General features: G+C 40.4%; 3 protein-coding genes across 30 annotated transcripts; 1 reads left to right on the top strand and 2 right to left on the bottom strand.

Moving 5' to 3' along the window:
- Window positions 1-61,171: 61,171 nt before the first annotated feature.
- DNAAF11 (dynein axonemal assembly factor 11) lies at window positions 61,172-146,225 on the bottom strand. 4 transcript variants are annotated; one of them, XM_082363774.1, is made up of 12 exons: window positions 146,164-146,225; window positions 123,109-123,276; window positions 118,582-118,659; window positions 110,640-110,815; window positions 104,984-105,210; window positions 99,965-100,156; window positions 98,385-98,462; window positions 95,279-95,344; window positions 91,893-91,962; window positions 91,049-91,144; window positions 67,891-67,976; window positions 61,172-61,539 (listed from the first exon to the last, which is right to left on the bottom strand). In XM_082363774.1, the coding sequence occupies exons 4-12, from the start codon at window positions 110,706-110,708 to the stop codon at window positions 61,362-61,364; spliced, it is 1,062 nt and encodes a 353-aa protein (XP_082219900.1). In that variant the 5' UTR covers window positions 110,709-110,815; window positions 118,582-118,659; window positions 123,109-123,276; window positions 146,164-146,225; the 3' UTR covers window positions 61,172-61,361. The 4 variants fall into 4 exon arrangements, with proteins under 4 accessions (XP_082219900.1, XP_082219898.1, XP_082219897.1 ...); XM_082363772.1 differs by lacking the exon at window positions 146,164-146,225 and adding an exon at window positions 135,037-135,168 and having other exon boundaries at window positions 110,640-110,812; XM_082363771.1 differs by lacking the exon at window positions 146,164-146,225 and adding an exon at window positions 135,037-135,166.
- On the bottom strand, window positions 135,249-183,104 carry TMEM71 (transmembrane protein 71). Of its 8 annotated transcripts, none has more exons than XM_082363784.1 (10): window positions 175,157-183,101; window positions 173,880-173,940; window positions 171,684-171,896; window positions 170,050-170,222; window positions 159,287-159,472; window positions 155,621-155,696; window positions 152,539-152,600; window positions 152,388-152,448; window positions 146,164-146,355; window positions 135,249-142,379 (listed from the first exon to the last, which is right to left on the bottom strand). In XM_082363784.1, exons 1-9 carry the CDS (start codon window positions 175,200-175,202, stop codon window positions 146,199-146,201), a joined length of 1,035 nt encoding a protein of 344 aa, XP_082219910.1. In that variant the 5' UTR covers window positions 175,203-183,101; the 3' UTR covers window positions 135,249-142,379; window positions 146,164-146,198. The 8 variants fall into 8 exon arrangements, with proteins under 8 accessions (XP_082219910.1, XP_082219908.1, XP_082219907.1 ...); XM_082363782.1 differs by lacking the exon at window positions 135,249-142,379 and having other exon boundaries at window positions 145,003-146,355; window positions 175,157-176,212; window positions 176,639-183,100; XM_082363781.1 differs by lacking the exon at window positions 135,249-142,379 and having other exon boundaries at window positions 145,003-146,355; window positions 175,157-175,238; window positions 176,639-183,100.
- A 7,231-nt stretch (window positions 183,105-190,335) lies between these two features.
- Window positions 190,336-267,369, top strand: PHF20L1 (PHD finger protein 20 like 1; the record flags this gene model as incomplete). 18 transcript variants are annotated; one of them, XM_082363761.1, is made up of 22 exons in its annotated part: window positions 190,342-190,635; window positions 191,929-192,028; window positions 192,799-192,914; window positions 207,281-207,452; window positions 207,598-207,682; window positions 211,386-211,474; window positions 211,701-211,790; window positions 216,725-216,938; window positions 217,518-217,646; window positions 222,501-222,583; window positions 226,111-226,363; window positions 228,484-228,672; window positions 228,934-229,140; window positions 235,461-235,517; window positions 236,784-236,891; window positions 252,288-252,452; window positions 256,191-256,372; window positions 257,367-257,466; window positions 258,855-259,050; window positions 262,195-262,555; window positions 263,825-263,990; window positions 265,869-267,369. In XM_082363761.1, exons 3-22 carry the CDS (start codon window positions 192,832-192,834, stop codon window positions 266,009-266,011), a joined length of 3,072 nt encoding a protein of 1,023 aa, XP_082219887.1. In that variant the 5' UTR covers window positions 190,342-190,635; window positions 191,929-192,028; window positions 192,799-192,831. The 18 variants fall into 18 exon arrangements, with proteins under 18 accessions (XP_082219884.1, XP_082219882.1, XP_082219887.1 ...); XM_082363760.1 differs by having other exon boundaries at window positions 192,795-192,914; XM_082363759.1 differs by lacking the exon at window positions 191,929-192,028.
- Between the last annotated feature and the right edge of the window lie 8,935 nt (window positions 267,370-276,304).

Raw genomic sequence — 276,304 nt, 5'->3', positions numbered from 1 at the left:
TTTATCTCCCTTAATCCCAGCGACAAAGTTATGAGAGAGGCATAATGGTTATTGTTCTCTACTAACCATGATGAAATGACACTTAAAGAGGTTAAGTACCCCGCTCAAGGTTACACGGCAAAAAATGGGGGTCCCAAGATTCAAGTTATGTAGAGTCTATACTTTCAACCCCTAAGTTGTATTACTTGCTGAGAATTCTGTGCCAAGTGGAAGCCTCAGCATATGCAAAGCCTTGGAGTCAAGACACAGCGTGGAGGGACTTCCCTGGCCGTCCAGTGGTTAAGACTTTGCCTCCCAATGCAGGGGGTGCAGGTTCGATACCTGGTTGGGGAGCTAAGATCCCACATGCCTTGCAGCCAAAAAACCAAAACATAAAACAGAAGCAATATTGTAACAACTTCAATAAAGACTTAAATAAAAAGGGTCCACATCAAAAAAAAAAAAAAAGACTCCACACTCCCAATGCAGGGGGCATGGGTTCGATCCCTGGTCAGGGCACTAATATCCCATGTGCTGTGGTGCGGACCAACGGGAAAAAAAAAAAAAGACACAGCCTGAAGTTTCCAGGGCAAGAGGTTCAGATGGCCGAGGCGAGCATAAATGAAGCAGGGGACATTTGGGACAGGCTTGCCTAGATACCAGGCTTATGAACTTGGGGACCACAAGGTGCTTTAAGCATAGACTGACGTGGTCCCAGGTGGTTGCAGAAAAGGCTTTGTGATGACTCTGGAGGAGAGGCTGGGATTGGGAGGGATTAATTCTATTAGAGCAGTTACAAGACTGTTGGTGGAGCTCATCTGAGAGATGTTGTGGTCCAGATGGAAAGTGGCGGCAGATCCCGGAGAAGAGTGGGGGGAACGGCTGCAAGAAGTATTTAGCGCAAAAGAGTTCTCAAGAATTGGTATCTGGAAAAAGACAGGGCTGGGTCACTGGGTCACTTGGCATTTTAGAGGCAGAGGCAAACCCAGCTAACGTCCCAGCCTCCCTCCCTCCTGGCTGTGGGTTCCCTGCTAAGCTAAGCGCCCCTCCTCTGGCTCCAGTAATTGGCTCCCTGGGCAGTCTGTTCCTTTCTCTCCATCAAATTAAGCTCTTTCTCTTCAGGTCTTGATTGTTAAAACGCCCTGTTTGCCCATGCCATTTACATATTCCAATTACCCGCTGCCATTTCCCTTCTAATGAGCCCGTGTACCTGCGTTCAAGAGCGTCTGGCCCAGAGCCGGTTCGTGCAGGAGGGCTGAGTGCTGTGGGCAGAGATGCTATTCACAGTGTCTTCAGACAAGGAGTTCCGGGACCATTTTCCCACCTCCTTCTAGTCCTGATGGAGTAGACGTTTGTGTCTCATTACCCGCCCCCCCAGACGCCCAGATACTCCATTTACCTTAGTTGACAGAGAGAAGAGCTCCATGCCAACTGGAGAAGCGCTCCCGGTTCTTACTGCCATCATAAAAGGCCCATTGTACCCTTAGTCACGTGTGCAGAGCCTGTTAAGTCCAAGGTCTTCCTAATTTCCATCACTGAACGTTTTGCAGAGGGGAAGCTGACGCCTGGGTGCTAAGGAACTGGACGGAGGATTATGGGTAGCTGCACAATGATGCTGCATGGGGAGACCTCAGGCTTTTGAGACAGGCTGCTCTGGGCAGGAGTTCTTTCTCTGAAAAATGCTAAGCATTTGACCCTGGGCAGATTAAATAATCAGTCTCAGCCTAATCTGTAAAATAGGAATAATAATTACCTTGAAGGGACGTTTCAGGAGTAAGGGAGTTAATATTTGTAAACCTTTGGCACTTAGAGGCAATTAATACATATTAACTCATATGCTGAATAGTAACATATTAATTGCAATAATAACAATTATTATGATACCCAAATTAGAAGAGAACTTTTGGGTGTCAAGTCCAGTGTTGCCCCACACTTGGTGACAGTGACCCACATTTATGTTACAACCCAGTGCATATAGTATAACATACACATAACCAACCGAAACGAATGAGGATACCTTCTGATATCTGCTATCCTATAGTTTATAAAATGCTAATTGCAAACAGTGTTCTTCTGCTGGCAGTGCCAAAACAAAAGCCCACAGACTCACTGGCTGAAAGATCAGAAATTTAGGAAGTCCAAGATCAAGTTTTTGGCAGGGTTGGTTTCTTCTGGTGTCACCTCCGTGGCTTCCAGATGAGCTGCCTCCCTTCTGTGTCTTCCTGTGGTCTTTTCTCCGTGTGTGCCCACTCCTCGTGTCTCTTTGTGTGTCCATTTCCCCTTCTTATAAGGACACCAGTCGTACTGGATTAGGGCCCATCCTAACAGCCTCATCTGAGCTTACTCACCACCCTAAAGGCTCTGTCTCCCAATAGAGTTACATTAAGGTACTGGAGGCTAGGAGGACAACATGTGAATTTTGGGGGGATACAATTCAGCTCATAACATGAGCCCACTACAGATATTTTACATTCCACTAAAGGGTCATGAACCTAGCTAATAAAATATGAATCCAGATCAGTCTATAGCCAAGTCTTTTGGTCTCTACTTGACTATCTCCAGCACACTGCCTTCCAAGAAGGAATCCCATTGTTGAATAACCAATACGCTCACCACTTAGTGCCCATTCGGTGGGAAGCCCTGTGCTATTAGGCACCTCTCCTTCTTTACCTCATTTAATTGTCACAGCTGCCCACTGAGGTAGGTTTTGCACAGATGTATGTGGATTGCCCAAAGTCGGAGAACAATGGCTGAGCAAAGGTTCAGAGTTTTCTCCAAATCTCAGAAGATGCTGTCCCCATAATTGGAAAGTTTTTCTTCGCGGTGAGATGAAGTTTTCCGGAGGTAATGTGAATGTAACACAGGTGGTAAAATTCAGGTGTTTCATAGGAGGGCAGTGATAGCTCAGGTTTTAGTGTTTGAAGACCTAGGTTTCAATCCCAACCTTGGCACTTTCTGGCTATGTGGACTTGAGGAAGCTCTGGAAGTTCTCTCGTGCTCAGCTTCCTCTTCAGGAAAATGGAGTTGTTAGTAACATTTACCTCATGTGGTTATGGTGAAGTTCAAAGCTAAATACAGAGACCCCAAGAAATTGTTGTTACATTGCAGATGGTTTTTGGGCCACATTCTTATTTCTGTTTGACCCATTATTAATCTCTTTGAGCCTAATTTTCCATTATTATTATTATTCCCACATTTATATTAAATATTATATCCATAATAAAAGCTTCCTAAGAAGACTATTGAAAGACTAGATAATCTAACACATGTAAGACATTGCATTATTTAGAACTTAATTGTGTCTTGACTTTTCTTTTGATGCTACAGATTGACTGGGAAAAAAATGAAAAGAATACTTTATCTTTCTTCCTCAAAGGAAGAACAGCCACTTTTTAAAAAAAAAATCTTGACTTAAGACTCCCTTTTAAATGGGTGTTAATTTGTAAATTTTCTGAGACCACACCAAACAGGCTTTGTGAGTGGAAGTCCCGGCCGGGGTTTGCAAACCCCTGTGTCAGTGGGGACCAGGCCGGTGACATAAAGCCATGGAGCTTATGTAAAGTGTAGTGCACAGCACCTAACACAAGAGGGCGCAATTCATAAGTGGGAGCGGCCAGTCTGATTGTGATGACGGTGTTGAAAAAAAAGAGGAAGAACAAAAAGTTAAGAGAATGGGGAAGAGACTCTTGGGCCCCCAATTCTGGGGAAACAGTGTTCCCCCAATCTGCTTCCCATATCCTAGGCCTCATAAAGGGCCACACTTGGACACAGCCCTATTCTAGGGGGAAGATCGCTGTTCTCTGGTTTTGTATTTCCCACCCTGGTCTCAGGCTTGCTCTGTGGGTGATACCCCAAATGGTTGTCAGACTGGAAACCCTCCTTCTTCATCTCTGTTTGTTTACCATAAAGTATTTTTCCTATTAATTATTTGTGGCAAAAATAAGAATAAAACAGCACATGAAAATAATCCATTAAATGTCATATACTATTTATTGTTGGCATGTGGTATACTTATATTATAGCTGTTATCTTCTTTTAATTCAAAACAGTTCGCAAAATGCTTCATGTAAAACCAATGGTCAGGATAATGTGCCATGAGTATTCTTTCATTTTGTATCCCCCCAGGCGTAGTTCTGTAAACCCAAAGGGCTAGACATACCTTATTTAAGAAAGATGTTTTTCAACTGTCTTTTAATATCTTCACAAGAATCCCCCACTATTAGAAGATTGTGTCACTAAACCAAGCATCAGAGTGAGTTCATTTCCAAACTTGACCTTTGGCTGGCCAACCATATTTTCATTCACTTCTGCAAGAGGGGGCAGATGGTCACAACAGACCTCTGTATGTAAAAGACTCTTGTTCCTGTATGTTTACATAGTGCCTCTGTGTCCAGATGTTTTGCATCTCTTAACACAACCTGATATGGACTGATTACTGCTCAGGAAATATTCACCCTCCCACGCCCATGGGAGGACTATACATCTCACTGATGTTGTGCTTGTTCCCATAACTTGCTTTGCCCAGTGGAATATGGGCAGAAGTAAAAATGCACTATGTTCAGGCCTAGACCTTAAGAGGCATCACATGGTTGTGCTTGCTTCTCTGACAGCCCTGACCCCTCCTCTGTGAGAATAACATGCCCCAGGAGGCTGCTGGTCCCTACAGCCTGGGCCCCAGAATGAGACATGTCGGGCAGAGACACCCCACCACCTCTTGACCTGTGAACAGATGAATAAATGCTTATGACCAAAACCTATGAAAATTTCAGTGATTTTCTGTATCAGGAAAAATTGGAAGTCAGCAAAAGTGATTATTTGGTGTCCTTTTGGCGGAGTGCTGTAATCCCTACAGGGATGCTCTGATCTATAGGTATCTGCACCTTTGCTATTTTGAAACTCTGCAGGGATAAAAGTTAACTTGTAGAAAACTGATAGCAGTGCAAATGAATTTTGTGCTATAGAGATATAGTTGATTTGTGTCCTGTAGAAAAGATAGCCGCAAACTTGACATTTTATGGCCTTTTGAATATTAACCTGTTATGCATCTTTTAGCAAATTTATTTCAGCGTTCCTGATTGTCTATGTATCTCTCTCTGTTCTTCAAAATCTCCTTTGAACTAGTCTCAACATCTTACTGATTCTCTCATTACTTCATGAGTTGGATAAAATCTTTACCATGTATTCATTTTATATATGCACGAGAGTTATGTTTTTAACTTTAAAATAAACTTTGGCACTTGTTACCAAGCATTAGCTGACTGATACACTGAGGTTCTAATCTAGCCCGGGTCATCAATTCACTGAGCAACTTGGAAAAGCTGCATGGCCTGTCTGGGCCTCAGTGTCCTGATCTGTAAAGTAAGGGTTTAGGACAGGTAGTTTCTTTATTCAGTCCTAAAGTTGATCCTCCCAAAGTCTTGTGGGCTAGGGAGGGAGAGCTTTATAAACCCATTTTACAGGTGGAGATGTTGAGAGGCAGAGAGGTTTAGTGATTTCCTCAAAGTCACAGGCTACCTCTGCCTCCCTGTTAATTCACCATCTACTAGAACTTTCATTCAATGCTTAGGTTCCTGCTTAAAGAAAAGAGCAGTGTGTGCAGTCTCACAGCCTGAACTTGAATCCTGGCTTCACGGATTAGTAGCTGTTTAACCTTGGGCAAATTGTTAAATATCTTGGAGCCTCATTTTCCTACGCGAAATGGAGATAAAAATGCCTACTTTATAATGTGGCTATAAAACGACTAAAGACTATCATGTCCAATATAGTGCCTGGCACATAGTAGGAGCTCTTATAAATGCCAGTTTATCTTCCATCCCTTTCAGCAAAGTCAGAGGAATACCTGCTTTAGAATCAAATCAACACGAAGTTCAACTCCTGGCTCTGCCACCCACTTGCTGTGACTTCGGGCAGCTTGTTCAATCTCCCTGGGCCCTCATTCTATCATCTATAAAATGGAGATGCTAGTACCACACCTTAGTGTTATTCTGAAAACTACTGGAGTGCTGAGCATTGGGAGGCTGCAGTAGAAGTGCTAGGACCATTGTTCTTCTCATTAACTGATGATAAAAACACTCAGGCAGAGTGAAGGTCAAAGAGGGGACCAACAAAGATCTCGTATGGAATTTTGAACAAAGTCTGCCTTAAAAGCAGGACTGACGTCAACAGGGCTTCCTACCAACGACTATAGATTTTGGGAGCCCAGATATCAGCTGAAAGGAACAGAATTACTTGATAAAAGAACTCCTGCTTAATCAAGAAATTGAGTGGACCCTAATTTCAAAAAATGTTAATGGGAAGTATTATGTATTTAAATGCAGTCCTGGAAGATTTATGCCAGTCTTAATGGCTGACGATGTCCTTCAAATTTTCCGTCTGCCTTGGAATAGGTCTAATATGATAATAAACAGGAAATCGACTGGGCTTAGGGACATGCAGTTCTGTTTTGAACCATAAACTCGACAAGGCTGCTGACATTGCATATTAAGTAGCTGATTCTTTCCTTTCCAAGTTAAGAGCTCAGTTTTGTATTACATTCACGAAGATAAAACTTGGCTCTGTGGTTTGGGATGCATGAGATCTCATTCACTAAATATTTTTGGAGCAACTAAGAGTTTCTAGGATCTTCCAGGCTTGGCAAGGAATGAGGTAAGATATAAACTAAATCATGGAAAATCTCTCACTATCTAGGAAGATGATGGAGAAGGGTAAGACAGAGTAGAAATGATTGCAGTAAATTGTTTCAGAAAGATCCAGGCTTTCCTAAAGCATCCAGTATGGTTTTATCCCGCCGTCATTGGAAATCTTGCAGGCTTCGTGTTTCCCTCTTGGCTTTGGCCAAAAGGCTAAGAGCTGATTTTTCCTGCTCCTCTATTTCAATGAATATGTTTAAAGCTTCATTCATTTCATAAACAGTTATTGAGCAGCTACTATATGCCACGTCCTCTACTAGGTGCCAGAAATACAGCTTTGAACAAAAGAGGCAAAAATTCCTGCACTCAGAAAGCTTACATTCAGGAAAGGGAGATATACGGTCAACACAACAGTTAAGTCAATATGAACATAGGATTTTCCTTCATGTTCCAGTTATCTGTGGCTATGTAACCTACCACCTCATACTTCCTGGTGCAAAGCAACAGCCCTTTTATGATTTTTGTGGAGTCTTTGTGTCAGGAGCCCCGACAGGGCACCGCACGACTGGCCTGTTACTGCTCCATGTTTGCGACTCAGCTGAGATGACTCAGACGGGTGGGGTTGGATCACCTGCGGTGAGAGGATCCACTTCCAAGACGGCCCCTTCGCTGGGGATGTTTGGACACCAGTGGGACTGTTGACCAGAGCGCTTATGCGTGTTCCCCTCAAGACAGTTGGCAGCAAGTGTTCCAATGAATGAGGCGGAAGCTGCATGACCTTTTGTGACCCAGCCCCAGGGCCACACAGTGTCACTTACAATGTACTCCATTGGCTGGAGGAGTCAAAAGCCCCTCGGATTTGGACACTGACTCAATGCAAAGAGTGTCAAAGAATTTGTGACTATTTTTCAAACCAGCATCCTACATTAGGGCCAATACATTCATAGTGCAGGACTTCAGATTTAGGGTCCATCAGACCAGGATTTGAACTAGGGGTCAGACATGTGTTCATGGATTTAGCACGCATTGTTGGATGCCTGTGGGGTGTTAGCCACTGTGCTAGTGTCTCAGGCTCTGTGTGGAACAAGAAAGATATAGCTTCCCCCTCACGGGGCTCACAGCCTTGCAGGAAAGTCAGGTGACTAAACCTGCCATTGTAAGACCATAAGACAAGTGCCATGACAACCACAGAGCATCCATGGAGACACACAAAAGGAGGAACTAGCTGAGTGAACTTGGGCAAATTATTTAAAGTCTTTCTGCCGTTAGTTTCTTTCTTTGTACAGTGAGGCTACTAAGACCTAACTTACCAGGGTGATACAAGGATGAGACGCAATAAGTAACCTGAAGTAGCCCTCAGTCGGTCACTTCATATGATCCTATTTTAGGTCTGTTACAACTATTTATCACTACCTGAACTTTCCCAGTTTTCTTGTTCATTTACTTGCTTACTGTCTGAACTTCAGAAACTAGAATGTAAGGTATGCAGTATATTATGATGGCTGCTGTATAGGAAATGGATATTCTCTGCTTAGAAAGTTCTTCTCCTCATATCTATGTGGCTAACTCCACCTGTTAGAAGAATTGCTGAAATGTCATATGCTATTTAAAGTCATATCCTATAACCCCGCCTCCCCCTTATTCTGTTCTACCTCTCTTTTCCCCATAGCACGTACCACTTCTACCACACTCTGCAAGGTTTCCATGTATTATGTTTCTTGTCTTTCCTGGGAGAATATAAATTCCACGAGAAAGGAATCTTTGTTTCTTTTTCTTGCTGATACATTGCAAGTGCCCATCACTGTAACTTTCACATAATAAAATAAATGAATGTATTGGGAGAGGGGGTAGAAGGAGGTGCAGTCAGCAGGGTGGTCAGGGGGCTTTGTAAGCCATGATTAAGAGTTTGTATTCTTTTCCTTAAATCTGTGCTAAATATTGTAGAATTTTACGAGGATATATATATGACATGAAATGATTTACATTTTTATATTACTCTGGCTACTGTATAGAAAATGGAATATAAGAGGTCTGGATTAGATGAAAGGAGGTGAGTTAGGGGCTATCTCAGGTGTCAGGAGAGATGCTGGGGGCTTGGACCAAGCTGGTGACACTGGAGATGATATGAGGTAGATTTAGGAGGTATTAGGAAGGTAGAATTGATGGGACGTACTGATAGACTAAATAAGAGGGTAAATAGAAGAAAGATATTGAAGATAGTAGGTTTTTGGTTTAAGTAATTGAGTGCAATGTGGTGTCGTTCGCTGATGAATAAAACTATGGAAGAAGCAGAAGGAGTGTGTGAGTGTGTGTGTGTGTGTGTGTGTGTGTGCTTGTGTGTCTGTGTGTATGTGTGTGTGGTATCAGGGTGGGGCAGTAAGTCAAGATTCCATCTTGGCCCTGTTAATTGTGAAGTGTATATCAGACATCCTGGTAGAAGATTCTCCATCTAGACTCTATCCCAAGGAAATAATCAGAGATGCCTACCAAGATTCAATGAGATTTTTCACTGCATTATTTGTAAGTCAAAAACTGGAGAGCACCACGGTGTCCGGTGTTATCCTTGAAAGTGCTGCTAATGAAGGTTATAATGAGACTGGAAAGTTCTTCCTGTCTTTGCTGATGTTCTTCTTCCGCATCCTTGAACAGCTCTCCTCACCTGGCTCCCCAGACAAACATCGACTCAGCTTTCCGGACTCAGCTGAACATCACCTTCTTGATGGAGTCTTTTCTGACCCCTCTTGCCCCAGATGGATGTGCTGCCTTTCTCCTTTGTGACTGTTTAAACTGTGCCCCGCACAGGCTGCTGTCCCACCCGATACAATTCATTGTCTTTGTTTCTTTACTTGTCTAGCCCCCAGTATAGACTAAAAGCTCCTTCAAAACAGAAAGTATATTATTTCATCTTGGTACCCCAGAACCTATCATGAAGTTTTCGTTAAGTCACCATGCAAATGGATCAGCCCCTTCTAAGTTCCCTGAATTTAGTAGGCACAGGGGATATAGGAGAGTAGCAGAGACTGTATTTGTTTGCCAACATCCCCTTCTTCCCTGGTGATAGGTTTCGTATCTGTACGTGGACACCCAACTCAAGAGTACCTTTGTCAGCCTCTGTTGCAGTTATGTGGTCATGGGAAAAATTTCCAGCTATGGGATGTAAATGGAACTGATGTGTTCACCTTCTGGGTCACAACCTTTAAGGGAAGAGGAGTCCTCCCCTTTCTTTCCCCTTTTCTTGCTGGTTTGAGTGTAGACATGACAGCGGCCACTGGAGCAGCCGTTCCGGATCTCGAGATGGAAGCTACCTGTTGAGGATGGCAGAACGAGTTAGAAGTAGGCTAATTTCCCTTCACCATCAGGCCCTCACACCATACCTGAACTGACTTTAAACTTAAATAAGGAAGACAAATTAATTGTGGCTTGTTCAAACCAATGTATTTGGGGGCCTGTCTTAGTCTGTTCTGGCTGCTGTAAAAGCATACAATAGACTAGGTGACTTATAAACAATAGAAATTTATTTCTAACAGTTCTGGAGACTGGGAAATTCAAGATAAGTCACCAGCAGGTTCGGCATCTGGTGAATCTTCCTGGTCTCCTGGCTGTGTTGTCACATTGCAGAAGGGGCAGGGGGACTCCCTGGGGTCTCTTGTATAAGGGCATTAATCCCATTCATGAGGGCTCCACCCCCATTACATAAATCACCTTCCAAAGGCCCCACCCCTAATACCATCACATTGGGGGAAATAGGTCTCAACATAGGAATTTAGGGGGAACACAAATATCCGGTTTCTAGCAGGACTTTTTTGTTACAAGAGCCTACTCTATACCTTGCTCATAGAAATTGTTGTCGAAAGCACATTTGATCTCTTTACCGATTGAACTCGCTTAACATAAACTCTGAGCACATGCGTTAACAAATGAACAAGTGAGTGAGCGAATGAATAGTTTCAGGTCTAACCAGAACCAGCCAGAAAAAAATAAAAAGAAATAATTTCATAATTTGTCACAGCAGGCAGAGAGCATCATATGCTATGAGGCTTAAGTTATTTGGAGCCTGTGCTTCAGACAGTGGGCTTAAGCATTCCAGCTTCACTGCTCCGCCTGCCTTACCCTCCACACACACAGCCACTGTGATCCTTTAGTTCCCCCTCCACACACTGTCCTTATTTGGTTCCCTCCCAGTCTTTCCCAAAGCCATAGCTCTAATTCGGATCCTCATTACCTCTTACCTAAACCATGGCGCTAGTTACTGAGCTGGCCTCTCCACCTGCCCATCTTTCCCCAGAGCTGTTGCCATGGCAATCTTCCTCCAGCACAGAGCTGATCAAAACCCCCCAGGGCTCTCCACTGCCTTCAGGTAAAAGGCCAACCTCTTTAAATTAGCTCCGTGCTTCCCCCGTCCCTCGTCATCCTGCCTTGTCTCCCACACATTCGCCTCACTTATCCCACTTCACTACCCCATGACGCCCTTACCACTGCCTTTCTAGATGTCTTTTTCCAAGCTCACCCCCTTCCCCGGAATGCCTTCTTCATCCAGCCTCACTCCTCTTCTCTGCCTGTTAAGATCCTACCCTTCTTTCAAAGTCCAGCAAATTCTTTTCCTTTATGAGTCTTTCTTATGTTTTAGACTTCAAAGGATCCCACCATCTCCGTGGACATCCTTCGCTTTCTGTATTCCTAATACAGAATTTACCACACTTGGATTAGGACTGGATGCAGGGTGGGAGGGTGGAAAAATAACACTAATACTAACATTAACAATAACGTTAATAACAACAATAATAACATCTAACCATTTGCCGAGGGCTTGCTACCGGCCAAACCTTCTACCCAGCATCTTAAGTACATTAGAGCATCCACCGCCTGCAGCAGTCCTGTGGGGTAGGTACCATTTTCTCCACTTTAGAGATGAGGAAGTCATAGGTACAGAAAAGTTAAGTAACCTGCCCAGGGTCACACAGGAATCTTGAATCTTGATCTGACCGCTTACTAGACACGTGAACTTTGGCAAGTCATTTCACCTCTTTGAGCCTGAATGCTCTCATCTCAACTGCTGTGTGGAGACAATTGTAGGACATGATGTCTTGGAAGTGTCCAGCCCAGTTTCAGGTACTCAGAAGGTACTCAGCTCATGCTATCCTTTTGTCTGCAGAGTTATATCTCGTAAGTCTTCTATCCATGGCTTGTCATATGTTTCCCTGTACATGGTAGGTGCCTGCAAAATGTTTGTTTATGCTGCAGCTTATATTTTGTCTTAGATGTGAAAGTCCTGGTCATATTCTGCCCAATACCTCTCAATACAAGATAGAGGAGCGGAGTGGCTGTCCTAATGCATCTTCCTTTATTTACTATTACATTAATAACAACAGCAGTTGATTTTAACTTAAAACAGGCATTCACACGCCCCTCTTGGTGCTAGATAAGACCTCCTAACCCGGTCCAGGTCAATGGTGTGAGAGCAGAAGTGATGGAGGCAAAGTGCCTCGCCTTCCCCTCACCCCTTTCTTGCCACCCAGGAGGAGGAAGTGACGGTGAGTTTTCAGGGACCACACAAATGGGGCCATACCCCTAGGGAGGGCTGAGTGATAAGGTCAAAGGGACCTGGTCTCCGACAGCTTCCGTTAAGACTGACACATGAGAAAAATTAACTTCTGACTTGTTTAGGCCACGGTATTTGAACCTCTGTGACAGCCACCAAACCTACACCCTAACTGGTATTGCCGTGTGAACCCAGGTGAGCACAATTGCATTGTCTAGCAGCTGAGTAACCTTGGAGAAGGTCCATAAGCCCCAAGTGCCCCAATTCCCTCATCTGTAAGATAACAAGGGCACGCACCTATGCTATAGGGTTGTTGTGAGAATAAATGTGCAAGTTGCTTATCCCAATGGTTGGTACACTCACTAAGCGCTCAATACATTTTAGTGATTATTGTTATTACAAGTCAGCTAAAATTGCAGCTTTGCACATACCTACCCCTATGTCTAGCTGGGCGGCCGCTTCTGCTCCTGAAATCGATGGTACGATGATCTCATCCTCCCATGCTTATAGAATTTGCTGTACTCGTATGTTTCCCTCCAGTCCCTCCTACTGGTGTCATCCTCCCTCCCTTCACCTCTGCAGAGGATGGGATGGCTCATCCCAGTCCCAGCAGGAAAGCAGAGAGGAAAGTCACACCACTGTCACCATAACAGTTCTGAAACGGCTGGTGGATCTGCAGGGTGTACACTTGACTCAACGGGGGTCCAGGGGAGGAAACACATTTTTTACCGAGCACCTCCTGTGGCCTGGGACTCTCACGGGCACCATGCATTTCCCTTAATCCTTGTTCTTCCCACTGAGGTCGGTGCTCTTGATACAATTGCACAGATGTTAAAACTAAGGATGAGAGAGATGTCGTGATTGGCCCAAGGTCACACAGCTGGACAATGAAAGGCCATGATCATGGCAAAGGATGCTAGAAGTTTTCTCTAACTTTAATCAGCTTGCCATCTGAGGATAAGGGAACACCAGCATGCAAAATTGATTTATTTGGGGTGTAGGGGTAATTCCCTTCTGAATAATATTTCTGCCCTTTGCCACCTGCTTTTTCTGCCCTCGGTTCATGGTTACTGTGACTTCTAGTTCATACCTCCTGGGTCATCCAATTGCCCTCCCTCTCCCCACGCCCAGGTTACATTTTACTCTCAGGATATATTTAGGTTTAAAGAAAAGAGAATCCAAATTTTAGGGGTGGATATTTTCTTAAACAAATAAAAATGGCATGTTATATAAATCACACGTCTGTGCTCAGGGCCTCTTAGGGACAGTGCTGGGGGCCTGTGGTTCACAAGCCCTTGTCCTGGGGCCCAGGGGAGGTTACAGGTGGAAGTAGGACACCAGGGCTCAGAGAAATTACACAGGCTGGTGCTGTGCTCCTAACCCTTGCTTAATTATGCTTAATTATGATCTGTTTCATACATTGGGATTTTGCTTAAGACTTTATCTTGTGTCATAGGGTATCTCTTATATGGGGAATATTAAAAAAGGATACGAATGAACTTATTTGCAAAACAGAAATAGAGGGCTTCCCTGGTGGCGGAGTGGTTAAGAATCCGCCTTCCAGTGCAGGGGACACGGGTTCAAGCCCTGGTCTGGGAAGATCGCACATGCCGTGGGGCAGCTAAGCCCGTGCGCCGCAACTACTGAGCCTGTGCTCTAGAGCCCACGAGCCACAACTACTGAAGCCCGAGTGCCTAGAGGCCATGCTCTGCAACAAAAGAAGCCACGGCAACTAGAGAAAGCCCACGTGCAGCAACGAAGACCCAACACAGCCAAAAATAAATAAATTAAATGAATAAATTTTTTTGAAAAACTTAAAAAAAAACCAAAACAGAAATAGACTCACAGACAGAAAACAAACTTATGGTTACCAAAAGGGAAGGGGGAGAGAGATAAATTGGGAATTTGAGATGAACAGATAGATACACACTACCATATATAAAATAGTTAAACAACCAGGGCCTACTGTACAGCATAGGGAACTTTATTCAACATCTTGTAATAACCTATATTGGAAAAGAATCTGGAAAAGAATATGGGTGTGTGTGTGTGTTTGTGTGTATAACTGAATCACTTTGCTGTACACCTGAAGCATTGAAAATCAACTATACTTCAATTAAAAAAATGCAATCAATAAAATTTTATTCATTTAAAAAATTTATTTATTATTATTATTTATTTATTTTATTTATTATTTTTGGCTGCACAGGGTCTTAGTTGTGGCACGCGGGGTCTTCGCTGAGGCGTGTGGGCTTCTCTCTAGTTGTGGCATCAGGGTTTTCTCTCTCTAGTTGTGGCACGCAGGGTCCAGAGCGCGTGGGCTCTGTAGTTTTCGGCACTCAGGCTCTTCCTTGAGGCGCACAAGCTCAGTAGTCGTCTCATGGGCTTAGTTGCCCCATGGCATGTGGGATCTTAGTTCCCCAAACAGGGATCAAACCCTCGTCCCCTACATTGTAAGGTGGATTCTTTACCACTGGACCACCAGGGAAGTCCCAATAAATAAAATTTTAAAATAAATTTAAAAAATAAAAAATTTTAAAAAGAGACTTTATCTTAGAGAAAAATGTCCTCTGCCAGCAAAAATAAACAAAAAGGTGCCAAAATCATCAGTATATTAGAAAATTTACTGATAGGGGATAGGACAATCCTTGGATCTAATCCTTGATTCTCTATGTTGAATTCTTGGGCAAATTGCCTTTCCTCTCTTCCTTACCTCTCTTTCCTTACCTATGCTCAAACCTCAATGTCCCCATTTGCAAGATGGAAAAGCCAAGTCTCATTCTGGACGATTGTTTGAAAAGGGAGATAAAAGGTAGTTGCCATTATTTCACGTTCAAAAACCTGTGAGCTGACCTGTGTCCTCAGCCTCTCTCCTGGCAGGATGAGCTCTGAAGAAAGGAAAACAGCGGCAGCAACTCATAGGTTACACAGTAAAGCTTCACTGAAGTCAGTATTTCTCATAACACAGCCTTAGTAATGAAATGCTGGTTGATAATGCAGATTTCTGAGCTTGAGCCAGAACTACTAGATCAAAACTTCTGGAGATGGGCTGGGACCTGTGCATCCACATTTTAAATGAACAGCCCAGGTAATTCTTATACACATGGAAGTAGAAAAACTCCTGACTTAAGTGATAAAAACTGACGGTGTCTGCACAACCCATGAATGGCTCAAATGAAAAACACTGCCACCACCAAATGTTAGCAAGGAAGCAGAGCAACTGGAATTAGCAGACACATCTGGGAGGCAAGGGAGAGTTTACAATGGTACAACGATTTTGGAAAACTGCTCAGGAGTATCTACGAAAGAGAAATGTGCAATTTTTCTGTGAACCAGCAATTCCACTCCTAGGTGTATACTCAAGAGAAGTGATACACATGTCCACAAAAAGACACACACACAAAATGCTCATGGTAGCTTTATTCATAATAACTCCAAACTGTAAATAACTCAAATGCTCATCAACAAGTAAATGCATAAATAAATTGAGGTATGTTCACATTGTCAGGAAATATTTTCTAAGACTTGGTACAGAGCCAAAGAGATCCCTAGGTAATCTTCTAGCTCAGTGCTGGGTGTGGTCCAGGGGTTTTCTGGGTGTATAGGGAATATACCTTTCTTTCTATTGATTCTGTGACTTTACAGCTCTGGAAAGATAGTAAGTTATGGAAAACAGATAACAATGCAAATGCTTCCTGTTCATAGCAACTAAAATTATTCCTGTTCACAACAATACCAACAAATTCTATCTGGTAGAGAATACAAATCTCTGGAAGTCAAATCCTCATTGGAACCTGTTTTTATTGTTTTACTGATTCACTCATTAATTAATGAGTTGAATAAAATATTTGATACATGGCAAATTTACATTTGTATAAGTGTCAAGTTTTTAACTTTGGAAAATGATAATTTAGATGTAAAGTTGGCTACTACACAATAATGTAAAAGAACAAACTACTGATATACACTAAAACAGGGGAATCTCAGAGCTCTTACTTGCATTAGAAGAACCAAAAGCAAAGGACCACACACAGTATGATTCCACTGATACAGAGAACATGAATGTGCAAAACTAATGGATGGTTTTGGAGGTCAGAATAGCGTTTACCTCTGGTGGGTGGGTGTAAGGACTTGGGAAGAACACAAGGGCATCTCCGAGTTGATGAAAATGCTCTATGTCTTGACCTTGGCAGTGGTTACATGGGAGTATCCATCTATAAAAATCAAGCTGTACATTAATGACGTGCTCACTTTTCTATATGAAAGTGATACCTCAATTTTTTAAAAATACCAAACATTGGAAAGAAATTAAAGGATGGTTCTTTATCTTCTCAGTCATGGTGTTGGCCTGAAACACTGTGATAACTAAACTGTCACCAGCCCCCGCCCAGGAGCTGCTTCCTGTGGGAGGTGAGGAAGCTGGACACCCCCGTGGCCCATCGGCTGTGGAAGAGCATCTCCCTGACCCAAGCCTCCTCTGGAGCCGCGGCCAGTAACACACTTTGTCCCTCTAACGGCTTCAAAAAATTGGCTGAGGCAGAAACAACCCCTGGTCCAGACAGCTGGGAGCAGATAGACGGGACTCATTTTCAATCTCAGCAAAATGTATTTTAAGGAAGCCCTAAAGAGCTTTTCAAGGAAAGTCTTTCAAAAATTATCGCAAGCCTCCATCTCTGAAGTGGCCGTATCAGCAACATCTTTTACACGAAATCAAATCAAAACAAAATTTCTGCCTAGAAAGAAAATTTCAACCAAGTCCTAAGAGGCCCTCTCATTTGCAGGCATTTGTTGTCCTTGACTCCCCCTGGTCTCCCACTAAGGGGTGGTCCAGCCTTTGTTAATGACAAGGGACCTCCTAGCCTCTCAGTATTTATAACTAGAATTTGCTGGGGACTCACTGTTTCATTCCGTTGAATCCTCGAAACAGCCCAGTGAAGTAGACACTATTATTACCACCAATTCACAGAAGTAGACTGTCCCCTCCATGTATTAGAGACTCCAACATAAGCAAAGCATACAAACCCTTCACAACATGTCTCTGGCCCACCTTTCCTGTCCCATCTCCCCTCTTACATTCCTGCCAAACTCCAGGCCTTCTGTTCCCCAGACGTGGGGTACCATTTCTCCCCTTCTTAATTATTCCCACTACCCCTCCAGGTTTCCTGGAGAAAATCTCCATGTTTTCAAAGGCCACTCCCTTCAAGAGATGTGTGTCCACCAAACTCTAGGGTCAGCGGACAACGGCCCTCTTTGTACCCCCCATCTCCTTAGGCACACTTTTTTTTCACATCTTAAATCAGTTTGTGTTTAATAGGATGTATTAGTGCATAACTGAATAGAACAGCTCTAAAAACATTTGAAAAATACCAAAAAAATTGTTTCCTTATCCTGATTTTAAAAAGGATTCAACATTCGGTTTCAATACAACTTGGTATATATCCAGTTACCATTCATTAATTTTCTTTATGCTTACTAACCTCAATATATTCTTTTTTTATTTTTATTTTATATTGGATTATAGTTGATTTACAATGTTGTGTTAGTTTCAGGTGTACAGCAAAGTGATTCAGTTATACATGTACACATATTTATTCTTTTGCAAGTTCTTTTCTCATTTAGGTTATTACAGAATATTGAGCAGAGTTCCCTGTGCTATACTGTAGGTCCTTGTTGGTTACCTATTTTAAAATAGTAGTGTATATATGTCAATCCTTAGACACACTTTAAAGAGGGCAGCAGAGACTCTAATAAACTCATTTATTATATATCTGTCTCCCCATCAGACTGTGAGTCGCTGAATATTGGCGTCTGTGTCACATTTGTCTTCCTTCTCCTTCCCCTCCTCCTTCACAACGTGCTCGGTACTTGCTGAGTGAAGAAAGTTTGTCTATTTGTGGCAGAGATAGTTTGTGGCCACCCAATACACATCTTCCCCTTTTTTTCTCAGCTATAGAACCTCAATTTCATTCAGTGTAACCATGCACCCAACTAAGAATACATCTTTCCCAGCATCCTCTGCAGCTGGTGAGGCCCTTCTTTCATGCTTCTGGTAACACCAGCTCTTTCTCCTGCCCTTGCAGGCCTGGGGCTGGGGACAGCTTCCTACTGTCACCAGTACTTGGGTGCTTTCACATTCCTCAATGACAGCCCTCACCCTGTAAGTGGACCCTTGATTCAATTTTTTCAAAATCCCAGCGGAGTGCCTTCTGTTTCCTACTGGGACCCTAAGTCTAAATTTTCTTGATTCATCTCCTCCGGTTGTTTTAGTATTTCTTCATTTGAACTTTTAAATTTTAAATTCATGGTCTTATAAACTCATTCTATAGCCTGAAACAATTATGACACATTCCCTTCCCTTCCCTGAGTTACGTTTTCTCATAGTTTGGGGTCTTTGTCTGACTTCTGCTTGCTGTGTTCTTTTCCTAAGTGTATTTTTTTCTTCTGTACTATATTTGCTGAGTCATTGTGTCATTTGTTTCCATCTGTCCCCTGCTTAGGTAGCTCTGGGTAGATGTTCTATTTGCTCGGATCCTATAGGGCTGATTCATTGAATGTTTTCTCACTGTGTATGAATCCAGTGTGTTTTTCCTCTAAGGTACAGTGTGAGTATTAGGAATGGGTATTTGGTGTTCTTTCCATGTTTCCAAACATGTTTCTGTGTTTCCAAGGCTGCCAGCATTCCTTGGCCACATGGCTCCAATCTCTTCCAACCTCTGCCCTCCAATGTCATATTACCTTCTCTGTCTCTGAAATCAGATCTCCCTCTCCTCCCTCTTCTAAGGACCCTTGTCCTTACATTGAGGGCCCAACCCAATCATCCAGGGTTATCTCCCTGTATCATGATGCTTAACTTAATCTCATCCACAAAGTCTCTCTTGCCATAGAAGGTAACATTCACATTTTCCAAGGATTAGGCCGTGATCATCTTTGGAAACACTATTCTGTCTACCTCACCCACTTTACTGGATAGTAGGAGACAAAATCAAAACAGGAAAAGGATAGGAGAGGCCCATAGAATCTTCAAGGTTCTTGATGAACATTTGCCAGGGTGACCTTACTTCTTAGGGGCCCCCATCAAAGTCAGGGGCATGTCTTATTCCTCTCTGGTAAGGCACTAAGCAGTATAGGACCCAGCCCAGGATATATGTTTTGGGGGTTTGACAAATGAATTAATAAATAAATAAAAGAATAAATGAATGAGTAAAAGAATGACTGAATAAGTGAATGATGAGGGAAAGACAGGAAAATAAAAGTTGACTTGCCACCAATTTATGCCAGGCCAGTTCTATGGCCCTTAAAGGAAAACGGTTTTCACATCCCGGAGGCCTGAGGGCTCGGGGTCATCACAGCTGTGCTTTATCCTGTTATCTCACTAACCTGCTCCATAACCACCAAGGGAGGCTTGATGGTCTTCATTCACAAGCAAGCGGATGGACGCCCATTACCCAAGGCCACCGAGGGAGTGTCACAGGCCTGGGATTCAAAGCCAGCTCTCAGTCGGAACCGGGAGGCTTGCAACGCGGTCGGGAAGGCGGGGAGCTCTGGGAAACGGGAGGCGCTGCTGTCTGCGGAGCGCCAGTGGTGTGTGGTCACTGTGGTCAACGTTTCTCATGCGTGGTCTTGGCTTTGTAACAGCCCTGGTAAATCAGTGATATTGGTCCCACTTCAGGAGCAGGAAATAGGAGCCCGGAGATGTTAGACATGCTGCTCAAAGTCGAGCAGACGGTCAAGGGCAGAACTGGATTTGATCCCAGGCTGGTTCCAAAGCTGTGCTCTTAGCCATTCGACGAGGATGCCGGACGTGGGTTGAGAATGAGGGCCCCGCCCCTGAGGAAGGAGGGACGATCGCTGTAATAGCAGTTACCTTTCTCTTAGGAGAGCTAGGAAGACTCTAGCGGATCAAATCAAAACCCAGCTCGCTAGATGGATGCAGCAGAGATCCTGTACTCCAGGGTAATGCTGGGGGTCCGTGGGCTGCTCTGGGCCCACAGTTCCGGGCCACGAAGGGACTGCACACCACCTCTGATGTATGTGCTGGGTCAGACACAGTGAATTCTACCTGCATCAAGGCTTGTTCCGCATTTGGGAACAAGGCTCCTATTGCACGAGGATTTGAAGAGGTGACTCAGCAGGCAACCGCTGGGGAAGGCAAATCGGGGGCAGTGAAGGGGGAAGTCAGCCCTGCCTCTGAGTGACCTGAGATACCTTCTTCCCTTCTCGGGACTTCACCCTGCACTCTACCCACCAGTCTCTGAGTTATTTCAGTGCTGACAGTCTGGGATTGCCAGAAATAAAACTAGTGTCTGGTCATGGCAAATGAGTCAGTGTAAAGGGAGGTTTTTTGTGTATCCTTCTAAGAGCATTTGGTTATTCATCAATATTGATGAGGAACTTACAATGTTCTTGGATGTGGCGGGAGCTCCCCTCTGGCTGATGCAATCGGGTCTTGACTTTGAGCAGCTATTAGATTTTGCAGAAATCCTAATCTGGGGATTTCAGAGACAAACTCCCCTCGCAGATGGGTTCTGATTGGCTAGCAGTATATTTTCTAAAGAAACTCCATGGCTTTCGATAGGGCATGTCCTCACTGCCATGTCACAGACCCACCCCTCCTTTGTGCTGGTCGTGGATGGCATTTGAATTTCTGCTTATAAATTAGACAGCAGATTTGCATTCCAGAATGCTGGTCCAAGCTTTCATTTCTTCTCAGCCTTCACTGGCCCAGGCAGGCCGAGGGGTAAGCTGTAATTTGCGGGCTGCCCTTTCACTGAAGCAGGAGCGAAACAAATGCCTTGATCCTCCCCCGCCCAGCAGCCAGGCCCCCGGAGAACCTGGAGGCCAGCGCGAGCGGGATTCTCTCCTATGCATTATTCACACCAGTGCTTCCCTTTCTATTTTTAATGTTCAGTGTGTAGAGCGATTCCTTCCGCCAGCTATTTTTAGCAACATTGCTGCCAGCTGACACCAGAGACAAAGACACCGAGGCACCTTGAGAATGACAAATGGCGATTCTAAAGATGAAAATAGAAGGGCTATTTTTCTTCCTGGAAAGAAAGAGAAGAAAACGTCTACAGTTGCAAAGTTGCTGGGGCTTGTGTTGAATTTATAATTTGGAACACATAGCCGGCCACACTCAGGGAGGATTTCCTTTGTCTCTTTCTCTTTCTCATCCTTTGTCCCAGGCGGAATACACCCTCCTTTGCAGAAGCTTTCGCTGATGCTCCCCTTTGCTTCCCATGAGCCCCCCCCCCCCCATCTAGATATAACACCTCCATTATTGCAGTAATAATAAATGCATTATCCTCATACGGTATTGTAAATGTTTGCCTCCCTGCAGGCTATGAGTTTCTTGAGGGCAGGAACTTAATGTTTGGTCTCCATTGTCTAGTACTAAGAAAGAAAAACAATCCAGAAACTGGCTGGGCCCTCACGGCGAGGCCAGATCCCTCTGCTGTTGGACATAAACCATCCCTAGGACACCAGCATCCTACAAGGTTACTCTGAGCCTATGGGAAAGTGATACAAAACAGGGCCGCTTCATAATCTTGTCTGGGAACAGGTCAAAATGAGGTCCCTGAGCCACCCACTAAAGAGCAAACAGCCCCACCTCTTGGCTACAATGAGTGACTGTGACCTCTTTTCCAATCCCAGTCTTATCCTCGCTCTAGTCTCCCCTCCCTATAGATTGAGATTTATTGAGATACCCAAACGTAAATTGTCCCCACTTTCTAACAACACCCAACTTAGAGTTGACCCCTGCGTCTTTAGTGGACCCCAAATCCCCAAACAAGGCCCAAATCCTAGAATAGGTTCTTTCTGGTCCCCTTTTACTGAGACTCCCCATGGTTCCCTATGCTCTGCCTTCTCTCTCCTCCAACGAGAAGGATACCTGGTTTGCTCAACTACAAGTATGTTCCTAGTGGCCTTTGACCAAAGGGTGTCGACGGCACAGTCTCACATAACTAGAAGGTCAATACATGTTTGATGTCCACCCAGGGTGTGGGCACGGGTGAGGCAAACCAGGCACCCAGGCAGGGACCTGCAGTCCTGGCATCTCGCTTGAGTCACCCTTGCCCTGCCCTGCGCGTCACTGACACGCTGAGTGAGCAATTACTTTGTGCTGCCCCTAGCTCCATCTTACAGCGATCCTATGAGGAAGGGGTGATTATTTTTATCAATTTTTGGATCAGGAAACAGAGACTTCAGAGGCTAAGTAAATACCCCAGGATGCCAAGGTCTTGAGGGGTAAGAAGAGACTGCTCCAGGTCTGGCTTGTTCCTGCCCATGATAACACACTGCGCATGCATGCATGGACGTGGATGGACAAACGTAGGCTTTGAAGTCTTCACAGGAATTTAAATTTGAGGAGAGGACCCTACCTGTATGCTGAACACAGTGTCTGACACGTACGAACTGTCGAATGAAGGCCTCGCTGGTGGTGCCTGTATTGGAAAAGCCCAGGCCAACTGTGTAATCACTTCCTCCTGCCAATGACTTGTTCCGGAACAAGTATTTGACCTAATTCTAGGATCTGAGACATGAGAAGCAAGCCTTTAGTGGAGCTTCTGGGAAATGGCTTCCTCTCCCCTTAAAATGAACCCCTGGAAGAGCTGGTCTTCTTTCTTCTGTCCATGCAGCCCTGATGGGCTGTGACACTCAGACCATTGCTGCAGCCTCTGGGTGAGGCCAGCCCTGAATGCGGTGAACGTAACTCTCCTTACGTGAGATGCACGTTTCCTCGTTGACGAGGCCTGTTTACATCGGAGTCTCTGTTACTTACCTGTGCACTCAGACCCTCGCTCCTACAAGCAGCTTGTGCTTTGAGGCTTCCTCAGACCATCCCAGCTAAAATAGCACCGTCTGGGCTTCCCTGGTGGCGCGGTTGTTGGGAATCTGCCTGCCAATGCAGGGGACAAGGGTTCGAGCCCTGGTCCGGGAAGATCCCACGTGCCGCGGAGCAACTAAGCCTGTGCGCCACAACTGCTGAGCCAGCGCTCTAGAGCCCGCGAGCCACAGCTACTGAGCCTGCACTCTAGAGCCTGCAAGCCACAACTACTGAAGCCTGCGTGCCTAGAGCCCATGCTCCACAACAAGAGAAGCCACCTCAATGAGAGGCCCGCGCCCTGCAACGAAGAGTGGCCCCTGCTCACAGCAACTGGAGAAAGCCCACGCGCTGCAACGAAGACCCAATGCAGCCAAAAATAAATAAATTTAAAAAAATAAAAAGCACCGTCTGTAACCTCCATCTCCTCAGTCCATATAATATTCATACCTGGCACTAATCACAATCTGATGTTGTATTACTCATTCAATTATCGACCGCTTTTTTGTCCATTTTCACCTCTAGGAGGTAAGTTCCATCAGACCAGGGTGAAGTTTGTCTTGTTCATTCCGCATCAACGCTGTCTAGAAGAATATGTGTGGAATAAATTAACAAGTGGAAGGTGTTTGAATGAGAAAAAACCAGGAGTCTTTTTGCAAACCTTCATCCAAATCCAGCCTTTCAGGATGGTAGATACTGGGGTTGGAGAGGCTGAATGACTCACAGAGAGAGGCGAGGAGACAGGTGTCGAGACCAGGTGGGTCTGAGTCCAGGCCCTTGTTCTTAATCACTGTGCTCTCCTGCCTGGTTGGGCATGAGATGGGGTGGGTGTTTAGCCTCTTGTGCAGAATGTGGTCTGTGTACAACATGTGGGCTACTAGCAATAAAGGGAGGACATTGAAGATTCCATTTTATTCAGTCCACATGTGGAGTCATGGGTTACATTCTCAGTACTGTGCTTTGGCCAAAGGGAACATATTTAGAAAAGAGAAACTTGGAGGATGGGGGGGTTCTTAAAAACTTTCAGGGAGCTGGGTATGTTTATTTAGAAACAAGGGAGCCTGGGAGGAGGGTCAAAGGAAGAGTGGGAGGAAGGACATGGGAATTTCTAGGACACTATATTCCCTTTGATCACCCACTCATAGCTAAGGGAGTCACGTGACAGCTGAAAAGTCATGTGTGCCATCACTAAAGAAGTCAGCAAGAATAGAAAAATGCTGTGTGTGTGTGTGTGTGTGTGTGTGCCCACGCGCGTGTGTGTACACATGTGATTTTATAAATATGGAATCATACCAGTGAGAACATGAATAAGAACATCTTGAGGTTGCGTGAAGAGGTCCGCAGTAATAGTTTCTTTTAGGTCTGGTGGTTTTCATCTGAATGCTTTTCCCACTACATCTAGATATTAGTTCAAAGATTTACTTGGGACCTAATTTTTGGCCACCTTTCACCACTGGGTTGATAAATTCTTCATCATAATCATCTCATAACAGCCTGGAATCCCTGGGACCCAGTCAGCTTTGAAGTTTCCGCCTGTCTGCTTCTTCACTGTCACCCGGGACTCTTGACTCGTAGTCTTCAGTCCCCGTGATATCAGTAGTCACGTGGGTCCAAAGATGGGTCCACAGCAACATCCACTAACTTGCAGCCCTTAGAGCTGTAGCCTTTTGTACTTCCCTCATAGCAGCCTTTTCTGGGCCCCCTTCATCCCGGCCCTACTGGGGGTGAAAAGCATGAATGCTGAGTTGCCATGTGAAAGACGATAATTGTCTTCAGTGGGCTCAGGGGGTGAAAGCCAGAGAGAAAGGTTTTAGCTAAACATTAGGAAGAAGCTGCCAATATTAGGACGAGCAGCTCAGAGATACAGAGGGCTTCTTTGTGAAGTAGTGAGATGCCCAGCACAGGGAAGTTACAGGCAGAAACCAGAACTACTTTGTGGAAATGTTTCAGAGAACCAGCATGGGTTGTGTGAGTCTCGGGGGTGTGGTGTCGGCAGAAAGGAAGGGTTGATAAAGCAATTGCAGTCTTTGAGTCCATAGCCTTCGTCCTCTCCACCCCTCTCACCAATATATGTTGTTCAATGTGCACATATGTGGTTATGATTCATAAGATAAAGCTTCGTTTAAAGGGGTGACTGAATTTGTAGTAGCTTAGTTTCTCAATCAACGGATACTAAAAATGCAACTACTATTATACAGGGATCTGTGAAATCCTTTGACCCTAAAAGTGACTTTTTATTCTTGAAAAAATTGAGAAATGTACTTTTAGCAGATTCAAATTTCAGATGGGAGAAATCTGATTAGGTGACATTTACTTCCTTTCTAACCAGTTCTTGGATCCTAAGGGTTCACATTTAACATAATATTATTCCAAAAAAAGAAAGAAGAGAAATAAGCAATGAGATTTCTATGTATGTGATTATTTTGTCACTAAGAAATGGATCATTAAAAAAATATGTAAGGGACATGCCCATTGGGGAAAAAAAGGAAATTGTATTTAATAATTCAATTATCCACATATCTGTCACTGACACATTTTTTTCTTAAAAATCCATTTGGACAGGCCAGTCAAATGTCACTTACGTGACCCTGAACTTTAGGCGTTAACTAAAGTGCAGCATGCATCAAGTTTAAGCAGCCTGCAGGAAAATAAACATTCTTCATGGAGACGGGCCCTTGGCCATCCCTCAACCCCATTAAGAAGCTGAAAGAAACAGAGGCTGCAATCCAAATTTGCAGCAAAAATTATTTAAGTCAGCCACAAAGTAGGACTTTTGGAGGGCAAGTGTCCAATTCCACAGCTCTTGCTGGATGGGTTAAAATCCTTCCTAAAAGATGGGTGTGAACCCTCATTTCAGTGGAACTTGGGTAAGAGATTATGTTTGACTTCTTTCCTAGGAGATCAAATGGCATCTAGAGAAAGAAGAGTAAAGCCACAGGAAGCAAAATTTTAGATCATATATTTAAGGGAGAAATACATCACCTGCATCTGAGGCTGGCAGAAGGAGTCAGGGAATCTGGGTTCTGGCTTGATTCTTCTATATCAGAGCTTTGGTCTTGGCATCAATTCACGGTGGAACATTTTCACCAGGTGACCTCAGGCGAGGTGTGGTGCAGCCAGCTGCAGATCAAGAGGGAAAGACCGAAAGGAGTTGTACAGTTTCCTGGGAAAAACACAGCACACCACACAGGGACACTCAGGGGACTCCTGGGGTCAGTCACCAGAAAGAGAGATGAGGGGACCTGTGGGCAAGACCCTTGACCGTGGGTTCCTTGGGAAGGAACAGGTGATGCAAGGTAAGCAGGGTTAGGATTGGCTCATTTGAGTAATTTCAGTGGGCTCTTGGGTATCGGGGCTGTCCCTGGTTGTCTGGACCGGACCCTGGAGCAATTAGGGTGGGCATAGTGATGGACAGTGTGGGATGCCTGTGAAGAAGATGGTTGGGGGTGTGGACTTAATCCACTGCTCAGGATGAGGAACTAACCAGCCTCTAGCTGAGGTCTCAAAACTAAGTCAAGGCAGCATTTATAGGACTGTATTACACGGGCCTTGACCAAATCACCTCCCCTTTCTGGAATTCAGTTTCCTCATCTTTCATATGGAGGATCAACTAAGATGTCTCTAAATTCCCTTCAATTCCAAAGGTATTCACTTTCAGGAGTTCCCTGGTTGTCCAGTGGTTGGGACTCTACAATTTTATTGCCAAGGGCACGGGTTCAATCCCTGGTCAGGGAACTAAGATCCCGCAAACCACGTGGTACAGCCAAAAAAAACCCCCAAACAAACAAACAAACAAAAAACAAAGTTATTCACTTTGATGAAAGCACTCTCTGAGATTATTTGCACCATCTCCAAGAAATCCAATGCTTTCCAGCTCAAACATGCTGGAATTCTAATTTAATGTAAACAATAATTTTCCAAATAGTGCCAGGATTGTCTAGAATGCAAAACACACCATGGAATAAACATGAACTGCAGATTTAATTTTTAATACAGTATTTGAAGCCCTGGCAGACTAACCATCCACCTCAGCATTGTTCCCACATAAAGCACAGATTGCTGTTCCAAAATCTGTGCCTTCGATTTCCCTGTGCCATCTAACTTTCTCGCCAAGGATGTGCTCTCTCCCGTGCAATGTATTGTAATCTTCTGGAGGACAGTGAATGTTATTGTCTATTCATTCATTTGTTCAACCAATCATTCAGCCATTCAACAGACATTTATTGGCTCAAAATTTCTATTTACCAGGCACTTTCTAAGCACCAAGGATGCAAAATAAGTAGGGCACTGCCCACCCCCTTGATGATTTCCACATCTAGGCCAGGGAGCTATTTGTTTCAACAAACATGTAAGGGAGAGGGAGAGAGAAAGAGTGGAACTCAGAAAAATTGTCACAGTTGTCAATTTGTCCCAAAAGAATGACCACACAAATTGTCTCTTGTATACAGAAAATGGTAAAAATGTCTTGACTTTCTATTTTAAAAATTATGAAAAACGTGATGTATGGCTTCTTCTTCCTGGGCCTTCTCTTTCTCTATGGCATATTTTTATAAAAGCCCACAGGCTAATTTTATTTCAGTGTGCCTTTCCCAGGGGTGATCTATCTTCTGAAATCCCCCTCACTTCCTCTAGTCACCCAGTCCTCTACTAATCCCATATTTCATCAGCAAAGTCATTTTGGGTGAAAAACAGCTTAATTAAATTTTCAGACTTGAATCATCATCCTAGTCATTCTAACTCTAGTCTTTTTTTTTTTTCTAGAAGTTTTTAATGTAATTTTTTTAATTAGAAAGAGCACGTGACAGCAAGTATGCCAGTGAAATGGGTAGGTGAGCCAATGACACTTTCCAGGCTCGTATCATGAACAGACATGCTAGGCAACCCACAAGAATTATCTCATGGATCCTCAGAGCAACTCTGTAAGGTAGCCCCTCATTTTAGACATGTGGGAAATGAGCCTCAGAGAGGTGAAGAGGCAACAAGAAATATTTATGTATTGGGCAAATACAACCAATGAAAATTAATATTAAGTTTTAAGAGAACATTAGGTCAACTTGGGGAAAGATATTTTGGATTAATGCGTAGAGCAGAGGGGATCAGAAATTACTGAAGGATGCTTAGTTTGTGGGATTCAGAGTTTTGTTTTGTTTATGCTTGATTTTTCTTGTCTGTGTCGCTGCCCCTGTGTGTCTCCTTTCCCTTGGATTTTCGTATTTGCTGCTTTAACAGCTCCTTAGCCCAGATACATATACTTAGCACCCTGAGCTTCACACACTGCCTCCGTGCCTGGAGCTTCCCTGCTCTGTGTCTGTGACAAGGACTTCCACCTGGATGTCCCACAAGCCTGACACGCTCACACTCAAACTTGCCTTCCTCCCCATCTCCTGCTCCTTGTTTCCCAAGCTCACTGCCCACCCAGTCTCTCGAGTCATGGATGTAGAGCCGTCCTTGGATCTTACCTGCCCTCCTCCCTTCTGCCTCCACCTCCAGTTCTCTGATTCTATGGATTCTACAATATGTTCTTTTCTGTGCCCATCCCCCTCCATCCCTCCAGCACTATTCTTGCTCAGGTCCACCTAGCTACCACTTGGACCTCGGCTGCATCATCCCTGGCTCTTCACATCCAGGGAGAGGCTATTTAATGACCAATCCTTTTGTTCTGGTAAATGCATTTTCCACCTAACAAAATTGACTTAGATTGGTTTCTCCAGAAGCAGACACTGACATGAGGGCTCACATGCAGATAACTTGCAAGAACATGTTCCCAGGAGAAGCTGGTAAAGGAATCAGGGAAACAGAACAGGAAGGGGAAAGAAGCCAAGCAGGAGTTCAATGTCAGGCCAAGTCTTCAGCCTGATTCTGCAGGAAACTCCGGCGTATAAAGGATGCCTCAGAGTTTGTCCCTACTCAAAGGGACAAAGGGGCTGGGCTTTGATACCCTGCATCACACAATCCTGGACTAAAACCCACCCCAGGGAGACATAACTCCCAGGTCCTTCCTGCTCTCTGTACCTGCAAGCAAAGGGCTCCAGTAGCCCCAGGGCAGAGAGCTGCTGGAGCAGGCCAATAGATGCAAAAGCACAATGCATGCAGAAACCAGGGAGGAGGTCCCAGGGTATCTGAGGGGAGCACCAAAAAATCCACTATGGAAAATTTTCCAATTTTAAAGAAGAGAGAGAACTAATATTTTCTGAGTACTTCCCATATTCACAACCACTCTGCAAGTGAGCGCCATTTTCCTTATATTATTGTCACAAGACAAAACTAGTATTAGCTGAACTAGTGGCTCCAGAATTTCTCAAATGGAAGGAATATTACTTACTTAACAAGGTGATATAGTAAGAGCTTGGATGTCAAGAGAACAAAAAGAGTTGCTTATCAGGTCTTAGGAAGACTAATAAGATACGTGGATACAAGATATGTCACCCAAGCGCATATCTGCGTATATTCCATGTGAACTAATGGGTGAGTGCTGCTTGAGAATCCAGGATAATTTTAAAGTCTCACATATTCACAGGCCTGGGTACTTAGTCTCACCTCTGAGATTAGATGTGAAGTGTGAAAGAAGCTTGCTTGCTTGTTCGGCAGCATGAAGTCTGAGATGTTACCTTATCATGTCAACCATTAGATAATTTTAGTAGACACATTAATAGCATTTAAATAGAAATTTTGGGTAATTAATGAATAAATGAGGAACAACAGGTGGGAAAAACATTTTCATTTTCTGGGCTTCCTTTTCCAAAACACCTTTAAAAAAATCCTTTTGCATAGATCGTTCTTGATATTTAATATGTTGAGTTTCCTCTTGACCCCCCTACATACATTTATGTTGATTAATATATATTCAATAAAGTATATTTAGGGGACTTCCCTGGTGGTCCAGTGGGTAAGACTCCTCACTCCTAGTGCAGGGGGCCCCGGTTCGATCCCTGGTCAGGGAACTAGACCCCGCATGACGCAACTAAGACCCGACGCAGCCAAAATAAATAAATAAATTAATTAATTAATTTTAAAAAAAGGAGATTTAGTAAAAAGCATATCAGATAAGGGAACATCATTGACCTTTCATTCATTCATTACTCTACTTCATTCATTCATTGAACAAATGCTATTGAACACCTAATCAGTACAAGAGTCTGTGCTGGGCCCTTAGCGTAAATAAAAGATTCTGCTTTCATAAAGCTGACAGTTTAGGCAAGGAGAGAAATTAAAATCTGCACACAAATATCCGCAATCTAATATTGAAAGCAATCCAGAGAGATAGAGAAAAGGTACATGATAATTCAGAAAAAGGGAGAGATCATTCCGCGTTGAGTCACCCAATTGCCCTAATCGTCTTTGGCAGACATTAACCCCCTCTGTGCCAGCACTGTGCTCGGTTCCAATGGAACGAGGAGAAAAACAGAGGTTAACCAATAGGAAGGCCTCCAGCTGCCCCCACTGTCCTGTCTATTCTACCAGCTCTTGCTCAGATTACCACAAACCTCCTACTGGCCACATCCCAGAGCCATTTCTTGTTCTCATCTATGTGGTCACTTTGCTGTGATTGGCCATCTTCTCCAGGAAGCTGGTCTTTCCTCAGTTTCTCTTGGTTCAATCCCCACCCCTCTCTCTGTCCTATGGGTTCTTTACTGGATTACCTCCTGTGATCATGCCTACAGGCAGGGGTCCCTTGGACCTTCTTTGCCTCTCGAGAAAGAGAAATCTCCAAGATTATACAAAACCCTGTCCCATCCATAGGGTCATGTATTTTATTAGCAGCAATAATAGTTTTGTAACACAATAAATATAACAAAATAAGACTAGGCACTCTGAAGGAGGTATAAGTGGTTCCCTTACAATTTGAAGACATGATGGAGATGTAGCCATCATTTCTCTCCTGAAGCCCGGGCGTACGCATGGTAGCGGATTCTAAGGGTGTCGATTCTAAGGGTATTGAATCTAAGGGTGCTTCAAGGGGGACAAAACGTAAAATTGGGTAGAGTTTACTGACTCAGGTTCACTCTCCTGAGCTACAGAAGTTAACATCCTGCCAAGGACTCGAGGAGATGGTGTGAATTTGTGATCCTGGAAGCATAGAAGAAGTAATGCCTTAAGCTGAGCAAAGTTGAAAAGCTAGACTTGCCATGGCAGGTGGTGAAGGGAGGGATGGAAAGGCTCAGGGAGGTGGGCAGGCTGGAATTGATTTACCATTTCTACGTTGGGGAAGACCCATCACATGATTCACAGGAAGGCTCAGAGGACAAACCATTTACTGCAGACATAAGGGATTCTCTGTTGAGTGGGCACCAGCATCATGGAAAGTGCTGGATCTCCTCTGTGGGCCAGGGCTGATGTAGAAGAGGCTGTGAAAGAACTTGTCTTGCAGAGAGCAGTGGGGGTGGTAGGACCCTACACCAATAGAGGCCAGCGCTTATTGGTGGCCAGTATTAGAGGGGCAGCGCTTAAAGGCCAGAAACCAGGGGGTGCAACTACGACAACTGTCAGTCTGACACACAGAGGACTACAGAGATGCTTAATACAATGTAGCATCCTCAGAGGCAAAACAGATGAGTAGGGGATGAAGGTAATACTCAGCTGGTACCAGCAGAAGAAATCAAGGATCAATGAGCACCAAAGTGGTACCGGAAGATGAGTACTTTGTCCTACTAATTTCCCCTTTCTAGTTTCTCCTAAGGAAAAGAAGCCCACCAGGATCCTGGAGGACTGACTCCTCAAACACATATTGAGAAGCGGATCTGAACAGGGCAAGGAGAGGACTGGAGTAGACATGCAGATGCACAGCCCAGGTGCTTTTCCCAAGAAGAACTTGCTGTCAGTTACAGGGAGTGTGGTCGGCATACAACCCCAGTTCTTCGCTCCTATGGGATGTGACTGAGCTGTCTCACCCGAGACTATGCTTTTCCTGGGGCAGCTAGTGACCAAGTGTGATGGTAACAATCCCACTATTACGAGTCCTTGTGATTCCTCTAAAGCTTCCCCACACCTTTATAAATAGTCCCCTTAAGAAACCCACTTTGTATTATCCTAATTTGAGATTTGACTCTGATTGTCCAATGACCATCAAGACTGGTACACCCTAGGAGACACCCATAAACAAACGATTTGGGGGCACCAGGCACATTTGAAGGTTCTGCCTTATTTAGCAGGTCAGTGTAAAACGAATAAAACTCAGATTGGAAATATAAACACAGACCAGTAGTACGTATCTTGCTCTGAGTTTTCTGAGAGATTTTTGCACGTTTTCATCAGCCCAGAGATGTGGCAATTTGTTCTCACTCCAGGCTGCCGACTGCCTGTCTTAGATGTCACCCACTGAATGTGGCATCGACTGGCCACCATCAGTCAGCCTGAAGTCACTCTCTTTCCAACACTGCAGATCCTGCCAGCCTCCAGAAAGCATTTGTTCTCTGGGGGCTTCCAAAAATATTGACAGTTCTTGGAAGAGATTCAACACTAATTTGGGGACTTTCTCTTTTTCTTTTCCATGGTGACAGCTTTCCTGACAGCATGAGGCCAAGCATTTCAGTTGTTTCAATAGTGACTTTTTTAAAAAGATGATAATGATCTCATCTCTGTGGTTCTGTCTGGGTGGGTTGAGTGGCAGAGACATCGCCCTTGCCAGGCTGTGTAATGAGCTCTCGAGAGGATGATGAGCTCATCAGATTGCTAGCATGACTGTGGTGTTGGGCTTGGGCTGTTTTCTGTGTAGCTATGGCATCTGGGTTCTTGCCTATGGACACCTTTGCTTCTGAAAATGGCACAGCTGGCATTTTATTTTCCACCTGGCCATTGGAAGCTCCTCCCTGTAGAGATGCTATGTGAACAGATGCCTTCTTAAGCTCCACTAGATACGTCATTCCTCAAATGTGCCCTTTACAGTACTGTCTCCAGACCTTTGCTGTTCCCTCCACCTGCAATGCCCGCTTTACCATGTCTACATATGCAAATTCTAATTATCTCACAATTTCATTATCCCCATGAAGTCTTCCGCCCACCTCACATGTTGGAGTTAATAGTTCCTTTATCTGACATCCATAACATTATGATTCTATAATAACTTAGACATAATATTTGTGCAGCATTTCACAGTTTCTAAGCACTTTACACATGTTTTATTTAATCCGTACAACTTATGACATTATTTTATTACTTGTTGCAAGCTTATTCACTGTGGCAGTCATTGGTACTATTCACCCAAAATCCGCACTTCTCCTCTTGGCCATAATAATATTGCACTACTCTGCCCCCGTGAAGTTAAGTGTAGCCACGTGACTTGCTTTGGCCAAGATAGCAAAACTGGTACGTGATTTATGGGCTAATGCTTGAAAAACCAGGATTCAACTTGCCACACTCTTTTTCTCTATGACACAATAAGTGGTGGTATTTGAAGTTGGCATTACTCTAATGGCCTGGATTCTCTGCTAGGTGCTGAAGGTACAAGATTGGTAAGAGGTGGTCCAGCCTTGCAAATACTGATGGGCTAGTGCAAAATGATTAATGCTGGTGCTAGTGCATTAACAGGGCTAGGACATAGATTACTATGATAAAATGAAATAATTGCCATAATGGAAATATTTTTAAAATAATGTAAATATATGAGAAGAAGACCCTGAATTTGCCTGGAAAGTTCATGGGAAAAGTTATATTTAAACTGATACTGGAAGGATAACTAAGTATTATCCAGGCTAAAAAGTAGGAGTAGATTGTTTGGAGTAGCATGTGAAAAGTACAGAGGCAGGAGAAAAGCTTGCAATGTTGAGGAGAAGAAGTAAATGAATGGCCTCCCAAAGAGATTATGGTGAAAGATAACACTGTGATGTCTTTGTAAGTACCTATCTTTATTACTGATGGCACAAAGCAAGTACTGAGTAAATGACTGCTCCCATGCCCCTCTTTCCATGTCCAGCTCTATATAGTTTCTGACGTCAAGGATGAGGAATATTTTCATATTCTCTATATAAATGCTGCACAAGGGGACCTGGCTCTCTTTTCCCCAATGTCTGCCTCTTGCTTTGGAAAAGATGTGGCTTCTTTAGTCAATGCCCTGATTTTAAACTGTCAGTAGTTCCCCGCTATCTTCAGGAGGAAGGTCAAATACCTGGGGAGGAATTCTAGGTCATTCCCGATCTGTCCCCGAGCTACCTTTCCAGGATCAAATTACACTGCCTTCATACAGAAGCACATGTCCTGAGATTTCAATTCTCTGAGTGTTTGTTGATGACTCCCACTACCTTGAAGATCTTTTACCCCAAATCATACCCATCTTTCAAGGTCCAGCTAAGTATCAGGTAAAGTCAAATTCTTCCCTGATTCCATGCACTTCTTCCCTCAGAGTAACTCCCCCTCCTGTCTGTTGTTTCCTCTAGTTGTTTTTAAGAGGATTTTTTTTTTTCCTCTTTGGTTTTTGGTAGTTTTACTTGATGTGCTTAGGTGTAATTTTCTTTTTATTTATCCTACTTGGGGTTTGTAAAGATTCTTAAATCTCTAGCTTAATGTCTTTTGCCAGATTTTTAAAAAAATTCCCAACCATTATCTCTAAATACTGCTTCTGTCCAATTCTTAGCCTTTTATCCTGGTAAGGATCCATTACTCTCTTTTCTGTACTTAGCTGTCTTTTCTCTCTTCTTGTATCATTGCAGTTGTCTTTCAGTTTACAAATTATCCTCCCAGTTTGGTTTAATCGTCTGTTAAGGAAATCCATTGAGTTTTTAATTTTAGTTACTGTACTTTTTCAGTTCTAAAGTTTTATTTTTTTGATAGTTTCTGATTCGCTGCCCAAATTCTAAATCTTGTCTTTTAACTTCTAGAATACTTTATGCATATTTATTTTGTAGTCTGAAGTTGATAACTCCATTATTTGTATATGGGTCTGTTTCAATAGCTTATTTTGTTTTCTGTTTTTATCAGCTTGCCTCCTTGTGTGTCTGGTTATTTTTTGTGGAGTGCCATACATTGTACATGAAAAACTAGGCAAAGTGGACAATAGACATTGCATGACTATGATCCCTTTGAGAGAAGAAACGTGTGAGATGAGGCCCATGATTGTTCCAGTTTTCTGCCTAGGGGAACTTTCTAGAATACAGTAGAGGGAGATAAAGCCCAAAAAAGAATGCAGAGGTTTTGGTGATCTGGAGAGATAGAGATCGGAGTTAGGAGCTGCTAAGATGGCTGGAGTTTGTGGAGCCAGGTACTAGAGAGAAGGCGGGGAGCTACACAGATAAGGAGCTCCAGAAATGTGCATAAGGTCCACATAAGTCTTTGCTCAAATACTAACCTGTGCATGCAAAGAGTAAGACTCTTTATAGCCCAGCAGAAAATAACTACAGAGGAATTGTAAGCTGAATGGAGATTCTGGGGGCTGCGTAGTGCTGGGGATATAAAGCGTTCCAACCAGCCAGAGAAACCTTGGGGGAACCACCACTTCGCTCAGCTGACATCCCCCAAAGCCCTTTTTGAATTGGAGTGTCTATTGCAGTTATTTTGCCTACTGCAGTTATTTTATGCTTATCTCATTGTATGCGGGGGGCGTGGGAAAGCTGACATACCTTATTAGTTCACAGCTCTGCCATTGGAGAAGAGCCATACTCAGGGAAGCACACCCACTGAGCCTCGTCTACAACCAGACGTAACTTAGTTGATGAGATCCAAGGCCGTAACGGTATGGGATTTGGGGGATCATGGGAGAGGGCGAATATATTTTGCATATGGAAAAATAATTTCTGACTGAAAGATGGGTATGGTAAAGAGGACCATAAATTCTTCGCCACTCCTTGCATTGAGAGACGGAATCCTACCTCTTCCCCTTGACCGCTGAGATCAGCTCTTAGACCTGCATGCACGTGCCAGACCTATTTCATGTCTGTCTTGGGAATGTTGGATTCAAGGGGGGGGGCCCTCTCTGTTGGCATTTCTCCTACACACTCTCTCACCCCATGCTCTTGCTCCTTTCTTTGATAATCTAGGGATAGGCCAGTAAGACTGGCCTCCAAACAGAAGGAATCAGCTTCTCCTTCTTGCTGGCTCACACCAGTTGTTATGAGTGACTCGCTTGACACCTCTTTCCCTTCGCTTTGAGGATGGGAACCTTAAACATACACTGCGTTCCCAAGCCATGGGGAAAGGAGGAATATGACTTCTCTGTATTGTTCTTATCTTTCCTGAGCAGATATCCTCTCCTGTCTTCCAGGATTCCACTCATGTTGGTTGGAGGTTGCTGGTGGAGGTTGGGGATAGAGGTGGTGGGATAAGAGCTGTCTTGTTGAAATGGCACCTCTCAGTAAGCCGTGAGGAGGTGGCCAGTTAGAACGTGAGGCTCCTAGAGTCTTCTGTTTTCAGCTGTGCCATTCTTAGTTTTCCATTCTAGGAAAAGAAAGCAAGGTCCCATACAACCCCTAACAGCATCGTTTTACATATATAACATTTTCACTATATCTCATTAGTCACCAATTGCTTTTAAAAATCGCTTCAATATAGATGAAGACTGAATCAAAATCTAGTGCTGCATCCTGCCTTTAAACCCTAACGTTTTCCATGACTTTTCAAATCCTTTCTAAAACTAATTTTGACACCTATAATTTATTTAACCATTTCTCCATTTGGATATGAGATGCCTTTAAAAATGCCAGCGTTATAAATAGGGCTGTGATGGACATCTCTGAGACTAAGACATCTTTGTGTGGTATGGATTATTTCCTAAGATGAGAATTAGAACGTTGAGGTCATAGGGCAGAAACATATTTAATATTCTTGCTACATCTTGAAAATGTCCCTTCCGAAAACACTGTACCAGTTTACACTGCTGCCGGCAGCAGGGAATCTGGGCTGTGATGGGCTTTGAAGGGGAAATCAAAGGCATGCAGGCTTTTCCCTGTCCTCAGAGAATGACATCATCCCTTGGCGTCTTTGCCAAAAACAAGTCTCTGTTGGATGGACTCTGAATCGTGACTGCTTTCGAAGCCAACGGAAAGCTCTCTGAACGTGGGATTTTACATTTTTCTCAAGTGAGTGGGAGGCCAGTTGGCTCTGGATCTGAGCTTAGATGGAGGAAAGTTTGAGCTGAGCTACAAAGGGGTTTTTTTTGTTTGTTTTTTTGTTTAAAAAAAATAAAAAAAGAGAGAGAGAGACACACATGAGGATTTTCTCCTTATATCTAAAATCTTCAATCAAGCAGGAATGCATTTAGCACTAAGGGTGGTTTCTGAACTAGGTTCACATCCTGACTCATTAGCTGGATGATCTTGAATGTTATTTAACATCTGTGATTGAGTTTCCTTCCTTGTACAATGAGGTAAATGACGCTTACCCCTAAGTGTTGCTGAAGCTTTAGAAATAATATCTCCCACCCAATTCTCTCCTCTGAATTCCAGACCCCATCTGCCTACCCTATACCCCTCCTTGGGTATCCAACAGGCGTTTGCAACTTAGCACTTTCAAGGCTGGCCTCCTTGACCTCATCATTTAATATCACAGCTCCTGTGGTATTTTCAGTCCCTCTCTCTTGCTTACTTTTCTCCATACCTCTTACACCATATGGTGGGCTTGTTTACTTATTTGTTTGTCTATTTATTTTCTGGCTCCTTTCAGTAGAATGTAAACTCCTCCTCTTCCCCTGCCCCCGATGAGGATGATTTTCCCCCCACTCTTCCAGATCTCTGTACAAGTCGCATCATCCTTGCAATTTCTCAAACACTTCAGGACCACCCCTGACTCCTCTCTCTCTCAAAAAAACACACACTCCATCTGCAAACCCTGAGGTGTCTCTCCTCAAAACATATGCAGAATCCAGTTACTTCTCCCAACTTTCACCACCATCCGCTAAGCCAAGCCAGCATCGTCTCTCTCTGCATTGTCACCACCACTTCTAACAGGTCCCTGGCTTTTCCTGTTGCCTCTACAAGCAGCCGGAGTGGGGCTCTGGAAGCAGTCTAACACATGGCACCCACTGTTCCGTGTCCTTGCGCACCCACTCCTGTCTCACTGGGGATGAAAGCAGAGTGGAAGAAGCCCTGGGAGCTGCTGTGTCATCTGGCCCCATTGACCCCCTGACTGAATCTCCCTCACCCTCTCGAGACACGTGGCCTCCAGGTCACCCTTCCAAGGAGCTCAGCTCATTCCCACCACAGGGCCTTCACATTTTTTGCTAGATCGACTTGAAACCCTCTTCCCCAAGAAGTCCATTCTGAGTCTGACAACTCAGTGAGTTCTTTGCCTAAATGCCACCCTCCTTGACCTCATCATTTAATATCACAGCCCCCGTGGTACTCTCAATCCCTCTCTCTTGCTTAATTTTCTCCATACCTCTTACACCATATGGTTGCCTTGTTTATTTATTTGTTTGTTTATTTATTTTCTGGCTCCCTTCAGTAGAATGTAAACCCCATAAGGATGGAGATTTCTGTTAACTTTGTTTATTGCTGGATCCTCAGCCTGGAACATAGCAAGCACTCAACCAATATTTGCTACAATAAAACGAAAGGCACACAGTAGATGCTTAATAAATGTTATTTATTATTATTTTCATCTTTACAGTATTAGATGAGCCTCACTTAGCCAAATATGTCATGAAAAAGATATGCTGGTAAGCTTAAGTTTCTGGTTTGTTGTGAATTAAGTCATTGTTGATGAAACAACACATTTTAAATTGTATTTTTAAAAATAATTCTTCTCTAAAAATAAGGATTGATTAAATGGCTCTTAATTGCTTACTTAACACTCAAAGCTTTAATCAGCCATAAAAAAGAATGAAATAATGCCATTTGCAGCAACGTGGATGGACCTAGAGATTATCATACTAAATGAAGTAAGTTAGACAGAGAAACAAATATCATATGATATCACTTATACGTGGAATCTAAAAAACTGATACAAGTGAACTTACCTACAAAACAAACACAGACTCACAGACACAGAGAACAAACTTATGGTTACCAAAGGGGAAAGTGGAGGGGAGGGATAAATTAGGAAGTTGGGATTGACATATACACACTGCTATATATAAAATAGATAAACAACAAGGACCTACTGTAGAGCACAGGGTACTCTAGTCAGTACTCTGTAATAACCTATATGGGGAAAAAATCTGAAAAAGAATAGATATATGGATATGTATATGTATAACTGAATCACTTTGCTGTACACCTGAAACTAACACAACATTGTGAATCAACTATACTCCAATATAAAATAAAATAATTAAAAAAAGAAACACCCAAAGCTCTGGGATGGCCTTCATCAGTTCTGATAAAGAAACATTGGCGACCCTTTAGGCCCTTGTCTGCAAGCATCACCTCTGTCTCTCTCCCCTCTGGAGTTCCAGCAAAATCTTATGGAGAGACAGAATAATGGGGAAGGTAGGTCAAGGGAGCAATTAATGCTCACTCACCTTCTAAGAAGTCTGATTCTTCCCTTTAGATACAGGCAGAAGCTGGCTGTGTTCATATTTGTGCTGTGATGGCTGACCTCCTGTGTACTGAGGTAGTGTCTAGGCCCGGGTCTAAATCCTGGCTCTTCTGCCCATTAGCTGTGTGATCCTGGATACGTAACTTAACCTCTCTGCCCAGTCTGTTTATCTGTAAAATAAGGATCTCATGGAATTGCTCCACGGACTAGAGATGAGGTTTGAATGCTCCTAGCCCCATGCCTAGTGCATAGCTGGCCCTCAGGACATTGTTAGCCATCTTCCACAAGCGTTTGGACAACCTGAACCCCTCACTCACCCTCTGTGCTGCCAGGACTCTGATCAATGGAACCACCCAGGAAATAAGAACCGACTCCATCTGCCTCTGCAGATTTCTTATCCCTCAAAGCAGGACCACCTGGAAAAGGACTGTGCCCTGAATCTAGACTCTGAGCCTGGGATGTTGATGGTGCCGAGAGGGACGTGGATGGTCCTGAAGGACATACTATGAAACCCTTCACCCACGTGGTGGCAAGGACCCAGGTCACAGCCCTGCCACAAAGACGCAGCCACAGTTGGGACAGAGAGAGAAGGGTTTTCCTGCCCAGGCTCATCTTAAACCTTGATCAGGCGGGCTCCCCACATGGGACTAGAAGAGCAGATTTCACTGCGTGGGTTGAGGGAAATAAAAGAGGTAGCAGCTGCCCTTATTCATGCTTCTAAGACATAGTTATCTGGATCACTATTAAAATGTGTCTCAGTGAATGGCCTACCCAGGCTGATTGGATTAACCAGTCAGGAAGGTCCAAGCAAGGTGACACTGTTCTAGAAGAATTTTTGTATTACTTTTCACATTTAGATTTAAAAATAACCTTAGGTGTTGAGTTTTGTGTGAAGTGGGAGTGAGTTTCATGTTTTTCTGTACAGCACCATTTATCCAGCACCATTTATTGAAGAAGCCATTCTTTCTGTATTACTCTCTTAGTCTCTCTTTTGTTGTAGATCAAGTGTCCATATGCTGTGGTCCTGTCCCTGGACTCTACTCAGTTTTAATAGCATACTGTTTTAATGGCTAAATACTTCACATATATTATTCTTCTCTATCATCAAAATAATCGCCATCACCATCATCATCACCATCACCATCGCCATCATCACCATCATCATCACCATCATCATCACCATTACCATCAACATCACCCTCATTTTCATCATCTTGATCACTAACAGTTACTGGAGTGCTTACTATGTGCCATAGCTTTACATCTCATTTAGTCCTCACACCAACTCTGTGATCAGCATTATTATAAACCTTATTTTACAGATGAAGAAATGGAAGCTCAAAGTGGGTGGGTAGCATTCCCAACATCACACATCTAGTAAGTGGCTGAGCAAGGATTGGTCCCATCTTCATGGGAACCCATGTGTGCCAGGGCCTTTTCTATTTCCCCAGAGTGCTTCCCTCAGCTACAGTCTTCCCATCAATTATACGCTCCCTCTCTAGCCTAGAGGTGGCTGTTACAGGTCGTGGGACAGATGGAACCGACCTGAGTTTGCTCTATTTATGAACAACTGAATGAGTAAATTTCATCTCAGATGGGATTTTTAACCCTTGTAGAACTTGTAAAGACTGAAATTGGCCTGGGGAAGGAATTCGCAATCCAAGCGGGGCTAACCAATGATAGAGATGGCTGAAGACCTACTTAGGAGAAGCTCCCCTTGGAGGCGCCCACTGAGCTCCCCTTCATTCTGCCACACCCCCAGCTCCTCTGCCATCCAGCATGGGGGTTTCTGACAGGTTAGACCCAGCACTGAATGCAGGGCATGGTGTCCATGGTGCCAGGGAGTTGCCCTGACCCTGTCCCATTAGCACAACTCACAATTGACCTATCCATTTGCCTGGAGATGCCATGTGCTCTATTTAAGGGGTGACCTGGGAACAGAACAATTCCAGTCAGGAAAAACTGGCTCTGGAAACCTCGAGCCCTGAGAGCTGGGAGGCAGTAGGGCCCAGGGGATAGTACAGCCAAGGGGAGCAGAGTGGTTGGAGAGACACTGGTGGGCCAGGAGGACTTCACCTTCCCTGAGCCCAGGATTCTGCTTATGGCTAACACAGACCTGCTGATATTTCTGCTGAGTTCCCATTCCTGTCTGAAGTCAGCAGCCGAGGGGGTGCTAACTGCATTCAGGTAACACTTCCGAAGGTAATTTCACGCCCTGCCTCAGTGCTGATGAGGCACTATTAATTTGGGGACACTTTAACACCACTTCATTGTGCCAGCTTAGCAACCTGGCTAATTAACAGAAAAGAAAAAAAGAGTAAGGGGATGATTTAAAGAGACATGGTAAAGAAAAAATAGTCCCTGCCAATGTTTTGATACAAGGCGAGAGTATGGGATTCTTTTTATGTCAATGGAGGTAAAGCTAGGAACTTGTCAATACACTTACATAGAATTTTGTATATTGTCTTTATGAATCAGCGTGGTGTAGTATAAAAGAAACATGTACAGTGGCAAGTGCATGATTTTGAAATAAGTTAGATCTGAGTGTCAAACCAGACTCTGTTCTTACTAAACCAACGTGAAGTCATTCAATCTCAAAGAAGCCAATGTTCCTCATGTATAATATAGGGCTAATATGCCCAACATTGCAGGGTTATTCTGATTGGAGAATGTTGTATAGGCTGCACTTAGAGTGGTGTTGGCCCAATAGTAAGTACCTTATAACTGGTTTATAAATGATAGTCAAGTATGAGAACTTTCCAGACTACAAAAGCATCCTGGAAGTGGGTTCTATGAATCCAGAGTTCTTTGGGCATACAAGTCTCCTCATTACCTTCCTGTATAAAGAACTGGTTGAACTGGAGCCTGCTAGGTCTAGGAAAAGGGTTGCTCTCCAGTGCAGGCTCACCTGGGCGTCCAAACCCAGTTCCAGGTCAGCAAAGCTGATCCACAAGGAAACCAGGCTTTTAAGTCCACAAAATACAGCATCTGGAGGTTTGTGAGTAGGGCAGTGACATGAAAGGTAGAAACTTTGAGGTCAAGGTGGGAGAGTCATTCAAACTGCTTACCATGGGCCAGGCTCTGTGCAAGCTTTGGGGGAACTACTCATGGTTAATATATAGCCCTGTTCCCAGGGGAGAAGGGAAGAACATGAAGTAATTTAGGGGTCATTACAGCAAAAATAAAACATTGTGACCTAATTGATCTTCAACAAGATGCATTGTCCTTATGGTGTGCAATTAGCTTCAAGGATCACAATGTTGTCTCATGATCCAGTAAAAATACCTTATTTTTCAAAGGTCAAAATGGAATTTTATTTCATAAAATTATCAGTTTGATTAATTGTAAGAGGCGCTATTCAATTTATTTTTGTTTAATTTATTTATCTTCGGCTGGTTATCTACCCAATAAGCATTCTCCCCTTCTTCCTGTCTAATAGAACCCTGATTTTCTTTGGTGTAAAACAGTGCACATTTAAAACATAATGGATCTCTAGCCATTGCAGCAAGCCGTGGCCATGTGTCCCAATCTTGGCCAATGAGATACAAGAGGGAACCATGGTGCAAGGTCTGGTGTGTGGTGAGCACATTCTTCATACTTTGGACCTTTTCTCATTTTTCTTTCTCCTTCCATCTGGGATGAAGATGTGATACTTGAAGATGCAGCAGTCATTTCATCACCGTGAAGATGAAAAGTGCATGCTAAGGATGGTGGGATAGGAAGACAGAAAAATGAAGAGCTTTATCAGACCAGCCCCAATTTGCCTAACTCCAGACTCCATGGACCTCCTGTTTCTTGAGCCATTGCGTGTTGGGTTTCCTATTACTTGTAGCCAAATGCATTTCCAATTGGCATAATTTTGAAATTTTAGATGACATTAAAGGCATGCGCTTTTACAGTTTAACTTACACAGCATAGGTTAAGAAAAGGTGATAAGCCACTGATGGACACAGGGTCAATGAGGCAGAGATAAAAAGATGAGTGGACAGTACTTGGTGACCAAGTGTACAGAGGCAGTGACCATTTTCAAAACACAAGTTGGGACACAAATTCTGACAAACGATCTGACTGGGAAAGAGAGTATTTGAAACCTCATGGAATCTGAAAGAATACAAACCTGTGAGCATATTCAAGCCTTTGAGGAAAGCAGAGGAGGACAGAATGCAATGATTCAAATCCGAGCTCTGCCACTTACTGTAGTGTACTTGAGTGTGCTGCGTAACCAACCTGGACTCGGTTTCCTTCTCTGTAAAATGGGGCCATGAAGTAAGTAGAAGGTGTGTAGGAACTCCTACAAACCTAAAGGTTTCTTAAAGACAGCTAACCTGGCAGGGGGAAAAATCCACATCTTGGTCCATGTGAAGTAACCTCAAGACCTGGCAGACCATGTCTGCGCAACCAGCTGCGGCTGCCTACCCAGGAATGTGGCTGAACAAAGATGGCCTTTGCTATGGCTACTAACTTACTTTACTCTCAGAACATCTGAATGAAATAGATGAAGTCATCCTCATTTTATAAAGACGGAAACAGGGCTTCAGAGTACCTAGTAACTGGCCTGAGTTCATACTGCTGGACCAAGGCTGTGTAGAATGCTATCTAAGCCTCGTTCAGCTTTGTTCCCTATGCATTCATGCCATCTGCCAGATTTGGTAGAGATTGCTAGCCTTTATTTTATAGCAGGACTCTGATTTTAGCTGGCAGATTGTCAGGCAGAACTAACACTCCATTTCCAGCCTGCCTTGGATCTCAGAGTCACCGTTATCTAAGCCTTGGCCAATGAGAAGTAGACGTATGTAGGAACTACAAGAAAGTTTCTTAAAGAAAGCTAATTATGAAAACGTACTTTTTTCCTTTGTCCAGCTAGACCATGGATGTGATGGTTGGAGCTCCAGCAACTTCTCAGGCCCTGAGGTAATATCAACTAGAGATACCATGTGCTCAAATGGAGGAGCAGAAAGAAGACTGTTGCTTAATGACACCATGAAATCTCCATACTAGCCCTGGATTCCCTACCTCTGGACTCTTATTCAACAGGCAGAAATAAACATTGCCCTTACTTTATCCACTTTTTTCCTTTTATTTTCTGTTATATGCAGCTAGATGAATCCTAACATAGCAAAAATCTTAACTACTATAACTAATCTATCATGTAGTGCTGTTGAATTATAAGCCTAGTTTGAGGCAGTGGTCCCCACACTGACAGCTTTGGTCAAGTCCAAGGAATAGCTGGAGAATGGGCTAAGGTGCAAGGCCTATTTTGCGATTCGGTGGTGTCTTTACCACCTCACGGTGATTTTTTCTGTTCTCCTACTAGGACAGGAAATTTTAGCATACGAGAAAGAGCTTGGGCTTGGAGTCAAGTCTAAATCCTAAATCCAACTGCCAACCAACCTCTTGTTAGCTGTGTGGCTTTGTGCAGGTGTCCTAGCCTCTTTGAGCCTCAGTTCATTCATCTGTGCAACAGAATTTGTACATTATTTCTACCTCATTAGTGCTATATGAGGAATAAACAGATACTGAGTGTGAAAGGACCTGGTCTAGTTTTACAACATAGCAGGGACTCAGTCATCTGTTGAATTCAACATTGCTGAATTTGAGAGAATTTTACATATATAAAATTGTACATACATAATATTTATTATATATATTTATATAAAATTAAATATCTGTATGCATTATATATGTGAGATTAATATATTTTATATATATATAGAGAGAGAGAGAGAAAGAGAGAGAAAGAACTCTTGGTGAATATGTTTGCTATTTGCTTCCATGTATTCTTTTATTTTTTTTTTTTTTTTGGTAAAGACAATTTATTAAATGTATAACTAAATAAAGTAGTGATTTAGTTTAGATTTAGATTGAATTTTAATTTAGATTTTGTTTGCCTTTCACTTTAAGTGGGTTCAAAAAGCAGAGACCATCCCGGCAGGCTGCATACCCCACGTGCTATCTGCCATGTCTGGCATCTTCTCAGACATCTTGAAATCGCATCGCTTGCCTGCTTCTTTCTCTCCCTTCTCTCTCAATTTCCTTCCTTCAACAACCATCTCAAATGTTCATATTATGAACCAGGCACTGAAGGATGTAGAAGAAAAAATGGCTCTTGAATTAGTCTTGAGACCTTTGTTCTTTGATGAGGGACACCGAGTTCCTGCCTCTGAGCGCTATCCCCAAGTCCTGATGCCAGGCCTGGAGAGCTGCCATGAATGCAGACAGTTCTTCTTAGAGCTTCCACAACTTCCTGCCCACTGAAATGTAAGGTCTTCAAGGAAAGAGATTTTTTTATTGGTCACCGGTGTAGCCCCAAGGGCCAAGAGCAGTGCTTGCTCATAGTAAATATTCCCCATATTTTTTGGGAAAAAAAATTGTGACCACCAGTCTGAATCCATCTGTTTCTAGTTGGGCGAATTAGTTCTCAAACTCCCTAAATGCTATATAAAAGTAAGAAACTAATATTGACTTATTGATTCACCTTCCCTTCTCCCCCAACTTAGAGAATAACCCTTACTGAAGAGAGTTAATCATGTTCTTCTACTCATTACACATCATTCATGCAAAGCCTCTGCGTGGCTTGTTTTATTTACATACATAAGAATTTATAGGTATGTATTTGGGTTATTTTCTCCATCGCCCCACATCCCCACACCCATTCCACTCTTCCATGACATTCAAGTTAGTCTATTTAGTTTATGACCTTAGAACCATCTTCCATACAAGTACTTCGGTGTACGTGTGTCCTTTAAAAAATTGTGTTTCATCAACTGTGTGTTGTTTTAAGTTTACAAAGATTTTATTGTGCTTTACCTTTCATGCTATTTCTTATTTTTTCCACTGGATACTATTTTTCAAGATCCAATCATGTTTCTGCCTGTACATCTAGTTCATGGCATCTGACCCCTGAAAACAATGGCATTTAAAAAACAGTCATCATTCTATTCATCCATTTCCCTGAACATTGGATACAGAGTTTCCTCCAACTCTCTGCTATGAGAAACATTTTTCTGTGGACCCAGGCTTGAGTTTTGCTGAGATACGTGTTTCAGGAATGACTTCCTATGTGATGGGTCAGGCATTTGTTCTGAATGGTTGTTACCCAAGGGACACCAACTGTTGCGTGATTTGAACATCACCCTTCCCACACTTATGTGAAGTCACCAAGAACTGCAGACAGGTTTCCAGAGGGGAAGGAGTGCTCCTGTTTCTCCACATTTTCCCAGAACTTAATGCCAAGTTTTAGAGTCGCCTTGTTTAATTGGTCTTTTCTGATTGCTGGTGAAATTTACTTATTAGCATTTAGATTTCGCCTTCTGTCAGTCCTTTTTCTCTGATCTGCGCTGAGTTCCTCATGTGTATTAGATACTAACTTCTTGTGGTTTTAGACTTTTGCAAATAATTTTTGATATGAGGGGTCTTGTTCAAAACATCCTTCCCCATTCTGAGATCCTAAACATATTCACTTATACTTTTTCTATCAGCTTCATAGAATTCTTTCATATTTACATCTGTAATCCATTTGGAGTTTATCTTTGCTTATGATGGAAAGTAGAGATTCTTATTTTTCTCCTTCCTGACAGTATGAGGGCTGTGGAAGTTGTAGAAAGCTGATAATAATGCAAATTGTGCCAGGTGGGCTGCAATTTATCACTGCCGTATGGATAGACTGATTTTGTAAATTCATTTCAGCATTCCTTACTGCCTGTGTGCTAATGATTCTCTATTCTCCTTTGAACTAGTTGTAACATCATATTGGTCTACTCAATAATAAGTTAAAAATCTTTGACATTTACTTATTTCTATTTATGGGAGAGTTATAATTTTATCTTTTTTTCCAAAAAATTGTCTTTCAACAAAAGCTAAAACTTTCTTTTAAACATCGCTTTTCTTGTAAACATTGCTTTCAGATTTTGACATATGATGCTTTCATTGTCATCTAAACTCAATAATTTCATTTATTTCAATTTTTTTAACCCAACGATCATTTAGTAGTCTCTTATAGACTAAGAAAGCATAGTTTTAGCTATACTTTTCTAACTTTATTGCATGTGATCAAATAGGCTTCATTTATATATTTATACCATTTCACTTTACAGAATTTTTAGGTATATTATAATGGCATATGACATGTAATACAATAGAAAAATGTGAATGGAAACTTAGATCATGGGAAAATATATTATAAAGCAGATCTCGGTGTATATTTAGCTTGAAGCAGCTGCATTCATCACTGTGATCCAGGCATATCTGGGCATGTCTAGGAAAATGGTAAGTGGCTGAAAGGAAGTCTTATCATGGGGCAGGGAAGAAAATAGGATGGAGGAGGATGTTGGCTGTCCTCCTAAGCCACTCAGAGGTTCGATGACTTGCTTGGAAGCCTTGCAAGACTTGGCATATAGTCACAATCACAGCTACGATTTATTACAGCAGAAGGATACAAAGCAAAATCAGCAAAGGGAAAAGGCACATGGGGCAGAGTCTGGAGGAAACCAGACACAGCTTCCAGAACCCTCTCCCAGTGGAGCCACACAGGATACACTTAATTCCTCCAGCAGCGACTCGTGACGGTTGTGAAATGTTGTCCACCAGGGATGCTCACTGGAGACTCAGGAGTCAAGGTTTCATTGTCTACCTCTGCCTGGCATGTACCAAGATCCCACACTCCCCAGAGGGAAGCAGTGTTCAGCATACACCACATGGTTTGCACGAACTGTTTAAGCACTGGGAGCCTCCCTTATCAGTTAGGGGATGGTGGGAACACTCCTGAAATCCAAGGTCCCAGATGCCAACCAACAGCCCATCTTGTAAGCAGGCCTGTCTAAGGATAGCAGTCTCAGGCCTGCTGTGTGAACTCTTTTCTCACAAGGAGCCTCTTGGGAGAGAAATTGACCTGATGGGAGGAGGGATTGGCTTGACCGCCTGTCCCAGAACCAGACTAACCTTCTGAGGAGGGAGGGTGGGTTCAGAGTGCAGCGTGGTGACTATTGCCAACTCTGTCTTTAGCAGAGCCTGGGGAAACTGTCTGAGTCCTAAGGAGAGACAGGGCTTTGCACAGTGCAGCCTACTTAAATAAAAATCCTAGGAATTCAAGAGAAGAAATTCGAGCTGAACGTTGCCTGATGAGGGAGGGCAGCTCTGTTGGTTACCGGGGACAAGATTATGTAAACAATCTTGAGAGTAAAAAATGTTGCTGCCGTATCAGTAAATCAGTAAACGAAGGATGTTGCAGCCATCCAGCCACTGCAGTCACCCACCCTCCACCCCCGAAGGTGAGCCCTGAGTGGACTCGGGATGAGAAACAGAACAGGATACTGGCCCGAGCTGGCTAAGGTGCACATCAAAGGAATGATTTCAACGAGCCCAGACTCCTACATCTTCCCATTAACTTGAGATTTCTGGTTTTCTTTAACAGGGCTACCTGGCCTTTGTTGCAAAAACCCCTGTACATCCTGGTTCCACGCCTACCTCTTCGGAGCCGTCCCTCAGAGCGATCTGAGAGGCTGTCTTCCAGGCTTGACGTCCTCAGGAAGACTGCCAAATAAAACATACTTCCCAACTTTTAGTCTGTGCGTTTTTTTTTTCAGTTGACAATCTCTAAACAAAATAAGACCAGGGTTGTTTACAAGAAATGAGGCCAGAGTTATGTTACCAGAAAGAGTATGACCAGCACACGGAATCCCAATGAGGGTTTCGGGGAAAGACTTTTCATGGAGGGTTTTCTTTTTCATCGCTGAGTGGAAGAGTCCCCTACCCCCTGCCTTGGTCTAAGGGGTGGCACTTACACTTAGGGATCATCCACCAAGTCTCGCAGAATCAACTTACAGCGACACAGAGTCTACCCTTTCCTCCAAGGCTCCCTGGATGGTGGAAGTGACACAATTTTTAAGACAGAAGAGATTTGGAATTTGATCATTTCAATAGAGAGGTCTGGTACTTCCAAGGAAATGGGCAGTTGGGGCCATGCTGGGTAAAATGGTTCTGGCCACCAATTACAATGTGTGGAAGGATTTTTCCCCACACCACCAAGCAGTTCTCCGGCACCAGCTGGGTGTCCGACACATCAACCCAATTCTGACACTGTCTACCTGGAGAGAGCATCATATCCCACAAGTTAAGGGCTCCGTCCTGCAAGAATGCTCACTCTCCACCCCCCCAGCCCACTTCAGATGTCATCGCTAGACCAGGTTGTCACCTGGGCTTCTGACCAACTGGCTGTAAGCTGGAGTTTCCAATGGCCCCCTCCTTAGGTTCGATTAATTTGCTAGAGTGGCTTACAGAACTCAGAGAAACATTTGACTTACCAGATCACCGGTTTATTATGAAAGGATATAACTCAGGAACAGCCAGATGGAGGAGATGCACCGGGCAAGGTATGGGGGAAGGGCATCAAGTTTCCACGCTCTCTGAGCCCACCACTCTCCTCAAATCTCAATGGCTTCCTCAACCCAGAAGCTCTCTGAACCCTGTCCTTTGGGTTTTTATGGAGGCTTCATTACATAGGCACGATTGATGAAATCATTGGCCATTGATGATGGATTCAACCTCCAGCCCCTCTCCCCGACCTGGAGGTGGGTGGGGAGATGGGACTGAAAGTGCCAACCTCGAATCACGTGGATGGATTTCCTGGCAACCAACCCCCATCCTTTCCTAACCTAGGGGCTTTCCAAAAGCCATCTCATTAACATAACAAAAGACACTTTCATTGCTTTCAGCACTGAGGAAATTCCAAGGGTTTTAGGAGTTCTGTGCCAGCAAAGGGGACAAAGAACACATAGATTTCTCATTATCAATCATAATATCACATTGGGGAAGACGGTTAATAAGACAGAACATGAGAAGGGAGAGGAATGGAAAAGAGGATTATGGGAAGAGCATATACATATATCACGTCTCTCCAGTCATAGAACTTGACGCCTTGCCCCTAGAATGACAGGGAAGGGTTGGGATGAGGCCCAGTTCTTCACTAACCGGTTCTTCACTAACCGGTCCATCACCTGAATGCCTGCAAGAGAATTCCTTCAACGTTCTTTGAGATCCAGCTTGTGTTCTAAGTCTGAGGAAGGACGGGCCCAGGGGCAGAGGTGGCTGCATCATTGGTACCCTCCTTGGGCACTACTTGCTGGGTGTCTACCTACAGATGAAGACACACTAGAGAGGAAAAAGGTATTGTCAACCCACCCACACAACATAGGGTGGGAAGAAGGGCTTCAACTAATGCAGAAGTACAGGCGTACCTTGGAGAGACTGAAGGTTCAGTCCCAAACCATTGCAATAAAGCCAATATTGCAATGAAGTGAGTCACATGAATCTTTTGGCCTCCCAGTGCATGTAAAATTTATGTTTACACTATAGTCTATTAAGTGTGCAATAGCATTAAGTCTGAAAAATGTACATACCTTAATTAAAAAATACTTTATTGCTAAAAAGCACTAAGCATCATCTGAGCTTTCAGCGAGTCATAATTTTGCTGGTGGAGGGTCTTGCTTCGATGTTGATGGCTGCTGAAAACTGGGGGGACCGTGGCAATTTCTGAAAATAAGATGACAAGAAGTTTGTCCCATCTATTGACTCTGCCTTTTACAAACCTTTTCTCTGTAACGTGCAATGCTGTTTCATAGCATTTTACCCACAGTAGAACTTCTTTCACATTTGGAGTCAATTCTCTCAAATCCTGCTGCTTCTTTATCAACTTAAGTTTATGTAATATTCTAAATCCTTTGTTGTCATTTCAAAACTCTTCACAGCACCTTCACCAGGAGTAGATTCCATCTCAAGAAACCACTTTATTTATCCATAAGAAGTAACTCTTCATCTGTTAAAGTTTTATCGTGAGATTGCAGCAATTCAGTCACATCTTCAGGTTCCACTCCTAATTCGAGTTCTGTTCCTATTTCCACTGCATCTGCAGTTAACTCCTCTGCTGAAGGCTTAAGCCCCTCAAGTCATCCATGAGGGTTGGAAGCAACTTCTTTTAAACTCCTGCTAATGTTGATATTTTGACCTCTTCCGGTGAATTATGAATGTTCTTAACATCATCTAGAATAGTGATTCCTGTCCAGAAGGTTTTCAATTTACTTTACCCAGATCCATCAGAGAAATCACTGTCTATCACAGCTATAGCCTTACAAAATGTATTTCTTAAATAATAAGACTTGAAATCCAAAATTACTCCTTAATTCATGGGCTGCAGAATAGATGTTGTGTTAGCAGGCATAACAACAACATGAATCTCCTTGTACATCTCCATCAGAGCTCTTGGGTGACCAGGTGCATTTCAATGAGCAGTAATATTTTGAGAGGAATCTTTTTTGTCTGAGCAGTAGGTCTCAACAGTGGGCTTAAAATATTCAGTAAATCATGATGTAAACAGATGTGCTGTCATTTGGCTTTGTTGTTCTATTTACACAACACAGGCAGAGTAGATTTAGCATAATTCTTAAGGGCCCGAGGATTTTCAGAATGGTAAATGAGCATTGGTTTCAACTTAAAGCCACCAGCTGCATTAACCCCTAACAAGAGAGTCAGCCTGTCCTTTGAATCTTTGAAGCCAGGCATTGACTTCTCCTCTCAAGCTATAAAATTCCTAAATGACATCTTCTCCCAATATAAGGCTGTTTCATCTGCACTGAACAATCTGTTGTTTAGAGTAGCCACCTTTCATTAATTACCTTCACTAGATCTTCTGGATAACTTGCTGCAGCTTCTACATCAGCACTTGCTGCTTCACCTTGTACTTTTACGTTATGAAGACAGCTTCTTTCCTTCTGCCTTATGAACCAGCCTCTGCTCACTTCAAACTTTTCTTAGGCAGCTTCCTCACCTCTCTCAGCCTTCAGAGAATTGAAGAGAGTCAGGGCCTTGCTCTGGATTAGGCTTTGGCTTAAGGGAATGTTGTGGCTGCTTTGATCTATCCAGACCACTAGAATCTTCCTATCAGCAATAAGGCGATTTTGCTTTCTTATCATTCCTGTGTTCACTGGAGTAGTACTTTGAATTACCTTCAAGAACTTTTCTTTTGCGCTCACAACTTGGCTGTCTGCCTCAAGACACCTGGCTTTCAACCTACCTCAGCTTTCGACATGCCTTCTTCACTAAGCTTAATTATTTTTAGCTTTTGATTTAAAGTAAGAGATGTGAGACTCTTCCTTTCAAACTGCAACACTTAGAGGCCATTGTAAGGTTATTAACTGGCCTAATTTCAGTATCTTTGTGTCTCAGGGAACAGAGAGGCCTGAAGAGAGAGAAGGAGCAGTCAGAACACACAACATTTATCTTATCGATTACGTTTGCTTATATAGGCACAGTTCATGGTGCCACAAAACAATTACAGTAGTAACATCAAAGATCACTGATCACAGATCACCATAACAAATATAACAATAATGAAAATAATCTTGAAATATTTCAAGAATCACCAAAATGTGACAGAGGGACACGAAGTGAGCAAATGATGTTGGAAAAATGCTGCTGACAGACTTTCTTGATGCAGGGTTGCCACCAACCTCAATTTGTTAAAAAAAATAATAATAAAATAAAATAAAAAAGGCAATATCTGCGAAGCACAATAAAATGAAGTGCAATAAAATGTGGTGTGCCTGGAATTTATTCTCTAAAGGCTTGGGGTCCAGTAGGAACTGCTCTGGGTCTCCTTCTAGTAAAGGGTCACACGCAGCTCTTGGAGGTGCTCGTGTAGTCAGGGCCCTGACGCATGGGTGGTGATCACAGGGAAGCAGCAGAGACCGGAGCTCAGAGGAGAGGAGGTCCCCAGAAGGTGGAATCTCACTGGGAAAAGGAGCCCTGGCACCGTGATTCCCCAGAAATGCCTGGAACACAAGCTGTAGCTCCTTCCTCAGTAGGTGGGGCGAGAGCCAGTGATCTCACCCTGAGAACCCACCTACTGAGCCCCTGGGAAGTCTGGGTTGTATGAGCTAGAATGCAAAGACAATACCAGAAGAAAAATTAACTTGTGGAGAGGCAAATGCAGTATCAGTGCTTCTCTCAAAGAAATACGGCCAAAGGGAATTTAAAAAAAATTCTCTTCTATTTTTATGTGCACAACTAAAGGAACATTAAATGGGATTCAGTTCATAACTCTGAACAGGCCTCTCAGATTGCCTCCAAGGATCTTTATTTGCTTTTGCACTGATTTGTAAATATTTTTATTTATAGAACCCTCCAAGAAAAGGAGAGGCGGGCAGTGGTACATGTCATAAAAATGATCCTGAAGTAAAACTAAATATGCCTCTCCCCGCTACATTGCCCACATCTTTTATTCATACAACAACAAGAGAAGGACCACCTCCTCTTTCCTTGGGGGCAGGAAACGTTGCCTGAAAGAACTTGAGTTCCAAGGAGGAGAAAGGGTGGGTGGTAGACTGTATTTTCCTAAGGTCCCCTAACAATATCTCTTGCTTCACATGCTCTTGTAGAACCCAGCCACTCCTCCAGCAAGATGGAGAGACTGAATCTTCTCCTTGGACCTGGACAGGCCTTTGGGGTGGCCCTGATCAATAGAGTGTGGCAGAAGAGAGCTGAGTCACTTCCAAAACTAAATCATAGAAATGCCAGGCATTTCGTCATCATTCTCCTAGGAGGCTCCGTCTTGGAACCTCGCTGCTGTGCTCTGAGGAAGCCTAGACCTCATAGACACGTGCAGGTGTTCTGGCTGTCAGCCCAGCTGAGGTCCTGGTCAAAAGCCAGCCTCAACTGCCAAAAGTGTGAGTGAAGGCACCTCCAGGTTCTTCGAGCCTCTGGATGTCAAGTTATGCATGGCCTTTGGGTCTTCCAAGTTGAGGCTCCAGACACGAGAGAGAAAAGACAAGCTGTCCCCAGAGTGTTGGTCTGTATTTCTGACTTACAGAAACTGTGAGCGTAATAAAATGGTTGTTTTATCTCCCTAAGCATGGAATGGTTATGTTGTGTACGGTAACCAGAATGGACACTCTTATTTTTCCTTTGGTGGTGGAAGTCAGCAGACTCAACACAGCGTTCCACGACCCTGAGTGCTGAGGGGGGGAGCTTGTGCCTCACCGAGGTCAGTGATTTCTTCCCCCGCAGGACCGTGGATTTCTTTCCCAGCACAGATGATGCAGTATGATGGCCCTTCATGTTGGATTTGATTTCCCTCTGAAGACTCTCCATCTGTTTATAATTATCCCAACAACTGATGCTCTTAGCAGGGAATAGGGGCCTTGTGCACTTGGTCCTGCTTTCCCCTCCGTAAGCAGGCCTCCACTCTGCCCCTGGGTTTAGGTAACACCACCGTGTTCCCATCCAATCCCGACAGGGCTCACCGGAGCCCTTGCACCCAGCACATCACCAACCTCAGTTCAGTGATGGCAGAGTCAGTGTGTATATAACCCCCGTGTGGCTCTCAGGAATGGTGACCACTGCAGAGTAGTGGGCAGGTTGGGTGCCCAAGGGGACATGGTGGGAGATGTGAGCTCACAGCAGTGGGGGCCTGGATCTGATAGGCTCAGGCATTTCCCCCAGGCAACAGTCACGGGGTGTGCGGGACGTGCCGACACAGCAGATGACGGGAGATCGCATGCAGACGGCGACCATGGGTTTGAAGAAGACTAGAAAAGCTCTTTTTGAGGGAGAATTGACAGGACTGTTACCAACTGAATGTTGAACATAGGAAGCAGTCATGGTGTTTTCTCAACTGGGTAATTGGAAAATGAATCCGTGAAACAAAAGTCAGAAGATAAGCGGAATAAGGTGAAGTGGCAGGAAAAGGCAAGAGAAGACAATGAACTGAATGACGGTCCAGGAGAAGAGTCACTTGAACTTGAGAAAGGCATCTGAGGTCTGAGGTGGAGATTTCAGGGGCATCAGCCTAGAGCTGGCAGCACAAGCCACGGGATGGGCCCAAGTGTCCCGGGAGAGGGAGGGTGTGCACGTGGAGGAGAGGATGTGACAAAGGGGTCACCTGGGTACCGGCCTGATGTGATGGCCGTAGGAGCCATAGGTCACTCAAGAACCGGGAGAACGGGTTCTCGGGGGAGAAACTTCTCTGGCACCTGATGTGCTCCTTACGCTTAGTAGGTGCTCAGAAAATGTGTATGGATTGAAGAGACCCATAAGCATGGCCAACTGAGGCTCAAGGAAAACACCAGACCCAAGGGAAGGAGCAAAGTCAGGGAGCAGACGTGTAAAAGAGCAGCTAGTTTGAGCTGAGGTTTGAGAGCAGCAGATGCCTTGGCCTGACATGCGTCAACTGGAGACGCGGTGGCACTTTCCCTCCAATGTGTCAGGCAAGCCGTGACAGACTGCGAACCTTGGCTGGTGCACATGGCGCGTGGAGCCCCAGCTGTCAGGCAGAGGGCAGCCTTCCCGGGAGTGGGTGAGGAGCAGGGAGGGCACTGTCCCCGTGACCTGGGCCTGGCGCAGCTCTCACACCTCCCATCAAGGTCACGGTTGGTAGCTCCCTCTTGACATTCGCAGGCCATTCACATGCAGGGGGTTCCTGCTGCAAAGCTTGTCCTGATGGCTGGGAGCGGGATGTAGAGACACGAATAGCTGTGCTGGGGATGGTAGGACATCACGGCCAGTGATAGAGAAGGGCCAGTTCATGCTGCTCTAGAAAAACCCTGGCAACGAAAGCAGGAGAAAAAAAACACAGGGGCTGGCGTGTTTGGGTACTGGGGACAGAGGATGACATCACACCCTGTGCGATGTCCTTTCCGCTGGGGACTGAGAGGAGGAGGAAAGGCCACTCCCGTCCCTGCTGGAGCTGATGTGGGGACTTAGGCAGTGAGCCTTCTAGGAGTAAGAGATGAGCAGAGGCACAGGGAGAGGAGGGTGACGCAGGGAGAATTTGGACAAAGCAGCCCGAGCTCCGGACTCTGCGATCACGCGTTATCAGTATAAACTTAGTGTTGAATGCTCACCTTGCAGCTCTGATCAAAACATGGTATAGTTTCCCCTTTCTTCAGTGTGGGTGGTCCTTCCCTGGCCCTGGATGAAGATCGAAGCAGACCCAATGGTATTGCCTTGTATTCTTGGGTAATAGATGGCCCTTCAGCCATTTGAATCATATTCTCAGTCTCCGTTCAGTAATGTTGTCCCCTATCACAGTCCAAACCCTGGCATCACATCTTCTCCTCTACCTCCCCTGCCCCGCCTCAGACTGCTTAGTTTGGAAACAAGTAGCTGACAATATGGCTGTTCTCTCGTCCTGCTCCCCTGTTCCCCTACTGGATCCGAGACCTAGCTCCATCCGGGAGGGGTGGGGGCTAGAGGAGCGTGAGGGAAGACAGGCAAAGGGGAGTGTGCCTCCCTCCATCCTGCTGTGTGCCCTGGAGCTTGACCCCTGGGACCAGACCAATAGGCTCCCTTGGCCCCGGCCTCCAGCTGGGTTTGGCCAGTGGGAAGCTCTAGCCAGGGATGGGGGGAAGCAGAAGAGTAAGGTCAAGGTGTTCATTCCCCTGCTCCTTCCCTGCGGGCTGCATCCCTGGAAGAAGGTCCCGGCTCCTGTCAGTGGTCTACAACCCTCTCTGGGTCCTGGTGATGACTTCCTCCCTTTTACCACTCAAGCCCCAAGCTAGGAACTGCCAAGACCTTGACAGATGCAGATAAGATAGTCCTTACACGGCTTGGTCAGGCTTCCTGCTCTGTCAGCCTGGAGGAGGGTGGAAGCTGACTTTTCTCCCTCTGGAGGCCTTTTCATGGACTCCTAAGAGGTCTCCCGTTCATCCGTCTCCTACATCCCCCAGCCCTGGCCTCTGAGTCTCCCTCCCTCCCCAGCCCCCAGCATGAAGCAGCATGCCCCCAGCCTCTGCCGTGGAGCTTCTCACCCCTCCAGGAAGCCCAGATGGACAGCGGCCCAGGCTGCTGTCATTTCCCGCCTCTGGTCCTTAGGAAGGGTTCGTACAGCCCTGCCCTCAGCCTCAGGTTCCTCAGGCTTGAGTCAGGTACCAGCCCGTGTGTCCCCAACTTCAGGAAACACTCTTCAAAGTTCCCCAGTGAGACTCCTTGAAGAACTTCTCACTAAGCTTGGGCTACAAAGTATGAACCCAAAAATGGACGGGAAAGGTAACAGCGCTCTCTAAAGACATGTGTTCATCCCCAAAGTCCCTTGGAAGCCACACTCAGCAGGACCGAAATGAAAACATAGCATCACCCCCGCCCAAGGATCTTATAGCTAGTTATCCCCAAAGATAACACCCTCCACAAAGTCCCCTCTACCCTCGGACCCCTTCTCATATTCCCAAAGGGAAGGAGTAGTTTTGAGGTCCAAGAAAGTAGGTTTGTGACTATTTCCTTTGAAAATATTGGCATGTGGGTCGTTTCGTTCACTTCGGTAGATGAAATCTTTCATTTGGGAAACTCAGTCAAAAATGACAAAGAGAATCCCATTCTAACAGCTTCTTACGCTATTTTAGGGCTAGTCACTTGACCTTTGGGGGTCTCAGCTGTTAACACTGTAAAATGTGAGAGTGAGTTCAGAGGCTTAGCAAAGTCTGCTAGTACACAGGTGTGCCCCACTTTTCGAAAGTTCGCTTTACGCCACTTCACTTTATGGAAGACCTACATTAGTACCTGTTCTCTCTAAACGAAAGAAATCCGGAGCCTTTTTGCTTTTACGAAAGAAAAGCAAACAGCAACATTGCGTTCAGCGTTTGTTTTGCGGGGAGCTGCTGTGGAGGCGGTCAGCGCCCCGAGCAGCAGAGAGAGTGGCCCCGCCGCCTTCCCTGGGAACCACACTGAGCGTCTCTGCATCAAGCTGCCAGAGCTGTGAAGGTGTCTGTGAGCCTCTGTGCTTCATCTCGACTTATTCCGTGCATTCGTTAGCAAGCTGTGTCCTAAGATCATTGCTTCTTCGCTTTACGCCACTTCGGTTTTTACGAGAGGTTTCATTATTTTTGAACGTAGCCTACTGAGTTCCTTTACATTTCCTCTGAATTTTGTTTGAAAATGGACTATTTGTGCCTTTTGATTTGCAGCTAAAAGGCACTAGTTGATACTTTTGGCATTCTACTTGGAAATGTCTTTCACTAAATCCATTAAGTCATCAGGTACATTTTCCCGCGTTACCCCAGGCAACAGTTTTGCTAAACTTTCTTCCTCTACTTAAGGAGGGTCTCCTTTCCTCCAGCATTGGAGAGCATTTTCCTGTTTCCCATCAGCCCTCACTGACAGCCACCTCCAGGTGAGTTTCTGTAATCGGCCACAGAGGGGCGCTGCTCAGCTCCCTCGGAGAGAGAGAGCCAGCCACGTGGAGTGCAAACAGCTGGGAGCCTCCAGCTGTAGTGCCTTCGGGATCCGCTCCAGCTCTCCAGCTGTGGTCACCTCACTCTCCCTGGCAGCTTCCGGCCAATAACTAAATGTGGCAGGAGCAGCCGGGCGTGGCCATTTCTGTCCAACATGCCCGTCTTCCGTGGACCGTCTTGTGCGCCTCTCTGGGCTGGCCTAGACATTCTCACAGCTGCACTGCCGTCTGAGGCTCCTTTTAACCAATCCTCCTTCCTCATTTTTTCAGATGTCAAGACCGTATCTAAAATCTAAAGTCTAAAGCCTTTCCTACTCCTGCTCCCTCTCTTCATCCTTCCAAGCCACTACCCCCAATAAATCGCTCACACTTCTAATTCTCTCTTGGTGTCTGCTTCCTAGAGTAGCCAACTGTCACAAACCTCCTCAAGGTCCTTCTAGCTTCTGACCGCTCCCTGGTCCCAAGCAACGACCGTGCGTCTTTGGTTTTAGTTATGGCAACACTCCGCTTCCACGTACCAATCCTGCTCTGGTTGCCATTGCTGCAGAACAAATTCTCCCTGAGTTTAGTGGATTACAACAACCATTTTATTTTGCTCACAATGTCGTGTGTCAGAGTTTGGGAAGGCTCAGCAGGGTGGTTCTCACTTTGGCGTTTCCCATGCAGTTGCAGCCAGATGGTGGCCAGGACGGGACATCAAAGATGGCGCACTCATATGTCTGGCAGGTAATGCCGTCAGCTGAGAGTGCTTCTGGGGCAGTGGACAGGAACACCTCCTGCGGCATCTCCAGCACAGCAGCCCCAGGGGAGCTGGGCTTTTTACATGGCAGCTGGATTCCCCCAGAGAGAGTGTCCCAAGAGAATCCAATGGTTGTAATACAGCCTTTTCTGATTTAGCCTTGACCACACATAGCATCATTTTATCATTATGCTGTAGGTTGCAAGCAAGTCACTAAGGTTGGTCCATATTCAAGATGGGAGGGCAGAGACCCCACCTCTTGATGGGAGGAGTGTCACATAATTTGCAGACATCCACAATGACCAGTTTGACAATAGCAGAAACCAACAGTGAACTCCTTATATGGCACTATACCCCAGGGGACCATCCATCACCTGCTGGAAAGTCGATTACACTGGAACACTTCCATCCATCATGGAAGAAGCGGTGCCTTGTTCTCGCTGGAATATACACTTGTTCTGAATATGAATCTGCCTTCCTCCCCTACAGTGCTTCTGCCAAAGCCACCATCTGTGGGTTTACGCAGTGGGTGCAATATTCACTGCCACCGTACTTCATGGAGCACCGCCTCTGACCAGCGAACTCATTTTCACAGCAAATGAAGTATGCCCGTGGAGTTATATCTATGGAATTCGCTGGATTTACCATGTTCATCATCACTCTGGAGCAGCTGACCTGGTAGAACAATGAAGTGGCCTTTTGAAGACGCAGCTACAGGGCCAGTTGGGTGATAATACTTCGCATGGGTGAGATCATGTTCCCAAGGATAAAGTATAGGCTCTGAATCCCTAGCCAATATGTGGTGCTATTTCTCCCAGAGCCAAGAAGCATGGATCTGGGATCAAGGGATCGAAATGGGAGAGGCTCCTCTCACTAACACCCATAATGATGAACTGGCCAGTTTTATTCCTGTTCCTGCAACTTTGGGTCCTGCTGCTTTAGAGGTATTGGTTCCAGAGGCAAGAGCATTTCCATTGGAGAACAAACAGAACTGTCTTCTGACTGCAAGCTCTTACCACTGCCTGACGGGGTCCGTGTTTGTATATTTCGCTGCTTTGTCACCACCGACCCCTTGATGAACAGAGCAGGTCCCAGGGCTCAGGAGCTGCTGAGTAAAGTATTTGCTGATCAGAGCCTGATGTAAATGCTAGTAAATCATGATCAGAGTGAAGATAGTTTTCCTATATTGTATGTGGAATACTGAGTTCATAACGTTCTAGATAAAGAGGAGGTGCAAGTATTTAAAATGTGAAGAAGGAAGTAGAGGAGGGGGAGTAGGATGAGGAGGAAGGTGAAGAAAGAGGAGGAGGGAGAGGAGTAGTGGAGGAAACAGGGAAAGGAGGCTCCGGGGGGAGGGAGGGAGGGGAAATGCACAATGTACAGTGTCGGGCACTTTAGACGGTTCTTCTGGAGACAAACCTACATACACGGCAAGTATTCTTCCTCCCCAGTCACAGATGGAGCCACTAAGGCGCAGGGAAGTTCATGCACTTGCTGAAGTTTCATCCAAAGCGACTGAAAGGGAATCCGACTTCAAGGTGTCTAATTTCCAACCTCATCTTCTTGCCATTATACCTCGCCATCGGAGAAAGCAGACATGTCATGAGAAGAAAATGGAAACACTGCTTAAAATCATCTGAAAGCATTCCAATTTGATCTGAAATAACGATTTTAACTTCTGAGCTTGACCTGTTTGCTGAAGCACAGGTTTAATAATCAGTGCTTTGATCCACGACTTCATCTATCTGCACAAGCAGGCAATTCTGGGATTTATAATCAGCGTGTTTCTATAATAGTTCTATGATTTACTGAACATTTTCCCTAGCCAACACTTTACTATAGACAAATGATGTTAGAGCATTTTGAAGGTACACATTTTAATTGTAAACTGGTTTGAGAATATTAATGTACAAAGTAGGACCTAAAACATTGGAGGAGTAATGTTGAAAATAACTGTGTTTACCCCAGAAATAACATACACGCACTCTCTGCACTGAGCAAATCTGGGTCTGGCGGGTCACAGTCAGTGCAGCCTGAAGTTTTCAAATCAACGGAGGCACTTCGGGATTATCTTCAAAGTCTGGATCTTCCTCGCTTGGTATAATTTTGGGTTCAGCTTGAACTCTTCTGGGCGTGTGTTTTTTCTCTTGAACTATGTTAGCCACATCAGGGAAGGCACGCTTGCTGGGATCTACTTCTAGTCTCTCCATTTGCTGGCTTCTACAACAAAAAGGGCAAAGGAAATTGAGATATCATTTTTAAGTAAATTTCAAGTAGATTCAAATCATTCATTCATTTGTTCAGCAAATATCGGCAAGTACTATCCCTGGAGCATGGAGGCAAAAATAGGACCCCATCCCTGGTTTCAAGTAGCTTAGAGCCTAGTAGAAGCAAGAGTTGACCCTTGGAGAAATAAAGTGCTAAAGAGCGCCGCAGGGCCGTGCTGACGTGCAGGCAGGTGGAGGAGAGGGCGGCTGGGAGACTCTGCTTACCTAAGATTGTTTTGATAATTGAAATGATACAGCAGGCCAGGCCCCAGAGCCAAGATCAATAGTAGAATCACACCAGACAGGTCTCACTCCTGAATGGAGCTAATCAGGCTCCTGGACCCTGCTGCTTCAGACCATCCAGCCCGCACTACAAGTTCAGGTGCACACCAAGCTTAGCCCACAGTTTCCCCTCCCACACGAACCCATTCCTCCGCCGGCACTCCGTCCTTCCAGCCATAGCTGGAGTGAAACGGACCCAGGAAGCAGCTCTGCTGGCCACTGAGTCCCCTTATCACCGTCATAGAGAAAACTCTAGATGATACAGTCACAGGGCTGCTTTTCTGGCAATTTCCATTCCATAGGCCTGGAGTTGGACCCAGTAATCTGTATTTATATTAAGTTCCCCCAGGGATATTGATGATTTAGAAATTATTTTGGAATCACCGCACCATTCATTCATTCAGTTATTCAACAGATATATCTTAAGCGCCTACTGTATTCTAGTTGCTGTGCTAGACACCAGAAATAGCATGGTCTGTGCAAACAGACAAGGTTCCTGGTAACATCCAGGAGTGCAGTGTTGTGCTCAATAGAAAAGTTATCATATCGTCATGTAATTGTCTCATTACCGACCTGTTCTCCCTATAAGACTGACATCTTTGAAGCAATGGTGTTGTCTTTTTCATCTTGTATCTTTGGCGTATAGCTTTACTGAATAAATAGTTGTTGAATAAATGAAAAAAAAGTTATTACTGTGGATTAACGAAATTAAATATGAAATTATCTCTGACCTAAGGAATATCACAGTCAGCCTAATCCAGGAGCTCCAAACCCATGTCCTCAGACCAAACTCGTGCAGCAGACACAATCTGGTGGGGGAAGGAGGTCCGATTTTCTTTGGAAAGTGTAAACTCTGCTGTTCTTACAGCCCTCCCCCTCATTCCTGTAATCTGCGCAGCCCTTGAAAGATTTGACTTTTTGATTCCTTAGTATTTTGACTAATACTCCTGGACCTGCTGAAGAAAAATACAAAGTATACAAAGACTATAAAAGGACATTTTCTGAAGTCCCAGATTGTACACTATAAACAGTGTAGGAAGTTACAGTTTTCAAAGACTCGCATTACAGTCACTATTAACTACAGCATACTTTTTAATTAGTCTGTTCTTATTAAAAGACTATGATATCTATGGCTTAATTAAGTAAATATCTAAATTCATCTATTATAATTATGTTGTCCTTGACTTTGAGGAAAAGCAGCCCATCTCAATTGTAGGCATATCTCTTGGGCCATAATTTCTGGATCTCAGTAATAAACTGTGAGCTTAGCTAGTATGTATATAGTTATCTGCAGACCCCCTGCTTCAGATGTTGTGAGGAATAGTTTGCATGCAGGGCTTCAATGACTCATGAATCTCTGGGCCTGAGGCACCTGAGGACCACGCTCATCCCCAAAATAAAGAGGAGACGGGCTTTTCTCCCTGGCTACTTCATGTCCCCATGTCACAGGCCTAAAGTGACAGATGCCCATTGCTGGTTTTACCCGCCACCTGGCTGTCAGACCAGAACCTCTGGCACCTAGTAAGAATGGCTGGAAGACGGAATGAATAAATTTATTACCATGGAAGAAAGCAAGAAAAAAGAAAATGTCTAAAATCAGTAGGCAGTAGGCGTAAAATACATCAACGATTGACTCCTTCTATTAAAGAACATCATAAAGAAATGATAATCGGTTGGGCTAGTTTATTTGGACCAAAGACTCCCACTGCCCACTAAAAACTTTACTGAAAGATGTGGTAAGATAATTAGGATCCACAAGGTCAGAATTCAGTGAAAGGAGGAACCCAGAAAGGGGAATGGAGTCCTGAGACCACTTTTGCCCTGAGGGCATTCGGTGAGCCCCTAAAGTCAGGCTTTGGTCTTGCTGGATGTACAGAGTCTGGGGACAGAGGGCCAGGCCCTGAGCATGCCAGGTGGGCAGTCTAACAGGATGCCCTCTGCCCAGTAAGGGTGCAGTCCCAAAGGGCTTCCCCCTCCTGTACGAGTGAATGAGAGGTAAACCTGCTCTGCCCGCCTCCCCAGGGGGCTGTGAGGGGAGGTGCCCCAGTGGGACAGAAGAGGGCTGAGTTGTCACCACAGGCTGGCACTTCCATGGGTTTATAGCAGCTAAAAAAAAAAACAAACCCTCAATCTTGAACTTAGGCTGAAGTGGTTCTAAATTAGCAGTGTCTTGAGGGTCTGCCCCAAAGCACACATCAATGCTCCCTGGCAGAGCACCTCCTGGACCTCTGAGAAGCCCCCAACAAGGCAGCAGATCACAGGAAAAAGTAAACAAGCACTCAAGTAAACGGGCACTCTGCATAAGAATCAGCAGAAGCAACAAGAACAGAAATAGAGACATAAAAACTTCAGATAGTGACTAGGAAAGCATGAATTATAAAACCACTACACTTATGTTTAAATAAAATGTTTCAGACTTGAGAGTAAAATGCTGAAAACTTTTGGTCTGGAATTGGCAATAAGACAAAGATGCCTGCTATCACCCTCTTTTCAACATTGTACTGGATTTTTTCCCTATGCAGTCATGCGCGAAAAAGAAAAGATACAGGTTTGGGAAGAAAGAAAGCCATCATTCTTTGCCATATATCATCAGGGAAATGGGAGTTAAAACAACAATGAGATACCACCGCACACCTATTTAGAATGGTCCAAATCCGGAGCACTGACAGCACCAAATGCTGGTGAGGATGTGGAGCAACAGGAACCCTCATACGTGGCTGGTGGGGATGCAAAATGGTACAACCACTCCAGAGGACAGTTTGGCAGCTTCGTACACAACTAAACATACTCTTACCATATGATCCAGCAATTGTGCTTCTTGGCATTTACCCAAAGGAGAAACTTTATGTCCACATAAAAACCTGCACGGGATGTTTATAGCAGCATTATTCATAATTGCCAAACAACTGGAGCAGCTAAGATGCCCTTCAGTAGGTGAATGGATAAATTAAACTGTGGTCCATCCAGACAATGGAATATTATTCAGCATTAAAAAGAAAGGAGCTAGCAAGCCATGAAAAGACATGGAGGAACCTTAAATGCATATTACTAAGGAAGAGAAGCCAATCTGAAAAGGCTACGTACTGTATGATTCCAATTACATAACACTTTGGAAAAGACAAAATTATGGTGACAGTAAAAAGACTAATAGTTGCCAGGGGCTGCGAGTGGGGAGAGCGGGAGGAATAGGTGGAGCACAGAGGATTTTCAGGGCAGTGAAACTACTCTGTATGACGCTATAGCAGTGGATACATGTCGTTATACATTTGTCCAAACCCACAGAATGCACAACACCAAGACTGAGCCCTAATGCAGATTATGGATTTGGGTGCTAATGATGCATGGACGCAGGTTCACCAGTTGTAACAAATGTTCCATTCTGATGGGGGATGTGGATCATGAGGGAGGCTGTGCCTGAGCTGGGGCAGGGAGTATATGGGAAATCTCTGTGCCTTCCACTTGATTTTGCTGTGAACCTAATGAGACTGCTCTAAAGAAGAAAGTCTGGGCTTCCCTGGTGGCGCAGTGGTTGAGAATCTGCCTGCTAATGCAGGGGACACGGGTTCGAGCCCTGGTCTGGGAAGATCCCACATGCCGCGGAGCAACTGGGCCCGTGAGCCACAACTACTGAGCCTGCGCGTCTGAAGCCTGTGCTCCGCAACAAGAGAGGCCGCGATAGTGAGAGGCCCGCACACCGCGATGAAGAGTGGCCCCCGCTTGCCGCAACTAGAGAAAGTCCTCGCACAGAAACGAAGACCCAACACAGCCATAAATAAATAAATAAATAAATAAATATTAAAAAAAAAAAAAAAGAGATTCCTATTCATTCTACACTCAGTTCTCCCATTCTCTCCACAGACAGAAGTTTGTGGAGAGAAGTCTTTGAAAAAAAAAAAAGAAGAAGAAAGTCTAATTTTTAAAAAAGACACCGTGAGGAGAGTAAGAAGGCAAGCCCCAGAATGGGCTACGTTTTATAGTCCTGCCTGGTTCCACCACTCACTTAACAACTTTGCAATCTTGGACAAATTGCTCAATCTCTTTGAACCTCAGTACATTAGGATACGAGGATTTATACTGCAGTGATTTTGGAGAGTAAAGATAACGCATAGCATCATATAGCACAGGGTAGGCACTCAGCACTCAATAAGTCCATTTTCGAGGAAGCTGTGTGTTTTCCTTCATCGTACAGTGTCACAGGACCACAAGAGTTCACTGGGTCAGTTACCTTCCCCCAAAACATAACCCCATCTGGTCCCAATGAAGATAACTCTCCTTCCCTTTATCTTCTCCCTCTATTCACTCTGTCTCCACAGCATGAGGAAAGGACCACTCAGGCTATGACAGGGTTGAGGGGCCTATTCCGACCTCCCTGCCCCCAGAGTACCACTGCCTCTGTAGTCCTTTCCCCCAAGCCAACAACCTGCCTGACCTCGTTCCCATGTGCAGCATTTATAGGCGGCTGTTTGGTTAATGGGCTGCCCAGCCAGAGGCTGAGACGATGTGTGTAAGGAAGTTCGTCAATGACTAAGGAACATCACAAACAACCTTCCCATCGATGGATTATGAACGGTCGTGAGGTAATCCTTTCTCAGTAACGAAAATGAAAAAGAAAGGCCGTGTGAAAATACTGCAGGAGGTCCTATTATGACGAATTGTGCTAGGACATCTCTAATCATCAAGTGTCATCACAGTAATGACGGTTTTCCTGGAGTCTTGAAAACCAGCTCCAAACTTTGGCAATGACTTGGTTTCCAATCCCTGTGATTCCTCATAAATTAGATTCAAACTCTTTACATGTGTTGATGCCGCTGGGGGTTAATTATGACCGTGAAGATTCATAGTAGTCCTAATACCCTTGATTCTCTGTAAATCACACGTGTATCTGAAATGGAAATCACTAAGCTGGGAAACATGAGAGTGGCTTTCCAAGGTTAAAAACAGCAGTCCGCTTTTCAGAAGGAATTCGACTCCATACCTGTTGTTTAAACAAACCCCGTGTTTGAAAATCTCTACAAAATTTGACAGTTGTCTTTGAATATATACGAACGCCTGACTGATTGTATTATGCAAGACATAAATATAGTTCTTGTTCAGGTATTTTTATAGTGATAATTCTAGCATATACATTTGTATCTCAAAGATAGTTTGCCTTGGTCCAAAATAGATTCTGCCATCTGGATGGTACGAGTCTGGAAATCATGGCAAGGAGAAGGAAGGTTGAAAGAGCTGGGATGTTCATTCTAAGGAAGAATTGAGAAATAATGAGAGCTTTGTCTGAAATACTCTAAGGATTATCACTGCTTGTGGGAGGTGGGCTTTGTTCTGGGGCGTCTCTGGGGGCAGAGCTAGAACCTTCAGTTAGGAATCAAAGAGAAGCTTTCAGACCCTGGGGGAATACTGAGAATGCCATGAATATTCTCTTGAGAGGGTGAGGGTCCTGTTGAGAAGGAAGCTTAAGCCAAGGCTGGAAGGTGACCTATGATTGACAAGAGGGCACACACGGGGCCTCTTGGTCCTTGCAGCCCTGAGAGTTTTGGAATCTATGACATGACACATGGGTCATAAAAGGGAAGCGGTGTGAGCAGCGTTATGGGCAGGGCTCAGCAGAGTCGTCCCAACAGGTCACAGCTACGTGACCTCCGGACATTCCAACCTCCTCCCTCCCTCATTTTCCTCGTCTGTAAACTGAGGGTAAAAATTGTGAGGATTAAATGCGTTACTATGGGTAAAGCGCACGGAATGGTGCCCGATACAAAGCAAGTGCCCGGTAAATGTAGCTGTTGTTGGTGTGGATATTGCCACTTTTATTATTGTCGCCGGAAGTTGGAACCTAAATATACACAGATCTGTTTTTGAGCCCTACAAATCAAGAGTCTAAGTTTGGGGAATAAACATTAATGTTCATGGTATGAATCCTTTTTAAACTTTCAGTCACTGTACCTATTTGGAAGGTGCATTCTAGCCACCAAATGACAATGAAGAGAACTCTAAACAAAGTTAAGACGGGCTGAGGGGACGGCACCTTTTGTCTGTCTGCTCCCTGCTGCCGTCTGGCGTGCTTTTCACTGGCTTTGATGTTCCTTGACAACCTGTGATTACTTCGCCCACCTAAAACAAAAACACAGTACACAGTTAGTGATACATTCTCTCTGATACATCTTCAAAAATATACACTATATATTTTTTAAATGCTAAAACATTTTAATTTCCACTACATATTCCATGAAAGAGTCTGACTTTAAGCCCCTATGTGGGGCATGAGAAAGCTCCAATAGTCCCCCTGTATCCATGGGGATGCATTCTAAGACCCCTAGTGCATGCCTGAAGCCACGGATAGCACCAAACCCTGTATATAGTATGTTTTTTCCTTTACATACATACCTGTGATGAAGTTTAATTTATAAATTAGGCACAGTAAAATACTAAAAACAATAACTAGTAATAAAACGGAATAATTATAGCAATATACTGTAATACATGTTACAAAATTGTTCAGATTTAATACCTTTTCCATCTTAACTAAGCACCTATCACTCACTGTGGCCATAATTTTTGCAATCTGAGGTACGGCAGCAAAACCAGCATGAATTTCTTTTTCCTTCCTCACAATTTCACGGATAGAAGATTTGTTCATACTGCAGATCTTAGTAACCTCAGCATATGATTTTATTTTCTTTCCTTATTAAGTCAGGAACTTTCACCTTTTCGATTAAAGGAGGCACTTTAAGCCTTTTCTTTCCTCGGTTTCAGTTACCCATGGTCAACAGTCTGAAAATATCAAATGGAAATTCCAGAAATAAACAATTCATATGTTTAAAACTGTGGGCCGTTCTGAGCAGCGTGATGAAATCCTGCACCATCCTGCTCCGCCCTGCCCAGAATGTGATGTGAATCATCCCTTTGTCCAGTGTATCCACCCCCCAGTTCCTTAGTCACTTAGTAGCTGCCTTGGTTATCGGATCAACTGTGCTCGGGTTCAGGTAACCCTTAGTTTACATAATGGCCTCAAAGGGCAAGAGTAGTGATGCCATTGGTCAGAACCCCAGAAAGCTATTGTTTATCGCATGTATGCTTCAATACATGGACGGTGACTGAGCAAACGAGGCAAGGCATCCTTGTCTGGGGGACTACAGCATCAAATCTGGGGAGGTGAGCGCTCTTATTGCCCTTGATGGCAATCCGTCTCCTATGTGGTGGCACAAGCATCCGTTTTTTTACATAGTGCAGTTGTATATTTTTCCCTCATACTTTATAAAAATTCAATCTGTGTGTGTATGTGTGATTTAGTTCAGTCCCTTCCCACAGACCTCATGGGAGGGCCTATGTGCAATGCAGCAAGGAAAGATCTGCTTAAACACCACCCTTTCGATTATGTATTGAACACCCGACTAGGGAAAATACCTTTAAGCATCACCAATGGTTTGTGTGATGGCCAGACTTTTGCTGAGACTCCAGAAGAGAAAACAACAACAACAAATGCCGCATGTACCAAACACAGGAAGTTTCAAGGCTGGAAGAGTTTGTTCAGAAACATTTTTTAAAAGGTATATTCTGCATAACAAAAACATGTAGAAGGAAACCATGGAAGAGCGAGCCATGGAAGCCGCCAATGCAGTGTTCACGGGATAATTAGAGGAGGTGACTCATGGAAAGGATCGCTCAGTGAAGCATGTTTTTATCATCATCAAACGAGGTTTGCTTTGGAGGCAGCTAATTCCAAAATGATGTATTTGCTATGTTTTAAAGTCTATTTCATGCCAATTTTACTGTTTTCCATTCATTTCTTGCTGGCCCATGATGTTACATTTTTGGATGTTCACGTGCCAGGGTAGGAATGTTTACGCTATTTTAAAGTGAAAACTTAACTGTTGTTTTTTTTTTTCTTTTCTCTAATTGAACTAGTGTGATGGATACAAATATTTCCCCCATGTTCCTGGCCTATCCATAAAGAAATGGAAATGCTTTTCAGTTTCTATCGATGCCAGTTCTGGTTTATTAAGCCACGTTAATGTCAAATATGAGGGCAAGGAAAGACAGAGTTGAGGAGACTGAACAGAGATGGCTTGCAGTTGAGGGAGCAGAGAGCGGTTGTAGGCGTTGGGGTAATGAAAGCTGGCACCTTCCTCCTGAGGTGTCTCGGGCGTGAGTGGGGTCAGCAGGACCTCCCTCCGAGAGGCATGGCGGCAGGCTGTCGGGGAGGAGTGCTGTCCGGGAGAATTTTCTGCAACGATGGAAACGTTTCGGGCTGTCCAACACGGGGCCCCAGAGCACTCGCAATGCTGTTAGTGTAACCGAGACCCTAAAGTTTTCATTTTATTTCATTTTTAAGTAATTTTAATTTCTACTGACCAAGCCAGAGAGATGGGAACATGACCAGGGTGAGCCCCAAACCTATGCGTGGGCTGCCCAACTCTTCTTCGGGAGTGAAGGTCATCTATCCATGCCAGTTAGCCCTGATTTATCCGAGGTCCTTGACCACATGGCCTTTTCAGTTCTGGAACTCTCTACTCCTTCCTTGACATGCCTGGGATCTGGAACTGAGCGTGAGAACGCGGAGCCTGTGTTTCAATCTCTCTGATCAACGTGGGGTGTAGGCTGCTCCTTTAGCCCAACTCAGGACGACTTATCTAAAGGACCACATGAGCCACAGAGCTTGGGCAGGCAGTGGCTGGGGCCTCTGTCAGGCCAGCATCGCAGCTCAGCTTCTCCCCTGTCCCAGTCCTGCTTCCTCCCCTCCCACAGGTGTGGATCTCTAGGCTGCTCCCCAGCAAATGTTCTGCAAGCGCATCTCCATCTCAGGGTCTGCTTCCTGGGGAGCAGTGGCATCTGAGAGCTTTTCTATTTTTTAATAATTACATTTAATGAGACCAATGTTACTTAAAATTCATGAAAATGTCAACTATAAGAAAAAAAGCTTTTGAGCCAAAAGCACAAGTTTTGTATTGCTTGATGCTATAAATGCGCTAATCAGAATGGGAGCACATGCATAATTAGAGTCTTACAACACCCCATCTCTAACACTGTTATTTGTCCCATAATAAGCTCAGACAAAGATTCTCTGTGTTTATGGAAATGCAAATAGAATCGCAAATTTGGAACTTTTCTTCACCAGGAATTTGCTATGTACCAGAATCTCAATGTGTTGCTTATTTTTAAAAGATATTTTCAGCTCATTTAGTTTCAAAGGTTCTTTTAAGTTTAAAAGTTAGGGGGAATTAAGAAATCAGCAGTAAGAAAAGTATTAACACCAGCATTCATATTGACACCAAAATTCATCTTAACAACAATATTTACATGAATAGCAGGAAAAACTCTTCTGATAAGAGATCTAATCTTCCCAAGTAGAGGATCAAAGTTCAGAATTCCAAGGTACTGAAATAGTAACATGTGGTTTCCCTCTATACCTGCAGCTTAGTGCTACTCTTCCTCTAGAAAACGATGCTCATTAACATCAAACTTCCTATTCATTTGTACGAAGTGTGTTTAGGGATGACTAATGGAAAAGGTGTGAGGGCCAAAATATGTTTAATAAATAAGACAAAGTGGAGCAAATGGTTTCCTGAATCCATAGAGGGAAATGTAACCAACTACTTGAAAATTCAATTGCGGGATAGGCACAAAGGTACAAATTAACATTTTAATAATATTAGGTTATTTTAACGCATAGATTATGCAGTTGAAAGTTGGGAGTGAACATGGAGGTAGGAATTGAGTCCCCTTTAGTTCAGAAAGCAAATGACCCTTCAAAGGCTTTCGTGACAGCTGGTTTTCCAGCCTTGGTTTAAATAGCACCGTGGGATGGAGTCCCTTTACCTCCCTGGGGTAGCAGTCTACACTGAGACCATCTACATTTACCTTAACATGTACGTGGCTGCTTTACCAACCATAAAAGTTACTAATGCCAAGAAATCAAGACTACCTACGTGAGCTGTGTAAAAATACAGTAAACAGACGTGAGGGAGAGAGACCTACCTCCTAATCCTTATATTTAGGTTGAACCATAGAAATTACCAACATCTGACTATTTTTTATAGGTTTAAAAAAAACTTTTTTTTTATAATTAATTTATTTTTATTATTTATTTTTTTATTTTTGGCTGCGTTGGGTCTTTGTTGCTGTGCACGAGCTTTCTCTAGTTGCGGCGAGCGGGGGCTACTCTTAGTTGCAGTGCGCGGGCTTCTCATTGCGGTGGCTTCTCTTGTTGTGGAGCACGGGCTCTAGGTGCACGGGCTCAGTAGCTGTGGCTCGCGGGCTCAGTAGTTGTGGCTCGCGGGCTCTAGAGCACAGGCTCAGTAGCTGTGGCGCACGGGCTTAGTTGCTCCGTGTTATGTGGGATCTTCCCGGACCAGGGCTCGAACCTGTGTCCCCTGCATTGGCAGGAGGATTCTTAACCACTGGACCAGCAGGGAAGCCCCCTGACTATTTTTGACCTAGAAAACAGTGATTTTCCACGGTTTAGCTTAATAGTTATTTACATGAAGTTAAATAAGAATATGTAAACAATCCCTCCATTTCAGATGAAGACTTGCTAGTGGGAAGTTACAAGAGTGAATGGACAAAGAAAATGGAATATAATGGAAGATATTTGTTACAAAAGAAAATGTAAACAATTGACCTTTTAACCTTCTCTTGTGAATTTCCCCTGGTTTCTTAAATAATAGTATTCAGGAGAATGTGAAGTAAATTTCTCTTTCTCTTGGATTTTCATTTTGTATCACAGTTTCAACAATTACCTTCATTAAATCTTCTCAAAGAAATATTTACTGAGTATCTATTATGCACCAAGCATAGGACTGAGCAATAGATATGGAATGATAGATTTAAAAATTATCCCTGATCATCTCATGAGGAATAAAGACACAAAAGCAATTAAAATACACTAAGAAAGTGCAATTGATAGAAATAGGCACAGACTCTACAGAAGCCCAAGGGACGGAGTCAGACTGAGCGGCCTGGGGAGCAGTGATCAAAGAAGACTCACTAATGATGTGAGATTTGATGTGAATTTTAAAGAATAAGTGGGAATTTGCCAGAAGATGGAGATTATGAGATGAAGATTGTATAAGGAATTAAGAACATTCCAGAGAGAGAAAAAAGCATAAACAAAGACTGGAAGGTAAATGACCACATAAACAAGCACCAAATATTAGGCAGATAATAGCTAGAAATAAGGCTGAAGAACTAGGCAGAGGTCAGATCTTGGGAGACTTTAAGGTGTTTGGACTTTGCACAAGAGGTGATGGGGACTTTTGCAGTATTTTTTTTCAGTGACATAGGTATTCATCTCAGCTGAAAGAGCAACATTCTAAACGCACTTCCTATTTTCATTAGCCGAACTGCGAGATGTTAACAAAAAAATACTAAGTCCAGTGGAGTGACGGTTTTTGAAAATGTCTCTTTCCTCACTAGATAAAAATATAATTTTACTTCTTTTTCAACTATTATAGTCAAGTTCCCCCCCACCCCAACTCTACTCTGAAAATACTAATGACATACAATCCTGTTAGGAAACTTTCTAAATGTGTGTAATGGCCAGCAAACTGATTGTAAGAACACTCGTAAACTGTTGGCTAATTTAGCTGTTCTTTGGGGCTTTCATTCACCTACAGACTCCAGATATATGCATATTTCTCTAGCTGCCCACTGACTCTCATGAGGTAGGTTTTGGACTCTGCATTCAAGATCACTGAGTACCTACACATCCTCGTCAAAGGGGACATTTGCATGAAGCAAAATCCATTATCCACAGCTGCCCCAGCATGGAGGAACATGAATGTTAACATGAGAATTAAAGGGAGATTCTGCTTAAGTAGATTCAAGATGTATGAATTGGCTTTTCCCCTCTTCAGTCCGGGCCTCTTCAGTAGTTTAAGGAGGGTGTGCCACGGTGTCCAAACTCACAGCACAGGTTCTGAGCCTGTTTGTCGTCCTATCCATTTCTGGCCCTGCTCTGCTGGTTACCGGGAGACGGAACCCTGCAGGCTTCGTTCGTTATCCAGCTTCCCCTGTCATCTGGCTTCCAGCTGGGCTTGGCCAATGGGAGGCACTGGGAGGAGGCAGGGGCATCAAGAAAGAGAGACTTCGGGCGCTTCTCCCATGAGGTCTATTCACGTGAGCAACTCCTCCAGCAGCGGCAGAGTCTACCCTGTGGCTGCCCAAGGCGTCTGCTGCAGGTCTGGCTTCTTCCAGGGGACCCTAGGGCGTGGTTTCTGCCAACATCACCTCCTCCCTCTGTCCTGGGAGTGGTGGTGGCCTGTCATGTTACAAATTTCAAGGTGGTCTTACTCTCCCTTCTTTGGCATCTCAGATCTTCTGCTACCTGTGCAGTACATTTCCTGAATTCCTCCTATAAATTCCTGCGTAAATTTCCTGTATACATAATTTTCAATACTTAAGTGTTTCCTGATTTTCCATTAGACACTTACTGATTTACTCCATGTTCTCAAACTGCGGGGTGCTTGTTAAAATACACATTTCCACACCACCTAATTAGACTATGCAGAGAGTGGCCTGGGAATCTAGTGTTTTGAACAAACTCTCTCCAGGTGATTCTTAGGATCAGGCAAGTTTTGAAAACAGTTTTAGCTGATCCCACGGCTTCTAGCCTTTCTGGATGCAATTCATGTATACAGCCCACATTTATGGGATGCCTATAACATCCCAGGAACTGGACCAGGAGCTATGATGCTATGGTGATCCAGAAAAGCATGGTCACTGCACTGATGAAACATCCTCCATCATCACTAAAAATGATATACTTTGATCTATAGATGAGAGATAATAATTGTATAATGTACACACAGTCATTTAATGGACTGATTTTAGATATTTAGATGGTTTACAATGTCTCATAATTATACTATGGTGTCTACCTGTATACATAAATTGGTATCATATATCCATTTTATTAGGAGAGAGTAAAAAATTAGAATTATTAAGTCATAAAGTACTTTTTAAGCTTGATATATGTTGACAATTTTATTTTCGAAAAGATTAAATCATCCTCTATTTCCTCTAGCACTTTATGAGAGTACTGTTGAACCTTCACAGGCATGGAATTTTATTGATTGTTTTGCTAGAAAACTGGTAGCGGTTCTGGAAAGGGGAACCAAATAGTTGGGGAAGAGGGATGGAAAGGATGTTTGCTTTACTTGTAAACTTAATACTTTGGAATTTTGTCCTGTAAACACATTATCTACGTATTGTTAAATTATTTAAACAAGGAGGCCATGAGACTGAGGGAACTCTAATACCATAGACTTTTTTGTGCTTCTTTTGTAACTGTGATTTACCTCTTTTCTATTGGGGTTTGGTATTTTTCTGAAACACTTTCATGAATTTATATGTAATATTGATATTATATCTTCTTTGGTCTTTTGTGGTGTTTTTCCTCGGCAATGGGACATGTCAGCATTTGAAAAACTGTATATTGTCTTGTTTATTAGTTTACTGTCTGTTTTCCTGCCACTAAAATGTAGACCCCAGGAGGAATTTCTGTGCTGGGTGCATGACAGGCCCTCAACAATTATTTGTTCAATGAATGAATAAATGGATGAAATATAAATGAACAATACATGTTTATGAATGGTGGTTTTTGACATACAACTTTGGTTTAAAGTAACCAAAACTATTGCTTTTCCTTGGTGATTTCTGCCATTGTTAGCCAATCTCTACAGAGAATAAAAGTAAATATTTACCTTTATCTCCACTTATTTATTTATTTATTTATTTATTTATTTTTTATAGCTACTTTTTAATTTTTATTTATTTATTTATTTTTGGCTGTGCTGGGTCTTCGGTTCGTGTGAGGGCTTTCTCTAGTTGCGGCAAGTGGGGGCCACTCTTCATCGCGGTGTGGGGACCGCTCTTCATCGCGGTGCGCGGGCCTTTCACTATCGCGGCCCCTCCCGTTGCGGGGCACAGGCTCCAGACGCACAGGCTCAGTAGTTGTGGCTCACGGGCCCAGTTGCTCCGCGGCATGTGGGATCTTCCCAGACCAGGGCTCGAACCCGTGTCCCCTGCATTGGCAGGCAGATTCTCAACCACTGCGCCACCAGGGAAGCCCTATATATTTATTTTTATTGAAGTATAGTTGATTTATAATATCATATTAGTTTCAGGTATACAGCATACTTTTATTTCTTTTTTAAAATATTAAAAAATGATATTTAATTCTTTAATCCATATGAAATTTATTTTTGTATAAGGTGTGAAATAAGATGACAACCTGATATTTTCCTAATTAACCAATATCTCCCAATCTTATATAAAAATTAATTTGAAATGGATCATAGACCTAAAGGTAAAAAAGCTAAAATGATAAAGCCCCTAGAATAAAACAAAAGAGAATATCTATGAAGCTAAAGATTTCATGGACATGAAATAGGAAGCAACAATCCAAATAGAAATAAAATAATTCATTGGCGAGTTCACATCAGCCCATTCCCCACACCCCGCAGCAGGGAACAGCCATCGACCAAATATTCTCAGCGGTTGGTTACTACTATCCCAGTTCCAACACTGCTGAGGTAGAGTTATTCTGAAGCACGTGTTTTGCACTGTCTCCTAGAGCTTTCCCACTGGGGCTGCTGACACTTTGTCTTGACTGCCTTTCCTTCCCTACTGCATGACCAGCACCCCCACACTTCCCAAATAAACCACTGTACTCATCTCCCTAGGGAGGCTTCTGCTTCTGGGAGGCTGCAAATTTAGGAAGTGTTTTACAGTTCAAATGTGAGTCTGCGTCTCACAATTTAGTCTCTGCAACAACCGTGGGACTCTCAAGTTTCCCTCGAGGAGGAAGAGTAGGAACATGGTATAACCAGATTCCAAAATACCGACTAGATTTCTACTGGAATCCCGCTCAAGTCTCTCTGAGCACCTCGTTTAATTTTCACGGTGGGCTGGGTACTTATTTGAAAAAAGATTCTCTATCTCCCTCTCTCTCTCTCTCTACCTACCTACCTATCTACCTACCTACCTATCTATCCCACCCTCCCCATCCCACCCCTCTAGGGGGTCACAAAACACCGAGCTGATCTCCCTGTGCTATGCGGCTGCTTCCCACTAGCTATCTGTTTTACATTTGGTAGTGTATATATGTCCATGCCACTCTCTCACTTCATCCCAGCTTACCCTTCCCCCTCCCCGTGTCCTCAAGTCCACTCCCTACATCTGCGTCTTCATTCCTGTCCTGCCCCTAGGTTCTTCAGAACCTTTTTTTTTTTTAGAGTCCATACGTATGTGTTAGCATGTGGTACCATGGATGATGTTAAATTCTAGAGGCCTGGGTTTTGCCAGGCATGCGTAGATGGAACTCATTACCTTCACTCAAGTTCAAGGCCCAGAATCAGGGCCATTTCGACAGCCATTTTGATAGACAGGCTGTGAGACTTTCTGAGGCCTGGCTGGCTTCTCATTCACCTTCCTCCTGGGCTAAAGTCCTTCAGAGTCACATCGCAAAGTGTGGGTGGCTTACCACCCATGCTAGCCTCTGGACTTTGACTCTTTTCTTCTCACCCCTGTGTGGTCACTGAAAGCATGGTTTACCCTCTCAGCCATTCCTTCGGGATCAGTGGACAGTAATTGCTCACTATCTCATCACTATCAGGATGCCTCTTCCTAAATTTTCTTTAGTGAGGTTGTTGTTCCCAATTACCTATTTGGCAACTAGCAGCTGATGGAGCTCTAGAGATGTTATTTAAAGTCATGAGATTAGGTAGGGAATGAGTACACACAGAGAAGACAAGGGGGTCCTGGAAGTGAATGACTAGACATGCCAACTTTCAGAGGCCTGGGTAGGAGAAGGAACCAGCAAAGAAGCATCCAGTGGCAGAGGGCATCCAGTGAGAAGGAGCATGTGACATAAGAAGAGAATCAGATGAAAGCGGTGTATCTAATGCCAAGTGAACACGTGTTTAAAAATGGAGGGACTGATTAATGGTGTAAAAAGCTGCTGAAAAGTCAGATAAGAAGAGGATGGGGGCTGACCGATGGATTTGGTAATGTAGAGAGAACCGGAGACCTCAAAAAGAGATGTTTCCATGATGGGGAGCCTGGAGAAGAGGTGAATGTCTAATTGGAGTTGCTTTTAGAGATTATGAGAAAAGAATTGGAACAGAAGCTATAGATGTCTGCTTTAAGAGTTTCACTGTGAAGCAGGTCAGAGCAGTAAGTAGAGGGGAATGTTTTTATTTTGAAGAAGGGAGACATTACAGCATGTTTTCTAATATAAGATGTATAGCGGAAAATTCAGTGAAGAAGTAGAGAGAAGAAAGAATTATCAGAGGGGGAAAAATGGTCCTTCAAAGGCAAGGGGAAATAGGAGCCAACACACATCTGGAGAGTTCGGTTAGATCACAGATAGTTCATTCATAGAATCAGGACGGCCACAGAGGCTGAGCAAGGAAAGATGTGATGGTGACAGTATGTGGAGATGATCTTTTCATGCTTCTTTTTTTTTTTTTAATATTTTATTTATTTATTTATTTTATTTGGTTGCACCGGGTCTTATTTGTGGCAGGCGGGCTCCTTAGTTGTGGCATGCAAACTCTTAGTTGCGGCATGCATGTAGGATCTAGTTCCCTGACCAGGGATCGAACCCAGGCCCCCTGCATTGGGAGCTCGCAGTTTAACCACTGCACCACCAGGGAAGTCCCTATGCTTCTATTTTTTTTTTTTTTTTTTTCCCTATTTTCTTTTGACATTTTTTATTGGAGAGAATTTTGAGGCCAGGAGGATGTTTTTTGTTGCTGGTGGTGGTGGTGGTGATTTTTAATTTTTAATTTTAAATATTTCCTTTGTGGGTAACACCTCTTTGCACCTTTTGAAAAGTTATAGGATATTTATCCTTGTAATGGAGGAATTTTGACACTGGTCTGTTTCTGGTAATTTTACTTAGAACTCGTTAATTGCTTTTGATCTGAGTATTCTAATTCTTATGTTTTTAAGCTCAAAAAAGTTATGACTTCTAAAATTTTTCTGATTTTGTTGGTGTGACCATAACTAATTCTTTGATTAGATTTTCATCTAAGTGCTCTATATTTATAATATCTTTCATAGTTTTTAGCTCTTGTCCTTTAGCTACATTTTAGGAAGGCTCTTCAAGCTATTTTCCACATTTGCTTTACTTTCCATGTCATTCTTTCTATTTGATATCACCATTGCAGACTTAATTCTGCTATTTCAGTGCTAGTTTCCATTTTGTTCTTCCTTATCTCATTCAGCACCTGTTTATCTCTAATTATTGCCTTTGCCCTCATTTTGTTGCATTCTTACTTGTCTCCATTCTCTATGCTTTATACTTGCTATGTCCTCTTGGACCCTATTTAGGATTGCCAAGTTTTCTAAAATTTCCCTTTGATTCGTGCCAAATATCATTTTCTTTTTCCTTTTTATTTTTTTATATTTTATTTTTTTATTAACATCTTTATTGGAGTATTATTGCTTTACAATGTTGTGTTAGTTTCTGCTGTATCACAAAGTGAAACAGCTATACATATACATACATCCCCATATCTCCTCCCTCCTGCGTCTCCATCCCACTCTCCTTATACCACCCCTCTAGGTGGTCACAAAACACCGAGCTGATCTCCCTGTGCTATGCGGCTGCTTCCCACTAGCTATCTATTTTACATTTGCTAGTATATATATGTCCATGCCACTCTCTCACTTCATCCCAGCTTAACGTTCCCCCTCCCCATGTCCTCAAGTCCATTCCCTACATCTGCGTCTTTATTCCTGTCCTGCCCCTAGGTTCTTCAGAACCTTTTTTTTTTTTTAGATTCCATATATATGTGTTAGCATACGGTATTTGTTTTTCTCTTTCTAACTTACTTCACTCTGCATGACAGACTCTAGGTCCATCCACCTCACTACAAATAACTCAATTTCGTTTCTTTTTATGGCTGAGTAATATTCCATTGTATATATGTGCCACATCTTCTTTATCCATTCATCTGTCAGTGGACACTTAGGTTGCTTCCATGTCCTGGCTATTGTAAATAGTGCTGTAATGAACATTGTGGTACATGACTCTTTTTGAGTTATGGTTTTCTCAGGGTATATGCCCAGTAGTGGGATTGTTGGGTCGTATGGTAGTTGTATTTTTAGTTTTTTAAGGAACCTTCATACTGTTCTCCATAGTGGCTGTATCAACTTACATTCCCACCAACAGTGCCAGAGGGTTCCCTTTTCTCCACACCCTCTCCAGCATTTATTGTTTCTAGATTTTTTGATGATGGCCATTCTGACTGCTGTGAGGTGATACCTCACTGTAGTTTTGATTTGCATTTCTCTAATGATTAGTGAGGTTGAGCATCCTTTCATGTGTTTGTTGGCAATCTGTATATCTTCATTGGAGAAATGTCTATTTAGGTCTTCTGCCCATTTTTGGATTGGGTTGTTTGTTTTTTTGATATTGAGCTGCATGAGCTGCTTGTATATTTTGGAGATCAATCCTTTGTCAGTTGCTTCATTTGCAAATATTTTCTCCCATTCTAAGAGTTGTCTTTTCCTCTTGTTTATGGTTTCCTTTGCTGTGCAAAAGCTTTTAAGTTTCATTAGGTCCCATTTGTTTATATTTGGTTTTATTTCCCTTTCTCTAGGAGATGGGTCAAAGGGATCTTGCTGTGATTTATGTCATAGAGTGTTCTGCCCATGTTTTCCTCTAAGAGTTTGATAATGTTTGGCCTTACATTTAGGTCTTTAACCCATTTTGAGTTTATTTTTGTGTATGGTGTTAGGGAGTGTTCTAATTTCATTCTTTTATAAGTAGCTGTCCAGTTTTCCCAGCACCACTTATTGAAGAGGCTGTCTTTTTTCCATTGTATATTCTTGCCTCCTTTATCAAAGATAAGGTGATCATATGTGTGTGGGTTTATCTCTGGGCTTTCTATCCTGTTCCACTGACCTATATTTCTGTTTTTGTGCCAGTACTATATTGTCTTGATTACTGTACCTTTGTAGTATAATCTGAAGTCCAGGAGCCTGATTCCTCCAGCTCCGTTTTCCTTTCTCAAGATCGCTTTAGCTATTTGGGGTCTTTTCTGTTTCCATACAAATTGTGAAATTTTTGGTTCTAGTTCTGTGAAAAATGCCACTGGTAGTTTGATAGGGATTGCACTGAATATGTAGATTGCTTTGGGGAGTATAGTCATTTTCACAATGTTGATTCTTCCAATCCAAGAACACGGTGTATCTCTCCATCTGTTTGTATCATCTTTAATTCTTTCATCAGTGTCTTATAGTTTTCTGCATACAGGTCTTTTGTCTCCTTAGGTAGGTTTATTCCTAGGTATTTTATTCTTTTTTGTTGCAATGGTAAATGGGAGTGTTTCCTTAATTTCACTTTCAGATTTTTCATCATTAGTGTATAGGAATGCAAGAGATTTCTGTGCATTAATTTTGTATCCTGCTACTTTACCAAATTCATTGATTAGCTCTAGTAGTTTTCCGGTGGCATCTTTAGGATTCTCTATGTATAGTATCATGTCATCTGCAAACAGTGACAGTTTTACTTCTTCTTTTCCAATTTGTATTCCTTTTCTTTCTTTTTCTTCTCTGATTGCTGTGGCTAAAACTTCCAAAACTATGTTGAATAATAGTGGCGAGAGTGGGCAACCTTGTCTTGTTCCTGATCTTAGAGGAAAGGGTTTCAGTTTTTCACCATTGAGAATGATGTTGGCTGTGGGTTTGTCATATATGGTCTTTATTATGTTGAGGTTCCTACTTTCTGGAGGGTTTTTATCATAAATGGGAATTTTGAATTGAATTTTGTCAAAAGCTTTTTCCTCATGTATTGAGATGATCATATGGTTTTTATCCTTCAATTTGTTAATATGGTGTATCACATTGATTGATTTGCATATATCGAAGAATCCTTGCATTCCTGGGATAATCCCCACTTGATCATGGTGTATGATCCTTTTAATGTGCTGTTGCATTCTGTTTGCTAGTATTTTCTTGAGGATTTTTGCATCTATGTTCATCAGTGATACTGGTCTGTAGTTTTCTTTCTTTGTGACACCTTTGTCTGGTTTTGGTATCAGGGTGATGGTGGCCTCGTAGAATGAGTTTGGGAATGTTCCTCCCTCTGCTATATTTTGGAAGAGTTTGAGAAGGATAGGTGTTAGCTCTTCCCTAAATGTTTGATAGAATTCTCCTGTGAAGCCATCTGGTCCTGGGCTTTTGTTTGTTGGAAGATTTTTAATCACAGTTTCAATTTCAGTGCTTGTGATTGGTTTGTTTATATTTTCTATTTCTTCCTGGTTCAGTCTTGGAAGGTTGTGCTTTTCTAAGAATTTGTCCATTTCTTCCAGGTTGTCCATTTTATTGGCATACAGTTGCTTGTAGTAATCTCTCATGATCCTTTGTATTTCTGCAGTGTCAGTTGTTACTTCTCCTTTTTCATTTCTAATTCTATTGATTTGAGTCTTTTCCCTTTTTTTCTTGATGAGTCTGGCTAATGGTTTATCAATTTTGTTTATCTTCTCAAAGAACAACCTTTTAGTTTTATTGATCTTTGCTATCGTTTCCTTCATTTCTTTTTCATTTATTTCTGATCAGATCTTTATGATTTCTTTCCTTCTGCTAACTTTGGGGTTTTTTGTTCTTCTTTCACTAATTGCTTTAGGTGCAGTGTTACGTTGTTTATTTGGGTTGTGTAGGCTTCCTGGTGGAGGGGACTGGTGCCTGTGTTCTAATGGATGAGGCTGGATCTTGTCTTTCTGGTGGGAAGGACTGCATCTGGTGGTGTGTTTTGGGGTGTCTTTGAACTTAGTATTTTTTAGGCAGCCTCTCTGCTAATGGGTGGGGCTGTGTTCCTGTCTTGCTAGTTGTTTGGCATGGGGTGTCCAGCACTGGAGCTTGCTGGTCATTGAGTGGAGCTGGGTCTTAGTGTTGAGATGGAGATCTCTGGGAGAGCTCTCGCTGATTGGTATTACAAGGGGCTGGGAAGTCTCTGTTGGACCAATGTCCTGAACTCAGCTCTCCCACCTCAGAGGCTTGGGCCTGACACCTGGATGGAGCACCAAGATCATGTCAGCCACATGGCTCAGAAGAAAAGGGAGAAAAGAATAAATAAATAAATAAAATAAAATAAAATAAAATAAAATAATTAAAATTAAAAAATAATTATTTAAATAAAAAAATTAAAAAGTAATTAAACAAAAAAGAAGAGAGCATCCAAACCAGTAAACAAATCCACCAATGATGACAAGTGCTAAAAACTATTTAAAAAAATAAAACGGACAGACAGAACCCTAGGACAAATGGTAAAAGCAAACCTATACAGACAAAATCACACAAAGAAGCATAAACATAGACACTCACAAAAAGAGAAAAAGGAAATATATATATATGTATATGTATTAAAATAAAGGAAGAGAGCGACCAAATCAATAAACAAATCTACCAATGATAACAAGCTCTAAATACTAAACTAAGGTAAACATAAAACTAGAAACAAATTAGATGCAGAAAGAAAACCCCAAGTCTACAGTTGCTCCCAAAGTCTACTCCCTCAGTTTTGGGATGATTCGTTGTCTGTTCAGGTATTGCACAGATGCAGGGTACATGGAGTTGATTGTGGAGATTTAAGCCGCTGCTCCTGAGGCTGCTGGGAGAGACTTCCCTTTCTCTTCTTTGTTTGCACATCTCCCGGGGTTCAGCTTTGGATCTGGCCCTGCCTCTGCGTGTAGGTCGCCTGAGGGTGTCTGTTTTCACCCAGAGAGGATGGGGTTAAAGGAGCAGCTGATTCGGGGGCTCTGGCTCACTCAGGCCAAGGGGAGGGAGAGGTACGGATGCGGGGCGCGCCTGCGGCGGCAGAGGCCAGCGTGATGTTGCACCAGCTTGAGGTGTGCCGTGCGTTCTCCTGGGGAAGTTGTCCCTGGATCACGGGACCCTGGCAGTGGCGGGCTGCACAGGCTCCCGGGAGGGGCGGTGTGGAGAGTGACCTGCGCTCACACACAGGCTTCCTGGTGGCTGCAGCAGCCTCAGCATCTCATGCCCGTCTCTGGGGTCCGCGCTGATAGCTGCGGCTCGAGTCTGTCTCTGGAGCTCGTTTAGGCAGTGCTCTGAATCCCCTCTCCTCGCGCACCCCAAAACAATGGTCTCTTGCCTCTTAGGCAGGTCCAGACTTTTTCCCGGACTCCCTCCCAGCTGGCTGTGGTGCACTAGCCCCCTTCAGGCTGTGTTCACGCCACCAACCCCAGTCCTCTCCCTGGGGTCTGACCTCCGAAGCCCGAGCCTCAGCTCCCAGCCCCGCCCGCCCTGGCGGGTGAGCAGACAAGCCTCTCGGGCTGGTGAGTGCTGCTCGGCACCGATCCTCTGTGCGGGAATCTCTCCGCTTTGCCCTCTGCACCCCTGTGGCTGCGCTCTCCTCTGTGGCTCTGAAGCTTCCCCCCCTGCCACCCCCAGTCTCCACCAGTGAAGGGGCTTCCTAATGTGTGGAAACTTTTCCTCCTTCACAGCTCCCTCCCAGAGGTGCAGGTCCCATCCCTATTCTTTTGTCTCCGTTTTTCCTTTTTTCTTTTGCCCTACCCAGGTACGTGGGGAGTTTCTTGCCTTTTGGGAAGTCTGAGGTCTTCTGCCAGCGTTCAGTAGGTGTTCTGTAGGAGTTGTTCCACATGTAGATGTATTTGTGGGGAGGAAGGTGATCTTCATGTCTTACTCCTCCACCATCTTGAAGGTCCTCTCCCAAATATCATTTTCAGAGATAGGTAGGTCTTTTTTAGATTATCAGAATGATATTATCTTTTTCTTGTGATACAGTACTTTTTTCTGTAGGGCCTATTTACATTTTTCTTCTTCTGTTTTTTAAAAAAATTGAAAATTAAATTAAAAATTTTAAATTAAAAAATTAAAAACATTAAAAGGTATAATTAAAAGATTTATATTAAAATTTTCACTTAAAATTGAAATTAAAAATTTTTTCTTCTTCTTTTTAAAGAATGATAAGACCTATTCAGACTTGGTGTTTATGTCAGCAGTCAAGATAAGTGGGTTTTCCTTGAGTCTTTTTTTTTTTTTTAATTGGGTCTATTTTTTCAGTGCTGGAAGTTTTAGGAATGACCTGAGGATGAGAAATAATGTTCTAAAAGAGTAGAAGTATGAATGGAACAGGAAAACCTAGCAAGATGACCAGGAGGCCCTCACTATAGACCCTCTTGAAATTAACATTCAGAGAATAAAAGTGAGCTTATGTTGGGTACATTGCAAGCATATTTGAGTAGAGAGAAAGTACGGAGAAACACGTGTCCAAATAATAAGGGAAAAGGGAGTCTGAGACTGTGTTTTTTAGAATCACGGTGTGTGATATTGACCTTAATACGTGACCTTCGTCTCCTGTGCTCAATATAGCAGAATCAAGCAAGATGTTCACCAACTGAAGTTGTAAATATATTTTGCTGTTCAGTTCAGATGGCACCTTCTTTAATCTCAGTTAATTATTCTGAAAGAACACCCACAGGAAATCATGAAGCATATTCTTGGAGTGTTCCTGGAACTTGTCAATTGAGAACCTAGATGGGAGTTTAATTGAATGATGATGCAAGGTTCTCCATGAAGGCAACATTTCAGTTAAATCTTGTTAAGTTGGACTGTGGTGAGATCATGTGTCAGACCCTTCCAGGCTGATGATGATAAGACTGTGTTTGGACATATCACTTAGTCTGACCACACATTTCAGAAAATATACCGAAGGCCAAGCGTAAACTCTTGGAAAATGCCATGGGGAATAATCCTACTCAGAATAGGAACTAAAATCATACATACAGTACCTATAAATAAACTTTAGAAAATATGTAGCATCTATAGAGAGAAAACGGCAAAGCAAAACTTCTGAGGGACATAAAATATGAGTAATAAATGGAAAATACATTATTGTAGTGCAGATTCGATTATGTAGATATATCAATTCATTCCCACAACAATCTATAAATTCAATGCAATCTCAATAATAAAAATATTTACTAATAGGAATTCATATTGATTAACTTGACAATATTGATTATTAGTAATGGATAATATTAATTAACTGTAACATGAATGCAGTGTGTATTATGTCCCAAGTGCTCATCTAGGTGCTTTACATATTAATTTATATAGTCCTCAAAACAACCTTTTGCGGTATGAATGATCATTCATATCATTTTATGGACAAGGAGTCTAAGGCACAGCACAGAGGGGTTAATAATTTGCTCAAGGTCACACAGCTGGTGAGCAGAAGTATCAGGATTTAACCCAGGTTCTCTGGCTCCAGAGCCCATTCCTTTAATCATCTCTTTTCACTCTCTCTAAAGGGTAATAGCAATAAAAATTCAAATGGCATTTCTGGAGGCAGAATTTGATAAAATTATTTGAAAGTTAACCTGGAATAATACACATGGAAAAACAATGAGGAAATGGTTGAGGAGGGAGGAGAGTAATTAGGGGAGATTCGTGTTCTAAATATTAAAATGTATTTTAAAGATGCATTGAATGCATTCACTTGTTCAACAAAAATTTATTGAATACCTACTCTTTGCCAGTCTCTGTTCTAGGTGCCAGTGACACAGTAGTAACAAGAACAGACAAAAGTCCCTACTTTCATGAAGCTTAAATTTTTGTTGAGGGAGATAGACAAAGAAATAAACAATTAAATACATGGACTGTCCAGTGGTGATATATTCTATGAAGAAAAATACAGCAGAAACAGGGGATAGAGAGTACTGGGATGGGGAAGGGGAAACTTTTAAAATAGCGGGATCAGGAAAGACCCCATGGTAAAATAACACTTAAGAAAAAAAAAAAACTGAAGGAAGGGAGAGAACAAACCATGAGGATATCTGGGAGAAGGGCATTCCAGCAGAGTGAACAGTATGTGCAAAGGCCCTGGGGTAGGAGGATGCCTGTCATATTTGTGAAATAGTAAGGAGGCCAAGGTGGCTGGAATGATTAGAGGGTAAAGTGGTAGAAGATAACGTCAGAGAGATAATGGCAGGTGGAGGTTATCAGGGGATTTTGCTTTTAACTCTGAATGACTAGAAAACAAGACTTGGTCTGATTTACATACACTATAAAATGATCATTTGGCTGCTGTGCTGAACAAAGAAGAATAGTGAATTTCTGGTAGACAGATGACACCCATAGGTCCATGTTTCTTGACTGGATATATCTAATGTAATAAAAGGCACTGGAGACTAAGACTCTACACCGATCCCAAAAGCTAAGACTAATGAATACAACAGTGCCGGAAGCTAGAGAGAAATGCCACTGACAAGTGGAGCAGGATTGAGAAAAGCCTCATGAAACACAGAATGTTTCCTACTCCTCTATTACCTGGGCAGTTGACCTTCTATTCCCTAATGCCACTTTCTGAGAAAGCCAGAGTACCTTTGCATCCACTACCCCACCTGCCACTTCTAGCCAAGACATCAACCCTTGAAATCATAGTGGAGGAGATGGCCTTCTGGGAGATGTGGTACCCACGAGTTACGTTATAAAGATGGCAGATGGAGAGAGGAATTCTGTAGGGAATGGCAGGGATTGTGATATCTGTGTATTCTATCAACCCACAGATTACAGACTTGGTGGCAGATGTTGGAAAGCATCTGGTATTGTAGAGCTAGCATGAGATGAAAGTCCCTGGGATGTGGAGCCGAGCTGGGAGAACCCACCAGCAGGTCAGCAACAGAATATCTAGCCATGACCCCTGTGACAGGGAACAGACTTAACGAAACTTGCCTATTTATCGGTACCCAGTCTGTATAGATCCGGCTTCATTTAGGGGTAGGGAAGGGAAAAAGATCCATTTGACATCTATGACAAAATACTGAATGAAGTGTCTAATAAGAAATATTTGAGCATTTTGTGGACTCCATTACAAATTGTGTCCTTGAAAAAATGTATACAAAGTTAATCACTGAATTTCCCCAGATAAACACAATATAATCATCACAGCACAGACATCATCAAATAGATTAGCTTTTCACAAGTATTCTTTACAAATGCTATCACAAAGAAGGAACAACTAAACAGCAAATTTGATCTTCTTTTCATTAATTTAGAGTATCCAAGTACTATAAACTACTAAGGACTATATTAGATATTTCCTGAAGTACTAAGTTATCACTTAATATTTTGACCACACTGTTCTGTGAATGAAACAAAAGTATACCTAAGTGTCTACCTGATCTTTACAAAATGCTTTAAAAGTCCAAGAAGATGCCTCAGTCGTTATAACACAAGTCAGACACGGACAATTCCACAGTAAGGTAGAAGCCTAGACACACAAAACGGCTCAGTGGATGAAACTTCGGTACTTCAATTGTTTCAATCAATAGGAATTATGAAGATGTTAACTTTTAGTAACACATATTTTTAATAGTAAGCATAAGTGAAGTTAGAATTTTATTTTTTAACTTTTGATGACTTTTTAAATTTAATTTTTAAGAAAAAGCTTTTGTTCTTTGAGCTTTACAGTCCTTATAAATACCTAACTCATGAGTGAAGAACAACTAATTCAGGGCAAGAAATAGCTACCTTTTAGGAGGAATAATGACAGAGGTATATAAAAGAAATGATAAAAGTAAATAAATTAATAATTAATAATTTAATAATTAAAAGGAATAATGATAGAGATAGCTTCACATCCATGTTACTTTTAGACAGTAGTCTAAAAATCTTAAAAAGTATATACCTCAAAGGAAAAAATGTTACTCATAGTTTCTTATTGAGAAAAAAAAAAGAACCATTCTGATTCTTTCTAGGTAAATTATCTCATCTTCAACCAAACACTTCTAAAATGCCTTTGCTTTAATAAGCCATTTTTTATACTTTTTATGTGAATTTAACATGAAGATTTAAACAGATATAAAGACAAAAAGGATAACAGAAATAGAATGTTGTATTCATTTAAAAGATTCATAAGCAGAGATAGCAGAGGTCTTCTGATCAACTGCCTGGCACCCTGTAAAAGGTACACAAATCATACGTCTTGATTTCCTTTTAGGAAAATAGCAGTTACCACTTAATCTTTGGCTTTTCAGTTAGAATGGAAATTTCAAAAAAAGAAAGAAAGAAGAATGCTAATCGCAGTGGCATTCAAATGTCTCTGTTGAAACACTGAGGTAATTGGGTTATCGCTTAGATTTCCCTATAGGATATTCTAACTGGCATAGAAGCATTTCCTTAATTTGTTGTAGTCAACAAGGACAATGCGATTCTTACAGTTGTGTTTGTTGTTTTATTCCTTGACAACAAATTGTATTTGCTGTCTTACTGCCTCAGAGTAAAAATACATAACTGATTACTCATAATCTGTTACAAAACTGGCTTTGGGAACATGAAGGATTATTAAACCATTATAGAAACCTTATTGGTTAATCAAGTTTATAATCTTTGTGTCCCCCAGGTCCCTTTTCTTTCTCACAAGGAGAACCCCACGTTGACTGGTTTATCTACTCTTCCCCTTTGAAACCTGAGTGACTGGGGCAAAGCTGACCCTACCCGTAGCTCATGGGATGAGATAACAGTAACCAAACATAAAATAATAGGAACAAAGAAAGGACTACCATCTCTTTGGCCAGAGATTGGTTTCATTGTCCAGGGTTAAGCTCATCAAAATTTTTAGCCTCTTCAGCTAAATTAGCCAGATCAGTCCAGAGGAGCTTTTATTCCATGGTGATGGGAGAGGTCCTCTCTTTGGTCTTTCTCTGATTCTCTGTCTTTCCATTTTTGTGCAAGGTAAGAACAAGAAAGCAAGTCACCCCAGTTACAGCTAGTGCTCATGTCAAGAAGGAAGCAGGTCTGAGTACAGAGCTAACATATCAGAAAGGGCATGACCCTCCCCTGACTGGGCCCTCCCAACCTTCCATATCTTGTTACAAGAGTTGAAACACTTCTTTATGGTTAAAGCCAATTCTGTTTGGGGTTTCTGCAGCTTGCAGCACAAAACATCCTAACTCATTCATAGAGCCTGTATTGAGGAATCGGAATATTCCATATAGACAGATGAATATTTTTAAAGTTTTATTTCCTTAAGTTCTTTCAGGGTTGTCATCTATCCATGTTAAGTCTGTTCAGGCTTCTAAACAGCTTCTGTCTCAGACATTCAGCTCTGAGATCAAAGTTATAGAGCCTGACAGTCAGTGGAGGGAACCCTACCAGCCATTAGAAGTCAGCCATATCAAAAGTACACATATAGTTTTGTTCTCCATGTCTGAGTCTGTTCCCGTGCTGTATACAGATTCACTTGCATTATTTTTTAGATTCTACATGTAAGTGATATCTTATAGTATTGTCTTTCTCTGTCTGACTTACTAAGCATAAGAGGGAGGGGGAGGGACAAATTAGGAGGATGTGATTAACAGATAAAAATTACTATCCATAAAATAGATAAGCAGCAGGGATTTACTACAAAACACAGAGAATTATATTCGTTATCTTTTAATAACCTATACTGGAATGTAATCTGCAAAAAAAACCCAAAAAACAAAAAACGAATCACTTTGCTGTATACTTGAAACTAGCGCAATATTGTAAATCAACTATACTTCAATTAAAAAAAACTGAAAAAAATACATATACAACAGCTCTCCTCCCAAATAAAAGACAAAAAAGAGTTTTAGTTTAAAATACTATCTAGTCCGTATCATAAAAATAATACAAAGAGCGACAACGATGGCATCAATATTCATTGCGTGCTCACTATGTTATGAATTTTATGTGTATTATCTTTCTTAAAAGCGATATTAGGAAAAAGAGGCCCAGAACCAGGTTAATAACTTGCCCAAAGTCACGAATCTAGTAAGCTCAATATTTGGAATTCAATCACACTTTTTTAAGAGACCCAAGGCCTACTACATCTCCTTTCAAAGTTATTGGTAAGGCAAGTACTGATTACCATGTGCCGGGCATGTTCACGGCACCTGTGATTTATGCACCCCTCCTCCACTCTCTGGTCTGCCAGGTAGGAAGGCTGGGAGGCTAGAACTGCAGGTAGGAGGAGTTACCACAGTCACAGCGTCCTGGTCCCAGCTCTCCCTTCTCACAGGCCTTTGTTCTCCTACCTGAGCCGGTCCAAGTAGATTTTCTGGCTCTCTCAGCCAAAAAGACCTTGATCACAAGTCATCAGGAGCCCTGGTAGGCCACGTTCCTCTAGGAACTTGAGACTTGAGCTTGATCCAAATAAGGCTACCTACCTTGGGCATGTAGACCACCAGATGTCCTGTTGTCTGAGCTCTTCTAGCAGAGCTGCTGTCAGGTTTGACTTCTGCAGGAAGGACCAGCTGAAATGGCTGAAAGCAAACAGGAAGTGTGGAGAGTGAGTGCATATTACACGAGGGGGTTACTTTAAGAGGTGTTTTCAGTACAAATTTAAGATTCACCATTTATTTAAAAAATCTGCTTAGGCTTATTAGGAAAAAAGTAAAATATGGGCAATGCTTGATATGCATGAACTATTTTACCAATTTTAATGAATTGTCTGAGGAACAGTTAGTCACAAATCGTGACTGGTCCATTTATGGGAACATGGCTGATAAAGGATTTATAGATAAAACTTCTTGTCATAAAACATCAACATGTTTCCATTTTAAAGTCTTCAAGCGAACTGATATGAATGCTCAGAATCAGCAAAAAATACTATTTCAAAAGTGATAAAGTTACAGTTGCTGTGAATGAAATCATTGACAATTTTAAATGGGTATATTATTTAAATGGGTATATTATTTTAAATGGGTACATTATTTAAATATAATTTCAAGCCTAGGCTACCCATACATGACTATCTTATCAGCTCTGAGAGAAAGTACTAACAAAACAGACACAGGTTAAAAATACAAATTTTATCAAGGTACATAATGGTCAGCAACCATTCCCACTGCATGCCACTCCCGTCGTTTAAAATCGTGTGTCTAAAAAAACAGCACTCTGACTGAGTTTCTCTTTTTCTATTTTAAAATCACTTAAATCTGTTTTGAGGCAAGCTAGTTTGATTCAAGGCTGAGCTTCTGAAACGGGAACAGCCTATAGGGTTACACTTACCTTGCCTTTGACCATCACTCGCACGTAAGTTGGCTGTACATCAACATTGATTAAAGAGGTGTCCATATACCTTCAAAATTCAACAACCGAGTCTTATAATCTTCAAAACCATTTAAAGAAGTGCAAATACAAAGTCCCACTTAAGGGACCATTTTAAGTGAAGAAAGTTTACAATTTCCATGCTAAACAGGTCTTAGAATATTCATCTTAAATTAATGCCCAGACCGCCGGAAATTCAATATATCAGCAATTTCATTTTTAGACCCACAAGTACACTTGGCATTGATTGCCCCTTACCCCAAAATATCTGCGGCCTGAAACACCAGAGGGTTGCAGAAAACGGCTTGCCATGCTCTTTCATGAATATTTTATTTTAAACCCCTAAGGCTGACTTGAATAGCCAGGAATGCTGAATCCACTAAGCTCCTGTGTCCTTAGGGCTCTTGATTCCCTGCAGCTGTTCTGCAGCTGCCCCATCCTACCTCTCCTGGAAGACTGGCTCCGAATGCACATCCTGCCCAACAAGCCCAGCCCTCTCCCTCTATGGCAGTGACCTCAGGATTGGGGGCAATTGTTCTCCTTTACTTCATGAGCAGAGGAAAGGTTTAGATTCCACATCACTCGTTAAAATAAGAAGTTTGGCCAAATGATTATTTTTATGCATGTTAAAATATTTGAAAATGCAGTGATGATTCAAAAATCACAAACATTATGGCAGGTAGGACGATACAGGGGTGACAGGCTCAGGTTTTGGCCACACAGGCTTGTGAGGACTGACTCCACCTTCCCCTTCCTGCTATATTACCCTGGACCACATTCCTTAATCTTTCTAAGCCTCTGTCTCCTCACCTGTAAAATGAGGATACAAATAGTGCCTATCCCCTAAGATTGCTAAGAAGACACGCGCACCATGCCTAGTACATAGTTAGTGGTAATAAAGCATTGGTACAATTAATGAAAAATTAAAATAATAAAAAGTAGAGTCAAGTTTTCCTACAACTTCATGTTTATTATCTACCACTTTAACTATGGATTACAGAGTCTTTTTTGTGCTTAGGGCCACCTAAAGTTCCTCTGCCCCGACCTACAAGGGTTTTGCATGTGCTGTTTCCCTCTGCCTAAAATAATCTTCTACCAGTCTTTGTAGAGCTCGCTACATCTTACCCTTCAGTTTTCAGTGCTCACGTCCCTGGCTTTCCCTTTTTCCCCAGCCATCCCCTACACCGCCAACCGCCAGACTACACACACCATTGTTCTCCATCCCTGAACTCTGTCCTTTTCCTGTACGGCACTCTTCTCCCTTTGTAGTTACCTATTAGATGCCTGCCTATGTATTGTCTGCCATCCCCACTGGGCCGTAAACCCAGGAGAGCAGGGACTGTATTTAGAACAGGCCGGTTACAGTCTCCCAGCGCCTGGCACGTAGTAGGCATTCTACAGCTACTGCAGGAATAGAAGCAGGAAGCATACATGAATGAATGAACTTTCATGCATACATCCATGTGCCAATGAAGATAACAAGGAATTTTCGTGTAATAGTTTGGACAGAATCATGGGAAGGGAAGGATTTTTCTACTTAGACAGGAGAAATAGCACCAGTCCTTGAAAAGGTACATGCATGGGGAAATGAGGAAAGTTTTCATTTGAGGATTAATGTTAAGTAGCTAATCGAGCTAAAGGGAGAAAGAGGTACACATTCACTGAACTCCAGGAATAAGGCCTAAAAATGGAAAGGACAAAAAAGGGAATGTTTAACTGAAAAACAGCAGAAAGGGAAGCTCAGGGAGTTGGAGGAACAGAGAACATGCAGTCAGCTGGAGGAGGGCTGGGATGGAAGGCAGCTCTTCTTAAAGGCAGGCAACCTGGCAGCAAGAGGGCAGAAGGACTGTTGGAGGCGTGGGAGACGCAGCTGAGTGTGATGAGAAGAGCTGCACCGACAGCCGGCCCCCGTTCACACCGGCCAAAGATGGACACAACCCAAGTGCCCGTCAATGGGTGAACGGATGAACAAAAAGGTGGTCTCTCCATTCAATGGAATATTAGTCAGCCACGAATACGCTACAACATGGATGAACCCTGAAGACTTTATACTAAGTGAAAGAAGCCAGACACAAAGGCCAGATATGATTCCATTTGTATGAAATATCCAGAATGGGCAAACCTATGGAGACAGAAAGCAGATGAGTGGTTGCCAGGGGAAGGGGGGAAATGAAGAGTGACTGCTTAAGGGGTATGGGTTTCCTTATGTGTGAGAAAATTGCCTGGAAGTAGATAATGGTAATGGTGTTACAACATTGTGAATTTACTGAAGGCCACTGAGTTGTACAATTGAAAGGGTTGAAATGGTGAATTTTAAGTTATGTGTATTTTATCACAATTAAAGAAACAAAGTTGGACCTAAGACTGAGGGTTCACATTCTGGCTTCTCCAATGACCATGTTTACTTTCACAAGACTCACCCCCCTTGGGTAATTCCAGGATAACAATCTCTCCCACGCCACTGGGTTACTGAGAAATTAAATGAGATAGAGCATGTAATAAAATCCCTCAAAAATAGAAATGCCTTTATTACAACTCATGAATGTAAATGTTCATTGATTCCATCATCAGTAATCATTCATTCATTCATCCATTTACTCCTGTACTTATTGAGCTCCTAACGGGTGTCAGACACTGTTTTAAGCGTTAGAGACATAAAGAGGTAGGAACAAACAAAACAAAGTTTCTGCCTCAACTACACATTTTTCAAAATACAGGTAAATTGAGAGTTTGCCAGGTAGAAATAAAAAAGCAGGGAGAGGTGGAAGGACGTGCTGAGGCAGGGGTGGTACTGGTCTATACTGGATGGTGAGGCAGAGAGGCCTCTATAATAAAGTGACATCTGAACGGAGGCCTGAAGGGCACGAGGACACCTAGGGTGAGAGTGATACAGGCAGAGGGAGGTACAAGGACAAAAGTACTGGGGCATCAGTGGGTCTGAAAGGGCTGGAGAAGCAGAAGGGTCCTGAACGTGGATCCTGAAATCATCAGCTGGATACAGGAAGTGAGCCAGGACCTGGAATCTTCAAGGAGGGAGGCAGATGGCCTGGGTGTCTTTAAATGACTTCAACAAGGAAGCGTGGAAGGTGACACAGGCTGATGGTGTGAATGTCACAGCTGTGGACAGTTGTGGGTTGGGGGAGAGCAGCTGTCAGGATGCGGGTATGAGGAGTAAGCAAGCAGGGAGTGCGGGGGTGAAACCAGTCAGGATGTAGGACGTGGTCTGGGAAGAGGTGGCAGCCGGTGATAAAGAGGCAGCTGTTTATGTTTAAGAACGCAAGGGCTGTGACTGAGAATGAAAATAGCAAGAAATGCCATGAAATGAACGCATAATAAAATGTCTTTACCTATACACAGCCAGGTCCAGGACAATCTGGTTACGCTTTTCATCATCTCTCAAAGAGAAGTCAAGCCTAAGGAATAATCCATTTGGAGGGGAAAAAAAGAGGATGTATTTAGCGATACTTTATAGATAACCCCATCCCAGTATCAAAAGAAAATTTGATAAAAACTATGTCATAATCTTCAACGACAAACTTATTTTGGTAGCTGGTCAATAAAATCTGTTAGTTTAAAAATTTCAACAGAAACCTACAGCATATTCATAAATTATTCCTGTTTACATTGTTTCAATATGAGAATCCTGAACTACATAAAAAAAAAAAAAATTAGCAGCGGTGCAGAGACAGAGACACCTGGTGGTTAAAGTTTTCTTTCCCATTTCATTCGGGTTTGCTAGAAGCAAACTAAAACACGGAATTATTGATGGGGAATTACATGTTGCGTTTGCTTGCCCTTATCCAGCATTCCATTCCTTAAGTTTTAAGCAGTCTTGTCTTTTTTCTTCTCCTTTCATTGGTGACCTTTCCCTAGCCCCCGGAAATGCTGAGATGCTGCCCATGATCTATCACTTCCATTTTATAGAAGAAGAAACAGGCTCAGAGAGGCTGACGTAGCTGGGAAAGAGGCCATGTGAGCCTTGGAGGCAGGATTTCAAATCTCTAAGTCTTTCACCTGTACCCTGAGATTGAGTCCTAGGTATAACTTCCATACTGTCGATGTACTGTTCAGAATTACTTGGTCAATTTTATTTTGAATATTTCACTTATCGTATTATTCTGCAAAGTGCAATACCCCAACAATATTAAAGAATGTAGGCTAAATTGTTTGGAGAAATGTAACACTAGCCCTAGGTTTGGCTGCCAGCGGGATGTCTGCTTGTGGCGGTCACTCTCACTGCTTTCAACACTCCTGCCGGGCGGGACCTCTTCATGTGCTCAAATGACCCATGTATTCTTGATCTCATCTCTGGGGCTTTTCTATGTGCTTTCCCCTCTGCCTTGATTGCTTATTCCCCCATTTTCCAGCCACCAACTTAAACTCTCCCTTCATATATCTCTTGAAAGGTAATTTCAGGGAGGTTTTCTATGGCAGACACTGATATTGCCCACTGTCTGCTCCCCCTTTATCGATAGTAACAGGGTCCCTGATTTTAATGAGGAATACGGTACGGCTCTGCAGGGTAAAGACCACATTCCCCAGCCTCTCTGGCAGCTAGATGAGATCATGTGATTTAATTCTGCAAGGAAAATGTGGTTTGGTGCTTTCCAGGAATTTTCCTTAAGAGAGGGGGTGTTTGCCACTTAACAGGCTATTGCAACTGTCCAGGCAAGAGGAGGCTGACTTCCTCTAAGGTGGTGGCAATGGAGTGAATGAGAAGGGGCGGGATTCTGGTAATTCTGAAGGAAGAGCTCACTGATAACACGAGGGAGAGAAGAACTGAGGATGAATCCGAGGTTTCGGTCTTGATACCCAGTGGGCGCTCACTCCTGAGCTGGAGGACACTGAGGGACGAGCAGGACCTGACGGTAAGTGGTTGTGGGGATGGAAGTGAGGATGTCTGCTTTAGCCATGGTAAGCCTACGACACATAGTTTATATCCACATAGGAGAGCACATAGCTAGCTGCATATACAAGTCTTGAGCTCAGGGAAGAGGTTGGGTCTGGTTGTAAGTAATGGAGGGATAGTGTTGAAATCATGGGATTTGGTGAGATCTCGAAAGAGTGAATGTGGAAAGAGAAGATAGTTGAGGAGTTTGCCCCAGAGCACTTAGGAGACAAGACGGAAAGGTTCCAGCAAAGCAGAAGAAGATGAAATGGTAGTAGGGTCAAAGAATCAGAAGCAAAGGGAAGAACCTGTTTCGAGAAGGTAAGTATGATCAATCTGGGCAAATCTGTTAGGTTAAGTAGATAGCTGAGATTTGAAAAGATGTGACTGAATATAGAAATGATGTGAACATGGAATATAGAAACGATGGGACTGCAGAAGCTTCTGTGGTCTCACTAGGGGCACGCAGAGCCCAGAGGGTCTCCCTCCAGCCCTGCTGTAGCCTGAAGAGAGACAGTCTCCCGACTAGATTTTTAAGTTCCTTGAAGGCAGAAATCTGTCATATTCACTTCTGTATCCCCAGGGATTAGCATCATGTGTTGTGCTGCATTCATGACTTCTGGATAAAGAAGGGGTGTGTGTGTGTGTGTGTGTGTGTGTGTGTGTGTGTGTTGGGGTGAGGTGGGGGTGAGATTATGAACTTGATCATGGAAACCACTAGAAATGGGCTAGCAGGGGCAAGTCAGACACACCACCTATTACCTACGTGGCCTTGGGCAAGTCATTCACCCCTCAGTTCAAGTTTTTGACCTGTGAAGAAGAAATACTGCCTATCACACAAGACTGCTGTGAAGGTGGCGCGAATGACGCCTAGGAGTGATTCAGGACAGCGCCTCTTCTATTGCGGTAACAGCACAGCAAACGAAATGATCAAAGTAAACAGGTTTTGAGTAACGAAGCCAGCAAGCTTGAGTTCGTAGGCGTTTTGATCTGTATTTTGACTACAAAAGGCCTTTTCTGCCTGCTTTCTAGTTTTAAATGTTAAAACAGCTAGATACTACTATACGTGAGGATTTCCAGTTGGAATATTTTTCCTCTCTCATCAACTCCACTGAGGTATTTATATCAATTTCTTTCCTTAGCTCTCAAATGCTTTGCAGATGTGTTCCAGGCTATAAAGTAGGTGTATAGGAGACTTATCAGTATCCTCAGCCAGCTTGCTCATGGCAGTTTTAAAAATTAAGAAACACAACAATGATGCACTTGGAATTTTCAGGCATAAAACTGTACATGGTTCAAAGTTTCAGGAGACACAGAAATAACTAAGATTTCCATATGTCAAGGTCATGTTTTGGATGCCAAGAAAACGAAATATAACATTACACACTTGAAAGCATAATGATGTTCTGCTTTCAAATACACACAAAATGACATTCTTATTAGGCTCATCAAGTTTGTTAAGAGTGGTCAGATATATTCTCTGCAGAGCAAACGTATCATTGAAACCATCGTATGACCAACACCACACATTCTACTTCTTCAAGTCTCCACTCGGCCTCACTTACTTGGGCTCATTTACATTCAGGGCTCTTCCATTCTCAGAGATCAGCACCCTGGGTGGTTTCACTTTCTTCTTTTTTTCACTTAATATTAGGGGTAGGTGGGAACATGGGGCGGGAGAGAGAAAAAAATAAACAAAGATAATATAAAAGCAATTAATGTGTGAAACAGTTTAAGAAAAATTAATCAGGTATTTGTGAATACATCAGCAATTCACTGTGATGAAGTCCATTGCTGGGAACTGACAATCGAGCCAAATTTCTGTGTGATTATATCTATATCTGTAAAGCAAAAATGTGACCAAGACAATTTGCCAGATAATTCGAATGGGGGAGAAAACTCCTTTTCATGAAATAGCCATGAATATTTAAATGAGTCTATTTTATGCATGATTTACTCAGCTAACTGTTAATTCTCCATTTGTGTATACATCTTCTACTTTAGTGAAAATTACAGTTTTTAAAATGCCAAATAGAATCTATTTTATAGAAATAAAAATACCAGTACATAGGATCTACATAAAAGGATGTCTATCACAGCATCATCTGCAGTGGCAAAACCTTGGAACCATCAAGAATGTCCATCAATGGAGGAATGATTGGATTGACTGTGGTACATTCATGCTATGAAATATTTTGCAGCTATTGAAAAATGTGTTCACTCTTTACCTACTCATCTAGAAAGTTATAGAAAAGTGTTGATGATGATTTAGTGAGAACAAATACATAAAATATAAGTCCACTTTTGTTTTTAAGAAAAGACCCTCAATCCTACGTTTGCAGAAATCATTTATATGATTGTAGCAGGTGGAGGAAGTTCTGGTAGGATGGACCCAAGCCTGCTAACTCTTGTTACCATGAAGGGGTAGCGATAAAAGGGAAATACATGGAGCAAAGAGGAAAGATTCATGGAATAACAAGAACGAAAATGTGGAACATAAATTCTGTTTATTTAAACACTTACTGAAAATACATAAAAACTTTAAAAAGGCATATATGGACAAGCTCTAGAAGATCAGATGGACAAATCCGTTTAAATGACAGAACTGCAGGCAATTCTTTGTCTTGGATTTCTGCTGTTCTTTTAATACAGATTGTATGGCATTTAACTTTATTTTATAATGTAAATTTATTCACATTTTTCTGGATCTTAAACTGGGTTCTCAGGTCCAATTAATAAGTTCATGTTTCCATGAACTACATTATTCTCCATGACACAGGACAATTAGAGGGCATTCAGAAGAGGAAAATAGCTCAGGAACCCATTAGATCGTGTAGACTATAGCACACTGAACTCAAGAATGACTTGGATAACTAGTATCTGTAAACCAGGCCATGCTCTTATTTGACACATTTGAAGTTGTTAAAAAGCTAAGGACATAGAAACAAAGCCCTACCTAAAATGCCACGATTCATGACATTCTAAAGAAGGGTTAGTAGATAACACTTCAACAAAAGGCTGAAATTAGAAAAAGCAAAGTCTGTGTGTGATAGCTAACACAGATTTAACACAGATAATGGGTGAAACAAGGTACAATCATGAAAATATACTCCATCAATCTCAATGATAGGATAAAATGGAATACCTTAATTTTTCTTGGTCTTTCCGTTGTTTTTCCATATGTCTCAGAGTTTCCAATCTAGATTCAGGAGTATACAAAGAGGGCTTATTCCAGAATTCCAGGTCGTCTTCACCGTTGTCTAATTTCTTTTTCTTACATTCCCCTTCTTGTATTTCTGGTGCCTGGACGTCGTCTTTGCTCTCTTCAGAAGATGGGCTAGAAAAGAACACAGGGCACGTTAAAACGAATAATAATGGATGTCTGAGTTTCATCCTGAATGCTGCCCCTTAAATATCTATGTTTTGTGTGTGTGTTATCTTCTTACCTTTGAATGACAAAATGTGTCTGAAAGAGAGCCTATCTGAGCCAAGTTGGAGGAAATTAGTGCCACAGCATTGGGGCAGGCCCACCTCATCTATCACCAGGAATATTGCAGTAATCAGGTTTAAGGGTTCATAGACCTGGCTGATGTGAGTCACCTGGGGAGCTTTGTACACAGTACAGATTCCTGGGCTCCCACCAGAGTCTCTCCAGTTGATTTGAAGTGGGGTCCAGGACCCTTGCTTTACAATATTTTGCAGGAGGTTCTGATGATCAAACAAACTCAGGGACCACTGGGCCTTAGCAATCACCCCACCTCCAGTCTTACACCCTTCAATTCCATCCTCCACCCTGCTCCCAGAGGAATCTTTCTAAAAAATTTAATCATATTATTTCCAGGCTCTTTAATGATTCTCTACCTCTAAAATTCTCCAGTGGGATATATGAGATTGCCCATGGTACGGCCTCTAACTACTCCATTTTTCATGGATAACTTTGGATTTTGTAGCTTTATATGGCAACGGTGCTCTGCCCTCTTTTTTATTCATGTTTTGCGGACTGTCAGAGAATTACATGATGTCTCTATATGGCATCAAATAAGTATTATATGATATTCAACATTCATTCAACATGGATTCAAGTAATATTTATTGAGTGTCTTTCTGTGTGCCAGGCACCAGAGAGACAGCCCTAGTCAAGACAGACAGCAACACTACTTACAGGAGACTCTATTCTAGCAGAGAGAAAAGGACATCATTCAAACAGTACACAATTAGGATAGGCTCTCTCCCCTCACCTCTCCCTAGAACATGCTCTGTTACAAAATGACATTAAATGAAAAAATCTACAGGAAGCCTTTAGTACCAAGTATGGCAAATAGTAAGTTCTCATTAAATGTTAGATTTTGTTATTGTTGTTACTGAAATGAGATGACACAAAATGCTCATTTCGTTGACCTTCAAATAAGATGTTTTTTGAAAGAAGGGACAAAAACTACCAGAATATGAAATTTAAGTAGTATAAACGGAACACAGTAAAATCTGCTTAGATACCTTACATATTATAAAATGCAACTAGACAGTTCAATAAGCAAAATAGAGCAAATTACTGAAAATAAATGCTTTGCCACATAGTTATGGTTCTTTACGGTACTGGAAAAAAAAACAATCTATTAAGGGAGTCTATAATATTCTACAATATTTTAGCTAATGGTCACTGAAATAATTGGTTTCATTCTCATTAAAAAAATTTTGTTTGGCAAACAGAAACAAACTCACAGACATAGAAAACAAACTTATGGTTACCAAAGGGGAAAGGTGGGGGGAAGGATAAATTAAGAGTTTGTGAGACAGATATACACTACTATATATAAAATAGATAAACAACAAGGATCTACTATGTAGCACAGGGAACTATATTCAACATCTTGTAATAAGCTATAATGGAAAAGAATCTGAAAAAGAATATATATATAACTGAATCACTTGGCTGTACACCTAAAACTAACACAACATTGTAAATCAGCTATACTTCAATAAGAAATTGAAAAAAAAAATGTGGACAAAGTGAGTTTGTTCTAGAAATTCAAGGATGGTTTAATATTGAAAAATCTATTAATGTTAATTCAACACAACAACAGAAAAACATGATTTTCTCAATAGATGCAGAAAAAGCATTCAATAAAAATCCAGTATCCATGATGATAAAAGCTGTTCATCAACTTGGAATAAAAGAAAACTAACTTAATTCTACCAAAGCCTCACAGGAATCATTATACTTAATGATGAGGAATTGGAAACATTCTTTTCAAAGTCAGGAACAAGATAACAGATACCCATTCTTACTGCTATTATTCTACCCCGTACTGGAGGCTCAGCAGGCACCATAAAAAATAAAAAGCAGAGGTAGAAGGATTGGAAAAAAATTTTAAGTTGCTGTTTATTAAAAAAATGGGTTTTTCTACATAGAAAACACAGGATAATCTACAGACTAACTGTTGCATCTTTTTAAAAAGTTCAGCAAGATTGCATAATACAGTATCAGTACACAGAAACCATTTGTCTCTATATACATCAGAAAGACCCAATTAAAAGCCTATTTTTAAAATCCCATTCTACAAGATACTTAGAAATAAATCTAATAAGAAATGGTATAAAACCTTTATAGAGAAAAATTATAAAAACTTATTGAAGGACTCAGAAGAAGGTCTAAATAAATAGAGCTATTACAAAGTTCAGCAAGGAAAGAATCAATGTCCTGAAGATGTCAACTTTCCCCTTATTAATGTGTAAACTAAATGCAATTTCAATCAAAATTACACTAGGGATCTGGGGGGAATTTGAATGGCAGATTCTAAAATTCTCACAGAAGAGTAAAAAAGAGTAAAGAAGAGCCAAGATAATTTTGAAACACAAAAATATCTCCTATCAAAGATCAAGATTTATAGAAATTGAAACCATGTGGAGGTACTCCCATGGAGGAGTCCAGAGAGCCCAGAAATGGGCCCATGAATTACGAGAAGAGGGTATATAATACGGGAGAAGAATAGCACTTTAATCAATGGGGCACAAACAAACAAACCTGTGTGGGAAGTGATTAGCACCCTACCTCACACTGTTGTCAAGTTATTCCAGATAGACAGATATGACACTGGGGTATTGAAAAATTTCATAAACAAGATCAGAAAGTATAAACATAAGTTTAACTACATTAATACTTCTAAATTCTGTAAAACAAGCACTTATCAAAATTAAACACAAGTCACCGACAGAGAGAATATACTTGCAAAGCTCATAAGGACTAAAGAATTTGCATCTAGAATATAAAAGAACTATAAATTAATAAGAAAAAAAAGTACAACTTATTTAAAATAGGCAGAGGTCTTGAATAGAAGAAATCTGAATAGCCAATAAACATATAAGAAGACATTTAAGATACAGAAACTCACTCGTAATTCTAGAAATTCAAATTAAACATTAGATGCTATTTAACAACCAACTTGATTAGCCAATGTTTCAAGAGATCACATTATCTACTACTGGCAAAGATTAGGAACTCTCCTATACTGCTAATATATGAGTTAAAATTAGTACACTTTAAAAAACAATTGGGCAATGCATATAAAGTCGAAAAGATGTTTATAATTAATATGTAGCAATTGCTGAATACGCTACAGAAACTTCCATACTTGCACAAGGAGATGTGTGCACCATTGTCTGAAAAAAACAAGAAAGGGGAAACCACAGATTGTTGGAGCTGGTGCATATTCTGATTGGTCAGGAATAAAGAACTGCTGCTAAATATTTTGAATATCACCTCTGGGATAAACTGTGATTTATTCATTCGATGGAATTTTATTCCACAGTTAGAATGAATGAACTAGTTCTACGTGTCTTCATATGCATAAGTCTCAAAAACATAATACTGAATGAAAAGCAAAGCTGTAGAAAGATATTCATGCTGAAAAAAACAACAACATGAAACTACTCTTGTTTAAGGAGGCATAATTATGTAGTAAATACATTACAATATGGATGGGATCAACATTATACCAAACACAGACTAACTTTAGGATGGTGGACACCATGGAGGATGAAAGGAGGAGTGGGATGGGGGAGAAATACTTAAGGAGCTTCTCCTCTATTGATATTTTATTTCTCATTTAAAAATAAAAGATCCAGGGACATCCCTGGCAGTCCAGTGGTTAAGACTCTGCGCTTCTGCTGCAGGGGGTGTAGCTCTGAAACCTGGTCAGGGAACTAAGATTTTGCGTGCTGTGTGGCATGCCTGAAAAAAAATAATAATGAAGTGCAGTGAAGTGAAATGAAATGAAATAAAATAAAATAAGATCCAAAGCAAACATGCAAACTATTGACATTTATTATTAAGCTGCCTATTTATTTTTTTTAACATTTATGTACATCTGAAATATTTTATAATTATTATTTTCTCAAGCTTAAGAGATTCTGTTACAAAATATTTAAAGCTTTCGTTGTATGGAATCAAATCAACTGACTATAGGTGCAATTCCCTTAAAATAAGCAAGCATGAAAAATTCATGCTTGTAAAAATGACCAATTGGGGCTTATTAATCGCATTAAAAATGTATTCATTACATAATTCACAAAACAGAACATCTTATGATATAATCAAAATTACTCAATTTATAATAATGTGATTTGCATTTAACTTTTCTAAAATATTCCTACTTTATAAATCAAAGTACACCTGTTAATTTATCCTTCCTGTGCATCTTTTAGAGAGATTTGTCTGAAGATAATTTTAGATGCAAATTAAAGTTGCTAGTTTGAAAAGGCTTTAAGGGAGGAAAGCCTCACAGAATTGTCACAAACAATGGGATGATCATACATCGTCTTCACCCAAAATTCACATCATAATTTATTCTTCAAATCAGTTGTCTGGAATATAAGTGAAACTGTGAACACATTGGGAAGAGAACTTTTTAACAAAAGTTTTGCTTTTAACACAAGTTAACTATAAAGTACACTCTATTAAGTGACATGCAGAGTAGTATTTAGTGGTTATTCAATGTTCTTTCCTGCATTGTGGTAACATACAGCCCTTCACAATAGGAAATGAAAGGTTTTTATTTCTGCTTTTTGGTTTTGCCTTGTTGTTTTTACTCATACTGTACAAGTAAGAGGTAAATAAAACAGGAGGACACTGACAATTTTTAAAAAGAAAAAAAAAAAAGTTACATACAGAGTAGCACCGATGTCTGTGTACCAACGTCCATCAAAGCCTGTGTGCCTTCCCTCCTTCTCGCCTTCGTTTTCCTCCTCCTGCAGTTTCCTCTGAGTCTCTTCCTTGTCCTTGGCTCGTTTGAGGCAGTAAGCTTTCTCCTGCTCTCTGATTTGTTGTTCAACTACTGGAAAGTCCTGTAATGCCTGAATCCTTTCTGAACGCTCAATTTCTTTACCATCCAACCACTGGAATAAAAAACAGCCAACACAGTGCATTTATTCAAAAGTCGCAATTGGAATCAGCCCCAAGTGGACTTTGCTTGCAAGATGAGAAATAATAAATTATGCGCCTTAGTGATATGGAATTAAAAGCAAAGTAATTAATGGGAAACGTCAGAAACTTTGATCTAAATCAATGTTTACTTCATACAATTAACACAGTTTACAAAGTATCTTTACTGGTAATAATAATAAGTAGGTCTCCTGTTGAAACCGATTATTAATGACAAGCTCCCAAAATATAGTAATTTTATAACTGCTCACTATGTAAAGAATTTCAGTGCCTCAAGTCAAGTCCCAAATGCTCTCTGCCAAAAAGGGCCTTGTACATCACACAAAATTGAGCTCTATTGCAAGTGAGCCCGTGTTCTACCCTTGACAAGACATGCAGAGTGTATTATTAATTCTTATGGTCACTGTTTTCACCTGGTACCTCTATAGGGATTGTTCCAAATTGAAATATTAAAAACACCAACCCAAAATCTGAAGGTTCAAAGCTACCAATTTAGAGATGCCTACTTATTTACTGAGGCTTTTTCTACAAAGAGAGGTGAGGTATTTAGAAAAGTGTGGTAGGCAGAATAATGGTCCCCCAAGAATGTCCACTTTCTAATCCCTGTGAGTGTTACCTTCCATGGTAAAAATGACTTTGCAGGTGCGATTAAGTTAAGGATGTTAAAATGGGGAGATTATCCTGGATTATCTGGGTGGGCCGGATGTAATCACAGGGGTCTTTATAAAGGAAAGAAGGCAGCAGATGTGTCAGGGTCAGAGTTAGGGAGAGGTCTGCAGATGCTACATGGCTGGCCTTAAAGATGGAGGAAGGGGCAGAGACTCAAAAATGCAGGCACCCTCTAGAAGCTGAGAAATGCAGGGAAACAAAATTTCTTCTGAAGCCTACAAAAGGAACAGAGTCTTGCCAACACCACAATCTTAGATTCTGACCTCCAAAACAAAGAGTTTATATTTGTGTTGTTTTAAACCACTGAGTTTGTGGCCATTCATTACCACAGCAAAAGGAAACTAACACAAACAAATACAAAACACACAAAGATGGAGTTAAATATGAATTTTAAAAAATTATCAGGAGCAGTTATGGGCTTCCCTGGTGGTGCAGTGGTTAAAAATCCACCTGCCAATGCAGGGGACACGGGTTCAAGCCCTGGTCCGGGAAGATCCCACATGCCGCGGAGCAACTAGGCCCGTGTGCCACAACTACTGAGCCTGCGCTCTAGAGCCCACGAGCCACAACTACTGAAGCCCACGCGCCACAACTACTGAAGCCCATGCACCTAGAGCCCGTGCCCCGCAACATGAGAAGCCACTGCAATGAGAAGCCTGCACACCGCAACGAAGAGTAGCCTCCACTCGCCGCAGCTAGAGAAAAGCCTGCGTGCAGCAACAAAGACCCAACGCAGCCAAAAAAATAAATAAAATAAAATAATAAAATAAATAAATTAAAAAATAATAAAAAAATAAAAATTATCAGGAGCAGTTAATTAAAAATCAAAATTATAATGTCGCTATTTGGAAAAGACATAATTTAAAGTAGGTTTTGGTCATAAGAACTCATATGGCTGCTGTAGATGGGCGGCAGAATTGGCTCTGAGCTTGCTGGCAGCCAAAGCAACACAGAAAAACATCATCGATGAAGCGATTTTTGCTTTCTTTACTGAGAAAATATACTCGTTTCTAGCTTCTCTCTAATACTTAGTTCTAAAACACATTTCTAAAGTAGAGTTTCTTAGTGGAGATCTTGAGAGATGTCACGCATTGTTTCTGTAGCAACATGTCCATACATAACAGTCTTCACAAAGCTGTCTCTTCTAACATCCTTCAGTGAAAGGTGAGGCCATAATGATAAAATCCAATTCAATAAAACCTATTATTTAAGGTGATAAGTAATTGTGGTCTAAGTACTTAGCTTTTTTTTTTTTTTTTTTGGTAATTAACCTACTTTAAGCTAGGGTTAAGATCTAAGCAATTCTGGGACTGTGGTTAAGACTCTGAACTTCCACTGCAGGGGGCGCAGGTTCGATCCCTGGTCAAGGAACTAAGATCCCACATGCTGCACAGAGCGGCCAAAAAAAAAAAAAAAAAGATCTAAACAATTTGGAAAATTCTGGATAAATATAATTTCTTTCACTGGAATTTTGATGAACATTGTGAAGAAGGTGATATATTCTCTTACCTGTATCTGGGATGTAAGGATTTAAGTATTAACTTTATATATATATACATATATATTATTATATATAATATATATATATTTCCTTATACTTGGGTTAAATAAACATTGATATAATTTAGACCTACTGTTTCTAAAAGATTATGACCAATAAACCCCTTGTCACCAATACAGGCAGGAAGCAGAAGACCTCATACTGGGAACTGATGACAAATTTGAGATGGTGTCACATGTATGCCAGCACCTGTTCTCGGGGCCTTCTTATTGGATCTCAGGTTTTTGAAGACTTTTGTTAGGTAGTTTTCAAAATTGGCCTAAGTTTTCTTCAGTCCAAAATCACAGCTGAATTCAGAAGTCCTGATGAACTGAGAGATTAAGTTTTAGGCTGTGCATTGCAGTATTCCTTGATCTTTATTCACTTAGAGTTCTTGCAACACAGAGGCAGAGTGTCTACGTCTCTTGATAATAATAATTGCGCGTGTGCTTCAGCAAAGAAGAGAGAGAGAAACTAAGATTTATTGAGGGCCTCAGAGAACTTCTTTAAAGTAGGAATTATTAATCCATTATAAATGAGAAAAATGAGGCATGCAACTCACGGGTAGCAGAGACATGAGTCCTATCCTCGTTTGTCTGCTACAAAACTTTTCCCACTAGGCTACAGTGCCTACTTACCACCTGGAGTGGCTCAGACACTAGGAAGAGGATACTTGAAAAGGGCTGAATCTCCTCACACCTCTTGTGCGTGTCTGTCTAAATAACTACTCTGTTGTTATGAGTTAAATTGTGTTTCCCCCCAAAAAAAGTTATGTTGAAGTCCTAACCCCCAGTACCTCAGAATGTGACCTTATTTGGAAATAGGGTCCCTGCAGATGTAATCAGTTAAGATGAGATTATTCTGCAGTAGGGTGGGCCCCTAATTCAAATGACTGGTGTCCTTAAAAAAAGATGGGAGTGACGCTTCCACAAGCCAAGGAAAGTCAAAGCTTGCCAGTACCCACCAGAAGCTGGGAGAAAGGCATGGAACAGATGCTGCCTCACAGACTCAGAAGCAACCAACCCACACCTTGATCTAGAACTTCTAGTGTCCAGAACAATGAGATAAATTCCTGATGTTCAAGCCACCCCGTTTGCAGAACTTAGTTATGTCAGCCCTAGGAAAATAATACATCCGTTAATGCAACTCCTTTCAAGTAGATCACAAACTTTCAATGGAATGGTAACTAAGACTCTAAAATTTATCAAGCTGTTTTTAAATACTAGTAAACACATTTATGAATACTATATTTCAAAGGGAGGCTGTTGCCTGTTGTAACAGCTTATTCAGAACAGTCTTTCTGAAAGGAAAGACTGGACCTGAAGCCTGTACATTAACCCAGACAGAAGCAGTGAGTGTGGTTATGGTGTGAATGGTGGGCTATTAGGTTCAAATCCCACCAGGGTCACTTGCCAGGTGTGTCACCTTAAACAAGGAGCATCAGCTCTCCAAGGCCTGGCTCCCTCATCTCAGAATGCACCTAATCATCTCCCTGCGAGAGTCCGGGAGTATCAGAGATGCTGTGTCCAAAGCACCTGGAACAACCCTGGCCCGTGCTTCGGGCACCTGTCTGATGGCTCTCACACACCCCTAGCCCAAGCACTGCAGAGTTGACAGGGGGCCCAGCTGTGATGACAATCTCTGCACCCTTCCAGGGAGATGGTTCACAGCACCCATTTTCTCTGAAATTCTGGCTCTCATCAGTTCATTTTTTTAGGAAGTCATTGTACAATGATGATCAGCCTGGGTTATGTTTGATCTACTTCATCACTCATTCTACATATATATTCTAGATTCAATTACCTGAAGCACTCATTCTCTTAATCAAAGAAATTTTACATTAGAAGAAATGTGTTCTAACAATCCAGCTATTTTGACTACACAGAACACGGCAGCCTAAAAACAAATGTCCTCTGAGGATAGAGGAAAAGGACTGCTAGAAAGCCAGGGCCTCCACACATTCTCTCTGCAGAAGCAAAATGCTGTCCCTGCTGCTGGAGGGACACCAAGAGGACGTGACCGCTGGATGGCCTGCGAGCTGGACCTGGGCAGTCACAGGCTGCTCAGCCCCTCCCCTGTCCTTGGAATGTACCTTCTGCCCGCTGCTCCCACACTAGGAGCTGTTCCAAGGGTGCAGCCTTGAGACAGTAAGGCTTTGTTGAGACCCTCTGGACGGTGTATGTGACTGAACCCAGTTAAGGCCTCTCTATAAACTTGTAAGATTATGGCGGGCAGGCGCAGAGATCTACTCGTCCTGTTGCCCAGAACAAGCTTGGTAAGTAGGTTTCCTTGTTTATTAAACCTGCCACCTACCCATCTGGAGTCCTGCCTCTTTCTTTGGTCTCTCCTTGCCCTCCGTGCATGGGGGCCAGTTTCAGATTTCACCTGGGAAGCCCCCAAGGTTTCAAACCAACACATGCAGGTCAGGAACTCTTGGAATTACATGGACATTAATATTACTACTTAAATATTCTCAGGTGTATGATTTCTCTAGAAACCATATGTTGTTTCCCAGTACCAAAAGTATCGAATATGGGGAGATTTGGCATAAGAAATTAACACACAGAGCAGTGGCTCTCAAATGAGGTCCCTGGACGGTAGCATCAGCAGCACCTGAAAGCCTGTTAGAAATACAAATTCTTGGGTGCCCATCAGACCTACTGAATCAGAAACTCTGGGGGAGGGGCCCAGCGAACCCCATCTAAGTACTCCAAAGCATACCAGAGTTTGAGAATTACTAACATAGCGAATGAATTAATAGAAAGCAATTGTGAGAAATAATACTTTAAAAAGCACAGTAGTTTAAGACTATGAAATACAAAGGTATATAGCTGTTGCCACCTCAAAAGCCCTAAACTTTTGGTTTGCTACTAGTAATAAGGAACGCTCTTTGTAACAATGACTTGAACTCACCAAGAAAGTTCAATTAAACTGTGTGTGTTCTGAATGAGAAAGGAGAAGAGCATGCAATTTATTTTTCAAAGGTTTATTAAAGCTATAATATTAAAACAACTTTAAAGGATCAGTGAGCCAAAGACTTGGTTTTGATTTTCTGGAATATTCCATCCTCTAAAACAACACATTCTCTGAAAATGCTGTGAATAAATCAGGAATCATTGTAGTTGCTTGTTTTCATTTTTCTGAGAATTTTGTATCACTGAAAAAAAAGCATACCTTTAGTTGTTGAAGAGTGGCCACCACGAACTGTCTGTAGCCGTCAAAGTCAGCGCAGGGGTTTCCCATGAGGAAGAGCTCCTTCAGGTGGATGTTGTGTTGAAGGGTTTTCACGCTGCTCAGCTCTCCAATGAAATTTACCGTCAGGTCAAGCTTTGTCAGCCCTTCACATCCTGCTGAGAGAAATGAAAAGAAAACAAAGCCAGAAAAATCACACAGGCAGTAAAATGTGTACAATAACACATCATAGAAATAACAGTTCCAATATTTTAAGTCTGTTGATTAATTGCACTGCTTACCAAGAAGTGGTTTTTCAGAAACCTCAAAAAGGCTTAGTCTTGACTCACTTTTCTATCTGTGTTTCCCCTTACTTTCAACCCCTTAGTCCCTCCAGCCAAAGGAAATCATCTTCCTGCCCGTATCCATAAGCTCTGGGCTGTTCACATTTAGATTTGGCCACTATCTGGCGTGACTGCATCATGTTGACAAATCTAACGGAGCCTCTTCAATGCACTATGTCACTAGAAGAGTCTGCTGCATGTGGCACAATCGACCATGGATTGTCTCTTAAATCTCTCAACTGTCTTGAAACAGTGATGCTACTCTTTCCTTGTTCTCCTTTATAATGTAGTCTATTCCTCTTGATCTCTTTTACAGACTTTTCCACTCCATCAGTGGTGATGGAGATTTCCATCCTTGACCCAATATTCCCTCTCCTTATGGTCTTGATGACAGTAGTCATGTTCACTGGTTTCACTAACCCCAGATTCTGATGACTCCCAAACAATAACCCCATGTCTGACCATCCAACTCAATATCACACTCCTGTTTCTACATGCCTGCAAGACATATCACATTCCTCATGTCCAAACTGAAGTCTCCACTCTCTACTCCTCACTCACTCTCACTCTCTACTCCTACTCTCACTCTCTACTCCTCAAGACAGCTTTTCTGCCTTCTTTATGTCTAAACTCTACCGATGTCTTCACCATTTTGGTATCAGATGTGATTCGACACCAAGAGTCAATCAGGGTTAACTAGGAAGTTAACCTCAACTATCCTCTTAGCCCCTTCACATCACCAGTCATCAAGCCACGCAGATCTTAAGTCCTGAATTCTTTTTACGTACTTCTTGTCCACTATAATCCTACTACCAATATTCCAGTTCAGGTTCTTGTCACCCTTTGCAGGCAGTATGGTGTATCTCCTAACTCGTCTCCCTATTTTGAGAACATAGGAAGGAAGGAAGGAAAGAAAGATGGACACAAGGAAGGGAGAGAGGAAGAAAAGGTCTGTCAAGGTGGCTCCTCCTCTTCCCCGCTCTTTCCTTTCCCTTCCCTTTCCTTCTCTTCCCTTCCTTTCAGAACAACTAATTCCTAAAGCCATCAGGGGAGGCAGGGTAAAGAAGGAGTAGAGAGGCGAGCGATAGCTACGTTGGTCCAGAGCGGAGTGGTGGAGCCCAAACAGGGTGAGGACGGTGTGCAGAGAGCTGCGCTGTGCTGGAAGCCGCAGCCCCAGCAGTGAGGGTCATCCCGGGTGCAGGTGGTCTGGCACGAGTGCAGGAGTCCAAACCCAGTGAGGAAGGCATCCCTGCAGAGCGGGATGGTGGGTAGGAACCTGGGCAGGATGAAAAGAGCATCCACGCCAAAGACAGCCAACCATGGGGTGTCAGTGCAGACAGGATGGTATCAACAAGGAAGGGCAGCCTGACTCGAGGAATCAGAGCCCAGGGAAGGTAGAGAGGGTGTCCTCACACGACACCCAGCAAGAGGCATCAGAGACCAAGTAGGGTGAAGAGGGGTCCGCAGGGGAGGAGCACCAGAAGCAAGGTGTCAGAGCTTGAGGAGGGCGAGGAGGGTATCCTAACGAGGGCTAGCGTGGGCATTGGGAGCGTAAGCCAGGGGAACAAGGCATCCACGGAGGGGACAACCTAGGGTTGGGCATGCAGACCAAGCAGGGCAAGGAGCTTGAGCCATGGACGGGCCGCGCAGAGGGGGTGTCAGAGCTCAAGCTGGCTGAGAAGGCAGTAAGGAAGCCTAATGTCCTGGGTCAGAGAGGAACGTCCCAGCCAAACTCTTGCTGAATTCCTCACCCACAAAACTGGGTGGCGAAAGAAAGCTGTTTCAGGGCACTAAGTCCTGGCATGGTTTTTTTTCCGCTGCAATAGATAACTGCAACTGTAAGGCAAATAAGCTAAGAAATGAACAAAGTTCAACAAAGCTACAAAGTGGGGACAGGAACCGAATCCCAGGTGTGCCCAACTGAAAAGCGTCTCTGAACATGTCCACTAGAAGTTCTCTTTGCCGATGTCAGCTGTTTATTACTAACGTATCATCATGACCATGACCATCACCATCACCGCAAAACCCTCAAGCTAAAGCTCTGTGAGACACAATGTTGGGTCTCTAAGCACAAGCTGTTGTAGTCATACTTGTGTGAGGGGTGGGCTGAGGCCTGCAATTCCTACATGGATGGAGAGAGCCAGACCAGCCATCCTCTGGTGGGAGGAGAAAGGGGGAGCAAGAAAGGCCAGAGGTTAGATGTGGGTCAGTAGGCACGTGCGCGTGACCACTCCGCCCAACAAAGTGTTCATTCAAAACACCAGTCACCATAGATGGGCCGATATCCCGTGTCTCGTTACGATATCCCGTTATGTGATACGAAAACATAAGCAAGGCGGATAGACAGGGATAAAGAACCTCGGGGGCAGCGAGTGAGAACAAAATCTGCACCTGCCACGTAGGAGGTCAATAGACGATGCCTAAAATGAGAAAGAGTAGAGGACGCCTGGTATAAGCAGGTTACTTGGAAACATGCAGCAGAAGAATGAAGGGGAGTGGATAGCGGTCGCCTCTAGGGAGCAGGGCTTAGGGGGTCTGGGGGCGTTGACAACAGGTCTGTTTTTCAACACGAGTATAGATATCGCTTTGACTTTTGAAACTGTCTACTGCGTTACTATGGTAAAATATGAATTATTAAAAAGACGAATAACCAAAATGCACAAGAACAAATAAATACTTTTATAATATTCCAGACCCAGCTACATAGGTGAAGGAAATTCAGTAACTTCGTATCTTCAAAAAAAAATTTTAAGTATGTTGGAAAGGTTATGAGATTAAAAATATATATATATATTTTTCAGCATTCAATTTGTCAATACACAAAATAGGCTCTTAAGTGGCTTTTTTTTTTTTCTCTTGATCCAGAATTTCATTGGGGAGGAAAAGGTCCCAATCAAATACCTCAACTGGAAACAGGTAATTTGTACAAAGCTGTTCAGAACAGTTCTATTCACAAGAGCAAACATAATTAAAAACACTTCAAGCACCAAACAATAAGGAGTTATTTAAAGCACATCAACATATTTGATAATTCAGTCATTAAATCATAGTGATGTGAACTCAGCCAGTATATGAAGAATGAATATGAAACTAGACATATAAATATAATTAAGTTTATATCTCTGTGCCTGTATGTCTGTTTTACATTGGCAAAAAAAAAGATGTTAGATGGATTTTATGAAGTGTAAAGATATATTTGGGGTAGTCTGACTTAAGATACAGGTTACCTGGTATTTCTTAAGTTGACTTTGGGAGACTCTGAGAGGTATTTTAATTATGTTTTTCTTCCATATGAGAAAAGACTGACATTTGAAAGACTCCAACAAGCTCAAAAATTCATATAATTTTTGGATTTTGCTGTAATCTTGTAGATGCAGAACCCTCCAAATGTTCATTACATTTTTCAAAGAGATGAATCTTAAGTTTTCTTCTACTAGGCCTACACATAAGAAATTAAACCACATCTGCCATTTGAAAGAACAATTCTTGCTGAACTAGACAGGCTTGAGAAAACCTCCCTCCTTCAACTGAGTCCCACCCTCCAGCCCCTGTTCTGTGAAGATCCAGCTCAGTGGTCCACAGGGGTCTAAAGGTCACTGAAACCAACATGCTGATCTCCCAAGAGGGAGAGCTGACACTAATAGAAACCCCATCTCTCCTTCCAGGTTTTAAGGGTGGGAGAGGAGGGGCGGGATGGAAAAAAACAGGCACTTTATTTATTCTATCTTGGTGAATCCACAACAAGGAAAAAAGAAAAAAAAGGATACAGTTATGTTTTGCCATGCAGCAAAACAAACAAAGAAAAATCCGACTTATGTTTAAAATTATACTGAGATTTACTCAAGTAGGTGAGTTGAGTATATATATATCCAACCTCCTCCTCTCTTCCTCAAACATTTAAAATTAAACAACAAGTGCATATTTGCCAAAAGATAAGACACCCATCCCTCCCTACTGCCCATCTCCCCAAACATATCCTCAAACGACCCTGAGCCCGGTGCATCCGTATTAGAGCTGGAAGGCAGAGGACCAAAAGGGAGAAGTGTCCACTGTGGACCAAGTTCTCAAAGCTCAAAAAGACAATAGTGACAATACTGCCCTCTAGTGGTTGGTGGCCGACACAGACCGCAAAAACAGAACTCTCCACATCCTTTCAGATACTACTTTCTTAATGAAAATAACAAGCCAACTGAGAATGAGAGTTTTAATTATTTCTCTGACATTATAGATAGACATTTCACTACTACAAAACATAGATATAGAGCATTTTTTTAAGGTTTTTTTTTTTTAATTTATTTATTTTTGGCTGCGTTGGGTCTTCCCTGCGGTGCGCAGGCTTCTCTTTGCAGTGCCTCCTCTTGTTGCCGAGCACGGGCTCTAGGCGCGTGGGCTTCAGTAGTTGTGGCATGTGGGCTCAGCAGTTGTGGCTCGCGGGCTCTAGAGCGCAGGCTCAGTAGTTGTGGCGCACGGGCTTAGTTGCTCCGCGGCATGTGGGATCTTCCCGGACCAGGGCTCGAACCCGTGTCCCCTGCATTGGCGGGCGGATTCTTAACCACTGTGCCACCAGGGAAGTGCTAGCGCAAATTTTGTTATTTCATTTGTTCACATGTGGATATGGTAACAGGGCTGGAGAGGGGTAGCTGGGAAAGAGCAAAGGTTCCATTTCTAATGCAGAAAAATGCCAATGATGGAAAGAACCGTCTCAGTTCCAGCACTGATGATGGTTTGGGGGCTTTGACAGTGATGACATTTCAGGTTTTGAGGATGAACATTAAAAATGTATGATGAATATTTATGTCTTTATTGATATATGACCTTGATGGCCCCTGAAATACCGATGTCTACACTAGAAGACAAATAGGCTAAAATCCAACAGGACTTACATAATGTCCTCCTAATTTTAGCTCTTGGAAGATGGGAGTGGGGTGGGGAGAGGAGCTTGCCTGCCTCTGTCCCAAGCCCCTACCCACCCACACAGAGCCCACAGTGGCCCTGCCAGCCAGGCCAGAAGCTGGATGTGGAAACACCACCTCACAACTGCAGAATAAGCCCACACAGCCACCTAATCAACCAAATTCTTTGTGGTTATCAACAGACACCAAGTATTATTAGACATTTCGAAAAAAAATAACAGCACAAAATAGAAGCCTGCAAAGTAAAACAGGAAACCTCCCAGAATAACAAGACAAAGAGGTTTAAATAAGGAATACAGGTCAAGAGACATGGAAGATCAATCTAGTACAACCGCTTAAAAGAAGTTCTAGGGGAGATCGGAGAAAACAGGTGATGGATATGCCTGTTACCTTAATCGTGGTGATGGTTTCACACATGTGTGCATATGTCCAAACTCAACAAATTATATATATTCAATATGTGCAGGTTTTTGTACATCAATTATACCTCAATAAAGCTGTTTAAGAAAAAAGAACAATTGTGCTCTAAAGGACACCAACAAGGAAGTTGACAAGAAAACCCACAAAATGGGAGAATACATCTATAAATCATTTATCTGATCGGATTCTAGCGTTCAAAATAAAGAAATAAGTCTTACAGTTCAGCAGTCAAACAACAAATAACCTAGTTAGAAAATGGGCAAAGATTTTGAATAAAGAAGATTTCTCCAAAGAAGATATACAAATGGCCAATAAGCACATAAAAAAATGCCCAAACTTATTAGTCATTAGGTGAATGCAAATCAGGACCACAATGATATACCACTTCACACTCACTACAGAATGGCTACTATAAAAAATAAATAAATAAATAAATAAATGAAAACTGAAAATGACAAGTGTTGGCAGGGATGTGGAGAAACGGGAGCCCTCATAAACTGCTGGTGGGAATGTAAAATGGTGCAGCTGCTTTGGAAAACAGTTTGGCAGTTCCTGAAAACAGTGAAACGTACAGTTATCATATGACCCAGCAATTCCATCCCTAGGTACACTAAATTAACTGAAAACAGATGTTTATGCAAAAACTTGTACATTAATGTTCATAGCAGCTTCACTCATAGTAACCAAAAAGTGGACATAACTCAAATACCCATCAACTAATGAATGAATAAACAAAATGAGGTGTATCCATACGATGGAATATTATTCAACCCTAAAAAGGATTAAGTACTGACACATCCTACAACATGGATGAACCCTGAACACATTAGACTAAGAAGTCAGAACAGAAGACCATGTACTGTTTGATTCCACCTATGTTACATGTTCAGAATGGGAAAATTTGTGGAGACAGAAAGTAGATTAGGGGTTGTTAGGGGCTAGGGTAGGAGGTGAACGGGGAATGAATGCTAATGGATATGGGGGTTTCTTTTGAGGTGACGAAAATGTTCTGGAATTAAATAGTGATGATGGATGCACAACCTTGCAAATATACTAAAAACCTGTGAATCGTGTATTTTAAAATCGTGTATGTAAATTTAAAATACGTAAATTATATTTCAATTTTCAAAATACTAAATTGTCCAAATATTTCCATTCAGAAACATTTACATGTTAAATTTGAAGCACATTAGAGAGACTAAATGTAAAGAATAAAATTATTAAAATTAGAACTTATATGGACTATATTTGTATCCAGAAACCATAAAGAATCCATAAAGAAAAAGACTGATAAATTGGAGTATATTCATTTCAGAAGACTTCTGAACAATACCAGCATCATGACTGAAATAAAAGTAGTACACTCAAGAGAAAAGATTTATAACATATATAACAAGGTATTAATATCTGGAATGCATAAGAGCACATGAAGAAAAATCAGTAGAAAAATGGCCAAAAGATATGAAGTAGTTATTCACATAAGAAAAAATATAAATATTCAATAAACATCTGAAAGGTTATATGGAAGATCAATAATAATAAGTGAGGTGCAAATTTTAAAAATTACTAGAGAACAATGTCTTCTAATCTTTAGAAAACAATTGCTTATAAAAAAGCACTAGTGAAGTTGGGGGAAAATGGGTATTCACGTGGACCATAGGTACAGGTGTATATCAATACAACCCTTTTGGAGAACAAATTGGCAATATTTTCCAAAATATGCGTATTTAAACCCAGGAATTCCATTTCTAAGTATCTATCCTAGAAAAATATTTACACATGTACACAGAGTGAAACGTATTAGGATGCTCATTGCAGCCATGCTTATTACAGCAAAATGTAGAAACCACCCAATTGTCCATCTGCAGAACAACAGTTGGATAACTCAGTCTACAATCATTCCATTAGACAGCCTTCCCCATCCTTCCTGGATGTCAGAAGAACAAGGTAATTGTATGGAAGAAATTCATTTTGAAAACAATATTCATAGTATGATCCCACTGATACAAAGCAAAATGTAACAAAACTACCTTCTATACACCAAAGCGTTAATACCACTGCCTCTGGGAAGGAAACTGGGTTACGAAGGGTGAAGTAGACTTACATTTTTGAATTTGTCTATCTTGTTATCATTTGACTTTTTACAACAAGAATTGACAAACATAAGACTTATGTAAAATGTTAATTTGAAAAGTCTACCTATTGTTTAAGCAATACCGTTGAAGTCCAATTTTAATTAACAATAAATTATAAGAAGAAAATTCTTACCTTCCAAATTTTCAATTTTTTCAATGTTGTTTAAAGCTAAATTCAAATATTCAAGTTTCTTGAGTTTGCTAACATTTTCTGAAATATACAAAGAATGGAATTAATTAACCTTCAAGATAAAAGACATTTTTATGTAATCTATTATGAAAATGGTAACGAGAATCTAAGGATCATTATGGTTGTCAAAACCATGTTGCTTTTTCAGATCTGTACCTGTACTTCAGACATTGTTGGTTGCCCACGCAGCATCCATTTCTCCCTCTGTCCTTCCTAATGGAACCAACCCATTTCTGCTCATGTCTCTACCCAGCTCCACCTCCAGGGGGTTAGGCTTAACCAAGCTGGCCCAGCACTTGGCAATCCCATGTCCCTGGCTAGTGACAGCTCAGGAGCCCAGGCTTAAGTCAACCAGCCCGTGGCAGTCTCCTGGTGTGATGCAGGAGAGGGCATGCACACCAAGTACTCCCAATCAGATGAGAATGATCTGTATTTCATGCTTGCGGATTTCCTGTCTCTTTTTCCTGCTGGATGTTAAAAAGGAAGGAAATACTATCTTTACTGGTACTCATAGTCATCTCGCAAACCTGAGGGAACCAGCTGTAGGATGAAGCCCACTGTGACCGGCGGAGCAGAGAGAAGGAATCAACCAACCCTGGAGACTGGCCTATCTCTAGACTTATAGTTGGGTTAGATGCTAGAGTTCCTCACTGCTAAGCCATCTTTTTTTTTTTTTTTTAATTTATTTATTTTTGGCTGTGTTGGGTCTTCGTTTCTGCACGAGGGCTTTCTCTAGTTGCGGCAAGCGGGGGCCACTCTTCATTGTGATGCGCGGGCCTCTCACTATCGCGGCCTCTCTTGTTGCGGAGCACAGGCTCCAGACGCGCAGGCTCAGTAGTTGTGGCTTATGGGCTTAGTTGCTCCGCGGCATGTGGGATCTTCCCAGACCAGGGCTCGAACCCGTGTCCCCTGCATTAGCAGGCAGATTCTCAACCACTGCGCCACCAGGGAAGCCCTGCTAAGCCATCTTGAGTTCTGTTTTCCTTTACGTGAAGCCAAAATCATCCTGATACAGGATTATTGTTTTTAATAAATATGAAAGCCCATATAGGCAAGGCAAAAGCATAAATAAGTCAAGGAATCGCTGAAGGGTGGGGCCCTTTAAAAACAGTTAATAATACCATAGCTTACATTACTGAGTGCTTATTACACGCCATACAATTTTCTAAGCATTTTGCGTATTATCTCATTTAATCTTCATAACAATCCTATGAAGTTAAAACTATTGTCGTCTCCCTTATGCAAATGAGAATACCAAGGTGCAGAGAATAAATCCACTTGTTCAAGGTTAAGTGGTACAGCCAGGAAATCTGACTCCAGAGCTTGGCACTAAACCATTACACTACACTTTAAAAAAAGAGTCCTTTTTAAGATGACATGAATGTAGAAAACCCTGCTAAGAAATGTGCATTTGGGGCAGGCTCACTTAAATAACGCTTCCTCTGGACCATTTTTCAGGGATATTATGACGGTCAAACATGATGATTTAGAACCGTCACCCTTATCACTACTAATATTTCACCTGAAATTTATAAAATATCATGTATTTGTTTCCATAGAATTCCTGAGAATAACAGTTTACCTCTCCGAGCCTCAGTTTACTCATTTTTTAAATGAAGATTTTGGAATAAATTACTAAAGTTTCTCTCAGTAATTATATTATTCTAAGTAATACTGATGTTTACAAGAGTTCCTCAAGGCAATATCTGAGCATTTGACAGTCACAGACTTGTAGAGCTCTATGTGCCCAAGATTATAATACAGTGTCTAGTACCTATCCTGAACAAAAATACATAAAGCTATTATTGTTAAAATTGCCAGCCCACTTCTCCACTTTCGTTTTATGTATAACGCTGTAAATGCGAAAAGAGTCATCTGGTAGAAAAAAAGTTAAGATTTGTTTTGTAAGGATTTCCTAAATTAAATTAAATTAAATTGAGAACAATGGGTCAAACTGGTCAGGAAAAAACAAAGCTCTATAAGTAAAAGTATGCAGAGCTTCTTGGGCAGCAGGAAGGGAGTCTGCGTTCTCGGCCAAACCAGCCTGGGAGGAGTTCTCACCAACCTCTATAACCAGACCTACAAACTTGTACTGGACCAAACCCATCCCCCAGTTCAAGCCGCTCTGAGGCGTTCAGCTTGGGGCTCATCGGGAAGCTGTTACCAATGCAGATTCCGGGAGCCCACCCCAAGAGGCTCTGAGCCAGTAAGTCTGGGGTGAGGCCCGAGCCCCACTTTCACAGACCCCGGACAGTCCTCAGCTGACACCTGGAGCCCCACTAAGCAAAGCCTGGCCCCACAGCCCACCTGGCTCTCCCAGTGAGGAACAGAGCTTCAGGAAAGGCAGGTGTTTTGCAAACTTCTACCTCCATGGCCCAAGAGCGAGTCTGAATCCTAGAGAAACAGTTTTACTTGCTAAAAAAGTGCCTAAATGCCTATGGGTGGAGTAGCACTGAAAAGATCCCATTATTAGGATTTAAAAGCGTGTTTAATTTAAGAATACTTTGGAAGCAAAAATTTAAGCTTTCTCACAGCTCTGAAAAGGACTGAAATACTATGCTACTAATTAGTAATTGTGATGGACCCAGCTGCGGAGATGAAAATTTTGGGCAATCTTTTAGAGCTGCACAATTAGGACAACTCTTTAATGCTCTCGTGCATAAAAGCTAGTGGTTTTCTATAACAGCCTTTTTAATTGAACAATGCGCCAGAGTTTCTAATTTCTGGTAAAGTACAAGATGCCAAAAATAATTATCTGAAGGAATAGAAAGAATTTTAATAAACCTTCAAAAATGATGCAAATTCTAGACTTTTGTATCCCTAGAGCCAATTTTCAATTACCCGCTAAGCTGGAGGCAACTACATCAGCAGAGTTTCTCAGCCTCAGCAATACTGTCATCTGGGGCCAGGTAATTCTTTCTTGTGGGGGCGGGGGAGAGGTCCTGGGACGGTTAGCATGTCTCTGGCCTCTGCACACTAACTGCCAGTAGCTGACCCCTTACACACACACACACACACAGCAACAACCAGATATGTCTCCAGACATTGCCAAGTGGCCCTGCTGAGAACCACCGCCTGTGACCGTGGAGAGTTAAAGTATAATCTTACGATCCGACCTCTGGGCTCTAGTGTCAGAACCCACAGGGGCTGGCACTCACTCTGCCTCATCACCCCTGACTCCATCCCTTTTCCACCAACTCTGTTGGTTCTCCCCTCTGCTTCTACCTCCGCGGGGCTGGCCTGGGGCCCCTGGGTAAGTGACGATATTAATAGCAGAGCAGCTATTTTCTCATGAGCAGGCATAAAGCTAAGCACGTCGTTCCATGTAGCTCTAATACCATGTCTGTGTGTTAGATGTTGTTGTTCCCATTTTACAGATGGCAAGACTAAGACACAGAGGGACTAAGTTGACTGACTTAGTTTTTTGCAGAGGCAGTGTTCAAACCTGGGTCCACCTGACATTAGGGCCTGCACCTGCTCTTACCACTAAACTACACTGTAGCTTTTCTGAGGGTTGGGGGTCACTCTTCCTGTTTCTATGTGGCAGGATCCCCTGTTAGAGTGTCTCCACAGGCCTCTCTTCTCTCTGTCCCCTTAACTCATTCTTCCCGGGGGAGGGGGTGGCAATTGGATGGGGAGGACCCGCTTACCTGATGGGTGAACTGGGAGAAGGAAATGGGCATGCCCAGTCCCACCCTCTCTCCTGGGTCTGGGATCTCCCCTCCGGCAGAGGGCACACAGACTCGACCCGCTCCCGCCATAAAGCAGGGGGCCTGCGTGGGTAGGGGAAGCCTGCATTGTCCAGTTCTGCATGTAAGTGGGTGGTGGGTAGGCTTAATTCTGGGGGCATATTAGGAATCCCACTTGGCTGCAAGTCTAAGCCACATTCTCCGAAGAGTTTTTATCAGTTATAATGCTGATTTTTGGATCTCCATCCTCCTGACTCCTGTTTTTACCTCTCATTTCATTCCAAACTGGAGCAGTAAGCAGGGGTGTAATTGTGGAGCCCCCTCGATATCCAATACTGAGCACAATGCCTTGCACATGTACATTCTCAATACGTACGGCAGACCTAGTTACCACAGGCTGGGATCTGACAAGGATTTACTCAGGTCTCCCATAATGCTTTCAGGTTCACAGAGTGATGCTGTAAAACCATGACAAATGCCTGGATTATATCCCCCTCTCTTTTAAACTTTTTAAAAATCAGGTTTTAAATGACTACATCAACTAATGTGCTCCCAGCCATCAACTGGTCCTCCCAATTCCTTGATGGAGATGCCCAGGGCAAGGAGATGGAACAAGCACAAAAAGGTTCAGGGAAGTGTTCCATACACAGCTACTGAGAGATGGCTGTGTCTATTCCTCCATGTAATTCTTTTTCTTCCTCTAAGAATAACACTGCATTTGCCAACATTCTCCCATTCAAAATGTTAAAGAAACCATAAGAACAAAGTCCTGAAGACTCACCAATTTTTCCAATGAGATTATTTTGAAGATAGAGGATTTTTAAATCCCGGCACCACTTGTCAATATGTTCTAGTCTTTCTATTTCTTGCTGATGCAAGGAGAGTTCCTCCAGGGAAAAAATTATGCAGTCATTGTGCTCGGCATTCCGTCTAATAAGATCTTCCGTGACTGAAAGAAAAATTTGTTACATATTATATCTCCATCTCCATTAAGTTATTAATGCATTGGTTTTTCCTTGCAGTTAGATGTGAATTCTCCAGGCCCAAGTCATTTTCAAAAGGACAGAGATCAGAGAAGTGCTTCCTCCTGCTGGGAGTTTTTGTGACTCCAGGGTGACTCAGAAGAAAGATGTGGTGATACATTTTGTCTTTCTTACACTGGGATCTACACACATTTCGCTGTATGGATGGAGACCAAGTTGACAGGTAATGACCCTGAGAATGTGGAATCTTGAGGTGGTATCACGTCGAACAGGATGAGACCCACTAAGTAATCCAAGACAGAGCAACCTGCTCCGGAGAGGTACGGTCGGGCTGACAGAGGGCAGAAATATGAAAGCATCTCCATTCAACAGCCACAACCATTCAATAAGGAAAGGTTCACTCACTCATTCATTCATTCAACTGGTATTTATTTAACTAGAGTGGAAGAGACAGGAGAGGAACACCCCAGATTTTGCACTGCAATCTTATAAAGCACTTGGTCCGTTTCCAGGAGGAATGAAAGAAGCTGCTAGCAGGAGGAGGGGTTGCGAGAGTCCCCACCCCCCTGACAAGAGTGATGAGTAGCACGGGGCTGGCCTGATGCCACAGGCCAGGACCATAGGATGACGGTAGCACCAAGGTACTGGAAACAACACCTGGGTCCACAGTGAGGGCCAAGAACAGGATACGCACCCTCCTTGTAATGTGTACTAAAATCAAGGAGGTAATGACAATGGAGAAAACTTGTATTTTCCAGTGCTATTAAAAATTATTAATCCGTGTGAACCCTCACATTTTAGGTGGAATGTGGAAATATCACATGTCCATCCTACAAGATCATAAAGATTCATTTATTGCCTTTACAAGGTGCCAAGCACTGTCTAAATGCTATGCATGTATTAACATGTGAGTATGTACAATGATTATTTATCTTTTTCAGATGAGGAATTGAGGCACAGATAGTTTAAATAACTTGCCCAAGGTCTCGCTAGTAAGTGCTAGAGCGAGGTTTTAAGTGTAGGAATCCGGCACCTGACCGCGTGCTCTGAACCACTATGCTCCACTGCCCCAAAAGTGAGCAAATAAGAGCCTCTCAAAATTTCTCAAGCTTCCTAAATGCGCAAGCTTCTCTAGCGGAGACAAAGCTCTTCACAGCACCTTCAGCTGCCCCACTTCTGTGCCACATCCTTAAGTGAAGTTTGCCTTTTTTGAACAATGTGAAAACATGTACAAACTCCATCATTTGTGTGCAGTTAGCTGAACCCTCTGCTACTTCCAGTGGTAGGAGATGGGGCTGCTTGCGGTGACAGCTCTTTGGAAGAAAGACAAGGGAAATGCAGAGGTTAAGAGATTAAAATACCACACATGGGGAATGTTCCTGCCGCTCTAAGCTTTTTTGGCTCCACTAACAGCAAAGATGGCTGTAAACTAGGTCCTGGGGAGGGGGCAGGCCAAAGAGGTGTTAGAAGGCTAATAGGGCAGTCCCACCAGCCCTGGCTCGCTGGGATCCCTACTGCCTGCTGCACTCTGCCGTCTCTGGATGTTGCTGCTATTAGGCAAGCTGGCTTGAACAGACTGCTCTATTCAAGGAAACGAAAAACAATAAACTTTCTGAAAACCAAACTTGCAAGAGAAGCGAATTAAAACTACTCTCCAGAACTCCCACCACCAAAGTTGGTTCTAACAGCTTAAATCAACTGACAATGAATAAATGGGTACAGCCAAGTTGAGGATACATCAAAGCTGCTGTGTAGAGTCAATACCATTACCTGCCTCTGAAGTTTATCTACAAGAATTCTCTTAGCAAGGATGCAACACGGGTTAAGGGGTTGGGCTGGCACAACCAATGTTATTTCAGCTAACTTAATGAAATGTGGAAGTGATGCACCGCTGTGATGAAGACAGACCCTCAATGACTAACAGTGTGTACGTGACTTAAATGACACAAATCCATGGAGCAGGGATTGGACTTTGGAGGCCTCGCTGCCATTAGAGGTGGGGTCGATGGGCCAGGAGGACGTGCCCTTCCAGAGCCCATGCCCTCTCCTCCAGACCGTGGCGCAGGTGGAGAACAATGGAAGTCTCTGCCGAAGGGGCCCCAAGCCTGCCTCCAAGTCCTACGCTGGATGCTTCTCCAGGTCCATTCCTGAAGGCAGGCTGCACCGTCAGGCACACATTCCTACACCCAGGGGTGTCCAAGGAGCGGCCGTTTTCTGGGGATGTGGGGGGCTTGGATGTGTAGGCTGCGGTGTCTACCCTCATACGTGGGCATGAGGGACCAGGATAGAGCCGCGGATGGGAAGAGGAGGGAGGTACGGACGAAGGAGCTGGCTTTCCACAAGCCACCACGTGCTGGCACAGAACCCAAGGAGTCTGAGAAACTTATATTGAATGTAGCCTTCTGGGTTGTTATGAAGGTGTACTTGTCAAGGAAGGAAGATGCATTTTATTCAGCAGTTTGATATATAACTTGATACATGGGCCTCCACTCATATTCTTGCCCCCAACCCCCAGCTGCCCCAGCTGAAGGCTTAGTTGGGTACCCAGCTTGAAAACACAGCCTAACTTGAACCCCATAGAGCTGTCAGCCTCACAGATACAGTGAAGTCGAATGCGGGCAGGGGAGTTCTGATGGCATCTTGTGAAGCATCTGCACAGGCCATGTGGGGCCTCCTGGCTCTCGGGGACACAAAAGGTATCACAGGTTCCTCCAGGTCTACAGACTTGAAAACTTTTCTGATTTACCTAACCCTGAAGACTTGCTAGTCCCTCCAACTGTTGACTAAGTTCCCAATGGTGCCAAACGTCCTTCCTATGTTCTCTGGCTACACCTTTCTTAAAATTTAAGAAATTATTATTATTATTATTATTATTTTAATTTACTTATTTATGGTTGTGTTGGGTCTTCGTTTCTGTGCGAGGGCTTTCTCTAGTTGTGGCAAGCAGGGGCCACTCTTCATCGCGGTGCGCGGGCCTCTCACTATCGCGGCCTCTCTTGTTGCGGAGCACAGGCTCCAGACGCGCAGGCTCAGCAACTATGGCTCACGGGCCCAGTTGCTCTGCGGCATGTGGGATCTTCCCAGACCAGGGCTCGAACCCGTGTCCCCTGCATTGGCAGGCAGACTCTCAACCACTGCGCCACCAGGGAAGCCCAGAAATTATTTTCATTATGCTATTATGTGCATGAATTTGATCAGTTGCGTGCAATTGTCAAATCCTCCCTTTCAGAGGCATGTAGATATTAGGAAGGAATTATGTTGATCCGTATCTCCTAATCATGAGAATTAAGATGATAAAAATCACTGTTAGTGGAAAGGGGTGGGGAAAGGTGGGGGAGTTGGCATAAATAACAAATTTACACACACACGCACACACGTGGGAGAGGAGGGGCTCAGATTCACTCAGCACAACAGGGAAGTCTGCCCAACAGCAACAGTTACACACAATGAGGATAGATCAAAAGAAAATCAAGAGGAGAATCACAGAGGAAGGTAGAACTGTGAAGGTCTGGAATTTCCCAGCAGCCCCTTTCTGAACTCTTCTATGTTAAGCAAACTGCTGTGTGGCACACTGATTTCATAGTTACATATTGTGTAACTCAGGAAACTGCTGTTACACAATACTGCCTCACCTGTGATGGCAAACATCAGTGCAAAAGCCAGGGTCCCCAAGAAGAAATGTGTCAGAATATCTACATGGTGTATGGAGGTTATAGTGTTTCAGACTTTGAAATGGGAAAACATTTTGTGGTTTTATGTACTGTGCAATTGAGACCAAACATTCTTTAACTCCAAGGAGCACTGTTCGCCTTTAGAAAGTCCTACTCTAAATAATACAGCACTGCATTTACAAGAAATCACTCTAGGGACTTAAAAAGGCTTTGGAAGCATTAATATGTCATCATAAGACTATTTCAAGACAGATGGTATTACAGTGCCTATCACATGGTATAGAAGAACATGCCAAGGTACTTACTATATGAAATATACTTTCACTTCCTTATTTTGAAAAAATTCAAACAGCAAAATACAGGATTCAGATGGACTCTGAGAAGTGTCTCACCTACAGAAGGTCATAACCAATGTCTGAATGAGTGGCTGATGAAGGATACTAACAATTATAACCACAGATTCATACTTATCGCCCTAAAAGAATTCTGCCGTGGATTCCAAAGTTTTAAGCAAAACTGATGAGCTACCCTAGGCTTCTTTTCAATTCCTTAATACGACTGGGTTCTCAATAACTTGAGGGAGTTTCAATAAAATGACTTTGCAGGGTAGGGGGGGCAAAGGGCAAGAGGAGAAGTTTTCTGGAATACTAGAGGTTGTCATGTTGTGTTTACCATGAAAGAGATTTCAGTGTATTGAACGAGGTTCTAGAAACTCCCAAAGCCAACAATTTAGTGTTCATCCTTCAGGTTTTATATCGTGTTTTGTAAACAACCCTCTCTTTCTTGCTGGATTAGAATAATATTAGTAATATATGTTTTGGGCAGATTCTGCAGAATTTGTAAACATCTTGAAAGACCTAGTGGATACATACATGAAACAGAGATTTAATATAAATGAAGGGGTTACAAATAGGTGAAGATTTCATCTTGCAGCATCTAAACTTTTTTTCTTTTATTGTTTTCCATAGGCATTTTTAGAAACAGGATTACTCATTTGCCCTGCCTTTTCTTACTGACTCATGGTTATCATGAGCGTTGGTGGCCATACTCTACACTCTGATCCCATGACACTGTTAGAGGCACTCACGCAGAGTGTGCTGTTACAAACACGGACAGGGTGTACGGGGCAAGGACGGAAGAATACAGAAAGTACAGTGAGTACAAAGGAGGGAGTGATCCATGCTACTGAGTGACAAGAAGAAGGTCAAGCGAAGCATCATGGAGAAGAAGTCCGGGCTGGATCATGAAATGTGAGTAGATATTTGCCAGATAAAAAAATGAGGAAAGTACGCCACAGGCTATGGTAGATGCTACAGTGCCCAGTTCCCCCCTTCAGGCCTGAAGGATTACTTCCTGCTGCTGGGAGTTCTGCCAGAAGGCAGCCCTCACCTGCCCACCGTGAGGTCACCTCAGCTGAAGAAACACCTCAACCAAGGTCATGCCCCTTCCCAGGAAAGTCCATATCCAGTGATCGATTGGTGTGGGGCTAAAAGGGCCCAACCCTCTCACCCCAACTTGGGAAAACCAGAGGTCCGTTCCAAGTTCAGAGCTCCTTCCGATTTCCAGGTTGGTTGGCTAAGGCCTTTGTTAAGATGCATCCCAGCCCTTCTCCCCTCTCTGCCCGATCTTGCTTTCTTCCCTACCCACTCCAATGACACTCCCTAAAAAACCTCCAGCACACCAGCCTCCATCTAAAAGTCTGCCTCCTGGGGAACCCAACCTGGAAGGGTGGATACCAGAAGTGGCACACAAAAGCAGACGCTAGCTAACATGGAACATTGAATATTTGTTCCCCGTTGATAGTAACCTCACATGGTGGAGGGCATGAGCTAGATCTCTGGGGCCTCTTTCATAAGGGCAATAATCCCAATATCAGGGTTCTGTGCTCATGACCTAATCATCTCCCAAAGGCCCTGCCTCCTAATACCATCACCTCGAGTGTTAAGATCTCACCATATGAATTTTGGTGGGAAACAAACATTCAATCTATAGCAAACGGGATATTAAATGGAAGGGAACACACTGGTAAGTGTGACACATCAGGCATTAGGGAAATATGGGGGAAACTGTAACTTTAAGGGCAGCTGTATTGGGCGGCTGCCACTAAACACAATTGACAAGGTGAGGCTGAGAGTGACAACTGAACATTAAAAGCTAGCTGTGAAAACCACAGTACTACACTGATAGCACATAAAGAGGTTTTCTCCCTGAAAGCAGAGGGCAGAGAACCAGGACAAGGAGTAAATCATTAGAGTAGCAGAGCCTTCAGGTTCCAGACACGATGGAGTCACAGGCACAGGATTTACCCTCCAGCCTAAGATAACTAAAAATCAAGACAAAATATAAGAAAGTAATGCTTTTTTAAAAAAAATTTGTCATTGGGAACTCAAAAGGAGAAAGTATTTTGAACAGAATATAACATGAAAAAAACCAGCATATCAAAATCTGTGGGGTGCTGCTAAAACATAACTTGGAAGAAACTTATAGCACTAAATGCCTATAGCAAGAAAGAAGAAAGGTCCCAAATATCAGCTTCTTCTTTGAGAAACTAAAAAAACGAAACAAAACAAAACAAATTAAACCCAAAGTAAGCATAAGAAAGTAAATAATAAAGGCTATAGCAGAAATCAATGAAATGGAAAACAGAAAAACAACAGAGAAAAATCAATAAAAATACTTTAAGAAAATAAAATTGGTGAATTTCTTGCCAGACTGATCAGTAAAATGAAGAAGACACAAATACCTGATTATAAGCAAACAAACAAACAAAAACACTTGCAGCAAGCTAGGAAGAGAAGGGAACTGACCCAACTTGATAAAGGGCATCTACAAGAGACCTACAGCTATCATCTTACTTAATGCACAAAGACTGAATGCTTTTCCCGAGATCAGGGAAAAGGCAAGGATAGCTGTTCTCACCATTTCAACATTGTACTAAAGGTTCTAGCCAGATTCTAGCAATAAGGCAAGAAAGAGAAATAAAAGGCATCCAGATAGGAAAGGAAGAAGTAGAATTATCTCTCTTTGCAGACAGCATGATTGTCTATGGAGAATATCCAACAAAATCTACATCAAAAGCTGGTAGAACTCATAGCAGAGTTTAGCAAGTTTGCAGGATATAAGATCTATAATGGAAAAGTCAATTATATTTCTACATACCAATATCATGTACAATGGTGTCTTATTAAAAAACTGAGTTAAATGGATGATAGAATAATGTAAAACTTAAAATTAGGGAAACAAAAACATTAAGAGGAAAATCTATGTGAACTTGGGTTAGGTAAAGATTTCTTGGATGGCACGAAAAGCAAAATCTATAAAAGAACAAGTTGGTAAGCCGGACTTCAAAATTTTAAACTTCTGCTCTTTGAAAAACACTGTTAAAAGAATGAAAATATAAGCCATAGATGGAGAGAAAATATTTGCAAATCATACATTCTATAAAGGACTTATATGTAGACTATATATAGAACTCTTAAAACAATCATAAGAAAACAAATCATACATAAGTTTGAGTGGACAAAGGTTTTCATTTTTCTTTGGTAATATCTAGGAGTAAAATAGCTGGGTCATAGGATAAGAATAAAATTTTCATTAATTTTGTTTACTACTGTTTGTCTATTTTGTTTCCTATTGTCTTACCTTATGTTTTCTACTACATTGATTTTAGCTCTTGTACTAGTCCAGGTTTCTATTTATTTTTGGTTTAATTTGTAATCTTTTTCTAGTATCTTAAGGTGGAACCTCAGGTTATTTATTGCCTATGCCCTAATTTCCAGAACCTTGGGAATATGTTACCTTGCCTGGCAAAAGGGCAAAGGGACTTTGCAAATGTGATTAAGGGTAAGGACCTTAAGATGGGGAGAGTACCCTAGATTCTACAGGTAGACCCACTCTAATCACACACAGCCTTAAAATCAGAGAGACTTTCCTGGCCACGTCAGAGATTGAGATGGAAGAAGAAGAAAAAGAGACGCATAGAATGAGAAGGATTCAACCCACCACTGCTGGCTCTAAACATGAAGAAAGGGAGCCACAAGCCAAGGAACACGGGTGGCCTCTAGAATCTAGAAATGGCCTTAAGCTGAGAACCAACAATGAAATGAGGATCTCAGTCCTATTACTGTAAGGAACCAAATTCTGCCAACAACAAATAAGCAAGAAAATGCTCCTCCCCTAGAGCCTCCAGAAAGGAACATAGTCTCACTGACACCCTGATTTCAGGTAGGGTGAAAATCTACAAGAACATCTATAAGAGTCTGATACAGGGACTCTATATCAGACTTGTGACCTGCAGAACTGTAGCTGCTAAATTTGTAGTAATTTGTTATGGCAGCTGTAGGAAACTAACACACTGCTTTAAAGTCTTTGTGTGCTAATTTCAGCACCTCTGTCATCTTGGGATCTGTTTTTATTAACTGCTTCTGTTCTTGATCATGGCCACATGTTTCTGCTCCCAGTTAAAGCACTGACAGAACCTTTTTTCCCTGTTAGGCTTGACTGTATTTTTTGTTAGAGTGGATCTATTTTAGTTTTGAACTTAGCCCTAGAGCACGGCCATTACTCCAGGGCCCAGTACTTACTGCTAAGGTATGGTTTTCTTGGGGGTCTCAAATGAATACTTAAAGGGCTCAGCAAGGTCTTTTAACTCCGGATGGGCCAGGACTCCTATATCTTCCAGGACTGCCTGACCTCTGGCATCTCCATTCAACACTCTGCCCCACAGTAGGTGATCTCTTTCAGGTCTCTCCAAGTCTTTGCTACACATGCTCAGCCAGCCCTTGCCTAAACCCTATAGTAAACGTCCCCGTGAAGTCTTCTTCCCTCCTCCATTCCATACTGTACCTCCTTCTCTGTATCCTACCCCATAAATTACAGCAACTTCAGCAGCTCAGAAGGCTAATTTCTGCCTTAGCTCTGCAAGACCACTACTTTGCTTGAATTCTATCTTCTTTACTGCAAGTAGGAAAGTGCCTCTACAAAGAAAGCTGGGGTGACAGTGGGGTATGACTTTTGCATTTCCCTTCTCTCAAGGAGCATGGTTATGTCCTACTTGTTGCTCCTGCCCAATTTCATAGTTGTCTACAGTGGAAGGTTAAGTCCAATACCAGTTACTCTATTATAGCTGTAGAAAGAAGCCCTAAAATGTATCATTTTTATGACTTAGCACTTTAACCAAGTTTTTCCAATGACCTGTCTCAAGAGAGTTTCTATGGTACTTATTTCAGACAGTTATTAGGAGGATTAAGTGCCCTATGCATGTAAAGCATTCAGCAGGGGGGTGGTACGCTCTCAAAGAAGGACTGGTTAAGAAGAATTATGCACATGTTTAAATTGTTAAATTTTCAAGTGCACTGTCTGAGCAATTTCACTATGACCACTCATATAAACTTAAATGAATATAACAGTCAAAGTATTTTAATTTTCTTAAGGTACAGAATATTTGTCTAAGCATTCCTCTTTCAGTTACATCGATGAATAATTACAGAAAGGAAATAGCTGTTCCAGCCTTACAGCTATTGTCAAATAAAGTCATTAAGTTAAAAACAAAGTTAAACAAATTAGTACAGTCTTTAGTAACCAGTTCAGTTTGAAAATTAAATTAGGCCCTCCATAAAAAAATAAAACAAATTAAAAACACTCTATTTATCCATAATTAAGTGTTTTGCTTATTTCTTAAACTTTGTCTATGTGCTTGGTATGTAAATATATGCAATTTCTTTAAAGGATGTTTTTCTTGGAAGCCCATCGTTCATCAAAAAGCTTTTCCTTATATAGCTAAAATGTTTGTGAAAAGCATTTAGCGATTGTTCATAGGTGTGTGATGAACAATCCACGTGGTATCCAGCAACGTATCTCACCTCAATTTCAAAGAGCTTGAAATTAATGGTGAACAACACATGAATTAAGACTTAGAACTATGAAACAAAAGATTTAAAGGACTTGTTATAAGCAGTTGATGAAGTCTACGATATAATGGCAATGAATAAGAAGGATGATTCTAATGGGAGTTTCCTAGTCAAGGTGACCTGAGAAGAGTTAATATAAAACTGATTTTTTCCACTATGTGCCTTTAAGAAAATGAAGACATTATGAAAGGTCACTGAGCTGGAGCCCCAAATTTAATTCTAACCTATCACATAACAAGTGCAAGGTTTGGGACCAGATGCTTAAACTTTCTGCATAACGGGTTCCATCTGTATGGTTTTACACATGGCATGGATTAGAGACCACTGAGCGCCCTTTCGGGGATAACATCCTATGGCCCTGTGGGTACTTGACTTCCCCCAGCAAATGCATACACAGATCACATCTCCATGAGACTAATCACCCTAATTTGACAGTCACAGTAATACAAAATGAATTCTGTATTAAATTTTTGTTTTAAAAAAGAAGCTCATTCTTCTGTAAATCATAATCTCCACCAGATTAAATGTGCAGAGAAGAACTAATTCTTTCATTTTCCCCTAGCCACTGCCCCTGGGCTTGACACTGCTCTCCCTGCGCAGATTCTAACACTAAAAGTAGTCTCTTTGACTTTCAACATGAGAACTTGCACCATGACCTCTCTTCTCCTCACCAGACCTTCCCTTACATTCAAGAGACAGTGTAGCAACATATTAAAGAAAGCCAGCCCTTTCAGGTTCACATCCCAGATACATCACTTACTGTGTGACAACTGGCAAGTTGCCTAACCTCTCTGTGCTTCAGATTCCTCATCTGCAAAATGGAGGTGACAGTAGTGTCTATTTCATAAGATTTTTGTGAGGACTCCAGGAGTTAACACAGAGAAACCACTCAGAACATTGCCTAGAAGGCAGCAAGTACACGACGTACTTGCTGCCATTATTAAGCCATTATTACCATCTTCTCTCAGAAGCCCAAGTTTTTTCTCCTGATGTAGACAGTTCAGAACTGTGGAAAGAGCAGTAAAACGAATCTTGTATCTTAGTTTTGACTCTATAGTGACTGATATTTTTAAGTAAGTGTTTGCCTTCTTCCTCAAAGGGAGAAGCTCCAGGAGGGCCGGCCCACCTGTTTGTTCACCACTGTATCCTCAACGCCTGACACAGGGTAGGAACTCCAATACAATTCTGATAAGTTAATGATTTAACAAATGAAGGTGGACAGGATTCAGAGACAGAGGGCAAAGGATAATCCACAGAAAAGTAAAAAATGTTGATGAGCAAAAAGAAAAAGAAAAATCTGGGACCACAGTATGGGGATAAGGGGAGGAAAAGTGTGAAAGGAAATAACTGGTTTCCGAACGAAGTGTTAACATATAAAATCACCAGCCCCCTTCCACCACCAGGCTGTCAGCTCTTCCAGGGCAGAAACCCCATCATCCAACACGGTCTCTTGATTTAAAAGTATTCACTATGACACTTTTACAGTAAGTGATAAATTCGGTGGAACTGTATAAAATTGCCACGTGTAAAGGTCAAAGACGGTGTCGATATTGGAAAGGTTCAACCTGGTATAATTGGTTCACTCTAACATAAATAACTGTTAATCCTGCCAACTCAGTCTCTTGGTACATTTACAATCACATTTACAACACCGGCTGTCTGTAAACAGTACTATTACTGCCTACGTTTTGGAGGTGAGGAAGTCTCACAGCTGATAGGTGCCGGAGTCGGTTCCCTCAACCACTAGGCTACACTGCCTTCCCAAAGAGTCCGAGGGCTGTGGTTCAGAGACAGCGACTAGCCCACGCTGCAGGCAAGGAGATGCGCGGGCTCGAACCCGGCGTGTCTGACGCCAAAACCCTAGACCTTCCACTAGCCAGCCTTTCCGTCAAATCCAGTGCTTTTCTCCCCCCACCTGCCCCCCCCCGACGCCCACCCCATTTTACAGAACGGGAACCTGAGTCTCGCCGGGGCCAAGCTGCCCCGCCAGTCAGCGGGGGACATGGCACTGCCGGGTCTGCAGAGGGCGAAGGGCTGGGCCGGGCTGGGGTCCGCTGGCGGGAAGGGGCCCCGAGGGTCCCAAGAGGCCCGGGACGATGCCCAGAACGGGGACTAATGAGGGCGGAAGGTGGGAGAGGGCGCTTACTCCGTCCCATGGCGCCTCTCGGGTTCGCGGGCCCGGGAACCTCGACCAGGACCCCCAAGGACTCCCTGGACGCCTCCTAGTCTCGCCTCGGCGCGTCCGCACCTGGGAGCCATGGCAACGGGAACTCTACGGCGGCCGCGCGGGGCCAGGCGGGGCCGCGTTTCCCGACTCAGGAGGAGCAAGGAGGCGAGAATGGGCAGAGGAGGGGCTCCCCGCGAGGAGACAGGGGCGACCCGCAACCCAGACCTAGTGCTCCTCCACGTCCCCACCTTCCACCTTCGCAGACTGCTTCGCTTTCCCCAGATCAACTGGCCAGACTAAACAAAGAACCCAGGGACGCTCTGTTTCCTGAGGGGATCTGCTTCCTAGGCCTGCCTCTTAGCCCGCCCTTTACTTTTTTTTTTCTCTTTGTATTTTATTTAACGCCTTCCGGAGCCAGGAAATCTGGAATCGGCCCACACTCCATTTCCCAGAGGTGTGACCTTAAACTTCCTTAACCTTAGTTTCCACCTGTTAGATGAGTGCCAATAATAACCTCCAAGGATCATTGTGAAGCTTTAATGAGATAATTTGAGTGAATGAAAGACACTTTTTTAAAACAGCAGACTCAGTATTTAGGGGATGGAGCAGGCTACCCAGGAAAGGTGCCCCATTCTTTTGGACATTGGGCACTTCTTCGTCTTGGGATCTTTTCACTAAAATCTAGGATAAGAGCTCCTTCTGGGAGCAGGGTCTTGACAGATTGTTTGACACTCTGGTGGAATAGAGAAGAGATGTGGGTGCTAAAACAGGGAAACCAGGAATATTTACTTCGTAATTTGTCATGGGCCAGGCTGGGCTGGTTATGCTGTGTCCTTCCTCAACTCAACATCACAGACACCGTTTCTTAGAATCAGAGGACCCATGGGCCACAGAGGACAGGTGTACAGTGTGCTATGATCGTTACAGCCCACTGACGGGAAGGGAAATTGGGAAATAAATCACAATGTGACAGCTCCGGGTAAAGTCAAGTTCATTTCATTCAAACTGAATGTGGTAGTTTAAAGAGCCATGGTGTGTGTCTGCTTATGCAAATCATTATTCAAAATAGACTTATTTCTTTGGCTCTTGGAAATGTAACAAGATGAGTGGGGCTTCCTGAGAAAACTGCTGCAACATATTCTATATATAAGTAGAAATAAATTTTAAAGAGGATTTTTAAAAATTCCAGGAACAGCAAAATAGGCCTTCTTCTTTTGTGCTGGATAGATTCCAGGGACATTGACCTAGAAAGCTATTGGGTTTTTATTATTTTTACTAGTATTATATAATTAAGTATTTTTATGATGTGTAACTAATACTGTGGTTACAATTCCATTGTACTTTGCATTAATTTTCCTTCAGAAGAATTTCCTCATTGCAACTCTATAACAAGTAAACCAAGCTCCCAAGCTTACCAGCACTTCTACAGTTTCAAGTTCTTCCTTCCCTCCTTCTTTCATCCAGAACTTCCAGTGGTGGATGGAAAGATTTTAAACCTGCCTGGATACAAATAATTTTACATTCCTTCCATTGAAAGGCAGTGTCAATGCCCCTTACCTTGAATCTGGGCATGCTTCTGACCACTTGGACCAATAGGGTACAAAGAAAGAGATGCTCTGTGATTTGCAGAGTTAGTTCATAGAAATCCGCTTTGCTAAACACTGACTTTTGGAGTCCTGAGCTGCCTTATAAGAAGTCTGTCTACCTTAAAGCCACCATGCTGGAGAAGCCAAGTGTAGGTGGCCCCTCCAGCCAAGCCCCAGCCTTTCAGCTCTCCCGGTCCACATGGCAGATATTGAGTGATGCTGTCTCGGACCCCGTAAACCAGCCCATCCATCTGTGAATGTCAGTGTGTCAATGCCACATAGTACAGGAGAGTCACCCAGCTGATCCCTGCCGGAATTCCTGACCCACAAGATCATGAGATAAGTTTGGGAGTAGTTTAATACAGCAGGAGAGAACTGAAACGGTGGACTTGACTGCTATGGGAAGTGGACAAGTCTTTTCCTTTGTAGTCTATTGGTTGAAGTGGCTGGAAGCACACCAGGATTCAAAGGCTGGACAAGTCCCTTCCACTGCATGTTTATGGGATGGTTTAATGGTGTTCAATTAAATACAGTTTGTTAGTTGCATTTACTTAATTAAAATGTGTTTGATTGATCTGTGCAGGATTTTGTAGAAGGAGATGCCTCATTTAGGTAGGAATCTGGACTCAGTTGTTTCTAAGCATTGTGTGAGCAGTCTCAGTCCTCTGTTCAAATCCTAAAACATAAGACACATAAAAGAGGCTCTTCTCTGGTTTGAAGCAGATGTCAGTGTCCCTGAGCACTAATCTGATATGAACTGAGACAGTTCAATCGGTTATTTGTCTGTGTAGACCTAGGAAAAGAACAGTGTTTGACTTTGTTTGCTTTTAGAGGCCCAGCTCATGGGAAATTCCTAGAAGTAGGGTTTGAAAAACACTGAGCTAAAGTCGCCACCTGAATCCTCCAAGGCTACTGAAACCCAACTTCCATGCGCCCAGATCAACCCACCAGCCCCACTTGGTGTTCTCCAGTGTCCTTCCTCGGTCTAAAATTTCATACCTATGGATTCTCTTCCTGCTTAACTAGACCAATAATTCTCATCTGCAAAGGGAAACAGTATAAACTACTGGTGTGTGTATTAAAACCCATTAATTAAACTTAAGCCCTTTACTGCCAGAGCAAATGAATATACATCTGTTTGGGTAACCCTTCTATTACATCCCTATGACATCCATGGGAAAGGGTTCAGACCCAGTTATTCATTGCCGTGAAGAACACAGTCTTACCAGTGACAGGTCACAATTGCTCTCAGAGTCTAAAATATAGAATAAAATATTTCCTTCATTTCCCATGAGGTCAGCCCCTCTCAGATGGGCACCGGCATGCCCTCTCCCTTTCTGGTTTCCTGAACTGTTTCCTTATTTGCATCTCAGCCCACCCTTCCCCACTGCCTCCCAGCTCCATCCTGCCATGTCCCTTGGACATCTGTTGTTTCTGGACCTTCCCCAGCTTCAGTGGGAAGAGACTAAGTCTTCCAGATTCTTCTGAGTAAAGCATCTCTAACACAGAGTAGAATCTTGCTCACGCTGACTGTCTCTCATAACCTTATGTTTGAAGTGGACATTTGTTTTGTCCCAGTATTTACTCCTCTGGGTCTTGTTGGAGGGCGATTCCAGGTACGAGTTTCCTGATATAGAAGCCAAAGTTACCCCTACTACCCTTTTGGTTCTATTGCCAGGGTCTGTTTTCATTACTAGCAACAAAGAACCCTAACTGATACAACTTTGATGCCTTATGATGCTAAAAGATACCCTTCCCGTTAGTTGGGACAATGAGTAGAAATCAAAAGGTAAAAACGACAGAGAGTTCAATCCTGCCTCTGTTACCATCCAAGAAGTCCAACCCATCAACACACATGTCCACAGAAGGAAGATGCATTGATCTTAGAAGGCTGGTGATCAAGCTTTTCCCTTGATTAGTTTATTTATTTGCTTCAAGCTCAGGAGTTCTGTCATTTTCTAGTACTTCCTGGAAGACATGTGCTAGCAGGTGGTGGAGGCCTAAAAAAATTGCATAAAAGAGGAAACTAAAAAATCATATCCATTCATTTAGTTTTCTCTGAGAATTGAGTAAACAACAGCTTTGTTCAGTTTTGGTGTTATAACACCTGGGTCCAGCTCATAGAAAACCTGAGATCCACAAGACTATTATTTGAGAACCACTGAGCTCTACAGGGATATGAAAAAATGAAATCCACAGAAATTAAAGCTGTATCTCCAGAAACATTAATCCTGCCTTAATATAATCTACAAGGATAAACTTGAAATGAGGCCCCTGGGGAAATTGCAAGTAACTGCCAATTTTGCTAATGATAATAAGTTTATTTTAATTGCTAATATATTCCTAATTACTCTAGTTCTAAAATGTTTACTTCACTGTCAGTCATCTTCTTTGGTTTATGTTCTTTGTGAAAAGACTTTGTCATATCGATCAACCCTTTCCAAGTTGGGTGGCAGCTGCCGAAAATGATCTCACCTTCCTTGTCACACAGCTCTGCTGGGCACCATTTGTCCAAAGGCAGAGAATGGCCTTACCCACAAAATCTTCTAGAATTCATAGCTTCCCATTTCAGCTTAGAGAAAAGTAATGTTTTCAAGGTTTTGCTTACATGAACAGAGGACTGACGCTGTCTTTTCCAAACTCTGATTTTAATGTAATCTTTTACTTGCCCTGTCTCCTCTTACCAACCTGAATGTGTGTATGTGTTGTGTGTTCGTGTGTGTGCACGCACGTGCACGTGCATGTGTACCCAAATAATTGTTTCAAGAGCATGATGTAGTTGGTGTAAAGATTCCTCATCTGGGTGGGCATTAGAGGGTCCCATTAACTTATTTACTCATTTTTTGTTGTTGTTGTAAACAAACATGTATTGAGCCCCTAGGGCTGGGCATAGAGTGATGACCGAGACTGAAAGGTTTTGACCATCCAGGAACTTATATACACATAGGGGGAGATAGACAATAAACAAGTAAACTAATAAAGGCTACATAAGACAATTGCAGGTGATGATACAGGTTATGAAAGAAAAATGGGAGATGGAATAAATTCAGAGGAAGGCTACCTGGGTAGTCAAATAGGTCACATTTGGGATGAGCCCTGATCATGAGAAGGAGCCAGTTACGTGAAGAACTAAGGGAAGATTTTTCCCAGGGAGAGAGAAGAGTAAAAGCTCTCAGATGGAGGAAAACCTACCCTGCTAAAGGAATGGAGAAAGGTGGCTAATATGATGGGGCAGATGATCAAAGAACAAATGTTAAGGGGTAGGTGGGAGGCTAATAATCAGTAAGACCTTGTAAGGAGACAGAGTGTTATTCCAAACATGATGGACACAGACGGATACAGAGGGAAGACCATGTGAAGACACAGGGAAGAGACAGCCGTTTACAAGCCTGGATCAGATCCTTTCCTCATGGCCCTCAGAAGGAACCAAACCTACTGACACCTTGATTTTGGGCTTCTAGCTTCCAGAACAGTGAGAAGATACATTTCTGTCATTTAAGTCACCCAGTTTGTGGCACTTTGTTATAGCGGTCCCAGCAAACTAATGTAGGAATCAAGGAGGACCCCTGAATTTTTTTATTAGGAAAACTGAAAAAATGGCATTTCCGTGAACTAACGTGGTGAAGAAGTGGAGGGGCAGATTTGGAGGAGGTAGGAATTAAGAGGTCTGTTTTACACACGTTAGACTTGAGATGTGTTTTAGACATCCAGGTGGAAATTGTGAGAGGGCAATTGGGTATGCACACGTGGAGCAGAGGTCCAGGCTATAGATAGAATTGGAGAGGTCATGGTTTGCAGAGGTGTTTACACTCATGTGCATGGATGAGACCACTCTTGGAGTGAATTTTGACAGAGAAGAGGTCCAAAGACAAAGCCAAGAATACTCTAAAATTTGAAAGTTGACCTATGTGGAAGAATTTGCAAATGAGACGCAAAACCAGTGAGGTAGGAGGTGAAGCCAAGTAAGAAAAGTGCTTCAAGAAGGCGGAAGTGACCATGTGAAATGCTGCTATAGGTCAAGTCAAATGAGACCCAAGAATGGACCATTGGATTTAGCAACATTGAAGGTCACTGTAGCTTTGACAGGGGCTGCTGTGATGAATGGGCAGAGTGAAATCCTGATTGGGGTGAGTTCAAGAAAGACTTGGAGGAGATGAACTGGAGATAAATAAGTACAGAAGACAGATCCACCAAGGAATTTTCTCCTATTAGGAGGAGAGAAATGGAGGAAGAGAGTAGTTGTAAAGGGTGTGGAATCAAAAGAAGGTTTAATTAAGACAGGAGTTATGACAGTATAATAGAGGCTACTGCTGCAGAAGAGAGAACGATTCCTGGAGCGATTTCTATGAATACATGAGAGGGGGTGGGTTTCAGTGCATGAGCAGTGATATGGCCTTAAATAGCAACAAGGACTTTCCATCCATAGAACAGGAAGGAAGAGAGTAGGAACAGATGCTGGTAGGTGGATAGATATGGTTAGCTGTGTCTTCATACTTGTTTCTATTTTCTCAGCAAAATAGGAAGCAACAACATCAGCTAAGAATGAGACTCAGAGAGGATTTCTTGAAGGTTTGAGAAAAAAAGGACAAGGTATGAAATAGTCACCTGGGGAATAGGATAGTCAGTACACAGGGTGGGATAGGATGATTGCCAGACACCAGCAAACACGCTTCGAGGGTTGTGATCATGAATTTAAAGAAAGGCCTGGTTGTGTGGTTTTTCTTGAGCCATGTTCAGTTGGTGGGCACACATGCATAACAGATGTCTCACTGGATGCAACCAGCGCTGTAGTTTTACCAGGAAAACACAATAAACAGAGGGAGGTGCAAAGGAATGACTTTAATGATAGCTCATGGAATCTCAAGTGGAGAAGAACAAAAATGAAGACATGGCAGAGGATGAGAGACAGTGAAACACTGTCAGTATCAATATAATTTGATCCTGATAGCACCGCAAAAATTGTTGGAGGCGGAAAGATAGTGAGCTGGAAAGATGTTGATAGTTAAGAGTGGAATGTTCAAATTTGAGACTATGAGGGAGGTAATGACAAGGTCCAGGGTTTGACTGTGGAGGGTGTGACTGACTTAAGGTGAAAGATGAGACTGTGAGCACAGAGGCAGTAAAGAAAATGAGTGGTAAGACAAGAAGCACATGACAGATGCTCAACATCATTGGCTACCACTGAATGCAAATCCACTTCATGCCCACTAGGGCATGGCTATAATCAGAAAGACAGATATCACCAAGTGTCAGCGAGGCTGTGGAGAAACCAGAACCCTCACACGTTGCTGGTGGGGACAGAAAATGACGAAGCTACTTTGGAAACGATTTGTAGTTTCTTAAAATGTTAAACAGAAATTTACCATATCCCCTAGCAATTTCATTCCTGGGTATCTACTGAGGAGAAATCAAAACACGTCTCCCCACAGAGACTTGTATGTGAATTTCATGCAACCTTATTCATAATAGTTAGAGTGGAAATAACCCAAATGTCCATCAGTTGGTGAATAACAAAAAAATTGCAGTATATCCATATAATAGAATATTATTCTCAAAGATGTCATTTTTGCTGATGAGAAACCTGAACTTCAGAGAGGTTAGGTGATTTGTCGGAAGCCACACAGCACTGAAAGAGAACATAAGTGCTCTGCCTTCTCCCATTGTTCGTTCATTCTGCCTCCCCTTTGCAAAGTCACTTCTCAGGATCAACTCTCTTCTAGGGTTTTTATGCTGACTCTGAAACAGAAGTAATAGATAAGAATTCCATTCCCTCAGTAGTATGAAATAATCAAATCAGAGAAGTTCTAAAGCTAAATTAGAATAAGGCTGGCATAAAGAGGCATCTTGGGAAATCTAGACACAGTCAATGTTTTTGCCACAATGCATGGACCTCTGGCTTTCTTTCTTTGCACCAGCCCCACCATATTCCTTGCCAGTTCTCCAGTGGGTCACGCCCAGCCAACTGCTCATTAAACAATTATTTATTGAGCACTTTCTATATGCCAGGCACTCTTCTACACACTGGGGATTCAATGAATCCCTGGCCCTCTTGGAGATTCTGTTCTGGTGAAGAAAAAGAGGACAGAACAGGGGGAGACCAAAGACAAAAACCAAAACCAAACCAAACAAACAAAAACCACACACCACAAATGAACAAAAATGTCGTTTGTCATTCTTCAGAAAATGAGAGAGTCGAGTGACCTGGAGCGGTGGGTGTGGATGGGGAGAACATGCCGGGGTGGCTGGGAAGTTCTCACTGCAGAGGTGGTATTTGCACGATGAGGAGAAGCTGGCCTTAAGAAGTTCGGGAAGAAGGGTGTTTCTGCCGGTGTCCTGCAGGTGCAAAGGCCCTGAGGTGGAACTGAGCTGGTGTGTTGTAGGAACAGACATGACAGCAGTGCTGTGGCCACGGCAGAGTGAGCAGGAGGAAATGTAATGTGGAATGGAGTGTTTTCAACAGGAAAGTGAGGCCATCTGATGTACATGTTGGAAAGATCCCTGTAGCTGCTGTGTGGAGACTCAACTGTAGCCTGAAAACGTACAAAGAGGAGAGGCCGTGTAGGAACATTTCTCTGCTCTGGAATTAGTTGTTCTCTTTTCTTTAAATATCCTCCCCCCGTTTCCTTCACCTGCCAAACTCATGGTCATTCTTCAAGAATCTTTCAGAATTATTCACAATAACCAAAAGATGAAAACAAGCCAAATGCTCATTAGTGAATGAAGGGATAAACAAATGTGGTCCATCCAATAATATTCAATGGAATATTATTCAGCCATTAAAAGGAATGAAGTACTGATACATGCTACCATGTGGATGAACCTCAAAAACACTAGGCTAAGTGAAAGCGGCCAGACACAAAAGGTCACATATTGTATGATTCCATTTATACAGAACATCCAGAATAGGTAAATCCCTAGAGACAGAAAGCAGATTAGTGGTTGCCAGGGGCTGAGGGAGGGGTCATGGGGAGTGACTGCTTAATGGGTGCAGAGTTTTGTTTTGGGGAAAATGAAAATGCTTTTGAACTTGATACAGGCGATGGTTGCACAGCACTGTGACGGCACTGAACGCCCTTGAATTGTGCACGTTAACGTGGTTGATTTTATGTTTGTGAATTTCATCTCAATTAAAACTTTTAAAGAAAAAAAAGAGAGTATATGAGTTTCTTTTTTCTATCAAGCAAGATAAATGTATTCAACTTCAATTCAAAGGAAAGCTCTATTGGAGAGACACCAAGGTTCCTCTGAGATTCTAGGAAAGAACTGCGCAGCCAAGCTGGGGAGAGCCAGCAGCAGAATGAATTCAGTCCTCATTCCGGGCTCAATCACATCCTTCCTCTAACCACGTCTGTCCCTGGGAGAAAGAGAATCTGATCGGCCAAGCTGTGTCCTGTGCCTCTATGTCTTCCAGGGTTTGGGATCGGCAACCCCACTAAAGCCTATGGATTGGGGAAGGGGTGATTGAGAAAGATGCTATGGGAACCAGACAAAGGGAAGAAGGGATACTGGACAGAACAAGACAGCTGGTATCCACTACAAACACCTCTCAACTCACGCTTTCTTTCAACAGCATCTATCTGGTCAGTACTCACTGAGCACCTCCCCAGCTGGCACTGGCTAGGCACTGGGGATAGAAATGCCCTCCTGGAGCTTATACTCATGAGGAAAGATAGACACTGGACTTGTGCCAGGGGGCTGAGAGCTGTGCGGGGGAGCACAGAGGGCGCCTGGGAGGCTCTACCATCCAGGCAGAGATGGGAGCATCCCACCCTCGTTAGGGCTCCATGGCCACCTGGGGTCCCCTCTGTCTTACTGCCCATCACGTTGATGTCACCGCCTCTTTGTCTACCTCGATCATTGAACTGTGAGCCCTGAGCTGCGTGGAGCTCAGAACTGACACTGGGGCTAAGACTTGAAAAAAAAGGAGGGAAGGAGGGAGTGAGGACACAATGATATACTGGAGACACTAGATTTTAATTTACGTTCTGCTTCCCTTTTGATAAAGGGTCTTTAAAGCTAACTTTTATTGTGGCCATCTTGGCCCCCACTTTGGGGTGGGCAGTAAGATAACTTTCTTACAGGGTGACAGCTGATGACACTGCCCTTATACTAAATCATAGCGGGGGGCTGGGCCTGTCATCTGCTGGAGCCCTCTGCTTCCAACAGGGCAATGGCCACACGATTGACCCCAGATGGTGGCTGTTTCCATGTCCAAAGTCCTTCTCTCTGGGAGGCCTGTTTTCATATCTTATCACCCTGGCCACCAAGACATTTTTCTTGGCTCAAAACCAAGATGTTGGCAGTGGCTGTCTTTGGGTTAAGGGATCCTGGGTAGCTTTTTCTCTTTTGCTTATTTGAATTTTCTCTTTTTTTATTTAAATGAAATGAGGGTGAAGCACTTACAGAATGAAGAAAATTTAACTGGTTATTTTCAAAGTGAATCCTTTCTCATTCCTGCATATAAGCTCATCTTCTCTTCTTTGATCTCCTAAATGTCAGAAAAGTGATACCACCCCCACCCACCCCCAGACTGTAGAACCACAAGGCATGAACGTATCTGTTTTACAGATGGAGTTCAGAGAAGCTGAGTGACAGGCCCAATATCACAAGGTCATAAATGACAGAGCGGCCAAGTCCAACCTATGTCTGTCTGACTTCAAAACCCATATTGTCTTTATATCGCTCCACCTTGTGTTAAACATGGGAAGAAGTATTTATTCAGCTAGATTGACATGCCCTTGGCCAAGCCCACTTCTCTCCCCTTTCTTCTACCATCTCACCTACTAACTGAAAAATTCACATGGTCCCGGAAGTCAGGAAAACTCCTACCCCTACTACTAATGTTACTGCTTCTGTTGGTAATAGCAGCTCCCACTTTGGAAGAGCTTAGTGTGTATCTAACACTGTGGTAAGCCTTAGGTACTTTGCCTGCGTGGACTCATTTAATTCTCGTAAAAATGCTATGAATTAGGTGATATTTTATCCCATTTTATAGATGAGGAAATTAAGGCTTAGAAAGATGAAATACCGGGCTCCCTTGGTGGCTCAGTGGTTAAGAATCCACCTGCCAATGCAGGGCACACGGGCTCAAGCCCTAGTCCGGGAAGATCCCACATGCCGCAGAGCAACTAAGCCCATGCGCCACAACTACTGAGCCTGCGCTCTAGAGCCCGCGAGCCACAACTACTGAAGCCCACACGCCTAGAGCCCGTGCTCTGCAGCAAGAGAAGTCACCGCAATGAGAAGCCCGTGTACCGCAACGAAGAGTAGATCCAGGTCGCTGCGACTAGAGAAAGCCCGCATGCAGCAGCAAAGACCCAACGCAGCCAAAAATAAATAAATAAAATAAACAAATAAATTAAAAGAAAAAAAAAAAGGCTCAAGGCCAGGGGAATTCCCTGGCTGTCCAGTGGTTAGAACTCCGAGGTTTCACTGCCAAGGGCACGAGTTCAATCCCTGGTCAGGGAACTAACAACAACAACAAGAAAAAAAAAAAAAGAAAGAAAGAAAGATGAAATACCTTGTCCAAAGTGACAGAGCAGATAAGTAGCCAGGTCAGAACTTAGCCCCGGGTCCAGTCTCACTCCAGAGCAGGAACATCGAGTTGTTAACTACAGTGCTAGTGTTCAAAGGATGTGATTCAGCAGAGGAAGAACCAAGTAAATGGGGAAGGTGGAGAGATCTGGAATGTGGTCCTTGATTCTTCCTTTCACTGGAAAAAAGAAGAAGAAAAATGGAGCTCCTGGCACTGAGCTTCCACTACCTCCCCAACAGCAGGTCAGTTGCAGCCTGAACACAAGTTTCACCCACACAAGAGTATGCTGTTGCAATCTGGGTTAGGGTGGAGGGTGGGTCGCCCTGCCTCTCTACCAGGCAAATATGAAATGATACATTTGCGTTGAAAATAAAAGTCCTGATGTACAGTACCAGCCTTCGTCCCCCACCTTGCCTCTCATTTTCTTTGTTTTTATTTCCTTTAAGGCTATAAAAGGATAAGAAAATTTTGGCAAAGTGGTTGCCAGCTTTTAGCATCCACCTGCTAAATTGCCCCACACCCCCAAGGTACCTCGTCTGGCTCTCTAGCAGGTGTCACTTGCAGCTGTAGCAGATTTCACCCAGCATGGGACAGATGGAGGGGATACAGCCATCACAGCGGGATAGATCATTTTTTTAATACATGATCAGACCTTCATCAAGGCTCGGTAGGGAAATGTGGCATTGATGCAAAGTATGCCAACTTAGCAGGTGTCTGCTCTGCTGTATTGTATGAGCAATAGTGGGATTCCTTTTGGTGGGGAGGGGGAATGGTTGGCATCCAGTGTAGCACAGGCAGACCATTTTGAGTCATTGTGAAGTAACTACAGTAGATTTTACTTGCGGGAAATGACACAGGAGCCTTAAGACCCGGGGTGCACAAGTCACGCATTCTCTCTGAGATTCACCTTCCTCGTCGTTAAAATGAGGGTCTGGTAGGGTCCACTAGAGCTCACCAAAGATTCACATGCTTCCCTACATTTCCCAGCCACCCCCCACCCCATTGGTGGGGTCATGTGACTACCCCTCACTCCTGGCACGTAAGGGAAGGCATGTGTCACTCTCTTGCCTGAGGCAGGTGAGCAGACAAGCTTGGAGGCCATAGATGGCCAATGGCATCATTACAAGATCTGCCTGGACAACATCAGGCATTACATGGGTTTGTCTGTTGTTACAGCAAAAACCAAACTATGGACTACGGTAGGGATCATAGGTAAGGTAGATAACGCATCTAGCACATAGTAAATGCTCCATCACGAGCTGGCTACAGCTATAGGAGCCTCTACAAGCAGAGGTCCTAAAGCAAACCAGACAGCATTAGATGATTTTTCTCTCCTACAGCATCTTATTCATGCCAAATCTTTGAGGAACTCGATTCGAGAATCTTGAGATACAAGATCAAAGGTAAAAGTCACAGCTGTCCCTGAAAAATGACTCTTTTCATTTAATCTTCTGCTTCATGGAAAACTTTTTCCTGGGTTAGTATTTCCGGAGAGGGTGACTCAGGCAATATTTGATCTTCAAGGTGCCACGCTCCTCCCCTCTACCCCTTCTCAGCAGCAATCAGCAGTGGGAAGAGTAAGGGCTGTTGGGTCACACAGACTTGGGTTTGAAACCTAGATCCCCTACGTGCCCTTTGTGTCCTTGGGAAAGTTATCAAACTTTTCCAAGGTTATCTATCAAAAGGTGATTATAACACCTGCTGTATTAGGCAAGATTTTCCAGGGAAACAGAACCAATAGTATATTCCAAGAACGTAAGACATATATGATATACTTATGATATCTATAGATATATTTATAGGTATCTATATCTATCTACCTATCTAGAGAGATGTTAAGGAACTGTCTTATGCAATTGTGGGGACTGACATGTCCAAAATTTATGGGGCAAGCCAGCAAACCGGAGATTCAGGTAAGAGTTGATATTGTGGTCCTGAGTCCGCAGCCTGGAAACTCAGGCAGCATTTGGCTGTTGTGATCTGTAGGCAGAATTCCTTTTTCCTCAGGAGACCTCAGTCTTTTCTCTTAAAGCCTTCAACTGATTGGATGAGGACCACCCACATCATGGAGGGTCATCTGCTTTACTTAAAGTCCATTGATTGTAGATGTTAATTACATCCAAAAAATACCTTCACAGCAACATGTCGACTAGTATTTGACCAAACCAAGTCATTGATGACTCCATTTATTTATTACTATAAAACTTTTTCAACCAAAAAGGCACTAAGTACAATTGATATAAAAAGTAATATTTTGACATTACCATTTTAAGCAGAGACAATTTTCTCCACACAATTCTCCAGCCAGAGAATATCATATAAAACAAATTTCAATCGCAGGCCACATTTGGGAACATATACCAAGCAAGAGGGATAGAGAGGGAGCATCTCCTGTAATCCCTCAGTGCAACTGTACAATTTTTGTGTGTTTCAAAGCACTGCGGTGTTTTGCCTTTATTTTGCCCCTGAGGTATTTTTTTTTGTGTTATATCTTTATTTGAATTGAAGTTTGAGTGAAAGGTAATCATGAGTGCCAAGATGATTGAAAACTTGGTAAAGAAACTGGTTAGAAAGAAGAACTTTCTGAAAAATGGCTCTCTCCTGCCCGTTTTCCATCAACCATCATCTACTGTCACCACCTTCTATTAGGCCATCCCTTGGGAAGATCTGAAAACTTTTTCTACATTATATTTTATGCACAAACCACATTTATTTATTTCAAGTTGGTGCTGATTATATAAATTCCCTTTCTTTGTTCAACTGCAGCGGTTTAGCAAGGGATAGGTACAGGCAGGCAGGCCCAGGAATCTGCATTGTTATAAGCTCCTCATAGAGTTCTCGAAAGAAAATTAATGTTTGAGAACCACTGCCTTAAGGTATAATAAGAGAACACTCATCCAGGTGGTTTGTCCTCTGTCACATTTCCCAGTCCTTTCCTTTTCAACTGCTTGTGTTTGCAGAGGGAAGACAAATTAATATTGTTTTCATGAGCATATTATCATTGTGAGGCCAAAACTGAGATTTTTTTTTAAACCACATAACCAAATTAAAATGCTTTTTTTTCTCAATTATCCACTTGTTCACTCTTTCCAATAAAACAGTTGATTCCAAGCAGACTACAAATGGGACAATTTCCAGATATTCAGACTGAAGACATTCATCAGAGGCTCTCCTGAATGGCTGTCAAATTTTGGCAAACCTAGGTCAGAGAAAGGAGGAAAGAAATGTATAATCCATCCACATACATGAGAAAATGCAGTATCTACTTGAATTACTGCATGACCACACACAAACACAACTACCCTGAATAATCAAAACTAGGACAGTGGCGCCCAGCTCTTTTTCCTCCTACTAGTTCTCAGTTCTCCCCCTTTCCTGGGACAGGCTACAGAGGTTTTTGTCCCTAATGCCAGCTTGGTACTTAGTTAACTACTATTTTATATTGTCTTTTTTCTCTCCCCAAAAAACAAGTGAGTTTTCCCCATATTTCTACTCTCTAAAGTTGATTCGTTCATTCACCAACTGTACAAACATATATTTCTTCATGGAGAAGTAGAGAAAAGAGATGTTGCCCATTTTGCTACTATGATGTCATAAATGTAAAATGGACACTTCTGATGCTAACACGCTATTGGCGACATGGGATACCTCTGATGACCTTCATTTGAAAGGGACCTTCAAACCAATGGTGAGCAGTATAGACAGTCCCCAAACTTGAAGACTTTATATTTAACCAAGAAGGTGGTTGAGTAAGAATTGCATTATGGTATGAAAAGGGATGTGATTTGAGAATTATAAAGTGCTGAAGAGCAGGTATCTTATCTAATCTAACTATGTGCAGCACCGGACAGGTGTGGGGGGGCTGCTCCGTAATGTTTGTTGAACTGAATTCAGGGCTTGTCCGCAATTCCCGTAGTTTCTCCTCCTTGATTATTGGAGGAGACCTATGAGTCGTTCTTGACTCTTGATGTTAATAACCATGTCTTTGGCCTATCGGTTTCTGGATATGTTTATATATGAGGAAGAGGGTTGAAAAATCTTTAATGTACAGGAGCAGAGCTCTTGGCTCTAAAGGAAGTACTTTAAGAAAAGAGATAGCAAATACATTCAATTCAATGAATATTTATGGAGTACCTACTATTTTCAAGGCATTGGATACAGAAATGAAGTCAATAGTCCTTATTTTCACAGATCTTGAATGCAAGAGTGTGTGTATATGAGGTCGGTGGGCAGGAAAAGGGAAAAAATGGAGAGGAAATGAGAGAAAAACAAGTTGAAGTACGTACACAAGTAAGGAAAGAAGTGATCTTGTTCCATAAATGAGGCTGTAGCTGAGAGTGTTTAAGATGGAAATATCATCCTGGTCTTGATCTAATTTCTTTTAAGAGGAGCACAGAACAGTGGGAGATGCCCTCAAAGCAACAGGTGACATAACACCTGCAGGTCAGATACTGGCTTATCCAGCCTGCCTTCCCTGCCCACCCTCCTTACCTCTCCTGGTCTAGCCAAACATCATTCCTGGTGATCCCATAGCCTCTGTGCTAACTCTGTACTTGCACTTATTGCATTCAAAATGTAACTTCACCTTGCCCTTTACATGTCCCTCTAATTAGACTCTGAAATCTCGAGGCATTGTAACCCTGGCACTTAATGACAGTGTCTGACCCTTAGCAGAGACTCCATAAATGTCTGCTGAGCATTTCTGGACACCCAGTGCAGCACAGAACACACCGTAAACTCTCAATAAAGATTTAGTAGGTTAAGCGATGCCACTTTAGAAATCAAGGGGTAAAGGCTTTACAAACCATCTTTCCAAGACTTTCATAGTTAATGTGCAAAGAATTTCCTGGGGAGGTTTTTAATAATAAAGACCTCCTCAGAAATTTGGATTCAGAAGGTCTGGAATCAGGATCCATTCCTCTGCTTTTCAAACAAGCTCCCCAGTTGATTCTAGAGCAAATGCCCCCATGCCGTGCTTTGAGAAACTCCGCCCTCATTAAGCTTCCTAAAAAGATGATACTTGTCGTTCTGATTAATTGTACATATTCATCTTAAAACCCAAAGAAAACGGATTTCTACTATTCTCACCATCTGACACTTCTGAAAGTTGGGTTACAAACTGACTCTTTGGATGAAAGTCTTTTGTTCAGACATTATAGGTTAGTCCAGTCCTGACTGGTGCAACATCTCAGCCCAAAAAGCTGAGCACACGTGCAAATCTGTGGTTAACCTCGTGTGAGATATGCCTGTGCACAGCCCCGTAGCTAGAGGGAAAGAAGTGGGTATCTTAGAAAAGTTTTAAACAAATGTCATTAATTTATAAGAACTAAAGAATAAGGATTTCTCGGGTGACCTCAGGACCCAATTTTCTAACTATCAGGTTAAATAAAACTTAGCTATACCAGATGCTCGCCCCTAGAAACCTGGAAGGCCGGGAAAGGAAGGGAAACATCGCTCAGCGTGACAGTAAATCAATGTTGGCTGGAGTCCAAAACAAAATAAATCTTCACTAAGCCCCACTGTGATTTCAGAATTAACAGAAAAATTTCATAAATAGGGCAACAGAGTGTCAAGAGAGAAGGCCAGTAAACTAATTTGAATTGCAGACCTCAGCCTCCAAGCTCTGGAAGTCGACCTCTGGCAGCCATATTAAAGTGAGGGTAATTAACACAATCCATTTTGCAAGGGGATGGCGCTTTGCAGGCTGTTCGAGATTCTGTGAGCACCTCACCCAGACCCCAGTCACCCTTCGAAATATGCTGAACTATGGCAGTCAGCATATAGGGGGATCGTTAAGTGGGTGAGAGATGGTGGAGAAATCACAGTTTGTAACTGAGATCATTTCACGGGCATTTTGCCAGCTCTTTGGGAAACTCTAAGAGAAAAGCCTTTTAATATGAGCTATTTATGAGGTACAGTGCTATGAATCTATAAAAGCTCTTTAAAAACTATTTAAAAATTGAAAATTCATATTATTTCCTAAGTCTTGCTGCCTTAAAAACTAATTCTATCTATTTTGGTGTAGGAATTTAGGAGACAGGTTAATACTACTATCAGATCTTAGCAGTAGTAGAAAGTACTCTTCAGGACAAATAATCAGGACCTTTCTTGTACGTAGTCACTGCCATCCATTACTCAGCAGAAAGCATTCTCAGATATCAGATTGTGGTCGTCTTTGTACAAATGATGCTAACACAGGCGACACTTACCAAGCGCGGGTGGTGACTTTGAAACAGTTGGCAAGGCTGAGAAGGAATGACTTGATAACATCTTGGAGGAGAAAGAAAAAGTATTTTTAAATGCCCAAAACTGGAATGGAATACAGGAATCAGAGCAGTAATTTGGGAAATGGTTACTTACAAGCAATGGTTATCACCAAGGAGCATGTGAAGACACTGGCTATGATTCCTCCCAGAAACCATCTGAAACAGCAGGATTGCTCAGGCTTAGCAAACTAATTGTATATTTCCAACACATGAGATGTTCTTTTAGACTTACCATAGATGGATGATTTTAGGATTTACTACAAAACTACAGTAATAGAGATACTGCAGTATTGGCAAAAGGATAGAGATATAGATCAATGGGAAAGAATAGAAATTCCAGAAATAGACCCATACAGATACAAGTTAAGTGATTTTTTAACAGAAGTGCAAAAGCAATACAATGGAAAAAGGAGAGTCTTTTCAACAAATGGTGCCAAAATAATTGTATAGACACGTGCATAAAAACGAATCTATACAAAGACATCACACCTTAACACAAAATTTAACTCAAAATGAGTCATAGACTGAAATGTAAACCACAAAAGTATAAAACTTCTAGAAAAAAAAAGGAGAAAATTTGTATGCCTACTGCTTCATAACCTTGACAAAAGAGGGTGTTAAACTTTTGGGTTTTTGTCAATCTGATGGATGATTGTATCACAGAGTGGATTTTCTTCTTTTTGAAGAATAATATTTTTATAGTTTTTGTGCTCAAAATATGAATATTGAAAGAGATTACAAATAAATACAAAGGCAAAAGAAAAATGTCATCAAAAAATTCCCACCACCCTGAAGCATTCATTATTAAATTCTGACAAATATCTTCTCAGACATGTCTTCATAGGCATTTTAAAAACTTTTAAAAACTGAGCTTTAGCAAATGTACACTAAAGCATATAAAGTGCACATTTTGGGTTTTTTAAAAATATAAACCCTTGTAATCACCCAAAGCAAGAAATAAAATATTTCCAGCACCCCATAAGGTTTCCTTTGTTGATCTTTCCAACTTTATCCCCCCAAATTAACCACTATTCTTACATCTATAGTAACTGATCGGTTTTGCCTTTTCTTGACAATCATATAGACTCTGTTGTCATCTTTCACTTATATAATATCCATGAGGTTCATCCATGCTGTTGCCCATAGGAATAGTTCTTTTTTAAAAAACCAATTATTTACTTAACTACACTTTTTTACTTTAGAATAACTTTAGATATACAGAGAAATTGCAAAAAAGAATACAAAGGGTTCTCACATACACCACATCCATCTTCCTCTGTTATTAGCATCTTACAGTACATGGTACCTTTGCCATAATTATAAGGAACCAACATCGGTGCATCACTAATAACTCAACTCCACACTTCATTTGAACTTTACAGTATTTCCCTAATTGATCCATTTTCCAGCATCTCACGTAGGATATCACATGACATTTAGTCATTATGTCTCCTTAGGCTCCTTTGGGCTGTGACGATTTCTCAGACTCTCCTTGGTTTTGATGACCTTGACGGTTTTGAGGAGTACTGGTCAGATAATGTGGAGAGTGTTCCCCAAGTTGGGTTTTTCTCATGGTTAGACTGGGGTTCAGAAGACCCTAGAGGTGAAGTGCCATTCTCATCATATCAAGGGTACATGCCATCAACATAACTCATCCCTTTTGATGCTGACCTTCATCATCTGAGGTACCATTTGTCAGTTTTCTCAACTGAAAAGTTTCCTTTTCCCCCTCTTTCCAAACACTACTGCTTGGAAGCAAGTTTCCAAACGTAGTTCAAACTCAAGTGATGGGGAGTCAATTTCTCCTCTTAAGGGAGGAGTTTCTACAGAAATTAACCTAAGAGGAACACTTTATTAATAGTCCTGTGAAATAAAGAAAAGAGTCCATGATCAGCTAAGTTTGGGAAAAGCTAAGTTAAATAAAGCTAAACAGGTTTCTTCACCACATTATTTCACTGAGACTTTATTATGCTAATACACATTGTGATCCTCCAAATTGGGATATATAATGCAGAATTTTGCAAATGTATTTTTAACTACAGGACTCCCCCCAACCCCTTTGTGTTCTTCTGGCTCCATAATGATCTAAAAATACTTCTCAAACCTCATAATTATCTGGGAAGCTGTTTTAAAGTACGGATTCTCACTCGATCTAAATTGGTATCTCAAGGGATGGGATCCAGGACTTTGTATTTAAAAATACAACTCCCCCAAGTGATCCATGTGATGTGAGATACTTGATCATCAATAGGAGGGACTTGAGAGGAAGCAGCACTTACTGACTGGAGTTCAAGGACCACAAAGACCCCGGGAGGTACCATTCATCCCTGTTTCATTGTTTCAACAAGTATGATGAGGCCCTAGCACAATGTCTCTGTTCTCAAGGAGCTTACAATCTTGTAGGGAAAGAGGGATCATTAGCATTTAAACAAGTGAACACGTAATAGGTCAGGTGGTGATAAATGCTCTGAAGAAAAGCCAAGTGAGATGTGTGTGATAGAGAATGGTATTCTATTTATACGGGATTGTCAGGGAAGGGCTTTCTGACAATGTGACATTTGGACAGATTCCAGAAAGAATTAAGGGCACAAGTTATTGTTTCTCCAGAAGAAAAAAGACTGTAGTAGGTAGAATAAATAGCAAGTGCAAAGGCCCTGTGGCACAAATGGGTTTAGCACAGATGGGACTTGATCACCACCCTGGAGACTTGGGCAAGAAAAGAATAGGAAGGACACGCTGGACAGATGGTAGAATAGAAATGTGCCTATAACCAGGCAAGAGTGTTATGTCCTCTGAGATGCTGAGGAGACATTTTATGTGAGGATATAAAAATATAATGGGAAAGATGGAGTCCCAATGGGGACTTCACATGCCCTTGAACTCCAAGTAGGGTTACTTAGACTGTATCTGTAACAGGGTGTCGCTGAGGATTTAAACAAAGGATAATGCATGGTAAAAATCCAATTTCTAGCAAGATCCACTGCCTTTGGTATGTTTTGTGAGATAATGGGAGGAGGGAGGTGATGATAGACAAAAAGGCAATGGACAGACAAATGAACAAGTCTTAACCACAGAGCTACCTAAAATGCTTTGCGGAACAAGGCAAGGAAATCATCAATCAATTACAGCTTCATTAATTATGAAACACAACTGCATGAACATAAAATCTGAATTACCTTGCACAGGCAGAAATAATTAAGCATGCAGCAAACAGATTTGCTTGAAAGGAGACCACTCGTAACAAACTGGTTTCTAATAGGAAAAATAAAAAGAAATGAATTAGAACTCAAAAACATGGTTTTCAAAGGTATGTCAGCTCAAGTAATTTGTCATAAGTAATAAGATAAAATTATCAAATGTTGTACAGGGCCATTCATTACAAATTTCCTGAAAATGATCAGTTTTGTCCTATCACTAAAAAAATCAATAAATGATTACATTACATAAACAGTTTGGGGCTTGCCTTTTACTTTAATGCTGGGAAAAGGCTTTTTAGAATTTATGCTAATGTCAGAAATCTAACTGGGATGATATTGATAATAATATTAATGCCTCAAATTTGTGGAGTGACTTATGATTCACAAAGAGCTTTCCTAAATCAGTTCATTTCATCAACACGACAAAAGCGTGAGGCGGGAACCATGATCATAGCTCTGCAAATGAGAAGACCAAATTTCAAATGATGAAATTCGTCCAAGGTCACACAGCTATGAGGTGCCAGAGCCAAGACTGAAAAACCACATCTAGCCAGAACACCATGTTTTGCCTAAAATGGGGCAGGGAAAGAGAACGGCAACTTGGCATACTGGGAGTCTCTAAAGGGCAAAAAAAGAGAATAAATATTCTGAACTATCCATCCTTACGAAACTCTTTGCTATCGTAAAATATTTCAGTGCTACTAAGCCACAGTGGAAATGACTGCAAATCCTCCAGAAGTTATAAATGGAAGAGTTAAACCAGTTGTGACCCTGAGTATTATTCTAATCACCTAAAAGAAATCAGAGCTAGTTTAAGGATTGCCACATAGAGATCTAAAGGATAATAGAACAAACCTCAGCTTAAGCTTTGGCAAATGCTTCAAAAGCTCAATTTTTGTTTAAATAGTTGTTTAAAACTTGGAATGACTTTGAGCTATGAACACGTTTATTTTTGCCATTTGTGCTCTGAATGGAGATCGAGTCAGCTAACAAAAACCTACTTAGTCCATAATGCGGGCAGAACACTGGAGACTGGCAATGCAAAATATAGCAGTTGTGAATGATGTCACTGCACATGTACAGTATTTCATGTATACTGTGATTTAAATAAGTTATTGTGGGTTCAGTTGAACACTCAACCATCCTTCTAAAGTGTGTTTCTATTCTTAGCCTCCTCTGATTTCATGTAGAATTTGAAACCCATTTTCTCACAGAAATAAGTCTAGCTTGACTGCGAAGATCACTAGACTTGAATACTGAAGGAAAATTGGGTTTAAATTCAAGTTCTATAAAGATATGCATTGTGTGATTGTGGACAAGGTATTCATTGATTCATTCCATCAGTAGCCGTTCACTTAGCATTGATTTTGTCTTAGTTCAAGTGTAACCTCCTTCAAGAAGCCTTCCTGGATGTCTTCAACTCCCCCTTGGCCCTTAGCTTCTCCCTCTTTATAATCCCATTATACCTCAGGCCTGTCTCCATCAACAACCTTTTCACACTGAATTAAAATTGCTGTTTTCTTTCTCTATAATTCCCCACCAGACTATTGAGAACAGCCGGCACGTATTTGCTGTTCTTTGGTGGCAGTGCCCATATTTTCCTTGGGAAGCCCCCTCTCCCCTTCTCCTAGTACATGGTCCCCATGGACAGACTGATTTCCCTCCCAGTCTTTGATCCACTCCAAGCCATTTGGAGCTTTACATATTTATTGACAAAGGGATTGGTTTTGCCATGTAAATGGGACCCTTCCAGAACCAAGGAAGCCTGCCCTTTTGTCCTAACTTGAGGAGCCAATAATCTCCTTCTGCTGGCCTTGAACATGGGAAGTTGTAGGTACAGAACCAGCAGGAACTACCATGGAGTAGTAAGTAGCATTTTAAAGAGTGAAGCTGACACAGAAGAAAAGAGACTTGTAGAGACTGACAGAAAACTGAAATGTTTGCCTGGAATTTTTAATAATATGAAGCAATACATTCAATGATTGATTAATCCATTTTGAGTTGGATTGCGATCCGCTGGAACTCAAAAAGCCCTGAGTGATAAAGATGATGCCATGTACGCCTATATCCCTAGCATATGAACCATCACCTGAAACAGCCTGCACACTCAAAACCTACATGTGAAGGAGATAAAATAGAATCAAATGGAGACCTTGTCCACTCAGGGCTTCATAGCCAGGTGAGGCAAAGGAAGATGGCGTCAACAGAGAGAGAGATACACGGTGCTGGGTGCTATGGCATCTCAGGGAAGCCAAGTGCTACCTCAACCCCCCAGCAGGGGGCAGACAAGGCCCCACAGAAGCGGTCTCCTCTGAACTGTACCTTGAAGAAAGAGTAGGGGTCTTCCAGGTACAGCCCGTGGGAGACATTCTAGATACAACAAAGAACATGTACAGAGGCTTACTTGACCTGTCAGAACTTGAGTATTCTTATCTGTAAAATGGAGATAGCACACTTAACTGGTCCACCACAGTCATGGAGCCCCTGCTCTGTGCCAAGCACTACCTGGGTAAGTTTAAAATCTACAGATGCCTAAGACATGGTGCCCATCCTGAAGGAGCTCACAGCATGATGGGTGAGATACAAAAGCAAACATGCAAGCTCAGTGCAGGAAATGGGCATGGAGGAACACAAAAAGGGGTCACTTAACACCTCTTCCTCAGAAAACAGGGTGGACTCCCTGGAGGAGGTGGCTGTGAAGCCTTAGTAGGTGTTGATCACCGGGAGACCGTCTAAAAAATAAACACTGCTTTCTCTGTCATCCCAACACCTTGAAAGGGAACTAAAAAACCCTCAACACTTATCTAATAGCTGCACTGGGAACAAAATAAAGCATAGCATATTGGTCTTTGGGAGTAGAAGTGGTCAGTGAAATAAATATTCATGATCTGGGGAAGGCAAACAAAGAGAAGATATTATTTTTCCATTTAACCTCAATCTTATGTAATCATAACGTCACATTTTTGGAGTGCTTAGTATACACGATGCTACGTGCTTGACACAGATTATTTTAGTCATTTACAAGGTAAGCACTATGGTTATCTCCATTTACAGATGAAATTTTGGAGGGTTGGATAAACTGCTTCTGAGTTCCAGCCAACAAATGGGCACTGGACTTTGAACCTTGGCAAGCTGAAGATAGAGCCTTGAGGCGACACTGTGTGCAAACATGATTAATCTGATATTAGCAAGCTAGAGATTAAGGGAGATGCTTGCTGAATTTATTTCAGATTTACTACTGACAGGAAATACCAATGCCTTGATATCTTTTGACTTTCCTTGCTGGGGGCATAGCATGAAAGGACGTTCTTTTCTTTCTTCCCTTCATTTTCTTCTTATAGAGTATGTCAAATGCACAGCTAAGTATAAAGATGATAATAATGTACACCTGTGTACGCACGACTCCGCTTTAGCCAAGCTTAACATTTTGCCAAATGTCTTCAGGGTTTTTAAAAAATAAATAACACTGCAAACCCAGTCCTTCTGGTGCCTCAAAGGTGACACCTCCAAATCAATCACCTTCTCTGCGAATGCATCACATGGGCACAGGCTGATACCAGCACCTAAGGGGACATTAGGCATCTCTGGGCCCTGAAAGGAAGAATTATTTGGGTGTGGCAAAGATTTAAAAAAAAAAAAACTCACTTGGATGATCCAAAATGTTTTCCTGGAAATGTTCAGAAGCTGTGAACTGGGACTGAGGAGGCAGGTTGTGGGAGTTTTCTCCGGGACTCCAAGAGGTGACATGGCTGGAAAAGGAGGTTTTCACAGACTCTGCATCTAGCTTCTCCGACTCCCAGTTATCCATCAGAGAACAGTCAAAACCACCTCCTGGAAAAGCAGAAGGGATCAGTGCTTGTGTGTGTTTGTGTGTGTGTGTGTTTTCGGTGACTAATGATCATAACCATAGTCTCAAGAAGGACAGAGAATTGGAACTGAACGAGCAGAGATATTTTTTTCCTAACCTCTATTTTCATGGCATGTCTGGATCATAAAGTGACTGAGGCAGCCCACAGGTGACAGCCCCAGAGAAGATGCCAAGCCAGAGTTCAGGAAGGAGAGTCAGGGTAGAGGGGAAGGCAAAAGCTTCATGAGCTCTGGGGCGGGCGGATCCGTTGATTCATTCAATGCAGAATTATTGTATAACTGCACACAGGACACAGTTCAAGAGGCTGGGAGTCGGAAGTCAAAGTAGATACTGCTGTGCCCCACTCACAGTTGGAGAGGGACAGGCATGCAAGCCCACAGCTAAGAGGCAACGAGGTCATCGCTATGTGGAAGCCTGGCAGAAGGTGTCCAGATGGAGCCCAGGAGGGAGTGTGTGAGTGCTGAAGTGGAAACTTGAAGGATGAGTAGGAGTGCTTCCAGAGAGACAGCAGGAAGAGGGCAGGCCAGGCAGAGAGGAGAAGGAGGGAGAGGGGGAGGAGGAGGGGAAGGGGGGAGGGGGGAGGGGAGAGGGGGAGAAGGCAAGACATCAGCCTGGGAGAGAACGTGGCGGGTTCCCAGAAGAGGGAGGCCTCCTACGTGGTCAGACAGGAAGTCCTGGAAGATGGTTCTGGCTGGACTGCTAAGAGGGGGTCAAATCACGAAGGGCCTCATGGGTCACACTCACTCAGGAGCTAAGATTTATCCTCAGGGCAACTTGGAGCATGAGTGTAACAGGAGGTACCTGGTGTGTTGAAGTGCTCACTCAGCAGTGAGAGATGGGAGAGAGGCCCCTCCCCGTTTTGGAAGCTGGGAATGACTGTGGAACTCCAAGAGACACTTGGGGTCCTCAAATAACAGTGCTTCTTAACCAGAAGTAATTTCTCTCCCCAGGGGACATTTGACAATGTCTGGAGTCATTTTGGGTTGTCACAACTTGAGCAGGGGAGAAGGGATGGGGTGTCACTGGTATCTAAGGAAATAAAACCCAGGGATGTTGTGAAGCATCCTATAATGCACAGGACAGGCCTGGATACTCAGCTAATGAACTGATGCTTCTGGACACGGGAATTCCTGCCAACCCTGCAGTTTCCCTCCCACCCTCCCACCCACAACTTGCTGCCTCTTGACAAAGCAATCTGTAGAAGCATCCCTGCTGGTTGCCATAGAAAAAGGAAACAGTAGAAAGTGAAACAAGCAGAGCATCCAGTAATGATAAGGTTGCAGAGGAGGTCCTGGACCTTGTTCGTTGCAGCACTATTCACAACAGCCAAGTTATGGAAACAACCCAAGTATTCACCAATAGGCAAATGAGTAAAGAAAATCCTGCCATTTGTAACATCGTGGATGAACCAGGAGGACATTATGCTAAGTGAAATAAGCCAGTCATAGAGAGACAAATACTGCATGATTCCACTTACACACGTGGTATCTAAAATAGTCAAAATCAGAGAAGCAGAGAATAAAATGGTGGCTGCCAGGAGCTGGGGGAGGGGGCTATGGGGAGTTGTTCAACAGGTATAAGGTTTCAGTGATGCTAGATGAATAAGTTCTAGAGGTCTGCTGAACATAGTGGCTATAGGTGTCAGTGAGGTATTTTATGCACTTCAATATGTGTTGAGAAGGGAGATCTCGCTTTTTGTTCTTAGTACAAAAAACAGACTTCCCCCAAACCCCCCACAGAAACAAAAAACTCCACAAAGGGACATAAGGAAACTCTGGGAGGTGTTGGATGTCTGTTGCCTTGACTCTGGTGATGGTATCAGGGAGGTTTGCAAATGTCCAAACTCATCAAATTGTACACACTAAATACATACATCTGCATATATCAATTATACCTCAATAAAGCTGTTTTAAAAAAAGACAGGAAGCTACATGGTCAAATTAACATGGAAGTGAGAAGGAACTGGTAACTTTCATGGCTGATTATACATTCATGAATGGCACTGAAGTAAGATCTGGGGAGATATGGTTGAGGATGTGACAACAGTAAAAATATTCCTGTGCTGTCATCCAAGGCTGCTCTGTTGAACTTATGCTTTGCCACTGAGAGTGAGATGAAAGAAAAATGTATCTCATGTAGAATACTGGAAATATTACACAGAATTTTCTACAAGAAGAGGTGACATTAAAAAGAGAAACCACAAAAGAATCTTAACAAAAAATGATCAAGGAATTTTCATCTCTGAAAAGACACGGTTTGCCCCCAATTCACGCTTCCCCTCACTGACATTTTTTTCCCTCTAACCTTAATAATAAATGAAAGAATCATAATGCAGAAAACATTTCAGTAAATAGTTCCTTGGTATTATATTTGAAGAAATTAATTTCATTCTGTTCCTCCTGATTTAGTTAAAGTCAGGGTAGTTGACTCCTGTTTTAAAAGGATGAACCCATTTCTCCGGAGTACATTCCCTATCCTTGCAATGTAGAATGGGCATTTGTTTGCTCTAGAGGGAAACACAAAGTGACATACAGATGTTGCCATTAAAGATATTTACGGAAGAGGCACTAGATAAAGAGAAACTCGCAGACCTCAGGCGAGGGTGCCTTGTCTGAGGTCATCTTGTCTTTCTTTCTTGGGACTGGCAGAAATAGAGCGGGAAGTCCTGATTCGTCCTCCCTGCATGAATCCTAGATCCTCTATCAATATGACTCATGGCTCAGGGGATGCACCCCAAATTGCACTATTGGGCCTGGGGAGCCACAGAATGCCACGGCTAAAGAATGAATTGCAGCTAATGAGGAGAGGTATCTCGACACAGCTGTGGAAGGGGTGAGCTAAGGATAAACTAAATAGGCAACAACAACAAAAAAACATTTTTAGCCTGAAAAATGAAGCAAAAGAAAATCAGAGGAAGTAAGTTTTGATTGCATCCATTGCCCAGAGAGAAAACAGCAAAACAATTTAATTTTGAATTCTTCTCTAGTCTTCTAACTCGGCGACGTTTCCAGAGAAAAATAAATTGCTGATAAAAGTCACGGGGTTTTGGGTAAATCCGGAAAATAAGAAGTCTGGGGAAGATTTGATTACAGTTGACAGCAGAAATGAGAGCTTTCAAAGTCCTGTGTGTGCGCACCCGGGTTGACTAATTACTGATTTGGAGGGGGGTGGTTTGATTTGTTATATTTAGAAGATATTTGGAAACCATGAGAATTTTAACAAGACACCTCATGCATATGCGGTGCTGCTGTGGTCCAATTGCTTTAAGGTTGTTTGGACATATTTTGAAGAGGCAACTATGGGGAAACAAGATGTTAATTTACAAATATGTGAAACTCTGCCTTTAGAACAATGATTCCCAAACTTTAGGCATCCAAGCATCATTTTCCTGATTTTTGCCACATCCCGGAGCCTTCTTAACTCCTAGCCATTTCATATTTTCTTAAATTGTCTCACTTTAGTCTTTTACTTGAAAGGAAACTGTATATCAATCATTTAAATGCCCTAAAGAAAAAGTAAATATAAAAACAAGTACAGTGAAAATGAGACCTTATTTAATTTGCACTAAATACCTTTGTACGGGAAAGCTCTGAGCCTGTTCTTTGTTAAAAGAGAGTAGTGAGTGTTCAGGAGTCTTAAAGCAACTGAGGCTCTAATCTGAGTCCTTCTCCTTGGTTTTATCAGAAAGATGATGAGATCTGGAAGAGGAGTCAGAGCTTCTGTCTCACTGAGAGATTCAACATTCACTACTGTTGTGTCCTAGAGGCGTCTGCCGCCTCACCCACACTTTGGGGAAACGTTGCTTTAGAACCAAGAAGAGACTTGCCCCATGTGTTCCGGAAAGTCAGCCTAGGACCAAGAGATGGATGTTCCAAGTGCATAAGATAGGTCAGCAGAAGCAAACCGCTACCGCAGCAGTGTTACCAATGGGAGGAAGACGCAGCCCACCCTTAAAAGGCAAGGGGGTTTTGATTGTGTTGTATACTAGTATCCAGGAAAGAACAGTGAAATTAAGAGAGTTATAAAGTACTGGATTTGGAAAAACCTGGTTTTTATAAAACAGAATGGAATGAAAGCCTAAGCCCAATATTGCTGACTTTGCCCCCTGAAATAACAGAACTCTACTGAGACAATCCTTTGGCAACACGAAGGTCACGGGAGTAAAAGTAAGCAACTCAGGGTTGAGCTGTGATTCCTTTAGGGCAAAAGAAGGGCAGGCCCCCAACCATTACCAAACACCACTTTTGACAGGACCATTGCAACACGCAGTGTTCTTGCCTCTGCTCTGGCACCTTATCGTTTTGATGAGGACCTTGTTGTCTTTTTACCAACTTAATTACTCGAAATGCTAATATAGCCTGTCTCTTTGCTGTTTCAAGGCTGTGATATATTTTCCTAGTGTTTTTGGTTTTTAAAAATAAATAAGGTTTAATTTTTCCTCCAGAAAAAGAAAAAGTCATAGGAGTCCAAAATAGGCAAATCCATACAGACAGGAAGTAGGCTAATGGTCTACTAATGGGTAGGGGGACAGGAAATGGGGCACGACTGATAATGAGTATGGTGTTTCTCTTTGGTGTGATGCAAATGTTCTGAAATTAGAAAGTGGTCATGGTTTCATAACCTACTTTGTGAATATACTAAAACAATCACTGAATTGTACATGTTAATATGGTAAACTTTATGATATGAATTATATCTCAATTAAAAAGTAAAGAGGGCTCCTTCTCACTGTAGGTATCTGTGCCAATCTGTCAGGGATGGCAAGAGTTGGCAGGATCACCTCTAGTTGCCTTTTTTTTTTAAAAACATCTTTATTGGAGTATAATTGCTTTACATTGTTGCGTTAGTTTCTGCTGTATTCTAGTTGCCTTCTGATTGAAGATGCCGTGCATAACTTTTTTACCAGAGACTTCTTTAAGGCTCCAGGACACTTGACCTCTTTACCAAGCGGCACACCCTTAGTCATTTCTTTATATGCTCTTCTTTCATGGCATCATGCTGTTCTGGTCCTCTGCCTGAGAAACTTTCCCCACAGTGCCTGTCCTGGGTGTAGCACAGTGAGCACATACTCAAGATGCCTCGGTTTGAGGTCAGCCTATGCTACTTACTAGTTGCATGGTCCCATGAAAAGTATCTAATCTGCCTTAGATTTTCCCTCGGTAAAATGGGGATAATCATAATACTCTCTCCATGTTGTTGCAAATGGCAGGATTTCCTTCTTTTATAAGGCTGAATAACATTCCACTGTATGTATATGCCACATTTTCTTTGCCCATTTATCTGCTGATGGACGTTTAGATTGTTTCCATATCTTTGCTATTGTGAGTAATGCTGAAATGAATACGGACTGCTGATAAATCTTTGAGATCCTGATTTTAATTCCTTTGAATATATATCCAGAAGTGGGATTGCTGGATCACATGGTAGTCCTATTTTTAATTTTTTTGGGAGACTCCCTACTGTTTTCCATAGCGCCTGTACTAATTTACATTCCCTCCAGCAGTGCACAAGGGTTCCCTTTTTTCCACATCCTCACCAACATGGATGAACCTGAAGCACACTGTGTTACGTGAAATAAGCCACACACAGCAGGAGAAATGCTGCATGATTTCAGTAGTCCAAATTTCAGTTCCACAAGATGAATGAATCCTAGAGGTCTGTACAGCACAGTGGCTATAGGTAACAATTCTGTGTTGTATACTTAGAACTTTGCTAAGAGGGTAAATCTTACATTGTGTTCCTAACACACACACACACAACTAATACTCCCTCATAGACTTTGGAGAGAAGTGATGACATAACATAATGGATTTGTTGCAATGGTGCTGGTCCATAGCACTCGTTACTATTAGGGATAATTATTACTGGAGCTTCTGTTTAACCTCCTAAATCCCTTTCTTAACTCTCCTTTCTGCTCATCCACTTGTTTTCCTCCTTTATTCCAAAGACCTCTACTACTTCTCATACTGGCTTCCAAATCAATATCCAGATCCTTCCTTACTCCTGACCTCTTTTCTTACACTTCCAAACCTCTACTGGTTATCTGTCCACTTCCCATAAGTACTACAAATTTAACTCATAAGAAACAGAATTCAGAGTTTCTTTTCCTGACCCCAATCTGTTCCTTTTTGCCTTTTTAGAGCTAATTCATATTGAGCAGGACACCAGACCCTGTGCTAATATGTCCTTTCCATGAATTATTGCATCTCATCCTCATAACAATTCCACATGTTACTATTTTTCTTATTTTATATACGTAGAAATAGAAGACCAGAAGTTTTAACTAACTTCCCCAAGAACACTCAGGTTGGAGAAGGTGATTCAAGGACTTGAATTTAGGTCCATTCAGCTCAAAAGCTCATCGTCCTCATCACTCGGCCAGACTGTCTTCCAGGCCTTGGTGACAGGCAGAACTTTTCATGCAGTTCCCCGAATTAAACACATCCGTTTTCTTTGATTCCTCCCACTTTCTCATCACTACATTCGATCTGTCACCAGCGTGTCAATTCTACCTTGAAAAAGATTCCTTCAGTCTCTTCCCTCTATTTCCAGAGCCACTGTGCCTGGTGTGCCAGTTGGTTTTAATTGCCTCTGAGCTCCCACTAGGTACCTCCATCCAATCTTCACTTCATGGTGCTGTAAAGGCAATCTTTAAACATCTAAATCTGATTGTGTCATTGCCCTGCTTAAGAGCCTTCTACTAGCAGACGTAAGCTATTAGATATGGAATGAATAAACAACAAGGTCCTACTGCGTAGCACAGAGAACTATATTCAGTATCCTATGATAAACCACAATGGAAAAGAATATCAAAAAGAGTGTATGTGCAAAGCAGAAATAGAGACACAGGTGTAGAGAACAAACTTATGGACATCAAGGGGGGGAGGGGGTGGGATGAACTGGGAGATTGGGATTGACATATATACACTACTATGTATAAAATAGATAACTAAGGAGAACCTACAGTGAACTCTACTCAATGATCTGTGGTGACCTAAATGGGAAGGAAATCTAAAAAAGAGGGGATATATGTATACGTATAGCTGATTCACTTTGCTGTACAGCAGAAACTAACACTACATTGTAAAGCAACTCTACTTCAATAAAAAATAATAAAATAAAATAGGCTTCTAAAATATCCTTGATCAATTAGATAAAATCCAAAGTCCTCAACATGGCGCAGAAGTTTCTTCAGATATCTTCAGTCTATCATTCCAGGCTCACCCACCACAACCCTGCCTCTTTCCCTTATCTTTGTCCTGTTTATACATCCTTGTTATTATGGGGAACTAGGATACACTCGGTTTAATTACTAGTTTGTTAACATAAGGAACTGTTTCTTCATTTAACAAGCACTCTATTTTTTTAAATGAATCTAGTGTAACACACACACACACACACATTCACACACAAAAACTGGTGAAATCTTAATGGTCTGGCATCAATGTCAATTTCCTGGTTTTGATAATGTACTACTGAGTAAGTTTTACCAGCAGGGGAAGTTGGGTGAAGGGTACACAGGTGCTTTCTGTATTATTTATTTTTCAACTTCTTATGAATCTATAATTACTACAAATCAAAAAGCTTTCACAAAAATAATATAGTATTTGAGCTGTGTGCCCAGGAAGCAGGTTGAGAAAAATAGTGGACACGTAAGGACCATATCTTTAAATTATTATATGGTTGCGTTATGTGACTCCTCTTGCTTGCTCTTTGGGCCTGGGCTATGAGGTATATGCTGGAAAGGAGAGGAAAACCCTTACTGGCAATAGAGCAAAGGCTGGGCTTTCAAACTAGACAGTCCTAGGTTGAATTCCAACTCTGCTGTTTCTAAACTAAATGAACATGGGCAAGTCACTTAACTCTGAACTTCAATTTTATCATAATGATAATAAATATGATAATATGACCTAATTCCTAGGGGACTTTGAGGTGTTTAAACATGATAATGTATATAAACAAGGTAATATATAAATAATAATATAATACATAAATAACATAAACAAGACAGAACGTAAAGTGCTTAGCATATAATAAGCACCCTTGACTGCTCTCTTTCTTTCTCTCAGCCCAGGTCAGCAAATCCTGTTGGCTCTACCATCGAAATGTATCCAGAATCCTTCCCATTCTCACCGCCACCCTGCTAACATCTTACTTCAAGCTGCCATTCTGTCCCACCTGAGTCACTCTGACACCTCTTCACTGGTTTCCTTGCTTCTGCCCTCTATACCTACCTTACATCTAACCTGAACACAGCAGCCAGAGCTATGTTGTCAAAATGTAAGCTGAATCACATTACTCTTCTGCTCAAAATCCTCCAGCGGTTTCTCCTCTCACTCGGAGCGGAGAGCAAAGCCTTTGAAATGGTCTCACAGCTCTCACCGTCCTTCCACAGTGGCTGCCACCCACAGACCTCTGAGATCCTGACCTCTCTTCCCTCACTCACTCAGCCCCTCGCAGGCTCCTAGGCCAGAACCTTTGCACTTGCATTTCCTCTGCCCGGATTGTTTCTCCCCAGATGCTTCACTCCCACGTTTCAGTCAGTGCTCAAAAGTCACTTTCAGGAAGGCCATGCCAGTCACCCCACCTAAACTTGAAATGCCCATCACTTCCTCCTTTGCTGCTCCACACTGCTTACCACTTTCCAGCATGCTACATAATTTACGTCACTGCATTCCTGCCAAGGAACCCAAGTTGCGTGCGAACAAATAGTTTTGTCTGTTTTGTTCACCGATACGTCCCAGTGTGTAGAACGATGCCTGGTAACTAGTTGGCCCTCAATAAAATCTTCCAAGTGAACAAATGAATGAATGAATGAATGAACGAATCCCAGCATATGAGCAACAGGAGTGAAGCGGCAGAACTGAGGAAGAGCGTGGTGTTCGGGAAACAGCGCAGATCAGTGTGATCAGGTCCAATGCGTGTATGTAAGGGACCTGGTCTCCCTCCTTCCCTTCCCGGAAGACATCCTGAAGAGCCCTCAATACCCCAGGCCTCCACTGCGTTGCCCCCATACCCTCCTCACCCTGTTTTCTGCTTCTCTTCTGCCTCTTCCAGTCGGCCACCAACAACCTCCAGGTCGATGATACCAGTCGCATCCTATTTAACTTTGGGGCACGACTTGCCACGGTTGACTACTCCCTCCCTCCCGTATCACTGTTTCCCCTTGCTTTTCATCACATGACACTCTCCTGGTTTTCTTCTCGCCTCTCTGGGTGCCTCTTCTCTATCTCTTTTGCAGGCTAATCCTGTCCTATTCACCCATTCAACGTTTGGATTTGTAAAATTCCATTCTAGGCTCTCTGTTAGCCAACTCTACTCTCTCCTGATCTATCTCATCCACTCCACAGCTTCAGTGACCACCTAGACTGAAATGGCTCACAGACATATAGCTCGAACTCAGACCGTCCCTCTGACTCACCCCGGGATGTCCTAAAGGAACTTAAACGGAATATCTTCCTAAACCATGCATGTGGTCTTTCCTCACCCAGCAAACCTATTCAGTAGACTCCCCAGACCCTAGCCTTTTCTGTCTCTTGAGCCCAGAATGCTCCTATTTTCCCCCTTTGCCCCAAACGCCCCCCTCGTTGTCCAGAACTCAGCTCAAACGCCACTTCCACAGAGATGCCTTCCCTGAGTTTCTGAATAGGTCAAATCTCCCAGGACATCAGATACCTTTTCTTCATAGCACTTGCCATAATTATTATTTTATATTTGTGCAGTTATTTAACAAAGGCCTGGGCCTCACCACACCCCTGCCCCAGTAAACTAGAGACAGGGGTTATATTTGTTTTCACCCTTTTATTCTCAGTGTTAGCACGGTGCCTAGCAGATGGTAGGTGCCCCATAAATACCCTTGGTTTCCATTCTAGTAATAAAAATAATTATAACTGCAAATTATTGAGTACCAGGCATTGAACCATGCCTGACATTCATTGTTCCACTTAATCTTCAAGATAGGCTTTGAATTCCTATCACTGTTTACATACATATGTGTATATATGGATCTATACATACATATTTAGATATATTAATATTACATAATGTGTATTACATAATTTGTATAATGATATATCTAATTATACATATAACATATATTTCAACAGGAATATATTATATATATGTATTACATTATTATAACTATGTATACATATCTTGTCTTAAAAATGAGGAAATTGAGACTCAGCAAAGTTAAGTAACTATCACAATGTACCCAAACTAGGACATGAACCTTGATTCCAGTATTCTTTCTTCACCCAAATCCTGTACGGAAAAGATCCATTGGAGATGTGCAAATATGTTCCAGGTATTATCAACTTAATAATTTACACATTGAAATTAGGCTATTTTGCATGACATGGAGATAAATGCATTTGGATTATATAAGTAGCATGGAGAGGATTTTAGGTGAATATTTAAAACGTGGTTCATCCTCTATATCAAAATGACTGTTGTCTCTGGATTTTACATTGGTCCAGGACCACACGGTTGCTACTGCCCATTTGGAAATTTCACCATGGAAAAAGAGGTTCAAACTCACCATTTTCATTGCAATCGTTTGCTTCCAGCCTCCTGACCCCCTCCAACCAGACGTCCTCACTGGGGGAAGAGTCAGCATTACCAAAGATGTTTCCATGCAGCCAAGATTCAGAGGCACTGAGGTTGAAGAGAGAAGAAAAAGAACGGCGGATTCTCTTTTTCTTTCTAAATATTCTGGAGAGAAATGAAAGTAGCAAGTGAATCATGAGTAGGAGTCAACTCAGGGTCAACGCGGAGAATTTAGTGAAATTGGATGCACAGGGCACATCTCTACCACGCAGGTCCGTGAAGCTCATTTCATTTGTTTCCTCCGTTAATTCCAGAGAAGTTTCTTAAATTTCTGTGTGTGCCAGGTGCTTGGATCAATGTCAAGTATATTGAGATAAAAGACAAAACCTTGGGTCAAAAAAGTTCATAATCTAGTATGGGAGAAAGGCAAAAATAATGCAGATACGGCTAATGCTTTCACTGACCTCATCATGTGCCTGGTGTCTTTCTTAGTGATTTACATATAGTAACTCACATTATCCTCAGAACAGCCCTGTGAGGTAGGAACTACTGTTACCTCATTTCTCAGATCAGGAAACTGAGGCACAAAGAGTTAAAGAACTTGTCTGAGGTCATACAGCTAGTAAGTGACATAACAGGGGTGCAAACCCAGGCAGTCTGGCTCCAGCCTCTCTGCCCTTGATTACCGTGCTCTGTGGATGTGTGTTCTGACCGCATTAACCGAGGCTGCTTTGAGAGCACCAGGAGGGGTATTGCTAATCTGGAGTCAAGGGAGCCTTTCTGGGATATATGAACAAGAAGTCTCATATTGAGTCATGCTAGGAAATGAGTCAGGAAAGGTAAAAAGAAGGCGGATAATGAATAACCTTGACTGTTATGTGAAGGAGTTGGAATTTAACATAAGAGCACAGGGAGATCACTGAAGTATGTCAAGGGGAAGGGGGTGGTGGTGACGTGATTTGGTAATCGCATTTCCAAAAGATTTTGATTCCCCACACTCCCAACAATCCATCTTCTACCTTGTAATCAGTGTTATCTTGCTAAGGATGAATCTGATAATTTGTCAATAGCTCCTCTTTTATCTACAGAATAAAGCCCAACCTTCTTAGGCTGGAATGTAACCTCCTCAATCCAGCCCTGCTTCTGGGCTTAGTCTCCTCTCTTGGGAGAGCAGCCCTTTCCACCCTAAGTGGTAGCCATCCCAAACTATGTGCCATTCCTCTCACTTTGTATCAGGGTATCTTAGAACTCCATGCCTGTTCCCTCTTTCTGGAAGTCCTCTTTCCTACATCTATCTTAACTAACAGCCTGCACCTCTCAAGACTCAAATCAATCATCCTCATCTCTAGGAAGCTTGTATTAACCTGTCGCTCCAAATAAAATGGGCCTCCTTTCCTTCTCCCCTCTGCTACCCTCTATCCAGGCTTCTCTCCCGGCACCTGTATCGCTTCATTACTTTCTTTTGTTTTCATGTCGGCCACCCCTGCCCCTTAGGAACCTGTGTGTTTCCACTATCTGGAGCAGTAATGGGCTCCTTATAAACGATGTTGAATGAACAAATGAATGAATGAATAATTAACGTTTGGGTTGGACTTCAGATCCTTTTACCTAACCTCCTCTACTTACTTGACTAAGTTCTCCTTGTACAGGACACTGGTCTGGGAGGGGCTCAGAGTTATGTTGCCATCTTTGTCGCAGAGAAAACTGTCTTCGGTCCAGATGTAGTAGCCATTGGTGAGGAGTCTGAGACTTCGGCGACAGGCAAAGTGGGAGCCTGTCAGGGGATCTATGGTGCAGCACTCAAAGGAACTGTCACCATCCAGGAAATCACAGGCAAAACTGAAGAGGGAATGAGAGAAGACCTTTCAATCTCCATCCGGTTCAGCCAGTCACACAAAAACCACATTTCCAGTCACTGTGAAGGAAAACCACCTCTTTGCATTCCTGGCTACCAATTACTTCTGCACCCCTGAGACTGTCTCTCTTAAACTTCTGACTTTCATCTCTTTACCTGCGAGACAACTGAGCTACAGCACATTTAGTCTTTCTTTCTGTTTTGAACACTTTGATGAAAACTTAGGGCTAATCAGTTTCTTCACCATATGATACCCCTCATCCTTGGATGGAAAAAATTGCAAAGCAGCCTACCTGGGATGTTGGAAGCTCAGAGCCTCCTCCACCCGACCCTTACTTCAAATAACCCTCTGAATGCTATATCCTTACTCTTGTCACTCTAATAGATAAATCATAACTACACAACCACCAGACATATATGAATTATAGGAGAACATGCAGTCAGAGAGATCTTTTTGGCTTTTGCCAATTTCCCTCAGGTCAACCACACAAATGATTGCATAGCTACCGTCCCTGATTTGCTATCCAGGGAAGTCTTCTACTTAGTTGGGTGAATCTGTATATGTCTTAGGTTTGAAAAACAATCACATGTCTATATGGTTGAAAGGCAACCTCATGCCTCATGCTTTACTGAAATTCTGAAAAATTTTTTAAGTTTAAAGCTTATTCATACTGTATGTAAAATAGATAACCAACAAGGACCTACTGTATAACACAGGGAGCAATATCAATATTTTGTGATAACCTATAAGGGAAAAGAGTCTGCAAAAGAATATATATATATATTCTGAATATATATAACTGAATCACTTTGCTGTACACCTGAAACTAACACAACATTGTAAATCAACTATACTTCAATAAAAAATTTAAAAAATTAAAAAAATAAACTGGTGCCATCAAAGAAAAAACCTATTCACAATTATTACATGCACTAAAGTTAGCAAAATACTATTTTAAATGGATAATATTTATGGAAAACTTACTACGAGCCTGGCCCATACTTCATACTTAATCTGCTTTTCACAAACCTCCCTGAAAGCATTATTATAAGATAAGTATTATTATCTTTATAGTACAGCAGGAAGAAAAAAAATGAGATGCAGAAGGGCAAATAAATTGGGTATTTTATACAGCTAGTAAGTGGCAGAGTTAAGATTTGAACCCTGGTCTTTCTGACTCTAAAGCATGTGCTCTTTCCACGTGACCTGCTTGTTCATCTTTGGCTGATGCATTTGATAGTAGTAGGAGGCCTAGAATTTACAAAAAGGGACAGGTTCTAATATCAAAGCATGATCCCTTTATACCACGGGCACGTTTCACAAAATGCTAGAGGAAACATTGGCTGATGCCTGTGTGATGAATAAAAGACAGACAGAGAAGCAGAAAAAAAGAAAAGAAAAGAAAAAGTAAGGAATGAAAAGAAAAGAGACTTCACTGCAGAACTTGAACAAAATGGTAGATTCTACAAGTTTTAGTGGAGCGTGACATTTGGCTGGCTTGTGCACTGGTCTAGACCCTTGTGGCCCTTGTAAAGTGAGACAGTAAAAGCATATTTAAGAGAACATCAATTTGAGAAAAAGTAACCATGCATTGGTATTTGGTAGTTTCTCCACTCACCAAACAAACAAACCATTCACGTTTGCCCACACACTCACCTCCCTCCCTCCCAAACTCCATTATTAGGTTAGGCAAGTTTGCAATTTGTATGTGCATGGGACTGGAAATACATCTCCATACCGAAACTGGATGAAACCTAAAACTAATATATATATCCCGCACTACGTGGCTTGCGGGATCTTAGTTCCCTGACCAGGGATTGAATCCCAGGCCACAGCAGTGAAAGAGCCGATTACTAACCACTGGACTGCCAGGGATTTTCCAATATTTTTAAGCCAAGAATACAACAAAATAATGCATACAGAAAGAATATGATTGATTTTTCTTGCGAAAAGCCCCATGGAATACCTTGGGAAAATGCATGGGGGAGACAGCTCTGCAGTGTATTCTTTCTCAGACCGGGAAGAATCTGCATAAGTAAATGAGAGAGAAGTACAAATTTATCACACTGCATCAACATGCATGATTGCGAACAGTGGAGGGTGTGAATAGCTGACGTTCCAGCCTTAGCTGAGATTCCAACTGGTGCAGCCATCCAATGAATCAGGACGAGCACAACTTGTCACCAGGCCTCTACGGGCAGCAAGACATAATCTAGGGGCTTCTATCTTCTGTCTCTTCTCTCACTCAACACTCCTTGAGAGGTTCCTTAGTTCGGATGAGGCAATAATATGCCATTAGCATCAAACTGACTCATGAAAAGGAGGAAGAAAACATCTTACGTGAAGCTGTCCTAAACCCGAATCAATTACCCAATGTTCTGGTTATTTTAGCTTACTCAGTCATTTGAGGAATTCAATCATCTGCCTAGATTCTCTCTCATTAGTGCATTTGAAGGCACTTCTATTACAAAATAATGAGCAGAAGACGAGTGGTGGAAAAAAATAAAGTTTTGTTTTATATAAATGATTTTCCAATGTATGACGCCTGTGAGTATTCTTAATTAAAAAATAGATCATGCATTCATTCATGTTCCAGTTTAACCAAAGGCATGGCAACAGATTTCAACTGGGGAGAGTTGTAGTTGATTAACATTCTAAACTCTAAAGCAGCATTTTATATTACATAGTAATGGTGTGAATACTTCTAATAGACAGGTTCAGTGAAACTTGGTTCCATTACTGTCAATAAATATCTAAGACAAAGAAAGGAGTTTAGACTTTCAGATTGGGTTGGTGGATTTGAAGGAGAAAATTGTAGGAGTGTGAGGGAGGGTGGAAGCAGGGTTTGGGGAGAAAATAACAAGAGGAAGGAAGAAATTTGAAACCACTACCGTTTGAACAACGCCCACATTTTCTGCAAGTAGCTATCAAAATCATTCGGTATTTTTTTACAGACCAACCGTTTTGCATCTTAATAGTAACTGATAAACAATCCCCTTTCACATTTATGCACAGGCATCAAAAAATGGCGATTTTTTTTTTTCCTACTAAAAGGAAAAATACCACATTTCTCTCAAGGAAAGAAATGAAGTCAAAATCATTGCCAAAGTGAACACTGGCATTTAAGAAGCACAAGCTACTGACAGATGGTTAATGGTATGAGTATCAGCAAAATCAAAGCAAGGAAATTGCTAAAAGAAGTCTAATCGTTCAAAAGATAATTGCACAGAGCAGTTCTCCTACATTTACTTGCTACTGGTGTTGACATCAGTTGAGATATTCGGTTCATCTTGGGAAGGCTGCTTGTTCAAACTTCACAGATTTTCTGCAGAAGACATTAAAAAAAGGTGGATTACGTATTAAAAATAGAAAGATGATGCCAAAACAGATGGCATCTACTAATTGCACTAGTCAGATTTGTTTACTGAAAGAGTACAGAGATAAATGGGATTGAAGGCAGGGTTGAAGGTCCACTGAGGTTGTGTCTGCCTCTACGATTTTAGATTACATTTTCCATTGTCTTGCTCAGTGCATCTAAATAATCTTTTTCTCTAAATAAGCACAACATTTTATTCAGGAAAACTAGACTTACAAAGGTTGACTTGTAATCAAAATAAAATAATAAAAATTAATTATTTGATTAAGAAATCAGAAAAAAAAGATTGGTTCTAGAACCCTCTAAATAGATGTATTTGTATTTTCATCATCCAACACACATCAACTTCATTATCAAGTTCAAACAATGCTAGGGGATTGGTGTCCAACACCCAACACTTCAAACCATTGACAGGTAGTTACGGAGAGGGCTGGTGGTCTTTTCCAGTTGCTACCACCCTGGACATTTCTAAGTAGCATAAGTAGTATTGCACTAAAAATAGTATGTCACTGGGCAGATTTCAAAACTCAGTGCTCCTGAACATATAATTTACTTTCTCAGTTACAAATTAAACACATATCCAAGTGTGTAGTTTAGGTAAACTTTGATCACTTACCATTCATGACATAGATCTACTTTCCAATGACTATTAAACTTTGTGTACATTACTATCCTAGTAGCATAGTAAGGTAAGACTAAATTCTTTTCTGATTCATCACCTCTATCCACGTTTTTCAAATGTGATAACTAGTAATGGATTGTTTTCGTAGCTGTCACACGTTAAAACAAACCCAAGTAATTCTATAGCTTCAAATTGATTCTTTCAATAAACTATACACAAAACCTGTTAGACAATATAGATCCTACCTTACAGAGACCTTACGAGAAATCGGGAGAACTTTCTGGCATTCCTTGGAAGATCTCTAAGTCAAAGCAGACATTCATAGATTTTAATGGTTTGGAATATAAAATAATATTGTTTGCTCTATAACATACTAGTAGGTCACTTGTCCTTTCACTTTTTGTCCAGCCCAAATTATCCTATGTTAGTTACTCCCAATCATCAAGTTTAATTTTAAGCCAACAAGTTGCATAGCAGAAAGCAAGGTCTTACTGCTACATCTTACAAATAGTTGTAACAGGCTACAGTTAACTCATAGTTAATCAAGTATTAGTAACACTGAAAGAGACTTCAGTTGCAGCTCTAAGACTTTTCAAGAAACAGATCGCATCTACCAGTTCCACCAAAGCAACTCATCTGTCCTGAAAAATAATCTGCCCATACATATTCCTTCCAAAGAAAGTTCCCAGTCCCTTCTTCCAATGGATAAATAACCAAAAAAAATGACTGAAATATGAAGTTTCCTGTGGTTGAGAGCGGAGAAATCCAGGACTTAGCAGTTCTTCAGCTGAAAATAGCGTCAGCATATCAACAGGTGCAGAAGTCTGTTAAGAAAGGAAAATCCCACCTTGTCCTCTTCCTAAAAGATGGCTGCACACGTTGCCCTGTGCAGGCCGTTGCAGAGAAATTTTGTCTTCAGCAGCCTCTTGTTCTTTTGGCTGTTTCCTAGAATAGAAGAGCTTGTAGTTCTTGGGAAAGGCAGCCTACAACTGCTCTTGTTTTCTTTTAAAAACAGCCTGCGTAACCATTCTGCTGAGAGGCAGAATGAGGTCACACTTCCTGTGGGGCTCATGTCAGCGGCATTCACGCTGAGGAACATGGTGAAGATGAAAGCTGTCTCCTGGACCAGCAGTGGGGGTTGAATCAGACCAGCTGGATACGTCACAGTCACTGGAGGGTTGCTCTTCTGAGCTAACTTGTCACCCCAGCTGTGAGAACATAAGGAAAACTTTCAGAGAAGCAACACCTCTTGCTTATCATCTTCTGGCTATTTTCAGTATGAGTGTAGTACATAGTAGTGCTTTGTCCAAATCATTACTGGTGATCATGCACTGATGCTATTAAATTGAGAATATTATCAAATACCAGAGCTTGATCTTCTGAAAATGTCTGCAGCGCCAGTAGGTTGATCCACCAAAGGTTGGACTTTCCAAGGAACTCTGTGAGTGGCATTCAAAATTTTATATTTATATGTTTGTAGAGCTAAAGAGCTGGATGCTATTGTTGGGTCCCTACAAATCTCTGCTATTGTCAGTGATAAAAGAAATAGATATTCCAGCAACACCGAGATGCATTGGGTAATGGAGAGTCACACAGACTGAGATTCAAACCCTGTCTGCCATACTAGCTGTGACCTCAGATTTATGACTTAACCTCTTTGAGTTGTAACTTTCTCAGTTATAAATTTAATGGCTTGGCGCATTAAATGAGACAAAAATAATGAGAATTGAGTCCTTAGCTCAGATGTGCAAGATGGATTCCTTATTTGTTTTCTGTAAATCAACTTCCCTTCTGAGGCACCAGTGGTCAGGCTGGCAGAAAAGTTAATCTCATTCTTTCTTGGGGTTTCCTTTCCCCCTGAGGTTATGGCCAAAGGCAGGGAGGGTCCTCTGTAGAACACCCCCAGGCAAGGGAAGCTGTTAGGAGGCGAACCCATCTAGTCTGTGGTAGGCAGTTTTTAAAGATGGCCCTCAAGGATCCTCACGGAATTCCCTCCCCTTGAGTGTGGGCTGAAGCTAATAATTTGCTTCTCCTAAATAGAATAAGACAACAGATGATGGGTTGCCACCACTATGATTAGGTCACAAAAGATGGCGGCATCTGTCTTGCTGGGCTCTCTGTAACCTTCTGGGCTTACACACTTGGATGGAGCAAGCTGTCATGTTGGAGAAGCACATGTGGCAAGGATCTGAAAGTTGTCTCAAAAGCCAGTGAGGAACTGTGGTCCTGAGTCTATAAGCCAAGAATGCAGCCAACAACCACTGTGAGCTTGAAAGTAGGACAGTGGTTGTCAGGGGCTGGGAGGAGGGGGAAACAGGGGAGTGTACAGGTCAAAGGATACAAAGTTTCAGTTATGAAAGATGAATAAGTCCTAGAGATCTACTGAACAGCATAATACCTGAGGTAGCAATAGAGACTCTGCATTTTTAACCAGCTCCAGGTGAAAACGCTGCTGGTCCAGGGACTGTTTTTTGATGGGCAGGATGCTAGTGAATGCATTTTGGACAATACTAATATAACTTGGTGCGTGTGATGAATTAATTTAAAAATACTATAAGCAATAAATAAACACACCTGCATCCTTACTTAAATCCTTCAAGCACTCTTGATCTCCCTTCCTACCTAAGCCTCACCCACCTCTGGTATTCTGTGTTCCATCAACTGGCATCGACTTCCATTCTACTGCTCGGGTCAGGAAACTAGGAGGAATCAACACTATCCCCTCTGTAGCCCTTGAATGAGACACACTCTCCATCTCCGCTGTCAGCTCTGGAGCTCCAGAGGCCACCTTCTCTTGTCTGGACTTCGGTACCAACTTTCTGTCACCGGCCTCTCTCCAATATATTCTCCAAGCCACAGCCAGAATGATCTCTGCTGTGTAAATATCTGATTATGTTGCTTCTCTGATTAAATCCTTCAGTGGCTTGCCTTTGCTCCTCTCTCAGATCAAAATCTCTTGTAATACCTACAAGGTCCTGTGGGGTCCAGTCCTACCTATTTTCCAGCTTTTTCCCTTTCCTCACCACACCCCATCTTTGTAGAATTCAACCACTGTGGCTATTTTTTCAGGTTCTCCAGCTTGGTCCTACCTCAAGCTTTTTGAACACGCTATTTCCAATGCCCCTGGCCATCTCCTTCCCCAGCCTCTGTCTCTCCTGTTCATCTTTTAGGTGCAAATAGTTCTTTCCCTGAGCAGCCTCTCTGACCTCCCAGATCAGGTTCTAGGTCTCACAGCTGACTGTACTTTTCCTTTGGAACATGTATCACAATTGCGGTAAATGGACCAGGTTTTTATTGATATTTATCTCTCATGCTATATTGTGAGCTTTGGGAGAATAGGAACCATGATTTTCTAGTTTGGTATTGTGGTTTCTATGTTTGGCATCGTGTCTGGTGCACAGTAGGCACTTAATAATGAATGAGTAGGATTTGACACCTTCTAAGTCTGGCTGGGCTCTTTGCCACATAGCACAGAACTTTATGGGGGCCAGAAGGAGATATATGGGCCAATGCCTGGAAAGACTAATGATCTTAGTCTTAGAAGGAGATGGAGGCCAGCCATTGTATCACAATTATGCTATAGTAAAAGTCAAAGCCCAAATCTTAGTGGCTTGTAGCAATAATCAGGTACTGTCCCACGTGGTGGCTTTATGTGTCAATGTGGGTAAGCTGACCATATGTCCCAGAATTCCTTTCTTTGTATGTCCCTGGTTAGGATGGGCCACAAGTGCAGTTAGTGCAAGAGTTGGAAGGTGAGAATGCATCAGGAGCCATGGTGGTCCTTGGAAGGTCCATGTGGCTCAGGCTTCGTTGCCACTCCTACAAATGTTTACAGATCTGCTGGCTCACTGCATGGAGTGGGCCCAAAGCTCCAGCCCCTGGGGGATTGCTTCGTTCAGCTTCCCAAATCCTGGTCCAGAAGTGAGTGTGTCTCCACAGCAGGGCATCCGCAGCCATGAAGTTGGAGGTTTAGAGATGGGAAGAGGCCAACGTGGGTTTCAGTGATAGACAGAGTCATGTTCCAGCTGGTTCTTCAGGGATTCCAGTGGTCCCCACTCACCCCACTTCCTTTGATCCTGAGCAACTGTCCTACAATGTCAGGTTCAGCACCCCTGGAACAGCCAAATAGACTGAAACTCTCTCGCCAGTGTCTAAAATTGTCTAAGATTCTCCTCTCCCTCAAAAACCTAACACGGAGAAACTATAAAAATAGAATATGTATATCTAACATAATTTCAGAGGGTCTGGAACACTCTTGGTTCACAGCCTGGCCCCCATACACAGAGTGCAAGTAGACACCAAAGAAAGAGGCAGAGAACTCCAGGTTGGTATGTGGTAGGTTGAATAAACAAGGGAACTTACCTGTGAGGCTTGTCTTGGGCGCTGCAAGACGAGTAGATCTCTGCACGCACCTGCCTGAATCTCCAAAGTTTATATAGAGGTTTTAACGGGGTTCAGTCACGTATTCAGTCAAGATGGTCCCAACAACATCTTACTCTCTCAGGGCTGCATCCTTGAAAATGGCTCCCACTGCTGGAACAGCAGGCAGAACAAACATTCCCAAGACAGGGGGGAGGATGAGCAGCCTCCCATTAGCCAGGTCCAGCCCACAGGTCACCCTTTGGTCACGTCCTCTCCATGACCTCCTCCAGCAACCGGGCATTCCCTGTAGCAACTTTATAAGCAAACAGTAAGTAGCATGATTTTTCTTCCTATTGTGAGGATGATCAGTTGCGTATGTTTACACTGTTCATTTCGGTAACTCACATCATTCTGCTAGCCAACTGCCTGATCAGTGGTAAACAAGGGCAATAGGGTTTTTTTTTTTCAACATATATTTAATCACACTGCATTTTCACAGACTTTGTATTGTCACCAAAAGAAGATTCTTTCCCTTCTAAAAGCAATTCTCTTAAATAGCAATAATAATTATATCTGCAAAAGTAAAATAAAGTCATCTAAGATTCAACGCTTACTTTAAAAAATTACATATTCTACATCATTCCTGGTGGTTCTGCTTCTTTGCTTGAATCTGACCAACACACCTTGCCCTATGTTGGCTGCAAGTTGGCTATAGCTCTGTCCTTCATGCCTTTATTCCAGAAGCCAGGCTGGAAGATCAGCCCCTATGAGGGACATGTCTTTCTCAACGCAGAGAGAGAACAAAAGAGCCGGCAGAAGTACGTAAAGCCTCTCAAAACTTCTTTTCAGGGCTGGCATCTGAAATTTCCACTCATACTTTATTGGTCAAAGAGGATCGTGTGGCCAAGCTCAAAGTCAGTAGGGTAAGGACACATCTCCATGGGGAGGCACTGCAAGTCACAGGGCGATGAGTGGAGACGGGAGCAGACGTATGCAGAGAGGCAAGGGAATAACTTGAAATAATTATGTAGTTTGCAGTCCTCCATCTCTGTCATAAATATGTACTTCCCTCTCTCACTTTCAAAAATGCTGAGAGGATGTATTTCCACAGAGGATACCCTCCAGTGCCATTCAATCATGGCAACAGATTTCAAATCTAGAGTCTTGTAATATTTCTATATTGATTCCTTTTGACATGGAGACTTTTGAACCACCTTGCTCCCTACACCCAACATTCGATACTGGAAGAGGGACAGAATAATTTCCACCCAAACTTTCCTGTTTAGAAAGGGGCATAATGGCAGACACACAGCAGTGGCTGTTCCATGGAAATTCTGTAACTGAATGGTCAGACATTGCAAGAGTCCTACACCCTGTGGATGGAAAATGCTCCTGATAAGGCCCTGATTCTGCTCCCCGGGTGGGGCAACCCAGGCAATTGTTTTGTGGCTCCTGCTTCACCCTCTGGAAAGTAAAATTCACTCCTTTTCCTTACTCTCCTTGGCTACCTCTGGAGATAAGAGAATATGCTTTCCTTGGCAGCCGAGCAACTTTCTCAGCCTACTTTCGTTCCTGGAAGTTGGAAAGTGGAAGAGGTCCTTTGAAGCTTTAAATTGTCATCATCTCTTTGATACCAAGCTAGTACCTCTTTGGCTGGACAGTCTATCAAAAACGTAGTCAACTGTTTTTTATTTATTTGATTCCTGTCAACTCCCTGTGCCAATGTCCTTACCTATAATTCTTTTGAGACATATGCATCTCTCTTTTTAATTGCTGGCACCTTGAATTTGTCAGACTACCCGTTTCTTGGGTATTTGTCCTGTGTCATATGCATAATTTATGGACACTGTCTTGGAAGATCTTTCAAATTGTTTGGTTTTGTGAGTAATAGATGCTGTCGGCAATATGAATTGTGATAAGATTATAAGACCAGAATGCCAATAGGGGGTTATTTTGCCTGTAGGTACTATGGGGGTAGGGATGGGGATTTACATATAAATATTTGGAGAGCATGATAATTCAGTTGTGAGTGATACACTAAGAAAAGACAAAGAAATCAGAAAAATGGCCAGCCAGGATAGATCTGGATTTAATTAAACTGGTTCACTTTAATTCCCTTGTAATAATACTAGAGTATCACATGTTCAGATGGTGATAGAAGAATGAAATCTCTAATGATTTCTTCTGATTTTCAGAGCTTACAGTTCAACACAGATTCATCACAATACTTTTATTATTTGCCTTTACATTCATTCATTTTTTAAGAAGTTTTCATTGAAGTATAGTTGGTTTACGATATTGTGTTAGTTTCATCTATACAGCAAAGTGAATCAGTTATACATATACATATATCAACTCTTTTTTTAGATTCATTCTCCATACAGGTCATTACAGAGTATTGAGTAGGGTTCCCTGTGCTATACAGTAGGTGCTTATTAGTTATTTATTTTTTATATATAGTAGTGTGTATATGTCAATCCCAGTCTCCCAATTTATCCCTCCCCCTCTTACCCCCTGGTAACCATAAGTTTGTATTCTGAATCTGTGACTCTATTTCTGTTTTGTAGATAAGTTCACTTGTACCCTTTTTTTGGTTCCACATATAAGCGACATCATATGGTATTTGTCTTTAACTGATGTTCTCAAACTTCCTTTGTTGCTAATGTGTCTTTTTAGGATTTGTACAATAATTCTTGCAAGTAGTCTCTTAAAAATGCTCTAGGTATGTCCTTACTGTGTGCTCAGAGTTCATATTCTAATTGCAGTGGGAATACCTTTTTTAAAGAGAGAGAGAGAGAGATGGAGAGAGACAAGGGACAGACTGAGAAACTGCGGAGCGGGGGGGGGGCAGTTTTTAGAGGAGGAGGATCGAGAGAGACTGATTAGTTAGTGAAAACCCGGTAATAAAGTCTTAATAAAAGCTTGCATTCTTGGCAGCAAGAGCAGCGTCTTACTCATCTCCGTAAGCCCCAGCAGCAAACACAGGACTTGAAGCAAAGTAAGTCTTCAGAAAAATGTGTGGTTTCATGGAATCACAGTGAGTGAAACTGGGAGTACCCTCAGAGATTACAGCAACTAGGTATAAGGGTCCCTGGGAAAGGTGGAAAAGGTACATTTGGAAACACCTGGCATTTGTACCTCAATTATCATTTGCAAAACACATACAGCTGGTTCTTTCTAATTTAATCCTCATTACAGCTCTGTGAAGTAGATTTAAGATTCTCACTTACTTGTGAGGAAATGAAAATCAGAGAAGTGTCTAGACCTCAACCACTCTGGTGATGGTGTCAGGTCTAACATCCAATTCCTGGTCTTTTTCCAAATCCCTGGCTCTCATACGCTTTCTATTTTAAGTTGCCATTAAAAAACAACAGCAAGAAATAAGGTAATGGATTTGATTTCCTTCAAATTTATAGTCTCCTATGATCTGCATGATACCCATAGTTCTGAAAATAAATAAATAAATAAAAAGGAAAGAAAATAAAGAAAATCAAAGGATGTTTACCCTTGTCTTGGGGAAACTGACTCTCTTGAATGTTTTGCAAACTACAAATGAGGAAGTAATCCAATACCTGACCACGAAGTTGGATTGTCTCAGTATTTTTTTTACTAAGGCAGAACGGGCGGACTGTGGCAATGCATGTGCTAACAAGTTCTCTGCCCCAGTCCAGCCCTCTCCCCTCCCCCACGGGGAGAACTCTCTTTCATCTGAGTGTCTGGCAGTTACCTTGGAGATGTTGGTATTGTTTTCTGGTCCTGACCAAAAGGACAGACACTTAGTTAAATTGCAAGTGACCAGTTAGAGCACATATCCTAACCCTGCATATTCCTGCATGCTGACGCTTACACTGTATAAGGATGACCTATTAGTGTGCTGGTCTGCTCGACTACACTGTTAAGTGCCTTATGATCAGGAAATAAGATTTTTCATCCTTATGCTCCTTGGGCCTAGCACTGAACTTGGCACATTGCAGATGTTCAATAAATGCTGTGGGAAAGAATTGGAAGTAGAATGCTGTTTTTTATTTGTCAGAACTTGAATCAAAACTATAAAGAGTATGCATCAACAGATGAGTGGATAAAGAAGATGTGGTACATATGGAATGGAATATAATGGACTACCACTCAGCCATAAAAAAGAATGAAATTTTGCCATTTGCAGCAACATGGGTGGACTTGGTATTATGCTAAGTGAAATAAGTCAGACAGAGATAGACAAATACCGTATGATATCACTTATATGTGGAATCCAAAAAATACAAGAACTAGTGAATATAACAAAAAAGAAGCAGACTCAGAGATATAGAGAACAAACCAGTGGTTACCAGTGGGGAGAGAGAACGGGGAGGGACAATATAAGGGTAAGGATTAAGAGTTATAAACAGGTGTAAAATAAGCTGCAAGACTATAATGTGCAACATGGGGAATATAGCCAATATTTTATGATAACTATAAATGGAGTATAACCTTTAAAAATTGTGAATCACTATATTGTACCCCTGTAACTTATTTAATATTGTACATCAACTATACGTCAATTAAAAAAACCTGTAAAGAACCATAGGGAAATAATTTTGGAGTCTGTATAGAATCTTATTTGAAGCTTACTCATCCTTCAAAGCGTATTTCAAATGCCACTTCCTCTATGCAGTCTTCCTTGATTTGCTGAGTCAGAATGAGCACAGTCCTATAGTATCTCTATTTCAAAATGATTCATATTTAGCTTCATACTGTACTTGGTTGTTTCTGTATCCACCTCCTCATCACAGCAAGTTCCCTTAGCTTTGGTTGCCTCATTTTGTTTTTCTTCCTGTTCTCTCACTCTGCATCACCCAGTTTCTAGTATTAAGCAGAACATCAACAAAAGTTTGTTGAGTGATTAAGCAAGTACCTGAAAGATAAAAGAATGAGTGCACGCAGGCATGCTGTCTGCCATGTTTGAGAATGCCACTGAATTGCGGCTAGCTCCATTCACAAGGAAAATAATGGTCACTAAGAGGTTAAAAGTGTTCACTATTTGGTTAACTGTCAATTTGTATACTTGCTATGTTCTGTTGCCTACCTTCTCTTCCCCCAGTTTTAACAATCCCCAGCAGAGCGTTCTACATTACAGAGATTTGCCTGTAAAAGCAAATACCTAAGTAATTAGGAATATGAATGTTAGGTCAAACTCTTACTAGATTTGTCTCTCATTTGGCTTGGTTTTCTATCTTTGCAAACCAAGAAGAGTAATCTCAATTTCATTGAATGGTTATAAATTGTCATTTGGAGTTACAGTCAGTATAAGCCAGTTGCAATGAATATTAGTTGTTTTTGTTGTCTGGCTCCCATTTTCTTTCAAGTAACAGCACCTCAATTTTCTTTAAAAGACCCACTTATTCCCATCTCTCAGTCCCTGAGGTTGGGGCCGGTCTCCACTTCCACCTGCCCGATTGGGGATTGGACCCAGGTTCAAGACACATCAGTATAAGTCATTCCCACAGCCACCATGCTTGGTTCAGAATTGGGCACCTGACAATTTAGGCCAATGAGAGAATGACTTCTAGGACTTGTTTCTACGTTCATCAGGATGTTGCAGTGACGAGTCTGAAGTTGTTGGGGGCCTGGATGTGGATCCCAAGAATCAAGCCAACCCATAGGAAGCAGAGTGAAAGATGTTATCATTTGATCCCTGAATCAGAAGGCGAAATATACCTCATCCGTTTTTAATTCCACAAACATAAATTCCATTTATGCTTAAGCCTGTTTGCATTTAATTTCAGTCCCATACAATCACAAGACTCCTAACACACTGCAGGTCTGAAACTTCCGTGTACATAGGAGTGATTTAGGATGGCTTTTAAAATACAGGTTTCTGGTCTCTAAGACCAAGATACAGGTTAGGGCCCATGAACTTGCATTTTAACAAACAGCCTGGGTGCATCTAATGCAGATGATTGATGGACCAATGCTTGAGAAACACTGAGAGAGTTCATGGAAGTGATCACAGTAAACAACAATAACCAGAATCAGAGGAGTTTCGAAGTATCAACATAGTAGCTGAAAGTAAAGAGCCCATCCTTTGTTCCAGTATCACAAACGGGAAAATCCACTGGGGAATTAGGAGTTGATTTCATATTCAATGGGAAATATAATACTTTAGGAATGTGAACAGAATGCTGTGTGTGAACATATGAGAGAAATAATATCTCCTTGTCACGTTCATACCTGGCCTAGGAGCTTAACTGCCAGAGATTAATTCTGGAACAACTATCACTTCTGGTCAGTTGATAAAAGGATATGGTGCTAGAGAGACAAGACAACTAAGTTCTTTGGCAGGTGAAGGATGTGATATTAATGCCATTCTCAAAGATTTTAAAATGGAATAGGTAGATATGCCAAGGGTGTCTGTTGCAGTAGGTTAGGTTTCTACTAAACTAGTCTGTTAAAAAAAATCTTTAAATTGCTTTGATTTTCTTCACTGATTATATATATTAAAGCAAACACACAAAATAGCTTTCTGTGTTTTGCATGTAATGAAGGAATATCTGGTATTTAGTAACGACTTCTCCCCTTAAAATAGGTATATACAGTTGTTAAGTATTCCAGGAGATATTATGGTTCCATATTCATATTTTTAATGTTGGAGAAATTTAGTTCAGTGATTTCTGCCTAAGGACCCTTGTTTCAAGATAATTTGCCCACTGCTTGTTTGGTTCCACTCAAACACAGCTGTAAGTTCTTTCTTTCTAAATTTGGAGATGAAGTGACTGATGGCTAACATGTACCATCTGGACGAGGGGTGTGTTGGGTACGAGAGGAGAGGGAACATAGTCACGCATAGCTTCACTGTATGGCTGGGGAGTCATCTCCAGACTTTTCTATACAGTATCTTGTATCCCTTCCCTGGTTCTGACCTTTGACTTTGTAGGGTCAAAAGCAGCGATGATAGCCTATATGAGTTTTCTATGAGTCTTATCAGACTTAATGTCCCCTTTTTAGAGTTAATACTATGTCACATCTTCTGCACTCTTCTGAAATTAAATCCATAAATGAAATAATCAAGCTCCACATATTTTTAAAAAATCAATACAATGCCATAACAATAATGTGAGAATACATTTATGAAAGTAATTCACAATAAAAATAATATCTATCTCAGTACTTAAGTGGTCAGCCATGACTCACGAAGAGCCACAATGAAGCAGTCAAGTGCTAGTATGGAAATTTAGATTTATCCTGAATGTAACAGCTATAAAATGCAGAGTGATATAGGTGTGTTCTATCAGTGCCTCAAATACTATGAGTAGCTTTGCCATTGGTGGTATGATTTTTAAAAATGCATTAAACTCTCGGTAATATTCATACAAAGAGGACAGCCTTCCCTCATGTTATATAGTGGCCTCATTCCTCGAAAGCTGAGCGCATATTAAAACCTTGCAAAAATACTTTGTGCTTATGTGTAAAACTGAGTTCTAGGCTCCGAAAATGATCGACAGGTTTTTTTTTTAACCTACATGAAAGTTCGGAGGGCCATTCAAAAGTCATGTACGACCTGGGACAATTCTTCAAGGTATGGGACTGCATTGTGCATTTCAGGATGTCTAGTAGCCCTGGTCCCTCCTCATTAAGTTGCAGCAATGCCTTCCTCCAATCATGTGACAACTAAAAATATGCCTCCTCCGCCCATTCCCAAGGTGCCTTCTAAAGGACGGTATTGACTCCATTGAGGACACTCACCTATACAATCCATTCAAGCCAGGAATCATTTATTGATACATTAGACCCAATTTCCACTTATTTTCTTTCAAGTTACATTATTGGAGGGATCTCTTGTTAAGTCCCAATTAAAATGGAAGAATCATCTGTTCAGGGTAGACTGGTAGATTGTCAGCAAACTGTGGAAATTGGATAGAATCTGTGCTATCCTTTACATTATGTATTTTATTTAAATCACAAATAACCTCAAATTTTCAGTGATGTAAAACAACAAATATTTATTTTTTTCTCACCTATTGGTTTGTGGGTCAGCAGGGATTTTGCCAGGGTTCAGTTAGTTAGCTCTGGGCTGAACGTTAGAAATTTGATTACTGGTATTGCCACTGCTGCTGGAGAAAATTTTCCTTATTTTGAACATCACCAGCAGCTTCTGATACATAGTTCTCAGTGAGAGAGTCTAATTGGTATAGCCAAGAATAGAACTTTAGCCGCAAGGGAAACAGGGAACATGAGTTTCTTATACTTTCATCTTATTTAGTGTGAGGTTGACTTTGCCCTAAGGCTCATAAGGTGGGTGTATACGTCAGTTTGCATTAGGTTATGCTGTGTAACAAACAACTCTCAAAATTTCAATAGCTTAAACCAACAAATATTTTTTTCCTTGTAGGACATATCAGTTGTGAATTAGCATCATCATAATCTCTTTAGAATATGGGTTGTTAGAGCAGCCACCATCTCAAAAATTGCATTTTGCTGTGCCAGAGAGAAAAAGCTTGGTGAACTGGATTTCTTTTTTTTTTAATGAAATGCGAAGTTTTTTTTTATTTATTTATTTATTTTTATTTATTTAATTTATTTATGGCTGTGTTGGGTCTTCGTTTCTGTGCGAGGGCTTTCTCTAGTTGTGGCAAGTGGGGACCACTCTTCATCGCGGTGCGCAGGCCTCTCATTATCGCGGCCTCTCTTGTTGTGGAGCACAGGCTCCAGACACACAGGCTCAGTAATTGTGGCTCACGGGCCTAGTTGCTCTGCGGCATGTGGGATCTTCCCAGACCAGGGCTCGAACCCGTGTCCCCTGCATTGGCAGGCAGATTCTCAACCACTGCGCCACCAGGGAAGCCCCTGGATTTCTTAAATTACCAACTGGCTGTGACAAAACTCACTTCCAATTTCATTTTATTAGCCAAAGCAAATCAAAAGGTCACATAGAAGTCTAAGGAGGGTGCAAAGTGTAATCCTGTCATGTGGAATCTGGAAATATATGGTGTACTGTACTCATGACAACCACGATGGGAAATTTCCCAAACATGGAAAGGGATTTCAGATGCTGGTCAACTGAAAACCAAGAAGACAAATGTCCACTAGAGACTGTCTTATTTATATCTTTTCTGTATATTGCCATCCTCAGTGTAATTCAGTAGTTATTAGTAACATAGTAAGTGCTGATTGAACATCTGTTGAATAAGAGGATATGGATATGGTTGTTTAAATTACTGAATCTCACTATAATTGAAGCTTAAAGAGTGCTACTTTGCTATTTTAACTGCACTCTGTAAAGCATGATAAATGTATTATTTGCATGCAGTGTTGCATTTAGGAAGCTTGAGAATCAGAGTGGCACACTGGAAAGAGAAAAAAGATGTTTATCTCAATATTGCTTTGAATGTGTTCACTTGTTGGTTTCCCCAAAGTGGGGACACTTTCTTCTGTGCGTAGTACAGAGTTTGGGATATAGTAAGTATTCAAGAAAAGTAGTTCTGCTGTCATTAGTTGTGTATTCTTAGGAAAGTCATGTCGATTTAGCCATAGGTTCTTGAGCTGCACACACACACACACACACACACACACGCAACACACACAGAATGTCTTAGTAATATTTGCCTTTTGTGTTGTAAGGATCTCCTAGACTATAAAGGAATACAATTGTGAGATTGTGGTTGTCATGTGATGTACTTACAGCACAGTGCCTGCCACTAAGCATTCATTCAATAGACGTTTATTTACTTTATAACAGTAACCATTTGCTCTATTCTTAATGTGGAATGGGGTGGGTATCTAAGAAAGCGTGTAGTGTGCCTTTACAAAAGTTTGCCCAGGGTGCTGGGATTGAGGAATTTTGAGAACCTGGTTCCTAACAAATCAACAACAATGACATTCAGTGGGCTTCGTTCTCATCTCCCAAAGGTCAAACACTTCTCAATTGCCAGTGGGGTCCCGGGGCCCGCGTTCCTTCCTTCGCTAACCGGGGCCCCTCCCGCCAGCTGTCAGCCAACTGCCGCAAAGCCCCGCCTCCCAGGGCGGCCCTCCAATCGGCCGCACGGCCCGGGCCCAACCCTCTCGCGTCACGTGACGCGACCAGGCCCGCTTCCGGTTCGTCGCGGGCGGCTGACGTCGTCTGGGCCGGCGTCGCGTCAGGGCTGGCCGGTGGCGGAGGAGGCGATGGCAGCGGACACGGAGCGGGCTTGAGGGCTCGGACCTGCTCCCTCCCGCGCGACCTCGGGCCCGACCCCGCGCTGCGGCCCCAGCTCGCTCCGCTCCGCTCCTGCTCCCTCCCCGACCGCTGCCTGGGAGGAGGCGGAGGCGGAGTCCCGGGCTGGCCGTCCTGTTCGCGCCCCGGCTCGGCCCCGGACAGCCCGGCAACTGTGCAAAGAGGAGGCCGAGTCGGTAAGAGGCGGCGGCGCCCAGGGCCTGGAGGCCGCCTGGCCCCCGCCTGGCCGCCCGGGACACCCCAGCGCTGGTGTCTGTCTCTGGCCCGCTCCCCTCCCGCGTCCCTCTCCGTAACTTGCCGCCCCTATTGTCTGGGCGCCGCCGCTCCCTCTCCCCCTCCCTTCCTACCCCCCCCTGCCGAGGGCCGGACGGCTGTCAAACCTGGAGGCGTCTCCTGCACCCTGGCCGCCCGGTCTGAGCCTTTCCTGTCTGTCTCTGGTCAGCCCCCTCCGGCCCCGCATCACCTCCCCCCCACCGTTTTTTTGGCCCCGCGGCCATTCTCTGACCATTGCTTCACTTTCCCAGGGTTGTATCTTCTTGCTGATTTACTCTTCCTTCCCGTTTGTCCGGTCCTCAGGTTTCACCACCCTTATATATTTTTGCTTTCTTGTTCGTTTTCCTTCCCGGTTTTTATTCCTCTCCGTTCTCTCCGTCCCCCTTTCTCTTTCTGCTTCAGGTTTTACTCCCCTCCCCCAATAGACTGTTTACTTGGTCTTACTTTTCCTTAATTCAGATCCCTCCCCATCTGCCCCTCTCCACCCAAGAAGAAGGAAATCTTTCCTTTTCTGGCACCTCATCCCGCGGTGTCACTGGGGGGGAATTATATGTATTAACTTTGTCACTTCTTGTGGGTTCTAAGTTTGATCCTAGAAAATGTTAGTGTAACTTGTCAATTACCCCTTACTAAGTTCTCCCTGTGAAGAGCAGCAGAAAAGGTGGATTACATTTCTACAAGTAACTGCCTTGTATGTTGCACACTGACCAGACCGCTCTTAAAAATATTCATACTACTGTTTCTTATGCACCAAACGCCCTCTGGCTGAGCCTACTGTTAACTTTAATGCATTAATCTTTACTGCTGCCAGGGCAGGCAGGAGGATATCTCCCCCCCCCCCCCGCCCACCCCCCATGAGTATTTAAGTTTGATTTTACGTATTTTTATGACATGTATTGTTGTATTTGGCATATATGGCATGTATTTTCCCTTACTTAGCAGATTCTTTCTAAGAGGAAAGGGCAGTTGGTGTTTATGCTTGCTGTTTTGTTCCTTTTGAATTGTGGCAAAACCATTGAAAAAACATGACACAGTTGTGTGTTTTCTTTTTTAAATTGGGAGGGAGCATAGTCATATTAGTAATTCTAAATTTCAAAACGGTTTTAGAGATTTCTCCTCTCCCCCAGTAGGTTTCCATTCCTGATTAAATATTATATTTTGGTTGGGCTGTTGCAAAATGCATTCATATTCCTCAGGTGCTAGTTAGTGAAAAAGAGGCTACCTCAAGTGTGCTGGGTCGCCACTGGCGAAGAGGATTGTGAATATTCCACATGTCCGTGGTCTAGAGAGGAATAGGTATTCCTTTGTAGTGTTTTGTTTGTTTGAACGTACAGTCGTTTTTATTGTCAGAGTGGGCACTGTCTGTGTTGAAATATAGTAGAAATAAGTTCTCAGAGTTAAGAAATGTATGTATCATTGTTGCTTGTTGAATGTGAAGAAAAAGAAAGAAATTTCCTCTGCAGGTTTATATGTTAAATTAAAATTATTGAATCATGTGCTACCAAGGTGGGAGATCATAGGTAATGAAAAATCCTAATCACAAGAGGAATTACTAAATCTGCACTGGAAGAGTGTGTCTACTGTTTCTTCCATCATTGTGTTCTTTAGTGTGTTATCAAGTGTTTTATGTTACAAGGCACTCAATAAATATTTGTTGAAAAACTTGATTAATTTGTTCTCTTAAGAATTTCAGTAGCCATATGCCAGGACACTCAATTGTACTGAGTTTTCAAAGACAGAAAAACATTTTCAGCTGTTATCCTGAAGAATTTTCTTGGGTATTTTCGAGTTAAAATTTAAAGCATTTTAGCCATTAGTTAGTTTTAATCCCCATCTATTCATTCTTTTAAAGTAGTTAGCTTTCTAATGTCCCTTTTCTTAATTCATTGTTAAGATTGCCCGCAAGTTGTACAGTACTTTACCTAGAGATATTGGTAATCATCATTCAAATTTCTTAAAAATTTGGCAGTTCCTTTAACTTCTCATGTAATGTTTAAAAAATTCTGTTTAATCCCTTGTGCCTTTTATGCATCAGAATCTAACTTTTTTTTTTTCTCTTGAGGTAGTGAAAAGAGAACCCCGAAGAACAGGATCTCAAGATGAGTAAAAAGCCCCCAAATCGTCCTGGAATCACTTTTGAGATTGGTGCTCGTTTGGAGGCACTGGACTACTTACAAAAATGGTATGGAAAATACGGAGCCCTTGACCTAAAGCATGATATCTGTAGTTTTACATGGGCTGGTTAATTGCTCTTCTTCTGACAGTGGCAGGAACATTAACTTGTTCACATTTTGAATAAACATATACATTGTTTTTTTAGTTTTCCTACTCTTCAGATTTTGCAGTTATCAGTACTCTTTTGTACTTAATATGAGCTCTATGGGTGGTAGGAGGGAGAAGATTAATCCAGATAACCAGATTCCCAAGTTTTGGATAAAACTTGATGCAAATCTACTTTTTTTGGCCTGTGTCAGAGGTGGTCTTTCAAACTACAGAATATGTTGATGGTTAGCATAGCTGTCATTCACTAGTCCACCTAAAACCAAAACCCAGTTTGCCTCCTCCTTCCCCAGAGTGCAGTGACCTAAAGGCAGGTTGTTACTGTTTCCAGTTTTAAATGAGTAATCCTTTCAGGCCTTCTCTTATTTCTTCTCCTATACCGGCCATCTATGATAAGGGGTGAATTCAGACACCTCCAACATACCCCTACATACAATGGTATAGGAGGAATTGGTTACCTAGGATAAAATCACCACCTGGAAAGGAGAGAAGGGGAAATAGCACACACCAGGATCACTGGACTGCAGTAGGAATAAGAATTCCCCCTTTCTCCTAGGGAATGCCTTCCTCATTCCAGTTAGCTGGCCTCTAGTTCTGGGTGGCTGTCTCCTGGTTCAGCCTCAGTTCCTCTTGAAGCCCATTTATTTGATGAGGGGTCTAGCAGTTCAACAACTTTACCAGCCTTTTTGACATTTTCTTTTCACTACAACTCCCTTTAAAATGTAGTGGGCATTTTGTAGATTTGTCTTTGATTGATTTGTATTAAGTCAACTTCCTGAGTTGGCAATGGCAGGCAGAGAAATCTTGATTAGTCATGATATTTGACTTTAGACCAGCCTGGGGTTTTTGTCTATTAGCAAAAACAAAGGTGTTGGAACTCTGCAAACGTCCGTGACCCCCAGCTTAATGGGGTCTGCTTGGGACAGTTTGAATCTGTAGTTTGAGGTGGGAAAGCACAGTTATTTGGCCTCATGCCTCCAAGCTGCATCTCAGTGAGTGCTCCTTTTTAAGGGGCTTAATTACTCTCCTCAGCTGGAGGACGTACGCAGTGTTCTCAGGAGGGGCTTGGAAAGCACCTGCGAGCCAGGCAGTAGCGTCCCTCCGAGTTATGATGGTACACAGTGTCTCCGGATGTTGCCGAATGTTTTTTTTGGGGGGTGGAGGGCTTATGTGCTCCTGATTGAGAGCCACTGCATTAGACCATACAATGAAAGATGCTATTTTAGTCAGTAATTGGCTCTCTTTGGTTCTGATTTTGACCAAAAGAAGCTTTTTGCTCTGAAGGGACACACTATTGAAAGTAAAGTACTTTACTGTAGGACAGCTAATTAACTGCTAAGATGTATTGAATTTTATATGGGGCACAAAAGAAGTTCTTTGAGACATGGTGCTCTTAACAGATGTTATTTTTAAATGAGATAAACTTTATTCTTTATATTGTTTCTTTTGTTAAGGGCCATTCTGTATCCCCTATAAATTCCACAAATTTTTGCTTTAATAGCATGTAAAAATATAGAAGAATTATTTAAGTGTTGAGAAACTTTGATATTCTTATGAGAGCAAAACAGTTAATCACTGAAAGTATACTGAACTAATTTCCTTCCATCTTTCATCCCTCCCTCTCTACTTTCTTTCATATTCTCTTTGGGTTGCATCCATATTGAGTGCTTAGTCTTCCACATTTATTCATTCAGTTGGAATAGTATTGAGGCCCTACTCAATACTATTCCATAAATGTCTTTTGAATTATAGGCATTGGACGGGGAGGGACAGGCAGAAATGCAAATATTACTTACTCTCTTTGTACGTAAGACATTTATAATAAGCAGTATAGCTATTACTAAGAAAATGACTTATACGTTGATACATTAGCTTTTAAAGAGAAGTACGGAGGGAAGGTTGTGATAGTAGGGCACCTGAATGCCAATTTGTCTTATATGTAGAAGGTTTGTCCTATATTAAAAAAAGGAAAATATTTTTTAGTATGTGCTCTAGAAATAAAAGGATAAACTCTAAGTTTAGTGGGCAGAAATTAAAGTTAAGCTCCCACATTTAGGTTTGGGGTAGATTTGATTTAAGAGGAAGACTCAACCTATTTTTTTAGGGGAAAGTATATTATTATTCCTTGAGCAAACCATATCACATATTCTTTAAAGTTCAGAAAGATACTTCATCCTCGAAAATACACTCCACATTTTTAAGTAGCAATTTATTACTTTTTGCTTTCAAAGTAATTTTCCAGCTACATTGGAAAACCCTGGTGATTTGATTATTTACCAATACTAATGAATGCAGGCCCTGAGAAGCCAGTGAGAGGCCAGTCGCCTTCTGTTCCAGTGTGTGGTTTTTTGATACCTGGATCTCTTCTATATGGACTAAACCTAACTCCTACTGAGAAATGTGGGTTGCTTTAATTTTTAAAAAATTTGTAGTTTTACTCAAAACATTTTAATGTCTTTCTCAACAGTCTTTTAATTTAAAAGTCTTTGAAAAGACTTTTAATGTGTTAATGTTCACAGCTAACACAATCAACCATTTTCTGTCTTATCTCCCTCATATATGCCACCGCAGCCTCTGTATATCCAAACCTGAACATATTAGCTTTATAATTTCTTGAATGCAGTAACATCATAAGAATGAAAATAAATACAGGTCGTTGATACAGGAATGTGTTTGGGGAAAGAGAAAGTTCAGAGTTGAAGTTATATTTGAGACAATATCAGTGGATTCTAAAGAGGAAAGAGGCAGGTTCAAATTCAGACTGCCACTTTCTGATCCTGTAAATATGAGTTAAGTCCTTGAACTTGGTTGGCTTAGCCGTAAAATGCAAGCAGTGTTACTGATTTTTACTTACATAATTATTTTAAGGATCAAATAAAATAATGTATTTAAACTTGCTTCAAATTATATAAAATAATGCATAATTATAAAGCACTGAGGTAAATGCAAGGGAAGAGGGAGAGTTCAAAAATATATCTATGGGGATCTGAAGACTCAAGTGTATAAGTTTTTAAATGTAGCCTTAGTGTTGACATGAGAATGGCCTGGAATACAGAAGGAATATCATGTCATTGCAACATGCTATAAAACCTTCTTTTTGAGGTGATAATAAAATCTTTGTTTTTGCAGAGTTTTATAATTTAGAAAGCACCCTTAAAAATGTTAAAGTATCTAATCATTCTGAACATTATTCAGTAAAAAAATGTGATAAACCAGTTTTGACTACTGATTTAACTTTTTGACTGAAATTAAAATACTCTATAGCAAATTTTAGTTGTGAAAACAAAACAAATAAAGTAATATGCTCTGGTGTTACTCTTCAACTTGAAATTATAAAGTCATTTTAAAATATTCAGATGAGTTACGCTCGTCCGACCTTTATTGGAATATTTCTATGTAATTCTCTTCTAGATCTAAAGGAAAGGAAAATGAAAGATAAAAAAAATGTGGAGATGTCTGCAAGTACAGAGTTTGATAGAACAGTATAAATTTGAATTGACAAATGCTGTTTCCACACATTTGGAGTTTTTTGAACTGTATGGAACATTTGCAAATGTGAGTTTTTAAAATGTTCATGAACAGAATTTTAGTAGAGTTGGAAAATCGAAGAAATTTAGATTGTAGGAAGTACAAATACTTTCTAATTTAAATAAAATTACGTATTGTCTGAATTAAAAGGGATTGTCTTTTACTGATTGGATTTGCTATTCAAAGGAAAACACTAGTAGAGATAAGTTGTGTGATCTGTATTTGGAACAGAAGTGTGCTCCTGAAAAGTAGTATGTAGATCAAATTTAAAAACTGAAAACACATTTAAATTACATTAGGTGAGTTTGGAATTTGTAGAAATGATAGGCGAATACTTTAAAAATATTATTTTGCTAATATAAATAAAATTTGTCCTTTTGTATGTTGACCTTTCCTGAATCTCTTTGTACTTGGAAAGTATTGATTCTAATTTTGAGTTACCACCTTTGAAAACCTAATTTCATCTGTAGACTCAGAAAAATGTACAATCGTGTTTATATACCAAAATAACTGAGTAATATATATTATGGGTGGTGGTAGAAAACTTACCCGTGGACTCCAGATTAAGGACCCTGCCTGTAGAGAATTTCAAATTGAAATTCATAGGACTTGTTTTTAAATTCTGAGATTCTTTACATTCAGAAAGTCACAAGTTTTGAATCCTAAGATCTAAGTGAACCCTCAGTTTAATAATCATCAAACAGGTCTGCACCAGTGTACAAACATTTTAGTACTTTAATTTTTAAAATTTCCACAAAAGAAAACCCCATGAACTTTTAAAGATAAAGTTCTCCCTTCTCCCCTTCTCCCCCCCACAAAAAAATGTTGAAAGCAAGATTAGAAATAGGAGTAGACATATTTATTTTGAAACACACCTGCTTTGTTCTTATTGTTCTTTCTCTAATAGTCTTCCTTTCATTATGTTGATTCATGTTTTTTTTTAATTGAGCTTTTTCTTTTCTGCTCAAATTTTTTGCTTATCCTAGTTTTCTTGAAAGGCAAGAGAAAAGGAATATTGAAAAAAGTAAATTTAACTAAAGTCAGAAAATGTGGGTTCTAGGTGCTGTTCTGCCATGGACTGTGGGACTTTGGAGACTTACTTCTCTGCTTTAATGTCCTTAAAGTAAAGGTGTGACATATTCAGTGATCTCTCAGATCCCTTGAACTAGAAACCCAAGCTCTTTTATCTACTTTTCACCTATTCAGGGGTGACAGGTTTTTTAATCTCACTTTTAGATAGGTAAATAATGGCTTGAGGCAGAAGTAAAGTAGGCAAGGACTAGAAGTCCAATGTAGTTTGCCCAAAACTGCTGGTCTCTAGAAGAAGAGAAAATGTATTGAAAAAGGTGGAGAAAGGTGAATATAATTGGGAACAAAAATATAGAGGTTTGAAGTTATTTGTAGTATAGTGGTATTGGGCAGGTAGTTACTCTTTCTACATCCTGCTCTCCCATCATTTAAATGCTTTCTCATTAACTGTTTAATTTTGAAATTACTTAGAATCATAACTATTGGCTTTAGTACTTTAACTCACTAACTTTCTGTGTAGTACCCATTCACTAACAAATTGGTTCTCTTACAAAGTTCATTGATCCTACAGTTTTGAAAGTGATTCAGGTGAAGTCTGAAAGAGTAGTTCTTAAACATGAGCCTGTATAAGAATCACCTGAAGGGTTTGTAAGGCACAGATTGGTGGGCCCAACGGCTACAAGCTTCTAATTTAGTAGGTCTGAGGTGGGGGCGATAATGTGCATTCTAACAGGTCTCCACATGAGGCCGATGCTGCTGGTCTAGGGACCACATACGAGAACCACCTGTCTAGACCATACAGAATTGTTAACCTGAAGATACAGTTTTTGAGGCGGACAGCAGTGGAAATATCCAGGATTATTTTTTGGTATTATAGTCTGTTTTAACTGTTTATGTTAGTTGGAGGAAGTAAAATGTAAGTATGGACAAAGTGATGCATGATCCAAAAATCCTTTTTGTTATTTTTCAGTAGAACAGAATATATTGAGCTGCGCGTACTTTGATGTGCGTCCGTTTTCTTGCTTCTCCTCTTTCTGTAGTCCCAAGCGCTATCTGGCTGGATAGTTGTTAAGGTTTAGGCCCTTGTTGCTTTATTTTAAAAAAAAAAAAAGGCTACCTGTGGTTACGGTTAATCATGAATTGACTTTTATCGTTCTGTGCTTTGTGTGCATTCATGTAATGACAAGGGTTGGATCAAGAGAGAAGACAGTTTTATTTGCTTATCTGATATTTGGTTGAAGTTCGATCATCATCTGTCACACACAATCAGTTCCGTTTGTTACATTTTTCCTGCTGAATATTATTATTATGTGTTGCGAGATTTTACACTTGTCTTATCACATTATGTAATGCTTTGTTTTGTGATGAGTAATTGATTAAAGCCAATAATTAGGAAATAATTTATCTGTGGTGGTAATCAATTTTACTAAAAAGAATGTTTTGCAATTCTAGTTTCGCTGAGTAGACAGAACTGTATCTGCAGATGCTTAAGGGTTTTTAATTTTATTTTTAAATGATTTTTTTAACTGAGGGAGAGAATACTAGCTTTAAGTTTTAAAAATTGGTAGTATAATTTCTTAAAAGAAATTAACATGGTATTGAAAAAGCAGCTTAGTTTTGCTATTCTTCATAAGGGTTTCAGTGTTTTAGTATTTTTATATGACTTTGTATTGAAGAACTATTGACCGTTCCTCCTACCACCTCCTGCAGATCATTAATCAGTAGATAAAATTTTTCTTCTTATTAAATTAGAAACTGGTATGTAAGTATTATGTTATTTCAGTCATTAAAGTTAACACAACTTGGAGAGAATTGTTGCAATAAAATTGAAGAAAGAATGTGGATATTTAATATTCAGTGTGTCTTAAAAGTCTGTTTTCTCAGTGCCAAAAAACCAACCCTCCTCAATTAAAAATGAATACGTTTCTAGTACATCATGGGTAGGTAAAGTACTGAAGAATAAGCTACTGATGTGAAATGAATTATATACAAGGCCTAGCCCCTTTTACTCATAAAAGGTGCCCAGCAAAGTTCATTGAATTTTGGTGGGTTGGTAAAGAATGAACCCAAAAGTTTTGGGGATATTCTGAAATCTGGTTACCATTGCAGAACACTACTGCAAAGGAATTGTGACTTACTGGTTGAAAACTAAGCATAAAATGATATTTGTCAAACTATTATGAATTACACAAGGGAGGGGGGATGTTTATTTTGTACAGTATAATAAAAGCTGTTTTCCATACTCTCTGGGCTAACGAAAAGCTTTACACATTTTATTTTGTATCAGAAGCAGAAGAGTAAAGTTGCAAGAAAAAATAAACAGATAACTTGATTTTATATTGTTTTTGTTTTCAGTACCTCTTGATAAAGAGCCCCCTATATTTGAAATACTGCCGTAAGTTTTACAAGAGCTGAAAATGATCAGTTGTAAGATGCAGAATATATAATGATCAAAAACACATTCTTTAAGAGATAGACAAACCTCCATTCAGGGATCCACCACTGTTTCGACTTGAGAAAATTACTTGACTTTCAGAGCCTCTATGACCTCCTTAAATAACTGGGAACAGTAGTAGTACCTAACTCAAAGGGTTCTTTGAGGATGAGCAAGACAGTGCACATTTAGAGCTTTTCATGTTTTCTGCCACATGGTAGGCACTTAATAAACGTTAGCTTTAGTAATAATAGCATGAATATTAGTTATTCTAAGAAAGTAGAATCTAATGGGAGAGGAGTCAGTCAGTGTAAATTCTTAAAACTTTAATCATAGGTGTATAAGCATATATGACTATCTGTAGTATTAAAATAATTTTTAAATGCTAAATATTAAGAAATAGAAACTGGGTGGGCTGCAACTTGCTAGAGTTTGGAGTTTTGTAACAGAATTAAATAACGAAGAATGGTTATGTTGGCCTGAACAAATTGTATGAAGTACATAAACTTTGAGTAGAATACTGGTGGCGGTTTTGGTGGAGTGGGAAAGGAATTTTTGATAGTCTAATTGATTCTTACGGCAGGAGATGGTAATGAGCATAAAGGCTGTGGGGTGGGCATTTTGATTTGGTCAGCACTGATGGTATAACGAATGTAGGCGTGGCAAGGAGGTAGAGAGGAACAGGAGTTTAAATAAATCCAGTGATTTGAAATGAAACCTTAATTTGAAAGGTGGCTGCTCCGAGTTACTGAAGCAGAATACGTAGCTAACTCTGATCTTACCCATTCTTTGCTGCAAAGATTATGGACAGGTAGGAAGCAGGGTGGTCTGGCTGCTTGTGTTGAACATGGGTCCTGGGGATGAATGGGTCTGAAAAGAGGACCTGAGGGATAATGCACTGAGATCCTTAGAATTCAGTGTTGTAAAAGATGTGATTTTGACATATATAACCATCCTCTGAATGTTCTTGAAATTCTATTAATAGATTCTTTGGATTTATACTTTATTTTGGAATATCAGGTTTGAATTAATCAAAAGGGTTCTGTTTTCAGTCTGTTCCTCAAGTGTGAAATAAATTAACATGCAATACCTACAAGCACATCATCTAAAAATACTGTAATAGTAGGTGACATTGTTGTAGAGAGTGAATGGTGAGAAAACACTTGAAAATTACAAAGCATAATGTAAATTTAAAGTATTTCCAGGAAGCTAAAAATTTTAAAAGGTTAGTAGGTTATAGGAATATTATGTTTGCTTTGGACTTCATTCTCCATTAATTTTTATTATTTGGCAAATAATCCTCTTCCTGACAATTGTATGTAAGAAAGGTCTCTATTTCTATCTCTTGCAATATGTCTTAGTCATTTTTCATGATACCATGTTAGAGTTTCTTGCCTATGTAATTCTTACCAACAAGACTGTTGTGAATTGTGAATTCTAACTCCCAAAGATTCTGCTAACATTTACATTATGTTTAAGTCGTATTTTAAGTGTATTTCATCCTTTAAAAATCGAAGAACTGCTTTATCCAAGAGAACATCTAATTTAGGTACTCCCTCTATGTGCTATATTGTAATTGTATTAGCTTATTGATTCCCTTTTTCTCTCCCCTCCCTGCTGAATCTGAGTTTGTTGATTGTTATTTGTATTTGTAGCTTTATTCCTAGTTTAGTGTCTTGACATACAGTGAATTAGAGACTCAGTGTTGAGTTAAATGAAATGGATGAGGAACTGTCAGTTTTTAAATTTATATAAATTAGAAATTTTATTGTCTTACCAATATAAACAAGAACAGGACTATTATTTAAAATACATAATTTGAATAATTTATTGGGTTAATTGCCTTTTTGATTTATACAGCACTTATTCAAATGATTAGTTAAATCTCAGAGTGAATTCTGATGGTTTTTGGGATGTTTGATAAAGTCTGGCCTTGCTCAGGGGGTTGTAACCTATCAACGAGTAGTTAACAACCATGTCCTTTGGCTTAAGTGTAGGAGATTGTAGGCCATCAGTGTATCAAGGAATTTCCCTTATCATTTCCTCATGGTTGATGTTCTCTATCAGTACAGGTAAAAATCTAGATGTATCAAACTAGGTGAATCAGATTGAGTTCTCTAAATTCAAATCATGTTTAATTGTTTTACTGTTACTGCATTGAATATAAAAGTTTTTTTTTTTAATCTATCATATTGTAGTTCTGACATAGCTGCATGCCCATCATTTCTTTCTTCCTTCCAAGGAGAGTGGGACACCTATAGTTTTCAGTGTTAATAGATGATCTTGCCTTCCAGAGAATTTTTTTTTTTTGATCATGGAACCCTTTGAAATCTGATTAAAGTTGGGAACCCCTCTCTCAAGAGAATACTCATACACATCTACACCAAAGTGTTTTTTTCATATAGCCTCAGGGGATCATGTTTCCTGATCTAGCTGTCAGTCAGGATCTGCCCATGTAAAACAGTTAACACCGGTGAGCCAGTATAGTAATTCATCTGTAATGGTAATTCCCATTTTAGGTTTCTCACTTCTCTTTGTGTTTTGACAACACAAAAGAGTTGATGTTACAGGGAACCAATACAGTATATTCAGTGTGTAGCTAACCTCTTTGGTCAGTATCTGGTTCTTATTGGGTTACAGGTTTAGTTCAGAATCCATAAATCTTGATTCTCTGAACTATCTTGTGTAAGTGGGAGGCACCAGTGACGGTGTTAAAATGCTGGTATTAGATGAGGCAATAAAGAGTTAACAAGAGTTCAGAGAAGGTGAAAATTATTTTCGTTTTTGGTAATGGTCTTGCTCTACTCTGTTGTTACAGTTGAACTTGACCATTAGAGGATTTTGACCACACTGATTCAGAAAGAGTCCTAAGAAATCAATTGAGAGATTACAGTAGTAGAATTGCATGTATGAGAATTCTGTTAAATTCAGCAAGAATCATTGTAAAGACTTCTCAGTGTTTCTGAATGCTATTTGTTTCCATTAAACCTAATAAACAATTTAGGGTGGATTATTTTTCTTGCTAAGTTTGCTCAGAGTAAACTGTGCTCTCTAAGATTCAAGTGCAAAAGACATATGAGGGCAAGGTAGGCCCAGAGCAATGGAGGCAGTCCCTTAATTTCTATACAAGTAAATATCATTTAAACAGTGCAAGCATTTCAAAGTGGGATTATAATAGGGAAGACAGTGGCAATTTTATGGTATTTTGCAGTGACACGATAAGGAGTAGTAGAGTTCTATGTAGAATTTTGGCGTTGAGGGATCATAGTCCTAGTGAGGTTGCCTTCTCTCCATCTCTTTCTTTGTGCCCTGGAGAGATGCCAACTATGTTTTTTTTCTTTTTCTTTCTTCTTATCCCTAATTGTTTTAACTCTGAAACCCCAGTCTCCTACTTTTCAAATCTTTTCCGCATCATTTATAAATGTTCGGGACCCAGCGTAGTCACTATTCTTTACTCTTAACAGCTTTCATGATTCATTCTTTAAAAAAAAAGAAATAAAACATGATCATGACATCTTCCAAATTCAGTAAGAAAGATCTTACATTCCATTCACACTCAGTTATGATAAAACATAAATTGTGCATCAAAATAGTATTGCTGTCGTTGAAGATCCAGAGGCATTTGTGAATGCATTTGTTTGGAAGTATTTTTTATTCACTGTGTGTATCAAGGCATTATTACTATGGGCCATCTTGAACAAGGAAATCATTTCACTGTATAGAACTATATGTTAAATTGCCATTTTGTGCATTTTACGTGTATAGCAAAGATCTTGATGTTAGGATTTTTTTCTAAGGTGTAACTGATAACCAAATTAAGTACAGACTTTACGGGATTCCCTGTTTGAATGTAATGAATGAAGGGTCATTTCATTAGTGCGTTGTTTCAGAGCCCTTTAGTTTGAACCTAGCTAACCAGTCCAGTCTGATGTCCCACTATTCTCCTTTACTCACCTTACTACTTACCGTGTAGCCTAGCCAAAGGGAACTGTTTCCTTGAAGTGCCCCTCCAATCTCTGATCCTGAGGTCCATGAGGACAGAAACGACAGTGTACTTGTCTGAATCCTCCTTGTATGGTAGATTGCTTAACTCTGAGTCACATGATGGTTTTAAGTAAATGAACATTGATTGAATAAATGAGCAATGCTTTATGTATACACTTTACCTTCGTACCATGTTCATTAGGTCTAAATCCTTAAAGTTCCCCACCAAGACCAACATAGATAATGTCTCCCAAGAACCTTCAGTGAATGCTCCAATTTTCTCTGAACAATTAATTACAGCATCTTATGTCGAATTTTTGAGAAGTCAACTATACGTCAATGAAAAAAATAAAGTATATTCAAATTACAAAAAAAAATATATAAAAACATTATATAGTGGCAGAGAGAAATCATAGTCAAAATTAGCATGAAGTTAGTATCCCACTGCTCACTGTCTTCAGGAAGAACTAACTAAATTTGTTAGGAAATCTGTTAATGAGAGTATCAACTCTGACAAAAATTTTTGTTTTCTTTTTAGATACCTTTGCTATAATGTTGTCATTAATCTCATGCTATGTCAAAAGCATAATATCTGGGCCCTTACCAAATAATTGTTATTATATGTCCACCTCAATATTCATGGTTTTTCAGAAATAAAAGCTTGATACAAAGGAGAAAAAAAATGTTATATATACTTACCAGTTTACCATGTATGGTATAATTACTTTGATACAGGCCTTATCCCATTTCTCCTATAGGCTTTTTGTGCCAGTTAGCTTTGACTTTGAATACTCTTACCATGTGTATCCTTGGACAGTCTTCATCTGTTAAATGGTGACTGTGTTATCTGTACCTTCCATGGTTACCAGGATCTAATGAGATAAGGTATATAAAAATCAGCTGATGCTCAGTAAAGAAAGAACATAGGGCCTGATGGATTTATGACTCTGTCAATATTCTGCTGCTTCTCTCTCTTCATCTAACACTAAGCTAAGCTCCTTGAAGATAAGAGTTAAGTATGTTTCCTTTTAACCTACCATTTAATTGTGTACATTTAGAATTTGAAGGAACCTATGGAATAAACCTCTAATTTTTTTTTTCAAAATCAGAAAGATATGATAATAAACACATAAATTAGAAACTTAGAACTGATAGAACATCTGTTTATAGTAGTTAAGTGGCTAGTGAATGTTGAAAAATAAACTAAAGGACAACCATATCTCTAGGCTTCCCTTAATGCTATTGACATTTTTTATGTTTTAAAAACCAAAGCAGCAAAAACACATCAAAGCAACACTGCAAAAGACAAGCATTATAGCACTGATTCTAAATGAGTGGAATCGGCATATCCACCTCAGGGAGTATATCAATCCCCTAGGTTTTCTTGTTTTCATGCTTTTCTTGGACAAAACGTTTCCTTACCCACACCTATTCCCTCAAAAAGACTTAAGAGTAAGATCTAACATAAAGTTATAATTGGGTCGACAGCCTTCTTAGTTCTGAAGAAACGTGCAGATTTTCTTTCTTTAACGTCACTTCTTATTCATGCCGAGCATTCCCTGAGTAGCCAGTGTGTGTCTGTCACTGTGAAGATGCTGGGGGTACAAAGGTGGCCGTGACTCAGTCCCCGAAACTCACAGGCCAGAGTAGTTGCTAACATCATGTTCCTTAGACCTCTACTCTCTCAGGAAATGTTCATAAATACTTTGTGATGAAAGGGTGACATGGTTTGGTAATAGTGCATGCTTTATTTCTGTCTTATTGACAGGACCAAGAAGTCTTTCAGTAAAGAAAACGGTTTATTTAATCCATTTCCCTAGCTTATTTGACCACGGGACCCTTTTTTTGTGTCACATGTATTAATGTCTCAAGGGCTGTAAATGCTCCACAGCACACAGTTTAGGAACGTGCCCAGAGATGATTATGATGAGACGGGTGCAGTGAGAGCACCAGGGGGAGGAGAGTCGGGGAAGTCTTCACACAAGTGGCTACATGTTAAACCAAGTCTTGAATGATGAGCATACAGAGGAAGGGAAGGGCAGCTGAGGTCCAGGCAGAAGGAACAGAAGGTACAAAAGCACAGACGTTTGACAGCGCATTGTTGTGTTTGAGGAAACTCCAAACGGTTCAGTTCCTTAGACTGAAGGAAGGAAAGAAAGAAGCTATACCAGAGAACAGTTCAGGGCCCTGGAGACGCATAAAAAGCCTTGAACAGCATGAGGGATCTGTGAAGCAGGTAGTAATCGGTGCCTAGATTTCAAAGTTATGTGAGGTCTATTGTGCTTTATATTTAAATTTATGTTAACAATATAAATTTACATTTATTCCACAGGGAAAATAAAAAATTGAGATTTATCAAAAACCAGCAAAAGTATGAGATAAACTCTATGGCTGAATCATCTACCGTATGCTGCTGTTGAATTTTGAATGTTATTTAATGTTACTTTTAAAAAAACCTTTGAGTCACTGTGAACATTTAATACAGTACATTAGGAATGAAGAGGCCTTTTTTGTGCTAAAAGTTTCAAGTTAACTAATTTTTATTTTGGAATTCATCGTAAGAGAATCAGCACACATAAAGACAGAACAATGTGATGTTATTTTTATATTTTTAAACTGAAGGTTTGAGCTTTCCCTACCATCACTGATGCTCATTATAAAATATTGGAAAGTGTAGAAGAACAGAAAAGAGAAAGTACTTTTTTTGCCATATAGAGATAAATGTACATGTTGATATTTTTTGCTAGACAAATTTATTTTCTATACTTATAATTCTAGTGAACATAGTACTACTTTTTTACATTTTCCTACATTATAAATCGTTTGTAAGCATTACATTTAAAGTCTATATAATATTCCATTCAGTGGATATACCATTGTTAGTATCGTTATAGACAGTCTTCAGTTTTCTTAATCATATGGCTTCTACCTTTTGTTATTATAAATGTTTTGTGTATATAGTTCTAGAATTGGAATTATTTGGTCAAAAAGGAGGGATATGTTTAAGGCACTTGATACATGTTACCAAATTATTTCCCAAGACAGCACAATTTATATTCTAAATTATATAATTTATATTTCCACTGGGAGTGTATCAAACTATTTCATTAGGTCTTGAGAACAATCATTAAAAAGAAAAGACAAAGAATAAAGCAAACTTTGTTGGTCAGTAGTTTAAAAATATGGATCCATATTTATTTATGGTTGTAATAGTAAGCAGTATTTCAGTTAATACTTTGTATAAACAAATGTAAGAATTTTCTTTTGATATGAAGGCTCTTTTTATTTTTGAGGTATCCATCACGAATTGAAAAAATTGACTACGAGGAGGGCAAGATGTTGGTCCATTTTGAGCGCTGGAGTCATCGTTATGATGAGTGGATTTACTGGGATAGCAATAGATTGAGACCCCTTGAGAGACCTGCATTAAGAAAAGAAGGGCTAAAAGACGAGGAAGACTTCTTTGTAAGTAGCAAGCTTTTCTGTTTGCCAGATATGTAATGATGTATTTTTAAAAGGAATTCTGTTAAATTTTACAAAAGCTTGTTTTTTATTAAGGAAATGCTTATTTATTATACATGGTATTGATCTTAAAAGTTGTTTAAAATAGGATTTTAAAGCCGGAGAAGAAGTTCTGGCTCGTTGGACAGACTGTCGCTATTACCCTGCCAAGATTGAGGCGATTAACAAAGAAGGTATGTGTTTGGAATGATCTGAGAATTAAAATGGGATTTATAGTAAAATTTAACTATATTTCTAATTTTAATTAATGTATGAAATTGTTACATATAGCTGCTGCTTCTCTTTGTTTTACACTTAACCTAATGAATCTTCTAATAATACTCTTTTTTAGGAGCATCAATATGTTACATAGTGTATAGAATAAGATGATACATAATACACTGCCGAAATAGACTGTTTAAATTAGTAGAGGTAAACAGTTGCTTAAAATGTTTCAGCTTTCGGTTGACAGGCTTATATTATATGCATTTTATTTCTACTTCTCTGTTTCCAGTTTGTTGACTAAGTTATTTTATGAAGATCTCAACCTGAGTGCTAAAGATATAGGAAAATTCAAATCAGTTCAACTTGGAAGTGAAACACAGTACAATTTTGTGAGGAAAGAGTATGGAACTTTTCAATTTGAGGATTTCCTTTATTGCGTTTTTCTCCCTGCTCTTTTTTTCTTGATTTCTGTAGATAATTGAGAATTAGTTTTTCTAACAGCCTTTTGTGGTATCTAATATTACTACTGATAAAAAGTTACTGAACTTATCAGAAATGTTGAAAGTACCACAGAAATCAGGTGTGTTAGTGTGGCATAAAACGAGAGAGTCTGTTGGACAGATAATGAATTTTAAAAATTGTAGACCGATTAATTTAGAAAGGCATTAATTTAGAAAGGCATTAAATTATTATTGGAAATATACTTAAATATTTTATTTTTTAAATTTCTTGTTTAAAATCTCATTTAAAACAGTCGTGAAATACTTGTAAGTGTATTTTCCAAAATACATTGGTTTTCTATTAGTTATTTCTTAAACTCGACCACTCATTCATTCTTTTTACTAAAGAAACACATTGAGGGAATTCCCAGGTGGTCCAGTGGTTAGGACTCAACGCTTTCACTGCTGAGGGCCTGGGTTCAATCCCTGGTTGGGGAACTAAGATCCCACAAGCCACATGGCATGGCCGAAAAAAAAAAAAAAGAGAAAAAACACATTGAGTGACAACTTCTTTGCAAGAAGGGCATTTAACCTAAGTAAGGGGATACTTACTTTAAACTGTATCTTGAAAGCCAGACAAGTTATCTAGAACAGGACGGATGAAAAGGTTTTTCTGTCAGAAGAAATGGTGTATGCAAAAGAATAGTAGAGAAGCATGCCATTTTTAAGGAACTGCAAATCTTTGATGTGACTGGAATGAAGGATTCCTTTAAAGGTTGTAGAATAGCAGAAGAGGTGGGAGAGAGAAGCAAGGATTGGCATATGAAGTATCTTGTGGTCTTCCTAAAGAATTTGAATTTTACTTGGAGGTGATGGGAACCATGGAAGGGATTTAAGCTGAGAATTTAAACTAACAAAAAACTTGAGAAAAATTGAGGTAAGAGAAGATAGAAGAGGAAAACATTTAAAAAGACATATATTAAGAAATGTTAGGTGTAAAAAAGTAAATCATAGTTGTCTAGCTAGAAATGATAATGCAACTTTACAAAAGCCAAGGTCCAATTTATTAGTTTACCTAATTGAAATAACAAATATGGCTATGAGTTTATTACTGGTCACCTGAGGGACATCTCAGTTATTAAGTTTGCAGGTTACTTCTTTTCTAGTGGGGCCTTTAAATCACTGTTCACTTAAACTTCTGGAGAGCTGTGTTATGGAGCTCTTATTCCCATGTCTTAACTCACACTGGCTCCCCAAGTGTCTAGTCCAGAGCCCAGCACAGAGTAGACAGTCAGTAACAGTTTTTGGAAGGAAAAGAAGTAATGAATCAGTTTCGTAGGATAATAGGATCTACCCAAAATGGAACAAAGCAAAGCAAAATTAAACAATGCTCTCTCTTTTCATTAGGAGAGATTTCTTTAAATGTGTGAGCTTTGGGACCTTTCTTCCATGCTTAAAGCTTCTTTTACAAGTATATGCATACACACATACAACATACACAAAAACAAACCACCCTCATTTTTTATCCTATCCTGTTTGTCCATGGGCATGTTATATAGAAATTTAAGCTTACGTCAGTGGAAGAGTGATGTTACTGATTGCAGCCTCTGCCATTTCAGGAGTAGTTTTGAGTAAGCCCTTAGTGAAATATTGGCAGATATAACTTGTTTTTTTTAAAATTTCCATGGGAAGTATTAATTTGGTCATTTTTCTGTAGGTCCCACATGGTGGATGAGCCTCCCCCGCCACCTGCCACTATCCCCCTGCCCCCCGCCAAAAAAAAGAAAGAAAAAGGAAGCCCTCAAAGAGTTTTCTGTTCACTACAAAAGCTAAACAAAACTAACAAATGTGAACATTTAGGTATATGTAATATGTCTTAGAGAAGTTGAAGAGAATGGACAGATCAGTGTAGATTGGAGTGGTCAGGGAAGTTTTCATAGTATGGGTGGGATTTGAAGAGCTGATCCTTGAAGAGTGGGCTGGAGTTAGGAAGGAGGATGGCATCACAGCAGCCGAAGCAGTGTGAGCAACGGCAGGGAGGGATGAACGCACGGTCTGCGTAGTGAAGAGCCTGCTGTTGTCTGCAACGCCCCGTGAAGGAGGAGGACAGGGGCAAGAATGTTGGGGTGTAAGGGGTTCATGCGGTTTGGCATTCTCACAGTCTTCCCAGATTCTTTACTTTCTTGCTATTCAGCTCATCAGTTGTTTTCATAACTTGGGTTTAGATCTTTATATCTGTGATTTGTACATTATGCTAATTATAGAAAGATATGAAATCAATGGTGTTATTCAAATTACAAAGAAAAGAAAAATCTTTGTACGTAGATTTATTGGCTTTGGCGCCAATTGTTTATACCTCTTTAGTAAAGGTCGAAGTGGCACTCTGCCCTCATTTGTATAGGAAATGATAGAAAAACATTGGAATTTCCATAAGTATAAAATCTACGTAACTGATGTTTTCTGATAGTACTGATAGTACAGTAAAAGACTTGAAAGCATGGAGTCTGTAACAAAAAGTGAATATGCTTTGAAATAGCCATATAAACAGAATATTGAGTCCTAAAAGCAGAATGGTTCAGTGGGAAAGAGAGGGGAATCAGGGTTTTAAGCTAATGGCTGTGCTGCTGCTTAGCTGTCATTGGATGCAGCATTTCGCCTCCCTGGAAGTCAGTGTTCTTATCTGCACAGGAAGACTGCTGTGCAGACGATACGTATATTTTCTAGCTGAAAAGCCTGTGAATCTATAATTCTTGTTTGCCAGTTAATTAATATTGCAAAGGAATAATCCTTTCCTGAGAAAATGATTTTTTCCCTATAGCAGATCTTTCTCTCCATTATTTAGAAGCTTTCAAAGAGAGCAAATGATGATTCTTAGAAATATTATACATTTTTGTAAGTAATGATTTTATTTTCTTCAGGTATAACATACCTGATATGTTATTTAACATATATTTAAATTGTTATAAATTTTAAAATCCTCCAGTAAAAATCAAAATTACATGCAACTAACTTATCAAGATTTAATTTGTGTACTTTATAAGGGAAATCAAAGTTATTTTTACAGGGAAAGAGACAATAAACTCAGTAAACTTGGTGGGGTCCTTAGCAGTGTGTTTGCAGTTACTGCAATCATAGGGTGTTTATTTCTGTCAGGGCATTGCTTGTTCTATATCATGTGTTGCTGTAAGGTTGAATTATATTTTCTAATGATGCTGACTCGCTCCTATTTCAGGAACTTTCACAGTTCAGTTTTATGATGGAGTTATTCGTTGTTTAAAGAGAATGCACATTAAAGCCATGCCCGAGGATGCTAAGGGGCAGGTAAGAGTGTTCAGCATTCCTAGCTACCCACAGGGATGTTTTCTTGAATGGTGACTGGTCAAAATATATATATATACAGACATATATATATTTTAAAGTGAACTAATTGTAGGATTATGTGCTGATAGCCCCAAATAGCAGCAAGAAAGAGAAGCTTAGAATGTAAAATTATACACTTGATTTTTGCTTCTTTGGTTTTAGACCTGCTAAAGTTATAGGTCACTAGTTTCTGTTCCAGGTGAAATCCCAGCATCCACTAAGCTGGTGTTGTCCTATCGACCCAGCTGGATCGTGTAACCAGTCTATGGGAAGTGAGGTAAGTGCCTTTTTTTAATTTTGTTTTGTTTTTCCTGGTATATAGTATCATTTAGAAAGTTAATTTTTAATATAAAATTTTATATTGAGTTTCTTATCTTCTTCTTTTCTTCTATAAATCATAGTCGTTAATCTTTCAAAAGGCGCTTACCTGACACTCTGTAGGCTGTTTCAGGTAGGGCTTTCTGAGTTATATGATGTAAGCAGTGTATTACATGCTTTGTCACTGCTCAAAGCAAGAATGAACGGTAAGCATTTGAAGGAGAATCTGGGATGAAGTTAAAACCATAATTCCATTATGGTTGAATATGTTTCCTGAAATACTGGAAAGAAAAGGTGCGGTAGAAATTTAAAATATTTTCTTTTATGTTCTGCTGTTATTTGGGATTTTCAGCACCTGGACCTACAATTAATTTTAAGAAATTGAAAGTGATCTATAAAAATGTCTAATATGGAATTATGTTACATATTTGTTGCATACCATGCAGTAAAAAATGTCATCCTGAACTGTGTTGAAGTCACATGGTCAGTTTCAGTCAAGTGTATATATTTAGTAGTCTAGAACGTAGACTATCACAGTTAAAAAAATTATTTTTGATGTTTTCTGAGAAGTGCGTGAGTGTTTTAAGTGACGTGGTTTTCAAAAATTTAATTTTGAAATCATCAGCTAGCAGAGTTTTTTTTTCCCCCAATTAATGTGGAATGCCGTTTAAAATGGAAATGCTTTTGGTCATGAAATTGCTTTGTGTCTTCCTACTTGTATGTATAAATAAAATGTTCTCTTAAGCATTCAGTGGTGTGATTCCTTGGTTACTGCATGGAAAGATTGATTTAAACATTGGGAAGTTAGTACCTGTTTAATTAAAATTCTCAATTTTTTTTTTTTTGCTTTAAAACTATTATTTTGTCATTCTAGTCATTCGAATGTTTATGAGATGGCACTAACATTGAAACTTTATTTTTTCCAAAGAGACATTGAGCCAGTTTGGTTTGTGGTAAAATAATAAGTTGTAAAAATTAATTTTTTGGATGTATTGGATGTTTATTTTTAATAAGTATTCTAGTCACACCATGATGTATTTAACATTAAAATCAATGTCAAATACAAACTCCTAGAAGAAAATATTAGTAGTATATTTCCTTTAATTTTACATTTTCTTCATAATTTTTAATTACGAGCACATTCAAAACATTTGTAGAATTGTTTTCTATAAAATGTTCTTATTTTTTGAATGTCTTAATAGATCAGGTGTTGTTTGGGCCGTGCTAAGAGAATCCAACTTTGCATATTATCATCTAAATTTTGAGTCCTTTGAGAATTCCTTTATAAAACTATACAGTAAAATTTCTTTTATTAAACCAGCAAAGGATAAGGAATCAAATAAATGCACTGTGGAAATGTTCTTCTTTAAACTTTCTGTGGCTTTTTCTCACCTATTTTTCTTCTTGAGAGTGTGCTGATATAAAATTTACACTGTAACTCACTAGTGTTAAAGATTGGCTCATAAGATCCTTTACCATTTTTAGAACATTTTTTGTGTACATTGTTTTATTGGATTCTTACAGCAAATCCTTTGACATAGGTATAGCTGATATTTCTATTTCACAGTTGAGGAATTCAGAATTTAGAGAATGACTTACCTAAAATTTCATTCAACCATAGTGTGCAGAGTGACTGAACTCATCTGATTTCATTGTAGTGTTCATTATAGTGCAGTGCTCTGTGTTATCTACAGGAAACTTTGAAACATATCTTTAGTTCTCATTCATGGAAGGATCACACCAGTTATTTATTTATTTAAAAGATTTTTTTGATGTGGACCATTTTTTAAAAAAAATTTTATTTATTTATTTATTTATGGCTGTGTTGGGTCTTCGTTTCTGTGCGAGGGCTTTCTCTAGTTGTGGCAAGTGGGGGCCACTCTTCATCGCGGTGCGTGGGCCTCTCACTATCGTGGCCTCTCTTGTTGCGGAGCACAGGCTCCAGACGCGCAGGCTCAGTAATTGTGGCTCACGGGCCTAGTTGCTCCGTGGCATGTGGGATCTTCCCAGACCAGGGCTCGAACCCGTGTCCCCTGCATTGGCAGGCAGATTCTCAACCACTGCACCACCAGGGAAGCCCCGATGTGGACCATTTTTAAAGTCTTTATTGAATTTGTTACAATATTGCCTTTGTTTCATGTTTTGGTTTTTTGGCCCCGAGGCATGTGGGATCTTAGCTCCCGACCAGGGATTGAACCCACACCCCCTGCATTGGAAGGCGAAGGCTTAACCACTGGACTGCCAGGGTTCCTACACGAGTTATTTTTGATAGTGAATCTTTCCAATTAAAAAATAGAAGAACAAAATAATGGGAGAATTATTTAATCATGCAACTGCAGTGATTCCCATGATTAACAAATCATGTGATCAAGAACTATTTTATCTAATTTCACTTTTAAAGAGTACAGCATGAATCTCTTTCTTCTAGTTTTCTCTTTATTGGAGAGAGGAAACAACTGGGCGTGGAATTTATCCCCGGCATCTTTTAGCATTTCTCTTAACAACTTAAAATTTTCCTTGCAATGTGGAACCCAGAATTAAATGCCCTGTTCTTAATAAGACTGCAAACATATGATCTCTGCTGAATTATCACTTTCCTTTGCTTGCCTGTTGTACTTACTCTTGTTTTTCTTTCTGCTTTGTTGATGACACTCTATAGGTTGTTTTCATTGGTGTTGCTTTTTTCCTTCTACTTAAATGTTAGTCTCAAGGCTCAACTTAGCCATGATACTTAAGTCACCCAGATTGCTCCTTGACCTTAAACCCCTCTTTCCTATTAGTGTACACTTTGCCACCCCTTTGTTTAATGGTTTTCCTTTTGCTTGGAGTGTCCATTTCTTTTTCTTTGCCTTTTTCCCTAGCAAATTCCTACTTTAGAGTTCAAATCATTTATCATTTTCCCTGAAGCCTTTCACTAGTCTTTCTCTTCAGGCAAAATTTTGTTGTTCTCCTGTAATATTTTGTTTATTCTCTCCTGTCTCTCCTGTCACATTGTCTTACAGTTAATTTTATTTGCTTCTCAGTTCCTTATATGGGCAGGACTAAAAAAGGAGGTGGTTCTAAGTAAAACTTGGATTGGACAGTACTGGTGCATCTGGTGTTCTTAGTTTTTACAAACTAGAGATATAAAATTTTATTTCACAACTTTGTCATAATTCATATTCTAATAAGACATGCATGGGGGATGTAGTTTAAAATACGGGGAAATCTGGATATTGGGTGTCTTCCAGGCAGGAGCAAAGATGTGGTCACTCCAGGCCAGTGGGTTCCTGGGGTTTTCATCTAGCATCTTTTATTAGCTTAGCATGTTTCCTGGCATGTATAATAGGGTATCCAATAGAAAATTGGTGAATGAATGTGTTAGGTGCAATCGCATGATGTTTTCAGTTCATTTCAGTCATGGGGGAGAGAGAGACAGATTTTGTATGTTTGCTTTTAATGGCTTATTGTCTTTACCATATATTTTCAAGACTGAGGAGCCATCAACTTGAATTGCTTAGTGGCCTGTGTTTGTTAATGTAACCCATGAATTAAATGCATTTGATGTTGTGAAATTGTTTTTAGTTGCTTGGACTAAGAATTTAATGTATTACGCATTTTGGTTGAGTCTGAATCAGTGGTCTATTTGATAGCTTAGTGGCATCAGTCATCAGTTGAAGATTAACTCTGTAGAGATATTATAAATATTTGTTGTAAAAAAGTCTTTTTGGTTGTGAAAATTTAAATGTTAGTACCACTTCTTTACATCTTTCCATAATTATTACAATAAGTGTTTTTAGTTAAAAGTAAAACAGTAAAAATTGTTTAGCCACAAACTAAAAAAATTAACACAGGAAATATAAATATTTGCATCTCAGAAGAATGGTAACTAATACAGATTCAGGAAATTGTAGAGGGAGGGAAATTAAACTGGAGTCTGACAGTGTGTACTTTACCTTGGTCAAGTCAAGTAGCTCTTTTTTTTTTTTTTTTTTTTTGCTAGTAATATTAAGCTATTGTGATAAATAGGTATCCAAACTTTAAAAGCTTTAAAAAATAAAATCATACTTTGATTCCTATGAAATTGACCTTACCTTGAGTGATACATTCTTCCTAATAAGGAATAGTAATTTGCTCTATGGTAATACAGTCGTTCCTCATTATCTGCAGGAGATTGGTTCCAGGACCCTCATGGATACCAAAGTCTGTAGATGCTCAAGTCCCTTTTATAAAATGGCACAATATTGCATATAACCTATTCACATGCTCCCAAGTCATCTCTAGATTACTTACAATACCTAATACAAGGTAAAAGCTATGTAAATAGTTGTAAATACAGTGTAAATGCTATGTAAATAGTTGCCAGAGCATGGCAAATTCACGTTTTGCTTTTTGGAACTTTCTGGAATTTATTTTCCCAACTATTTTTGATCCACAGTTGGTTGAATACACGCCTGCAGAACCCAAGGATAGGGCGGGCTGACTGTACGTTTCTTTTAATCTTTGCAGAATTACAACATAAGCTTTTTTTCTTATTACTTTTATGATCTGTTGCATTATAGAGAAGAAACATGATTCAGCGTTTAAACCCTAAAGTTACCAAGGTAGAATGTCATGTAATATTCCACATTTATCATAGGTTTTCTTATATTTTAGATTTAATTCCATCAAAAGAGTATTTGATATTGAATATTTTCCCATTTTATGTAAGATCATATAACCGATTAGATTATTAAATTTGATAATCTACCGTGTTGATGATCTACCTTGTAAATGTAGTTAATTTGATTTTTATGTTTGTGTGCATGTGAGTGAAAGTAGCTTTGAAAATGTGATACATGTTTTTATTCATTAGTATAATTAAATTTTAATTAATTTTTAATGCTTCACATGTTTTGTGTTTTTCCTTTGGAGGATTGGATAGCTTTAGTCAAAGCAGCTGCTGCAGCTGCAGCCAAGAATAAAACAGGGAACAAACCTCGGACTAGCGCTAACAGCAATAAAGATAAAGAGAAAGATGAGAGAAAATGGTTTAAAGTACCTTCAAAAAAGGAAGAAACTTCAGCTTCTATAGCCACACCAGAAGTTGAGAAGAAGGAAGATCTGCCCACATCTAGTGAAACATTTGGTACAAAATATGTTCTTACATTCATTCCCGATGGCAGTGGTAAACTCACATAGTGAATAAGTCAAATCCTTTGGCTGCCTGTAATTTGAACATGTAGTGAAATTATTAGGATTTTTTTTCCTAGCATAATATGATGGTTAAGTTTTTTAGCATCTTACAGATCTGAAGATTAATGGCCTAATATGGGTGCTTGATAATGGTTACCCTCAGTATTCTTGAATAGAAATGCATTGAGAATTTGATTTGTAACTTCTAAGTAGGTTTTGGGATTTCTTTTGTGTGGGTTTTTTTGTTTGTTTGTTTTCTTTTCTTTAGCCTTTAAAATGCTTCTGCATGCATTTCAATATATAATACAGTAAAAGCAGTAAGTCATTCCTTTCCTAAAGCATAACTGCTTAGTAGTTTTTTTATTTCTAATATATTGGTCTAGAGAGATTTGTGTTTTTTAAAGTTCTTTGTCAAGCACTAGATTAAAAAAATTAGGTGCAAAGCTTTTGTATTATTTTGCTATTTAAAAAATATTCATGTGTTTTAACTTTGGATTCTAGATAAACTCTCATATATATATTCTATTAAAAGTAGGACTTCATGTAGAGAACGTTCCAAAGATGGTCTTTCCACAGCCAGAGAGCACATTATCAAACAAGAGGAAAAATAATCAAGGCAACTCATTTCAGGCAAAGAGAGCTCGACTTAACAAGATTACTGGTAAACTACAATGATTCTTTTTGGGGGGGAATGGAGGGTTTGATTTTATAGTAGTTTGTTTTAAATAAAGGAAAATGTATCTATTGGTTTAGTGTAGCTAACTGGTTAATAAGAAAGACAGTTGCTTTGTTTCTTCAAGGTCATCCCTTTCAACACCACGGGCTTTTTCTGTTGGAAATGTGAAAAGTATCACATATTTTCTACCTACCTCACAGGGATGTTGTGAGGATCCATAGGATCAAATGTTACAAAATTCCATAGTTTTAAAATCACCTGGGTGGCAGGAGTAGTTTCTCTAAGAATTGAATTATACGCTTTTGTCAACTTGTGGTGACATAATGTCTGAGGTTCTAAATATTACACATTCTTACTCTTGACTGGTCTCATTAAGGATGGTACCATATATGGTTGGAAAGATGAATACTGAATTAAATTCAGCTCCCAAATTTGTTATGCCCAATGTAAAAGTACTTCTATACGTTTTTAAAATTTCTGTTCTTACCTTCAGGTTGGTCTCTAGAATTTGGGCTTATTTCTCTATGCCTTGTTGTAATTAGGAAGTAGAATACTAGAATGATGAAAAGCACTGGAAATTCTAGCCTGGTTAGTGTTTACAGAAGAAGGGGCCAGTCATACTAAGACCCACAGTTCCATTCAGCCTAATGATTCTAATCTTTAAAAGAAATTGTGAATATATTTAATTTTTCTGAGTATATGTTATAAAAGGGGAGGTAAAATATTTTAATTAATATTCAGTCATATGCTCTTATTTTAAGGACAAATGATTTTTTGTGCCTTTGGCCTAATAAAGCTATGTAAATCTTTGTTGACATTCTTCTAAATAACTTGAAAAAGCTTGGTTTCATTGTCAGACCCAAGAATAAATATAAATTAAACATTTTGACCATTTTCTAAAGAGTGTAAACTCACTGAAAGATGACTTTGCAGCTGAGGGTTCTTTAGAGCCACTGTTTTATTACAGTATTCATCTAAGTAATTATAATTGGTTTCAACAAGTGAGAATATTTAGTCTTTCCATTGTTAATATTATTTTTGTGCCTTTCTCTGATAAAGGATATATTTGGCCCCAGGACAGGAAATATTTCAGATCAATTTACCCATTCCCATTCCACCTTTTCCTTAGAAAATATTAGCTTTTGAGAAAGCCAAAATGTTATCCTAGTGATTATTATGATGGCAACTTGAGACTTCCGTTTTGACTTAGAATAATGGAACTCCGAGCTCTGTACTGTGGAATAGTACTTCTAACTGCCGTGATACCAAGATTGAAACAGCCTTATTGGGGGAGCCAAGATCAAGGAAGATGGAAGTGACACTGACGCTACAACTGCCAGTTTCCCAGCATCATGGTTTTTCCTACAATCTGGATAATCTGATTTTAGTTTCAGTCAGTATACTCTTACATGTGTCTTACTGAGAAGTTCAAGCTCACCATTTAAAGAAGTAAGAAAACAGCTCAGTCCACAATGATGCAGTATTTCCGCTTGGCCTTGAAAAGACAGTAGTGGGGGGAAAACCATTTTACCATGTACCTCAAGGAAGTTCTAATACTGGTTGCTTTAGTAACACCCTGTGCCTTCTGTGGAGGGACTTTGTCTTCACTTCCTCTTGGGAATCTCAAATCAACAAGTAATAGTTTGGGCAACAGTGGAAAGGCATAAGATTTTACGAATGTGAAACTGTTATGATCTTTTCCCTTTATTTACTCAGAAGATGTATGTTAGTTTTTTTAATAGTTCATCTCTGCATCTATTTCTGATTTCATGTTACAACTATATCATGCAAAAAGATACTAGATATTTTAAGATTGTCTTTTATGATTGAAACTCAGGCTTGCCTCTGTACAGTAAATTTCATCTGTGGACCATAAAAAGAGATGAGAACTAATATGAAATAGCAATTTTGTTATGGAATTATGGTATATTTTAAATTTCTCAAGCTCACTTATATCTGTCTTTTTGTCCCTTTACTACTGAGAGGAATAGGCGGGCAACGTGGCAGCATCTCAGCCTGCTCTGATGTAGTACCCCCCCACGCACACCATTTTATTTATTTTTTAAATAGTTCTAACAGGAAATAAGTGGACCAGCCGCTGGATAAACTTAATTCATGTATTTATTCACTCTCTTTCTGTTTCTTCCTCATATATACACCCTACAGAGATTCCAAACATGATTTCTCTACAGAGAATGGAATAGGATGGCTTTCTTCAAAATTTTCTAATAAGTAGACACTGAAATTATTGTTGCATAGTATATATATGTTCTTCCAGAATCTTATTTTTCATTGTCATGTACCTTATTGATAATTATATACTTTATGCATACTGATTTAGAACAAACAATTTTACAAAGATAATAAAGTTTATACTTTGGCACAAAGTTGCAAGCAAACTGTAAGCAAATTTGAGTAGATTTTAAAGTACGGGTTGTCAGAGAGTAAAAGAAGAAACAGCAGTTGGTGCATGGTCTGTTTGTAATAGTTCTAGGAGTTCCTAGACGTTCAGCCAGTTTAGATATGTTTGTACAGCTTAAGGAATTTAAAAAACAATTAAAAAACCCCAGAGATTTGAATTGGCCAGTAATAAGTTATTGATTATAATATCCAGGATATTTGGTTCTTAATCTAAGCAAGAATATTGTGTTTTGGAATCGCTGGATGAAAAGTAGACCATGAATTTAACCACTTTGCTCTTTCTATCTTCCCCATTACCGGATGCTCTGGCCTCTGTTCTGTTTATTCCTATCGGCAGTGAGAGACTAACTCTATTTTATAACTGAAGTAGAGTATTGAGAAATTATCACTTTGTGGGTGGGACTTATAAAAATTTATATTCTACTTCTACCTGGTATTTAAATAATTTCTTGAAACTGCATAACACATTCTGTTAAAATGTTTATAGATATCTTATTTGGATGAGAACTTGTTAGTAATATATTGGTAAGTAATATATTGATAATACATATTTGCAAATAACAAATTAATTTCATTTGCATTTATTTCCCTCCAATTAATTCTTGAAGGTTGTGATCTATTTCATCTATTGATGTGATTTAAAAGTATTTCCACCACCTATATGAAAGGAAACGAAAAACGTAAAGTGTATTTAGTAGATAGAATAGCAAATATTTGTCCTCTTTGAGTACCCCTTCGAAGTAGGGCCTCTACTCAGTTCCCTGCAAAAGAAGAACCTAATTTCCTAATTATTTTTCTTTTTCTTTTTAGCAGTATTTAACCTCAAAAATAGCTAGAGAAGAAAAACCTAGTGAATGCAGCTTTAAATGTTAAAGAAATATTCTGTGCTACATCTTGTTTAGTCATCTAAAAATGTGTTCAAAAGTTATATTAATATAGTTAGGATTGAATTTATGATTTATAAACTATTTTTGTAAAATTACTTATACATTGGGTCTTTTTTCCTCCATTTAAACCTACACTTAATACTGTGTGGGACTTGAGCAGTATGGATTATCTCAAACTGCACCAAATAGCAGTTTTAATACCAATCATTGCTGTATCAAAATCATTGTTTTATTCTCAGCCTTTGCTGTTTTGAATTACAATTCTGAGTGATAGATATTCAACTTTATTATCTAATAATGGAAAGGTGCCTTTTGCCTGATTTAACACTTGGCTCTAGTACTACTTTTTTTGAGAATACAATTTTAATATTTGAATTTCCACTTAGATTACTTAATATCTTTGAGATTGTTACCTGAAAAAGTCAAGCGATGTTGCCACAGGGTAGCTCGAAGTTAGGTGGCATTTTGGGGCACCTTTTTTCTCCTATTAAATATGCTGAAGACAGCTTTAATAATATAGTGGTATAATTGCTGAAGTAAGTTGACTATTACTTTGTCGATTATTAAACATGCTTCCTTTGAGGCCACAGTTTTGTGTGCCTGACTTTGAAATGACACAAAAATGATTTTTGGTGACTTTTTATGTGCTTGGTGGCCATAAGAAGCAGCAAATAAATTTGATTCCATTGAGGGTACCTATCTGGTGCTTAGCAAAGAATCTTGACTAAGTAAATGCCTGTAATTTCTAAATTAAAGCAGAGTTTTAATGTCTTGTAAAGTTAATTATATATACTCCAGATAAAATATTCTGTCTTCTAAAATTCAGAATTAATGGTATATATTGGAGAAAACTGGAACTCCCAGTTTATTTCATTAATTGTAGAATGAGGCTATAATATTAAGTAAGTTCAAATGTTGTAGGAAGGATCTGTACTCTTTTCCATTAACATAAAATGGATGTATCCATGTTTTTACCACTTTTGTAAGAAGGTAAGCTACAACTGGGTATAGAAACAAACCTGTCAAGCTTAGGTTAAAGGATCCAGGTGAAATAAAAAATTGGGAGTATTTTTTTAACTAATAATCCAACAACAACAACAATCTTATTTTATATTCTGGATGTTTGGAAGGATTCCTTACATCTTAATATTAATTCCATATTTTATTTCAGTTGTATGGACAAAGCCTAAGTATTAACAACCTAAGCCATCTTAGGTTTTGGGACATTAAACCATAGAAATTTAAATTTGTACAGAATAAATGTGTATATGTGTGATTTTTTTTAAAAGGGTATTTTTAGTTAATTTTTTTATTTTAAAAACTAATTGTGTAAGCCACTCTCAAGTTCTAACTCAGCCCCTTGAGCCATTATTAAGGGTGTTTGTATTTTTGACAAGTAAACTTCTGAGAGTGTTGTATTTACTTTCTATAAAAAAGTATAGGGGATTTCAACTGCTAAAATTTTTGAGAAGTTTTAGTGTGAAAGTCAATATTTTTTCTAATAAGCAATTTCTGTACAATTTTTCTCAAGGTTTGTTGGCATCCAAAGCTGTTGGGGTGGATGGTGCTGAAAAAAAGGAAGACTACAGTGAAACGGCTCCAATGCTGGAGCAGGTATGAAATGGTAGCATTTGATTTTTTTCAAGGTTCCCAACTGGAATGATCACGGAGCTATAGTATCCACATAATTGAAATTGCCCTTTTGATCAGATATGGGAATAGGAAGGTAATTAATTGATGCTATATTTTTAACTCTGCCTTCTCCAAGGTATACAGATAAACTACAGACTTCATTAGTGTTTATTTTCAGTAGGCTGGCATTAAAGCCTTTGTCCCCCAACAGTTGAAGGCCTGGAGACAGGCATCCCAGGGTATAGGCTTCCAGCTGGATCGCATTTAACTAGCTTACAAAAAGACCCTTACACAAATACCTTTCATTTGTGAGTTAAAACAGGGTTTTCTGACATCTAATAAAGCTTCTTTTGTAAGAAGTTTCTTTTATATTGTAACAATTGGTGTTGTTAGACTGACTATGTGTTTTATGAATTGATCAATGAGCCATACATTTTTGCTAGGATGTATATTTTAATAACTACAAAAAAAAATTTTTAAAAACTATTAAGGGTCTGTCTTTAAACCACCTAATAGAGGAATTTAAAAGTGAAGGTTGCAGTTGCTAGATTTTGCCTTGGCTACCTTCAGATTCCCACAATACCTGTATATAGTGGACTGTGCATGCTTTTCCATTTCCTAAGGGCTTACCTTCTTGGGCACTGTAAGACTATAAGAACACAGTAATAGCCATAACTGGATTTCCTTGGTTCTCCTGTTTTAAAATCTGAGCCTTAATGTAGGTTTAATATACCCTTTTTGTATTATTTCAATTTTCTTTATTAGTAGCCTAATAAAGAAGACTTTACAATGAGTACCTGTTGCTCTTCTCTATATGCGTTTTAAAAACCAGTCCAAATTTAATTGATATTGTATTGAGTTTTTCAGGGTTATTTTAGGCCTGATTTGATAACAGTGCATTGTTTTGGTGCCTCCATTAATGTTGTATTGAATCAATGATCTTTTAAATTGATTAATATGTCAGCGAATCATACCTTCTGATTTTCTGTGGTCATCAAACGGTTAAGTCTTTGCCGTTATTGTCAGTATATCAACCAAATTTTAAGTGACTTTTTTACTGTGTATTACTATATTCAACGTCCCAGATATAACAATATTTTGTATCTTCACCACTGTTTATGGTATTCTCAGAATGCAATAAATCAGGGACTTGGGTAATAAAATGTTTCTGGAAAATTCATTACAATGTCAATCTTTCATTATGCACAATCCTGCTGAGATGAATGTGATTGTGAAAATTATTTATTATATGTGAAAGTTAGTGTAGAGGGCAGTGCCCATTTCAGAGAGAAGTACAACATTTTGAAACTGAGCTTAAAAAAAAGAAAAAAAATTGAGTAACTCGGCTGTTTTTATTTACATAATCAAAAAAATTTTGAGAGTCCTTCCCAGTTTTGTAACGAAGAGACCAATGATCATTAATGAAAACTTTGTAAATTATTTTATATTTTTAAGGAACAGAATGCTGTTCCCCCCCTTTTTTGTCATTCAGGTTGATTTCAGTGTGAAATGTTTTGTAACCATACTCTTAATTTTTGTGCTAAGTGTTTGCCATTCTTCAAAGTTAAAAAGCCGAGTTATAAAATTCTTAATTACATCTCGGTATCAACAATAGACTTGAAGGAGAGAGATTGTCACTAACCTCTGTTGCCCTAATGAGTAAAATAATGCCACTCATGACGTAGATTTATAACAGGCCTAAGGCCAAAACTTACTGTCCTAAGGGATTTATTTATTTACATTTAAAAAAAACTCAAACTCTGTGGTCTTGAGCCCCAGTTCTCAGATTATTAATTATAGATCATTTAATTGTATTAGGGAATTGTCATGTTATATTTACTTTTGGATAAAACCTGCATTAGATGCATAATTCAGTAAGTTTTAAAAAATGTTTATTTGTCCTTGTTTAGAGGTTAAGCACCTTATCAAGATATTAATTTAAGTATTAAAATCTTGTTTTATAACTTTGTAACTTGAGAGTAATGGATGCTGTAGTGATGTCTCTCACATATGTGAAGATGAACAATAAAATTGTTTATTTACAAGTAATGGCTCTAATTACTTTTCTGGCAACACCTTTTATGATAAGCTTAGGAATCCTTTCTGTATATGGAGGGTTTTTTTCAAATGATTAATCTGCACTTATACACGTGTGTAATGAGTAAATTCAAGAATAGAAATGATGACAACTCAGTGAATGAGACACTTGACGCCAGCCCTTCCGTGTGGCATGCCCAGCGTGCCACCTGTAGCACAGAGGTGCCATACTTAATACCACATATTCACTTTTTTTCCACCAAAATTTGAGCGCTTTATAAATATTTTTAGTGGGAACAGAAAGCTGTTTGGTCCCCAGACAATGATCTTCCATATTCCAGAGAACTGCAGACTGCAGACCTGATGGTCATCCCTCACAAAAGATATGGAAGTAAAAAGGTATCTTGGGGACAAGCATGTTGTTCATAGAGCTAGTAGTTTGGTTCTTTATAAAAGCCTATTTTAGCATAGGTTTTTTTAAAAAAAAGTGTATCTCATACTTTGCTCTCAGATACATATATCAAAAAGAGATGCAGGGTAGGCATTCCAACACCATAGATTGCAAATCCATCGAATGTGGCTGTTCTCTGTTGTCTTAGGACACATTCACATATAGTTTGACATATGTAGGACATTTTACTGCCAAATGAATGAAGATATTCTTTATGAAAGAACTGACAAAGTTCTAATTTTTTTTTAAAAGTATCAGTTGGCAGGAAGAAGGTAAAAACTCTCATCTAAGAATGCGACGTATTTTGTTTTTAAATCCAATGTTTTTAACTTACACTTGGTTTTACTCCTTGTTTTTTTTTTGTTGTTGTTGTTGTTGCTTGTTTTGTATTGTTTTTTAGTCTTTTAACTCTGTATTGCTGGTGGCTTTGATTTCATGATGCATTATGCTTATGAAACTCTAGCTTTCAGCACTAAAATGAGTTAAAGATAATGTTTCGTTAATTTGATCATTGTTTTCCTGTTGAGATCTTTCTTTAAAGGGAAATTGTCTACTTAAACCTCTGCATTGAACTTGATAAAGGAAATTATTTTATTAAAAAAAATCTGAAAGGCAGAAGCTTAAATGTATTCCTCTAATGCTCTAAAACTTGAAAATGCTGTTTACCTAATTATTGTCAATGTCATTGGTAATTATGGTGTCAAAAGAGGTATATTTTAACTCAATACAGAACATATTTGTCCAGTAAGATAACATTTTATTTTCTGAGAATATTATAAATAATACATTTAAAAAAACCCAAATTTAGACTACAAGTTGACAGCATCCCTTTAAAGACAGCCTATTCAACTTTTAGTTAATAATTTGTGGGGTTCTTTTTGGTTTTTCATTTGTAATAGAAATGTTATATGTTGCTTAACAATGTTTTTGGATACTAAAGTTGCTTAACAATCAAAATAGAAAACAAGAACAAAAATGAAGAAACCAAAATAAAAATATCAATTTTTTATTATTTATTCAGGCGATTTCACCTAAACCTCAAAGTCAGAAAAAAAATGAAGCTGACATTAGCAGTTCTGCCAACACTCAGAAACCTGCACTGTTATCCTCAACTTTGTCTTCAGGGAAGGCTCGCAGCAAGAAATGCAAACATGAATCTGGAGATTCTTCTGGGTGTATAAAACCCCCTAAATCACCACTTTCCCCAGAATTAATACAAGTCGAGGATTTGACGCTTGTATCTCAGCTTTCTTCTTCAATGATAAATAAAACTAGTGAGCACAGATTTTTAAAAAATAGTTACTTATCCTATAAGATACATTAAAAACAGTTTGGTTGTAGTTATATTGTATTTTTATGAAGTTGCATTTTAAAAATTCAAACTTAAGTGGATATGATAGGGAAGACTTGAAACTATTTTAGGGGCAAAAACCATTTACATTTCTGACTGATGTATTGTACAGAGGTACAGTGACTGTACTGCTGGTTAAACCTTAGCATTTAATAACCAAAATTCCACTGTAGTTTGACTCTCCTCAACTAATAATCCAAGCACAATGAGAGGCCTGATTCATTACAAAAAAAACAGAACAAAACCATTATGAGATACAAAAAGACCCATGGTGGATGTTTTCCTGAACTCCTAAGACTATTCTTATGGATAGATTTAGTTATCGTCTCCAGTTGTCTGTACCCCCTGCGGCAATACATTTTATTCAGTTCTTACTGTAGTATTTAGAGTGCAAACTTCAGTTTAATCTTACTAATGAGAGAAGATTGCTTCCTTGGTCTTATTTTTAAAGATTTTACTGTTTCAATACCACTGATCTTTCAAGAGTTAACTTGGTCTTTTTTAAATAGCCTTTTGACATGGGTTTGGATATATATAAGTCAAGATTTGTGTTGACTGTGTGTTTCTCATGTTTTAGTATTCTAAGTTAGAGACATATGAAAAATAATTACCTGAAAAGTCACTGGGTAAAAGATAATTTTGCTGTTTATACAGTGAATGAATTAGTAACCTGATTATTAAATGAATATGACACATTTCCTTATGAACTTCTCCATATCATATCTTCCACAACAATTAAAAATAGTGACATTGAGAAGACTTCTATCAGTCAAATATATTAACTTTCTCTTGCATTCCATTGCTGTACTTTTTTTGCCAAACCGTGTTTTTCAATTTTTGATCAGGTTTTGGTACTTCTTTGTTTTGTTTTGGTTCTTTTTAATAAATGAGTAGAAAGGATGGACACAGAAAAACTCAATTGTTTCTTCATAAGCTTCATTTCGTTATGGCATTTATCATGAAATAATATCATTAGTAGTCACTACAATGTCACATGACATTGATACGTATTTTATTTTGCAATTGTTTTGTATTTTGGTATTATGGCCAGTGTTACAGCAACTGAATTTTATTCTTTTGTTTTTCCATTATCACCATGTCTCTTGCATTTTGACTTTTGTAAAATTATTTTTAAATACCCAAAGCATCAACCTTTTTAGACCACTCTTATTTCCTCCTTCTAAATTAACATGCGTATATTGGCTTATGTAGTCCTGCCTGTTCTAAATCATCAAACATGTTTACATGCCATGTAGAAAGAAGAAAATGAAAGGTTAAAAAAAAAAAATTTCCAAACTTCTGTTAATACATAGCTAGAAGATGCTTAAATGGCTCACCAAGTTAGTTTTTTAAAACAAAACAAAAAACACGTGAGTACAAGAAGTGTCATATTCTTTAAAAATCCTCGGTTTTTGCCCATAATGAGTACTTAAAGTTGTTTGTGTTCAATTTTTTTTAATGAATCAGGCCCAAATATATGTTTATAAAAATCCATTTGCGGGAACGAGGGTGGGATAAAATTACTTACATTAGTTTTACTTTGGCAAGTAAAGCACTAACTCTACAATGCATGTCAGATTTTTGTCACCTATGCCCCTGCCTTTTTTGTTCCTTAGAGTTTCTAGATTTGTAATGTAGCAAAAGGGATATACATATATATATATATATATATATATATTTTTTTTTTTTTTTTTTAAATCTTTGGCTATACAGAGATTATTTTCCCAAAGGAAAAATGGCAACTAACAACGATCTGCAATTAGAGAATTAACTGTAGTCTGTTACTTGGGAAACTACCTGAAATTAATGTTCCATGTTATTTTCTTTTGGTTCTAGTAGGCTTTAGATTTTAGAAGTTTTGATTAACCCTTGTGAATGAGGGCAGTTTTTGCCTTTGATTACTTTTGGAACATACCATTCCTTGTGGATACCTTACAACATCAGAGGGCAGAATTTGAATCATTTTTCCCATTTTTCTCCTTAAGTATTATAAGATGATCCTGGCATGTATCTGCTTCGTGAACATTGAAGATCTTTTTCTAGGTCCTCCACAGCCTGTGAACCCCCCTAGACCTTTCAAGCATAGTGAGCGGAGAAGAAGATCTCAGCGTTTAGCCACCTTGCCCATGCCTGATGATTCTGTAGAAAAGGTTTCTCCTCCCTCTCCAGCCACTGATGGGAAAGTATTCTCCATCAGTTCTCAAAATCAGCAAGAGTCTTCAGTACCAGAGGGTAATGTATATTGATTTTCTATAGAACCAAACATAAAAGAAGACAAAACACTGAGATAAAGCTTATTAAAATATTAAGAAATTTCTGCTTTTTCCTTAACATCTTTTGGACTTATAAGCACTTCATTTAATTCTACAAGTATTTATTTAGTGCCGTCTTTATTTCCAGGCACTGTTTAATTTATATAACATTTTAATCCACATGGATATTAACTGAGGCAGTGTATTTATATTAACATATTACATTCTTTATTTTGTGTAGTGCCTGATGTTGCACATTTGTCACTTGAGAAACTGGGACCCTGTCTCCCTCTTGACTTAAGTCGTGGTTCGGAAGTTACAGCACCGCTAGTCCCAGATCCCTCTTACCATAATGAATGCCCCAGGGCAGAAAAGGAAGATACACAGATGCTTACAAATCTTTCTTCCAAAGCAGTAACTGATGGACGAGGAGCTCCAACAGCATCAGGTAAAAAAGATTCATTTTACAAGTTAGCTAGGCTTGCATTTATACAGTAAAAACAGTTTGATGTATAATTACATTATTTTAATATGTAGTTCCTCTTTATAAATACTTCTCCATAACATCTGTGGAAGATAGGGTTTTTCAGTCTGTTTAAAGTCCTTTTGTGTGACCGTTTACTATCATATTCTCTGGATATACTTCTTATTTTGTCACTTTAATCTACTTCCTTCTCGCTACTTCTTTCTTATATCCTGTTTCTACTAAATAGGAATTACTAGAGCTAAATATAATTGCAGAAGTTTCTTGGTTTTGAAGCCAGAAAATAACTTAATGGGCTCAATACTTAGGTTTAAGGATTTAATAGAATTTAATATTTAAGAAACACTTAGCTTAAATTAATTTATATACCTGTATCTTACATATAATCCCATATTTTGGAGCAGAATCTCCAAAATTTAAATGTAATTTGTTGTAATGTTATTTTGGGAGTCTAATGTGTAAAATCAGCCATACTCAATAAGACATTTTTTGATGATTTTATGACACTTATTGTAATCTGAAATCTTTCGGAGGTATTTTATCAAGTTGATATTTTAATCTAACAGAATATTAGATTTATATTTATTTATATTTCGCTTATATGGTTACATTGTTTTACTTGGAAGTTTTATAGAATTTTAACCTCAACCAAAGAGTCCCTACAGTAAAAGAAAAAAAAAGGCAAATACTAATTTCAAATGCTTTTCCAGTAAATTACTAATTTGGTATTATCAGTAGATGGATGAATGAGGTGAATTGAGTCAGTTCAGAAGTAGGGAAAAACATAAAACTGTTTTTTGATTAGCAGCCAGAGAGCACTGGGGATAATCGATTTTAGTAGCATCTTCTCTGAAACCACTTTATCAAATCCTTGGGTGAAGTATAAAATAGAGCTTGCTCTTTTCTGGTGGTGGTGTATATTAAAATAAAATGATTGAAGTAACTTAAGAAGCATACTTTTTATATTACTGCTGTTACCTTCTTGTTCCTTCTTTCAAAGTGAAAGTGTAACTAATATTAAACATACAGTGTTCTACAGTTCCATTAATCAATAAAAGACTGAAGTTATTTTGTATGTGATAGTGTTTCCATATCTTGTTTTAAAAAAATCAGTGCCCAAATTTGAAGATTTGTAGGCTTTGAAACATTTCTTGTCATTTCCCAGAACTGATGCATTGTCTTTGGACAATTTCTAAGCCCCTTCTATCTGTAGGGTAATTAATTTTTCTTTTCCCTGTTTTCACAAGATTTCTGAATCACCTTTAACCCTTTGAGATACTTTTCCTGGTGAAGTTCTTATGAGTCCTTTAGCAATCTGGAATTTGTTGCTGTACTGAATATATGAAAAATATGTTCAAGTTAAAATGATATATATTCATTGGGGAATTTATTTTTATTTATTTATTTTTTAAATGATAAAGTCATTAGTTTTTTAAATGTGTATATTTTTACTTTATGTATTTAATTTATTTATTTTTGGCTGCTTCAGGTTTTCATTGCTGTGCGTGGGCTTCTCATTGTGGTGGCTTCTTTTGTTGCGGAGCACGGACACTAGGCGCGTGGGCTCAGTAGTTGTGGCTCATGGGCTCTAGAGTGCAGGCTCAGTAGTTGTGGCACACGGGCTTAGTTGCTCTGCAGCATGTGGGATCTTCCCAGACCAGGGCTCGAACCTGTGTCCCCTGCATTGGCAGGCAGATTCTCAACCACTGCGCCACCTAGGGAAGCCCCGGGAATTTATTTTTAGATGTGCATTTGAAAACGTTTGTATTTTCTTTTATATAGCAATAGTAACAAGACTGAAAGATAGACGAATGTAAATAGCTGTATAATAACTAAGTTATGTTAGTTGAATGATGTATCCTAAAATGTCAAAGTAGTGATTGTACATGGAAATGTTTAATTCCAGTGACTTTGTGTCTAATCAGAGTACTAGCCTAGTGGTTTGATTTTTTTTCCCCCAGAATTTCTGGTATATTTGTGGAGATGTAGCTAATTATCGTTGGGGTGTGGTTCTTGTTTCTTATAATGGTTAAAAAATGTACTGAGGTAGAGGGAAGGCACAATATTTTTTCCTTTTTAAGTATTCGAAAAACTGTTTGAGAAAGTCAAAGGTGTAAGATAGTTTTCTGGAAAAGTGAAAGGTAGAGAGGAGTTTGGATTTGTAATGTGATGTATTTGTAAGTTTGTTGAAGAGTGAGGATCATCTTAAGTATGGTGATGACCGACAGCTTTAATTGCTTAAATCAAGGAAATGCATGGATTTAAATGTTAATTACTGGAAGTCCATTTGTTAGAGGGTTGAACACAGTCACAACATTTGAATGCGGGGTTTGGGGGGATTCTGATTTATTTCTATTACCCCTTTTAATTTTTTATTTTTTGAGGGAAGTAATGGAATTCAGGTCATGTTCTAATTGGGAATCTTTTTATTAAAACCTTGTGAACTGGGCTTCCCTGGTGGCGCAGTGGTTGAGAATCTGCCTGCTAATGCAGGGCACACGGGTTCGAGCCCTGGTCTGGGAAGATCCCACATGCCGCGGAGCGACTAGGCCCGTGAGCCACAACTACTGAGCCTGCGCGTCTGGAGCCTGTGCTCCGCAACAAGAGAGGCCGCGCTAGTAAGAGGCCCGCGCACCACGATGAAGAGTGGCCCCCGCTTGCCACAACTAGAGAAAGCCCTCGCACAGAAACAAAGACCCAACACAGCCAAAAATAAATAAATAAATAAATAATGTGAAACCTTTAAAAAAAAAAAAAAAAGGAATATAATTCTTAAAAAAACAAACAAACAAACAAACAAAAAAAAAACCTTGTGAACCTGTCTGACTTGCACTGAAATTCTCAGTGGTCTGCGTGCTTTTTTCTGTCAACATTTTTGTTAGCTACCCTCTCGAAACTGTTTCGTAGTATTTGTTGGCCTTCTCTCCGCTTCCCAAGTTGTCTTCTATCTGCAGTCAAAGTACCAGGTGTTTTGTTTTTGTTTCTTCTTTCTTTTTAATTTTTTAATTTGTTTGCTTGGTTTGTTTCATGTTAATTATAAAAGTAAATTTTGTTACTGTTGAATTTTAAAACTTCTGCAGAAAGCATTATTTACCAGAACTTGTATCAAAGACATTTTCTGGGGTATTTTTTTCAAATTGGAATTTTTGGGGTATTAAGAATGATGAGAATGTTAGTCATTAACTGTGAAATAGTTTAACAGACTTAGAGTTTTACTTTTTCGTGTGAGTGATATATGCATGCTCATATCACAGTCATGGTAAAGCATTCATGAGATTATGCGAATTATCCAATTATTATATACATGTGTTCTTAATAGGTTAACAGTTGTTTTTCCAGTATAGATAATGAACTTGCCCTAATCCTCTGCATTCTTCCCCTGGGAAGCATGCATACAATATGACTAACCAAGGTTAAGAATACTATTGCTGCCCCCATTACCAAAAACAGTCATTGGTGCCCTTGTAAAAATCGATGCCTTTGTTTTTATTTTATTACCAGAATGCTTTCTCTAACAGAGCCAACCAGTTTTAGGTAAGGATAGAGTGTTAGTTCTGTTACTCTTAGTTCTGTCGCTAACTGGGATGTTAACTAGTTTTCTTATTTATCTACTGGATATATGTACTGATATAACAAATACTGAGTTACTCTGTCCCCTTCAAGGAGTTAAAATATGGAAGCTCAGTGTAGACAGTCAGTGAGACAATAACAGTCACATTCTGACTTGTGGGGACACCAATTTCACATTTACTTTCTAAAAAGCCTTTTTGTTTTAAAGTGTTTTTCAGTTTTTTTCCAGAATTGTACAAAACAAAACTACAAACAGAGACTCCGTAATCTCCCCCCACCCCACAGCAGATGTTCATGGCTTGTACAGAGCCTGGGGTTTCCACGGAGAGTCTCAGGGATAGCCTCCTTTTTTGCCAGGAGAATCAGATATTTAGCACACTGCCGAAACCTCTCCACATTACTGCGCCTTGCAGGATGTGAAAGCAGGCATGGCTCAGAGATCTGTCGCTCTTGCTTTAATCTAAACAGCTCCATTCGTTTTTTTATTGTGTTTTTCATTTGACGGGGGGGGGGGTTTGTATTATGTATTGGAATATTATGTAATATTTTGTTTGACGAAAATGTTCTGTTGATAAAATTTAGTAAAAATCACTATTCTGTAAACTAATATCCACGTACTTTGGTTCCCAAATTCTAGTGCATGGTGAAATAAGGACAAGGTAGAGAACTTCTCATAAAATGAAATTGATTCTTTTGTAGAATTCTTGAATAGATCTATTTTTTTTTCTATTTGGGCATGGGTGTTTTGCCATTATTGCATATAGAAATATTTATTTTAATATCCTTAATTGTGTAAAATGTTGAGAAGCCTTTCTCAGTTCCCCAATTTTACTTTCAAAATTTTGTCAGTTAAGAAATATAAAGGTTTGGGACCCACCAGAACATGTGAAAACAATCTAGAACAGGTCCTCCTGAAAGCACTCTGTTAGTTACTGAATCTGTTCTGCTGTGCTGACCTGTGTTCTGGAGCTGAGGTTCAGGACCATTTTATTTGTCTTCCAAGTACCTGAGGGATCCCACACATTCCAGTCAGGAAAGGCAGCCCTGTAAGGCAGTTCCTTCCATTTGAATCGCCCCAGGGGATTCTGGCCTTGCTCCACCTTTCACTCTGGAGATTCAGTGCCCCTGGGGATTAGGGAGGGACCTTCAAGGCAATAATCATGATCAAGGGCTGCTTCTGGTATAGCTCTACTGTCACAGAGGATTTAGAAAGCAAATCTCTTACTGTTTCTGTTGTAAATGCCTTGTCATTTTCAAGAAAATTGCATCAAATTTGTGGAATTTTCATGGCATTAATTGTTAGTAAACAGTGATTAGTAAAAGGAAGTGAGGCATTTGTTCAACAGTTTTGATAATAAGGCAATTTAATTGTATTTCTCTTTGCTCTGATGTCCTTTTCATTTTGTCATAAGAAATCTTTTTGTCATGGAGATTATCAATATTTTTACTTAATTATTAGAGCCTTATTAGCATGTAATTCAAGTTGAGTGGTATTTTTACATTTTTATTGTGTTTTATTTAAATTATGTAAATTATTTGCAGTAAGATGAATAAAGTGCTAGCTTTTTTGATACTGTACTGCAGTGATTTAAAAATCAAAGAACTCGTAACTGGTGATATTAAAGCATAATTTAATAGATTGAAATTGTATTTTAAATGCACTAGAGTGTTTTTCTTAGATTAACCCTAGACACACATAAGATATTAGCACTGGCAGTGGTTGAATATGAGTTGAGAAGCTTGGGTAAGTGTGTCTGTGTCAGCAGCACAGTTCATGAGGTGCACTATTGGTTTAAAAATGTATTTTGGACTATTAGATAATAAGACCTAAGTGCCACTAAGGTTGAATATTTTGTATGTGATAATAAGCCTTTATATCTTACATTTGGATAAAGACCAAAATGATTTATAGAATAATTCTGTTTTGGCTTTTATCATAACCTAATAACACATTCATGATGGAGTTCAAAGGTACAAGTTTGTTCTAGGCAACAGAGGTTAAATAATAGTTTAAAAATTTTATGCAGATTGTTGAAAACCAGTATAATTTAATATGAAATTTAATATTTCATTTGGATGACTGGAATAGCATTTTGTCATAATTGTCACAGGAGCAGAAATGTTACGTGGACCTACCACTGGAGTGCATTTCAACATGGATTGCCAAAGGCTGTGATGCCAGAGTTGATCTTAGCTGATTGCCTAGTGCATTTATCCTAACATTTTTTATGTTCAGACCCATATTTATGCTATTTCCAGAACTGATGTAGTCTCAAATTATTACCCCACCATAAAGGAGAAAGTGAAAAAAAAACACTTAGTAGCTATCAGACACTAAGCATTTCATCAATACACATTTTGACTCATCTTATACTGATAACAATAGGAGGTAGATGCTCTTAGTCCTATTTAGCAGATAAGGAAACTGAAGCACTGAGAGTTAAAATGATTTACTTGAGGCTGTGAGCTAATAAATGGTGGAACTAGGAATCTAATCTGAGTAGTCTGAGGGAACAAAAATCATTCTTAATTTATTATCCCTTTGAAGTAAGAAATCCCACTTCTTTGTTACTAGTTCAGGCAATAAAATAATGTAGACCTTTAGGGGAAAAGAGTCTTAGGTAGAGTTTTGTGAGCAACTGTAATTTAAAACATTGTCCCATACTTTTAACCCTTTCTGACTAAACTTACATATTTTTCCCCTAAACCTGCAGGAATATCGAAAACAGAAAAAAAAGTGAAATTGGAAGAAAAAAGCTCAACTACATTTGGTATGAACAGAAAGTAATCTTTAAGCAAAAGGCTATAGATGGCTTGGCAGTGGGAGGACATAGTCTGTCCCTTACTTTTTACCTGTTAGTGCTCCTTTAGGTGTAAGTGATCATCTGTTTTAGTGTTTATTAGTGTTATTCGGCTCCAAATATGTGATTTCTTAAATACATATCTTGCAGTAGTATGTGTATTTTTTGTCAAGGGAGCCTAAGGCTTTCTCTGAGAACTTGATGTTTTTGAACATCTTTAAAACTATGACTGTTTAAAAATAAGCTGCCATTTAATATTGTTGAAACTTAGAGAATGGATGGTAAATTAAAATAGCCTTTTTTTTCAGCCTTTTTTATTTTTTTACTTACTTTATAAAAAGTTACTAAGTTTTCTGCTGTCTTTTCTGTCTTCTGTGCTATAATGACTAAAAGTTTTTCTGCTATCTTTTCTGTCTTCTGTGCTATAATGACTAAAAGTTTTGGAATGATGGATAATAGTCTTAAGTATTCTACAGATTAGCTACCTGGAGCTTGAGTTACTGAAAGTTGGTTTAATATGGTTGATAAGTTATGGGCTAAACCTTTCTGAGTTGGAACAATAGTTGAATATATGTGATGAATTAATTTTAAATAAAATACTCTAGGAAACTGTTTTAACATCTGTTCATTTTCTTTAAAGTGCATATGATTGGGAAAAAGGAATATTTTAAAATTTGGGGACAAAATTTAGTTTAATGAAATAAGTTTTTTTCTTTGTGCTTTTTATTTTCATTCTTGTATACACTGGGAAAGTATTGAAAGACTGAAGGAATTATTTGTGGAAATGATTTAGTTTTTTTGTTTTTCCAAAGAAAAAAAAAGTTCAAGTTTTTTTGTTTTTTATTTTTTAAGCTTCTAGTATATTTTCTCATTAAATTTTGTGTGGAAATGCTGAGTCTCCTCAGTCAGGTCTTTCTTAAGTTATGGAGTTTATTTCTTGCCACATCAGGAAACTGAGTTATATTACTCATTTAAAGATTTTAACTACTGTCTGTGTTAACTTTAAGGTGTCAGGAGTTGGGATTTCTCAACACTGCTAATGAAGATCCCCTCTTATAGCCCAATAAGCTAATCAGGAGTTCCAGACTCATGACAGGAACAGTTTAATTGAATCCATCCACTCTGGGCAGGTGACTGGAATAGCTGATTAAAACATAAATGCTGCTTTTAGGTTAACCACAGAGGAACAACTCAGGATCAGTCATGATTACTAACTTACTCACTTTGGTCATTTAGGTAAGAGAAAAGAAAAGGATAAAGAAAGAAAAGAGAAGAGGGACAAAGATCACTACAAACCAAAGCAGAAGAAGAAGAAGAAAAAGAAAAAGAAATCTAAGCAGCATGGTAAGTACAGTCCTCCCTCAGTATCCGGTTGGTGGGGGGGGGGGGGATTGGTTCCAGGACCTCCAGCGGGTACCAAAATCCACTGATGCCCAAGTTTCTTATATCAAATGGCATGGTATATTCGGCCCTTCATACCTGTGGTTCCATATCCTTGGAAATTGAAAATTGATCTGCAGTTGGTTAAATCCCCAGTCACAGAACTTGTGGATACAGAGGGCTGACTGTATGCTAAAATGGTGATTCCCATTTTTAAAAATTCTAAGATGCTTTCAACTGTCCTTTTCTACCAAAATGATGGTAGGACAATATTCCCATGTTCTTGACAGCTGAGAAGTTCCTGTAGTAGCTTTCCCTTGTCTTGCTAATTTTGAAAATATGCAGCTCTGTTTTACTACAGTCTGTAAGTTAAGTGGTTTGTAAATTAATCACTGCAACTGATAAGAGTCTTTCATTGCCAGTGTTGTGGTGGACTGGATACCCTGACCAAGTACCCTTCTGTGTACTGAAGGAATTATTCTCAATCTAGAATCTTATAGTCCCTTGAATTAGCTTTCAAAAATGAGGGAAAACATTTTTAGAAAAACCTGGAAAAAACCAAATTAATTTTCTATCAGTAGCCTGTCTGTAAAGGATGTCCTTTTACATAGTCATTAAAGCAAAAATCATTCCTGGAGATAGGAGGTTACCATATAATGATAAAGGTTCAGTTCACTTTATATCTTTCTAGACATACAATTTCTAAATTTCATCACTGAGTAGCATCCTCATATCTTTCTTAGTAATTAATAAATTAACAAAACTCAAAAGTATCTGTAAGGATACTAAGAAAGATGGCAGCTGCACAGTTGATCTAATAGACCTGTCCAGGACACTGAACTCAGCAGCTGCAGAGTAGACAGTTTTATCAAACAGACACGAACATTTATTAAAATTGACCATGGGATGCAGCTTCAAGCAAACCTCAACACATTTTAAAGGTATTATAGTTAACTAAAATCAGTATTGAAAAGACAGAAAGTCCCATATGTTCAGAAATCAAGCAAAATATTTTTATAGAATTCATGGATGAAAGCACAGTACCAAAGGGAAAGTAAGATGTTAAGAAAGTGACAGGTGATGAAAATGTTATATATGTGTCAAAACTTGAGAATGTGGTTAAAATGGCACTTAGAAGAAGAATATCAATTGGTATACATGCTTATATTAGAAAAGAAGGCTGAAAATCAGCTAAGTCTCGAGCTTAAGAAGTTAGAAAAGAAAAAGTCCAAAAAAAGTAGAAGTGAATATGAATAATAAACATATGAGCAGGAATTAATAAACTAAAAAGAAATGGTAGGAAGAAATGAAAAATGCCAAAATTAATTTTTTTGTAAAAAACGAATAAGATCAACAAACCTCTGGGAAGGCTGTTAAGAAAACGACAAAATGTACAAATAAACGATATTAAGAATAAAGAGAACGTAAAATGTACAGATAAACGATATTAAGAATAAAGAGAACATAACTACAGATGCTCCAGACATAAAAATAAGATAATGTACACAACTTTATGCCAGTGAACTTGAGAGGTTATTTGAAGGTATGGGCAATTGCCAGAAACCAAACTTATTCAAGAAGGTAGAAACCTGAATGGTCTTCAAACCTTGAAAGAAATTTAATCAGCGTTTTAAAATCTTTTCACGAAGAAAGATGTCCTGGTCCAACAAGTTTTGCTGTCAAGTTCTACCAAACATTAAAGGAGCAGATTATTCCAAACTTACATAAATCATTTTAGAATTTAGAAAAAGAGGGTGCACTCCTGTAGTGGGATGAATCGTGAACCCCGCAAGTAGGTGTGCAACTCCTGACCCCCATACCTGTGAACGTGACTGCGTTCGGGAATAGGATCTTTGCTGATATGATTAAGATTGCGGTCATCTGGGTTTTGGAGTGGACCCTAAAGCCAATGACTGGTGTCTTATAAGAGAAAGGAGAGGGGGATTTGAGACACAGGGGAGAAGCCTGTGCAAACACATAGGAAGTGATTGGAGTGATGCAGTTCCAAGCCAAGGAGCTTGAGCCACCAAAAGCTGCAAGAGGCAAGGAAGAATTTGCCCCTAGAGACTTCAGAGGGAGATGGCCCTGCTGAGACCTAATTTTGGACTTCTGGCCCCCAGAACTGAGAGAGAATAAATTTCTATTGTTTCAATCCACCAAATTTGTGGTAATTTGTTGGGGCAGCCCTAGGAAACTAATACAACTCCAAATTCACTTTAGATGATTTAAATAACTTTGCTCTCTAAATCAGAAGAGAATGGTATGGGAAAGGACAATCACGGGCTGTTCTTATTTATGGACAAAGATGCAAAACACATAAATAAATGTTATGGAATTAAATCTAGCAGTATATTTAAAAGTATGACCGCATAGGTTTGGAATGCAGAGTTGGTTTGACATTAGAAAATCAATTAATGAAATTCACCACAGTAACATTACAGTTTTGATAAATGTAGAAAAACCATTTGATACATCCATGTGTACTTATGTTTGAAAAACAAAAAACTATGAATAGCAGATTATAAAACTTTATTTAGAAACGTAAAGAAGGCCTAAACAAATGGGAAATAATTCATGTTCATGGGGTTGTAGATTTGCTATAGATGTCACTTCAAATAAATCTATAGGTTCATTGCTGATTCTGAAACTTAATATGGAAGAGTAAAGAGCCAAAAATAACACAGTCACTCTTGAAGAAGAATAAGGAGAAGAATTACTGTTCAGTTATAGTTATTACAACAGTGAGGTAGTTCGAAAGAATAGATTTATTAAGAACAGGATAATCCAAAGCAGACTCATACATATTTCAAAACTTGGTTTATTCAAAGCTGGCATTTTAGCTTAACAGATAAGGGATGAACTTTTCAGTAATTGGTATTATAACAATTTATAATCCATATGGTGAAGAAGAATGAAACTGGACTCCACCTTACACCGTACACAAAAATCAATTACAGGTTGGTTAAATACTTAGTATGTGAAAGACAAAACTATAGAACTTCGAAAGTATAGGAAAACATCTTTATGATCTTTGGGCAGAGATTTCTAAACAAAAAATGCTAACCTGAAACGAAAAGGTTGAAAATGTGATTAGACTGAAATGAACTTTGGTTCATCACAAGCATTATAAAGAGAGTGAAAACATAGCACAAACCATAAGAAGATACTGGCAATGCAAGTACCTGACAAAGCATTGGTATTCAAAATATATTTCAAACTCTTGCAGTTCAAAAAGGAAAAGAAAACCCAGTATGAAAATGGACAAAAGATTTCAACAGGTATTTCACAGAAGTGGAAACCTGAAAATGATAAAATGATTATATAATACAGTGCTCACTCTTATGAGAAGCTGCATAATGCAGTTTTCAGAACCTGGTGAAATCTATTTCCTATCTGCCACGTGGGCAGAAATTACAAGGTGGATGATGTCGGATGTTGCTGAGGAGATGGAGACAGCTGTACAACTGCTATGGAAAAGCAGTGATGCTTTTCTGATGAGAGTAGAGTTGACGATGTGCTACCACGTGACCTCAGATTCCTAACTAAACTCACACGGTAGGTACATCGGGAGACATATACAAGAATGTTTACAGCAGCACTGGCATCGGCCCAGGTGTCCACCTGTCCATTCAGTGGACTCCGTATCACTATGTAAATAAATGGATTATACCCACTGGAATCTCATCAACAAAATGGTTAAGCTAAAAATCAAGTCACTGAATAGGTTCAAGATGGCAGAGTAGAAGGACGTGCTCTCACTCCCTCGTGCGAGAGCACCGGAGTCACAACTAACTGCTGAACAGCCATCGACAGGAAGACACTGGAACTCACCAGAAAAGATACGCCACATGCAAAGACAAAGGAGAAGCCAAAATGAGACGGTAGGAGGGGTGCAATCACAATAAAATCAAATCCCATAACTGCTGGGTTGGTGACTCACAAACTGGAGGACACTTATACCACAGAAGTCCACCCACCGGAGTGAAGGTTCTGAGCCCCACATCAGGCTTCCCAACCTGGGGGTCCGGCAACGGGAGGAGGAATTCCTAGAGAATCAGACTTTGAAAGCTAGCGGGATTTGATTGCAGGACTTTGACAGGACTGGGGAAAACAGAGACTCTACTCTTGGAGGGCACACACAAAGTAGTGTGTGCATCGGGAGCAGTGACCCCAGGCGAGACTGAACCAGACCTACCTGCTAGTGTTGGAGGTTCTCCTGCAGAGGCGGGGGGTGGCTGTGTCTCACCGTGAGGGCAAGGACACTGGAAGCAGAAGTTCTGGGAAGTACTCCTTGGCGTGACTCCTCCCAGAGTACGCCATTAGCCCCATCAAAGAGCCTGGGTAGGTTCCAGTGTTGGGTCGCCTCAGGCCAAACAACCAACAGGGAGGGAACCCAGCCCCACCCATCAGCGGACAAGTGGATTAAAGTTTTACTGAGCTCTGCCCACCAGAGCAACAGCCAGCTCTACCCACCACCAGTCCCTCCCGTCAGGAAACTTGCACAAGCCTCTTTTTTTTTTTTTTTTAAGCTAATTTTTATTTATTTATTTATTTATTTATTTATGGCTGTGTTGGGTCTTCGTTTCTGTGCGAGGGCTTTCTCTAGTTGTGGCAAGTGGGGGCCACTGTTCATCACGGTGCGCGGGCCTCTCACTATCGCGGCCTCTCTTGTTGCGGAGCACGGGCTCCAGACATGCAGGCTCAGCAATTGTGGCTCACGGGCCTAGCCGCTCCACGGCGTGTGGGATCTTCTCAGACCAGGGCTCGAACCCGTGTCCCCTGCATTGGCAGGCAGATTCTCAACCACTGCGCCACCAGGGAAGCCCACAATCCTCTTAGATAGCCTCATCCACCAGAGGGCAGACAGCAGAAGCAAGAAGAACTACAGTCCTGCAGCCTGTGGAACAAGAACCACATTCACAGAAAGACAGACAAGAGGAAAAGGCAGGGGGCTATGTACCAGATGAAGGAACAAGATAAAACCCCAGAAAAACAACTACGTGAAGTGGAGATAGGCAACCTTCCAGAAAAAGAATTCAGAATAATGATAATGAAGATGATCCTGGACCTCGGAAAAAGAATAGAGGCAAAGATCGAGAAGATGCAAGAAATGTTTAACAAAGACTTAGAAGAATTAAAGGACAAACAAACAGATGAACAATAAAATAACTGAAATGAAAAATTCACTAGAAGGAATCAATAGCAGAATAACTGAGGCAAAAGAATGGATAAGTGACCTGGAAGACAGAATGGTGGAATTCACTGCTGCAGAACAGAATAAAGAAAAAAGAATGAAAAGAAACAAAGACAGCCTAAGAGACCTCTGGGACAACATTAAACACAACAACATTTGCATTATAGGGGTCCCAGAAGGAGAAGAGAGAGAAAGGACCAGAGAAAATATTTGAAGAGATTACAGTTGACAACTTCCCAAACATGGGAAAGGAAATAGTCACGCATGTCCAGGAAGCGCAGAGAGTCCCATACAGAGTAAACCCAAGGAGAAACATGTGGAGACACACAGTAATCAAATTGGCAAAAATTTAAAGACAAAGAAAAATTATTGAAAGCAGCAAGGGAAAAACAACAAATAACATACAAGGGAACTCCCATAAGGTTAACAGCTGGTTTCTCAGCAGAAACTCTACAAGCCAGAAGGGAGTGAGTGGCATGACATATTTAAAGTGATGAAAGGGAAGAACCTACAACCAAGATTACTCTACCTGGCAAGGATCTCATTCAGATTCGATGGAGAAATCAAAAGCTTTACAGACAAGCAAAAGCTAAGAGAATTCAGCACTACCAAACCAGCTCTACAACAAATGCTAAAGGAACTTCTCTAAGTGGGAAACACAAGAGAAGAAAAGAACATACAAACACAAACCCAAAACAATTAAGAAAATGGTCATAGGAATATGCATATCAATAATTACCTTAAACGTGAATGGATTAAATGCTCCAACCAAAAGACACAGGCTCGCTGAATGGATACAAAAACAAGACCCATATACATGCTGTCTACAAGAGACCCACTTCAGACCTAGGGACACATACAGACTGAAAGTGAGGGAATGGAAAAAGATATTCCATGCAAATGGAAATCAAAAGAACGCTGGAGCAGCAATACTCAGATAAAATAGACTTTAAAATAAAGAATGTTACAAGAGACAAGGAAGGACACTACATAATGATCAAGGGATCAATCCAAGGAGAAGATATAACAATTACAAATATATATGCAACCAACACAGGAGCACCTCAATACATAAGGCAACTGCTAACAGCTATAAAAGAGGAACTTGACAGTAACACAATAATAGTGGGGGACTTTAACACCTCACTTACACCAATGGACAGATCATCCAAAATGAAAATAAATAAGGAAACAGAAGCTTTAAATGACACAATAGACCAGATAGATTTAATTGATATTTATAGGACATTCCATCCAAAAACAGCAGATTACACTTTCTTCTCAAGTGCACACGGAGCATTCTCCAGGATAGATCACATCTTGGGTCACAGATCAAGCTTCAGTAAATTTAAGAAAATTGAAATCATATCAAGCATCTTTTCTGACCACAACGCTGTGAGATTAGAAATCAATTACAGGGAAAAAAATGTAAAAACCACAAACATATGGAGGCTAAACAATACATTAGTAAATAACCAAGAGATCACTGAAGAAATCAAAGAGGAAATCAAAAAATACCTAGAGACAAATGACAATGAAAACACAACGATCCAAAACCTATGGGATGCAGCAAAAGCCGTTCTAAGAGGGAAGTTTATAGCATTACAGGCCTACTTCAAGAAACAAAAATCTCAAATAAACAATCTAACCTTATACCTAAAGGAACTAGAGAAAGAAGAGCAAACAAAACCCAAAGTTAGCAGAAGGGAAGAAATCATAAAGATCAGAGGAGAAATAAATGAAATAGAAACAAAGAAAACAGTAGCAAAGATCAATAAAATTAAAAGCTGGTTCTTCGAGAAGATAAAACAGAATTGATAAACCATTAGCCAGACTCATCAAGAAAAAGAGGGAGAAGACTCAAATCAATAAAGTCAGAATGAAAAAGGAGAAGTTACAACAGACACCGCAGAAATACAAAGCATCCTAAGAGACTACTACAAGCAGCTCTATGCCAATAAAATGGACAACCTGGAAGAAATGGACAAATTCTTAGAAAGGTATAACCTTACAAGAGTGAACCAGGAAGAAATAGAAAATATGAACAGACCAATCACAAGTAATGAAATTGAAACTGTGATTAAAAATCTTCCAACAAACAAAAGTCCAGGACCAGATGGCTTCACAGGCGAATTCTATCAAACATTTAGAGAAGAGCTAACACCCATCCTTCTCAAACTGTTCCAAAAAATTGCAGAGGAAGGAGCACTCCCAAACTCATTCTATGAGGCCACCATCACCCTGATACCAAAACCAGACAAAGATACTACAAAAAAAGAAAATTGCAGACCAATATCACTGATGAATACAGATGCAAAAATCCTCAACAGAATACTAGCAAACGGAATCCAACAACACATTAAAAGGATCATACACCATGATCAAGTGGGATTTATCCCAGGGATGGAAGGATTCTTCAATATATGCAAATCAATCAATGTGATACACCATATTCACAAATTGAAGAATTAAAAACCATATGATGATCTCAATAGATGGAGAAAAAGCTTTTGACAAAATTCAACACCCATTTATGATAAAACCTCTCCAGAAAGTGGGCATAGAGGGAACCTACCTCAACATAATAAAGGCCATATATGACAGACCCACAGCAAACATCATTCTCAATGGTGAAAAACTGAAAGCATTTCCTCTAAGATCAGGAACAAGACAAGGATGTGCACTCTCACCATTATTCTACATAGTTTTGGAAGTCCTAGCCACGGCAATCAGAGAAGGAAAAGAAATAAAAACAATACAAACTGGAAAAGAAGAAGTAAAACTGTCACTGTTTGCAGATGACATGATACTATACATAGAGAATCCTAAAGATGCCACCAGAAAACTACTAGAGCTAATCAATGAATTTGGCAAAGTAGCAGGATACAAAATTAATGCACATAAATCTCTTGCATTCCTATACACTAATGATGAAAAATCTGAAAGAGAAATTAAGGACACACTCCCATTTACCATTGCAACAAAAAGAATAAAATACCTAGGAATAAACCTACCTAGGGAGACAAAAGACCAGTTTGCAGAAAACTATAAGACACTGATGAAAGAAATTAAAGATGATACCAACAGATGGAGAGATATACCATGTTCTTGGATTGGAAGAATCAATATTGTGAAAATGACTATACTACCCAAAGCAATCTACAGATTCAATGCAATCCCTATCAAATTACCAATGGCATTTTTTACAGAACTAGAACAAAAAAGTCTTAAAATTTGTATGGAGACACAGAAGATCCTGAATAGCCAAAGCAGTCTTGAGGGAAAAAAACGGAGCTGGAGGAATCAGACTCCCTGATTTTAGACTATACTACAAAGCTACAGTAATCAAGACAATATAGTACTGGCACAAAAACAGAAATATAGGTCAATGGAACAGGATAGAAAGCCCAGAGATAAACCCACGCACATATGGTCACCTTATCTTTGATAAAGGAGACAAGAATATACAATGGAGAAAAGACAGTCTCTTCAATAAGTGGTGCTGGGAAAACTGGACAGCTACATGTAAAAGAATGAAATTAGAACACTCCCTAACACCATGCACAAAAATAAACTCAAAATGGATTTAGAGACCTAAATGTAAGACTGGGCACTACAAAACTCTTAGAGGAAAACATAGGAAGAACACTCTTTGACATAAATCATAGCAAGATCTTTTTTGATCCACCTCCTAGAGTAATGGAAATAAAATAAAAAATAAACAAATGGGACCTAATGAAACTTAAAAGCTTTTGCAAAGCAAAGGACACTACAAACAAGATGAAAAGACAATCCTCAGAATGGGAGAAAATATTTGCAAACGAAGCAACTGACAAAGGATTAATCTCCAAAATGCACAAGTAGCTCATGCAGCTCAATATCAAAAAAACAAAGAACCCAATCCAATAATGGGCAGAAGACCTAAACAAACATTTCTCCAAAGAAGATATACAGATTGCCAACAAACACATGAAAGGATGCTCAACATCACTAATCATTAGAGAAATGTAAATCATAACTACAGTGAGGTATCACCTCACACGGGTCAGAATGGCCATCATCAAAAAATCTACAAACAATAAATGCTGGAGAGGGTGTGGAGAAAAGGGAACCCTCTTGCACTGTTGGTGGGAATGTAAGTTGATACAGCCACTATGGAGAACAGTATGTAGGTTCCTTATAAAACTAAAAATGGAATTACCGTATGACCCAGCAATCCCACTACTGGGCATATACCCAGGGAAAACCATAATTCAAAAAGGCACATGCACCCCAGTGTTCATTGCAGCACTATTTACAATAGCCAGGTCATGGAAGCAACCGAAATGCCCATCGACAGACAAATGGATAAAGAAGATGTGGTACGTTTACACAATGGAGTGTTACTCAGCCATAAAAAGGAACGAAATTGGATCATTTGTAGAGATGTGGGTGGATCTAGAGACTGTCATACAGAGTGAAGTAAGTCAGAAAGAGAAAAACATATATCGTATGTTAACGCATATATGTGGAACCTAGAAAAATGGTACAGATGAACTGGTTTGCAGGGTAGAAATTGAGACACAGATGTAGAGAACAAACATATGGACACCAGGGGGGAAGGCGGCGGGGTGGTGGTGGTGGTGTGATGAATTGGGAGATTGGGATTGACATGTATACACTAATATGTATAAAATGGATAACTAAGAAGAATAAAGAAATAAATAAAAATCAAGTCACTGAAGAAAACATGTACAGTAATATGATTTCATCTATGTAAAGATCAAAAATTTGTAAAACTAAACAGTATATCTTTTAGAGATTCAAATGTATGTAGCAAAAGCATGAAGGAAAGGAAGAGAATGATGAATAGAAATTTAGGATAGTGATTACCTCTGAGGTGGACGAAGGAAATTTATTAGTTCAAATTGGAAAGTGGCACAAAGGAAGCTTCAAAACTGACAATGATACCCTCTTAAATTTCATGATGAGAACCTAAGTATTTTGTAGTATTTATGTGCTTTATGTCATACCCATTTTTTCCCCATATTCATCAAACACTTTAAAAGAAAAAACAGTTTTAAAAACTGTAAAGCCAACGAGGTAATTTCGGAGTTGGTAGTCACTTTTGGTAAATTCTTCAGATTTTAACTCTCTCTATAGGCCAAAAATAACATCTAATCTTTCCACAGGGTATGAAGTTTTTACATTTTCTAACTCTAAAGCTACCAAAGTAAATTTGAAGATATGGGATCAAAATGGGATTGAAAAACTTGAAACCACTTCCCAGAGAGTGTCTTGAACATCTCTGGACACTTCTGTGTCTGCACTGGTCCTCAGCCTTTCTCCTGAACCCCACCCCTTCACATATAGCTCTGTGGAATCCATACTAGAGAGAACCTAACGTTAGGAGGCTCTGGAGCTCTGTAACCGGAAACCATGAACCACAGATTCCCTTGTTTAGTGACTACCCTCCCGTGATTATGTATCACAATGCAGAAATGACAAGCTTCACACTGCAGACCAGACTGCCAGATGAACTCCCAGCTGAGCAGAGGCTGAGGGGATTTGGCTGCCTTGGGTATTCCAACAGAGACACTGAGGTGTCAGGGCAGGAAGGGCCAAGCTTTTTAAGTCACCTTACGTTGCATCGGCAAACAGGTCTCTTCCAGTACTATAGCAGCAGATGCAGAATCCTGTGTACCAAAACACCTGTGAAAGTGGGGAAAAGATAACAGGGAGGGGCTGACAAAGAACAAAGTAAGAAGTGGGCCATACCTGGTAGCAAAGTGAGGGGTAGTTATGAGAATGCAGGAAGTGGTAACTTGAAAGAAAGGAGAGTGATTAGGATTAATAAGTCTTAGAGAAAAAAGTGCAGAGAAAATTTGCACCTCACAATTGTAACCCACCATTACCTATGGTAACCCTATTTATAAAGAGCCATTAAAAAAATAAACCTTTAAAAAATGTTTTAAAATCAGATCTATAAATGAAAATCTTAACTTTGAAAGTAGAGTCCTGGTACATACTAAAGATGTACAGAAGCATTGCTCTTTGTACACAGCAGGTGTTGGGTTGAGTAATCACCAACATCTTTGCAATTGGTTATTACATTTGAGGAGAATTTTTTCTGGGCTATTTACATTTATCTTGGAAATGACACTTTTCCCCAGATGATTAAATTAGAAGAGTGTTCTTTAAACTGGAAATAGGGGGTTTTAAGTAACTTTGAAATTTCAAAGACATCTTAATTTTAAAGAATTCACATTATTACTACGTGAGGTTCCTAATAGAATATGTATTTTAGTCTGCAATTACTGCCATTGAGGAGTTTAAAAAAATCTTTCTTTTCATCACTCAATGTGATTTTGCATATCCTGCTGGTGCTTATTATGTACCAAACACTAAGCATTTTACGTATACTAGTTCATTTAATCCCTGCATTAACCTCTTACGGTGGGGCCTGTTATCCCCATTTTATAAACAGTTAACTAAAACAGAAGAGATGAAGAGAGTTGTCCAAGCTCACATGGCCAGTAAGTGGAGAAAAGCAGATTGGAACCCAGGCAGTCTGGCTTCTGAGTCTTAATTTTAACTTTAACCATCATGCTGTGTTGTTAATCTTACCTCAAAGATTGTTTACTAGGCTGTGTATCCTTCCCTCCTTGTGTTTGTTGGCATACTAAGTCAGTAGTTATCTGTTTAAATGAAGTTATGGAAAGGAGTAATTGAATTAAGTAGTTCTTTATAATTATCCCATTAAAGAGTGGGTTGACATGTTTCGATTACCAGAATTAGTTTACATAATATAAAACTAACATTGTGTTCAATCTGTGTGTGTGAGAAATTGCCGTGTTGGATTCTATTTAAGAGTGACATCTTTGCCAGTCTTTAGCTTGTTATTTTGAGCAAATCTCGTCATCTCTTTGTCTTTCATGTATCTGTAAATATGAGAAAACTGAAGGCATACAGAGGTTTAAAAGAACTAGAATGAGAAATGCAAAGAGAATCCAAAGTATTGTATAGTAAAAACAAAGATTCCCTTCCAGGCACTTGTAAGCAAGCATATATGTTAAGAGTGGTAAAAAGCATGCATAAATATCTACTAAGAAAGTTATGATGTGTTTTGTGTGTGGTAAAAAGCATGCCTAAATATCTACTAAGAAAGTTATGATGTGTTTTGTGTGTGGTAAAAGCAGTACAAAAGTTCTATTTAGAGAAGCTTTATGTAGAAGATTACATTGCTCTAACCCTGAAACATAGCAGTAGACTTTTATTCATAATAGCCCGAGGGCATGGGAGTGGGGAATACAGGAGGGGTGTAGAATGCTAAGAAATTTTGGTCAGTTGCTAATATAACGTAAAGAGATTAAATGTCAGCCGTGTTTTATTTTTAACACCAAATTGAGATTTTTACCATTTTTATACTCAGCCAGTACTTCTGCTTTCACTTTTGCTGAGAGGGCATTATAAAAGCATGTCATGGATAAAAGGGCAGCTTTTGAGAGCTGAGTGTGTGGGTTCAAATCCTGATTGCGACACTTAGAGCTTGGGTGACCTTTGGCAAGTTATTAAATTCTATAAACCTCAGTTTCCTCGCTTGTAAAAGGAAGGGTAACGATAGTTTCTACTCTGTAGATTTATTGTTAGGATGCCGTAAGATAATCGTTGTGAAGTATGGATACTGAACCCAGCGCCTGGCTAGCGTTTAATCAGTGCCCTTCACATTTCCATGCCTGTGCTTGAGTAGCATGGTGCTGGCAGCCCTGCAGTTTCTGCGAGGCTGTGAGAGGAGGCTCTGTAGGCTGACAGCACCAGCGTCATCTGGGAGTGGCCCCACTGCTGAGTGATGCAGGCGTGAGGCCCAGGAAGTGGTTTGAACAAGCTTTCCAGTGTGTGTACACGTTAAATGTTGAAATCCACTAGTGATGCTTTTTGTTGAAGAGTAAGGCTTCTGTAGTCAGGCTGTCTGGGCTCAAATGTTGGATCTGCCATTGATAGCTGTGTATTCTTGGGCAACTTAACCTCTTCTGCCTCTGTTTTTTCATTTGTAAAACAGCACTAACAGTTGTAGCTGCCTTATTGGATGGTTGTGAGGATTACGAGTTTAGTACACATAAAGCACTTAGAGTCCAGTTTGGCACATAGAGAGCTCTTGGTAAACGTGAGCTCTGCTGTGATATTTACGACGACCACTATATTAGTTTCCCATTGCTGCTGTCACAACTACATAACAGTGACTTAAAAACACACATTGATTATCTTAAGGTTCTGAAGGTCAGAGGTCCAAAATGGGTCTCACTGGGCTAAAATCAGGGTGTCAGGACTGCACTCCTTTCTAGAGGCTCTAGGGGAGAATCCATTTTTTTGCCTTTTCCAGATTCCAGAGGCTGCCAAGTGTCCTGGCCCTTGTCCCACTCACATCTTCAAAGCCAGCAGTGGTGGCTCGAGTCTTTTCTTACTTTACATCACTCTGGCACTGACTCTTTTGCCCCCTCTTTTACTTTTAGGGACCCTCGTGCTGATGCTAGGCCAACCCAGATAAGTCAGGATAATCTCTTATTTTAAGGTCAGCTGATTTCCAGCCTGATTCCATCAGCAACCTTAATTCCCCTTTGCCATGTAACCCAGCCTATTCACAAGCCTGGGGATTAGGCTGTGGACGTTTTAGGGGACCATTATTCTGCTTCCCACACTACCAGCTTCTGATGGATGATACTCGGTACCCACCAGCATTGGACTGCTCTTCTCTTGTGAACTTGTTTTTCCACTCTCTACCTTTCTTCAGCTTTTTCTACCTCTTACTTATTCCCTAATCTGCATCAGTTTACATCCTTCGCCTTATACTCAGTTGAGGAAATAGAAGCCATCAGATGAGCACTTGCTCATCTCTTATCCACCACATCTACATGCTTACCTGAATATATCAATCTTCTCCTTTGCCTCTACTGAAATGAAGAGACTGTCTGTCTTTCTCTTCTTAAAATCCTGGCATTTCTCACTGCCTGCCTCCCCACCCCCGGATTTTTAGATTTATGTGGACAATGTGTAGGATCTCCCGTCTTTAAAAAGCCCTCCTCTGAATCCGCATTTCTCCTCTGATTTCTCCACCTCCCATTTACACTACAGCTCCATCTCAGCATGCCAGTTTCAACACCTAGTTGTTCTAGCAGAAACCTGGAAATCGCCCTCGAAGGTAGCATCTCAGCCCTCCATCTCCAGTCCACAGGTCACTGCATCTGCCTCTCAAATGTCGCCTCAGCTGCCTTCCTCCCCGCCCAGGCCGCTGCCTCTGAACTGCGTCCCCACCGCTACCTGTGCTCCCCGGACTCCTTCCTGCATTCCGCAGCGGAAAAATGGAACTGGATGTGTGTCACATCTTGCTTCCCCTTACAAACTTTGACTTCCTGTTGCTTTCAGGATGAAACTTAAAAACAAAAAAAAAAAACTAAAAAAAAAAAAAATTAAAAAAAAAAAACCAAAAAAAAACCAAAAAAACTTTAACCTGATCTGGCTGCGGTCACTCTAGCCTCGTTGCTCATCTCCCTCACTCAGTGTGCTCTGACCACGGTCTTGTAGTTTGTCTGTCGCGCCAGGCATTCTGCTTCGTGGCCTCCGCATGTGCCTAGACTCACACCCTCTCCTGTCTTTGCTTCCCCACCCCGCTCTGCTTAACCATCTTCATGACTCATTCTAAGCTGAGGAAGACAGAACTAATTTCTTTCAGGACCATTTAATTTAGTTCAGAGGTTTTCTGCTGAAGAATTTATTGATCAAATTATCACTATAATAATTGACATGCTAGACATCACGAGAGCCTCTTTTAAAAAAAAAAAGGTTAATTTCCATCTTGCACATCTTACTGCAGACATAGCTGTGATTATAATGAAGAGAAAATGAAGCTATAATCCTTTTTCACTTCTGGACTACTTAGTAAGAGTTTATGGGTACCAGTTAGAACATGTGCTCCCTGCTATGTATATACTGCCTGGGGTGTATTTCCCAGGTGTTCTTGCCAAACCTCGTTCATCAGATGCATAATGATCTAGCTGTTCATGGATGAGAGGAGAAAGTGGTGGCATGATTGTTTATGTATCATAAAACATGACTTTCTCATTATTTTTATAGTGACTCTTCTTGATTACTTGACACTTTATTAATATTTCTCTATGTATCTTATGTTGCAGACTATTCAGACTATGAAGACAGTTCCCTAGAATTTTTGGAAAGGTGCTCTTCTCCACTAACTCGATCTTCTGGGAGTTCTCTGGCTCTACGAAGCATGTTTACGGAGAAAAATACAACATATCAGTACCCAAGGGCAATTTTGTCAGTTGATCTTAGTGGTGAAAGTATGTGTAACCATGTAATGCTTAAAACAAGTCTTAAGATTCTTAAATGTGGAACCGAAAATAAAACATACTTTAATGAGGCCTATCTGAGCAGGGCACACAATTTAAAAAGTTATTCCATGAACTAATATGAAAATCTCAACATTAGAAATTTGAGCTACTTTTTAATTTATATAAAGTAAAATCGGCATTTATACTTAACTGTAGCACAGGTAGTAAGGAAACAGTTAGTGTCTACTATGTACTGGTCTTCTGCAGGTGTTTTTACATGTATTTTCATATTCTTCACTACCAGCTTATAAAGTAGATATTGTTACCCACACTACATAAACAAGCAGAGGCTTATAGGTTAAGTAACTTATGGGGCTAGTTAGCGTTAGAATTAAAACTCAAACCAAGGTCTGTCTTAACTCCTAAGGTAATGCTTTTTCTGCCAGATATTTATCATAGTCTTAAAAATGCACTTTGAATTCCTGATCACAGATATGTCTGTAACCAAAAGTCTGGAAATGTGGTCAGATCAGTGATTTGAACACATTCAGGTATTAAACACGTAGACAGAAGACCATGTTAGGTGGTGACACGAGCCCTGGAGCTGGAATCTCTCAGGTTTTCCTGTAAGTCCAGTCCTGACAGTGGAAGGTGTTGAGGACTCTTACCTGCCAGTGTTCTAAGCAACGGGAAGAGGAACTCTCCCAACTGCAGATATTGATGGCTTGAGACCAGAGCTCTAGCACAGTAGGAACCAGAGTCAAGGAATGAAGAGGAAAGGATGGGGGTTCATCCTATGTAAAATCCCAGGGATATTTATGGGGAGTGCCCTGTCTTTTCCGTAAGTGCCCTACATGACAGATGCCGGGTCATGTGTTTTCTCTGGCACTGTTACTGCCTATTCTCTTCCAGGCCTAACTCCCCTCTAGCTCACTATGGAGAAAAGCATATTCTTCCCTTTACCCTAAAATAAGCACATAGCACTTTTGAGATTTTTTTAATCTCAAATCTAAAAAAAAAAAATTTGGGAGGGATTAGGAAAAAGTTCTGTCCCCTTTTCTAACAAATACGAGTCACCTTTTCCCTTTTGGGCCAGTGGTTCTTAACCTCAAGTGTACATTAGATTCATTGGTGTGATGCTAAAATATATGATATCAGGTCCTTCAGCGGAGCACAAATCTGGGATTTCTTGGAGGGCGGGTCCTGGCAAGACAGCCCCGGTAGCCGGGGTTGAAAATCACATAACACCCATACTGTGAGCCATCAAGGTCTCAAAATTGCCTTTTTTACAGAGTGATGGAGAGTGGGAGATAATATCTGGATGACCAGTGTTGCTGGAACTAAAACACTTGGGAGAGGGCTGGGAAGAGTGTCATGAATGTGTACCCTCAGTCCCGCTGTCTTTCCCCTGCGCTTCACGTGTTCAAGCGTTGAGCTCTGAGAAGAAAAATGGAGAGGTTCTCAAATGTTACTGTGCATCAGAACCACCTGGAGAGCTTCTTAAAACACAGTTCTGGGTCTTACGCACAGTATTTCTGATTTCTGACAAGCTCCCGGGTGATGCTGATGTGGAAACCACACGTTGAGAATACTGTGTGGGGAAACAGCAGTGTTAGTTCATGCGGCAGCAGTTACAAGAGACCAGTGCTCTGTGGCCGCTCAGTTGGAGCTCTTGTCCAGGTGGCCATTTCAGTGTGCGAAGGGACCTGTACTTCCTTTTCTTACTTAACTTTCAACCCAGTGGCCCGTTTACTTAGCCTCCAGAATTCAGCCAAACACTGCTTTGATGCTTGCGAGTTTAGTCGAACTGGATTTTCTGGCCAATATTTTAAATTTGCCTTCTAGCACTGTGAAGCCTGGCTGTTTCGGCCATACAAACCTATGTGAGATATACACTAATTCCTTTCAATGATAGTCGTTTTTAAATTAAATTCATTGCTAACCCTGTTATGATTGCCATTCATTGAATACCACATACGTGCTGCAGCAGTGTTTGAAACTGTTCATCCACGTTCTAGTCTGCCATTTTGCAACATGAACTTCTATTCGAGAAAGCCCAAGAGAAAGTACAAATTTGGGATTTAAGTTAGCAAGATTATGAGTAAATGAAATTTATTCTTCAGGTTCTCAAAACTACCCATATTGTTAATATTAGAAAGATTTTATAATATCTAATTGATTTACTTCTGATTCCTTGAACTTTTTTTTGTATTTCTGTACCATTGTCTCATTTCTACTGACCTTACTCTCTCCAAGATGTCCTAAGATCCTAAAGAGAAGAAAACATTTATTTTTCTATAAAACATTAACTTTTTATAAATCAGAAACAAAACATTCAAAAACATTGAGTCGGGGAAAAAATAAGCACGATTAGAAGCTGATAAGGAAAACACTAAGTCATATGAAATATTTAAAATATAAATTGCATGAATTATTTAGTTTGAATTCAGGCAACTTCCACCTGGTCTGATTAAGTCTGAAAAAATTTTCTCTATATAACGACTCCCTCCTTCCCTCTTCCAGAAACATTCTGGAGTGGCTATCACATGTATCAGGCTTCATCCTAAGCACTGACTACAGAGCATTCAACAATGCAGTGGACTCTTGCTTGCTCTCATGGACTCTTGACGTTCTAGAAAGGGGAGATGAATAAGCAGCAGGTGAAGGAATGGTTGAGAACGTGACTGCAGGTTAGGGTGGTGAGGTAGGCAGGAGCCAGCTCTGCTCTCTGTTCGAGGAGCAGCCTCCGTTTCAGGAGCCTGTGAGCAGTGGTGAGGTCTTGTGTCACGTGCCAAGTGATGACTCGGTTTCCCCAACATGTCTCCACCCACACTCCGGCAGACCTGTGGTGTCCTGTCGTCATTTCTTTCCCTTTGTCGTGAATAAATATTTCCTTATATTTGCCTTGATATTTTTTTCCTCAATAGCCTGAGCTAAATGATAGTCTTTGACTCAACGCCGTTATAAGTACAACTTAAAAACCTAGGATTTGAATAGAGTTGTATATAGTGGTCATCAATATAACCTAACTTCTAGGGTATACTTACTTATTTTTTTTAAAGATTTTTATCAAAATGAAATTTAAAACATTTTAAAATTCCTTAGGGAACTCATAATCCCAGTTTAAGAAATGCTGAAATCATGAAGAGCACAGGCTGTGGAGTCAGTCCTGGTGTGCAGTTGGCTTTACCACTAGCTGGCTGCATTACCGAGCAAGTCATGTCATATTTAAAGTGCTTTGGATGGTACCTGGTGTATGCTAAGTGCAGTGATAGTTGATGATACTGATACTGTTAAGAATCCCAGTATTGCTGTCAGGACCCTAGGCAAGCTCCTTCACCTCTCTGAAGCGCTGTGTAGCTGTATGGTGCAAATAATGAACCCTGTTCTTTTTACAAGCCATTGTTGTGAGGATCAGAAAGGATAATGTTTGTGAAAGCATTTGAAAACTGCAAATTCTAATTGTTAATGTCAACCTTAGCCCTCACCTCTGTAAGCACCTGGACTAGGGGATACTTTCTGAGTTACTTGTAATGGTGTTAACATTAAGATGTAAAACGATCATAGTTGCCTGAGCTTCAAAAATCATTTGTTTCTTTGTCTAGAGACAAATACTGTATTCCCATTCATCTGCCCTCCCTTTCTAAATACTTAATAGCTTATAATCACTTCCTATAGTGCCTTTCTTTCTAGAAAATGACGTAAAAATGAAAAAAAATGCTGAGTATGCTTTTATGTATATTCTAGACTTATCGGATGTGGATTTCCTAGATGATTCTTCAACGGAGAGTTTGCTCCTCAGTGGGGATGAGTACAATCAGGACTTTGATTCAACCAATTTTGAGGAATCTCAAGATGAAGATGATGCGCTTAATGAAATTGTGCGATGCATTTGTGAGATGGACGAGGAGAATGGCTTCATGATTCAGGTGACCTGTCTTCCCTTCAGCCCTGAATTAGTTCAGGTGCTCAGCACATTCATTGGGGCATCTGTGTTCTCTTTTTCCTCACCGTCCTTTTGAAGATGGAGGCTTCTAGCTTAGCGTCAGGTTTAAAGTACCAGTTGTAATGATTGGCAGATCTCTTCTTCAGATGAAGTAGACTGTTTTCTTATCCGAGGATCTCTCTCCGGGATGTTTATTTTGAGGTCTTCGAGCTGAAATTCTTTTCAAGAGCCATTAAGGTGGCTAAGCGTCCACACTGAAGGGTAGACCATAGCAATTCTTTTCCTGCTGGTCTGGATCCTGTTGTTTAATAATTTACGTTATATAGTCACCCTTCAAAGGGCAGAAAAGTTTCCACAATATTGAAGATTAAAGGAAAGCTTTGTTGCAAGGATTACCATTACAAATAACCTCTCCCTGTAGAAAAGGTATCTTTAAGAATAAAGGAAAGCCTAACCCATGTTTTGTGGTTACATTTGGAAGATTCAGAGATGTTAGTTACAGAAACGAAGAAAAAGTAATCATCTTTTTCCCCCCTTTTCAGTGGTTTTCTCAATAAGGGAACTACAGATTTATAGGTTCACCACACAGGTAGTACTTTAAGAGGTTGTTAACCTAATGCACTGCTACAAAGTCGCCTTTTTTTTTTTTTTTAAATTTCTGCACTTTAATAAGCTATTTTTAAGAGTTCTAAGGATGTGTGAAAATAGATGGGAGAAATAATCTTTTGCCTTTTTTATGATTAAACCAGTTTATCAAAGCACATTTTAATGGGTGCAATGAGAGGAAGTGCTTGAAATAGCTGACTGTTTCAGAAGTGAAATTTCTCGGAAGTCATCACTTGCTTTTGTTATGTGGATTAAGAATTGAACTGGTGGCAGCTGCCGCAGCCGCTGCCGCAGCAAGACTCATCCAGCTAGTTGAAGAGAAGGGGTCTGTCTTGATTTCTAGCGAGTAAAGTGCGGTTGTTTCCCGGCAGTGTGAAGAGTGCCTGTGCTGGCAGCACAGCGTGTGCATGGGGCTGCTGGAGGAGAGCATCCCGGAGCAGTACCTCTGCTACATCTGCCGGGACCCTCCAGGTAAGCTTCGGTCCCTGTGCTCACCGCAAGGTGTCTGGATGTCTTGTTACATACAGGTTCCGTTGTACGTCAGCTGTCTGAGACACCATGACTTCTGTGTCAGCTAGACTCCGCTTCCATGTTAAAATTTAAAACTGGTTTTCACTGTTTGTTATGGTTTCATTTTCCATATTAATTATTTAGGCAAAAGCATTAGCATAAATTCCTTAGCATAATTAACTGCCTTACTGGAAGGAGAGGGTTGTGGCTTTTACCTGAAGAGAACTAGCTCCTTAATCTACTCCTGTGTATTGATTTCTAAATAGGTTAACATATGGCTGTTTGAACGGACTCCTAGTCTGAACTCACGCTCCTGCTGACGCGGTTTTGAACGAGTGTCTGATAGTGCTGCATATCAACCTAATGTCAGAGCAGATGGGATGTCCAGTTATCACGCCCGACCCCTTTAGTTTACTGATGAGGCAGCGGGGGCACAGAATGTCGCATGCCTCGTGCACAAGGATGGTGCTAGACTGGCCGCACCGAGAGGAAGCCCTGTGCCTTTGGGCTCCCTGTCCCCTAGGTGCCTTCCTCCACGCAGAGGCTCTCCGAGCAGCAGTGTTCTGCATATCGTGTGCACTTCCAGCTCCGAGGCAGAACCCATCTAGACATCTCAAATGAAAGGCTGCTGCCTTGTTCTGTCTATCAGAAATAATAATAATAACAATAGCATTAAGAAGCAGGAGAGTTATCCAAACCTACATGACGGTAGGCATTTGTTCATTCATTCATCCAGCAGCATTTATCGGATGCCTTCTATTTGCTAAAATCTGGTGGTGCGGGGTAAGGTGATTGATTCTAACCACGCCTTCCTCTCCCTCACAGTATAGTAGGGGACACAGACATAGAAGCAACTAATTGTAATAGGATATAATTACTGTCGGTGGTTAAGATACAGGATTATATTGGATTCTGTGAGCTCTTAGATGTGAGGGAGCAGTCCTTAGTCAGTTAACTAGAACTCTCTGTTTCGCCCAGTTCAAAACAAATGTTAGTGAGAGAAACAAGTACCCCTGTCTAGTTTCTATCGAGCCCTTTTGGCCTTTTTAGAAAACAGATGACAGAGACATAAAAAATGGAAAGCAGCACACTCAAGGTTCTTCTGCAGGTGTGACCTGCCACTGACCACATCCTTCATGGAGTTTGTCCTGCTTACCGGGCAGGAAATCTGAAGGTGGGGGGAACTCTCACAGTGCCAACCCCTTGAAGCACTGTCTGACTCGTCTTTTGAGTTTGTTCTTAGTCCTAGAGCTCGCCTTGTTCACTGAGTGATGTTAATCGGGTAGCAGTTGAAGGGAAGTCTGAATAAGTGGAATCCTTTGTCACTTCAATGTCAACTTTATCTACAGGTCAGAGATGGAGCGCAAAATATCGTTATGATAAGGATTGGTTGAATAATGGGAGAATGTGCGGGTTATCATTTTTAAAAGAAAACTACTCTCATCTCAATGCCAAAAAGATAGTTTCCACACACCACCTGCTTGCTGATGTCTATGGTGTTACGAAAGTCCTGCATGGGTTACAGCTGAAGATCGGAATCCTAAAGTAAGTGACGGGCGGCGGAGGGAGGGGCACACTTTAGTGTGAATTTTAATTTAAACTAAATCGGTTGGCTTTTTGCAGGTTCAGATTAGCAGCTTGGAAGACAGAATAGATATTTGAACAAATTTTAACTTTAAAAAAAAGGAAAGGTTAGTAACTTTTTGGATGAATAGCTCCTTCATGCCTATTGTCCTGGGATAGAGAAGCGTGGGTGAATAACAACGGCATCTAGTATTTCAGCAAATGTTAGTCCCGTGACACTGTTTTGTGGGCTCACCTTGCGCACAAAAGTACAGTTGCTGTGGTGAACCCTTTGGTGTGTGTCCTCCTTCAGGAATGCTGTCACGATGAAATAGATGCAAAGGTATATTTTTAAATTACCTTAAGATTGGCTTTGAAGGGAGCCAGCAGGTCATGTAATCTATTCGTCTCCTGTGTACCAAATATGTTTTAGTCATCCCAGGCAATTCCTCCTTAAAAACAAAACAAAACAAAAACAGAAGAAACACTGAGCCTCCATAAGTAACATATCAGAATGTTCTTGAAGTCCTTGTTTTTAGTTCTTCCTAATACCTCCCTAGAATTTCTCTTTAAAAGTATACATATTTTATATAAAACAGGGTGATTCACTGGTTCCTCACAAGTTTTTCTTTATTTTGACTCACTTGCCTGGGCTGGAAACGTGCCCCTTCCCTTCCTTCCATCCCCGTCCCGCCCCTCCCGCGGTGGCGAGGCCCGCTGAGTACTCTGTCCCTGTGGTTCCTTACCGTCCCCGTCTCTCTCCTCACCAAGACCGGCTGAGCCGGGCTGTTCTTCTCACGTGAACGGTTGCCATATCTTGTAAATTCCCGGTGGCTCCAGCCTTGTGCTCTTTCAGTTCATCCTTCATACTGTTGCCAGTGTGATCTAGTAAAAGATAAAGAGGAGTTTGTCTCTTTGGAGCTTAATATACCATCGTGTCTTCCTGGTGCCCAATGAGAAGAGTGCAGGCTCATTCAGCATGCACTCTGAATCCTTCCACGATATGTATTCTCTCTGTCATTTTGTTGTCATGTCTTCCCTCTTCTAATTTTCCCCCCAAATGTTCCAGCTATACCAAACCATAATCGCTGAATGAAGCATGCTTTTTCATAGCTCCAGGCCTTTACTCACAGCCAGAATAACCTTCTGCCATTAGTCCTTCTAGCAAATGCTTTTTCATGATTACCTTCCCAGCTAGAGCTGATCACATCCTTGGCAGACTCCATGCGTACTGGTTTCAGGCACTTTGGTGCACCTTGTTTATGTCTGCCTCCCCTTACTAAGCCATGGGTTCCTTGAAGGTAGGGCTTCTGTCTTATTCATCATTTTATTCCTAGAGGTTAGTGGAGGGATAAGTACTCAGTAATTGTTGAATGGAATTTGCTTCGGTTGTATGTCATAAACCTGAATATGGATTTCTTTATAAAAAGTCCATGCAAATGCTAAAACTCAAAGGAGAAACTAAATTATTAAGCTAAGCTTTTTTTTTTAAAACCTGGTTGTCCTTGACATCAATATGAATTTCTGTACATTCATAATTTCACTAAGGATTTCAACTGGACAAATTTTGCCTCATGCCTATAGGCTCTCTTTATGTTAATATTTCTAATAATAATAGTTATTATCACTAGCTACTATTTATTGGAAGTCTACTACAAAACCTGAAATTGGTGGTTTCATGTGCTATTTCATTTAATCCTTACAATAATGTTCTTACTTTGTTTGATAGATGGGTAGTCAAAGATAGAGGTTCTGTAACTTGTCCAAACTCCTCCTCTAAGGCACAGCAGTATTCAACACATTGGACTATTGAATTACAAATCTAGCTTTCCTTCTACTATGCCTTTTACTGTTGAAGAATTTTTGTATTTTCTGGCTATTAAACTATTAGGAGTTCAAAAGATAAAATTTATAATTTCAGAAACAAGGCTTATTATTAGAAAACTAATTTGTCTCCTGGTATTCATCTAATTTGGAAATTATCAGTTCACAAACATTATTGAGCCTTCTGAAAGGTTTATGCCTCCAGAATATCCTCCTTTTACTTACTACAGAATATGATGAATGGATTCCTCTTTTGCTTACTACAGAATTTTAATTACTACAGAATTAACTATGCGATATCATGCTCACATGTTTAGTGAGGATGGGGGTAAAGGGATATTGTCATGGACTGTTAGTGAGCATGTAATTAGTACAGCCTCTTTGGAGGCCACTTTGGCAGTACCTGTCGGAATTAAAATGTGCATACATTATCTAGGCATTTCATATCTAGAAATTTATCTGACTGCTAAATTCCCACTTGTGTGCAGAGGTACACACATGCAAACACACACACACGTGTATTGGCGGGGAATTGGTTGGTGAGACTAGACTGCAGCACATTAATACTGTTCAGCTACTAGAGTGAAACTAAGGGAAAATCTCTATGTACTGACAAGGCAAGATGCCCTTACGTGTTATATATGAAGAAGGCAAATTGTTTGAGAGCCCCATTTGTGTAAAAAGAAAAAGTGTGTGCTTACCCACTTAAAAAGTAATTTTATATGTACAGAAAAAGTGTGGAAGATTATACTTCAGTTATCTATGATTGCCATGGCAGGGAGGTTTTTACTTTGTACACATTTATAATCTGAATTTTTTGTCATGAGGAAGTATCACTTTTTGATTGACTTAAGATGTTAAAATATGCTCATGTAAAAGTTTTTCATGTTGTACAATTTTAAAAAATACAGTGAAAAATCAGTAAAAGAAGTGCACATATCAAATGATGATGTGAATTATCACAAAAGTACATTCATTATTGCTTTTCTACCTGAGTTTTATTTCTATAAAATTATGAAAATTTACATTTTGGATGAAATTCTGGGGCAGGTTAACCTAGAAAGTACCTTTACTTTTGTCTTGAGTGGCTGACCTCCTCCTCACCTTGTTCGCTTGGCAGTGGTCTAGGTCTTCAATAGAGAGGTGGGGATCAGTCCACCTAAGTCAGTACACTGAGCATACAAAAGGCATGGATAACTGAGGGTTAACTGTGTAATTTTACATTCTGAAATTTATTGTGGCATTATACTTGTTACTGGACTTTTTTTTTCTGAACTGCTGTTTCTCCAACTTTATTTTAAGGAATAAACATCATCCTGACCTTCGTCTCTGGGCTTGTTCTGGGAAGAGGAAAGATCAAGTAATTGCTGGGGTAGAAAAAAAACTAATGGTGCAAGACACAGTTAATGTGGAAGAAAAGAAGTATCATGTACAGAACCATAAAGAACCACCTCGTTTGCCCCTAAAAGTGGAGGGAACGTATATAACAAGTGAACACAGCTACCAAAAGCCACAAAGTTTTGGTCAAGACTGCAAAACTCTCGCAGACCCTGGGAGCTCAGATGATGATGATATTAGTAGTTTTGAAGAAGAACAGGAATTTCACATGAGAGATAAAAACCGTTTACAATACCCAGTAAAAGAAGATGGAATGGCCGGAAAGGTATAACTAGTTCATTTGTCTTTGCTTGGAAATACGATAGAACAAAGGAAAATTTTGTGAAATAAAACATACTGAGTTCCCAGATTTTACTTATATTTCCAAGTTCACAAGTACCTTGTTAGGGTAAAGACATTTTTTGCTTTTGCTACAAGAAAACACTGGCCATTTGAACATTTAATTATCCCCTAATTCAGAAATGTAGTAATTCATTAAACTTTTGCCTTAACAAAAGTTTCAAGTTTATAAGTACACTTAGATGCCTCTAAAAACCATGAGCCAAATTTTTTTCCAAATGAGAATGTCTACGTGTGAAAACATGAAATTGCATATGGGTGTGTATATATTAATATAATTTGTGTTCCTTTTGTATGTGTTTTAGATAAAAAGTGGCACTTTTTATCTAAAAAATCGTCTTTTTAAAAATTACAGCATATTTGTATATGCATATCAATCACATTATGCAGTAAGTTGAATTCTTATAGCTCTGTGTACATTGAATATTTATAAACTTATTTCTTGTTCACAACTTAGAGATGTCGTGCCTTCATTTTTTATTGATTTTTCAATTAGCAATACTGCTTTAAAATTAGTTCTTTATTTTTCTGGCCTCTTTTATCAAGTAAGTTCTATAAATAAATACTTAACTGAATTTGAAAAGCTTATATTACCTGAAATTTTGTGGTAAATTATTTTGTCAAATTAATATCCCTCTTATGAAGTGAGTTATCGCTGGTGAAACTGAGGTCAGATTTTGTGTGTGTGTTAAGCAGTCTGCAGTTTTTAAGTTTTTAAGGGGTTTTTCTCTTTCCCTCACCTCATTGATTTAGCTGCAATAATAAAGTCCAGTCTGCAGTTAATTATGCTTTATACTAGCCTTTGCCAACTATCTTAATTTTTTTCCATCATTGTTTTTTGCCTTCACTCCACTTGTGACACAGCTTAGATTAACTGAGGAAGGGGTCAGTCAATTAGCTGGGCTTTCTAGTTACAGAATATAATTAGCTCCTTCATTTCTTCAGCAGGTTTTATTGAAGGCCTTCTACCCTGTGTAGCACTCTACTAGACATTGTGAAGAGACATAGCAGGCATGTCTGCTTTTCAGGACCATCAGATGTAATTTAGTTATGTGCTAGTACTTCCTTTAAAAATATTCTGGGAGTCAGGTTTGATTTTACCGATCATTGTGGGTAATGAGGTTTTTAATGCGTCTTTCCCTTTATGACATTACATTTCATCCAATTCTTTGTTTTTTCTGTTGGCTCTTTGGAGAAGAATTCAGCTGAAAGGAATACAGTATTTGTTTATAATGATAAAAAGGGCACTGAAGACCCGGGAGACTCACATCTTCAGTGGCAACTCAATCTCCTTACACACATAGAGAATGTGCAGAATGAAGTCACCAGCAGGATGGACCTGATAGAAAAAGAAGTTGATGGTAATTTAAGAAAGAACTGAAATACAATTGCTGTAGTCTGTAAAGTGTGTTTATTGCACTTTTGAATAATTTAATTGAAGTTATTTGAAGCTTTTGAAATTATGGGACAGAAACTACAGATGCTGTCCATGCTCATGGAGCTTTGCTGCTCCCTTTACATTGTATTTAACACATCTGGCGTTTAGGGTCTTTTAGTCTCAAGACAGTATGACTGGATATTTTAGGGATTTTTTTTTTTTTTTAAGATGGATATTTATTAAATATTGCCCACTTGCCAGGCACAGTATATACCATATGGAATATTTATTATTCAATGAATAATAATATTATTATTATTCATTGAATAATACTATTCAATAAATAATATTTTTCAATAAATAATATTATTCAATAAATAATATTATTCAATGAATATTTTCATTGAACTGTGTTTTTTTTTTGGAAGTCAGCATAAGGACTTTAAGCATATTTGAAATATGGGGGAAAACATTTTGTTTTCACTTTGGACAGTGTTTGTTAAGTGAAATTAACAACAAAGAACTCTTGCAAGGTTAAGCAGATAAACCTTAAGTTTGCATACACATTTTCAAATGTTTTTCTTTTATATTTAAAAATTTTATTGCACTGGAGCCCTAAGGAGTGGACAGGAAAAATATTATCCCCATTTTATAGTTGAGAAAATAGAGTAATTTAGATTACTCGATTCCTAATCTAGTGTTTTCCTATGCTTTTTGACTCCATTTTTTTTAACCTTATAGATTGTATCTCCTGCCCCCCCCTTTTTTTATTTGCAAAAGTATGTACTACTTTCATCCCCCAGTAAGCTAGAGTTCCTACTGCTTTGTTTTTCCCTGTGAAAAGAAGAAATGGAAACCCATTTCAGAAGCATCTTCCATTTGGTAATAAGCCAGTTGTAGAGTTAGTTTAGTTAGTTTTAAGTAGATTTTTTTTATATATAAATTTATTTATTTTATTTATTTATTTTTGGCTGCGTTGGGTCTTCCTTGCTGTGCGCGGGCTTTCTCTATTTGAGGGGAGCGGGGGCTGCTCTTTGTTGTGGTGTGCAGGCTTCTCATTGAGGTGGCTTCTCTTGTTGCAGAGCATGGGCTCTAGGCGCGCTTCAGTAGTTGTGGCTCGCAGGCTCAGTAATTGTGGTGCATGGGCTTAGTTGCTCCGCGGCATGTGGGATCTTCCTGGACCAGGGCTCGAACCCGTGTCTCCTGCATTGGCAGGCAGATTCTTAACCACTGTGCCACCAGGGAAGCCCTTAAGTAGATTTTTGAAGAAGAAGAAAATGCAACTTGATGCTATCTCCTATTATTATTAATAAAAAGTATAGAATGTAATTAATTGCATTCTGCCTGAACTTCTAATATGCTTCTTTTTTTTTTTTAAAGTACTGATAAAATAGTGGGAATGAAAGGACACTAAGAAATTGCTACCTCCTTTCCTTTGTTAAAAAGAACTTCTAGATTTACAAAAATGGTTAGAGTAGCTAAGTTTCATTTAAAATGGAGATGATTTAAGCCTAAATTAATAGAAAGCTTGAGCAGGAACAGGGAATATTGTCTCCTGTTCCAGAAGAGAGTAAAAGGAGACACTCAAAATGCAGTTACTTTATATCTTTAAAAGGAAAAATTACCTAAAATGACGACAGATAAAACAACAGATAAAGGTTACTAAGAGGGGCTAGAACTCTTGTGGGGTGAGGTGTAGAGGATGCTTGACTGCTCAGAAGTGACTTCTGTACATTGGCTTTCTAGCGAAAGGGAAGTGAACTCTTTCTCCCTCACTTTTTCAGCCTTCTAATTATACCATGTTTTGACTGTGTTTTCAGTTGCCGTTTAAATGTGTTTGTTCTTCTCTTCTCTCTTTTAGTTCTGGAAAGCTGGCTTGATTTCACAGGGGAGTTGGAGCCACCTGATCCTCTCGCGAGGCTGCCCCAACTTAAACGCCACATCAAGCAGCTCCTAATTGACATGGGCAAAGTACAACAAATAGCAACTCTCTGCTCTGTATGACAGCAGTGAACACCTAATGCAAAGAATGTGGCTCTGTTCAGTCGACTAATTTTTATTATCCACACGGCTGCTAAGTGGATGGTTAAAAAACTTAGTGATGTTTGGTCATTTACTGATTTGTGACATCAATAGGATGGCACCTTGGAAAGGAAAATGAAGAACAACTTTATCAAGGAAGCTAATATTAAAAAAATTTATGAGCTAGATACAAATGATAACGTGTCATATTCCAAGCATCAGTGGAGGTAGAATATAATCTGTGCTAAGGGAATCAGATTGGCAGGATTTTTGAAAAGTTGCTAACGTGAAGCTCGAGATACCTGTAGAAAGAAATATGGTGTATTACATAGTTTTTAGTAGAAAGATCTATGTTTATAAACCAACATTTGGCCCAAACCAAAATTGTAGAGGAAATTTAAATTCTGGAGAGTTCTATAAGCTTGTTGTAAGAACTGTCTTCTCTGCAGTTGATCTAGCTGCACCGAAGTTTAGAGTATTGAAACTTTTATAGGATCATGAGCTGTTTCTTAGGTGATGAATGTCCTTAATCAGAAAACTGACAGTAGAAGTCTCACTTCTGAGGAAAACATTTGTGGAATTCTTACTTCATTATGAACATATTTTAAAAACAAACAACAAAATAATTGGAGTTTATTGCTGGCATTAAGCTCACTGTAAAAAACAGAATGGCTCGCAGAAGGGTCAGTGTGCCAAATGATGATGATACGGCTGGAAAGAGAAATTTAAATCCTGTGGGAGTTCTCTCACCCAAGTCTTACATAATGCCATCAGCCCATGAGAAACGCATATATCACATATACTATATAGAGAATATATATAGTCAAATTTCAGTATTCAGGTTTCAATGTACAGTTTGATCCTGAGTATGCTTGGATTTGCCTTCAGAAAAAAAGAAGTTGTAAATAACCTCAGCTGGGATGAGGAGTGACAAAAATATCAAAATAATTTGTGGCTGTGGATTTTTTAACTGCTGGTAGTGGAATACTGGAAAAGCTTCATTTCTGAAGATGAATTTTATTTTTAAAAAATACATACGCACTCAAAACTCTTAGCTTTGATCACAAATGGACAGATTTCTGAAACCAAAGGCAACTCAGTTGCTGTGTCAGCTCTTGCTGGATTTCGAGCCCAGGTCCTCCCGTCTGCCAGTGCTCTTGTGAGTTGTGTGCTGCCCCCAGTGCTCTGCGTGCAGGTATGCGTTAAGTGTGTGTGCTTGTTTGAAACAAACACTCAACGTACATATGTACATAATCTACACATATTTATATCTACACATATCTAGTTTTATTACTATAGACTATAAGAATTGGTGGTTAACATGAAATGTTACCTTTTAACAGACTGTTTTTAAAAATTAAAAATGTATGTACAGGTTTTGAAACTTTTTTAAAAAGAGGAAAAAAGACTGTTAGGAGGCTATTTGATGACATATAACACTTGAATATTTTATGCCTCGTTCTGTTGATCAGTTCTAGCAATCTGTATAAATGCATTTTAGAACTGATGGACAGTAAACTTGAATTTATCTTTGATAAGAATACATGCCACTGTACATTCAGATATTATTTAAATTTGCAAACACACTGTTCTATATGTAAGGTACTGTATGTAAAACTCTTTATTAAAACAATTCCACATATCATAAAATTTCAGCTTGCCTTTTTGCAGCCTTATATTTTGATGTAAAGATGATTAAAAGAATGTGCAAAACAGTCATTAGACATTTTTATTGCCTTTTGACATTCTCCAACTTGACAAATGTGCCAAAGATCACAGACATAAAATGCAGCCCTGTGTATTTACTTATGATACATTAACTTTGTCAAAAATCTTACTGAGAAATGAAAAGCTTTAGTAGAGGGATATGAGGTAGTTATTAAATTTGCATATTAAAGTAAAAATAATAGTGCCTATATTTCATGTGTGGAGTAAATTTGCTAATGTCTGTATTTCAAGATTGATACTTTGTCTTTCATTTGTGTTTTAAAATAATGGCTCTGATCTTTTCCCTATTATGGTTAAATTCTAGACATTGAATTTCTATCTTTTTTTTCAGAATGGAGCAAGTAGCATCCTTAGGCTGTGAATAGCGGTGTTGCCTAGATTCTTGTCACATGCACAGAGGACCCTTTGTACCCAGTGACACTCATATTCTTAATCCCTGATGACCACGGTTAAGTTAATGTGCATTTTTTCTTGGAGTATCTTAAAATTAGATCACTTTATTTGTTAGCAGCCAGCAAACTAGAAGTTCAACTAATAATTAGAATATTGAATTTTTGCTCTGCTTTTATGCATATGAATTGGGAGTCTGAATTTTTACTTTACATTTTTAAAGTAAATCTGTATCAAATTACTTGTACGCACATACCCACTTAATATAGAGTATATCAACAATTGGTTGAAGCCTTTTAGCAACTAGCAGGCCGAGTCATTCCTTATTTAGGAAAGTGAATTCATTTTTGAGAAGTAAGTCTATTGTGTGAGGTTTCAGATGAGTTTTCTTTCCACTTAGTCTTACTTTAAAAATGTGAGTATATATATTTAAATATGAGCAATAAACTAGAGAGGGTGTTTCTTGAAAAGATAACTGTTCATTGCTACCCAGACAGAATAGACTGACATTGGTGGGGAAGGATCCTTCTTAGTATGGTACTGATAAGTATAATTTGTACTTCTTCATACTCCTGTGTGTTTCTACTGACTTATTATTTTCAAACTTAAGAGTAGTACACGCTTTCCTTAAAGGAAATTGATTATTCTCATAATTTCAGGTAAAATCCTTTTTCCTAACACTCACCTTATTTCCACTGACTTATGTCCTCTCAGGTGTTCATATTCTGTATGTTCAAAATGAAGGAGCCCATTTCCCCTCCAGCCAACTGGGTCTCCTGCCAGCTTCACTCTCTCTGCTGTAATATCACCACCCTAAGAGCCCCGGCTTGAAACTTGCAGTCCCTCCCCCTTATCCATTTCTTCACTAGATGTGCTGGTTCCTCAAAATGGATGGTGTCATCTTCCTCCTTCTCAATCCCACCAGTAGTACAGTGTTTTTTATAAAATCATGTCATGGAGGTATTACTGTGGGCTTCTGAAATTTTAATTTTGTCTTCATTCTGATTCATCAGAATGGTCACTGTCAAGCTAGGGGATTAACACTGAGTGACTCCTCTGTGCCAGGTATTGTACCTGTTACCTGTAGCATCTAATTTAGTTCTTTTGTGGAGAGGTAAGACAGGATCATTTTTAAGATGGGGAAGCTGAGGTTTAGAAACATTTAGAGACTTGACTTGTCATAGGTTAGTGGCAGGTTCAAGACGCAAACCCTGTGCTCTTCAAACTCATGTTCTTTTCCTAGCAGGTGTGTTTCACCTATTCTTGTCATTTCTGTTTTCTGATATCATTAGTGACTCCCTATTTCAAACCAAGTCAGGTCTGTGTAATCTGGATCTTTTGTATTTTACCTAACCAATTCTCAAATCCATTTAAATATAGCCTCACTGTTTAGATAGACTATGCTTGTTTCCATCTCTTGCCTTCATATTATTTTCCTCTTCTGGAAAGTTCTCCTTTGTTTGTTGTGTCTCTATAAATGCAGACAATCCTTCAGGTTTCAATTTCTCTTCCTAAGAGAAGCAGTCCATTGTTGAAGGCCTCTTATAGTATCCTGCATTGTACTGACGTGCAGGAACCACGTCAGTGAATAATATATTTCCTGTAGTGGAACAGGCATGAGCGGTTTGGGGGACATAGAATATATATGTTAATTAAAGTGGTGGTCTTTGAATGTTTTTTGGCTGTGACCTCTCTGTGGGAATTTTGAAAAATTGTAATTCATTTCTGGTACCTGGAGATCTGGAGACAAGACTTAAGTGTATTTCGTTTATTTAAGGGGTCATCTAAGGAAGTTGGAGTGAGGAAGAGGGAAAAGTAGGGAAGGGGAGGAAAAAGCCAAGGTAAATACACACAGTTGAGAACAGTGCTATGGGCAGTGGGGCTTTGATTCTGCCATTTGAAATTGTTCATCATAAATTTAAACAGTTGCAAAGAGTGTGATTTCTGATTTGTAAATATTGGCCTATTAAAATCAACCTGTTATCATTTTAAAATGTATGCAATAGAATCAGTACAATTTTGCTACTTACCAACATCTATTTTAAAAATACATGAGCAAGCTCTTCTTTAACATTTGAAAATTTTACAAATTTTATATTCTGTTTTTTGCCTTTCCAGTTTGCTTCCTAATAGAATGTTATCTTCTTTTATACTTACAGGCCTTTGTCATCCTCTTGTACTTTTATCCACATACACACAAAAAAGTAAATTGCACTTTTAAAACGTATTTATAGGCTTCTTAACAGAGTATCAAAATACATGAAGCAAACACTAATATCACTGAATAGAAAATAGAAAAATCTGCAATTATAGTTGAAGATTTTAGCCCTCCTTTAACACTAATTGATAGAACAAGTAGACAGAAAATCAGGATAGAAGACTTGAACAAAGATGAACACTCAACTTGACCTAATTGACATTGATAGAATGTTCCACCCAACAACATGAGAATACAAATTTCCTTTTTAATACACATGGAACACTCAAAAAGATGGACTACATACTAGGCTATAGAACAGGTCTCACCTCATTTAAAATTGAAATGCATAACATGTTCTCCAACAATAATGAAATTAAACTGGAAATCAGTATTAGATATCTGAAAAAAACCCAAAGTGTTTGGAAATTATCACATACTTGTAAAACAATCCATGACTCAAAAAAGTTACAAGTAAAATTAGAAAATATTTTTAATTGAATGAAAATGAAAATACATCATGTTAAAATTTGTGGGATGCAGCTCAATATTAGAGGGAAATTTACAGTTTTAAATGCTTATAATAAAAAGCAAGGTACAGATTTTAACTAGACTTGTGGTCATTTAGCAATATATACAAATATTGAATCTTACTGTACACCTGAAACTAATGTCAATTATACCTCAATTAAAAAAATAGACATTTTAAATATAAAAGGCACAAAATCACTGGTTTAAGATTTTTAAAAAAACTAGAAAAACGAACAAATTAAAACAAAAATAAATGGAAAAGGAAAGAAATGTGCTGAAATCAATGAAATACTAAATGGACAAATAGTAGGGAAGCATCAATATAAATGAAAAAGCTGATTCTTTGCAGAGAACAATAAAATTGGTTAACTCTTACATAGACTGATCGGAAATTAGAATGGAAGAGGGAACATTAAAACATCCAACATACAATTTATTAAAAAAGGGTATTATGAAAAACCAGTGCCAATAAGTTTAACAGCTTACATGAAACAGAGAAATTCCTCAAAAGATACAAGTTAGCAAAACTGACTCAAGAAATTAAATAAATTGAGGGGCTTCCCTGGTGGTGCAGTGGTTGAGAATCTGCCTGCTAATGCAGGTGACCCGGGTTCGAGGCCTGGTCTGGGAAGGTCCCACATGCCGCGGAGCAACTAGGCCCGTGAGCCACAACTACTGAGCCTGCGCGTCTGGAGCCTGTGCTCCGCAACAAGAGAGGCCTCGATAGTGAGAGGCCCGCTCACCGCGATGAAGAGTGGCCCCCACTTGCCACAACTAGAGAAAGCCCTCGCACAGAAACGAAGACCCAACACAGCCAAAAATATAAATAAATAAATAAATTAATTAATTAATTTTAAAAAAAGAAATTAAATAAATTGAATTTGAAATTGAAAATGTTCCCTCAGAACTCCAGGTCTTGTGCTCTCTATAGCCCACAAGCCACAACTACTGAGCCCGCGTGCCACAACTACTGAAGCCCGCACGCCTAGAGCCAGTGCTCTGCAACAAGAGAAGCCACCGCAATGAGAAGCCCGCGCACTGCAATGAAGAGTAGTCCCTGCTCGCTGCAACTAGAGAAAGCCCGTGCACAGCAACGAAGACCCAACGCAGCCAGAAATAAACAAATTAAAAAAAAAAAAAAAAGACCCAATCGCTTCTTTAAAAAAAGAAACAACTCCAGGCCTAAATGTGACTTCTATCAAACATTTAAGGAAGAAAACTTGATTTTACACAAGCACTGACAGAATATAAAGAAGAAAAGAACACTTGTTTCAAGACCAACTTTGACCTCATGCCAGAACCAGAAAAAAACACTGCAAGGAAAGGAAATTACAGACTAATACGTATCCCTTTTGAACATAGACACAATCCCCACAAACTGTTAGCAATGTGAACCCAGTCATATACAGTAAGGATAATACATCAAGATCAAGTTGGGTATTCCACAGGAATACCAATACAAGGAAACCAATACAAAGTTGGTTTAATGTCAATAAAATAATGAAATTATGTTAATCTCACTAAATTAAGATAAAGGTTTTCATAAATTTCAGCATCCATTCATGATTAAAAACTACCAGAAAAGGAATAGAAAAGAATTTGTATAACAATATAGGGCATCTATCAAGAAATTTAAACCTCATAATGGTAAATGAATACTTTTCTCTAAAATAAGGAACAAGTCCAGAATATCCACTATCACCATTATTATCCAACATTAATCTGGAGGTCCTGCTAGTGCAATATGGCACTGGGCAATAAAGGAGGAAAAATAAAAGGCATAGCACTTGGAAAGGAAGAAGAAACATTTGCAGGTGATGTGCTGTGTACCTGGAAAAGTCTAAGGAGCCTATCAAAATGCCACTAGAACTAATGTTTCTATACATTAGCAAGGAGATATTGGAAGTTAGAATTTTTTAAATGCCATTTTCAATAGCATAAAAAAAAGAATACTTAACAGTAAATCTGAAAACATGCAGAACCTGTACACAGAAAACTACAAAACAATGCCTGGAATAAAGATGAGATAAATGAATAGAAAGATACACTAAGAACATGGATTGGAAGACACAGTACTGTTAACATTTGTCAGTTCTCCCAAAATGGATTGATAGATAGAATGCAATCCTAAGTAAAATCCCAGCAGACTTTTTGAAATAGAAATTAGTGAACTGATTCTAAATTTTACATGGAAATGTAAAGGACCTAGAATACCCTGAACAATTTTGAAAAGGAAGAACTAAAGTTGAGGGACATATAATTTCTGATTTGGTGGCTTATTAAGCTATAGTAGCCAAGGCAGTGTAGAAGTAGCATAAAGATAGAGATGTAGATTGATAGTACAGAATAGGGAATCTAGAAATCGACCTAAAAAAATACGGTCAATTGAATGAAGGAGAGTTCTTGTTGTTCCACATCCTTCCTTGCCAGTGTTTATTTGGTGTTTGCCAATGTTTTGGATGTTAACCATTTTAATAGGTGTGAAGTGATACATCCTTTTAATTTGCAAATAGATATCCAATTGCTCCAGTGCCTTTTGTTAAAAATATTATTTTCCCTTTGAATTACCTAGGTCCCTTTGTCAAAAATCAGTTGACCATAATTATGTAGGTTTATTTCCACACTCTTTATCCTCTTCCCATTGATCTATATGTCCTTATGCAAATGTCACACTATCTTGATTACTGTAGCTTAAGAGTAAGGTTTGGAATCATTTGGGTGGTGTAATTCCTTTAATTATGTTCTTTCTTACCTGTTTTTGCCAATTTTGGTTTTTTTGCATTTCTATAAAAGTTTTAGGATCAGATTTGTTACCTTCTTTTAAAAACCTGCTGGACTTTTGACAGGAATTGCACAGAATCTACAGGTCAGTTACCATTCTAACACTATTGAGTCTTTTGATCCAAGAGCATGCTGTGTTTCTCCATTTGTTTAGGATTTCTGTATTTTTTTTTTCAGCAAAATTTTGTAGTTTCCAGTGTTCAGATTTTGCACTTGTTAAATTTATTTCTAAGTATTTTATTCTTCTTGATATTGTAAATGGAACTGTTTTCTCCATTTTGTTTTCAGATGTTTAATTACTAGAAAATAAATAAAATTGATTTTTTATATCTTGTATCCTATGACATTGTCAAACTCACTTATTAATCCTAGAATTTTTGCATATTTCCAAATATTTTCTAGGGAGGAAACTAAGGAGACCTTATAGGTAGATGAAATGTAAGGGTATCAGGAGACTATTGAGAAGTTCCATCTTAAAGCCACAAATGGAGGGCTCATAGTAAGAGTGAGGGGGAACCATCCCTTTATAGGGGAGCAAAATTTGCCACCCCCAAATGTCTCTCTGGCAGTGTGGGTTATTTTGAGCTGAAAACAATCAAGGCCCAAAAGACTCAGCAAAAAACTTTGAGCTTCCTCGTAACTGCCTAAGAGAATTTAGATACTGGGCTTGTTCCAGAACAGAGCTATCACTGGAGATCTCTGCAAAGAATATGGGCTGAGGTGGGTGGGGGGACTCAGCAGGGCCTGGAGATCAGAGTCCACTCTGGGTCTCATTGTCTCTGCCTGGCCCAGCAAGCATTTGTTTACCAAACATTTGCTTTTCCATCTCCACGCCAATTGCTTTCCTCCCGTTTGAAGTCCCAAATCACTACCCCTAATATCCTTGTTTGTCTGTAGCTGAAGATAGTATTTAAAGTGAGGATTTAGGCCATTTTGGCACATTATTCAGTTCTTGTGGGTCTCTCCCATGTGTACATGTTATTAAACTTTTGATTTTCCCCTGTTAATTTGTCTCATGTTGACTTAATTCTTGGACTAGCGAGAAGAACCTAGAAGAGTAAAGGAAAATGTCTTCTCTCCAGCACCTTGAAAGGGCCATTGTGTGGGATGCTTACAGAAAATCTAGACAGATGTGAGAAGATTGGACCAGGAAGATCAGCACAGAATACTCCAAGTAACTTCAGTGAGTTTCAAGGTGAGGCAGCCACCTTCATGCAGAGGTAGAAGTACAGGTAGTACTTATGCCCTGAGGAACATGCCTGAGAAGTTTATCAAATGATGACCCTAAAGTTAAGGCACACAGATAAGAAACCCATTGAAGGGAAGCCGGGCAGAACAAGACAGCATCCGTGTTCGGTTTCTTGATTGGGCGGCAGAATGCCTTGACTGTGACCGCAGAGGAAATGGCAGCAGACAAGATTGGACTGAATAACTGATGCTCTGCCAGTCCCTGAGCTTCATGATTTTTATCTCTTCCAACTTGAGAGACCCAAAAGGACAAAACCTAGAGACATAGATGTTAAATGTATGTATTTTCCATAAGGAAAAGGGGAAAGAGAGAAACTCAAATCCAGCAAACAGTACCAGTCAAAATGAACCAGAGAAGAAAAGGGAGTGACTTAAGAAGCTGTCTAAAGCGTTAGAAAATAGGCTGAGCCTTCCTGAAAGCAAAAGGAGAGCCACCATGGAAATTAAAATGTCAGCATCACATTCCTCTATGGCAGAAAATAATACAGCAAAACACATACCGCTCAAGACCTGAAGAGTCGAAAGTGAGGAGGAGCAGTGATTCAGGAGCGTCAGGCTTCTGGTCACAAACAAAGGAGAACAAAGAGCGTTGCTCACCACCCAGTTCTACAAGGATTAAGTTGTCAGCCACTGCAGTCAATGACTCACAATGCACCCTGCGAGGAATTCAGGATGAAGAACCGAATGAGGCACTCTGTGCTTTGGGAAAACAGGCCCCTTAGACAAGATAGTTAGATGTATATCTCAGGAAGAATTTTAATGAACCCAGATTCTTGCATCTTCCCGTACATAGAAAAAAACTAAATTATTAACTCAAGGTATCTGTTCTTTGTGACTAGCAGTAGTCTTTTACCAAGATGTATGCCTGCCTACATGTATTCCCTAGCCAAAAAGCATTTAGAAGCTGGTTTCTCCCCTACATCTTCAGAACTACTAAGAGGCCCTCTCCCAGGCTACAGTCCTCAGCAAGATTCCTGAATAAAAAAAACTCACAACTTTTACATTGGGCATTTTCCTTTCAGTAGACATGGTCCCACCAGTTCCATGGTGCCATGGGCTTCAAAAGCTTCAATGAGCTGAGAATGATTCTTCAGCTGAAAAAAATGGTGATGAGGAGGAGACATTGCCAAGGCTAAGGTTTAAGAGGGTGGCAAAATTCCAGGATGGCAGTCAGTGTGGGACAAGGCTGTGAATGACTGCCCACCCAAGCTAGTGGATGAGGTATTGCCAGATACACCAGCCTTCAGTGCAGCACATTGAGCTTAAAGAGGAAATAGAAGTTGAGACTTTAAATATGTTGAAGGGAAAGAAATGTACCTTAAATGAGACTGATGTCTGGTGCTCCCACCACTGGAAATTTCTCAGTTTTAAAAGAAAAAGAACATTGAATGCTTATTGTG

The sequence above is a fragment of the Balaenoptera borealis genome (genome assembly GCF_965194805.1).
Source record: "Balaenoptera borealis genome assembly, chromosome: 17".
Lineage (NCBI taxonomy): Eukaryota > Metazoa > Chordata > Mammalia > Artiodactyla > Balaenopteridae > Balaenoptera > Balaenoptera borealis.
This window is presented reverse-complemented; position numbering and strand designations above follow the sequence as displayed.

Excerpts from the sequence above, each read along its gene's own strand:
- TMEM71 (XM_082363784.1), bottom strand. The coding sequence starts at position 175,202 with ATGAACCGAATATCTCAACTGATGTCAACACCAGTAGCAAGTAAAT. Across the intron at positions 171,897-173,879 it reads CCCCCATGCATTTTCCCAAG|TTTTGCCTGTGATTTCCTGG; the intron begins GTATTCCATGGG and ends TTCCCTCTTCAG. Across the intron at positions 170,223-171,683 it reads TACAAGGAGAACTTAGTCAA|AATATTTAGAAAGAAAAAGA; the intron begins GTAAGTAGAGGA and ends ATTTCTCTCCAG.
- DNAAF11 (XM_082363771.1), bottom strand. Across the intron at positions 91,145-91,892 it reads GAGTGATGGTCAAAGGCAAG|CCATTTCAGCTGGTCCTTCC; the intron begins GTAAGTGTAACC and ends GTTTGCTTTCAG. Across the intron at positions 61,540-67,890 it reads AGGGAGCAGACAGACAAAAG|AAGCCAGCAAATGGAGAGAC; the intron begins GTGCCGTCCCCT and ends TTTTTGTTGTAG.